Raw genomic sequence first — 288,358 nt, forward strand, 5'->3', positions numbered from 1 at the left:
GAAACTTCTGGGCTTAGCAGCCTACCCACCCCACTGTAGAAATGCCTCAGCTCCCTGATTCACTTACCCTGTGAAACTTAGTGAGGGATGTCACTTGGGAGCAGTGTTGGGTAATGCAGATATGTTATAGCCCACAGTTTACCAATGAACTCATCCTGCTGTTGGCAGTTCATGCAATTTCTCTGGGCTCCACTTGTCTCATTTACCAAATGAGGAGGATTGAAGTACATTAGAGTCCAAGGCCCCTCCTAATTTAATCTGGTGCACTCTTTCCCGTTCGTCCTGGCTGGGTAGATCTGTTCCCACATTAGAAAATGGAAACCAGGAAAACTTCAGTACTTATGGAAACACTGGTGGTTGGAGTAGAGGTTGCAAACTGGCAAGCAGCAGGCTGGATTCAGACTGCAGACCTGTTTATTTAGCTCATCCAATGTTTTGGTGGGCTGGTGGTGGGGGTGATTGAATTGGTTGATTACAGTTAAAATCCAGGAGGTTTCACATCGTTACCTGGACTTAGGCTTTTGCTGAGAGGTTGGAAAACTCTGGCAACACTTTACTTGCACTGGCAATGATGAGTTGGAGCTGATTCCTTGCTAGTCCAGTGTGGACCCCACTACTCCCTACTGTGTCCTCAACATGAAGGTTGAATAGCGGTTTCAATAATAGCAGTTGTTGTCATTGTGTTTATGTTGTTTTTCCCCTGACCCTATCCCATTTCACTCATTCATGTTACTTTCATGGCCCATGGAGGTATATGAGTGAGAGGAAGAGGTTGTTGGAAGAATGATTGGAGTCTGGTGTCAGGAATCCCTTGCCCTTCAAAGAGACAGTGTGCTGCTACTGACTGCTTTCATGAGCTGCAATGTGGGTAAAACATCTTCAGCTGGGTAGATAGGATAAGACTGTCATTGACTGATATGCGCAACCTAATTACTTCCTTAGTTGCTTGAAGCTGGCTTCATTTGTCCAAATTGTCTGTTCTTTGGATAATCATCTTGCCTATTGTTTATTTAGAATAATGCCCCACATGAACATTTAGAGTATCCCAAGTTCAGCACACACGCAAAAGAACTTAAATAGCAAACCTACATTTTTACTCATCTAAGCAAATTTCCTTCTAGAACCATCACCAGAAGTCCTTCTGTTCATTACAGTGGGCTCTAATTTATTGTCTAAAATAGAAATTTCTTGAAAGTAAAATGATGCAGTATTAATAATTATGCCAGAAAAATCAGAATAAACCAGGATTTTCCCAAGCAAACTGGGGCATAAAGCCACCCTGCTCAGTGTGCAATATCTAGTAGTGACTTGATGACAAAATCTGCCATTGGTCACTGGAGGTTATACTGGATTGTCCCACATCCACTCCTGGGGTATGCTTGGCTCCTCTTGCTGTTGAAGTCCTATCCAGACTGGAAAGGCCCCATCACAGTTCCCTATTCCTTCTTGGATCTGAGCTCTCCTGCCCACTTCTACCTTTCACTCATGCCTCTCAGCTTAAGCTTAACAGGAAAGACTGTCTTTGTCAGAGATAATGCAGGTGGCTCTCAGATTTGGCTGTCTGAAATTGGGGACCTGGGGAGTGACATCTGTCCTTAGATCCTTCTATTTCTTCGCCTGTGCTGCCCTCTTTCAGAGTCTCCTCTAGATAATTCAAGGGAAATAATTTTCTTTTTCTTTTCTTTTCTTTCTTTTTCTTTTTTTCTTTTCGTTTCTTTTCTTTTTTGAGATGGAACTTCACTCTTGTTGCCCAGGCTGGAGTGCAATGGCGCGATTTCAGCTCACTGCAACCTCCGCCTCCCAGATTCAAGCCATCCTCCTGCCACAGCCTCCTGAGTAGCTAGTAACTGGGATTACAGGTGCCTGACACCATGCCCAGCTAATTTTTGTATTTTTTAGAAGAGACAGGGTTTCACCATGTTGGCCAGGCTGGTCTCAAACTCTTGACCTCAGGTGATTCGCCTGCCTCGGCCTCCCAAAGTGCTGGGATTACAGGTGTGAGCCACCGCGCAGGTCTCTTTTACTTTTCTTTAGGCAAACTTGGTCATACCTTCATGCTAGAACTTTGCATATTCTATGGGGGCGGGGAGATGTGGGGGAAATTTCTCAGATCGCCACAGGGCACCATCACTGAAGATCAAACCACTTTACACAACCAGCAAAGACATATCATTGTAGCAGTATTAAGTTTTACACTTGGCATTTGGGTGAGGAACAAAGAAAGTTTGGGGCATTTCAAACAGTAAAAGAAGCAGGCTTTTGAAATGCAAAGATACAGATCCCTTTCAAGGAATCGAATATAAGAATAAAAGGAGGGAGAGGAGTTGAGGGTAGTGGGCTGGTGAAAGGAGTTGTTTAACGGAAAGAGAAAGATCCAGAAAGGTGACTGTCAGATCCCTTAGATAAAGCCACCCATCTACCTGTCAAAGATGAGAGGAAAATCCAGCTGGTTTTATTTTTTTGACAAAGATGCACCGACGTGGCAGAAAGATGAGGTAAGGGGTTGGTAATAGCTCATCCTCATTGACCACGTGGTTTAAACTATTCCATCACTCACTCTATAAGAAAGCCTTGCAGGAGACCCGGGACATGCGGTTTTGACAGGATCTACAGTGGCAAGGAAAATGGAGAGGAACACAGAGGAAAGGGGGGTTGATGTATTATTTACAGTGGAGAACTTGAACAGAGTCAACTGCAGGAGTCAGCCCAAAGACCTGTATCTGTATAACTGTGGAATAAAGACAGACAGATCTTTGAATTTTCACTGCTGCTCTTTTTGCTGCTGGGGAACCCTGCCAGGGCTGGGCCAGCATGTGTGCGGCTCATCTTCTCATTGTGCTGCAATCTGCCCTGCTACCGCTTACCTTTCCCTATGGCCCAGAAGAGGTAAAGACCTCAACAGAAAACTGTCTGGGCCTCTGTGGGCGAAATTTCATTAGGTTGGCACAGAGGGTGTCTCGCTGGTTGTGACAGGTCTAATAAGTGTGCAGATGGCAAGATGCAAACACACAGTCACTAGCACACACACAGCCTCCCTGAAGTCACTCAGTGGGCAGAGAGGAGGGACTTGGAGAATCTGATGCAAAAGGAACAAAGGCTGCAACCTCTGCAGCGGGCTGAGCGAGAATGACGGGGAGACGGCTACAGGAAATGAGAAGCGAAGTGTGAGAATCCACAGCAAAAGCCGCCGCAGAGCATATGCATCGGACTTCACAGCTTCCTCCTGCTTCCAGCTTGCATTTGCTCCATATGCTGCTTTACACTGCTTTCCGGGCTGTAATGGGTTTCATTCCATAGTTTTTATACTAACATGAATGACTCACATCTGCTCCAGCACCCAATTTGCTCTCTAATGTCTTCGGCTGTGAGGAGAGAAGAGCTTACACAGAACTCGCCAACAACAGGAGTGATAAAGAAGGTCCTGATCTAAGACAAGAAAGGTCAGAACCCTAAATGCGTCAGCTGGGAGGGTCTTTGAGAGAACATGACATTGCAGATGGGAAACCACAGACCCAGAGAAATGTGGAGCTTGGCTCCACAATATCAAGACTGAGGAGGTAGATCTGTTTTAGGGCACCAGGAGAGTCCTAGTTCAGAGTGTATTTATTTTTTTTCATTTCCTGCCATGTTAAATCTTTTGCTAGGAGCTTTTCTTCTCCATATTGGCTGTGATAAGAAAAAAGTAACTTGGATTAATCGCCAATGATAGCTAATCCCCTGCTGGGATCAGCCATACTCTGCATTACTTAAGCTTGTTATTTTATTTATTCATTTTTTGAGACAGGGTCTCGCTCCATCACCCAGGCTGGAGTGCAGTGGTGAGATCATAGCTCACTGCAGCCTCAAAATCCTGGGCTCAAGTAATCCTCCTATCTTAGCCTCCCAAGTGGCTGGGACTACAGACACATGCCACTTCGCCTGGCTATTTGTTGTTGTTGTTTTTAGAGGCAAGGTCTCGCTATGTTGTCCGGGCTTAAAGCTGGTTATTAAAGAGTTTCAAATCTATTCCTGAGCATGGGGGACCTCTGGATAGACTGGGTGCCTGGAGAGCCCTACAGAACTGGGCCCCACACATGGACACTCACTTCACTTCCAGATGTTTGAAGTCCCACTTGAAATCTACTTCAGTCCTAATGACATTTACTGGTTTGACAACCTAAACTGATATGATCTCAGGCTGGATCAGCTAATGACACCTAGCAAAACTGGATTCCCTTGACAGCTTCCATAGGCCCAGGAAGTCTTCCTCACTTGAGTAGAGGACAAAATAACGATTTGAGAAGAAAGTCATTCCTGGAAGGAAATTTCCACTCTCTGAGACATTGCAGGCCCTGCATGGAGCTGCCTTCACCCCATGGCCTCAGTTTCCCCATATGCCAAACAGTCAGAATGAGGCACCTCAGCATCTCAGCAGTGTGGTGGTGCTGCACCATCTCAAAAGCTTGGCGGTGTTCTTGTGTAACTGTCTGCCATCTGTTACTCAGAAGCGGTATTACAAAGCACTGAGCAATGGACTCCTGTGCTGCAGCTTCTGTCTGGAGCCAACAGCAGCTCAGCAGCTTGCTTGGGGGGTCCCCTGCAGAGCCTGCAGCAAAACGCTTTGTAGGCCCGAACCTGCAGCTCCAGGGTGAGGCTCCTGAAAGAGGTCCAAGGTGCTTGGGATGCTGCAGAGGTGAGTTCTCTTGCTGCTCCCCCTACTCCTCCCATGATGGTCATTTACCTGGGCCCTTTACTGGGCCAAAGCGTTGGCTGGGGAGCCTGCTCCCACCTTTCAGTGTGCAGAGTTCTGATAAAGGCAAATGCTAGATCAACCCCGGGGTTCTGTGTGATGGTCTTAGAGCGCAGGTAAATCTTGAAAGGGCTGGCAACAGTGCTCACCTTTTCTGGGCTGTTTAATTTCAACTGCAGTTCTCAACCCCAAACTTCTTATCTACAGCTCAGTCAAGAACTCTCTGGGGTTGTGAGGCAGGACTTCCCTGTGGCTGAAAGATAAGGTACCCAAAACAGGAGGCTTTGAGTAGATGCCTCCATTTCTCAGTACATGTCTTTGGGGAGACATCTTATTGGAGAAGGAATTCCGGAGCCCTGATTTACAGCTGTCTCACCTGCACAGAGGTATGGGAGCTTCCTCTACACGGAGCTCTGTGGGGAGACAGGGGCAGGGAGGATGATGGCTGCCACAGTGGGTGTATCATTTTCACCTCCCCAAGAAACTGGATGAAGCAAGCAACCCTCCAACAAAAATGGCATGGTTCCTGCTGCCTCTGCTCCCTAGACAGAGCAAGGTTTTCTCCCTTTGAGTGCTCAGATCACACCAGCACCTTGCATTCAGCTTTCACCACTACTCATTTGCTTGTCAGAGGAGGTATTTTCTCTCCATTTTACAGATGAGGAATCGAAGGCTGGGGGAAGGTAAATGACTCACCCAAGACTCACACAGTGAGTGTGACAGCTAGGTCAGTACTCTCTGGTCAATGACCTGGCCATGATTCCAGCCTACTTGAGCCTACATGGGAACTGGAGTCAGAATTTGCTTTGCTTCTAGATCCAAGCGGTTTTAATCTGCAAGTGGGAGGGGGATGCACTTCCCAAAGGACCTTGGGAAAAGGGGCTTTTGAAAGATCACCCTGTGCACCCAGTATCCCCCTGCCCAGGGTCACTTTCCAAGAATCCCAAGTGGTTGCTCCAACTTTGGACCTCTTTTTTTGCAAGCACAAAGCCCTGATGCTTACAGGGAGAGAAAACCTTCATGGGAGATAATTGCGCCTTAATTTTTTAAAGGATATCTTTAAAGTTAAATTTAGACCAGCTCAGCTTTCCTTCCATTAAGCAGTAAAAGTTACCAGGCACCTGCAGGCAGGCATAGAAACACCCTGCAGGGTTGGCTGAACGCGGCCTTGGCCCTCAGTGGCCAGGCAGATGAACCGCGGGGTTGGGGCAGCAGCACTGACGGCACCCTGGGATCCCAGCGCTGGCTGTGGTAGGACAAGTACCTTGAGGGTGGGACCTCGGCTTGAGCGCCACGTGCAGCCCCCGCGATGAGCGGGAAAGTCCTCCCAGGCACAGCGCCGCCTGGCGCGAGCCGGCTCTTGGGTCCCAGCTGGCAGCTGGGGGTGGCGGGCATCCCAAGTGCACCGCTCCCCCCACGCCTTGCCCCAACCCACGATGGTCTGGGAGCTGCACCCAGGGCTCGGCCCGGGCGGTCCCGCAACAGCACCGAGCGCTTCGGTCGCCGGGCGGCGGTAGCGCCCCCTCTCAGAGCCCCGCTCACTCCCACCTGGGCTCGCTCCGAGTCGGCCTGTCTGTCGGGCCCGCCCTCCCAGCTCACTCCCTCCGCCCTCGTGCTCCTCCCGGGGTGCTTGGCACAGCCTCGGATTCCTCCTTCTCGCTGCTCGAGTCAGTTTCCCTATCGGCTGCAGCGGCAGCAGCCGCGGTGGCGGCGTGGGGAACATCTCGGCAGCCACCGCGCTTCTCGCGCTGGAGCGGGTGTCCAGCTTGGCTGCCCTCGGTCCTTCCCTGCCACGTTTCGGGTCTCCCCGCGCCCCCCACCCAGGCTAGCTTCTCTTCAGAGTGGGAAGGGCGCCTTGCAGGATCCCGCCGCCCCTCCACCCGGATCCTAGGTCTGGCGCTCCCCAGAGCGAGGCGCTCGCCAGGACTCCTGCCCCGCCAACCCTGACCGCCGGGGGGTGCCCCAGGGACGTAGCGCCGCGGAGAGGAAGCGGCAAAGGGGACCATGCGGCGCCTGACTCGTCGCCTGGTTCTGCCAGTCTTCGGGGTGCTCTGGATCACGGTGCTGCTGTTCTTCTGGGTAACCAAGAGGAAGTTGGAGGTGCCGACGGGACCTGAAGTGCAGACCCCCAAGGTAGGCGGCTTGGCGGCTCTCTGGCGCGGAGCCCGCGTGCAGGGTTTCCGGGCTCCCGGGAAACCAGGGCGAGGGTCTGGGTGCTGAGAGCAGGTAACAGCCGCCGGATGTGACTACCATGTGATGTCTCTGGATTTTAAAACGCTCGGGGGCATCTCCGGACCCGCGGTGTGCGTAAGTGGCAGTGGGGTGTGGGTGGTGGGCGCGCGCTCGCCTGCGGAGCGGAGCTCCCAACTTGAGCTGCGCGCGAGGGTCCCGGGGCGGAGAGGGCGCTGCCGACTGGCGGCCCAGGGGCTGGCGGTCTCTGGGCGCTGCCAGAGAGTCGCCGGCGGTTGGGTCAGGCGGCACGGCCGGCCGGTGCTAGCGCCCGGGCGAAGTGTGGCGGCTGCGCTGACCTCCTTCCCGCAGCTGCCAGGCCCGACCTGGGGAGGCCGGAGGCCGGGTGCGCCGCGCGCGCCTGTGCGTTGCGGGCGAGCGCCTTGCAGCCTCTCGGGCGGCTGCCACCCCTGTTCTCTAACTGTTTCGACCGTCTCAGCGGCAGTGGAAGTTGAATGTGCCCAGAGCACCACGAAAGAGCCTGTAAAAACAGACGCCTTAGTATTGGCGGGGAGTTGAGGAAATGGCAATCCAAATGGGTTTTCCAACTCCTGCCCAGTCAGTTCCTGTGAGGGAGCCAGAAGGTTCCCCCTATAGGTTCACTCTTACCTTCGGATTCAGAGCCCTGTAGGGGCAGAAGAAAAACTTCCCCACGGCTCTCTGAAGATTCACTGGAAATCAGTTGACAAAAGGCAGATCAATAGGCGGAAAGGCATAGTAATTTATTTGATCATAGTTTTTCGTGACATGGGAGCCTTCAGTTTTCTCTTCACAGATTTGGCCTGGGGACACCGAAGGGGGATTTCCTGGCCAGCCAGGATATCTTTATAAACTGGGTCCAGTACAGTCGTCTAGGGGTCTGGGCAAAAGCCTTGGAGGAGCTTAAGGTCGGAAATGGGAGACTGAAAAACAGGAAGATGTGGGCGGGGGGTGGAGTCTCACTAGTTAAGTATAGTACAGAGCACCTACTGTGTGCCAGGTGCATAGTAGGTGCCTTCCTCGTAAGTAGTTGTAGGAGTTGGGTGGTAATATGCTTGTTTCATAGATCAGGAAAACAGGTTCAGGGTCTTTAAGTCACTTACCTTAAGTCGTTCTACTGGTTTAAAAGCTGACCTCCACGCTCAGGGTTTCCAGTATATCAAGTTGCCTCTCGGTTTCCCCTTTTTAACAAAGTCTTTTAGCACTTATGTTCTGGAATCTTGCCAATGCTCAGTCGATTTCAACAAGCATTTATTTAGCACCTATTGTGTGCTCAGGCAGTGTGTTAGGTGCTATGGGTAGAGAGAGAGAGAATTTATTCTCCAGAGGGAGAGGAGTTCATTGCACCAGGATGAGAGGTGTGCACAGGGCTAAGATGGTTCAGTGCACTGGGTGTCATGGGAGCCTGAGGGCTCCTTGGAGGAGGACATAGCAGAGCTGAGTTGAGAAGGATAAACAGGTTTGTCAGTAGATAGAAAGGGCATTCCAGGTAGAGGTTAACTGCACGAAACAGGCTCAGAGGAATGACACAGCACGTTGTATGAGTGTGGCATAATTTGAGCACCAAGTGTGTGGAGGTTGGAGGGATAAAGTCTAGGGAGGTGTGTAGGGGCTGGGTGGGGTAGGATCTTGTGGGTGTGAGGACCCCTGGAGAGGGTCAGGCAGTGAGGTGGCGAGGCCAGATCGATGACTTCAAATTGCCTTTATAGCACCAGATCACTTTTCTCACTCAGTCCCTGACCATAGATCTGGAGAGCTTTTCTTCTTTTTCCCTAGGTGGTTCTGCTCCCTGTGATGTAGTTAATGATGCCTGCAGAGACATGAACTTTCTCTGTTTTGCTTCGACCCTCATTACCTTAAGCTTGCTTATTCTTAGTTTACACCAGGGATCTGGGATGAGAGATCTGTTTCCTTCTTTGTGCACTCTTTGTCCCTCCTCCTCTCCTGCCTCTTCTTATCCTGGCGTGTGCTCAGCACACATTTATCACAGGCAGCTGTATGCCAGGCTCTGTGCTGGGTTTGGGGACTGCTATGCTGAGCACGCTGTGTCCCTGTCCTTTGACGTGGAGATAGGGGGCCACTTAAGTTCCTGGACGAGGCAGAATTACAAACAAATGAGTGGTACTTTGAGGTGGAGAGTGGTTTAGTAGCAGGATTCAGGACATCATACTGTGCAGTCACAAAAGAGGAGGTTCTCTAGTTTTGAACCAGTTGCCCTTTTTCTTAACATCTTATTCCTTCTTTTCCTCATTTTCTGTATCCTTCTATAACCATGAATTTTTATAGACTTAGAAAATCTTGACACCTTTTACTATCAGGTGCCTTCTTTTATTGTTGTTGTTAGTGTTTTTCTCTTTCCTGTTTTCCCCCTGTATGTGTGGCTTTGTGTGTCTACATATATGTATTGTGCATATTTGTGGATGTATTTTGTGTCTGGTGGATGAACGTCACTCTGTATCTTATAGTGTGTATGTACCTGAGAAAACAGGAAGAAAGACAGAGACTCCTTAGGTAACGCCAGAACAGTTTTATTTCCTGTGACTGATGTAGACAGGAAATGTGTATGACATGTCCAAAGGAGCACAGTGGTACCAAAACCCGACTGCATGTCAGAATCACCTGGAGAGCTCCATTAACATACATATTTTTGGGCTTACTACAGAGATTATGACTCTCTGAGTTTGGGAGAAGGTTCTAGAATTACCGTTTTTAGCAGGGCTGCATGTGATTCTGAAGCAGCCTATTGATAGTTGGCATTTGGAAGCTAGATGAAGAATACCAAGTCTGTTGACTGTGGTTGGTTGGCTCCATGTAAATATAGTCAAATGATTTTCTTCTTGAGTGTGCTCATGAACCTAACCCATGTGAGCCTATGTGCGCATATTAAATAACAGCCCTGAGCATTTCTCTTTACAAAGTCACAGACTCCATTTACATATATTAATTCATTTAATACTCACAACAACTACACAAGGGAGACAAGAGAGTACTTTTATGCAGATGACATTAAGGAGGTGAAAAATTTGGCCCAAGCTAACCAGGCTGTCCAAGTGGCAGCATCAGGACAAGAATGGAATGGGATCCCTCCTGAAACTGCCCATTGCTTGCTTTTTCCATGCCGGTAAACCCAGAGACTGCCTGAATTGACAGCAGGAACTCCCCCACCCACTTCCCAGAGCTCCCATGGCTCATCCCTAGATCCTCACCCTTAGAGAGCTCCAACAGGGTTGTGTAAGGGAGGTTCTAAGGCAGGAGTTACTGCAGAGGGACATCACCCCTGCCCTTGGAAGGCACCATGTGGGGCACAGGAAGCTCCCCTCACTGGAGGGAGCACACCCTGATGAGGAGAGTCCCTGTGATGGGGGGTTGCAGAGGCGTAGGTTTAGGAGGCATTTGCCAGTGCGGAGATTGTTTCTTCAACAGTAGGAATTCGGATGGGACTTCTATCCATCATAGGGGAAAAAAATGGTTTCTGAGCGAGTTCCGTGCTCTAGGTTTTCCTAGCGTGTAATCATGGGGACAGGTCTTTGCCTTGGACATGCTGAAGCCTTGGAGAGGTTTTCTTCCTGCTCAGGCCTCTAGGCATCTTCCCAGCGTGGGTGAGGGAGTCAGCTTTTCTTCCAAAGCAGAGGAGTGGGCTCCCTTCCCTTGAATATACTCAGAGAAATCTGGAAAGGTGTAGAGATGGGAGAGAGCTGTATTAAGGGCTCCTGGCCTGGGGACCACCCGACCCTTAGATTCTGTGGAGCAGATTGCCTTCAGAGAAGCAAGTTCTGGTTCTGGGCCATCAGGCCATTGTTCTCTTTTCCTCATGGTCTTAGGAAATGTCTCCATTCACCTAATGACAGGATCTCCAAAGTGGGCAGGATGAAATGAAATCTCTGGTTGCTGGGCCCCAGTGCAGGGGAAGTGAAGAAGGCATGCTACACTCCTGGTTTAAGGAAATTTATTAGATTTTTTTCTTAGTTTCAAGAAGGGCTCGTTCTTTCTATTAATAGCTCAAGTAAAGAGTTCTTTAAATTTGACTTTTTAATGTTAATTTCATTCTTTTACTGCCTCCCCCCCCCCAATTATCCAGCAAAGCTCTAATTTCTAACTGAAAAATCATGTAACAAATTCAGTGTTTTAATTCAGACTGTATTTGAATGGTAAATAGTATGCCACTTAAAAGTAGCTGAAAAATGTTTTAATTTCTTCGCCCTCTATCATTCATTTGCCATTTGGAGAATCATACAATAACTGACTAAAATTTTAAAAATATCAGCAAATTTGTCTCTTATTTCCAAGAAACTAAATATAGGTGCTTAGGGCTTAGTAAAAGCAAAAGAATTGTAGGCCTGAGGGTAATTTTCGAGGAAGGTATTGGAAATGTAAAGGCTTTGAATAAAATGCCTCTGGCCCATGTAAGTGTATTGGTGCTGTACTAGAAATATAACAAACACCATTAAAAAACAGCTTGTCTTTCTGTAACATTTGCATCCCACCAATGCCTTAAGTATATGACACTGTTATTCCTCATTTAGTAGATAATTTCTCCCATTAAAAAAAGTCATGAATTTTAGAGAGAGACCTTATTAATCTACTGATGCTCGGTATGTGCATATTGGACTCTGTCCAGGGAATTTTGTAACCATCCAATGGGTTCTTGTTGCCCACTTCCTAGACAGAGCCAATGTATCAAGACAGGGGAATTGCAATAAAGAGTTTAATTCACGCAGAGCGGCTGAATGGAAGACTGGAGTTTTATTATTACTCAAATCAGTCTCCCCGAAAATTCAGACTTTTTTTTTTTTTTTAAGGATAATTTGGGGCCAGAGAGTGGGAAGTATTGATTGGTAGGGTTGGAGATGAAATCATAGGGAGTCGAAGCCATCCTCTTCTTCTGAGTCAGTTCCTGGGTGGGGGCCACAAGACCAGATGGGCCAGGGTGGCGCTAGCTTGATCCATCCAGTGTAGGATCTGAAAAATATCTCAAGCACCAATCTTAGGTTTCGCAATAGTGATGTTATCCCTAGGAGCAACTGGGGAGGTTTAGAATTTTGTGGCCTCCAGCTGCATGACTCCTAAACCATCATTTCTAATCTTGTGGCTAATTTGTTAGTCCTGCAAAGGCAGTCTGGCCCCCAGGCAGGATGGGGGTTTATTTTGGCAAAGGGCTGTTTTCATTTTTGTTTCAGTGTTCTTCCCAAAGTTAGTGCAGCCTACAACCAGGATTGAACAAAGACAGCTTGGAAGTTAGAAGCAAGATGGAGTTGGTTAGGTCAGCTCTCTTTCGCTGTCCTAATTTTCTCATTGTTATAATTTTTGCAAAGGCAGTTTTGGTGTGACTCTGGCATGACCAGAAGTAGCCCGTGATTAGATGCATGCTCATCCTTTCAGTTGTTGTGCAGGTGCCTGTACAAGGCGCTGTGCTTTCTTCCATTCTAAGGCAGTTCGCTGGAGCAGGTATCTGGGTGGTGTTACACAGCTGGCTCCTGCAGAGGCTCTTGTGAGTGACTGAGAAACATGGAGATAGCAGGTTGGAATCCCAGGTTGTCAAGAAATTGTATGTGGTCACTTTCTAGATGTCAAGAAGCTTTTTCTAAAACAAAAACAAAAACACTGAGCCTCTATCCCATGGGTCTGGTGTGAAATTCACCCTGGGTCATTTTTGGCCTTATTCTGGGTTGTCCCAAGGCCCAGGGGCTTGTGCAGAGTCCAGGCCTCTGGTTGTCAGCACTGAGTCAGCGGTGGCTGTGCCATGTCCCAGCTCCCTTTCACTCTCCTAGCCCACTCTCTCCCCCAGGTCCCTGCAGGAGGCCCTATCCCAGGGACCCACAGATGTCTGTTCTAGGGTAATCTCTTTTAGTCAGACTGGGGAGCTCTATGTCTCCCTAACCTTTGTTTCCCAAAGTGACCTGATGTTTTTGGAAAGAAATACCAGGAATTCCTGTCTCAAACTTCCCCAGAGGTACAGAATGATATCTACTCAAATCAGAGAAGACAGAGGGGTGAAGCAGGAAGGGAAGATCCATTAACGGCCCTGTCACAAGCCTCCCCAATCTGTCCAGAGACTAACCTTTTTCAGGGCTGCCCATCTGGATGTATCATTTAAAAGCGCTAATTTCCACTCATCAGAGGTCATTTATAAACTAAACAGGGACAGAATAAGGCTGCCGTGGGCTGATGCCTGAAGCCCAGTATTCCTGCACAGCCCGGTTTTCATGCCCTCTGATTTTGCCTCCTGCGCCTATATCCTTCACCATGCCTCCCCATCCCAACTTTCTAAAGTGGCCTTGAGACCCAGGAACCAATTTTTGAAGACCTTCATTGCTTGAGCCCTTGTTTCATTTCTAATGTTTGCAGTATTGTCACTCTTCTATAGCATCCCAAAGTCCCCAGTGCATTTTTTGGAAAATAATCTGAATTGGAAAGCAGGGCCAGATCCCCAGCTCCTCTCCTGGGGGAGTCTGTGAACCCTGCCATGGCTTTTGAACATTCTACCCCAGAGACCCAGAATCGTAGACTCACCATCTGTTTGGGGAAGGGAGTCTGGACGTGCCCGTGCCCTCTACCACTGGCTGCAGACCCCTGCCACTTGCCTGCGTTTATCCTGGGCTGGGTGTGAGCCTTTTTCCTCGCAGGGTCCTCAGAGACTCATGCTGCATGCAAGCGGCAGGAGATAGACAGAGTCCCACCTTCTCTTGGTAGCTCCCATCTTGTCAAGATCAAGTGTGTTTTACTCTCTGAGTTTTCTGATAGACATGGCAGCTGGTGTGGCCAGTGGCAGCGCCAGGGATGACTGAGATTCCTCTCTTCCTGGCTCAGTCTCCTTGACTGTGAAATGGGAGCAGCCCACTCTAGAACTGTCTGACCCCCACTTCCTTGCCAGCAGTCTGAGTCTTTTCAGGTTAGTTGTGAATAACTCTGAAGTGAGACCTTACGGCTATAAATAATTATACCGCGGATACTCTGTGCCTATTACTTATCTTTTAATTATTTTACCAGAAATGCTAGATTAACCAAAAAATAAATCAGTCTCAGTCCTCAGATGTTGAGCTGATTAAGAAAGAACCCCTTTGGGATACTGAAGAACATGAACACACACATATACACCCACAGGCACACACACACAGAGGTACCCTGGGGAATTCTACAGGAGCTCCTGCAATGTGCTGGCTCTGGTATTTTGGTATTTCAGAATAAATGGCCTGATGTGACCTTCTGGGGTGACAGTCTTTGCATTTGGCAGTGGCTGCTGTCATCTCAGGGCCTAATGAGCACTAGAGGCTGACAGAGGGACAGAAAAGGGGACATCTCTGTGGTGTGGGAAGTGTGTGCCACCCAGTGCATCCTCTTTCCTCCTGCTGTTCTGTCCATGCTCCATCCTCCCTTTCACATTCTTCCTCTGTCCCCTGAAAAGCCAGCCTGGCTCTACAGCCCCAGGGTCCTGGGACAGGGGCTCCAGTGGTGGCCGGCCCTCTGCCCTCTGCCCTCTGTTCTGTAGGAGCCCAACACTTCCCTGCAGGCCCCAAGGTCAGGAGCAGCCTCCTCTGAGAGCACTGCTCTGGACACAAAGCTAGTTCTTTCCTGAAGGAAGGAGGTTGCCACTCTGGCCCTTCTATCAGCAGGAGCCCTTATCGCTGGGAATACAGAGCCATGTGATCCCCTGCATCCCGGACAATGCTGGTTTCAAGTACAGAGCCTCTTCTGCATACCATTTCCTGGAGACAAGATGAGGCTCTTAAAAAATAATTAAATTCGCCTCATGTCACTTGTCTTCTTAACTGTAAGCACTACAGAGATCTTTCAAGGAAATGCAGGAGAGCAGGGCACACTCACCATGTCCCTGCCCTGGGATTTGAATGCCCAGATGAAGAGAACAATCACCCTGGCTGCCTTCTTCCTAATGATCCTGCGATTGCAACCCGATCTGCATGCATGCTAGGCCAGGAGAGAGCCTGAAACATCTATAGAACTAGTAGGACCACTCTCTTGACAAGCTCTCTCCAAAGAGGTTAGCTGTCTCTTTTCTCTGTTTGCACTATGGTTTGGAAATAAGGATTTTCTTCCTTAGTTGTCTGGGCTGAAGATTTATGTAGCTTCTCTTATTCCTCAGAGAACAGTAATCATTCATGTCCCTCCCATCCCCCACCTCCCAGCCATAGAGACTGGTCCAATCAATATTTATGTGCCCATCTCTCGCAGCTGCAACATGCAGGCATAATAGATGCCAGATTCCTTGATGGCCATTGAAAAATTAACTGGTGCCTGTATTTCAGGCTCATTGTTTCCCAGGATCTCAGGGAGATCAGGCCACGTGGTCTGTGGATTAATTAAGGCACCCAGATAATTGGCTATTAATAGATGGCCAATTGATGGCTGCCAGCTGGGTGCTGAATTGACTAATGTCCTTATGGTGGGCAGGTGGTCTTTATCAGAAGAGGAACTAGCTGAAAGACTCGACTAATTAAAGGGTGAATCAGGAAAAGAAGATAAGAGGTAGGTTCTTTCCCCACCACTTGGTGTGATGTTTTACAGCTTACAAAGCATTTATATTCACAAATGCCTCATTTGATCCTTACTGTGACCTTGTGAGGTGAGTGTTACTATTATTCTCGTTTTCTGAAGTGTGATGAATCTGAGGGTATAGCAGGATGGGGACTTGGGCAAGCTAGCCTAGCCAGGAAGTGGGCTTCAACTTGCTCTTTTGACTGTCATGCATATGCTATTTCTGCTAGAGCCACGCTCAACTTCAGGTGAGATTCCTTTGCCAGGGAAAATGAAACATATACGTGTATGTTATATGTTTGTTTTCATGTGGACAAAAAACTAGTGCACTTGCTGAGAAAAGATGCCCTCCCTCTGTGAAAATACCAGCATTGCTTTTTTTTTTTTTTCTTGTTTTCAGTTTTATTTTTTAACTTACAGAAGGGAACTGGAAAAGGGATTAAGGGAGATAGAGAGCTTGTTTCTGGAAGGCCAACAGAGGGTCTGGAGGACTTTGGGTTTTCTTCTAGGAAAGGCCAAGTTTAACCCATGCTTGGGCCAGTCAGGGCCAGTCCACAGGATCACTGCTTTCTGGAGTGGGAAGAACTGGGACTGTAACAGCAGACTCGGTGGTGCGAGAAGTGGAGACAGGCTCTCCACCCTTCCCCCTCCCCACAAGTCCCACTATCAGGTACTGACTCTGGCCTTACCCAGGAGCCCACGCTGCCCTGCTACCACCTCCCTCCTGGGCCCGCAGGGTTTGCTGGCAGGACAGGAGGCTGTGCTGTTCATTCCTAGGCTGCTCCAAGTTAGAAATCAGCAGGGTTGTGGAGTTAAGATGCAAACTGTTTGAGTCCCTTTCTTAATGAATGTGGTCCTTAAACCATCGGAAGCAATTCCCTTCCAAGAGGAAAAATGTAATTTGAAAGAACCTAACACATCCTATTTGAAATGTAAGACAAGTGCCTGGGGAAATGACTCCAGGAAGTGACTTTAGAAGATACCCAACGTCACCTTAATGTAGGGTGTCCTGCCTGCATCTCTAATGCTGGGGTGTCCTGCCCACACCTCTAATGTAGGGGGCACCCTGCCAAGTCTTGCTGGTTATCCTTGAAAATTGATGGACGACCCCGCAGTTCTGTCTGGTTGGTGGCCTGCTGGTTCTACCCAGTACAGGGACCAGACTCTGTGGAGGATTTGGAGGTTGGGTTTGAGTTATGTCGTTGCTGCCCACGTATATGTTTAAACTTAGGAAAGCATAAGATCAGGAGGCTGCTGATGTCTTCCTGGATATTTTGTCTGCCGTTCCAGTAAGCTCCTGGGCCCATGGTGGTGTTTTTGTGCATGGCCTAAACAATAAAGTTGGTGCTCTGCTCTAAGATCCCAAGCAGAAACATGACTTTTTACTCTTGTCCTTTTTCCCCAAGCATGGCAACGTTAAAGGACACTGCATTTTTAAAAACTATGTGTGGAATAAGAATGAAAAGAAATGTAAACCTAGATGACCCTGATATTTTCCCTCTCCACTTGGAAGCCCTGATGGTTTTCTAATCATTTGCTCAGATCAACTCTCTATAATTCTCTCTGCCTGTCTTAAAACTGAAATTATGATTTCTGCTCCAGATTTTAGCTTTTCTCCTAAAATTGAGTGTATATTTTGGTAAACTTCTTGGCAGTGTCTACTAAAGCTAAACATATGTGTACATCTATGACCCTGCAATTCAACTCCTACATATAAACCCAACAGAAATGCTGTGTATTTTAGGGAATGTCATGCACTTGAATTAGAGTAGGCGAAGTTTTTCTGTCAAGGGCCAGTAAGTATTTTTGTTTTGTTTTGTTTTTTAGGTTATATGGTCTCTGATGTGACTATTCAACTTTGCAGTTGTAGTTTGAAATACAATATGTAAATGAATTAGTGTCACTGTGTTCCAATAAAACTTTATTTATGGAAGCAGATATTTGAATTTCATATATTTTTCACATCTCATGAAGTATTCTTCTTTTGGTATTATTTTGAAAGATTTATAAATATAAAATCCATTCTTAGTTTGTAGGATGTACTAGGACAGGTGGCAGGCCAGATTTGACCCACAGCCTGTGTGATTCCATATATATAAAGTACAAGAACAGGCGAAACTCATCTCTGGCATTGTAAGTCAGTTCATGGTTACCTTGGTTGGGGGTACTGACTGGATGGGGACAGGACATTTTGGGGCACTGGCACTGTTCAGTTTCTTGATTGCGGAGCTGGTTACACAGGTGCATTCACCTTGTGAAATTCCTTGAGTACGTGTTATTTTCTCTTTGTGCATTCTACTTCAGTAAAAAGTTCAAAAAGAAAGATCTGAACTGAGTGTGTGGCTCCTGACTCCAGGTTTTAGCACCTCATTTAGGGTCGGAGCCTAGCAGTTTCCATTCTTTCTATAGCCATTGGCTTCTGTTTCCCAAATAAGTCTTTGGAAAAGGTCTTGGTTTGAAAGTTACCCACGTCTTATTCCCTTTTATAGACAGAGAGACATTTAACAACTGCTATGGCGCAGGCACTAGCTAACCAAAGTATGTGCTGGATCATAGGAAGATGATGGGTCCTAGAGTGGGAAGGCATTCAGGACAATGGGAACTGTGAGTAGGACTTTGGCTGGTATAGTAGCTGCATGGTACATCTGGGATGAAATCTACCTAGAGTTATAGGTAAGAGGTGAAGGTGTGATTGCAGAGAATAGAATTATGTGATGTGAGCTACTGGCTTGTAGAAAACTAGCTTCTTGTTTCTGCATCCAGAAGAACAGGCAGAGAACTGACAAACTGAGCCTGTAGTGTTGGGTGCTTTCTGAGTTAGTCATCTATTCTTTTTAACAACCCTGCATGGCCGGCATTCTTAGCTTGGTTTGTCATGTGACGAACACCAAGGCTTAGGGAAGTTTTGTGACATATCCAAGATCATGCTGTTTATAAGCAAACCAGGGATCTAGATTCCATACCAGGTCTGTCTGCCTCCAGAGCACCCAACCTCTTTCCACTTCCATATGCTCACCCCAAGCTTCCTTCCCTCCCCTCACAGCCACGTTGAGTCTGTAAAAGGCAGGACTTGAATATATTTTTTCCTTTGCAACTTGCCTTTAGAGCTGGGTTCACTGTGTTTGCCAGAGTGAACAGTTTAGATCAGAAATTGTTGAATGAAATAGTCTTACATCAGAAGCTATCTCTTTTGGGATGAGTCATTTTAAAACAATGTTTAAAGAGAAAACTTTACAGTATTTTCAGAGAAATATGTTGTGCTTTCACTGCTATCTGACATCCTCTTATGAATGCTGTCCTGCCACAGATGACTGGGAATGTGTCTGGTCCTAGGGTTAAACTTTAAAAAAGGAAGTCTCCAAAGTATCACATTTTTGAGAGTGTGAAGGTGCTTTAGGAATACCTCAAGACGGATTAAAGAGAGGACAGTGAGGAATTAACCAACAGATGCTGAAAATACAAAGGCCATTGTGGATGGCTAAAAACTGCAGCATCACCCCTCAGAGAGGACGCGTCCTGTGTTTAGCATAACACCACCAATTATTTGGTTGTTTATGCTGAGGAGTTGAAAGCTATCATGTGCCGGGAAAATACTCAGCATGGAGCAGTAATTATGGATCAGCAATTATGGATCAGCTGATAATAAAGGATGTATTGGATTGACTGCTAATTAGATTATTAGCTGCAAAAACAAATACCTGCTATTAACCATAAATAAGCTGCACTTATGATATTTTCTATGTTTTATGCTTACTCCTTTTTATAATGTGCATTTCTTTTCTTTCTGTGCCAAGGCTTCCCATTTTCCCCAGTCATACTGAGCGTATTTGTGGGTCAATAAACATTGAGCCACAATTAAAGTGTTCTTTTTTCCTTCCACTCTCCTGGAGAATGGGGTGGAGAAAGCGGACATGCATCGAGCGTCACGTGTAAGGTCCTTGGTGAAGTGTAGTCTGTTTTCTCAGGGAAGAAATAAGGGCTCTTTCAAGGCTGGATCCAGGTCTTTCCTATGGGCACAGAGTCTTTGTGAGGGGTAAGATCTCTGTGAAATCAATGCTGCAGTTAATTGCCAAAGAAATGACCGTGTTGCTCTTCCTTCTTGTGGCACTTTGAGGTTTGGTCCTTGTTTTGCAAGGTGGCTGGGATGAGTCCTTGGGAGCCTCAGGTGCCTGTATCCCCCACTCCTCACTACCAAAGAGGGCCTCTTCCTATAAGTAGGTTGACTGTGTGTCCCCAGCAGTGTGAGGTGCCAGCTGCTTTTCTGCCCAAGCAGGCCCTGAGTTCTGTGGCTAGGATGATCTGCCAGAGCTCCTGGGCGCACAACAGGATGTCTGGAGAGAGAAGTTGCATGCAGCAGGAGGCTCTGGCTGTGCTCTCAGTAAGTGGCGCAAGTGACCGTCAAGTGTCCTGCATTCAGTGCTAGCAGAAGACCTGGTTTGTGACCTCCGTTATTCGCCAGGAGTCCATGTAGAAAGAAGAGGCTTCTAGGGGAGAGGTGAGTGTGAATGCCTTTTAGGAGAAATGCTGGGGGCTTTATCTGCGTCAGTTATTTATTCCTCACAAGCACCCCACAAGGTGGGCAGGCTAAGATTCAGCTACTGCTACCAGTACAGTCATACTCGTTATTTAAGGCCAGTGCCTTTCTCATTAAACAGTGCCTGGGAGGTTGCAGTGAGCCGAGATTGTGCCACTGCACTCCATCCTGGGCAATAGAGGGAGACTCTGTCTCAAAAACAAACAAATAAACAAACAAAAACAAAAAAAACAGTGCCTGAACCACGCTAATTGTTAACATTTTCTTTTTTCAATATTATCTCTGGATGGTGTATCGATTACCTTTATTTTTACCAGTGAGGGACTTGAGCTTCCTAAAGGTCCAATATATTGCCCAACACAACAAGGGTGACATGATTTGGGGAGGAAATCCAACCTTACAGAACAACGCCTGGTAAATATAAATGCAATTGTCAAACGTTTATCCCCATGTATCCCTGCAAAGATTCTCTTCTTCCCCTCAGCCTCACTTTCCACTTTGACTCAAAAGAGAAAACACAGCTATCCATTTTGCAGTTCCTCCCACCATGAATAAGTGGTGGAACTAAGACAGGACATAGGATGCTAGAGCCCTGGTGGGAGTACCACTGGGGCAGTTGGCAAGCGAGAAAGATGGGTGAACTCCTTGGTTTCCTCCTTTGAGTGCCTATCAAGCGTGGGGAGACAGAGTGGGCAAAATCACCTGTCCTAGGCCACTGGATCAAGTTCATCTGAACATCCTGCAAACCCATATAGGGCGTTGCTGTGTGGGAAGCCCTGTGTAGGAAGCAGGGGGGAATCCTGAGGGAGTGTGGAGTGTGTAGCAGCAGCTCTCTGCTGGCCCCTCCCTCACCACTTCTGATTCCCGAACACTGTGTTCCTCTTAGATGTATCGCTCTATTACCGGAAAGATACAACTGTGTCTCTGGGGAGGCTGTTTAATGGAAGGAACTGCAAGATGGATAGCTGTCTTTTCTCTCTTTTGAGTCAAAGTGGAATGTGAGGCCAAGGGGAAGAAGAGAATCTGTACCGGGGTACATGGGGATAAGAGTTTGAGACAATTGCTTTAGCTCAGAAAACTGTGTTCAGCCACAGTTTAATCTCATCCTTAAAGCTGTTTCACTAAAATAGGAACCTGTTATTCCGCAGGGCTGCTTATTAGAAGAAGAAGGATTTAGGGAGGTCTTTTAAAGTCATTTTAGTGATTTTTTTGAAAGAAGCATTTGTCGGAATCCACTTGTCCCCAAAGCATCTGCTGTTTTAGGAGCATAACACTAGTGGAAGCATAACAGGAAGGGAAAGCCAGTGTCAGGATAGGAGATAGGCTAACTGAGCAACCCACTTTTATTTAGTCAGTATAGGATGCCTGTCATGGGTTCTATACTGTTTTGGGCACCATAGACCAGGTAGCCCATGGGTCAAATGCAACCCCCACTTTCTCCACTGTTTTTGTATGGCCTCCGAGCTAAGAATGGTTTTCATATTTTTAAATGGTCAGAGAAAAACTCCAAAGAAAAATAATATTTCATGACACATGAAAATTATTAATACGTGAAATTCAGACTCCATGGTTCATCAATAAAGTTTTATTGGAGCACAGTAACACTCATTCCTTCACGAATTGTCTATGGTTGCTTTTATGCCACAATGGCCAATTTGAATAGTTGTGATGGAGACTGTGTGGCCCACGAAACTTAGATCTTTACAATGGAAATAGAAAATATTTTGTGTATTTTTTATAGAAAACAAAAATTTATAGAAAATGTTTGCACACCCCTGACCTTTTGTTTCTCAGTGTGGCTCATGGGCCAGAAGGGTTAGTGTCCCTTATAATTCATTAGAAATGCAGAATCTCACTCCATTTCAGACCTACTGATTCAAAGTCTGCATTTAGTAAGATCCCCAGGTGATGTGTGTGCAATTAAAGTTTGAGAAGCCTGCATTAGATGATGTGCTTGCTCGTGAAAAGCCTGTGTGAATCGTACTCCACAAGACCAGCTCTACATTTGGTGCCACTTGTCCTTATTTTCTTGGAGTTACATGCAATTCCAAGCTCCCATTCCCCCATGTGGGGATGGGGATTCCTCTTCTACTCACGGCTTCACAGCGATTCCGGAAGCTTCCTCCATGCCAGGTAATGTGGGAAGAGCTTGTAGTCTTCCAGCTATCACCATCACGACTGTTTCATCATTGACTGTGCCCTTCATGTTCTGCTGATCCCGGGCTAGTGGCTTCCCTGTGGTACCCAGACCCCCCTGTGTCCAGCAGCCGGCCTTCCTAGGAGCATCACACAGCCATTTTAATTGGGCTCTGCTACCTTCTGGGACACCTACGACTCTCAGGACTGGCCGTGTTCCATTCTCCTTCCAAGCTGGAGGAATTCTCTCTCTCTCTAGTCCTCAAAGGCATTGCCCTTTTTTTCCCCCACCCCCTGGGCTATTCATTCTTTCAAATAACACTGGCTTTTGTAAATGATAGAAGATGGCCTATTTCCTGGTATCTCTGCTTTGGGCTTAGGAATACGATCTTCCTGGAAGCTAGGGAGCATTTGGATCTTGGTTATCTGCTGAGGTCAGGGGTTGGGGCAAGGCCGAGGCGGGAGTGGGATGTAGATGGAAGTGAGAACAAGTACAAACAAATATCCTATTATCCTAGCACCTCTACACCATGTTATGATGCAGTTGAGGGGACACAACTAACACTATCTAGGACAGTACTGAATCTGGGATATCTTCCTGTAGAACAGGAGACAGGTTCTGTGGGAGCTTAGAGAAAGAGAGATTATTGGGCGGCAGTGGACAGGGAGGTGTCTTCCTAAGGTGGCAGGACTCAGCATGAGTGACTAGAGATGAATGGAAACCAGGAGTGGGCCAGATTGAGGAAAAGTTCAAAAATAAAGCCATTTGCTTATTTTTGTTCTAAGACCAGAGGGTGTCGGATTTCCCCAGTTGGGAATATTATACTCCACTCACTGGGGACTTTTTCAGTAAATGCTTTGGGTTTAAGGATTTTAATTGTCTATAGTATGTTCATTGCTCTTAAAGAGGCAATTCAGTGAATTTGAACTTGGCATTCCCTTTCTCTTACCCTTCTGGCCTAAATGAGAGTAGCTGTGTATGTTCTGTATTTCTCACCAGGTTTGAGTCTGGCTTTTCTTGACCACCTGTTTTCAATTTTAATTTGTGTAGCTGCTGTTAGAGAAATTACCTGTGGAGAAGTCATCTTGCCTGTCTAGATTCCTTACAGATGAAGCCTTGGCAGGGCCATGGCCAAAGTCACTTAGAATGCCCTTGGACGGGCATCCTGGGCATCCCGAGTTCAGAAGGTCTGAGTCCATGCACATTGGTTGGAGAAAGCGAACCGTGAAGACATCCCTGCTGGTGTGACCAGGTCCTGGAAGAATTGTTTCTTGTGTATACCAAACAAAGAGGCTGGCAGATCCGCAGAGGTTATTTGAGATGTGTGCTGATCCACTGCACCTCTTTCCAAATTGCTCTCTTAGGAAGCTGAAGCAGGAAGGGTCCTAACACAGTGGACATGGAAATATACTCATCATATACCAAGTATAAAAAAAAGAGGGTTCAAAATTGTGTTCATGGCCGGGCGTGGTGGCTCATGCCTGTAATCCCAACACTTTGGAAGCTGAGGTGGGTGGATCATCTGAGGTCAGGAGTAAAACCCTGTCTCTACTAAAAATACGAAAATTAGCCGGGCATGGTGGCACACACCTGTGGTCCCAGCTACTCGGGAGGCTGAGGCAGGAGAATCACTTGAACCTAGGAGGCAGAGGTTGCAGTGAGCCAAGATCGTGGCACTGCACTCCAGCCTGGGCAACAGAGTGAGACTCTGTCTAAAAAAAAAAAAAAAAATTGTGTTCATAGTAGGATACTAATTTGTTTAAAACAATATATATACATTGAAAAAAGTTGTCGAGAGAAAATAAAAATGGATGATTTACATAAATGGGCTATTGTCTATGTGATATTTCTCACTGCAACTTATTTATCTATCTTCTCCTTTTACTCACCACCCTCTCCTTCACCCCCTTTGAGATAAGCAACATAAGAATCTGGATATGTGAACTTCAGTAGCTTTCTCTCTGCATTGTGTAACTGGTTTGTAAACATGTATAAACATTTACAGATCTGTTTTGGTTGTTATTAAAAAGGAGAGTGAGAGATTGATCACATTATATATACATTGCATCTTCTCCACTTAAGTGTATGTTCTAGAAATCCTACTGGTCAGCTAGCTCATTATTTTTAATGACTGCATAACATTCTGCAGTGTGGATATAACTTATTTCCATTTGATGGGTATACACCTTATCTCTCGTCTCTTGTTGCTACAGACAGCTGAAATAATCTATGTACACATATTCTTACATGTTAGAGCTTTTGCTTCTAAAGTATAACTTTTGGGAAGTGGGAATTCTGAATCAAAAGGGGTCTGTAATTTTTATATTATGTGTATTTTAAGATTGCTTTGTAAAACAGTCTACATTTCCATTAGCAAAGTATGCGAGTACTCTTTCCCTAGCATCCTCTTTGGTATAAATGTAGTCATTTTCATTTTGCCAACCTAAAGAGTATGAAATGGGATCCAATTATAATTTTATATTCCTCTGATTACCAGAGAGGTTGAGTATGTTCTCATATGTTTATTGCAGGTAAGGATCTGCCCTTCTCTGTAGGGTCTATTCATATCCTCTGCCTATTTTTCTACTGTACTGTTTATCTTTTTGTTGCCAATTAAAAGAGCTCTTTGCCTGTTATTGATAGCTCTTTATTGGTCATATATGTTGCAGATTTTTTTTTCTGATTAATTTATTAATACCATTGACTTAATGGTATATATTGCCATATAACTTTTTGGCTTTGAAAAATATAATCAACTATGTCTTTTCAAAAAATAGCTCATAAATGCCCTGTCTTGATTGAAAAGATTATCCTAAGTCCTAGATTGTACATAGAATCTCCCAAATTTCTTCCTTTGTATGATTTAAAAAAAAAAAAACAACTTTTAAATCTTAGGTCCATCTGGGATTTATTTTTATGTCAGGTTTGAGGTAGGGATTCAACTCTTTTTATTCCAAAACGAATAGTCATTTGTGTCAACATCATTAATTAAATAAGCCATCGCTTTCCCCACTAACTAAAAGACCATTTTGTCATATAATTTCCCATAAACATTGGGTTCTAGTTCTGGGAACTCCATTCTTTTCTACGGACCTATTTGTCTTTTACTATGGCAATATCATACTTTTTTACCAGAATTTTCTTATTAAATCCAGTAGTTACTTCTCAGTCTATTGAATTTCCTAAGTATAAAAATCACATCATTATCAAAATAAGTCAAATTTGTCTCTCTTTTTTGAGAGTATCTTGACTATTTTATTGTCTTATTTTGTTGCATTCATGAGAACTTTCAAAATTAAATGTCATGGCAGTATAGGACTCTCTTGATTTTGATGCAAATGGCTTTAGTGTTCATTATTTGCTGCTCACCTTTATTAGATATTCTGTATCACATTTTAACTTGCCTTTTGATTTACTTTGAGTTTTTATTAGTTTTTTTTTGGATTTTTATCTTTTGATTGAATCATATTTCTCTTTTATTGATGCAGTGATTTATTTTGATTTTCTTGTTTTGAATCATCCTTGAATTCCTGGAATAAACCATATTTAGTTACAGTTTATTTTTATTTATACTACTGGGTTGTGCAACTCATTTGGAATTTTAACATCTATTTTCATGAGTTGGATTTGTTTATAGTTTTTTTTGGTACTTTGGTTTTAGATTTAAGTGTATATTGCTTTGATAAAATGAATTAGGGAATTTTTTAGCAGATGAGAATAGTTTAAATAACTTTCACTGATTTATTCTTTAATGATCATATAGAACTCAGCTGTGAAATTATCTAGTTCTGTTGACTTCTTCAATGGTAACCCTTTAGTCACCTTCTTTGTCTCTGCCATGATACCTCTAATTGCTCACCAAATTCTGGTGTCTCGTTGTTTGGGCACACAGCAAGATTGCATTTCACATTCTCCCTTGCTTTAACTAGCATGTAACTAACTTGGGTCCAATAAAATGGAGTAGAAATGATGGGTTCTATTTATAGGCCACACTATAAAACCTCCCATGCACGCTCTACCATATTCTTCTCCTTCTGCCAGATAATGTAGGGCCACATGATGTAAGATGCTTTGGTCTCTGAATAACTGAATGGGAGAAAACTCCCCTGTTGTCCAGAACACCTACCCAAGACTACTGTGTAAGCAAGAACTTCTACTTGTTAGCATAGCCTATCTTCCACTATTGCATATGGTAGCTGGTCTTTTCACGTTTTCTACTTCTTCTTTGGTCAGTTTGGGTAGTATCCATTTTGTTAGTAAATTCACCCATGTCTTTTAGGTTTTCAAATTTTACCAGAGTTGCACATAGTATTCTCTTCTAATTCTCTATTCTACACCTATGGTCAAATCTCCATTCACGTTTCCAATCATATATATTTTATCCTTTCTTAAACCTACTCTATCTCATAAGATGTTTTCAAAGAGCCAGTTTTTGCATTTATGTATCTTCCTATTACATTTCATTTTTATTCATTAATTTTAACTTTTCTTGCTAGTAGTTTTCTCTATTTTTGAATATTCCTGTTTTAGAAATAATTAGGGCATGTAAGGTTGTACATTTCTTTTGCATGCAGCCTTTGCTGTGTCCCATACATTTTGACTGTCTTCCTCTTCAGTTCTTACTAGATGATTTATATTTTTAATTTTGATTTTCTATTTGTCTGAAGAGCTACTCAGGTAGGAGCATGTTTCTCAATTTCAAAATCCTTAGGATTTTTGATACTTTTAATTTTGGATTGTATCAAATTATGAGATGAGAATGTGGCCTATCAAATCTTTACTTTTCAAAATTTTTAAATTTTTATTAATGACCAATTACATAATCAATATTTAAAGTGTCTTTTGGACATAGGAAAGAAAGCCCCTGAATATTCTTTTTTTTTTTTTTTCCTGAGATGGAGTTTCGCTCTTGTTGCCCAGGCTGGAGTGCAATGGCGTGATCTCGGCTCACTGTAACCTCCGCCTCCTGGGTTCAAGTGATTCTTCTGCCTCAGCCTCCCAAGTAGCTGGGATTACAGGCATGTGCCCCACACCTGGCTAATTTTGTATTTTTAGTAGAGATAAGGTTTCTCCATGTTGGTGAGGCTGGTCTCAAACTCCTGAGCTCAGGTGATCTGCCAAACTCAGCCTCCCAAAGTGCTGGAATTATAGGTGTGAGCTATCGCGCCTGGCCAAATATTCTTTATTTGATGGTTATATAGTTCTGTCTCTACATACGTATTAGATAAATATTCTTGATCCAACTTATCATTCTTTCTTGGTTTATATCATTTTTTGGTCTGCTATTTCTGTTCAATTCTGAAATCATACATTATAATTTTATTTTTATCAAAATCTTCTATCAAGAGTTTTGGCTTTATGATATTTAGTGCTATTTTGTTTTGTTCTTAGTGATTTGTATTTTAATAAATTGTGCCTTAACATTCACCTTATCTGATGTTAATATCGTCTGTTCTGGTTTGTTTTCATTTGCATTTGACCATCTATTTTTAATCTTTCTTTACGGCATAAAATGTTTCTTATAAATTACGTATAGCTCTCCGTTGACCTGAATACATATTTTTATTTTTCAATCCAATCTGATGATATTTGTATTTTAATAAGAATGTTCAGCTTATAAAAATTAGTGAAACAATAGATATGATTAAATATATACTATTTATTTTATTTTTATCTTTCTCCATTTTATTACTTTTGCCAGTTTGGCCAATTACTACTTCAATTTCTCTTTCCCTTTTTAATTTGGACATCTTACTATATACCATCTATGCTGACTGTTATCTTTATTTCTAGGACATTCAAAGGCATATTTCTATGCAATCAAGATATCAATGATGATTTTACACCCCCCTCCTTCTGCCAGGATGTTTTACTCACCCATTCATTATCATCCTAATAAATATATTTTGGAGACAGGGTCTCTCTCTCTGTCACCCAGGTTAGAGTGCAGTGGGGCAGTCATAGCTCACTGCAGCTTCAAACTCCTGGGTTCAAAAGATCCTCTCGCTTCAGTTTCTCAAGTACCTAGAACTAAGCTGTGCACCACCATGCTCAGCTAATTATTATTATTTTTTATTTTAGAAATAGGGTCTTGCTATGTTGCCCAGGCTCACCTAGAGTGATCCTCCTGCCTCAGCCTCCTGAGTGGCTGGCATTACAGGCATGAGCTACTGTGCCTGGCAGCAGCCTAGTAAATTGAGCCTTTTATGAGTACTTTTACTTCCTTACACTTGCATACACTGTAGGCAGATAGGCTTTTAGAAGACTTTTATTCACCCTACCTTCCACTACCCCTAATTACTGGGCTTTGCTGAGATAATTAAACACTTCTAAAACTAAATGTTAAATTTTTCTTTGCAGAATCCCTCCTCTTTTTCAAGTATTCTTATTTGTCACTTCCATTACTTGTTTCCAGTCACTTTAATACTACCTAATTAGATTTAACTGTGCAAATTGCAAGGTTCATCATACCACTGTTTTCTCTTCTTTTTATCTCACCCATCTTGAGATTTCTGTTTGAGTTCATTTATTTTTTGATCAGAATATCTTCTTGAGATAGGGTATGTGGGTTATGTTTTCTATAAACTCTTGCATCCGTAAATATTCTACAAATTAGACAGGTGAATAACATCTGCATTGGACACTTGGCAATGTATGGATGGTTTTGTGGTTTGTTTGGGTTTTTTTTTTTTTTTTGTAATTTTTTTGAAACAGGGTCTTGCTCTGTCACCCAGTCTGGAGTGTAATGGCGTGCTGACAGCTTGTTGCAACCTCAACCTCCTGGGCTCAAGTGATCTTTCCTGCCTCAGCCTCCCAAGTAGTTAGGACTACAGGCATGTGGCACTGCACCTAGCTAATTTTATTATTATTTTATTATTTGGTAGAGATGGGGTCTTGCTAGGTTGCCCAGGCTGGTCTTGAACTCCTGGGCTCAAGTGGTCCTCCTGCCTCGGCCTCCTAAAGTATTGGGATTACAGGCATGAGCCACTGTACCTGGCCTGGATGGTTTTCCATTGTCTTCTGGATTCCAGTTTTGCAGATGGCATATGATTGAAGTCACATTATTTTTTCTTTGTTAGTTACCTGTTCTCTCTGTTTGGAGCTTGTGACATTTTCTCCTTATCTTTGGGACTTAGGAGGACACCTTGGTGTATGTCCTTTCCCATGTCTCTTGCAAGAAGCTCAGTTCCATTTGCAGACTCAGGTCTTTCTTCAAGTCAGGTAAATTCTTTACTTCCATTTGTTTATTTCTTGTCTCTTCTGTATTTGTTCCTTTTTCCCCCTTCTGGGATTATTGTTATTCATAAGATGGGTCTTTAGAGTCTGTTCTCCAAATATCTTTTTGCCCCTGATTTTTATTTCTTTGTAGTTTTGCTCTTGTGTGTGTGTGTGTGTTTCTACTTATCTTCTAAGCCTCTAATTTAGGTCTCTACAGCAACTATCCTTTTCATCAACTACTCTGCTGAGCTTTATAGTTTGAAAAATCATGATTTTTATTCCCAGAAAGTCTTTCTTGTTCATGTGCTGTAATTGAATACCATTAAGTGCTGTTGTTATTTTTTGTTTGAGTTGCCCTTTGTCTCCTTTAGTAGCTCTGTTTCATCAACAGCTTCCCCTTCTAAGTGTTTTGTTTGCTCATGTCTCCAGCTTCTGGTCCTCTTTGTGGGTGGCTTTTTTTTTTTTTTTTTTTTTTTTTTTTGGTCCACTTTTTTCAGCTTAGGACCAGCTGCCTTCAGGCAAAGTCGACAGAGAATGGTGGTGTGTGAAAGAATTAAAGAAAGAGGAAAGAAACACGAAAGGTGGCTCACCAGTCAAGACAGGTTTGTTTTCTCTAAAACAAACCTGATAAGAGCTTCTGGCCCAGTTAGGTCAGAGGCATACTCTTTTACAGACTAAGAGTTTTTAAGGATTCAGGGTGGGGGAGTTTATTAGAGGCTTGGACTGCTTCTGTGTCTCTTTGCTGTGCTTATCTGGGAGGGAGAGTTGTGTGTCTGTTCCCATACATTGTTCTGCAGCTGCAGGCATACCCCCGCTGCTTTTAGCTTCCCTATCTTAGTGCACCTGAAGGGAAAGGAATGTGATTATTAAGGCCCGCTGTTGTACTGGGGCCCATTGTATGAGGGTGAAGTTTGGCAGTTACCCAAGAGACTTTCCCCCGACCTCCCTCTGTGCCCGGACTGTCTTACTTGTGTTTTACTGTCTGCTCTTTTCGGCTGCTTATAGTTAGAAGAGAAGTGATTTCCTTGAAATGCATGAGGCTAGAAAAGGAGCTGGAACTGAAAGTGATGGTGTTTGTCCAAGATGATGATGCTCCTGCTCTGTCAGTGTGTTGCAGTCTCAGCTCCTATTACCTTGTAGGAGAGGTACCACCAGGCAGGCTGTCGGTTCCTTGCAGCACCAAAAGGAATCCCCTGAGCTACCCTAGCTCCAGGCTACAGAGGACTCAGTAGGCCTGTTCAGCTTCCCATCCCTTCCTCTGGGCCACAGAGACAGGAGGTCCTCTCAGAACATTCTTGACAGCTGGAGTTGCCTTCCTCCCAGGGGCCTCTCCCACTCTGGGCCAAGCTTTCCCCAGGATTCAGGGACATCTGATCTTGCTCCTGTGTCTGTTCTTAGATGTCGTTCTCTAGGCTCTCTCTCAACCCTTTTCCACCCAGCCCTGCAGATCCTGAGGTCTCACTTAGACTCCACACCTGTGTGCTGCCCTCAGCGGCTCCCTGCAGTTGAATTGGTGCTGAGAGAGACACCACTATCTATCAGCAGGGGCACATTCAAGCCACCATTATCCAGAATTGCTTCATCGATTTCTGAAATTTCAACAGCAAATGATAGAAACTTCCAAGCAAATATTCTTTTAAAATTTAGATTTCTTTGAAATCTAAGGAAAATGAGAAGGTTTCTACCTTGCATTTTCTTCTCTATCCTGCCACAGTCTAAGAGAGGGATTTCAGTGTTAGTTTGAAAGGATTTTTATTCATTGGGAAGTGTTCCTAGAATTTTGTTAGTAGCTGCATACAACACCACTGCTGCAGAGGCCTAATTCATCTAGACTGGAATTACTTCCTTACTAGGATCACTTGGGGACTTCTAGGTTTAATCCATCACAAAGTAAGAGTTCCAGAATCACATGGGGATGAGATTCCATAACCAGAGAATGGAGGACTTGGTGAAGCATGAGGATCAAAGTGAGAATCTGGAAATGGCAAGGAGGTTTGAAGTGACGTCAGGGCAGGCTGCGGGGGACTGTGGGCCCACAACAATGACAGTGGATCTTTGTCATTCAGGGGATAGGGGACAAAGTGGATCCTGATTCACTGGGAAATCAGTTGACCAATATATTATCATCAAATATCCTTTCCAATGAGAAGAACTGGAATGTGACCTAGGTCATGGATGTTGGTCTTTTTCTTTGACGATCGTGACATCTAACAATTAGGTCATGAAGAGGGATTCGAGAGATCCTCATTTTTTAGCATGTGTTTCATACCAAACAATGTGTCTGGTGCTGTCCCATACATCTCCTGTAATCTTAGCCAAGACTCTTTGTTAGGTAGCGTTTTCACAGTTTACCATGAGGAACGAGCCTCTGAGAAGCTAAGGATCTGTGAATACGAGGTCACAGGTCAGTAAATGCTATGGGACATCTCACAAGCTGATCAGGAGGTTGGCTCCGATGTGCCAGTGTTGTCGGAAAGCACAGGTTTTTGTCCAGCACTGGTTCACACAGTGCTTAGGCTGAGAAAGCAGCCACTGGCTGTTTGCTCTCCTGTGCCTGGAGCTGGGCTCATTGCACTTTGGGAGGGGCATTTTGGAAGACACTTCTGCTGCACGGGCAGTAGCAGGAAGACAGGTGTGACCACCAGCCTTTCCCAGAGGACAGTTTTCTATGGCATTGGCAATTGAAATGGGAGCTCAGTTCCCAGACTTTGGAGGGTCCTCAATGGAACAAGGAGGGATACAAAGGAAAAAAAAAGCAAATACACAGTTTTAGTGGGAGAAGGCATCCAGCCCCATCACTAGAGACAACAGCTGTCTGTAGGACTGTCCTATTGGTGACCATGCTTCTGACGGCCTATTTAAGACATCAAAAAATAAATAACATATGAAAAAGAAGAAAACAAGATGTAGTAAAAGGAGGAAAGTATCAAATTGAAATTCATCTTGCATAGAAAAGTATGACTAATGCCGGATAAGGACCTTTGTCTGAAAAAAAAAATGTTTTAAGCAAATGTCCGTTTACCTGCAGCATCTCACTTTATTTTAAAAGGTAAAAAGCTTTAAAAGGCTGAAAAGGGATGATGCATGTCAGACTGTCACAGCGATGAAGCCAGGACTCCCAATAGGGGTGGGTTCAGGGCTGAGCTTTTTTTGCAATTTGTGGTGGTTTGTTATAGTTTATTTTCTGCTTAATGGGTTGTAGTTTAAAGCAATGGGTAAAAGCCACACAGAGGGCTTATAGGAAAGTATCCCTAGTCAAACCAGCCTGGTAAATAAGCAGTTAGTCCTCCCTGCCTCTGCCTTTTGGCTTTCCTGTTGTTGATTCAGTGAACAAATTAAATTTCACAAATGTTTAGCCAACATCTACTGTGTGTCCAGTGCTGTGCTCAGCATTATGGCATCGAAGCCTAAGCCCTGGCCCTTTTCCCTGGAGACTTGCGAACTCCTGCAGGCTAGCCACCCTGGAAGGTCCCTGTCCTGGTGTCCTTGGAACCTGCTGATGAAGAATCTCTGGGTCTTTGTCCTTGATCCCTGCAGGCTTGTGCCCTGCAGGCTGGGCAGCTCAACAAGGTGGCAGTCCCCATCTGCATCCCGGGTAGTCCGCTGGAGCTTCACAGCTGCAGCGGGGAGGAGAATTGTGTTCTCTGCCTCAATCCAGCTGCTGTCTTTGAGAGGCCAGAGTGCCTGTTGTTTTAAATCCTCTAGCTCTGCTGAACAACCATAGGGGTAGGAGACAGTGTGTCTAACTCTGTCTTACAAATGGGGTACCTGAATGAGGGAAGACCGAAGTACTGGACTCCCACGTCATTCAGGGATTTGGAGTTAGAGTTCAAGTTCCCACCATTTTTCTCAGCCCATCTGAGTCAGGATGAGTCGTATCTTTAAAAAAAAAAATCTGACTTTTAAGAATGGTTTTGCATGAATCTAGTGCCTATGTGAGAGTTGATAATACGTGTCACAGGGTCATTTTCTCCCACTCAGAGAAAAAGACCAATCAGCTTTACATTAATTCCCCCCAGTTTTAGAACAGATGGTTTTCTGAGCACTTAGAAAAAAAAAAATGTGGTGATTGCTACAGGGCAAGTATGGCTTGCCCAAGAGCCAAGCATGCCGTGTGAACCTTGGTTCTTCTTTCCTGTGGTTGTTTCCCTCGGAGGTCAGGAAAGGATATAGGAAGGCTGACATCTTGCCCATATGCTGCCATTCTCTTTCCCTAGTGATCTAAGTGGCTGCTGTGCCAGGATATGGCCACAGTCTTCATTGCAAGCCAGCATCATGCTTGGTATTTCTTGTTAGGCTCTGATTTTTCTCACTGGAGGTTGCCTTCTGGGTAAAAAAGGTGGTTCTTTTCTTTCTGTGACTTTTAAAATCTTTGGCATATTCAGTTTCTAAGTTGCCTAGTGTTTGGAAGGCATGGCCTTTGGAATCACTCACTGTCTACAGGTGGGACAACCACTGATATGCTTAGCCAGAGAACAGTGAACAGAGTGCCTAGAAACAAGGGTCAGGAGGAAGCTGTGTGCTCTCTGCATTTAGGGATTTAGGAGGTAAGAAAGGGAGAAGGAAGGATCTGCTGTGGCTATTCGGAGGCCTGGAATATTTTTTCAAAGAAAGGCAGTACAGAAATTAAACAAGTTTTTGAAAGATGAGGCTCAAAGACAAGGAAAGAATGGATTTGTTTTTAACGATTTCAAGTAGAATTGAGGCTGTTCCTGCGATTGTTGGAAATAAAATTGGTTAGAAAATGATGTCAGCAGAGAGTGGAGACTGTGAACCAGGAAAATAAATGAGCTCTGAAATCACCTTCTATTTTATAAATATTGTTTCTGGAGCTGAGAAAATTGAGACAGATTATTCCTTTTTCTCTCTCCCAAGCTATGGGTGGAAGAAGCCCTGAGTTTCCCATTTGGACCTTGTGAGGAGCATCTCATCTTGTCCTGGCACGCTAAGTAGCTTTGTCTGCATTTAGACACACTCCATTTCCCTTTCAAGGACCACTATCAGCAGTAGCCAATTACAAACACACCTCATAACACATTATTGAGACACACTGCACGCAAATAAGCTGGAGAGATGTTTAATGATTGTACCACATTGCGTCCATTACAATCTGTCCGCACTGCCGCAGGATGGAGGGGCCAGTTCCTGTGTGAGTGTCTCTGTGTCTGTGTGTTTATGTATATTTCATTTTCACTGCATCCTAATTAGATATAACTCGAGCCAAGCCAGTTTATACTCTCAAGGAAGGAAAGGGAGAATCATTTCACATTCTGACAGGCTCCTTTTAAGCCAGACACTCCTTGTCTTTAGTTTTCTAAAAGTATCAGTGCTATTAGCAGCCTGAATTCATCTGGGAACAAGGAATGATGCATTTTCCGACTCAATGGGTGGCTTCCTTCTGTTATCTGTTTCTCGTGGAGAAGTAAAAGGTGGGCAATTCAGAGAAATGTTACATAGGCAGTCACTTCCTCCACTCTTTCATCTGCTGGCTTGGTTTTGCAGTGAGAGTTTGCTGAATTTTATTTTCTCTGCCATTTGCCATTGCTGTTGGTTTTGAAGTAATGGCTGCATTTGGCCACAGTAACTAACAGCTGCATTCCAGGCCTGTGTGAAGTGGCAGCTGATTCACCAAGCACAAGGCCTCCCTTTATGGGGTTAGGGGTTGGAATCTGGGAATGAGATAACAGCTGGGCTGAGCGGGGGGTTTAACCAGAATCCTCACATGTTGAGGTTAGAAGCCTTTGAGTTGATCAGGTCTACTTGGCCTCTCCGTAGTTGATGCTGAGACTAGGGAGAGGAAGTTACTTTCTCAGGAGTATCAGCTGGTTAATGGCAGAACTTACCTAGAACCTGGCCTTTATGCCCCTAGTCCAAGCTCTTTTCAGTCTGCCTGTTCCAAGCTGTGCTGTGCTTGCCTCTCTAAAATCCAAAGCTCAGTAGGGAGCAGGGAGCTGCCGACAGGAATGTTGGGTACCTGCTAGACCCTCCAGCCATGACAACTATCACAGAGCATGCATATGATTAATGCTTATATAGTTCTCATTCCCCAAGGACACTATTTGTGTGCTGCAGGGGCTTCTGAAAAAGGGCATATGATTTCAAAGGATTATTTTATCAAAGGATTGTTTTTATCCTCATTCTTTTGGAAAAACCGAATGCCCAATGCTCCAACCGGTGTTGCCTTTCTTGCATTTTGCTCTTGGAGATCTGGGCCTTCCTTGAAGGAGTAGCATAGGGAAGAGAGAACAAACCCTGTGTTTGCCTTTAAGTCAGCTAGAGATGTTTGCAGCCTGATGGAAAACTAAACTGGATTAGGTCTTCTAGAGCCTGCCTGTGTAGTTGAGCGGGTGACGTGTCCAGCCTCCCTAACTTGGAAAAAACTTACTGTTCACACTTCATTCATACGTTCCTTAGTCCTTGGCAAGCAAATTGCTTTTGAAGAATTTATGTCCCCATCTGCCACTTCTATTAGTAAGGGCAGTATTTGTGACTGATGTAGTGATGATGGAGTCCTGGGGCCCTGGTGATTTGATGTTGTCCATCTGTAGCCTGAAACTTCAGGGTTCATGTGGGGTCAGAGGCAGGAGTCTGGCCTTGGTATTTCCTGAATCACACTGCCTGGCTGGGGAGCCTATGTTTGCTCACAGCCAGGCAGATGGTGCCAAGTAGTGGCGTGTTCCTACTGCTACTTTTGCAGCCAGCCAGAGATATGAGACAGGACAGCTAGCTAATTGGTATTTTGAAGAATCTGCTGTGTGTTTCAGCGTGAGTGTGTGGGTTGTTGGGGAAGTGGTGAGAGTCTGAGGTGTGGGGTAAGATCCTAGTCCTAAAGAATCAGCTGTTTTTTGGCTAATGGTCTATGGGAGAGCAGGCTTCAAGCTTTAGAGGAAAGTTAAAGGAGAAACAGGACTGAGGTGAAATGATCAGCACCATGGAGAGCACCCTGTTGCTTGAAGTTTAGGAAACCCTTCCTAATGGCAGAGACTTGGCCTCACGTCTGTGCCTTCCCTACTATTCTTTGATAACAGAAGGAGCTAATGAGAAGGACAGCGTTTTTTTTTTTTTGTTTGTTTGTTTTTTGTTTTCCCTTCCCATTCTGCTAATAGAGAGATCGAGTCTCAAGAGGTGACTCGTCTGAGATGTAGTGGTGAGTCAGTGGAACAGGCAAATAGGACTTCCTGTATAATGTGGCTGCTGCACCAGACAACCTCTTCTGGCTATTCCTCCTGGACACCATTACAGTCTCCTTGTTGCTGGACACAACAGCAAAGAGAACAATAGAAAACTCCAAAATGCTATTTTCAGTGGAATTAGAGGATAGATAACATCTGTGGAATGTGCAATGTGTGCAGGGGCTGTCCTGAGCAGGAGGGTTTGGGAGAGGCCATGAGGGGGAAGTAGAGGTTTAGGAGAGTAGCTAGTGGGCTCAGGAATAGCAGGTGGCAAAGAGTGACAGAAAAATACACATCCTGGATATGAGGGGCATCCTGAAGAGCCACAGCAACATCTCTTATTTGTAATCAATGCAAGTAAGGACTAGGGTGAGCAGAACTGAAGAAACGTACCTCCTGGGCCTGCTTTGATTCGGAGAAGCAGAGGCGGTGCATTTATACAAAGGACCATCCAGAAGACACCTATCTGCAAGAGACAATGTTTCTGGCAGCAAATAAAAGAGCCTTCCTTTTTTCCTTCCTTAACATGTTTGAGATACAAATATTTTTCAGTTTGATAAAATTTTGTGTAACCACCATTTAGATCAAGGTACAGAATCTTTTCAGCAGCCCAGAAATCTCCATGTGCCTCTTTCTAGTCATTAGCCCTACCCCACAAAGAAAGCTTACTTTAGTAATGAAAGTCTACTCTGGGCCCTCCTTCCATCCTCAGAACTTCCTGCAAAGAAATGGTCCGAGAAAGCCTATCTCATACAACAATAAGTAATAAAAAAGTAATTAGGGTCATTGGTAGATTAGAAGCAATGTTATTAGAGGGAAGAATGTCAGCAAGAGCCATGAAAATTACCCCCAAATAAAGAACATTCCCAGAAAAATAATTTTAGGAGCAGATGAAAATTCTAATCACGGATTTCACAGTGAATTTAAATAACTCAACAAAGCAATCATTTCTATGAAGAAAGACCCACCAAGCAGAGATAAATTTCAGGAAAGGATGACAAAATGGCAAGAGGTGGTGAAATGTGAGCTGGCAGAACTCAAGGAGGAAATAAAAGAAAAAAGGCAAATTTGTCTCAGAAATGAAGATGAAGTTGGAAGAATCTCAAGGGAAAATAGACACTGTGGAAAATGCAGTGTGGAACATAGATGAAAGGCAAATAAATGAAACATAACTCAGGGAAGCATTAATAAAGATTAGAGAGAAAATGATTGACATAGAAGACAGGCAGTGGAGAGCCAATATAAGCATAATTTTAGTTCTTGAAAGAAAACAAAAAATAACAGATTAAAAAAATAGACACATAGAAAACACAAACAATAGAACAAATATTTAAAATATTAGGCAGGCTTTCATGATATAAAAGAAGACTTAAATCTAAATGTTGAAAGAGCACAAATTTAGGTGTTGGGCAAAATTACCCAGAATAGTTCACACCAAGATTATAGCCTTGGGAAGTTTTAGACAAGAAAGATAGGGAATAACCCCTCCCTTCCCCTTGCCTCCCTTTCCTTCTGTGAAAGTAGGATAGAAAAGTGGGTGTGGAGGTGGTGGGCAGGGGACATGGCTAGAATGGTTGGACGATTGGTTAAGAGAAAGAATAATTTATTGAGCAAGTAAATAAATATAAAGAGGATAATAGGAACCGTGTTTTTTACTGTTTGAAAGGGGATTTCTAAACATGGAAAGAAGGAAGCCTAGAAAAAACCTAGCATGCTGGATTGGAATTAGAAGTGTCAGTATGTACATATATACATACATATTTTTCTTAGCTCCTTCGTCTGAAAGCAATGGAACTCCAGTAGCAATGAGTGCATGCTGAGTACTCAGATCTTGGTTTCTTTTTTTCTTTTTTGAGACAGGGTCTTGCTCTGTCATTCAGACTGGAGTGCAGTGGTATGATCTTGGCTCACTGTAACCTCTGACTCTGGGTTCAAGGAATTCTTTTGCCTCAGCCTCCTGAGTAGGTGGGATTACAGGCATGGACCACCATACCTGGCCAATTTTTGTGTTTTTAGTAGAGATGGGGTTTTGCCATGTTGGCCAGGCTGGTCTCGAACTCCTGACCTCAAGTGATCTGCCTGCCTTGGCCTCCCAAAGTGCTGGGATTACAGAGATCTTGGTTTCTAAATAGTGCCCTACACTGCAAGTTACCAGGGCACCTCAGAGAAGTGGTTAACTTAAGGGATAGGGCAGAAAAAGTATAAAATGAACCTGAAAGACCTTGTCTTTCCAGAAAGTCAGGAAATGCTCAAGAAAAGATGGAGATGTGTCAAAAGGACACAGAAGCCGGCTTCAAGGACTTTCCACTGACCAATTGAAAACAATATGAGCATCAAAGTAAATATCAAATAATCAGAGTATTAGATTACAACCTATTGAATAAAATAGGAATCTGTAAATCCATACTGTTAAAAATAAGTGAATGAATAGATACATAGACAGTAAATAAGTAAGTGCGGGAGAAGAGACTCTTCCCTACAAAAGGATGATGACTGAAAAATGTAGAGAGAATGATGGAGGTACATATTCACCACTTGGTCACCATAACTGGTAATTGGCAGAGATTGGTAGTTGCTGATGGATGCTGTCTTGTGGGTGGAGGTTTCATAAGAAATAGCACATTGGCACAATATTAGTAAAGCTTCCCACAAAAGTGTAATCAAATAACATGGAAACATGGTGAAATTTCAGTGGCAAAATTTGGCAGACACCAACTTGGCCAGATGATGACGGTTAACATCACTAGCGGTGGGACAGGTTGAGCTAGTGTGCTCCTGGATGTGATGGGCTGAGAAGAACATACTGCCATTTCCACTGTGCCAAGAATGCATAGCTTGTGTTTGGTTGCGAGGAAACATCAGATGGACATAGCCTGTACAGAAGGAAAGGCCTGTACTGTTTCAGACTTTCAAAGATTTCAGAAACAGAGAAAGACAGAGGAATTCCTCCAGACCGGATGAGACTGATGAGACATGACAACTAAATGCAACACGTGTTGGTAGATAGGATTCTGGACCTGGAAGTGAAAAAGAGACATTGTTGGGATATTTGGGAAATTCGCATAGGATCTGTGGACTGGGTCTGTGCTATATCATTGTTGAGTTTTTGACAAGGAGTGCTATATGGTGATGATATAGGAGAAGGGTCCTAGTCTTTGGGAGGCATGCACTGGAGTATTTAGAGATGATGGGAACATGTGAAAAAAATCTGTATCTGTTTCTATCTTCTGTCTCTGCAAAAATGGGGAAAATGTAGCAAAATATAAAATGTCACCATCTAGAGGATTTGTGTGGAGGAGGTGTAAGAATTTGTACTGTTCTTGCAACTTTTCTTTAGGTTTGAAATGACTTCAAAATTAATAAAGAATGGTAAAGTAAACAATAAATAAAAAGAAAGACAGAAAGAAAGACTCCATTGGGAATCCAGGCAAAGAGATCAAGTCACTTATGAGGAGAAAAATATCAGGTTGGCCCCAGTTTTTTCTGCAGCAACTTCCAAATTCCCAGAAGACAGCGAAACAACATCTACGAGATAAGCAGAGACAGAAAGTGTGAGCGAATGATGTATATCCATTCTAGCCATCTTTTAAGTATAAAGACAGTTTTTGGACATGCAATAACTCTGGGAATATTGTTCCCATGAACCCTTCCTGAACAAACTAGTAGAGGGTGAACTTCAGCCAACAAAGTGAAGATGGAGGGTGAGCACTGAATAATTTTAACTGTAAAACTAAACTAAAACTGAGTAAGACAAATATGAGGATTAGGAGAACAGAGGAGAATATAAATGTTCTGTGCCCTGGTGATATAGAAATGACACAACCAACAAATACTGAAAGGCAAAGGGAGAAAAGAAAGTTCTCTGAATGCCTTGTTCTGTAATAGCAGGGAGTCAAAAGATATAATTGAGAACTGACAAATGAAGTAATATAAGCATAATTATACTTAATAAATGGTAGACATTTAGAAAGAGGGTATTATTGACTAAAATCAGGTGGTGGGACTGAGATAACAGCATTGCCGGAGAAAATTGTGCCTAGGGGCTATGTAATGTGTGTGTGTGTGTGTGTGTGTGTGTGTGTGTGTGTGTGTGTGTTTTCTTCTCTATAAGCAGCTGCCATTGCATTAACATCTCTGTGCACTTTCACAACTGGCTGTCAGGATGTACGTCTCTTTCTCTCTCCACCCCAATCATGCCTTTGCTATGCTTCTGTGGGAAGAACAGTGAAAGGGAATATACCAACTTTATCTTTGCTTGTAATGTAGAGTTAATAAGTCTTGTCTAAAGACATAGGTTAATGTTGTAGTTATGAATGTTACCACTAGAATAAAAACACAAACCTTCCTGGAAGAATCACACCAGAAGAACAATCACAGAAAGATGAAAAATAATGCCAAGAAACCCAGAAGACATAATATAAAATGAGATCTAGGAATAAGCCTATTTGCCATATCACTAAATATAAATGAATTTAACTTACCTTTTAAGAAGAGTTTCAGAAAGGATCACAAGCCACAACCCAATTCTAAGTTGTTTATAGAGATGCCCCTAAAGCAAAGTGATACAGGAAGGTTGAAAATAAAAGGATGAGTAAAGGAACACCAGGCAAATGCTTTAAATGTTAATTTAAAATAGAGATATAAAAAGTAGTAGTTAGAACTTGCATTAGACAAAGTGGAATTCAGATTAAAATGCATTAAATAAGATAAAGGAACTGTGTAATGATAAAAGGTACATCTCACAATGAAAAAAACTTAACAGCAGTATAGAAAACACAGAAATTTTAGGAGATACAAGGAGAAATAGACAAAAACATGCTAGTAACAGATCACTTTAATTTACATGTCTCAGTCTCCAGATACCTGGACAAAGATTAAAAATCAATATGGAAGCTCTAATTAAATAAGTAATAAAGTAGATCTGGTTGATAAATAGCAAACCCTGTAGATTAAATGAAGAGAATATATCTTTCAAGGGTCTATGAAACATTTACAAATATTGACCATCTATTAGGGAACATAGATAACCTCAATAAATCCCAAAAGGTAGAAAAAATACAGACAATATTCTCTGATTACAATGCAATTAAACTAGAAATTAATACTAAATCAGAAAAGCAAAAGGCCATTTAACTGGAAGTAAAATCCAGACAAAACAAAAAACACTCAATGCATGGCTGAAAGAGGAAAAGAAAAACTGAAATTGCAGATTTTCTGGAAAACAACAATTAATGAAATCACTAAATAACAGAACAAAGGTTATATAGCTAAAGCAGTACTCAGAGGAAAACTGATGGCCTTAAATATTTACACAAAAGAATGATCAAACATGAATTAATCATCTAAGTCAAGAAGCTGTATCAGAATAAAATGAAATATTGCAGAAGGAAAGCAGAAGGAAGAAATATATAAAAGTAGAGAGTTAGAAAACAAAGCAGTTAAAATAAATTTCAAAGCTGGTTTGGGGGTGTATTCGTCCATTTTCATGCTGCTAATAAAGACATACTCGAGACTAATTTATAAAGGAAAGAGGTTTAATTGACTCACAGTTCAGCATGGCTGGGGAGGCCTCAGGAAACTTACAATGTTGGGGGAAGGGGAAGCAAACATGTCCTTCACATGACAGCAGCAAGGAGAAGTATGAGTGCCCTGCGAAAGGGGAAGCCCCTTATAAAACCATCAGATCTCATGAGAACTAACTCACTGCCACAAGAACAGCAGCATGGGGGAAACCACCCCCATGACTCAATTATCTCCACCTGGTCCCTCCCACAACGTGTGGGGATTATGGGAACTACAATTCAAGATGAAATTTGGGTAGGAACACAGCCAAACCATATCATGGGGGAAAAAAACAACAATAAAATAAACTACTAGTTAATCCAATCAAGAAAATGTGGGAGCAAGTGCAGATGCATAAAATAAGGAATGATATGTGAAGAACAGTGACATAAACAGGAAACTAAAGGAATCAGGTGACTACTTTGTTCAGCTCTATGCAAATAGATTTGAAAAGTGGATTTTTTTTCAAGAAAATAAAAATTACTCAAATGGGCCCAGAAAGGAATCCAAAATTTCTAAGTCAGAAAGTTTTTAAAAAATTTAAACAGGTATACACTCTTCAAAGAAAAATGCACTAGTCCAGATGGTTTTACAGAGGAAATTCTACCAAACTTCTAAGGAATAAACGTTCCAGTATATGCTAGAGCATAGTAAAAGAAGAGAAACAAGCATAACTTTTACCAAAACTTGACAAAGTAGGCACACATAGAAATCCAAAGACTAATCCCACTTAAGGATATCAATTCAAAGATCATATAAAAAGTAGCAAAATAATTTCAGCAGTATGTTTGAAGACTAATCCATCATAAGACGGTTTTATTCTTGGAATGCATATATGGTTTTATATCAGTGAACATTAGGAGAAAAAAAGATATTATCTTCATAGATGCTGAAAAGACCTTTGAGAAACTTCAGTGGTCATTTTTAAATTAAAAAATGCACCCAAGAAAGCTTGACTGGCTAAGGTTATACTGGTGGTCCCTGACTCATGATGCTTTGATACAATCTTTTGACTTATTATGGTGAAAAAAATAATATACATTCTATAGAAACCATACTTTGAGTACCCATGCAACCACTCTGTTTTTCACTTTCAGTACAGTGGTTAATAAATTATCGGAGATATTTAACACTCCATTATAAAATAGGTTTTGTGTTAGGTGATTTTGCCTAATCATAGGCTAATGTAAGTGTCCTCAGCTCACTTAAGGTAGGCTTGGCTAAGTTATGATGTTCAGTAGGTTAGGTGCATTAAATGTATTTTTGGCCTATGATATTTTCAACTTATGATGGGTTTATCAGGACATAACTCTACCATAAGTCTAGGAGCATCTGTATAGTTAAGGTACTTTTTGTAAACATGCTAAAACACATCATCTCAGGCTATAAGCCAGCATTATGCTTATTGAGGAAACACTAACGGAATTCTCACTAAAGAACAAGGATTTATGCTATTAGTACTGTTACTCATCATTGCACTGGTGATACTTACCAGTGCAATTAGACAAGCAAAAACAATAAAAAAGAGAGATAGGGAGGAGGCAGTGGTTGCTATATGCAGATGCTATGGTTGCATGGCTGGAAAACAAAAGATTATTCACTGAAAAACTGTTTCAAACAATAAAAGAATTCCATAAACTAACAATGTGCAATAATTAGTAAACATAAATTAATACTTTTCATATATACAGACACCAAACAGAATACAGTAAGTCCTCAACATTGAGGATAGGTTCTTGGAAACTGCAACTTTAAGCAAAATGACATGTAACGAAACCAGTTTTTTTCTCATCAAAGTTATAACAAAAAGATGTTGAAGGAAATGTTATTCAAGGACCTATTTTAAATCATTTTGCTTAAAGTCACAGTTTCCAAGAACCTGTCAATGATGTTAAGTAAGGACTTACCGTATATTGGCAGAGAAAGAGCCACCACTTACAATGACAAGAAATGTAAAAGAGCTAATAATAAATTTAAACAAAAAATATTCGGGATCTATATGAAGATTTAAAAACCCTACTGAAGGATATAAAAGGATCCTGAAACAAATGGAAAGATTGCTCTTGGATGGAAAAACAATAGACATCATTCTATTTAAGTTAATTTATAAATCAAACACAATCTAAATAAAAGTACCAATAGATCATTTTTTAAAAACTAGTTGTTTGTTTTAAAATTCAAATAAAAAGGTAAATAAAAATAGTGAGAAAAATTCTGAAAAAAATCATATGGGGGGACTGGTCTTACTAGATATTAAATTTATTATAGTGTGTCATTTATTGAAACTGTGTGCTACAGAGACATGCACATATAGTTAAAAGGAACCAAGTGGTTAGTCCAGGAATAGACCCAAATGCATATGATCATTTAGTATTTGATAAAGGTAGCATCTTAAATCATTGGAGGAAAAGATTAAATATGTTCCACTGGGATATCTGGTAGCCCTGTGGGGGAAAATAAAATTGCATCTATACCTCATACCATATATACACCAAGATAAGATTCAAAATGAAAATGAAATGTAAAGGTAAAAGCAAGATTATAAGAGTACCAGAAGAAAACACACAAGGTGTCTTTCTAATGAAGACTTAAATCTTGAAACCATAAAATAAAAATCTGATATATCTGACTAAATAAAAATTGGAGAAAAAAATCTTCTAAGTAGCAAAAAGAATCTGCATAAGTAAACTGAAAAGACACATGACAAAGGCCTAATCAACTTAAATAAAGAGTTCCAAAGGGTCAATAAAAATGAATTCCAATCCAATAGAAAATAATAGGCAAAGGATATAAACAGGCAATGCACAGAAAAAGAAATATGAATAGCCCTAAATTTGTTAAAAGATGTACTTAACCTTACTTCATCAAAACTCAGTTATATAGGAATAGCATATTTTATCTATTTGATTGCAAAATGAAAAAAGGGCAGGCTGCACAACAGTGTGTATTCTATACTAACTTCTATATAAAAAGTGGAGTCATTGTAGAATTAGAATAAATTCAGAAAAACATGGGTTTAAACTATGCAGATTCACTTATGTATAGATTTGCTTCTGCGTCTGCCACCCCTGAGACAGCAAGACCAACCCCTCCTCTTCCTCCACCACCTCAGCCTACTCTATGTGATGATGAGGATGAAGACCTTGATGATGATCCTGTTCCACTTACTAAATAGTAAATGCATTTTATCTTCCTTATGATTTTCTTAGTAGCATTTTCTCTTCTCTAGCTTATAGAGGATGGGAATCCAAAGAAAGTGGGGACCTAGATTCCTGAGTTATCTTCAGGGATCAGCATCTGCCATTGCTGTGCCTCTTCATTTAGATGAGTTGTGATATGGCTGGATGGTGGTGGCGGTGCTGGTGGTAGTGTGTTGGTGGTTACCATCTTCCTCATGTGTACATTTCCAAGGTATTCAGAAAAGGTTTTCACGTAGGGCACGTATTATCAGAAGACTCCAATATTAAACCAGGACTGTCATGTCTGGTTATTGGTTATTGGCAAGGCTTCTGGTGAACAATAGGCTGTCGGTAGTTAAGTTTTGGGGAAATCAAAAGTTATGTGCAGATTTTCAACTGGGCGGGGGATTGGTGCCCTTAACCCCCACATTGCTCAAGGGTCAACCGCATTTCTACTTACATCTATATGTATGTATAACAACGTATATCAAATACATATCATTTGATAATGTATATCAAAAACATTAGAAGATAATGGCAGCATCTTCCCTATATATTTCTCAGGATTGGTGCAGGGATCAAATGAGACAAGGCATGGACAAGTGCTTTGAAAATTGTAATGCACAAGACAGAGGCTAATCTTTTAATGACTCTGTTTTATCCTCATACACTTATACATCTTAAAGACTGTCTTAGATTAAAGCCCTCAACTTCATAGGAGGAAACTGAAGTGACAAGAGACTTAGCCAGGGCCATATACTTAGCTAGTAGAGGAAAACTTTTCCTAGCCACTGTGAGAAGACATATACTGTAATAGGCAGAATAATATGCCCCCAAAGTTGTGCACATCCTAATTCCCAGAAACGGAATATGTTAGGTTACATGACAAGAGGAAGCTGAGGTTGCAGGTGGAATTAAGTTGCTAGTTAGCTGACCTTAAAATGAGAGTATCCTGGACTACCCAGGTGAGTCTCATGTAATCACAAGAGTCCTTAAAAGTGGAAGAAGGCGGCAGAAGAGGAAGTCAGTGATTCCATGTTAGAATGACTCGACCCATTGTTGCTGGCTTTGAAGATGGAGATGAAGGAAAGAGGCCATGAGTCAAGGAATGTGGGTGACCTAGAAGCTGGAAAAGAGAAGGAAACAGAATCTCTCCTAAAAGCCTCTAGAAGGAACGCACCCTTGCTGACACCTTGATTTTAGCTCGGGGAGGCCCATGTTGGACTTCTAATCTAGGCAGGATAATAAATTTTTCTCGCTTTCAGCTACCAAGTTTGAGGTGATTTGCTATAGCAGTGATGGAAAACTAATACAGGTACCATTTCTCAGATTTTACACATGAGAAAACTAGGCACAAAAAGGTAGAGAGACTTTTCTTGTCATATGTCATAGCTACTTTGAGAACTTTTTCTAGGGAAAGTAATTGATTTGTTGAATACAGTATATTCAATAACCGTTCTATGGGAATAGCCTGGGAAAGATTATGACTTCAAATAGCTGGCCTTGGAAATAAAATTTCCTCTCTTTGTAGCCAGCCTGCAGTACCCTCATAGAGGGTCAAAAGCTTCAAAATTTCTTTTTCAGTGATCTAGTGTCCTGATGAGTAGGAAGTGACTTTTTATAGGACCAAGAACATCTTAGGGGCAAGTAAAAAGTAGAAAGTCAAGACAGGGATCGCTTTTATTAAATGGAGTTGGAGACTGGCATATGCCCCTTTGGGGGATGATTTCTTCCATGTCCAATTATTGACTGAGTGGGAAAAAAGTGGCTTAATACAGAACCCACGCTATGTCAGATACTTAGCTTGCAATCGCTCCTTTGTTAGGGCTGATGCACATTTGGTAGCACAACTGGAGCAAGGTTGAAGTTTGTAGACTGTGAGAGCTGGGTGGGATCCTGCTGGTCACCCCATGTTGTCTTTGTGTTAGTGACATTAAGATATCCAACAACAAATCTCTATCAAGACTAATTCACCTCTGTGTTGTCTTCTCTGGGTTGTTGCCACCTGGTTTACTTTTTCCACTCCCACTGTTGTTTCCATGACTTGACTCTGCTTCTGGTACCTCTTTAACTCAGCTCATCACTGGTACTCTTAGTGCTCTGCTAGAATATGTTCATTGACTCCACTCCAGACTTGACATTTTTGTGGTTATTCTTGGGTGTCAACTCCTAGCCTCTTCCTGATTTTGATCTTGATATTTCTATCTTGTGGCTGTGACCTGGCTCCTGGTCCAATCTGTTCATTGGAGAGAGGAGTTACTGTGGCCAGGGAAGGGAGATGACTTGCCTGGATCCCAATATCATTGGGGCAGCAATGGGTCCAGAGCTCAGTTTCTCCTACTCTATTCCCTGCCCCTCATCTGGCATTCCCCTTACGGTGAGTGTCTGTGTGGGTCAGAAACAGCCTATGCCTTCCAATCTCAAGACCAGCCTCGTGTTCTTTGTGAAAATTACTTAATAGTGTATTTCCATTCTCCATGTGCAAAATGGGGAGAGTAGAGAAGAAAGTGAGCAACACTTGGTGAGTGGTGAAGTCCGGCATGTGGAATAAACTGGATCAAAGGAGGCCCAAGGCTATCCTATTGCTGAAGCAAAAAGAGTGATCAAGAGCCTCTGGCTACATATTGCCCATGTCTGTTTCCTGTGGTTCTCTGATCACACAAACAGTTATGGCCTCCAAATGGGGCTGGGTCTGTCATGCGTGTCCATGTGAAGAGACCACCAAACAGGCTTTGTGTGAGCAGTAAAGCTGTTTAATCACCTGGGTACAGGCAGGCTGAGTCTGAAAAGAGAGTCAGCAAAGGGTGGTGGGATTATCATTAGTTCTTATAGGTTTGGGATAGGCGGTGGAGTTAGGAGCAATGTTTTTCGGGCCGGGGGTGGATCTCACAAAGTACATTCTGAAGGGTGGGAAGAATTACAAAGAACCTTCTTAAGGGTGGGGGAGATTTCCAAAGTATATTGATCAGTTAGGGTGGGGCAGAAACAAATCACAATGGTGAAATGTCATCAGTTAAGGCTATTTTCACTTCTTTTGTGGATCTTCAGTTGCTTCAGGCCATCTGGATGTATACGTACAGGTCACAGGGGATATAATGGCTTAGCTTGGGCTCAGAGGCCTGACAGGGTCAAAGCTTGGAGCTAGGGTAGATCTTATTGTACTAAAATGAATATGAATCACCTGGATATAATGGCTTTCCAGTGAATCAGCATGATTGAGAAGGGCCTCTCGGGTCCTGCTTGGGGTACTTCAGTGCAGGACTTGGAAGAGTATGGCAGCTCTACTGTTCCATGCTCACAAATGTTTTTCTTAATGGGAGACTGCAAGTCTGCAAAAGTGCTTTCAGTCCATTTGCATTCAACACCTGCTGGATGCTACAGAAATAAAGTGATGTATACATGATAGATAATAATAAGAAATGTAACACTTGTCATTTGTTAACGGTGCTATTCATTATTCTTCACAACAGAGTGGCATGATAGATTCACGTTATCTTCCTAAAGAGGAGAGAAGCAAGTGCGATGTGTGCAAGTTGACATGCCATGCCTGTGGTCTGTTCTGTGGATGTGCAGTCCCAGGCTCCTCAGACCCTGCTTCTCAAGGGGGCATGGCCTCTCCTCTAGATAGCTAATAGAACCTTAGATTCCCAAGGCTGGAAGAGAATGAGGACACTGACCAGGTTGTCAAGATCTGAGGCTTGTTCCTCCATAATGACATTACTTCAAGCTCTTTGAGCTGTAAGAGAATCCATCTCAAGCTAGCTTCTGCAAAATGAGAATAATGTGTAGTAACCCAGAAGTGTGATCATGGAAACGAGACCTCATGAAGAGTTTGGAGCCAGGGAATAGAAGGCTGTTGGGAGCTCAGGACTAACTCTTTCTCCATCCCATCTCTCTCCTTCTCTCCATAAATCTGCTTCATGCTTCTTTCCTTGCAAGCCAGGTTTCCCTGCTCCTGAGCCTACATGGTGGGCAGAGATATTACACTTTCAGTCATACACAGAGCACCCTGACCTGCTCTCAAGTTCTTAGGTAAAAGACCCTAATTGGACCAACCTCAGACAGGAGCCACTTCTGGTTCAGTAAACTGTGTTAGAATCATATTGTACAAACATAGCATCCAGGAGCCTACCCTTGTGGATTTTCATGGTGTAGTTAAGGAGATCTTTGCAAAATGAGCAATCGATTAGGTTGGTGCAAAAGTAATTGCAATTTTTGGCATTAAAAGTAATGGCCCAAACCACAATTACTTTTGCACCGACCTAATAAAAGGTACCCATGTCACTGACCCAATGGTCATCTCGTCATTGATCACTACATTGTCTATTCACTACACTGTACATTTGTATTTTTATGACTACATGTAATGACCAGGAACTCATCCCCTGAAACAGCTCAGACAGCTGAGGATGCTTCTTTATATTGACTGAAATGGGTGTCCCATCCCAGGTCAACTTTTCGAAGCCATAGAGAAGGAGCCTTATCTCCTTTCATCATGACAGATCTTTGGATAATTGAAGACACCCTGGAATTATTGACCCATTCTTCCCGTGACACATGTCTAAGTCCCAGCATGTTCCTGGTTGTTCTTCAGAATATGATCTGTTTTGTCTATATCCTTCTGCTGGAGATTGAATGTTTGTATCTCCACAAAATTGTTATACTGAAGCTAACCCCAGCTGTGATGATTTAGGAGGTAGGGCCTCTGGTAGGTGATAAGTCATGAGGGTGGAACCCTCACGAATAGATTAGTGCTTTTATACAAGATATCTGTATTAGTCAGGGTTCTGTAAAGGGACAGAACTAATAGGATATATGTATATATGAAGGAGAGTTTATTAAGGAAAATTGGCTCACATGATCACAAGGTGAGGTCCCACAATAGGCTGTCTGCAAGCTGAGGAACAAGGAAGCCAGTCTGAGTCTCAAAACCTCAAAAGTAGGGAAGCCAATGGTGCAGCCTTCAGTCTGTGGCCAAAGGCCTGAGAGCTCCAGGCAAACCGCTGGTGTAAGTCCAAGAGTCCAAAAGCTGAAGAACTTAGAGTCTGATGTTTGAGGGCAGGAGGCATCCAGCATGGCAGAAAGACAAAGGGTGGAAGACTCAGGAAGTCAGCTCCTCCCACCTTCTTCTGCCTGGTTTATTCTAGCCGCACTGGCAGCTGATTGGATGGTGCCCACCCACCTTGAGGGTGGGTCTGCCTCACCCAGTGCATTGACTCAAATGTTAATGTCACTGGCAACACCCTCACAGACACACCCAGGAACAATACTTTGGATCCTTCAATCTAATGAAGTTGACTGACACTAAGTATTAACCATCACAAGACCCCAGAGGGCTCTCTTATCCCTTCCACCCCATTAGGCAACAGCGAGAAGATGGCTGTCCATGAACCAGAGAGAGCAGACCCTCACCACACACTGAATCTGCTGGTGCTTTGATCTAGGACTTTTCAGGTTCCAGAACTGTGAGAATAAATTTGTTATTTGTAGGCACCTAGTTTATAGTATTTTATTATAGCAGCCTGGATAGACTAAAGTGGAATTCCCAGAATAATATCTTGACTCATTCTGGATCCTTTGACAGGAGTGGCCTTGGGGCAAGTACAGAGATGATCTCTGTCAGGAGTTGGCAAACTATTCTGTTAAAAAACTAATTAGTAAATATTTGTAGCTTTACAGGCCATGTGGTCTCTGTCACAACTACTCAGCTCTCCTGGTATGGCACAAAAGTATCCACAGACGATATGTAAACAAATGAGGATGGCTGTGTTCCAATAAAACTTTATTTATATATACTGTAAATTGAATTTCATATAATTTTTATGTATCACAAAATATTATCCTTTTGACTTTTTTTCCAACCATTTAAAAATGCAAAAGCCCTTCTAGCTCACATGTCCTGCAGAAATGCAGGGTGGGTGGGATTTGGGCCTCAGGCCATAGTTTGCTGATTTCTGGTCAACATGCTGTCGTTAAAGGTCCTGATTACCTCCCCCAGTCAAAGCAAACCCAGTTTCTTTCACTCATGCCTGAAATACCTTCACTGCTGAAGGAGAAAGGCATTGTCCTTCATAAAAGAGGAAAAGGACACATCAGAGGGTCTGTTTAAAAGTGAAAATATTTTTGAGGGAGATAATACAGCCTCTAAAACTTAAGTGTGAATTAGTACTCACTTTGTAAAACACTCGCCAGTTTGTAAAACGTGCATTACTTACTTCTCTTCTCACGGTAACAGTGAAGTAGATATTTTTGATGTTCTCTTCACAGATGAGAAAAAAGTCCCTTAAAGATGAAGGGACTGCCTTCCCTTCATCTTTAGGGATGTGGTGGCTCATGCCTGTTTTGGGAAGCTGAGGCGGGTAGATCACCTGAGGTCAGGAGTTCGAGACCAGCCTGGCCAACATGGTGAAATCCCGTCCCTACTAAAAATACAAAAATTAGCTGGGTGTGTGCCTGTAATCCCAGCTACTCAGGAGGCTGAGGCAGGAGAATGACTTGAACCCAGGAGGCAGAGGCTGCAGTGAGCTGAGACCACGCCATTGCACTCCAGCCTGGGCAACAAGAGTGAAACTCTGTCCAAAAAAAAAAAAAAAAAGATGAAGTGACTGCCTTAGGCAGTGCAAGCAGAGCTGGAAGTTTCTCCAGGTGGGTCAGATGCGCTGCCTACCTATGCTGTTAGAATCTAACAAGCCATTCATTGGCCATCCACGTGTGCCTGGCTAGAGAAGAAAAATACAGGTGAATCAGATACAGCTCCAGTCCCAGGGAGCTCTGAGGGCAGTGGGGGAAGTACCTAGTGTTATTGTCAGAGCTTGGCTAGGTGAGAGTAGGGTGGTCTGGGGATCTCAGAAGAGGGGGCCCTCACCCAACCTGGTTGTGACCTGGGGGCCTTCTTCAGGGACACTCTGCTCCATCAGTGGAGGAGGGGTGGGTTGGCCTGATACTTTTGGTGTCTGGAAATGATGGGAACTTGGGAGGGTGGATCGGAGCCCTTGAGGGGATGGAGGAGTGGATACCCACCCTTGCCTTACAAGTTAGTCCATGGTGGCCCAGTTGCCAGGCAACAGAGTTCTCTGGATCAGCTCTGTTTCCTCTGCGTGTAACTTGGATGAGTGTTGAAGGTGGCACACAGAACCTTGTGAAACTGTCAGACTGAGACTCTAAGGTCCATTCAGCCAGTTTGACTGAGGCTGGGGAGGCCTTTGAGAACAAGCTCCCTCTGCTATCTTTCAGGTGTAAACAAAGTCTGCATGGTAGCTTTGGAGTGAGCACACCAGCTGCTTGGTATTTCTGGGATCCCTTGCATGAAATACGGGCTCCTTAGCATCACCTGTCAGATCTGGTGCTTTTTGTTTCATTAAAAATAAAACAGAAAACCCTCTAACCAATGGCATTAAAGAACCTCTAGAAAATAACCCTCTGCTTTCTCAAGAAAGATGTCAGTATGTCCACGGCAGGATTGATGAAAGAATTCTTGAAGCAGTGAAGAAAACGGGCCAAGCTTAAGGGAGTTGGCATAAGAAGTGAGAAAAAAATAAATCCAAACCCGAAAACGTGTCTGTCTCCAGAAACAATAATTCTGCTGGCTAACCCCTTAACAGCTGGTCTTGCCTGATTTTCTTTGGCCCAAGTCAGCTAGTCTATAAGAGGAAACAGTGACAATCACATACTTTTTCTTCTTGAGCCAGTTAACAAGTAATTATTAAGCCTCCTCAGCATGGCCATCACTATGTCATTGGTATTGTGGGGGACTCAAAAGAAGCAAACACCATGATCCAAATGTTTCATCAAGCTCAAGTTCAGCAGAAGGGAAAGGATGTCTAAGTCCTGCTTCAAACAGTGAGATGAGCTAATCAGATGTCCCACTCAAGTTGAGATTGCAAATGCCATAGGAAGGAGAAGGGTCACAGTAGGCTAGGATTTCAAGGAGAAGGAGGGGTTTACTGTTTAGATCTGCAGAGAAAATTAGAAAGGCATTTAAGGAAAGTCAAACAGCAGACAACAAGACACCTCCTCCCCAGGCTAAAGACATTCTCCATTGATGGTCATGCTTCATCATTCACTGAGAAATTAGTCATCCAATCTAAGCTGCTCATCTTTCTTTACCAAACCTTTAAACCTTCTTGTATCTGCATCTGCTATTTCCCCTCTTGTTACAATGGAGGATGCAGCCCTCCTCTTATCTAAAGCCAGTCCCTCCCCTCATCCTCAGGATCTTATCCCCTCTTGTTCTTCTCATAGGCATTGCCCTGCCAAAACTATCTCATCCCTTTCAGGGAGCAAAATCCTCTTTCATCTCAGTACATCATTCCCATTAATATACACACATACTCTAGCATCACCCATCCTAAACATAACCCCATCTAACTGCATATTTTCCCTTGTATTAGTCAGCTTTATCCACAATAATGCTACACAACCAGTAACCACAGCATCTTAGTGACATACAACTAGCATGTGTTTTTGCTTACAGGTGTGTGGGTTGGCTAGAGTTCCACAGATCTAAGCTGGGCTGCAAGTTGTGGGTTGTGTCCCAAGCCTGTGCCACACATCGCTCCTTCTCCTTCATCCAGAGGCTACCCAAGACATGTTCTCACAAAGAAAGGAAGGACCACAAGACGCCAAGCCCCATCAGGCAAGCACACTTCAAAGTCCTGCTCAGGGCATATCTGCATATCCCATTGGCTAAGCTTAACATCAGTGAGATGAGACATACACTCCTCCCATGGAGATTGAGGGAGACGGAGTATTTGCTGAATAATAATCTAACCTGTTCTTCCATCTTGTGTCCCTTTTTTTCTGTTTCTCTTGATAGCCAGACTTCTAGAAGCAGTTGCCAACACATCATGTCCCCATCATGTTCCTTACCCTTCAATATCTCTTCATCCCACTTCAGTGGCCTCTGCCGCAGTCGCTACACCCGTGCCCCTCTTTTTTCTCTGAGTTTGTTTGGGCTGCTATAACAGAATACCATAGACTGGGTGGATTATCAACAACAGAAATGTATTTCTCACAGTTCTAGAGGCTGGGAAGTCCTAGATCAAAGCGCCAGTGGATTCTGTATCTGGTCAAAGGTCCACTCTCTGGTTCATAGACCGCTATCATTGTGCTATGTCCTCACATTGCAGAAAAGGGGCGAGGGTGCTCTCTGGAGTCTCTTTTATACAGGCACTAATCAATCCATAAGGGGTCGACCATCAGGACCTTATCACCTCCCAGAACTGTGCCTTCAAATGCCGTCACATTGGGGTTTAGGTTTCAAAATACGGATTTGGAGGGGACACAAACATTCAGTCTATAGCATCATCTGTATTGCCAAATCCAATGGATGTGTTTTCATCCGAATCTTACCTTCTCTGTCTCTCAATAGCATTCCACACAGTTGGCTGCTCCCTCCTTCTTGAATTATTTTCTCTTGGATTTTATTACTTCACCAGGTCTTGGTTTTTCTCTTTCTTCTCTGGCTTCTCCCAGTCTCTTTCCTTCTCTCCCCAGCTCAGTGGTGGTGTTTCTAACGACTTGGTCTAGAAGTCTTCCTCTCCTCTCCTCTCCCCTCCCCTCTGCTCCCCTCCCCTCCCCTCCCCTCCCTTCCCCTCCTCTCCTCTCCTCTCCTCTACTCTCTTCTCCTCTCCTCTCCTCTCCTCTCCCCTTTCCTCCCCTCCCTTCCCCTCTCCTCTTTTGTCTCCTCCTGTCCCCTGCCCTCCTCTCAGTAGATCCCCTTACTTTTCAGAATTTGGAATATCTTCTTTCTGTTGACTCCTAAATGTGTATTTCTAGCACAGTTATCTCTGAATTTTAACCTCCTCTTATATTCAGTTGTGTCAACATTCCCACTTGGAGGTCATGTATACTTCTAAACTTAATACTTCCAGACAGAATTGCTATTTTTCCTTCTATAATTTGCTCACTATGTCTTCATCTGCACCCATAAATGTCCTTCAACAGCCCACAGTGGCACCCTTCTCAGAGCATTTGTGAAGTTGTGTCTTCTGCCTGGAATGCTTTTTGCCTTCTTCTCCCCACCCATCCCTTTCTTATGGCTGATGCCTTTTCATCTTCTGGGTCATATGGTCAAATGTTACTAACCAGAGAAGCCTTCTACCATTCTGTCTAAAAGGCCACATTCCCCCATGGTGCCTCATTTTTTAGATTGGTCTTGGGTTTTTACCAGTTACCATAATTAAGTGGTTACTTTAAAATTTGTTCTCTTGGATTTTATCTGTCTCCCTAATTAGAATGTATCCATCCTAGCAGGTGCTTTGTAAGTCTTTGTTGAATTTATGACCTTGAAAGTCTTTGTTGAATTTATGACCCCTTGGGGGTTGTCTAGTCTGCTGTTTGCCAATCTGCAGGCTATGAACCCATGGGGGAGTGGTGGAATTATTACCCTGGGTCCAAGAGTCCATAGTGCACCAATCATTCCTTAGGTACAGGAGGACTAAATTATAAATCTCACTCATATGTGTACTACTTTTCAAATGATGGGGTTGTAATAAATAAAATATAGATTTATTTGAAGATATTACTAAGTTCACAGGTCCTCTTTATCTTCATGCATTTTCTTAGTTAATGTATGTAGAAGTATACCCTTTCATGGGGTTTTTTCACACTGAAAGGTTGAAAAACTGCTAACATCATTCATATGACTTCTATCTTTACGGTTGTGAAAACCGAGATCCAGGGATGAAGTTACTTGCTCAAGGTCACATTCTTCTGCAGTAGAAATGCCTGGAGCGGGAGGGAAAGGAAAAGGTCAGGGGCCCAGGGAGCTATAAGCTATACAGCCTGGTGATGAGGAGCATGGCTGAGACCAGGCACTGCAGGGACCTGCTCAGCAGGACGGTCCCAAGGCTGGGTGCCTGTGCTGACTTGTGTAATTAAAGGTAGTGACTTCTTAGAGGGTAACCGCGAGTTGAGTGCTAGCAGCTCTATGTGCCTGAAAACCAAGGTTTAGTCCAGAGTAGTGTGTGGTCCAAGTCCAGAGATCCTAGGAGGTAGTGAAGACCTAATGGCTGGGGTGGGGAAATGATATGGCTTGACTTTGTCCCCACCCAAATCTCACCTTGAATTGTAGCTCCCACAATCCCCACATGTCATAGGAGGGACCTGGTGGGAGGTGATTGAATCACGGGGTCGGGTTTTCCGGTGCTGTTCTTGTGATAGTGAGTAAGTCTCATGAGATCTGATGGTATGATAAGGGGCAGTTCCCCTGCACACACTCTCTCGCCTGCCATCATATAAGTCCTGTCCTTGCTCCTCCTTGCCTTCTGCCATGATTGTGAGGCCTCCCCAGCCATGTGGAACTGTGAGTCCAGCAAACCCTTTTCTTTATAAATTACCCAGTGTCAGGTATTTCTTCATAGCAGTATGAAAATGGACTCATACAGGAGGTGATGGTGGCAGAGCACGTGTCACATGTGGAAAATAACTGGGTATCAGTTCAAGACAGCACAGAGGAGCTGAGGGGTCCCTGCAGTGCACCAAAAGGAAATGAAGAGACTTCTCATGAGCCCACGAGGTTGGAGGGAGATACCGGAGGAGACAGAGGTGGTGGAAGTCAGGGATGATAGAGGGGACTGGGTGATAGAGGTGGTGGAAGTCAGGGGACTAAGTTTTCCCAGGTGCTGTGGCATGGAACACATCAGTGCCCAGGCCAGGGTGCAGCAGAAGCTGACTTCCCTGCCTACCCCATGTGCCTTCTGCCCTGTGGCCCTGTGCCTTCCTGTGATTAACCTTCCCTTGTTGTCATTGACTTGGAGTTGAACTCTTCTGCAGCCATTCTTGGGAGCATCTTTTTGAGGCCCTGAAGGTCATGCTTTAGTACCAGCTCCTCCCTCTCTCTGGAGGCCCTTCTCATTATCCTGATAGCTCTGGGGTGCCCTGATGTCCCTGGTAGTAAATGTGCCAAGGAGATCCAAGCCTGCCTTTCTGAATGCCTGGAAGATGAGGGAGTGGGGCATGGAGATTTCGGGTCAGATTTCTAGTTAGACAAATTAGTCTGGCATGGTTAAATGCCACTAATGGGAGAGTCAGATAGCTTTCATTTGGCTTTACCTGGCAGCTTAGCAAATGTGCTTGAATGATGTTCCCCTGCATGGAGTACTACACTGTATCCCATGCAGTACAAAGCATGCCACACCCGTTACTTTTTTTTTTTTTTTTTTTAAGATGGAGTCTCACTCTGTCACCCTGGCTGGAGTACAATGGTGCGATCTCGGCACTCACTGCAGCCTCTGCCTCCCAGGTTCAAGCAATTCTCCTGCCTTAGCCTCCTGAGTAGCTGGGATTACAGGTGCATGCCACCACGCCTGGCTAATTTTTGTATTTTTAGTAGAGATGGGGTTTCACCATGTTGGCCAGGCTGGTCTTGAACTCCTGACCTCAGGCAATCCACCTGCCTCAGCCTCCCAAAGTGCTGGGATTACAGGCATGAAGCCACTGCACTCGGCCACACACATTACCTTTAATTCTCACACCAGCTATGGGTGAGCCAGGTTAGATGAAGAGACTGAGGTTCAGGGAGGTTAAATGACTTGCATTAGGCTGCTCAGCTACCAAGGAGCAGAGAAACCCATTATTCGTCTTGTTTGAGATGTTTGCACCCATGCTTCCCGTTAGCAGTGTTTCCAAGAATATAGCCCCACTCCATGGCCCAGGCAAGCTGAGTATCAGCTCAGGGCACTGAAGTGCTTTATAAACATCTGGAGCTAGACACATGAACTGCAGTGCTTTACATGCCATGCTGGCTGCCTGGTCCAAAAAAGGCTTTCCTCTGGCCTTGAGATCCTTTGTTTCCTGAATCAGCCATCATCACTTCAGTACATGTTCCCAGTCCCTGTCCTGCCCCATGTCTTCAAGATTCCAGCATCACCTCTTCGAGCTTCAGCCAACACACTGAACCATGTATATGTAGTATGTTGTCTTGACCAGCTTACTTCTCTTAGCCTCAGTTTCCACCTCTTTGAGACCGTTTCCTTATCAATAAAATGGGGGATAATAATGCATTGTGTTGAAGATAAAAGGATAAAATTGAAGAAAGTATCCTACACAGTGGGCAGTCCTGATGCTTGTTCAGTATGTGTTAGCTGAGCTGCATTTGTGGAGTGGCTGAGCTGAGATAAACATCCAGATTCTGGCTTTGAATCCAGTGCTCTTTCTCCCCTACTGGGCTATATACAAGCAACCTCTAGATATCATGTTCCTAAATCCACCCCCAAATCCCTGAGGAAACTGCGGGATCCCCGGCAGCTCACCAACCACCCAGCCTTTCACCAGCACTTCTCCGGCTTCTCCTTGCTTTTGCTGTTTTAAGACTCAGCAGCAGCAGCCTGAGCGGGAGCAGGTGCAAGGTTGTGTAACTGCCCTGTCCTCAGATCACACATAGGGAAGGACTTGGACCTCGGGTTGCCTAGCACAGCGCAGCAGTGCCTGCCCACTGAACCATGGCTTTGTCACAGTGATTCCTAGCTGGGCACCTACACCTTTCCACAAAGAGACGTCCAAGGAGGCCGCAGATCTGATCACAACCCCACTGCTCAGCTTTCTCGGATACTGTGCATATAGATTGAGTGCTTGCCTTGTGCCACACTCATGCAGTGGGGTATAGGCTGGAGGTTAAAACTGGGTGAAGGATGGGACCTTTGAGATCAGCTGAAACTCAGTGAACACAGACATGGCCAGATCCTGCTTCCTCACCCTCCTCCTCCTCCCTCCTTGTTCTGTTTTCTTATTAACTGGAACTAATGGGAGAAAATGATTAGACCAGACGGCTCGTTAATGATTATCGATTCACTACATTCCTTTCACCAGGTGCCTTGAAGGGAAAAGCCAGACCATGATCCTCATACAACAAACTCAGTTATACCTCCAAGAAGGTGTGGTGCTTGGCTCCCTGCTTCCACCCTTCTCTGATCCCCACAGCTAAAGGCACTTAAGGCCATCTGCAGGTTCTGACCCAACCCATGCCCTGTCGATTAGGCTGGGTGCATGGCAGGGACAGAATTGTCAAGCATTCCAGTTTGCCTGGCTCTTTCTAGTGATAGCACTGGATGCCCCATATCCTGGGAAGCCCTCCAATCCTGGGCAAACTGGACCACTGGATACCCTAGCAGACTACATTATTATTATTATTATTATTATCAATAGTAGTATATTTCTTTTTTTTTCTTTTTCTTTTTCTTTTTTCTGAGATGGAGTCATGCTCTGTCACCAGGCTGGAGTGCAGTGGCGTGATCTCGGCTCACTGCAACCTCTGCCTCCCAGGTTCAAGTGATTCTCCTGCCTCAGTCTCCCAAGTAGCTGGAACTACAGGCATGTGCCACCACGCCCAGCTAATTTTTGTCTTTTTGGTAGAGACAAGGTTTCACCGTGTTGGCCAGGATGGTCTCAGTGGATCTTGACCTCATGATCCACCCGCCTTGGCCTCCCAAGGTGCTGGGATTATAGGTGTGAGCCACCGTGCCCAGTCGATTGCTTTTTTATTATTATTTCTTCCTTTTTATCATCATCATTATCATCAGTAACTAACATTGAACACTTTCCATATGCCAAGACTTATGCCACACACTTACAATTTTTTATGAGGTAGATAATACCCTCAGGCAGCAGAGGCAGAGGTTACAGTTAGTTCACCCATCAACCCTTGCATGATTGCCCTGAGTACCTAATTCATGTTTTCGGTTTCGGGTCAGCCTCCTAGTCCTTTGGTTCTAGAAGCTGGCTTTCTCCGAGCATCTGCCTTGTCCTGATCTCTGGCTTTCAGCTCCATCTGTGACTGAGACCTGCTGACTATTATAGCCTCGGTGATTGAGGCCAGCCTTGTTCCTCACCTCCCGCATCTCAGAGTTCTGCAAGAGACAAGAGTTGCCCTTGAACTGTTTGTAGAGACTTGGCCTTTCTGTCTGCTTTCTGGATCCTGAGGCTGCCTTGGCCCCTGCCTGAGGCCAAGTGCCCTGCTTTTTGTGTGTTTTCTGTAGGTCAGGAAGCATTCTTCTTCCCTGTTGCTGGGACTGTCTGCAGTCCACTGACTGTCCCAGGACTCTGCCTGATTTCAGGTCCCGGCATCCTTGAGACTGTTGGTCAGTCCCCTATTACGTGTAGTTGGTGCGTGGTTGACCTTACTGGGATTATTTGCAACTAGGTAAGTTTGTAGGAGCCTCTGCTCCCTGCCCTGTTGATGTGACATAGACAGCACCACTCTTTTTATATCAGTCTGAGTATCCTATAACTAGGAAGATAAATAGGCTGCTGAAAATAACATCTTGCACTCCAAAGGCACGTATAAATGACTTTTGGATAGGGTGGGCTCGATTAAAATCAAATTGATTCAAATCATGATTTGAATCACTAGTCAGGAAGAGTCGATTAAATCAATATTTTTCCTTCAAAACTGCATTCATTTTTGATATAATTTTAAGGCACAGTCTTCACAACTCTGACAGAGATAGATGTGGTTTTCATTTTTAGAAGTTACATACCATGCATTTTTAAGCTATGATTTATTTTGACATTTCATTGAATCAATTTTGCAGCCACGTCTAAGTCTTGAGTGATGACTTGGTTATTTTATTTACCAAAGCTAATCAAACAAATGTGTATAATTTTCCCAACAAAATAAGCATGTGCACTTTGGAATGTTTAACTATTTTTTGCTATAAGTGTAAAAATGTGTTTTTTGCTGAGATAAATTGGACTGTTTGAGGCAGGTCCAACCCAAAACACTTGTAATATTATATTTTGGGGTTAACTCAGTCTTTACCCTTTCCTTACTGTTTATTTTTATGTTAGAAAAGAAAGGTAAGCTTTTCAACTTTTGTAGTTCCCAAATGATTTTCAAGTTTAGACTGAATCAGTCTCCTTTGGAAAACATTCTTGTTATGTGTAGAGAAGAAATAGCTGTAATGACAAATTTGATATTTGTCTTCATTATTGCCACGAATCCATATACTTGACTTCTGCCGGCTATTGGAGTGACCTTCACAAGGCCTTATCAATATCATTCATGATTAACTGAGCTTTACCATATCTGAAAAGATTCTCTTCACTAGGATCCACTGGGTTTTATTTTCGGAAAGTATTCTCACAGCAACAACGCGTTTGGAATGAGATATCGTCTTAGATAGGGCTGTGTTAGGGAGGGGCATGCTTCTCTTCCATCGTATTAGCCTCAGAATATTTGGGAGGAACCCCTTACATCTTGAGGCCAAATAACAATCTTGAGTTTATGGTTTTATCTCCATCCTTTCTGAGCATGTTTCTGGCTTAGCCCCATGACATCATTTCTTAGAACGTGGCCACATATATTCTGTATCTGCCAGAAAATTAAGTATCTGCATCTTTCAAGCTGAAACAGGTGTCTTCCAATTTTGTTTTCCTAGGATCTAGAACATAAATACATTTCCCCCATTCACATAGTTCTAATTGGATAGAATCATAACATTAGGGTTTAATAGAACCCAGTGATTTCCTAGTTCTATCCTCAAACTAACACTTTCATGTAAAAATGAAGTGACTTGCACAGGTCACAAAGCCTGGGATGAGAAACCATGTCATCTGAGACTCCCAGGACAGGGGGTTTTCTTTAATAAGTCATTCCTGAATTTAGACAATTTCTTCTCTTCATCTTCCTCTCTGCAAAGCAGTGATTTGTTTTTTAAAGAAAACAGTTCTCTATATACAAACATCTAACTATTACTCATTTACAGCTGACCTTTGCTGGACTTGTATAGGGCTGCACTTAAGAGTCTGAGAATGGAATGGACACCACTTAGTTCTAGCAGGGATGTTAGATTTAGCAAATAAAAATAGAGTACACCCAGTTGAATTGAAATTTCAACCAAACAACAAATAAGTTTAGTATGACTTGTGGTATTTGGGACACACTAAAAAATTATTCATCGTATATCTAAAATAGAAACTTAACCAATGTCCTATAGTTTATCTGATAACCTTATTCTCCCCATTATTCAGCATAATGTGTTTGGTTTGGTTTTTCATCCTTACCTAAGGTGCTGAGTATCATAGTCCAATTTTCAGGTGGCCAGACCCACTTGAGTTAATGTTTTCACTGCATATTCTGCTTTTCTTTGACCTGTTTCATTTAAACTCTTTTTGGTCAGCTCTGATTTTGCTCCATGCACTGTTTTCATTGATGTGTTTCACTGCATCCCTTTGAGTGGGCATCCTGATGCCTGCAGGGCTCATGCCTGCCTAAACCAACCTATTTGGGCACCAGGTTGCAGGGAAATGGCCAAATGCAGGACTGCTGGAAGCCAGAGCAGTTCCCTGAATGTCCAGCTCTTGCCTTCCCTGGGAGCAGCAGGAGGGCCCAGTGCCTGGGAAGTGACCACCAGAGGGAGTAGCTGCAGTAGGGGCTGAGCTACATGAGCCTCCTCTCTGCCCAGAATGGGGGACCAGTGTTGTGTTGTGGGACTGTACCTCCGTAAGGAAGCCCGTGAGGTGCTCTTATCTGATACCACCACTTTGTTAGTGTTGTGCCAGACCCCTTTTAACCTCGACGGGGGTGACACCATGTCCAAGAGGCTGAAGAAGAGACCTAGAGCCAACACATAAGACGTACGGTTTTATTAACAGGGGGGTAACTTACAGGGAGGTCTGGTGGCAGCAGGCTGGGCAGGAGAATCACAACCACTTACAAAAAGCATGCTGTTCATCTACCGTTTTGACTTAGCACCCTTCCCTTAACACCCTCCACCTGGCAGCCTTCATTTAACCCCAAACACAGGGCCTTCGTCACGTGTACGGCCCGAGTTCCTCAAGACAGTCCGAGGGCTCAGCTCTTCCTCTTAGGTAAGGAATGACTCTCCGGGTTGGTCACCCCCAGATTTCTTAGCTCAGAACTGTGAACACACATTCAGGTGCATCTTCCAAACAGGGTCATTCTCAGGGTATGTCCTGATGCTGTCAGGTGCGTCTGCCATATAACCAGTGAATGGAAGCCTCACCCAGAAGCCATCATCCCTAGAAGTGTGGCTTCCTAATTGGGAGAGAATCCTTCCTGTCCATCCAACTTCCACACTGATGTGGAGCCTGGGCAATGGCACTGCGTTCAAATAAGCTGGTGGCCCAAAGGTGTGGTCACCTGTGCCAAATATTGTAATATGCATTTTCGTGTATTTATGTTTTCTAGAATTGAAAATACTTTGCAGCTGACCCCTGAGCCTACCCATTTCATTCTGAATGCAATTTCAGCACCCCAGTGTAGCTCCCCTGCTCTCCCTTCCCAGGCATGGAACAGCCATGGCCCAAGATGAGGCATGTCCAGTGAGTCAGAACTGAATTTGTAGTCCTTTGCTTTCCTGGTCTCCAAACCCTGCTTTGCTCTGCTCTCCTGTGCCTGGGTTCTCCCAGGCCTGTATCTCGCCCCTTGCCTTCATCTTGTGTGCCTGTGCTGTTCTCGGATGCTGCCTGCTTGCCTGCTTGCCTGCTTGCCTGCTTGCCTGCTTTTCAGCCTGTAGTCTCACCATGCAATCCAGCTTCTGAATGTTTGCCTTGCACTGTCCTGAGCATGCGGTGTGGCCCCAGGGCCTGAGAGCCCCCTGGTTCTGGTACTTCTGTAGGGCTAGCCTCAAGACAGCTCACATCAGCCAGGCATAGCGCAGGGTGAATGGGATTGATTTGATCTGGCTCCAGGGAGTGGGAAGAGAAACCTTTAGAAGGCCAAATCTACCTAGGATTGCTTTGATGAAAAATTCAGGCTTAGATCCTTTATTCTATAAGCCGCTTAGTTGGCTTTAACTCTGAGGACAATTTTCTGGTAGCCTTTAAAACAATAATAGGGTTTTCTTATCAATCTGTGTTCCTTTGATAAGGGGGAGGCCCATTAAGACGGGGTCGGGGGCCTGACCAGGTGAACTTATGATCGTCTAATGTTATCCAACCTCATTAACATTTTCACAGCCTTGCTAGAACTTGAAAGTTGGCCAGGAGGATCATTACCATTCAAGTTTTCTCCTCCTAATGAGCCTGAACTTTCCCTGCCGTAGCTTACGCCTGATACTTTTCAGCTGTTGTCCCTATTGACTAATGAACATAATCGGTCCTGGGCTATTTTCCAGCCTGCTCCTTTTAGAACCAGCACTGTCTCCACTGGAGCCAGTTTCTTCTCAAGTTCACCTTTGCCTCTTTCCATTTTGTCCTGCATTTTCACCTCTGGCACATAGCAATGTCCTCAACTTCTGACTTGAGCTGTTTTCTTCCAACTTGCTCCAGCCTCTTGGCCTGGCCTGGTCTCACTCTTTCATTAAGCTAGGCTCCACAACTCCATTTTGTAACCTACTATACATTCCTCTGTGGACACAACATGATAAATCTTGATCAGGTGCCTCAGCCAACCCAGAATAACCTTTTAACCTAGACTGTAACTGAAAAGCTATGCACACGCAATGGAAACTGGGAAGTGATGTGGCTGTCTTCCTAATTAAGGAATGACACCCAAAGGTGATAGAATTGAGTGAGAAATGTGTGTATTTTCCTGGTCGTCAGGGAAAAGTTGGCTTAATTAAAGAAAGATAAGGAGGTAAATGAAGATTTCTGGGGATTCTGAAAGGGGACTTCTGGGTACTTTCAATGTCATTATTGAATGATAAAGCTGTTTATCATTTAAAATTTCATTTTGCAACCTAAGCTTTCATTTGCCCTGATAAAGAGACTCATAGACTTATCAGACAAGACTAATATCTTTGGAGGTTTGCAGCAGCAATGAAGATGGGGAAAGAAATATTTAGAGAGAGGATAAAATATTTCCTGAGGTAACTGAAGGGAAAAGGACAGAAGTTAAAGAGGGAGACAGATGTTAAAATGGAGAGAAGGAAACTGCTGGAGATGATAGAAGTTGAGTTGTGAATGGTAAAAGATGGGTGCGTATATTAGATTTCATAAGTTTCTTGAGGAATGTAGATAAAAAGAAATAATGGGAAGACCTGTAGCTTGTAATTAAGATGAGATCCTTTAAAATCAGACTGTCCTGCACTGGAATACTCACTTCTGTGACCTTGGGGTTGTCATTTATCCTAACCTCTTTGTACCTGTTTTAGTTGTCTGTAAAGTGAGTCTAAAAATGCCCACTGCTTATCACTGTGAGAAACAAATGAGGTGATGTTTGTAATAGCATGGCACATTTTCTGCAGAGTGTAATAAACAGAAGCTGCAATTATTACAAGGATTGTTACTATACTAATATAAATAGCAACAATAATCATTACTCTTTCTCTACAACATCTACAATCAGTGCTGTTGTCATGAGGGATGGAGTGGCATTGTGCAAAATTCAGCGCTTGTATAAGGCACTGAAAAGCTGAGCGTCCCTCACTTTGGGACTTATGATCATCTAGCTATGATGATCTTAAGTCCTGGTTCATCTTGGCTAGTATGAATTTACACCTGTTGTCCAAGAGCAGTGCCTTTCTTTATTCTTAAAAGTGTTCCAGTTTGGGTGACAAATCATATCATTTCCTACCTTTGATATTTACTGTCTAAATCAATAAGACAGTATTATTGCATTATTCATAGTTTCCAATTTTTTCAAATGGATTGAGTTTCTTGAGGCCACTAAATGTATATGTACATGTAAAAATATATGTATACACACCCCTATCTAGTGCTTCTTTTGCATTTGCAACAGGGATTAAACGGGACTTACCCCATGGAAATGTTGGTGACCTCATCCTCCAGTGGCCATTTCTGTAGGACCTGTGCCATGCCACTGTATGCTGACTGATATAGGCTTTTCACAGAAAAGGGATCTCTAGAGGATGGTGGTCTCAGAGCGGGAGTGGAGACAGGAGCAGAGTGGGCTCTGAAGTATGGCGCTGTGGATGAGACATTGGGTAGCATCCTTGCCTGGCACTTAGGGCTACGTCCTCTTGGGCCAGTCACTGAACTTCTCGGAGCCTTAGTTTCTTCGTGCAGAGAATATGAGTCATAGAATAGACTTTGAAGACTTGTTAGAAGGATTGTATTGTGTGGTGCATGGTGGGTACTCAATAAATGGGAGGAGACTTGAGTAGGACTACTCACTGAATATTTGTGGGCAGCATCATGTCCTGGTCTCCTTCCTACTCAACTCTTTTCTCCAGTTCTTCTAGCTGTTATCTATACACAGTGGTTTCCAAGTCTGCTGGTGATCTGTGTCTGCTCGAGTTAAGACAGCTTCTGACCAGGTAGATGGATAGGTCGAATCATTCAGTCTAGAAGTATTCATGAAAGTAGGTGTCAGGCACTGTGCTCAGGGAATTCTCTGCCAAACAACCAGATGCAGCCCCTGCTCTTATGGGACTTGGGGCTGTCAGAGTTGTTTGTGGGGTGCTTTAGAGAGATTTCTTTCCCTCACTCACAAATGTGTCTGTAGAACTTGCCAGAGTTGCAGAACCCAGCATGGGGGAAGGGTCTTCTGACAGTGGGCTTTGAACTTCCTGCCTGCCTCGAAGTGAAATCATGTTATTGAAATTGAATATGTGTGATTCAGTCATCAATTCAGCAGTGAAAGGAAAAGCAGCAGCCAGGCAGTCCTGGTGGAGTAAATCATCCCGTGAGCACAGAGGAGCAGCAGCCCCTAATAGCTCTTGTAAACACGCTGTCACTCTCAGGGCTGGGCGCGGGCCAGCTGAGCCTCTCCCTGCCGTGCCTCTCTATTTCTCGGAAATGCTGCCATATCCAGCTGTGACACACATTCTGCATCATTCAAGAAACACTTTTCAAGCCGATCTCCAGGACGCAGAGATTGTTTCTGATTGCTTCCAGATCAATCAACAAACCTTTTAGGAGCAGCTTCTAGGTGGGTGGAGGCTCAAAGATGCGTGAGACACATTTGCATATAAAAGATGTGTGCTAGTTTGCTTTTGCTTTGCTCTAAAGGAATACCTGAGACTGGGCACTTTATAAAGGAAAGAGGTTTAATTGGCTCAAGGTTCTTCAGGCTGTACAGGAAGCGTGGTGCTGGCATCTACTTCAGGCAAGGACCTCAGGAAACTTCCAATCATGGCAGAAGGCAAAGGGGAAGCAGGCATCTCACATGGCCAGAGCAGGAGCAAGAGAAGGAAGGGTGTGCCACATGCTTTTAAACAACCAGATCTTGTGTGAACTCAGAGCGAGAACTCACTCTCATTATCACAGGGACAGCACCAAGCCATTCGTGAGGGATCCGCTCCCACGACCTAAACACCTCCCACCAGGCCCCACCTCCAACCCTGGGGATTACATTTCAACATGAGATTTGGAGGGGACAAATATCCCAACCATATTAACATACATGGGTAAAACCACAGTTACATCCTAGATCCTGTTGTCATAGGTTGAGGACAGCATGGCCCCAGTTTTCCTATTCTTCTCAGTATCCACAGCCTTCACAGTCTGAGTCAAGAGAGTCAGTGTCTCTACCTCTTGAGTCTGGGCTGGCTGTGATTTACTTCGGCCAATAAAATATTGTAGCAGTGGTAATAAGAAAATTCTGAGTCTGGGCTCCAAGAGGGCTTACATGCGTGTTCTCTCTCCCCCTCCTTCTCTCTTTTTTCTCTGTCTCCCTCTTAGACCTCTACCACTGCCTAGGAACAAGTATAGTAGCCGCTACTGCAGGATGAAGGATCGTGTGTAGCAGGGCCTAGACTTCCCAGCTGAGACCATCCTGAACCAGTTAGCCCCAGGCAGACCTGTAAGCTGCCCATAGACAGCATGAGTGAGCCTAGCCTGGATCAACCCGCCCAGCCCAGGTCAGCAGAATCCCAAGCTTACCCAGAGATGTGAGAAATAAAAAACAGTGGTGGTTTTAAGCCAAAAAAAACCAAAACCCAAAAATGCGCAGGGGCTGTCGAACCCCTGTTGTGTGCCCATCTCTGCATATGGACTGTCACGGGCACTCACAGCAGCTGCCCCTTGTTAGCTCCATTTCACAGATGAGGAAGCCAAAGCTTGGGATGTCAAGCGACTTCTCCAAGGTCAGGCAGCTCAGAGTTGGACCTATCAGGGCTGGATCTGTAGGCTGTGTGTTTTGCTTGGCACTGCCTGCTTGGCGCCGTCTCCCATCACTCTGTGTCCTCTCCTGAGCAGTGAGCTGTAGTCCTCTATTTCCTACTTCCTCTGCACCGTGGGGCCATTTCTCATCCACATTTACCTCTTCTAGGTCCTCAACTCACAGGCAGCTGTTATAAAACCCCATTTAATTATTACCATGCACAGAGAACTCAGGGCCCAAATAAATATGCAGGTAGACAAGTAGCCAGCATGGTCTAAGGCAGAGGCCCTGTGTGGTAATGGAAGGAGAGGCTTCTGCTCCTCCCCTTAGCACAGCTGCCACCATCTTCTCTCACCTGGACCATCCAGCAGTCTGTAACGGTGTCCTTTTAGTCTTTTGCCCACACAGGCTAATGGTATTTGAAAATGTGAATCCAAGTCAAACCCCAAGTCACAACCCTCTAGTGGCTGTTTGCCACACTTAGAATAAAATGTACAGTCCTCATCAAGGACTCCAAAGCCACATATGAGCTGGCACCTCCTTCCCTGCCACCCCGACTTCATCTCCTTTCTTCTCTCTTTCACTTTCCTGCCCCAGTCCCGCCGGCCCCTAGCTGGTCCTTAAACTTTACACAGCATGTCTCGGGCCTCTGCAGTTGTTTTCCCTCTGGGAAGCTGCATGATTACCCTATTTAGAGGAGCCTTCCCTTGCATCCTTCCCCAAATGCTGCTCCCCCTTCCTCTTTATTCCCCAAATTGATTTTTCATCATAGTAGAGATAATTTATTGACTGATATGTCCTTCTCTTCCACTAGAATGCAAGCTCCACAAGGGCAAAATCTTTGTTTTTTTGACTACTCTATTTCCCATGTCTAGAACAATATCTGCATATAGTCAACATGCAACAAATATTTATATTTAAGTCCCATGTTTATAAGTAACATGTTTTGAGTGCATATCATATGCCAGGCATAGGGCAAAGTTGTTTCTATTATCCAAACCTCACAAAAATCCCATAGAGTGAGTCCCTATTCATCATATTCCCGTTTTGTAGACGAGGACCCTGGAGCACTGACCCTGCATATCTTGCTCAAGATCATGCAGCTGGTTAGTGTTGGAGCTGGGGGTGGTTTGATTCCAGATTGGAAGCCCTTACATACTATCCCAGATGACCAATTGCTGCCATCGCTTAAGCAGTCCAGGGAGGAATTCTCCCTGTAAAGATTGCCTGTGCCCTGAAGCTCCTAGTATTTCCCCAGAACTTCGGTTCTTTGCCTGTTGACATCTTCCGTGCATCTAACCCTCAACTGTTTAAGAGCAAAAACCAATTTATTATTATGTGTAAAAAATATAGGGCTCAAAGAAGGCACAAGTAGATAATCAGCAAGCCCAGAGCAAGGCAGAGACGTCACATGTCACAGAAGGAGCACTGGGTTAGGAGTCCTTTTGGACTGAGCCACCCTGTCTGGCACATCTCTGCTTGGTGGCCCAGTCTGCACAGCTCTCGTCTCTTACCTCCTGTCTAGAAGGCTTCGAGGGAAGTCACTTTGTCCCTGTCCACTGAAATGAGGGATCCTGTAGGAGAGATGCCTGTGTCACATTTGGAATTGGACTTAGTTATCCTCTAGGGCTCCTTCAGCTCCAGGAGTTCCAGATTGTAAGGCAGTAAGTCCAGTAAGAGAAAGGCAAAGGAAGGCAGAATTTTCCAAGCAAAACGCAGTAAGGGGCTGTGAAACGGAAAGGAAATGAGAGAAGGAAAGATATAGGGCAGAAAGAGGATGAAAGAGAGGAGAGGTCAGGCAAAGGTGCGAATGAAAGAGAGGAAGAAAGCAATGAGGGAACAAAAGCAAAAAAAGAGAGTAAGAGGGAGAAAAATTTTGACCTGTGTATCTCTGCATATGTGTGTGTGTGTGTGTGTGTGTGTGTGTGAGAGAGAGAGAGAGAGAGAGAGAGAGAGGGGACATACACACAGTGGAGGAAGTTGACTGGATGCCAGGAAGACAACCAAGCTCCTTCTGCCCTTGCCCTCCACCTCTGTACCCCACAGCAGAGGGAAGATCATGCCTCCAGCCCTTCCATCTTGAAATGCTCCTTTTTGCTCTGGGTTCTCCATGTTCTTCCACGTGTCTCTAGCACATCTCCCTTTCTGACTCCTCCTCATCCCCTCTTCTCCTTTCTCCCACATGTGAGCGGCCCCCACCCTGCAGCCTCACTGTCTCCTGGACACCATCTCCACTGGTGGTTGCTAAGTCAGCATCTCCAGGCTGCTTTCTGGGTGTGTGTCTGCTCATTTGCACGGGGGCCTGCTCTTGGTTTCATGCTCTGTTGTTGCTGTCTTGAAATTCTTAATGACTTTTGAGCAAGAAGCCTACATTTTCATTTTGCACTCAGCCTTATAAACTCTGCAGTCCATCCCGCCCCAGAGCCCAGAAACCCACTGTTGGGTCTGAAGGAACAGAGAGCTGTCAGAATCCAAAGGCAGTGGGTGGTCAGAGGAAGGGAGGCTCAGATGAGAAGGAGGAGCCGCAGAGCAACTTAGAGACAGGGGAGCAGATTCCTGGGACCAGGTGAGCCAGGCCATCAGGCAAGGCAGGAGAGGTAGGCCCAGGACACGCAGTGACAGAACTCACAGTGCCTCCACCACTTTGGGTCTGGCTGTGTGGAGCCCTCTCTGTCTAGGTGGGCAGGGAAAGGGGCTGGGACAGTTGGAGCTGATGTTACTTGACACCAGTTTCTGAATGAAGCTTTTCCGTCCACCGTTGATTTCAGCTCCTAATTGCTCTCCTCAAAGTCACTGGCTCTCCATTATCCTCTGGATGCTCTGATGTCCTCTGGACTTTGTTCAAAAAAGAGCTGGAAAAGGTCAAGTCCAGGAGGAACTCAGACTCAAATTGGGCACATTCTTGGTTGACCTTGGTTCTACTTTCTTTTTAAAAAAATTTTTTTATTTCCATAAGTTTTGGGGGAATTGGTGGTATCTGGTTACATGAATAAGTTCTTTAGTGGTGACTTGTGAGTTGTTGGTGCACCCATCACCCAAGCAGTATACACTGAACCCAATTTGTAGTCTTTTATCCCTTCCCCTCTTCCCGGTCTTTCCCCGAGTCCCCAAAGTCCATTGTGTCATTCTTCTGCCTTTGCATCCTCATAGCTTAGCTCCCATTTATGAGTGAGAACATATGATATTTGGTTTTCCATTCCTGAATTACTTCACTTAGAATGATCCCATGTAATCTACAATTCCATCACCCTGGTTCTACTTTCATTTTCCCCAAGCCTGAGGAGGCCCTGGTCCCTGTTTGCTAATAGAGACCAGACAGCGCTTACTGCTCCTGCAAGCACAGTGCCTGTCCCTGGGTAGGGCCAGTCTCTCTGCATCCTTTAAACATCAAATTACTCAAACTTCCAAATTTTCCATTTTGCAATTGGACAGAGGATTTTGGATCATCGCACCAACGCAATGATTTGGGCATGTGACTGACTACACGCTGGAATTTGGATGAACCTGAAAAAAAATTCAGACTTCAGGAGGCAAGATTTTGCATTAAAATTGGAAATGCGGTTCACAGCATTGCCCTTGTTTGTTTCAGCTGCGCTGGCTCCTGGCTGTCAGCTGCCTCCCCTTGGGCATGCTGATAAATTGCTGCCGAGCACTTTTCAGGCTGGTAGAAAATGGATGAGTCACAGGGTTTGGGGAGCCTAACTGCAAGCTTGTAAAATGGGCAGGTTTCAGAGGGAGGTGGCGTTCAGGTGAGGGGCACACCCAGCGGTCTCTCAGCATCTCTGTTCCTGAGGACAAGACAGCCTGGGCAAGACCCAGATAGTGTGGCAATATCTAGGTTTCTTCCAGAGGAACAATGGGACCTAAGTGGTCCCCTTTCTAACACCAAAACTGATCCCTTATGTTTATGGGCTCCTTTTGGGAAGCTGGGTGAGTGCCAGGTCCTGACTGAATTTAGGAAGGCACTTTGTGAACGAGTGGATGGCGGAATAGCCCGTGGTCAACCTGGGAAAAAGTCCTTGGTTGAGGGATCCTGCTGTATGCCCTGCCATGGGGTAGTGAGCTTCCTGGGACATCACTCCAGTGGTGGCTTCTGGCCTCTTCTCTTTTCTCCCAGAGGTACTTGGAAGATGATTTGTGGGACTCGGAGGGTGGGGTAAGCGGACGCAGGAAGGATTGCAACTTTGTCCCTGGTTGATTAAGCCATCCTCCTCCTCTTCTCTTGGTCCAGGCCAGCTTTGATGCATTTCTTTCCTTCCTGTCTCAGTGCCTGCTTCTCACTGAGCCTGACAGTTCATCACCCCATCGGGATGGAGGAGACAAATGACAGCAGTAACGTGAACTGAGCAGGATTAGATAAAACCAAAGAGCTATCACACACAACAGTGGACAGTCGTTTAAAAGGAAATCCATCTCATTGTTGCCCAAGGCCTCTCGGGAAGAAAAAGACATCTTCCTGTTGCGAGTTCAGCTTTTACTTTTGGGTGTCAAGCCTCCAGGAAGCTCAGGCCCTGCTGCTCCAGGGAGGTTGTGATCCTGGGTTGCCATAAATGAAGGCTCCTGGGGCCTTCATTTAAGCACACTGTGTGTGCTTAAATCCCAGCGCCGGCACTCAGGGTCTGCCCGTCCCAGGGTAAGGTATCACATTCAACCTCACAGAGACTCCATTTCTTCATTTGTAAAATGGGAATTATAACAGTGTTTCCTTCATAGGGCTATCATGAAGAAGAACTGAGGGAATATAAGCAAAGTGCTTACTACATAACAGGGATGCAATAAATGATAAATACGGTGATTAGAGGGCAGATTCAGACTGTCTAACTTTTGTGTAGACAAGTACACTCTCACAAACATAGAATGTCACCTTCCTTAAGTGGCCTTGTGGTAAATAACAAGAATGTTTAATGCTGTTTCTGAGATCTTGGCCTCTTCCCCATCCCTCTCTATAGAAGGAAGATAAAGGTGGCAATCCCATCTTTTTATTTTTTAGAATAGCTTTTTTGAGATGTAATCTACATACCATACCATCTACCCATATGACAAGTAAAGATCAATGGTTTTAGTGTATTCTCAGGGTTATACAACAGCACCATAATCTAATTTTAGAACATCTTTGACCTCCAAAAGAAACCCTATACCATTAGCATTCAATTCCCATGCCCCACTCAGCTCCAGGTGACCACTAATCTGCTTTCTGTCTCCACACGTTTGCCTATTCTGGACATTTCATATAAATAGAATCATACAATACATGGCCTCTTGGCTGGCCTCTTTCATTTACCATGATGTTCTCAAGGTTGGTCTATGCCGTAGCATGTGCCAGTACTTTGTTCCTTTTTATTAGCAAACAATATTCCATTGTATGGATATGCTGCCTTTGTTTACCCATGCATCAGCTGAGGGACGTTTGTTTTGTTTCTGCTTTATTATTTGTCCTCTAGCCTCACCTTAACCTAGGGGCCCCATTGTTGCCCTGTCTGCTGGGGGCAGTGGTAAGCCGCTGAGTTCAGAAACGTTGTCCCAGAACTGTCTCTAGTGTGGCTTCTTTGCAGGGGGAGGTAGAACAGGAGTAGCTCTGCACTATGCAAAGTGCATTTGCTATTAGTTATGGACCTTTCTTTCTTTCTTTTTTTTTTTTTTTTGAGACGGAGTCTTGCTTTGTCACCCAGGCTACAGTAGAGTGACATGATCTCTGGAGTGCAGTGGTGCAATCTGGGCTCATTGCAACCTTCGCCTGCTGGGTTCAAGCTATTCTGGTGCCTCAGCCTCCCGAGTAGCTGGGATTACAGGCATGTACCACCCCACACGGCTAATTTTTGTATTTTTAGTAGAGACGGGATTCCACCATGTTGGCCAGGCTGGTCTCAAACTCCTGGCCCTAAGTGATCCACCTGCCTTGGCCTCCTAAAGTGCTGGGATTACAGGCGTGAGCCATCACGCCTGGCCAATTATGGCCTTTTTTTTAGTGTACAGCCTTTGCCTTCTCTCAGAAGCAACTGGAACATGGGGGCCTGCTGGTCTGGGCTCCAGGGTTCTGACCAGTTTCCAGTTTGGGGAGTGGACTTGGAATCCCTTTCTGGCCAGAGCTTGGGGAAAGGAAAAGAATCAGTCTTGAGGCAGGAGGAAGGGGAGGCTCCTGAACTTTGTTTCAGGTACAGAGAAGGAGAGTCAAGGCCCACAGGAAGGAAAAGCAGGTTCCAGAATCAGGGGCCTGTGTCCTCAGCCTTCCTGCCTGCTCCTCCCCGAGATTGTAGGTCACGGGAAGAGTAACAGTGTGCATGCCCAGACCACCTGACTCACCTTCGCCACTGAGTGACTTCTGAGCCTTAATCCTTGTCTGGAAAATGGGGTGAGACATGCCCATTTTATAACATTTTAATGAAAATTAAGTGAGCTGATAGTGGTCAAAGCAGAGCACTGTATGGAAGTGACAAAGGTTTACTTTTTGCTGTGCAAGTTGGCTCCAACTCTTAAGTCCTCCCTCTGCTAGAGGGGTAGGCTCTCCTGCCTTTGAAACTGGGTAAACTGAGGCATGGAAAGCCACCTCAGTCACAGAGCTACCATGGGCAGAGCCAGGGACCCTGTTTTACAGCAGGCCCGATGCCCTGAGCAGACCCTGCTTTTCTGAGCGAGTGCACCTCTGCCCGCACAAAACCGGCTCAGAAGAGGATGCTCAAAGTCTGCAAAGTCTGGGGATGTCGTGAAGACAGCCTGAGTGTCTCGGTGACCCCTGTGCCTCTGCACTCAGCACGGCATTCCCACACTCTCAGGGCTTCTCTAGGGGCTCTCATCTTCTCTTTGGCCCCTGTGAGGACATGGATCCCTTGCTCCTGGGCTCACTGCATGGCTGGAAGTTCAGAGGTTCCTACTGCCGTTCCTCTCTGCAGCACGGAGCACTGAGACTGACTATGGCAATCTCCCGTTAGGCCCCCTGCCCTTGCCTATGTGACAAATAAGGGGACTAAGGCCAGGGAGGCTGGGTGATGGGGTGAGAGGGCCCGGGGCTGGTGGGAGGTAATGGCAGGGCAGATACGATAGTCACCGACGGATGATGGTGCCAAGACTGCTGGGGGAAGGAAAAGGAGACTTTTGGCTGAGGAAGGCTGTCCTGGTCCCACTGTGTCACTGGTGTTACAGAGGGTAGGGAAAGACTGATGTCCAGGCCCCTGGGCAATGTCGGGGTGAGGTAGGTGGGTGTGCAGCAGCCTGCCCCTGTCCCAGCTTGGCTGGGTCTGGAAATTGCATTTTCCACAGCCTGGGCAGCTTTCCATGTGACTAGATTTCTCCTTTCTATTTCTGGAGGGCAGCCCAGCTCAGGAGGCTGGCATTGTGTGGCACTGTGGGGGCAGGCTGGTTTTGGTTGGGGGTGGGGGGCTCCCAGTGGTGGCAGTGGCGGCCCGGGCAGGCGTCTCTGTGCACTTGCAGCTGAGCCCTGGGGGCTGCCTGCTCTGTGCTCCGGCTCTTCACAGAAACCAATATTTGCAGCTGGGTTTATCTTTCCACTGGGATCCCGGGGATGATGATGTTCTGGCCGAGATGTACTTCATGTCCAACTCCTGTCAGCATTTCTGAGGGAAGAGTGCTCATTAAAGTCTTCCCTGCACAGCCCCTCCCTGCTCGCTCGGCCTGAGTGACATAAATAAGCCCCTTGTTTCTTTTTCACGAGCAAACCCAGACCCTTAAAGATAGCTGGACACCACCGCCCCCCCACGCCCTTTCACAGCTGCTGGAGTCTCCAGCGGAGCCGATGAGTAACAGCCCTGTCGAGGCCCAGCCTTGCTCCTCTGGCTTCTGACAGGCACCTGGGTGCTCTACAACTGGGAGGCTGCTAGGAATTCTTCAACGGTCTCCCTTAAGGGAAATGCCCTGGCCCCTGGGGGTGCCTAAAACCAGCTCAGCTGAGGAGCCAATGCAAAGCATAGAACAGCAGACACATGCAGAATGGAACCTCCATGGGATTGAAAGGGGCAACAGAGCCATGAAAAAGGGCCCTGCCGTGTGTGCCTCCTCCTTTAGGCACCTACAACTATGATCTCCTCTCTCCCACATATCAACCCTGCAGGCAAGGTAAGGTAAGAATCAAGTAAGAATCAGAGAAGTTGAGTCATTTGCTCTAGGTCACACAGCTAGGAAGAGGTGGGGCAGGGAGTGGAATCCTGACTTGAAGGCTTGTACTCTTGTTACTGTGCCCTACTGTCCTCTCATGGATTAAGTTTTTGGATGGTCTCTGGGGGATACTTAGGTAAGTCACAAGGCATGAATATATTCCGAGTTGGAACTCAAACCCAGGTGTGCCTCTTGACTTCTGCCGGGCTCTTCATTCTCCTCGAACACCCAGCAGGAGGGATTTGTAGGAGGGTTGGTTCTGGTCTGTCTCAAGGTCAGAGGCTCCCCAGCACGATTTGAATGTGATGCTTTCCATAGTGCTTCAAGTCACACATAACTTTTTCAGTACAGTCTGCAAATCTGAGGCCCTGCCGTACCGTCATCAAGTTGACTGGGCAGGAAGGTGTGCAGCAGCATCCGCCCATTCCAAGGCCCTCCTCTTGGCCTCTTGCTGGCCCTGACTCCCTTCCTCAGCACGATGCCATCTGCTCATCATCTTGTCTGCTCATCTTTACCAGGCACCAAGCTGCACGCTGTACCTGTAGCATTTAATTTGCCTTAATTCTTACCACTTTCCTGAAAAGTATTCTCCTCATTTTTCTGATGCAGAAAATGGATCTCTGAGAGCGCTACTGACTTGTCCAAGTTCACATCACTGTTCCATCAGTGGAGGGACTGGGACAGACCCACAGGAGTGCTTTTTTCACCGTCATCTCAGCCCTCAGTAGAGCAGGAGTGAGGAAGTGGGAGGCTTGAAGCAAGAGTGTGAAACATCAGACATCACCTCTGCCCTCAGGGCTCTGGAGACCTCAAGCATCCACATAATGTTTAAAATAATAAAACCAGAGAGTAGACAATACAGGACCAAGATGGATATCTGGGCTGTATATTCTGTGGGTGAATAGAGCTGGGAGGTCTTCTGGGCTGATCTGGAGAGGAGAGACCAGTTTCGGGCCTGCTTCCAGCCACTCCTCCATCTCCCCCACTTTTCATCACCCGAGGAGAAGCTCAGCCAGCCTGAAGGTGTGAGTGCTTCATCTGCCGGCAAGGAGGGAGGAGACAAATCACTTTAAACGTGTGAAGAGTTTTTTTACTACTCTTTCCCTTCTTATCTTAGTTTATTCTGGAGATCAATACAGACAATGGGAAAGTTATTCTCAGGAGAAGACCTGGCTATGTAGTTTTAAAATATACTTATTTCTTCTTCCCCAGTCTCCCTCACCTTCCCCTATTGCATTTATTGAGAGCAGAGCCGTTTCTGAGAAGCGACATCACGTAGTAGTGTTCGGATGGTGAGCTATGACTGCTGGTGTCTATCTCCAGGTGCACTTGTGTCTGGTGAGATCCAATAGGATGATCTCACTTCTGCCAGCCCAGCCGAAAATCAGCGATATATTTGTGTCATATATTTTGGCCTGTGAACATCCAGTCTTGGGTATTCCCTAAATTGAATAATCTAAGAGAATTACAATAGATGTTCATTTTCAAATGTTTCCTCCAGTGGAATCCCTTGAGTTAAATTTAGTCCCCAGATATGAACTGGGTAAAAGTGGAGTTCCTTTGGTTTTTGGGGACAGGGTTTGGGACAACACAACCATAGACTCCAGGCCTCTGACGGAGGTCTGGAAAGCACTGGGGTAGTTGACTGGAAGTCAGTTTCTAGATCTAATATTTTAAAAATTTACCATCTTATATTATTCTCCTCTGTTTTGTGCCTGTGACTGGACTTTCCTGGGAGCCAGTGACAGCTGCGTGGGCAGAGACATTCTTTTACATTTAAGTTGTGTCCCTGCACACAGGAGGAACACAACAGCAGATTTATACCCAGTTGAATTTCAGTCTCTATCCCTATTCAAATCAAGCGTTTGCAGCAGTTTGTCTAGGAGAGAGAGCCAATAGCCACCAGTCTAGATGTGATGTCTACTCTGCATGCTCATGGAGCCGGCCATGAGCCTTGCTGTCTCTCCTTCTTTGCCATCTGTAAAAGCAAACTCTTTGCCCAACAGGATGAAGTCAAAATGAAATCCTCAATTGGAAGTTCCCTCTGTAGTGCTGTCTTCTCAAATCTTTTCCATCCAGGCAAAATTATACCTCCGTACTACCAGGAAGAAATGCAATTAATTTTCAAGAATTTATTGAAACTTACACGAATAATAGACAAGCAGAGAGCCAAATCGTGAGTGAACTCCCATTCAGAATTGTTACAAAGAGAATAAAATACCTCAGAATACAATTTACAAGGGACATTAAGGACCTCTTCTAGGAGAACTACAAACCACTGCTCAAGGAAATAAGAGGACACAAACGGAAATGGAAAAACATTCCATGCTCATGGATAGGAAGAATCAATATTGTGAAAATGGCGATACTGCCCAAAGTAATTTATAGATTCAATGCAATTCCCATCAAGCTACTATTGATTTTCTTCACAGAATTAGAAAAAACTACTTTAAATTTCATACAGAACCAAAAAAGAGCCCATATAGCCAAATCAATCCTAAGCAAAAAGAACAAAGCTGGAGGCATCACACTACCTGACTTCAAACTATACTACAAGGTTACAGTAACCAAAATAGCATGGTACTGGTACCAAAACAATATATAGACCAATGGAACAGAATAGAGGCCACATAAATAACACCAGACATCCACAACCATCTGATCTTTGATAAACCTGACAAAAACAAGCAATGGGGAAAGGATTCCCTATTTGATAAATGGTGCTGGGAAAACTGGCTAGCCATATATAGAAAACAGAAACTGGATCCTTTCCTTACACCTTATACAAAAATTAACTCAAGATGGATTAAAGACTTAAACATAAAACCCAAAACCATAAAAACCCTAGAAGAAAATCTAGGCAATACCATTCAGGACATAGGCATGGGCAAAGACTTCATGACTAAAACACCAAAAGCAATTGCAACAAAAGCCAAAATTAACAAATGGGATCTAATCAAACTAAAGAGCTTCTGCACAGCAAAAGAAACTATCATCAGAGTGAACAGGCATCCTACAGAATGGGAGAAAATTTTTTCAATCTATCCATCTGACAAAGGTCTAATATTGAGAATCTACAAGGAACGTAAGCAAATTTACAAGAGTGAAACCAAACAACCCCATCAAAATGTGGGTGAAGGACATGAACAGACACTTCTCAAAAGAAGACATTTATGTGGCCAACAGACACATGAAAAAAAGCTCATCATCACTGGTCATTAGAGAAATGCAAATCAAAACCACCATGAGATAGCATCTCATTCCAGTTAGAATGGCAATCATTAAAAAGTCATGAAACAACAGATGCTGGAGAGGATGTGGAGAAACAGGAACACTTTACACTGTTGGTGGGAGTGTAAATTAGTTCAACCATTGTGGAAGACAGTGTGATGATTCCTCAAGGATCTAGAACTAGAAATACCATTTGACCCAGCAATCCCATTACTGGGTATATACCCAAAGGATTATAAATCATTCTACTATAAAGACACATGCACATGTATGTTTATTGCAGCACTATTTACAATAGCAAAGACTTGGAACCAACCCAAATGCCCATCAATGATAGACTGGATAAAGAAAATGTGGCACATATACACCACAGAATACTATTAAGCCATAAAATGAATCAGTTCATGTCCTTTGCAAGAACATTGATGAAGCTGGAAACCATAATTCTCAGCAAACTAACACAGGAACAGAAAACCAAACACCACATGTTCTGAGTCATAAGTGGGAGTTGAACAATGAGAACACATGGACACAGGGAGGGGAACCTCACACGTTGGGGCCTTTCGGGAGGCGTGGGGCAAAGAGAGGGAGAGCACTGGGACAAATACCTAATGCATGCGGGGCTTAAAACCTAGATGATGGGTTGATAGATGCAGCAAACCACCATGGCACATGTATACCTATGTAACAAACCTGCATGCTCTGTACATGTATCCCAGAACTGAAAGTAAAATTTAAAAAAAAATTAGTATGATTTGATAACAACAACAACAACAACAAGAATTTATTGAAACTATCTGTTTTAGGCACTATATTAAATGCCGGGGTATGAATACATGTAAACTGTGATCCCGTCTTCAAGGGTTGTTCAATGCTCATGGTAGCAGTAGGCACCTGGGGGAGGATAAGAGGGTTAGAAGATGTGCTAATGCGTTCTCAGCAGGTGGAGAATAGGCTGCAAGGACTTTATTCTGAAAAGGACAAGGAACTAAGTTTAAAGGATAAAGAATAAAGGAAAGAACATACTAGGCAGGGGAAATAGCATGAGCCAACACTTGCAGGCATTGCTGCGCCTGCCTTTTTTCTTGAGGTTGCACCGTGGTCTGGGGTACTTGGAGTATCAGGTTTCTTAGGGAAAGTACCTGGAGGTGATAGTGGCCAGAGAGTTTGGAAACCAAGTGGGAAAGGCCATATGAGCTACAGGATGATGAGTTTGTTTCCACGAAATTTATGGTCATTGTTCAGTTTTAGGAAGATCACTCTGATGGTATTTTAGAGAGTGCATGTTGGAGTGAGAAAAAGGGGGCTCAGGTGTCTTTGGGAATGATCATGGGAAGCCAGATTGAGGTGGCATGATTTTATTTTAAATGAGAGAGAGGAAGAGGGTGGATGCCAGAGGTTTTGGAAGTAAAATTAATAAACCTATAACGGATTTGATGGTTGTGAAAGAGAAATTAAGGAAGAGGCCACATTTCTGGTTTGAGAAACTGAATGGAGACAGGAACTTGCTCTGGAAATTGGAGTTGGGTGGAGAATGAGCATCTTGGTTATGGGAGGTGGAGATGAGGCTGTAGATGAGTTGAGTTTGAGGCATCTGTAGTTCATCCAAATGGGATGTCTGATAAGGAGTTGAGCTCAGAAAGAAGGCCAGGTTCATGGGTGGTAGCTGACTGCCTGGCTGTGGCTGGACAATCCAGGGATCACTTGAATGGCAGAAGAGAAACACCAACAATTAAAAAGGAAAGAGAAGGGAAGATCAGGAATGCAGAAGGAAGAACTGGAGGAAGTCCTGCCTTCTCTTCAAAGCCTCCTAGGAAGAAAGTCTGCCAATCAGAAAGCAGCCTCCATCAGTCCTGTGGCCATAGAAGCCCATCACATTGCTGTGTCCTGGGGCTTCCCTAGAAAAGTCCTGGCTGGGTGGAGCACTGGCAAGATGAAGGACAATGCAAAAGAGAGCCAGGTGGTTCTGCGGAATTGGCTGTCTTCGGGCCCCTCACTGGCTTCCCTTGGCGAGAGGTGACCTGCTGGGCCTCAAGCACCGGAACTAATTGAGAGAGCTGTTTAACTTAAACACATCACCCCAGCTGCGCTGTGGCTGGGCCCCTGGTGTCATGTTGACAGCCGCTAGCCGATTGAAGGTGCAGCTAGACTGGCGAGGCACCGTTCTGAGGAGCTGCTATTACAGCATTTAATAGCAGGACTGTAGTTAATGGTTAGCAAATGTTTTATGAACAGGTTCCCCATGCTCTGCGAAGGCTGATTCAGTCTATTCAGAATGGAATTGCCTTCCCCTATTAAGCTTAGGAGTGTATAATCAATTCTTCCCCTCCGCTGAAGGATTTTCCCTGTGGCAGGAGTGGGACATTGGCCCTGTTTAAGTTAAATAGGGCTTGTTCTGAAGAAAAGTCCTTGGTGGTGGGCTCGTGTGTGTCCAGGGATCTTGTGTGGATTTTTGGCAAAGTGGAGACCAGAGTGACTTGTTTCTTTTGGGTGGAGATAGACAGTCTAGAAAAGCTGAATGGTTACAATAAATTCTGCTCAGCCTGGCAGAGAGAACCCTGACCTGGGACCTCCTTGGTTCTGGCTGGCGTACTGGTTTCCTCTTCACCCTGGGCAGGCCATGTAACCTTCCTGCCTTTGGTCTCATCACCTGTCAAGTACAGCTAATAGCATATTTCTTCCTCTCAGCTGATTGTAGGAATTAATGACTGTGAAACATATCTAGTGCAGGGAGCAGAAAGGGATTGGGATGGTTAAATACTACACCTTCAAGGAGAGTTGGGAATTCCCATTGAAAGAGTAGGGGAAATGTAATTTGGCATTGTTTTAGTCTGCTTGGGCTGCTATAACAAAATGTATAAACTAGGTGGGTTCTAAGCAGCAGAAGTATTGCTCACAGTTATGAAGGCTGGGAAGTCCGAGATCAAGCAGTCAGTGTCTGGTGAGGACCTGCTTTCTGGCTCGTACACAGAGCCTTCTTGCTGTGTCTTCACATGGCAGAAGGGGTGAGGGACCTCTCTTGGGTCTCTTTATCATTTTTATTTTTTACTTTTTAAAATACAGTGTCTTGCTGTGTTGCCTAGCTGGAGTGCAGTGGCACAATCATGGCTCACTGTAGCCTCAAACTCCTGGGCTCAAGCAATCCTCCCGCTCAGCCTCTCAAGTAGCTGGACTCAAGGCAGGTGCCACCATGCCCAGCTCTCTTGGGCCTCTCTTATAAGGGCACTAATCTCATTCGTAATGTTCCTCCCCCATGACCTAAGGCCCCACCTCCTCATACCATCACTTTGGGGGTTAGGATTTCTATATATGAATTTTAGGGGGACACAGATGTTCAGATCATAGTGTCCATTATTCATAAATTTGATATCAAATTGAATTCCTGAGAGTATTTATTCCGGATAAGTAACAGTTTAGGGCAGACACATAAAGCATTAGACTGTTTCTATTCAAAATAGAAATGGGCTGTGATTTCTGTTCTCAATTCAAGGAGAACTAATACTGTTTTTTCATTAATGACAAATGGGCAAGGAGGGTGGAGCCACAAGGCTGGCTTACTTTCCCCTATAAAACCAAGGCTTAAGAAATATTGTCCCTGGGGAAATCAGGAGGTTCAGATTTTCAATCCTCTAACTTGTACTTAAACAGATGTTTCTTTTATTTGTGTACTTTTTACTGAAATTATTTTCACTAAATTACACATTAAGACCACAGACACTCAATGGCTGGCAGGCAGATGACCGTATCTCTTCAGTTACTTTTCTGTTTCTCCGTGGAAGGGCCTCTCTAGCCCAAAACTACTGAAGGGCAGGGTTTTGGTTGAGCCATTTGTATCTGCTATCTTACATCTTCTATTGAAAAAGAATTTGAGATATTGCTTAGAAAACTTGAGAACTCAGCGTGGTTCTGGTATTTGGCAGATAATTGACTTTGAACAAGTCTCTTAATATCTCTGAATTTTGTCTCATCCAAAAAAAAATAAGTAGTGTAATAAGGCCCACATTATAATGTTGTAGAGATCTCATGGGACATTGTATATGAGAGCTCTGTGCATGTGCCAGATGTGGAGATTCTTAGCCAGAGTGGAAAAGGAGGTAAAGGAGGAGGAAATCTAGCAGTACTATCTAGTGCCCTGAGCCCACATGGCTTGTCTCTCTCTCCCAAGGCCAACCTGACGTCTTCCTTTCTCCTTCTGGGGAGTGGCCCACGCTGAGTGCTTCTGTGGGCAGAGGTCTTGGAGCCCTTAGTCCACCCAAAGGCCTTCCCTAGATGATTCTGACCCTGCTGGTCAAAGAATGCCCTAGATGTGTTTACTAAGAATAAACTGCAGAGCAGCCTGTCCTCAGAGCCCAGTACCAGCCTGCAATGAAAGCAGACTCACCAAGAACGCCCTCGCCAGGCACCCTGCTCCCCGCTTGACACACACTGTCCCAGGTAATCCTCCCAGCCCAGCCCGCTGGGAGGTGGGTGCCGTGGCTCGCTTTCCATGGGTCAGGAGCTGAGGCTCAGAGAGGTGAAATGACTTGCTCAATGTCATATAGCTAGTGAAGGGTTGTGCCAGTGGGAGCCCAGGCAGGAAACAGCTGGTGCAGGCAGTGGGTGTGAAAGTCCATGGAAGGGACTTTGAAAAGCTCTGTGACGGAGATAAGGGAATATGCTCAGGTACTAACACCAGCAGGAAGCAGTTACCACCTAGGGCTGGGGAGCAGGGCAGGGAATGGTGTTACTGGTGGAGAGAGCCATCCTGGAGCCCTGGCAGAGGGCCCGGACAGGAGTTGTAACTACTAGGGTGTGGTGCTGAGAAGAAGGAGGTGAGGAGTAAATGCCTAGTCTTTCTTTCCTCCTTCCTGAAGGTCTCCTGCAGGTGCCTCCAACCAGCTGAGGCTCAACCCAACCCTAAGCCAGAGAGAGGGCTGAGAGCCCAGGGGATGGGTTAATAGTGCTCAGCTTCCCACGCTCAGGGAGGGGTGGAAAAAGTCAGAGACAACCTATGGGGAAAAGGGCCAAGGGAGCATAGCCATCATGCAGACCTAAGCCTGACAGCAGACAACATCGGGCCCATTGCCATCTCACTAAGCTGAGTTAGCGTTATCCACTTTCAGATAGAGTGTAGTTGCCACGTAGTGATTTCAGGCTGGATGAATAAAAACAGAAAAGCACCCGATGATTGTTCCCCCTGGTGACTGTGAGAAGGGCCATTGCCTCTCATGTGGTCCTGGAGCTAGGCCTGGTGCCTCAGCTGCTAAGCTGGGTCTCCCAGGCTTGGCCTAGCTTTACGTTTACACAATGTGGCTGTTGCAAGTATATATATATAATTTCAACTTTTTAGATTCATGGGGCACATGTGCAGGTTTGCTGCATGGAGTGTATTGTGTGATAGTGAGGTTTGGGATACAAATGATCCCATCACCCAGGTAGTGAGCATAGTACTGAATAGTTAGTTTTTCAACCCTTCTCCCTCTCCCTCCCTCTTCTGTCTAGTAGTCCCCAGTGTCTATTGTTGCCATCTTTATATCTGTGAGTACCCAATGTTTAGCTCTCACTTATAAGTGAGAACATGCAGATTTGGTTTTCTGTTCCTGTGTTAATTCACTGAGGTTAATGGCCTCCAGCTGCATCCATGTGGCTGCAAAGGACATGATTTCATTCTTTTTTATGGCTGCATAGTATTCCATAGTATATGTGTACCACATTTTCTTTATCCAGTCTATTGTTGATGGGCACCTAAGTTGATTCCATGTGTTTGCTACTGTGTGTAGTGTTGCAAGTATTTTGAAATGTTGTTTTTATCATCACTACCTTGAACCTGCAGCAGTTATTGGACCTGCTGCTAGATCTTGTTTAATGCATCAGTGAAGAAACACTTACATTACTATATCACGAGTTTAAAAAATATGTTGAAATACCCGATTTCAATATGATTTGTTTCCTTTGTAACAGTATGCATTTTATTTTTTGCATTTATAAGTGCTATTCTGAGAAGGGATGCCTAGGCCTCCCCATGGCAGGCACACACAAGACTCAGAACCCCTGGGCTGGATGACTGGTACATTGACCTGAATCATAGGTACTAGATTGTGGTGAGTGATGGCTCAGTGATCTGGGTCAGAATGTCTGGCCAGGGGCTCCCCATGCCCGGAGGCCAAGGGTCTTGGACCAACCTTCAGGAGTACACCTGCAATGTTTTTTGGCTCTTTCTGCATCTGGATTCACTGATCTAAACACTGATCCTTTCTCATGACCACACTTCTGAGGCAAGTGTCCTGAGAAAGGAGAGTGGGGACAGATGAACCCGAACCTACCAAATGGACAATGGTAAATCAGAAGATGATCACCTTCAACTTGGCATTTTCTCAAAGTGGGATCCACTCATCACCTGCCTACCTCGTTATCACTTGGGAAGCTTCTTAGAATGTAGGCTCCCACAGTGTCACCCTCTGTCCTGCTGAGTCAGCATTTTGGGAGCAGGGCCTGGGAATCTGCATTTCATGAGCCTCTTGGGTGATTTGGGGCACACTGATGTTTGAGAACCAGAACCACTGCTGTAGATTCCCTGTGCCCCTGGGACTTTTAATTTGACTCAAAGTACAAAGTTTTAATTGAATTTTAAACAACATACCTAACTTTCCAAACCAAGTTGCACGCTGGTTGGATTGAAAGAATGCAAGTCTGGAGAATCGTTGCTTTTAGCACTGTCTGGGTCTCTTCTTGCTCCTGCCCAGCATAACTAGAGGTCCTATTGTCAGGCTGAGCTGTGGCTTCTGTCCTCTCTGGCTGGGCTACTTTTCATAAGAGAAATAAAACAGCCAGTCACCATACTAGCAGGGTCTTTCTCCCACTGCCCTGGAAGGCAGGAGAAGTAACGTTTCCACTGTTCAGTCCTTTTCAAGTGGTTACTCTAGGGATCCGTTGCCAAGGACTGGCCAGTGGGGATCCTCTCTCCTTTCAGTGAGCCTGCTCAAAGCCCTCTCCTTATAACAGGGGGCTCCTGCCAGGACCCAGTACCCTAGCTGGATCAGTGGCACAGACACTCGGTAGCAGGGGCAGACCAGAGCTCAGAAATTAGATAATAGCATAACAGCCCCTTTGGCCTCTGGTAACTGGAGTCTCAGTTGACCTGGACTGTTCTATTTTTCCCCTGAAGTTTTGCATTCCAAGGCCAGTCATTTGATCAAGTGAAATGACGAGGCTGTGGTTTTATATAGCGCCTTTAATTCAAGCGTTTAAAGTGCTATTCAAAGGTTGGAACTTCCAAAGGGATAAGTGCCCATGCCATTTATGTTCTTTAAAATATTAGGATAAATGAAAAAGCAGTATACTGGCACCCCACTGATGGGTTTACGCTTTCCAGATCTTCATTAGTGCTTCTGAAGATTGCCAGCGTTATATGGATGATCCATTTGAGAGCAGCGAGCCTGCAGATACACAGTATCTGTGCTGCGAATAATAATTCCGGCTTTCGTCTAAATTGCTCCTTCTCTAGAGCATGATTTCTTTTATGAGCAATATTTTTATGGCCTAGTCTCATCCTCCTTTGCTTAGATGGTTTAGTGGGCTGAACTCTGGCACGGGTTTCCTCTGTATGACCTCAAGACTCAGCCTAGCCACCCAGAAAATAGGAGGCTATTCGCAGTCTCCTCTCTCCCATGAGAACTCTTTAGTTCTTTATATATTTTGCTGCATGGTCTCCTGTGTTGAAAGATGTTACCCACTAAATAAATGGCTCTGATGTTACGATGCTTTTGTTTTTCCACTTTTAATAATGAAAATATATTTTCTAATTAGAGTTTCTGATTAGCATGGGGACCGGTAATGCTGAGTTGATATCATTCCAGTCAAAGGCAAAGAAATGTGACATTTTGTTTCTCCTGTGGGACTTTATCAAGAATAAGCAAACAAATGAAGCCTGTTAGGCTTTGGAATATATGGAACATAGTTTGCAGTGACCTGTTATGACATTCAAGGGCCCCTAGAAGTTGGGAACTACAGGGTTAGTGTTCTTTCTGTTCATTCACTTGTTTATTCATTTGTGCAGCAAACTTGAATGGGGTAGACGCTATGCTGGGTGCTGGAGTTGAATGGCATGGACAAGAATCTGCTGTCAGTGGAGGACAGATGAATAAGCAAGAAAAGACCAGGCATGGACAAATGCCATAGTAACAGTAAAACAGGATGTGAGGACTGAGGGACAGGCCACTTTAGATCAGGCAGTTGGGGAAAGAGTCTCAGAGGAAGGGACATTTATGATGAGACTGGAATGACAGGTAGCAGTCAGCCACGCTAAGATCATCCTTGATGGCATTGACAGAATGGCCAGAGTAAGCTCACACATATGTAAATGTGATTTCAGTCTTATCGCAAACCACTTTGGAAAAAAATCAGTACAGCCATTAAGCAGACAGCTCACCCCAGGGGATCAAAGCATGCGCTGGACTTCCTCGAAGTGGCCTGTTTACTTTTACTGTCTCCGTAAGTAACATATGATCTCCTTGCAGGCAGGGATGCTGACTTGCTCTCTCTGGTAGCCACAGAGCCTAATGCAGTGCCTGGCACAGAGTAGGCATGCCTGAATGAATGACTGAATCAATGAACCATATGGATTTTCACTTTCCTTGGGTTTTGCATAACTGCACTATAGTGGGGTTCTTACCAAACAATGGCAGGGGCTCAAGGGTGTGTAAGATCTGGTAAGAGAAGCCCAGAAGGGTCTTACCAGCCTTCATCAGACTTAAATGCTATGATCTAAAGACCGGCATGAGAAGAAAACATTTAGTCCTCAGTAAAATACGAATGCCCTGCTATGTCTCTGGTTAGAAAGCATGGATGCCGAGGTAGTGAAGAAGCCCATGTAATCAGAAGCTAAGTATTTGTGGGCTTTGAGCTCCTGGGAAGCAGCAATAGGGGAATCTAGTAATGGAAGCAGGAAACTGCTTTTTAGTGGTGGCAGGACTGTCCTGGGATTCAGGCTAAAAAATGGAGCAGATGCCTCAGGGGAAGTGCTGGGATTTCTGGTGTGGCATGGTCCCTGGTTGCATTTTTCTTGGCCTTATTTTGAAGAGTGGTTTTGATCAAAAACCAGACTTAGCTAAGATCTGAACCACGGCTATCAGGGTTGGAGCTGGGCAGGACAGGAGGGCATGACAGGGCAGGTGGGGAAAGACTGGGATTTGAGAAGAATCCCACTTACTTGGGTGGGGAGTTCACCCAGCTGCAGGTGCTAGTGGGTGAGTTGGCACCTATAAGTTCAGGCATTATAATTGTCTTTGGTCTCGGATCTACCAGATGAAGTGACTGACTACCCCCCGGAGTCAGGGTTCTCTACCTATTATGTTGGGGTACAGACAGTGGATGTGAGGACAGGCAAAGAACCTAGTATTATCAGGCAGGTCCCGGGCCTTGAAGAAGTGCCCAGTGGAACACCGGCACAGGCATATAGGTCCAAAAACTGCCACCCAAGACCAGGGCTTGGGGGCAAGTGAGCTCTTTGGGAGCCTGGGGCTCTGCTTTCATGTGGGGCCAGAGCTGGTTAAACCCTTTCTGCCTCAGCTTAGGGTTAGGCCGGGCTGAGTGAGTGGCTCCAGCTGTGAGGAACTGGGACTAGGTACTCAGAGGCTGGTGACAAGCAAGGACTGATGCTGTAGCCCTCACCGCTGTCCTCCTTTTGAAGGAGGAGGGACACCAGATGAGATATTGGACACCCAGTTCTATTTCGGTTTCAGAGAAACAAATAATTTTTATTACATATCTCAAATATTGCATGAGATGTTTTGTGGTGGATCTGAAATTCAAATTAATTGGGTGTCCTTATTTTTATTTGCTAAATCTGGCAGTCCTCACTTGAAGGCAAAAGAAGCTCCCAAAGAAGCCCTGGATTTCTAAAGCGCCTGCCGCCAGTGCCTTCCTGTGCAGTGGAGGCTGATTGAGGCTGGAGTTGCTCTCCCACCTCCCTGAGGATATGTGCCTCCTGGGTCAGCGGTGAGCTGAGGGCAGGAGCTGGAGTGCTGGGCTGCTGCGGTGGGAAGGGGTCTCTTGGCCGAGCAGAGGAAGGATGCCCTGGTATCCTGCGGGAGGCCAGGCTTCCGTGGAGAGCAGGCCGCTGCTTTTTGAAAAAGTGTCCCGAGTGTGGTGGTATAAGCCCTGGACAATACCCAGCTTCCCACTCTGTTTTTTGACCTCTAGGGTATGTTCTAGTGACCCCTAGGATGTGACATTTCAGCTTTCATCCACCCAGTTGTAAGAGTCATACGTGTTTCTGCCAGGTAAAGGTTCTGTGCTTTGCAGAGCGGGAACGCCGAGGCTCACAGAAGTACAGGGAGACAAGGACTTGGTGCCATGTGGAGCGCTGAGGCTGCAGCTCAGATCTCTGGACCCCTAGGTCAGCTTAGAGTCCACAGGGTGGGACAGTGTCCTGGGTGCTACTTCTGACTTTGCTGCCAAGGACATACAGGTGAAGGGATGCCTCAGGATTATCAGCCTATTCCCACGGGATGGTCCCATGGAGCGCCGTCGGCTAGCTCAGCACTCGGTGGGGTATCTCCTTGGCAGGTGGAACATTTGGGTCACCATGGAGGAAATGCTGTCAGCCCAGGGGTCACACAACTGGGGCAGGAAGTTGAGCAACATGTTGTTTTTAAGTTAAAAATGAGAGTTGAGTGCGCAGAGGGGAGGGGGAATGTCCACCAAGCTATTTCCGAAATCTTTGTCATTTGCTGTCACTTCTGAGTACACGGAAAGACATCCTCTAAGACAGTCAGTGTGAAGTCTTCATTTCAGTGATTGAGAGAGGAAGCAGTGGAAGCCCCAGTAAAGGGTGTCCCAGTCCCTGAACCCACAGAGGCAGTCGCAGCAGGGCAGCAGAGAAGGGGCTTCTGACGCCTGCCCACGATCACCGGGCCCTCTGCTTCTGTGGTATTAGTCAGGGTTCTTCCAAGAAACAGAGCCAGTATGAGAGAGAGCTGGACTGATTTTAAGGCATCAGCTCATGCAGTTGTGGGGACTGGCAACTCTGAAATCCGAAGGTCCGGCCAGCAGGCTGGAAGGGCCGGTGAGAGTTGGTGCAGTCTTGAGCTTGAGATCTGTAGGGCAGGTCCAGCAAGCTGGAAGCTCAGACGGGTTCTGTGTTGCAGCCTTGAGGCAAAATTCCTTCTTTGGGAAACCTGACTTTGCTCTTAAGTCTTTAACTGATTGGGTGAGGCCCACCCATATTATGGAGGGTAATCTGCTTGACTCGAAGTCTGCTAATTACGAATGTTAATCACAACTAAGAATGCCTTCACAGCAACATCTAGACTGGTGCTTCACCAAGCAACTGGGCACTGCAGCGTAACCCGGTGGATGCATAACATTCACTACCGTCATGCCTTCCCTCTTCCCTCTGCACCATCTTGATCCGCTGGATCCGTTACTCCCTGACTATTGCCTTAAGTGAGGAGAGGGCCAAGGAAGGGTGTAATCACATGTGCCCAGAGACAGAAATCTGGGGGCGTTGCAGCGGCCAGAAGGTTTTCCACCCTGTTCATTTCATTGCCTCCATCCAGTGGACTTTCTTGCCCCGAAGGTGGTTTCTCTGAGGTGACGCAGCATCTCCTGGCCTGATTCCTTGACTTCGTCTCTGTGGGAAGAGCACCCCTCTCTGTCTCCTGCCCCTTTCCTCTTTAATTATAATTTGGTCATGACTCGCAGGCTGTCTCTCCAGTGAGGTCCCACACAGGGAAGTTCCCTGTGGGGTGTTGGGCTATCCCCAAATGCCAACAGCTGTCATGGAGAATCCCTCACCTCCAAGAAGGCTGCACATTCGCCATTTGAAAAAAATAAACTTTTTACTTTATAATAATTTTAGAGTTACAGAAACGTTATAAAGAGACTGGGGAGTTTCCACATACCCCTCACCCAGTTGCCCCTGCAGTTGTCATCTTAGTTTACTGCAGCACATGGTCACAAGTAAAACACCAGCACAGGTGCCTCGCTGTTAACTGAACTCCAGACTTTATTCAGATTTTACTAGTTTTCCTCCCGATGCCCCTTTCTGTCCCAGAGACTGATCCAGGTCCCCACGTTGCATTTAGTGCTCCATCCCTTTCGAGGCAGGCTTTGTCTGCCACTTCCTCCTTCTCACTCTGCCCCTTTCCAGTCCTCCCCCATCTACATGATACTGACCGGAAGTTCCTGGTCATGCCTCTCCGTCTGTGTTCAGAGGCCTAACCCAAGGCCCTCTTCCTTCTTACATGCTGGGAAGAAGGGAGCTGCCTCTGCCGCTTGGTAAACATTTTACAACACCTAATGGAATCAAGTTGTTTGCTCTGCAGGAAACAGAAAGACATTAGTTAAGGAAAGTAACAAGCTGGCTGTTGCTGATGCTTCAGGTTTATCGAGAGGCCTGGGAGCTTGAATGATTTCCGCGTAAGGAGTAGTCATGCTGGCCCACAGCTAGAACATGCCAGAAGTGGTTCACTTCTGCTTTTTCTTGGGGCAGGACTCTGGCCACCAAAGCCCCAAGAGGCCAGGACATGGGAGCCAAGCTCTTCGTGGTAAGAGAGTCTGGGAACCCATGTGTCCCCACTGCTGCCCATTGTATTTATTTTCTGTTCATTTGGCCCTCCCACCCCTACCTCCTGGTCCCATACTTTTCCATACTTTGCCCCCCAAGAATTTCATTTCACAGAAGAGTGAAATAAAAATGTTTATTATTTAAACCAAGGCACATAAAGGCTGCCGTAAATTGTTTTGATGCCGTTTACAAGCTGTGCGTTGTAGTAAAGTTTAATGTGAAGTCAGAAGGGAATCAGTGAGGGAGGGCTGAGCAGAATCCCCAATGAAGGGGAGATGGATTTTATAGACCACAAGTTTGTGGTCAGGTCCCCTCCTTCCAGCCGGGCTGCTTGTCTGCTGCTCTGAGAAGAGCTGCCTGCCTTGGCCCTTCCTGCTTTTCCCTGTGGCTGCTTCTCCCACCTTCCAGCCTGACATCTCCTCCAACCTCTGACCTCCACTCTCACCCCCTGCCACACACATCATAAGTCTTGGGATTCTCCATGACCTGAGGGCCAGAAAGTGAGCTTCCAGGATGGTTCCATGTCCTGGCTCAGCAGGCACACTGGCCACTTGCTCCTTCTCAGACTGCTAGTGTCCCCTGGTGACCAGGGTGCTAAGCAGCTGAGCCAGCTCAGCTCTGGCTGGGAGCGTTCAGGAGCCCTGAACACTGGACTGGACTTTGGAGATGGCTGAGGAGCCTCGGGTCATCTTTCTGGGTAGTGTTGAGCAGAAATCATTCCTGTTTTAGGCATTTAGTAAGTGTGAACTTGCATGGGATAGCATAGAATGAGCTGAAGACATAGAGCGCCTCCCTCTGAGAAGGGGAGTCCAAGACAGATGACACCAAAGACAGACAGACAGCCACATCTGTAGTAGAGCAGATGAGGACTGCAAAGAAAGCATGCAAGTGGGTCAAGGTGTTAGGCTATAGAGAATCACTAGATAAAATATACGTTACGGGAACTTGAGGGACTTGCAAGGCAAGCAAGGGAGGTTTCTGAAGGCATCGTGCTCTCTCCCTTCTCATTCACGAGGGAAAGCTGGCTGGACAGGGCAAGGGGGAAGGAACAGAGGTGGAACCGAAGGTTGGAGGGGACATTTGGCCAGTGATGGGCCCCTGTGGGAATGAGCAGGTCAGGCACAGGGCACTGGTTTGAATCCTGATGAGTGGTAGGGAAGTCAAGTTCAGTCCCTGATCTCAAGGATGTGGGGTACTTCTCTAGGATTTGGGATAGTGAGTTGACCTGGCCTACAGTGAAGAGAGCAATGTCAGCAACACAGATCTAGGGGGGTCACATAGAGCTCCTGGCACATCATGTGGGCAGGGGAGAGAGGTGAGACGTGGTTCTGATGGGCAGCTCAGCCCAGAGGGGTGATGGCAGAACTCCACAGAAGGATGCTGACATTGCTGCTGCAGAGAGGCAGAGGAGGCAGGAGTAGGGGTGGGGAGGCAGTCCCAGGCCTAGTTATCTCCAGCACTCTGTTATTTTTGCTCCTAAGAATCTATCCATTCAGTGCTTTAGCTTCCAGGGAGAGGTCCTTCCCAGGCTTAGGCTTCTAGGCTGGGTCTTGCAACCCCACCACCATTAGGGATCTCTGCTAATAAAGAAGTAGATCCCTGCCTTCCTTTTGCTGAACTCCCTGATCAGGCTCCTCGTGGGGAGAAGTGGCTGGTGCACATTTAGGCATTTCTGTGTCCCCTATTCAAAAGTCATAGAGCCAGCGGGGCCCCAAGTCTTCAGTTCCTAACAGAAAGTAAGCAAAAAGATCCATATGGGCTTCCTGTCCCCATACCCCCAATCCTGGTATGGGCAAAACATATACCTGACAGTCCTTGCGGGTGATGAGGTTATCCCTGATTCTGCACGTCCCCCTCTGGCCTCAGGGCAAATGGTTTCATGGCCCTCGGGTCTGGCCCTTTTCACTCAGAGTGGTGGGAGCTGGCTCTTGGGCATTTGGAGGCATCTTACATGCTCAGCAGCTTTGGATTAAAATGTTCTAAATCTTATGGACCCTAAGCTGGAGCCCCAGGGGGTTGGTGCTCGGCTGCCAGCCGATGCTGTTCAGGACAGGCTGGGTACCGGCACTGAAATGAGCCGGAGTTGAAGGAAGGTGGGCCAGCTTCGGTGCCCACCCCATAGCTCCTGGTGTGTGCCATTCCCTTTGTGTTTGTGGCTGGGAAGAAGACTCCATCACAACCTGTCCCTTTAGGCACAGGACTCATTTGCAGAGCTGGTGAAAATGCAGATTCCAGGACCTGCTTGCAGAGTTTATGATTCAGTACATCCTGGGTATGGCTCAGGAATCCACGTCTTGAAAATACTCTCCTGGGCCATCCCGATGTGCAGCTACATTTGAGAAACCTTGTTCCAGTATACCTCCTTTTCTAGAAAGGAACCCCTCAAGCTCACTAGCTCAGGGTCTCATGACTTTGGGTCTGAAAGGGAGACTAGGGAATGCCTTGGGGCCTAAGAAATGTTGCTTGTAGTGTCCGTCATCTCTCAGAGTACAGGGTCCTCAGAAAGAACCAATTCTGAAGCTGTTCAGGGCCTAGAGAGTAGCTCCAAATGGAAATCTGTGGCCTTGGGATGCCCTGTGTTTTGGTAAAGTTGTAAGGTAGGCAGCCACGTGAGGATGATGAGAGCATCTGGGGCTTGGGATGAATTAGGATTCTCCCAGCAGGATAACCCACTTCTCCAGGGAATGATGCCACACCACAGAAAAGCCTGGCACACAGGCCACTCGCAGATATCATGTCAGGGGTTTCCTACTTCCCTTCCCACCATACCTTGCTGGGTCTGATTGGGAGTGGGGGCAGGGCTACAGGTGAGGCTTCCTGGACCCCCTGTTCTCAACCACCTGCTGTCAAGCCCTGCTCTGTGTTCTCCTAGAGGAGCATGCATTCCCCTACTAATCACTGCTGTTAGGCAACCTGTGTTCTTCAGGGTTCTGTGGGGAAGGTGATCTATGCTGTGAGATTGCACCCCACACAAAGAAGGTTCTACTTCCAGCCAAGTCACTTCTTGGCATTTGAGCCCACGTGAGGAGTTCAACTGCCTGGAACCTTAGTTTCTCCACCTGTAAAAGGAGATTTTGATTTCTGTGTTGCCTCAGTTGTAGGAACATTTCAAAGACTGAATGAGCTGATAGATGCGAGAATATCTTGCAAATGCTAAAGCAAGGTCCATGAACTTGAACTGAGTGATATGAATGAGTGAGCCAGGCAGTGAAGAATGGTGGGCACTGGGGAGACCTGGAAAACAAAATTAGGTTTGATTTAAAAAAATACTGCAGGTTCCTGATAACTCACACCTATGGGCCAAATTTGGCTGGTAGGTCATTAACCTCTACTGCAAACTATGGTTCAAAAGCCAGGTAGTTATAAGTTTCCATACTACGTTCATCAACTATAATATAGCAATGTGTTATATTATAGTATTTTGTGCCTGGATATATATATGTGTGCAGTACTTTAAGAATATGGGTTCCAGGCCAGGTGTGGTGGCTTACGCCTGTAATCCCAGCACTTTGGGAGGCCGAGGCAGGCGGATCATGAGTTCAGGAGATCGAGACCATTCTGGCTAACACGGTGAAACCCCATCTCTACTAAAAATACAAAAAAATTAGCTGGGCATGGTGGCACGCACCTGTAGTCCCAGCTACTCGGGAGGCTGAGGCAGGATAATCGCTTGAACCCAGGAGGTGGAGGTTGCAGTGAGCAGAGACTGCACCACTGCACTCCAGCCTGGGTGACAGAGTGAGACTCTGTCTCAAAAAAAAAAAAAAAAAAAAAAAAGAAGATGGTTTCCAGAGTCAGCCTACTTAGGTTCAAACCCCATCTCTGATACTTGGGCACATTTAAACTTCTATTCTCACTTTTTTTCTTTCTTATGTGTAAAATATGGATAGTAACAGCACCTACCTCATTGGAATCCTGTGAGGACTGAATGAGATAATCCAAGAAAAGTGATTAGCACAATGGCTGCTCATAACTTAATTTGTTCAATGAAAGTTTAATATTATTATTTTTGTTGTTACTCTTCTCTACTTTATTCCACAAAGGATTGGAGTGGCCTATGCAGCAGTGGAAACAGGATGATAGTTTAGAATAAAAGATACAGGTAAAAAAGAGTAGGAACTTAAGAGCAGATGGAGATGACCACAGAGGTTTCATGTGGTTCCTGTTGTAAAATTTTACACTTTACTTTAAGCTTCCTGATAACCTCAGGAGACAGGAAGAAATGGCCAGTTAAAATCAGCTTATCAAGGCCAGGCGCGGTGGCTCACACCTGTAATCCCAGCACTTTGAGAGGCTGAGGCGTGCAGATCACTTGAGGTCAGGAGTTCGAGACCAGCCTGGCCAACATGGCAAAACCCTGTCTCTACAAAAAAATACAAAAATTAGCCAGGTGTGGTGGCAGATACCTGTAATCCCAGCTATTCGGGAGGCTGAAGCAGGAGAATTGCTTGAACCCAGGAGGCGGAGGTTGCAGTGAGCCGAGGTCGCGCCACTGAACTCCAGTGTGGGCAACGGAGCGAGACTCTCTCTCAAATAAATAAATAAATAAATAAAAGTAAAATAAAATCAGCATATGAAAATGGGGGAGGGGTCATGGAAGTTCCTCCTGGGTCCATCCTTATCTTTTGTCCGAGAAAAGAAGTCAAAAAGACTTTGATCCTTGATTAATGGGCAGTGAGTGTATCTGGATACCTCAGTGTGTGGATGTTAGAGACCAGTGTTTCCTCATTTGGCATGTCTGAGCTCAGCGTGGCACCGTAATTATTAAACCTCAGCTGGTCTCTTGATTCTGGGACATGTAGAAATTGCTAGGCCTCTGAAGTTCAAGGTTTGGGCCAGTTTTCTCGTCTTCCTGAACACCCCAGATCATGGATGCTGCTCACATCTTTCAGTAGTCTCATCCCTGCCTGCACCTTATACCTAACACCCTCCCTGAGCAGCCTGGTCATTCTTCTCTACCCCTCATCCACGTGTCTCCTGACATCTGACCTCTGCCTCCACCTCCCCTCTTGAAGTCTTTTCTAAAGGGTTCCCAGACAGTGCTTTCCTGTGAACGTAGCTGGTTTGAATTCCCAATACCTGATGGATCTGCTACCCTATATATATATATAATATATGTTATTATTTTTTTTTGGAGATGGAGTCTCACTCTGTTGCCCAGGCTGGAGTGCAGTGGTGCAATCTTGGCTTGCTGCAACCTCCACCTCCCATGCCCAAGCGATCCTCCCACCTCAGCCTCCTGAGTACCTGGGACTACAGATGTGCACCACTGATGTTTGTATTTTTGTAGAGATGGAATTTCGCCATGTTGCCCAGGCTAGTTCTGAACTCCTGGACGCAAGCCATCCACCCACTTTGGCCTCCCAAAGTGCTGGGGTTATAGGCATGAGTCACCGCACCCGTAGTATAGCTGCTACCCTATACTTCTGTCTATCCAAAAGCACTTGGAATCAAGTGTAGCCAGTATGTAATTTCTAGAAGAATCTTTTCTAGTTTGTGCTCTGTTAATAGGGAGTATTGAAGTACAAGTTCCTAGAGTGGAGAGACTTCACATCTGTTTTTCTTGCTCTGAATTACATCCTAGGCACAGAGGACACTTAATAAATCAATGTCCCCGTGAAGATGGTGGTGGTGTCAGTAAATGATAATAATCGAGAATCCAAGAGGAAAACATTACTTGCTTTGAATGCGAACCCTGGTTTTCAGGGAAAGAAAGCTGTATCCTATGTGTTTATTTTAAGAGGGCAGTGTGTTGAGTTTGCAAACACAATGAGACTGCCTGGGTGAGATGAGTGGTGTATTATTTTACTGCATGTCCTTCCAAATGTTTCTGGGAACTCTGATGTGTCAGGACAAAAGCCCTGTCTTTCTGTAACAACCTGTGGCTTTAAAGGCTTACTAATGGGAACATGAAGAAACAATTACATGAAAAAGTTGATCTTTGGGTGATTAAAGGGTCTTCTAATAAAATATGATGCTAGTCTTTCACTGTGCCTTGACAGTACGGTCCATGAAGTTGGCAGTCTGCAAACTTAACAACAGCACAGAGGGTGGGGCCTTCCAGTGCTGGTTTCTGGGATGCAGGGAGCACTCTGTAACTGCACGGCCACTCCCTGGTCATCCTTTATTCTTGCCCACCCCACCACTGATTCCATCGCTGTTGTGTCTATGATTCCGCTGTACCTTGTATAGATAGATACCTGCTGTCATATTGTATTTTCATTATTTACAGATTGTTCTGTCTGGACTGTGGGAAGGACCAGTATGGTGTGCTATCTTAATCATCTTTATATGCACAGGACCTAGTAGGTAACAGGCCTTCAATATATACTTGTCGAATGAATTGAATAATCTATGGAAAAGCACTAAAAAAATCACCTGATCCATCCCTTCCTTGTAATGTGGAGGATCCTAGAGAGTTTTAGTATCTTGTCTGGAGCCGCACAGCCAGACCGGGGCCCCTGCAGGGACCAGATCCATTGCCTCCCACGTTCAAGCACAGTGTTTTTGGCTGGAGTCCTTGAGCTGTGGATTTTCCCTTCTTGTTTGTCTACACTGTTTCTTCTTCACTTATTCATTAATTCATTCCTATCTTATTTATTGAGAAACTACTATGGATAATACGAAGTAAAACAAATTTTAAAACCCCACTCATTTTTATTTTAGTAAGGGAGGATAGCCAATAAATAAGCATAGTTAATAAGGTAAGTCAGAAAAAGGTAAATGTAAAAAAGAAAGAAAGAAAAAGAGCATGGACTGGGGGAATATTGAGGCAGGAGCAGGCTGCAGCATTACAGGGGGTGAGTGAGAAAGTGAGATTTGAGCACTTACTTAAGGAGGTGAGGGACTTAGTCTTGCAGATATCTGGGAGATATATGCTCCAGGCAGAGAAAACTAAAGCAGAGGCTCCAAGGTAAGAGTGCTTGGAGCATCTGATGAACAGCAAGGGTCAGGTATAGCCAGAGTGGAGTGTGCTGGGATTAGGAGAAAGGGGAGAAGTAGGAGGTGAGGTGAGACAGGTGACCGTGGCCATATCCAGCATGGCTTTGTAAGCTGTAAAAGGGACTTTGGCTTAGGTTCAAAAGGAAATGGGGAGCCATTCAAGGGTTTTGAGGAAAGGAATGACATGATCTGAGTTGTTTTAGAAAGGACCATTCTAACTGTTGTATTGCAAATAGACTTTGGGAGAGCACAGGAGGAAGGAGGGATACCTATTAGGAGGCTATTAAATAATCCAGTCCTGAGACGATGGAGGCTGGAACCAAGGTGGTAGCAGCGGTGTAGGTGGCGAGAAGAGTCAGATACTGGATATGCTTTGAAACAAGAACCAGTGCGATTTCCTGATGGATTGGTTACAGAGAGTAAGGAGGAGGAAGGGAGTGAAGACTACCCCAAAGTTTGCATCCCAACAGATGGGTGGATGGAGTTGCCATCAATGGAGATGGACCAGGCTGTGGGTGGGACTGGATTCCCCACCTCCCATCCAGGTATAGTTTCATCCCAGGAATGAAAGAGGAGCAGGGAGTCTACGGGAGGCTTCCCATCCCAGGGAGACTGCAGACCCCACACTATGTCTGAGCCTCCTTTTTTCTTCACCAATTCAGACATCATCCTGTCAGTATTCCCTTTATGATTCATCACTTCCTTCATGGCACCCACCTCGATTAACTTTACCTGGCTCAGGTCTCCCAGTTCATTCCATATTCATACACAGATATGCTTTACTTAACACAATAGATGAGTTTTTGAAAAGAGAGGTGTAAGTCACCTTTAAAAAAAATAGTAAAGTCTATTTTATATTCACCAGGGGAGCTAACTATTTAAAGTACCCTATTATTAATCCTTTGTTCAGGTGAAGAATCCTTTTGCTGGGTGACTATAGATCTCCACTAATTTATCAGTTTTGAAAGATCAGGTTAGAATGTATAAAACCGAGTGCACACTTATATAACATGTCTCTCTGTATATGATATCTGCTAAGCATCTCATCAGAGTTCAGGACATTAGGTTCAGGACATTTTATCCTGAGCTCATCATTTTTTCCCTAAATCCTCTTCTTCCTGTGCTCTCTGTTTTACCCAGGCCTGAAACATCAGGTTTCTGTCTTGATATTTGCCCTCTTCATTGTCCCCTCAACTTGGCTCTGCTTCACATCTGTGAATGTTCTCACATCTCCAGTATTCGCTGTGAGACCCTCTGCCTCTATTATAGTTCAGGTGCCCAGGACATTGCAATGGGCTTCTTAAATTTTCTCCCATGACTATTTTTCCATCTTTTCAAATGCATATTCCCACATTCAGGAATTCGAGGAAACCCCCAAGAGCATGATTCTTATCATTCCCCTCCGTGCTCACCTTCTTCCCATCATCTTGCCTATAGTTCACAATCTGAATGCCGTAGCACGGGATCTTAAGCCCTGCCTGCGACCAGTGCATGCACCTCTCTGACGTCATCATCACTGGGAGGATTCGTGCACCATGAATGGAGACATGGATACATCCTCATGCACCATGAGGGACAGCCACAATGAAACTTTTACTGTACCCCTGCAGCCCTGAGTGTGACAGATAGGGCCCCGTATCTTCATCTCTCCTGGCCTGCAGTGCCCTTTAGACCACCTCATTCTGCTCACATTCTGTCCATCTTTCCAAGACCAACGCAAGCACCTCATCTTCTTTGGAGCCTTTTTCTTCTTCAGGAAGAAATAAACTCTCCTTCTATAGTACTTGAGGCAAATCATTTTTATAACACATATCCCTTTTCTGACATATTATTATTCCCCTTCTCATATCTCCCTCACCAATCTGTACTCTTCTTGCCCCTGGGTGCTATCTTAATCCTCTCCTTTATCTTTTTGCCTTCTAGCATCTGCAGTGAGTACTTAATAAAAATGTGCCAATGGCTGTATGAATGTCCCTGTTCTTATTGATGTTTTATTATTGACACATGCTATGCTGAATTGTTAGCTTTGTGAGGTCTGGAGCTGTCTCTTTGGCTTTCTTACCTCCATTCCTTCCCATACAGTCCCCACAGATGGTGTCTATTGTGCTAATGCTGAATTCTCCAGTAGCCCTTGTGTGTTCAAGGTTACAGGACCCTGATGTTGGATACACAGCAAATTGGGAATTCATCCCAGGCACTCTGGCTTTGGGTTTGTTTATTGTTTCATTCATTTATTTATAGCCCATGTGGTGGGCATGAATTTCAGGCCACAACAGTAGGGTGCAAGAAATGTCACATTTTTTTATTTCTCTAAATCAAATTAATCGGTGCCAAGCTTCCACCTGCAGGGCTGGCAGGAAATTCAGCCTGTATTTTGAGAGTCCTCCCATTCACCTAGGATTTTACAAAAGCCTCAGGGATTCTTATCAGTTCTGAAGAGTTGAGGAAGAGTTCTTTGGGTTGAGGATCACACTGGTCATCTCCTAGCCCATGTGGTCTGCAAGCCAGTGGTTTCCTCTGTTTCCATGTTAAGAGAGCTTGAGAGCTGAGGCTGGGAGCATCTAGTCCCTTCTGAAATCCCGCAGAGTTCCAGAGCACTGTGAGAAGAGACCCAGCCTCCACCACTCACGGTACCTACCCCTTCACAGTCTCAGGAACTCTTCTCAAGACCTACTCCCTCCTTGAGTTGGTTTCTTCCCACTTTGAGGCTGGATGAGGCTGTCTTTTGGCATCCAGCAGCTTTTGCCTTTAGCCAGACAAACTGATAGTAACCTCTGAGGCTAAGAGATATACAGTTCTGTAGACAAGGGAAGGAAAATACCTCTTGTTCCTTTTAGCCTCTTTCAGTAATGTAAAACAAAAACAAAACCCAAGAACAAAAAAACCCCAAAACATTATCTGAATTGTTTCTCTGTCATATATCTCAATAAAGTGATTTATACTGAGTACATTTGTCATAAATTTATGACAGTATAGCAATAAAAATAAACAGTTTGTTCTAAGAAAAAGTATGGATACTTTTGGGTTTGGAAAAGAACCCAAAATTCCATTAACTATACTTGCTGTAGTTAAGCTTTATATTTGTCTCTAAGCTTCCTGGTAGCCAAAGTGAAAAGGGAGATGTGGTTTCATGACTCTCTTATTAGAAAGGGAGAAACAATCCATTTCTCAAAATAAGCACAGTTTTCTTATTACTTGGTTCTAAATACATTTCTCATGTGAGGTTTATAAAGTAGATTAGAAGCATAACGTCTTCTGCAAAATCCTTAGACTATTGCATGAAGATCTCTGCTTCTTATGGCTTGTGCCTTCTGATAACACCTTAGGAGGGTAAGTGTGCCTGTGGGCCTGCACATTCTTTTAAGTTACCCTCCTATGTTTCATGAATAATGTAGAACTAAAGAAAAACAAAGAGATCTAATATGGACTCTTCTCCCTTCATAGATGACAGGACTGGGAAAATAGGCCTGAGGTTCTATCAGTGGTTGAGGGAACATATGAGGAAGAGGGTATTGGACCCTCAGTGAGGACAGTGAGAACTGATTGGCCACTGTATGGAAAATTTGAGATTGTGGGAAACAGAGGAATATGAGATTGGTAAGCAGGCCCGATTCAAGTCTTAGAGTGAGTCTTTACTGACTGTGAGAACTTGGACAAGTCATTAGTTTCCTCATCTGTAAAATTAGGACAGTGTTATCTACCTCAATGGTTTTTTTTGTGCACTAAAAAGGTTCTCTGCAAACTGAGAATTGCTAAGGAAATGCTTCTCATTATCATTGTTGTTACTGGTTGTAGTTGTAAAAATTAAGCATTCCAGGCAGGAAAAAAGCATGAAAGGAATCTTGGCAAAGAATGAACAAAACATATTCAAAAGTCAGTGATTGAAACACTTCCAGAATGACAGAGTAGGTACCTCCAAAAAACCATGTCTCCATAAAAGCAACAAGAACACTGGCAAAAATTGTCAAAATCAATTTTTTTTCTTTTCTTTTTTTTTAGAAATTAACCAAAGACTTGAAACAATCTGGGGAGCATTGTTTAAGAAAGATGGCTGAATTGGCCAGGCATGGTGGCTCACACCTGTAATCCCAGCACTCGAAGGCTGAGGCGGGTGGATTGCTTGAGGCCAGGAGTTCGAGACTAGCCTGGCCAACATGACAAAACCCCATCTCTACAAAAAAATACAAAAAATTGGCGGGGCATAGTGGCACACGTCTGTAGTCCCAACCACTTGGGAGGCCGAGGCATGAGAATCTCTTGAACCCAGTAGGCAGAGGTTGCAGTGAGCCAAGATTGCCCCACTGCACTCCAGCCTGGGCAACACAGTGAGACTTTGTCTCAAAAAAAAAAAAAAACAAAAAAACAATGCTGAATCTCACTAAGAATAAAGAGCTTCATGAGATTTTAAAACTTGCCCTATTCCCATTCACCTCTCCTCAGCTCTGCAGTAGTCTTAAAAACCAACAGCCTCACAACCACAATAGCTGTGAAAATCAGCAGGCTAGCAGCCACTAGAGGGGGCAGAATGGACTTGGAACACCCAGCCTCCCCCTCCCCGCCGCCAACCCCAAACTCCATCTCCAGAAGTTACTACTCTATGGCCTGTCTGGTAACTCCCTGGAGATGCCCCATTCTTAGGGCTTCTCTTTATTTTACCAGGCTCAAGGCTTACTGAGTTCATACAGCCCTATCACTATGGCATTTGTCAAAAATATCAATGGTAATGCTGGATGCAGTGCCTCACACCTGTAAGCCCAGCACTTTGAGAGGCTGAGGCAGGTGGATTACTAGAGGTCAGGCATTTGAGACCAGCCTGGCCAACATCGCAAAACCCTGTCTCTACTAAAAATACAAAAATTAGCTGGGCATGGTGCATGTGCCTGTAATCTCAGCTCCTTGGGAGGCTGAGGCAGGAGAATTGCTTGAACCTGGGAGGCAGGGGTTGCAGGAAGCTGAGATCATGCCACTGCCCTCCAGCCTGGGTGACAGAGAGCGAGACTCCATCTCAAATATATGTGTGTGTGTGTGTGTGTGTGTGTGTGTGTGTGTGTGGCAAATAAAGGACTGACCAAAATAATTAAAAGAAAAATCTGGAGAATGAGATGCCACAGGGGCTTTTAAAAGCGTTGAAAAATTTCTAAGCATCTAGAATGCCATGTGCACAAGTAGGATGGTGCACATACCCAGGAAAACCCTAAGAAGGATCTAATATTTAACCTTTGGCTGATTCTGAGGCTATGAAAACAGGAAGTGAAGAATGAGGCAGAGTTGTAAACAGCTAGTGTTGAAGGTGTGCTCCAACACACACACACAGAGCCTCTCAGCGAAGTCTGGGAGACATATGGATTCAAAACATTTATGGAAATCCCTGTTCAATCAAGGCTTCAGTGACTGCACTGATGAAGAATATAGACTTTATAGAATTAGTTCAGGAGAGTCACTAAACCACAAGCAGCAGTAACAGCAGCAGCAACCACAAATAGTAGCAAAAACACACCCTGGGGAAAGACTTCCATAGTTTCCACATTATATCCATTGAAATGTTTAATTTTAAACAACAACAAATGGAATTAAGAGATATACAAAAGTATGGGAAAGCATGACTCCTATAAAGAGGGGAACAACGCAGTCAATAGAAACTGTCCATGTAGAAGCTTACACTTTCGACTTACTAAACACAGACTTTAAAATCTGCTACTTAACATATGTTCAAGTAACTAAAGGAAGTCATGTGTAGAAAACCAAAAGTGAGTATGAGAACATTGTCTCATTAATTAAAGAATACCAATAAATAGGTAAAATTATTGTTTTAAAAGAACTAAATAGACATTCTGGAGTTGAAAAGTACAATAACTGAAATGAAAAATTCACTAGAGGGACTTGACAGCAGATTTAAATTGACAGAAGAAGGAGTCAATAAACTTGCGAATAGGTTAACTGAGATTATCCAGTCTGAGGAATGGGATGAAAAAAGAATGAATGTAAATGGACAGAACATCAGAGATCTAAGGAACACCATAAAGCATGCCAATATATGCATAATGGGCATACCAGAAGGAAAGGGGAGAGAGAGCATGCTTGAAGAAATAATATCCAAACACTCCTCAAATTTATGAAAAACGTTAATCTACATATAGAAGAAGTTCAACAGACTCCAGACAGGATAAACTCAGAGAAATTTTCACCTAGATACATTGTAGTAAAAATGTCTAAAGTCAAAGATAAAGACAGAATCTTGAAAGCAGGAAGAGAAAAGAGATTTGTAAGTGATTCTCAATAAGATTAACAGCTGTCTTCTCATTGGAAACCTTGGAGGCCAGAAAGCAGTGTTATTTACATTTTCAAAATGCTGAAAGAAAAAGACTGTCAACTAAGAATTTCATATTCAGTAAAGACTATTTCTCAGAAGGGAAGGAGAAATTAAAACATTCTCAAATAAACAAAAATGGAGAGAAATTGTTTTAGAACTGCCCCACAAGAACTACTGAAGAGAGATTTTTCAGGTTGCAGTGAAAGAACAGTAGGCAGTAACTCAAATTCACATGAAGAAATAAGAAGAGTAGTAAAGGTAACTACAGAAGTTAACAAAAAAAGTAATATAAATGTATTTTTGTCTGTAACGCTTTTCCTATCTAACTTAAAAGACAGCCACATAAAGCAATAATTATAAAACTGTGTTGATAGGCTTATAATGCATGAAGATATAATTTGTATGACAGTTCTCTACATAAAGTGGGGAGAAGGGAACAGAGGTATGAGGAAAGTTTTTGTATACTGTTGACATTAAGTTGGCATTAATTCAAACTATACTGTTTTAAATTAAGGTGTTAATTGTAATCTCCAGGGAACTACTAAGAAAATAAGTTAAAAAAATAGCAACGAGGGAACACAAACAGTATGCTAGAAGATATCCACCTAATATAAGATAAGGCAGTAATGGAGAAATAGAGGAACAAAGACATAAGGCATATAGAAACCAAAAGCAAAATGGCAGATATAAATCCTACCTTTTTGCTAATTACATTGAATATAAATGAAATAAACACTTCAGTCAAAAAACAGAGCATGGCAAAATGGATTGAAAAATAAGATCTAACTATTTGCTATCTGTAAGAGACACACTTTATTATGTTTTTTAATTTAACTTCTAAGTTCAGGGTTACATGTGCAGATTCATTATGTAGGTAAAGTTGTATCATAGGAGTTTGTTGAACAGGTTATTTCGTCAGGTATTAAGCCTAGTACCCATTAGTTATTTTTCCTGATCCTGTCCCCTCTTCCACCATCTACCCTACAGTAGTCCCCAGTGTCTGTTGTTACCCTCTACATGTCCATGTGTTCTCATCATTTAGCTCCCGCTTGTAAGTGAGAACATAAAGTATTTGGTTTTCTGTTCATGTGTTAGTTTGCTAAGGATAATGGCCTCTGGCTCCACCCGTGTTCCTGCAAAGGACATGATCTTATTATTTTTATGGTTGCATAGTATTCCATAGTGTGTGCATGTATATATATAATGTGTGTGTGTGTATATATATGTATATTTTCTTTATCCAGTCTACCATTGATGGGAATTGATTGATTCCATGTCTTTGCTATTGGGAGATACGCTTGAGATTCAAAAACACAAATAGCTTGGGATAAATGGATAAATGTTGAAGATATAACATCCACACAGTAAACAAAAGAGAACCATATGAATATTGAACAGAATAGACTTTAAAACAAAATTTTTACTAGAAACAAGAACACTTTATAATTAAGGGTCAATCTATCAAGAAGACATAACAAATGTGAACATATATGCATCTAATGGCAGAGCCCCAAAATGCTGAAGCAAAAATTGACTGAATTTAAGGAAAAAAATACACCATTCAATAATTATAGGTAGAAACTTCAATACCTCACTTTTGATAATAGATAGAATGGCTAGACAGAAGAACAAGGAAATAGTAATACTACAAACTACTTGAACAACACTGTAAACTAACTCGGCCTAATAGATACCCATAGAACAGTCCACACAGTAAGAGCAAACTGTATCTTCTGAAGTGTACATGGAACATTCTCTAGGATAGGCCATATGTTAGACCATAACACAACCTGAATATGTTTAAAAGTATTGAAATCATACAAAGTAGATTTTCCAACCACAATGGAGTGAACTTGGAAATCAATGACAAAAGGATATTTGGGAAATTCACAAATAAATGGAAATTAAGTGACACACTCCTAAATAATTAACAGGTTAAAGAAGAAATCACAAGGGAAATTAGAAAACAGTCTGAGACAAATAAAAACAAAAACACAACATATACAAATTTATGAGATGCAGCTAAAGTAAAGCACTGCTTAAAAGGAAATGTAAGCTTATACATGCCTTGCTTTAGAAAGAAGAAAGATCTGAAAGAAATAACCTAAATTTCTACCTTAAGAAATTAGAAAAAGAAGAGCAAACTAAACCTAAAACAACAGAAGGAGAAAATTAATTAAGATTAGAGCAGACATAAATCAAACAGATAATCAAAAAAACAAAAAACTAGAAAAAGATCAAAAGTCAGTGACTGGAATAGCCACTAGGAGCCAGAGGGTCTAGTCAGGTAAAGCTGCAAAGGACAGTGAGTGAGGCTGTTTTGTGAAGGGCTCTGGTGCTAGGCTGCATTCTGTTTTGAAGGGTGAGCTAGAAGGAGACGTTGAAACTTTCTCCTGAAAGAGAAATAAAATAAAATAAGTATTATAAAGGATTATTTTGGTGGCAGTGTTCCAGATACACTATAAGTAGCTAAAGAATAAAATTAGTAAGGTAAAGCAAGAGGCCATGTAATAATCCAGGCAGCTAGGGACAGAAGCCTAGAGTGGAATAGTGGCATAGAGGGTCAGGGTCGGTGCAAGGGAGATTAAGAAGGAAGAGCGATGTCACAGGATTTGATGGCTATTTGGACCTTTGGTCTGAGAAGTCAGAAAGGAGAACAACTGAGTTAAGTCCTGGCTCCATAATTTTCTGCCATTTGATCTTAGGCAATTTCTCTGAGCCTTTTGTCCCCTCAACTATGAAATGAGAATAGCAATGCTTGCCTGGTCTACAACACAGGATTTTGTATGGTTTAAATGAAATATTGTGTATAAACTAGGCATAATGGCCAGTTGTGAACTTTCAGACGCTTGATAAATGTGAGGGTTTGTTTGCTGTTGTCATCATGAGTTCAGTTTTTGACATACTTTTTCAATAGTGAGAACATTGAAGTGAAAATTTTGAATGGGGAGCTGAAAACATGGGAGGGCGTTCTGGAGAGAAATTAGTGCCAGAACTAACGTGTGGGCATCACCTGCCTATCTCAGGGAAAGGAGAGGAGGCTGGAGTGGGCTGGGGATAGGATGGACAAATACTCACTGGAGAAATGAAAACGGTTAGGGATACAGGCAGGCCAGGGTGGGAAGGAGCCAAAGGCTCAGGACAGGCTTCACGGTGTCGCAGGTCGCCAGTACCTGAGACATGAAAGAGAGAAGACGGCCGGTCTCGGTATGAAGAGGTATATGTCAACTACACACAGGAGTTTCCTTAGGAAATGAAGGAAGCAAAAATAGCACTATCAGAATTTAGCTGGAGGATCACGAGGAAGGAAAGGTAGCCAACAGGGTAGACTCCACATGTTAAACAATTGGCTTTGAAGAAGAGAGAACTGGGACAATTTCAGAGTCTTGTGTTGAGATTTCAGAGTTCTTTATTTGTGTGGTTCTGCTGTTAGTAGAAGTGCCAGGGCCGTGAGGGAAGCCACTAGGAAGACAAGGACCTCATCTTATGCCTGCCTCTGGTGCTCTGAGTTTTACAAAGGGGGAGCTATACCACGTGTGATAGATAGGTGGGAGCCCTTGTCCATGGAAGCAGGAGAGAGATGCCCAGCAAATCAGAGAAACCCTGGAGTGTCTGTCAGTCACTTTTCAATGACTTGAGCCTGAGTGTTGGAAGAAGCAGCCCACTCAAGCCAACAGAGCTCATTTTGGAGGCTTGATTCTTCTCCAGCATCTGCCCTCTCCCCTGTGGTGCCAGCCAGAGTGTGTGTGCCCAGTCAGTTTCAGGACCTTAGGATATTCCTGATGACAGTATGGTGCTAAACTTGGCTGGGGTGTGATTCCCGCTCAGGGCTGCTCTGGGAGCTGACTGTTCCAGTGGGCCCCCTTAGGGCATGGCATGCAACCTTCCCAGCTCCTTCTTCTACAGAGTCCAGGTGTTTCTCCAGCATTGAGCGAAGTATAGCCTGAGGCAGAGTAAGAGCTTCCTGGCATCTGTGGCACATCATACCTTCTGCTCTTCACGGCAGACTGATCACTTAGCAGTGCTGCGCCGTTGACCTTGATCGCTCAGCAATGCTGTGGAGTTGTGCTGAGGAGGGACTTCCTATGCTGGGAAAGAGGGAGTGTGTGGGGGTTGGGAAACAATCTCAGCAGCTTTCCTGGAAGGAAGACTGCAGAATCAAGTTGTGCACTTGCTTACATGGACCTCTGCGCTGCTCAGTCATTTCGCAGCCTCAGGATGCTTCTTAACATGCTTGACCTCAGAAAACACCAGTAAAGTAAAACAGCAACAACTGAGCCCAGCTACTCTGCCTACTTCATCTGTTTCTTGCAGCCTGGAAACGAAAAATACCCTGCCTTTCATTGCAGTTCAGTGACATTCAGGAGCTCTGTGCTGCAGCCCTTGTGGCCACTCTTGTTCTCCCTCCCGACAACTCTCCCATCTTTCTCATTCCCAACCTTGGGCTTAGGTGGAGATGAAAGTGCTGGGATGTCAGTGGCTGGGCGGTATCTTGAGTGAGTAGATCCCCAACCAGCCACCCTCACCAGTTCCCCAGGGATCACGGGCACAGAGGACCACCGGAGAAAAATCACTGTTTTGTAGGTTAGGTCTTTGCCCTCGGCCCCTGGCTTGTCCCCTACATCAGGGAGCTGGCCTCATTACCATAGCCTCAAGGACCCATTTTGTACCCATGAGAGTCTGCTGCCTGGGTATTCCTTTCAAAACCCCACCATGTTCATCATGGCCTTCCATAAGGACAAATATGCCTCCTTCCAAGTGGAGGCAGGTCCTCTGCAGCTGAATGTGGCAGCCATGAGAAGTTCCCAGAGGAGAGGGAGCAGGCACAGCTCAGTAATTCCAGAGACAGAGCTCTTCAAAACAGGAAGACTCTTGCTAGAGAGAGAATAGTGTACCCCAGCATTTTGTGTCCAGCCATGCTCTTGCCCCTCTTTGGAGGTGGGAGGGGAAGTGGGAGCCTCTGCCCCTCCATGGAAGTTGGAATGTATAGCCAAGAGCCTACACTCAAAGTCACATTTCCTTCTAGGATCCCAAGGATGGTAGCTATTTTCAAGACTTAAGCAGAGCACTTAAAGGCTTTTATTTTTTTCTCCATATTGATCTTGTTTAGATGGATCAGTGTTGTGAATGTGTCAATAAACTGTAACAGTTTGGGGACTAGGTTTCTTCAACTTGGTGAGTTGGGGGTGGGAGAAAGTGGTGAGCAAAGTAAGCAGAGGTACCAGTGGCATTGGTGCATGAGAGGGAGTCTTGTCAAAGGATTTGCAGGGCCATGCAAAGATAGACTGGACCAAAAGTAAGATTTTAGTCATCTTAGTGAGCCTAGATATCATTTCCTCATGACTGATGACTAATAACCTGTGAGGTTAGAATCATATCTAATAGTAATTGTTTGGAAATGATGGTCCAGTAACCTCAGAGTTGAAATGTGACCAAATCATGCGCTTTCTTTTGTAAAGTTCCCCTGCCACCTGCTTGAAGGTTTAGTTAGGACAGAGAGTTATTGGACTTTCTCCCCAACCTCTGGGGCTACCTGTTCTCTGGGGTGACCTGACAGGACTCCTAAGACAATTCAGAGGTTCGCCCCTTCAGTGATCACATGGCATCCAAATAGGGCTTAATATGTCTACCATTTTGAGAAAGAACTTGTGGCCTTTTAAAGGTTATGACACTAAATTACCTGAGCACAGAAGGATCGCCATTACAGGAAACCCCATTCTCATATTAGAATCATACAATTGGAGCTTGCTGGTTTGAGGAGGGTGTGTGACTACACACATGCACTTTCTCATGATGCTTGAATATTAGTGGCTTTCTGGCCTTCAACTGGGGCTATCAAAATCCTTCAGCCCCCAGTGAAGGCAAAATACACAGATAAATAGGCATCCCAAGGAAAAGAGTTGCTGATGGATCTGAGCCTTAAACCGTGTCTAAATCTAGTCTGTGAGAGATGCTGACAGTTGGTGATCAGTACTGTCTCTGTCCTTCTTGGCTGTCTCTTATATTCTAGGGGCTGGAAGCCTGCAAACATTTCTCAGACTTCCTCACTATAAAGAATCCACCAGGGAGAAGTCTGTGCCTGAGATCTGGAAGGTAGGAGAGAAGCAGAAGTCATTGTTGCACCAGCAGGTCAGTGGGAAGGCTCACAGGCTTCAGCAGATGGCAGACATGAGGGTTTGAGGTTTTGCCAGTGCTTCTGGGTATCCTCCTGTGAATGGTGATAGAAGCGCCACCCACTTCTTTGCTGTATGTAGCTGAGACCATTTGTGACAGTCTCCTGCAATTCCTGTATTTTTCTTAAACACTAGCAGTGAACTTTCTTGACTTTTGCTTCCTTAGTTTTTTCAACAATTTTATAAGCCTCTAAATGCCTCTATTAAGTCCCTTTTGCTAAACATACCAAGAGTGGTATGTTTAGCAAAATCAAATGCCTTGATTTTTCTTTTCTGTCCAGCCCTGGACTTATGTGATTTCCACGAGAGGAGTGGACAGATACTGCTGACATTTCTTACACTGGCAGTTAAGAATGGCACCAGTCCCACAGATCTTGTTGGGCTTCATCCCTAACCTGTCAGTTTAGGGAGGCCCCACTGCTTTCTTCTTGTGCTTTTCTGAAAACTCAAAATGGTCAGGCTACTGGAGCTTTATCCTAGTGGTGAAGGCACAAGTTCTGTTCTCCAGCTGCTCACAGTCCACAAGACACAAGAGTAATAACCAAATAGTTCTGTATGATGTGCACAATGCTGTCATAGAAATGATGTTCTGTGCCTGTGCAGACCAGAGAAGGACTCACTCTTTCCCAAGGACGATGGAAAACTTATTCTCCAACTCAAATTCTCCAACTCAGCCAAGGTAGTATTTCATTGGCATGATAGCTAGTAGGGATATGGGTTAATCTGTTGTAACAAATATACAAAAAAATTAGAGTAGTCAACCAAGATAGAAGCTGTTGCTTTTGTCTCTAAACAGTTTGAAGGTGGTGCAGGGTGAGTAGCACTCTGCAACAGGAGGTCACGTGGAAAACTAGGGATTGCTGCTCCTCCGGGATGTAGAGTGTTGTTCTTGTCCACATGATTGAGACTGGCCGTCAGCATCACATCCGTTTCCTAGACCAGGGGAAGGGGAAAGAGAGGGGTGGAGGACAGCTCATTTTCATTTTAAAGGTTGTGACCGGTGTGTTGTACATATAACTTCCACTAACCTTCCATTAGTTATGTGGTTCAATCTGGTTGCAAGGCAGGCTGAGAAATACAACTATGTTATATTGTATTACAAATAAAATAAGTAAGTCTTCATGTGAGATTGGCTCTGTGGAGGACCAGATGGTCAGATGCTGGTGGAGATGATGAGGTGTGTGAAGATGATGGTGGTGGAGGCAGTGAGATGATGTTGGTTGCAGACGTGATGACATGGCCTCTGTGACAGGGAATGTAGAGGTGGCAGGGTCTATTTAAAAGTCTCTCTGACTGTTCCTGACTTTAGTTCCTTATATTCCTGCACTTTAAATAAGAGTCATAGAGCTTGTCCATCCCTTCCTTTTACAAATGACAAAATAGATCCCGTGAATGACTTGCTCACGGTCACCCCACTAATAAGTTGTAGAACAGAAACTCAAACTCAAGCCTGTTGTCTTCTGGGCCAGTCCTCTTCCCTCTGCACACATTAGAGTTCTTGTTGGGTGGGGCAGTTTGAGAAATGCGGGCTCAGGGAGCAACCCCCAGAGAACTGAGGGTAGGGAAGAACACCTGAGAACTGCTAATAAATGTTCTCATCCCTAGCCGTCATTCTTCATTCTAGAAAGCAGCTTTTTTGGTTTTTGAACATAGCCAATCCCTCAACTGTAAGCTACTCTCAGCCATTGCTGCTTAGCATGGGACCCGTCCTTCCCTTCTCCTCACCTTCACTTCCCCACTAGATATCATGCCAATGAAATACCACCTTGGCTGAGTTGGAGAATTTGTCATTTTTACATCTCCACATCCTAGTGTCTTCTGCTCCCAGTGACAAATAAATCCCTGGGCTGATGGCTGGCCCCAGCCATTCATTAAGCAAATAAAGCCCAGCATGGGAGTCGGAGGCTCATAAATAACCCCTGGTGTTTCACTGCCCCCCGCCTCCTGCTGCCTCGTAGGCTTTGCATATTGATAATAAAGCAGCAGTGTTTCTGACACACTGTTATGTGTGGGAGCACCCCATGGGGAAGGGCAGGCAGCGGCGGCTCTAGCTGAGATGGAGGGGGCCCCACTAATTGGACCTGGTGGATGGCAGTTGCCCTGAAACCCTCAATCTTGATGCCCTCATCCCAGCCAGGCTGAATTAGGGTCTCTTTCTAGTTCATCACAGAGCTGACCCTAGATGGACTGAGAGTTCTGATCTGGCTTTCCGCCATGGTGGAAGGAGGGAGATCTGGGGTGAGTAGCAGCTCCTGCCTGTCATGTCCTGGGAGAGAGGCTCATCATCATCTCAGAGGAAGGAAATGGCTGGGAGACTTGTGGAGTCCCTCAGAGAGGCCACACATTCTCACACCTGGACAACAGCCGACCAACCTCACCTGAGCAACCACATGGGCGAGGAGCTCGACTTCCTGCACTGAGGAGCAGGCAGAAGAGGAGAAAAAGTGTATGTCTGTAGCAATGAGAACAATGGGAATTATTAACAGGGATATTTAGCATTAAAGATGGGGTTAAGCTTTACAAGCACACTTACCTGCATTATACACCTCACTACATACGCTCATTAGCTATGGACTAAGTCAGCCTCTTACCTGATGAAGATGCCACTGATGAAGGCTCCCCTACCCCAAGCACGTGCACATGCATGTGTGCGTGCACACACACACACACACACACAGAGAACACACTTTGGCCCTCTTAGAGTATCATATCCCCCAGGCAGTAATTGTTGCTTAAAGCTTTCCAGAGGCAAAAACTATTGTTTATAGAGTTGCGCAGTCTACATGAGTACACTGTAGTGGATGTGAATTTAATTTACATTCCCATTTCACCATATAGGGTGGGGACATAAATTGTGATGATAAACATAAATGCAAATAATGAGCAACTGTTACTATATACTAATCCTGAAAGGAATTCTTGGAACATGCTAATATCACTCCACTGGCCTCCACGTACCAGGTTTCTTCCTAAAGTTGCCAAGGTTGGCTGATCTCAGACATGACCCCTTTTGTCCAGAATCTTTTGCACTATGCTAAGACCCTTGAGGTTGAAGGTGTATGGTCTCTGAAGAGGCGTTTTGGCTTCTCAGATTAAGAAAATGCTGAGCATGGGGACTGTTTTTTTTGTTTTGTTTTGTTTTTGTTTCTGCTTTGTTTTGTTTTGTTTTGTTTTGTTTTGTTTTGAGATGGAGTTTCACTCTTGTTGTCCAGGCTGGAGTGCAATGGCGCAATCTTGGCTCACTGCAACCTCCGCCTCCCAGGTACAAGCGATTCTCCTGTCTCAGCTTCCCAAGTAGCTTGGATTACAGGGATGCACCACCATTCCTGGCTAATTTTTTTGGTATTTAATAGATACAGGGTTTCACCATGTTAGTCAGGCTGGTCGCAAACTCCTGACCTCAGGTGATCCACCCGCCTTGGCCTCCCAAAGTGTTGGGGTTACAGGTGTGAGCCACCGCACCTGGCCAGGGCCTGTCTTTAACGCTCATGCAAGGGCCTGTGTTTCCTGGTTTCTCACCATACCTGGATACAGTGCCAGATGGACCAGCATTTGTTTGTTTTAATATAGATGATGATGCATCAGTGAATTATACCTTTTAAAGGCATGAGACAGAAGGGGAAATCATTACAAGTGAAAAAGGAGTTTCATTCATAAAATGTTGGTCTCCATTGCACTTGTAGGGTGTGCATGCTGTGTAGTGTACTGGATGCAGTGTGAAATGTATTTCTTACCTTGGGTTGCACTCAAAAAAGTGGGCAGCCCTGGGAAGACTGAGGAAGAAAGGACTGTGGACTTGGAGCAGAGTCGCTTTTCTTTGTATATGAGTGGGACATCAATGACCTGCTGTGATGGCATGGGAGAACATCAGACTGGAAGAAACCTTGGAGATTACCCAGGTCAGTGGGGAAACTAAAGGCCAGAGATTGGAAAAGACTGGTCCACAGTCTCCCGGCACATTAACAGCAGAGGCAGGACTAGACCCTATTGTGATTCTTGGTGCAGCATCTCCTCCCTATAAGTGATAAGCACAAGAGCCTCAGGAATCTCTTTAGAAGCAAACGTCTTCATGTGGCTGCCAGAATGACTTGGCGTCACCCCGACCGAGGGCTAACTCATCTCTGAGCCAGGGCGGGGCAGCCACTTAAACTATCACAGGCCACGCTCCTTGTCTATCTGGGGAGAGAAAACAAGACACTCTGCATCCAATTAAAAGCAACAGGAGGGTGTAAGGGAGACAGAAAGTAATTCTCCTTCTTGGAATCCAGCCAGAGCATCCTCGTGCTAAGATTAAGAAGGATAATAACAACAGCCATAATCATGGGAAGAGTAAAGGCTTCTACAAGGCCTCAGAGACTTGGCAAAGTAATATAAAAAAAAGGAAATCAACATGGACACTCTGACCTTTGCAGATCTCCTGTAAAAAAAAAAAAAAAAAAAAAAAAAAAAAAAGCCAGTGGTCCAGCCCCTTACTGGAAGAAATATCCTTCTGAAAGTACCTGATATTCAACAGGGGTCTCTGGCGGACTTAGCATGTCTGAGGACGAGCTCTCTGTGATGGTCAATGTTATGTGGCAGCTCAGTTAGGCTGTGGTCTGGTCAAACACCAGTGTGCTATGAGGATATTTTTTAAGATGTGTTTAACATTTAAATCAGTAGACTTGCGTCAAGCAGATTGCTCTTCATAATGTAGATGGGCCTCATCCAATCCACCAAAGGTCTTAAGAACAAAGACTGAGCTTTCCTGAAGAAGAAAGAAATTGCAGTTCTCAAGACTGTAACGTAGAAAACCTGCCTGAGTTACCAGCCTTTGCACTCAACTCTGGTTGGAGTTGGCCTAACCTGCAGATTTTGGACTTGCCAGACCCCACAATAGCATGAGCCACTTTGTTTAAATCTCTCTTTTGTGCCTATACACACATACTCTGTTGGTTCTGTTTCTCCGGAGAACTCAAATGCACTCACCCTCTCATTGCCACCATTCTTTCATGTTACAGATGCCTTCAACCTTGTCCTTACCCAGCTTAGAACTCTCGGACTCTGGTCTTTTCCACTTCCTTCCACCTATATCTGGTTGGCTGACAAGACTGCCAGTGTTTTCTCTGCTCCCTGTCTCGCATCCAGCCCTGTCTTGTCATTCTCCAGTCAGTTTCTTTTAACCCACATCTAGACAATTCCAATGGCTTCCTTAGCTCGTCACTCTTGTGCTCTCTCCCCATCCATCTCCCTATGCCTGCCTCTACCCATCTCTCTCTCTATAATACAGAGTGTTGGTGATGGGTGGGCGCCTTGCAGGTCATGAGATCCAGACCCTGCTTATGGGTCTGGATCAACAAGGTGGGAGGGACAACGGCTCTGGGGTCAGGTCTTCTGCAATGGGATCAAGGCCTATCGATTTCCTAGTGTTAATATAAACCTTTGTGCCTCGGTTTTCCCACCTCTGAGATAGGAATAATAATGATAACTACATCTTAGAGAGTTATGGCAAGGGTGAAATGAGATGATCTATGTGAAGTACTTAACCCAATACAAGTACTCAAATCAGTCTTAACTGTCTTAATAACTACTGTCACAGAATATTTAGGAAGTTGGCCCAAAGAGATGAAGTGATTGGGCTGCTGCACACAGCAGTCCATGGTAGAGTGGAGTCACATATCAGGTATTTTGACTTTTGGTCTGGGCCTTCCTCTATGCCATCCCACTACCTGCCATCGCTGCCAGCTCATGGTTCCAGAGCCCTGCTGTGTGGGGTCACACTTAGAATTTTTCAGTGGTTCCCCATTACTTCTCTAATAAAATTCATACTTTGGGCCTGGTATTTGTTCAGCAAATATTTATGGAGTAGAACCATTTGCCAGGGTCTGGACTGGGTGTTAGGGATACCCAGTGGAATTTCCTGTCCTCATGAGGCCAACGCTCTAGCTAGAGGAGACAGAAAGCAAAGAGATATATACAACCTCTACGGTGGTGACAAATGCTATGAAGAAAAAACAGGTGAATAAGGGGAAGGTGGTCCAGACAAGTCTCGAAAGAGGTGAGGTTGAGGAGGGAGTGAGCCATGCAGAATCTAATGCATTCCAGTTAGAAGGAGCAGCAGGTGCAAAGGCCCTGAGGTGGCAGCTCGACTGGCCTGGGGAGGAGCCCAGTGTGGCTGGAGTAGAGTGAGTGAGGGGAAAGCAGTAGGAGGCAAAGCATGTGGGGCCTTTGGGCCACCGTGAAGACTTGTCTGTGAGTGAGTTGTGCAGCGGACAAGGTTTTGAGCCAAGATGTGACGTGATCTGACTTGTACTCTTCTTGGCTGCTGTGTGGGGAATAATCTCTAAGGGGAAAGGGGGGAAACCAGGGAGATCAGAGTTCAGGTAAGCGATGGACTCAGATGGCAGTGGTGCAGGTGCTGGGAGATGGCATGGGGTATATTTCAAGGAAAAGTCCACAGGGTTTGCTGACAGTAGGGATTGAGATAGAGGAGTCAAGGGTGATGCCTTTGTTCAAGGCTGGGGAAATAGGAAGCATGGATTTGCCTCTACTAAGATGGGGAAGCTCAGTAGGAGCAGGTCCAGAGGGAAACCAAGACTGGGTTGGGGCCACACACTCAGGATATATTTTAGACCTTAAAGTGGAGGTGGGGGGCAAGTTGTTGGATATGAGAGGGTTGGAGGCAAAGATATAAATTTGGGAGTCACCTCAGAGTCTGAATCCTTGGGACTAAATGAAGTCAGGTAGGGTGCTGGGTGCAGAACTGGAATGCTTCAGTGTTTAGCTGGAGGAGGAGAGTGAGGAGGGGCTGCCAGAGAGGTGGGAGGGAAAGCAGGAGTGAGTGGCATCTGGAGGCAGAGGAGGGAAGTGTCCCAGGGGAGGGATGGGGCTACTGTGCCAACCATGGATGCTGCTAGATCAAGCAGGATGAGAGTCAGGAATGCCAACTGGATTTAACCATGTGCAAGTCATGATGATTCTCAGGAAGGCAATTTCAACTGGGATAAAAGCCTAATGGGGTTGGGGTTCAAGAAAGAAAGCGGAGAAAGTGCAAACAGGATTCCCTTTCTGTAAGGGAAACCGAGAAAGGAGATGACTGCTGGAAAGGGTTCTGGGGCTGAGGGGAGGGAGGGTATTTTAAAGGTGGGAAATTCGTGCATGCTAATGGGAGTGGTCCAGCAGAGAGGGGAGCTTTGACGATGTAAGGAAGGAGGCACTGTTACAGGAAAGAGTTCTTTGAAGAGGTGAAAGGAGGTGAGACCCAAATCACACAATGGGTGATGAAGGCCATCCATGATGTGGTCTTAACCTAACTTACTAGGATTATTTTTCATCCACTGGAAACTTTACTCCAGAGAAAATTGAGATATTCACCATTCTCAGTTTTGGTTTGAACCTTCAAATATACCTTTTGTTGTTGTTGTTGTTTTGTTTTTCCCCCACTATAGCTTTATTGGACCAGTCCATTAGCTATCTTAGAAAACTCTCCCATGTCTCAGTCTGTCAAAATGTTACCCCTTCTTCAAGGCCTCTCTCAAATGCACCCTTCCTTACCCCATGCTGAATTCCCACAACAGCCCTGCTGGAAGCAGTGCCTCCTGAGCTGCTGGGCCCTTTGCTTGGGGTCTCCAGACTGTCAGTGCTGAGTTCCTGGATAAGCAGACAGAGCTCATGCTGATAGCAGTAGCCTGGCAGGGCCCCCATAGGCGGGGAGTAAATGAATTAAGCTCCCGTGAACTTACCCAGAATTTTGGCATTAGAAAATCTACAGAGAACCTCTGTCCATTTCAGCATACTCATAAGTCGTGTTTAATGTTGCCTATTGTTTTTGTTTAGAATTACATATTAGGGAGCACCATAATTTCTTTTGTGCTTAAGGCCCCCAATGATCCTTACCTGGCCTTGTTTGCCCTCCCCAGTTCCCTAGGAAGCTCTACGCTTCTTGAGCAGGAATTTCATCCCACCAGTCTTGGGCCCCCTGAAGCACCCTCTTAGCTCCAAATATACATGTGCTAAGTGGGAAGACGTTGTTTTGTGGCAGTGTTACATGGCAACTGGAGGCCCTTTGTGGGATGGGATTCTGACTTGGGGAAAGGTAGAGTGTTGGGGAGAAAAAAAGCCTTATTCCAGAACTGGGAGGAGAAGGAGAATGTAGGCCTGCCTAATGGGTCAAAGTCCATAATACTCAGCCCAAGGGAAGGCTGACCCCCAAGCCAGTTATTGAGATAGGGCCCAGCATCCCACCATCCCCTACTGAGGGGGACCCCCCTGAGGGGTACACGGCCATATTTGGGGTATGACAGTGTCTATGTTTTAAAAGGAGGCAGGCTTTGATCTGCCTGTCATTATTTCTTCTGAGAAAATCAAGTCTGTGCCAACTTTTCGTTCTTCCCTTCCTTCCTCCCCTTTCTGACCCCCACTTCCCATCCATACACACCTTTGCAAAATACATGCAGGGTCTCTGACACTATTCTAGCCTACAAAGAATAGAAGACCAGGAGGCAGTATTTCAGAACCACAGGGAAGACGGAATCTTTCTTCTGTCTATCTAATTATGTATTGGTGTGTCTGTCTTTAAGGCCGTCACTCCATACACAACTTACCACCTTTTTATTGATTATGACAACATCCCTATAGGGTAGTTATTACATCCCCACTGTATAGATGAGAAAAACTAATTTCTAGAGAAGTGAAAGGACCTATCCATGTCACATGGCCAGGATGGGACAGAATGCATGTTTAACTTCAAGTCCTCTGACTTCCGGCCTCCCATGCCAGTGCTCTTTCTGCTACACCAGGACTCAACAAACCTTTTCCGTAAAGGGCCGGATAGTAAATACTGTGGGCTTCGTGGGCCAGATGGTCTGCAGAGTGATTGCAACTACTCAGCTCTGCTGTTGTAGTGAGAAAGTGGTCCTAGAGAGTATGCAACCAAATGGGCGTGGCTATGTTTTCATAAAACTTCTATTTATAAAAGCAGTTGGCCGGCCACGGTGGCTGACTCCTGTAATCCCAGCACTTTGGGAGGCCGAGGCGGGTGGATCACCTGGGGTGAGGAGTTCAAGACCAGCCTGACCAACATGGTGAAACCCTGTCTCTACTAAACATACAAAAAATTAGCCAGGTGTGGTGGTGGGCACCTGTAATCCCAGCTACTTGGGAGGCTGAGGCAGGAGAATCACTTGAACCCAGGAGGCGGAGGTTGCAATGAGCCGAGATCACACCACTGCACTCCAGCCTGGGCGAAAAGAGAAAAACTCTGTCTCAAAAAAATAAATAAAAATAAAAATGCAGCTGGCAGGCCAGACTTAACCCACAGGTCTGAGGGAGAAGACCCTAGACTGCCTCCAAAGTTGCCTTCTACCTTGCTCCCCTTTGGTGACCACAGCTCCACATGGGCCTTGGAAACATCCTTTCCACATCTCTAAAATGGCCCATCTGTGCAGCACCTGCTGGCTATTCAAGCTCTTGTGTGAGTCTCTCTTGGCTCCAAGATGGGCATTTGTGCTCCCGCCTTCCCTCCAGTCCCATTGGCAAGTGATTAAGATCCCACCTATACTTTTCTGACAGCAGTGGCTGGCAGAAGGGGCCACATGGCTGAGATAAGCCAGGGTGTGCTGGAGAAGGGGCTGGCCACGTGGGATGTGGGTTTCATTCCTGGAGAGGTGTAATAAGCATGTAATTGGCATTATAGAAATGTGCCTGCTGCTGGAAAGCCTATTTCTCCCGCACACCATACTCCCTTCAGAGCAGCTAAAGCGTGCTCACCAAGAGAGAGGATCAGCTAGATGGATCCTTCATGAGCAGGTGGAAACGCACGTGTCCTAAATGATCATAAGCCGTATGATGTGTGGGAGCCAAGAGGCTGATTAGGGCAAGAGAGAAGGTGGGTTGATCCTACCAGCAACACACTTTCCCTCCCAGAGGGGAAAGGGAGACTGAGCCTGGGGAGGCCATTCCCAGGCTGAGCATGAAAGTTGAGGAGTAGAAGATTAAAAATAGCTTCCCTGGGGTGGCAGGTGTCTTGGGTGTATAGATAAGCCCATCCTTATGTGATCTTGGAGGCCATCTTGAATTTTAGGCATAGGTGGGCCCTCCCCAGCTTTGTGCTACCCAGAGAGGGCGCTCTGACTTTCCTGAGGGGGACCAGGGACTGCTCAAGGTATTTTGCTTCTTTCTAAACCTGTTTGTTCCCTGGGGTGTCGTTTACCCACATGAAAATACTATAAACTATGGCTTATAAAAATATTATAGCTTATAAAAAAAAACTATAGCTTATATAAACTATAGCTGTTTGCATGAAAAGTTCTAGCAAAATCAGCTTTCCATTTAGCTTCATTTTTGGTTCAATCCCCTTTTAATGAACACTGTTAAAAAATACAGTTCTGTGGATTAAGTGTATTTTCATATCCTGGATAATCATCCAACACTTTTCCTGTGTGATAGCTGCGAAACACACTTCTCTAACATGCGTGTTCCCAAGTCCCTGACTGACTCGCTCATTTCTGACAGCAGTGGCTGGCAGAAGGGGCCGCATGGCTGAGATAAGCCAGGGTGTGCTGGGGAAGGGGCTGGCCATGTGGAAAGTGGGTTTTATTCCTGGAGAGGAGTAATAAGCATGTAATCGGCTTTCACAGAGATATATTCATAGAGTAGACTGAGCCGCCGCTCACCCCTTACTCTAGTGCAATTTCATACTTAAATTCTGACCCAAGAGTAAACCTTTCTATTGTAGAAAGCTCTTAGGTTGTTAAGGCACTTTCACAGGTATCCTTTCACTTAATTCCCGCAATGACCCTGTGACCTAGGCAGGCCAGGAATCATGATGCCCATTTTACAGAAAGACAGTCTGAGGTTCCAAATAAGTCTTCTGGGGTCACACAGCAAGTGAGTGCAGAGCTGGGACTAGAATCCAGTATTCATTCTTTCCTCTGCCTCAAGCTGCCACTCCTAGGAAGGTCCAGTCTCCAGGTTGAACCCCAAGTGCCCGCCTCTGGAAAGACAGTGATATCCACTTAACCTCCCTGAGAAACCCTGGTTTCCCCTGGGACTATCCCGTCATAATCCTCATGACTGTAGGCTCCTTGAGTGCAGGACTGTGTTGTGGGGCTGTGTGGTGGACCTGTGTTCTTCTGCTTAGCCTAGGCCCTGCAGAGCACAGTTAGCTTCTCAGAAAGTGGTCATTAGACAAGAGAATGAATGAGCCCAAGTCCCCTCAAAACGACAGCATGGCTGGGGCAGGTGAGTTAGGTGCCAGGCACTAGGCTCTGCAGTTCTGGAAGGAAGGCTTCCTTTCAAATGAAAATTAAAGCGAAACCCACTCGAAATAAACTCTGATACCAACAAATTATCAACCCAAGTTGAAATTAAGACGACATTATTTCAAGTTGAAATAGACTTTTAGCAGAAGGGCTGAGTGGAGGCATCACAGCTGTGTCCTCTCTGAAAGGTGCCTACTCTGGGGCTTCTGTCCCCACCCTCGAGACAGTGAGGCATGTGGAGTGGTGGTTAGGAGCCCTGAGTTGAAGTCTGGCTGCCTTATACCAGGTTGTGGCCCTGGGGACATACTTAATCTCTCCTGCCTCATGGAGTTGTTCTCAGGATGATGTGAGATGATGCCCAATAAAGCACTGAGCATAGTACCTGGAGACAACTGAGTCCCCATCACCAGCCCCCTTCATGCTGTCATTGTGAGGGGGCCTGGGGTCACTCATTCATTCTTTTGTCTAATGACCACTCACTGAGAAACTGTCTGTGTCCTCCAGGGCCTGAACTAGGTAGAGGTCACAGGCCCCATCACACAGCTGCTGAGCCTGCAGTCCACAATGAAAGGTCGTGAGGGCTGTGTGCTGAGTAAAATTAGTTGTGCTTTTTGGTTGTTGTCATCCCAAAGAACCTGCACAAATTTCCTCACCAACTCATTTCCATCCTTCTATCCCCAGAAGCCCTCACTGTTCTAGATGTCATTTGTAAACTACCTTAAAAATAATAAAATAAAAAAAGCAGCCCCCATCCCTTCTGGACTCTTGACATGGTTTGGCTTTGTGTCCCCACCCAAATCTCATCTCTAGTTTTAATCCCCCTGTGTCAAGGGAGAGACCTGATGGGAGGTGACTAGATCATGGGGGCAGTGTTCATGTGATAGTGAGTTCTGATGACATCTGGTGGTTTTATAAGGGGCTTTTCCTCATTTGCCCACCACTCTCTCTCACCTGCTGCCATGTAAGACATGCCTCTTCCCTTTCCGCTATGATTGTAAGTTTCCTGAGGCCTCCCTAGCCCTGCAGAACTGTGAATCAATTAAACCTTTTTCTTTATAAATTACCCAGTCTCAGGTATGTCTTTATAGCAGTGTGAAAACAAATTAGTACAATTCTTTAGCAAGAGTGAATAATACATGGTAGTCATTCCTCTCAAGTCCTTTCGGAGCTGGCTCTTTCTTGGCCTGGGCTGGGGGTACCTGGAGGGCCCTGCTGCCCTGTTTGTGTTAAATCTGTGAGCCTCTGTTGCACCCTTCCTGCCGCTTGCTCTCCAAGGATTTCTTCTGCTTACACATCTCCAGGCCCCTTTCTTGTCATGAAAATTGTTTCTCCTGAGGCTAGGAAGCGCTGAGTGGCTGGCCCTGACCCTACTCAGGAAATGAGTGGAGTACGGCCCCCAAGGCCAAGGCCCTGTGGCAGGGGTAATTTTACCCTTGTCACCATAACTACAGGTGCCCTTATTACTCACACAGACATCTCACCTTTGTTGAACAACATATTAAACTATTAGTCTCCATGCCAGTGGGTTCAGTTAGTTCACAGTGGCAAAAGCTGATCATTAAATCCCCTTTTCCCTGCTTAATCTCTTTTAAATTGGTTGCCTTTTAATTTCATCGACTGCCCTCTTTCTCAGCCATTCCATTGTGCCCTGTGCAGTGGTGCTGGCATCTCTCCAAGTGAGAGATGCTGGGCTTTCTAGGCCTTCTCAGGTGGTCTCTGTGGACTGCGAGATTTGGGCAGAGGCTAAAGAGGATTTCCTTGCAAAGTGGGCCCCAGGGAGTAGTGAAGGGGTGACAGATTTTGCTCCCATCTAACTCTCCCCTGACTCAGTACTTGGAGCAGAGGGTCCCAGTCTTTAAACCCTTTGCTTCACCAATCTATCCAAGAACCTGGATCCCCTGCGGGTAAAGGTAAAAATCTTGTGTTTTCTCAGTAGGAAACTTAAATAAATGGATACTCTGTTATGTGTATTATTTACAGTAAATTTAGCTGTCATTAAGATCATAGTAGAGTTAGGAGAATTCATATTGCAAGAGCCCATCAGCAATGCCTACTATGGGCAAGGGAACAGGAGATGGCAGGCATATGCTGGGTGGCCACAGTTGCTAGTAGCAGGCCTAATGGCTTACAGGAGGGACATCCTGGCTTGCAAGGGGCCAGGGGCCAAGTCATATCTGTTGAAGGCCATGGACATGGAAGAAGATTAGAGTCTTAGGAACCTTTCTGAAAATGCGGGAACAAAATTTATATATGAAGCAGAAATGGCATTAATAGAAAGAGCATGGGCCAGACAGACTGGGGTCCAAATTAGAAGTCTGCCATAACTAGCTTTAGGACCCTTGCTCAATCATAAAATGATCATCACATTATTGGTCTTGCAGGGTTTTTGAGGATTCAGTGAATAATGTGTATGGTGCGCCCAGCACAGAGCCTAAGCATGTTGTAAGGATGATGGCTAACACCTCATGATCCCTTTTGTGTGCCAGGCACTATCCTAAGCTTTGTGGATAGTGCTTTGTGTCTTGAGTCAGATTCCACAAAAGCAGAGCCTTGTAAATTTAATGAGAGCACTCCCAGCGGAAGGGGAGTGAGGGAAGCAAGACAGGGCAGGCAGGGGAAGATGCTCCGCAAGGATGTATCTCATAGTAGGAGATTAACTTCAGCCTGGTTCCAAGGGGAGCCTTGGAGAAGAGATTGCTTAGCCACTGGTACCAGTTGCTCCCTGGAGTTGGGGATATAACCTCCCAAGAGAGGCAGGTCTTGTTCAGGGGGACAGGTCTCTGTAGAAGTTTGCAGCCAGCACTCCTAGTAGCTGAGGGATGGGCGTGCAGGCCCAGTGGAAGGAGTTCATATGGGGCACAGTGCCACCCACTGTGGTTCACCCCTCTATCCTAGTACAGCTTCTCTGGGATTCTAGTTAGTCCCAATTTCTAGGAAGTCCTGTAAGGCAAGATTTGATCGCCTGAATTGTGTCCCTTCTCTATCCCCCACCATTCATATGTTGGAGCTCTAACCCCCATGTGACTGTATTTGGAGAGATGGCCTATAAGGAGGTAAGCAAGGTTGGCATAATACAATCTGATTGGTGTCCTTACAAGAAGGGAAGATTAGAAATCCAGAAAGAGACATTGGGGATGTGCACACACAGAAAAAAACCACGTGAGGACTCAGCCAGAAGACGGCCATCTGTGGGCCAAGGGGAGAGGCCTCAGGAGAAACAACCCTGCTCGTGCATTGATCTTGGACTGATAGCCTCCAGAGCTGTGAGAAAATAAATTTCTGTTGTTTAAGCCCCGTGGTCTATGGTATTTTGTGATGGCAGCCCAAGCAGACCCATGCGGAAGGACTAGTAGAGCAAACTCTAGGCCTGTTGCTGCAATTGTTTATGATTCTCACCATCTCCCTCCTCCTCTGCCCATTCTAGATTTCCTGCCCCCTCAGCCTGCTTCAAGGTCTAGTCTAGGCAGCTTGTCTGGTGGGATGATCCCAGTGGCTGTGGTTACCAAGCCAGGATCCACCTTGCATTTAATTATAATAGTCTCTTCCAATCTGTGACTGTCTTTCCTTGTCTTGCATGACCTCGACACTCTGAAGAATTCTAGTCAGTTATTTTGTAGAATGTCTCTCCATTGAGTTTGTCTGATATTTTCTCCAGATTAGATTAAAGTACATGTTTTTGGCAAAAATACTACAGACGTGGTGTTGAGCCCCTGTCAATACATCCTTGCAGAGGATACGAGATATTGATATGTCTTATTACTGGTGATGCTAACCTTGATTGCTTGGGTAAGGTGGTACTGGCCAGCAGTCTCCATCATAAAATCACTTTTTTCCCTTTTGCCGTTAGTACATTGGAGGATGTACTTTGAGACTTTGCAGACATTCTGATTCATCTCAAGTGTCAGCCCATCAATTTTAGGATAGATGGAGGCAGATTTTCCTGGACCCTTTTTATAAGGTGGAGTTGCCTTCTTTCTGCAATTCTCCTGTCAGGAGTAGATTTGGGGTGCCCTGCAGAGGCTGCAGGTACTAACTCTTAACTCTCACTGGCAGGGAGCCAGTTCCCACCTCTTTTTTTTTTTTTTTTTTCTTTAAGATGGATGTTAGCTCTTGTCACCCAGGCTGGAGTGCAATGGCGGACTCTCGGCTCACTGCAATCTCTGTCTCCCAGGTTCAAGTGATTCTCCTGCCTCAGCCTCCCAAGTAGCTGGGATTACAGGTGTGCGTCACTATGCCCAGCTAATTTGTTTGTATTTTTAGTAGAGATGAGGTTTCACCGAGTTGGTCAGGCTGGTCTCGAACTCCTGACCTCAGGTGATCCACCCACCTCGGCCTCCCAAAGTGCTGGGATTAAAGACATGAGCCAGCATGCCTGGCCAAGCTTCTGCCTTTTAAAGCTAGCCAGTGGTTGGTTCTTCAGAGGCCACAGAGCTTTAACCCTTCCCTGCCTCCTTTTTGCATCCCCTCATCTGCTAATTTACACTTCTGTCTCATGTTTCCTTCTCCTTCCTCTTCCTTTCTCTGGGGTGCTTGTTGAATTAATTTTGGCAGGAAAGACTGGTGTGAGGGTACAACTTACACAGAACTTTGCACTCTATAGACATGGTAAATCCAGGGGTGTTTTAAGGATCACTGACTCCAACCCTCTTATTCTACAATGAGGAAATAGGGAGAGTTCAGGTGGTTTGCTCAAGGTGACACTGCTAGCGGGTGGCAGATAGATTGGGTCTAGAATCTGGCTTGTTGACCTATGTGTGCCGTGTGTCCCAGCATGCTGCATTCCTCAGGGCTGGTCACCCGGAGACCCGTCCAGGCTTCAGAAGGGGGCATCCACTGGCAAGCAGCTGGATCCACACTGCTTCTCATCATGCCCCTGCCAGGAGGTGAAGTCTTGCTTTTCCTTCAGTCTTTGGTTTCTCTGTCTCAGTCCTGCGGAAAGGAGTTTGCCCTCTGTGTGATTGGAAGCTGGGGGCCCAATGCCTCTCTGTGGGAGGGGCTTCTCCCTGCAATGAGTTGGAACATTGGGAATTGATACAGGAACCTACTGGAGAGCCCAGAGTCTCACTAGCTATCCAGATCCAGAGCTGATGGGTCCCCCCTTGCCTTTTTTGGGGAGGAAGGGGGAAGGGAGATGTTCACTTTTATTGTCACCTTTGGTCAGCTTCAACTCTTAGTGGACATTTACTGTGTGCAAGCCACTGCTTTTTACATATAGTATTTTCATTTAATTCTTAAAACCCTGTGAAGTAAGCATTATTCTCCCCGTTTTACAGGTGACAGAACTGAGGTTAAAACAGGTTAAGTAGCTTCCTCCAAATCACGTAAATAGTAAGTGGTAGAGCCAGTGTCAGAGCATAGGTCTTGAGAACATTTAGGTTCATCTGTTTTCATTTCTTAAGTGCAGCTTTCATGAAATCTTACAGGGATAGAAGCTTAAAGCCATTGTCTGCACAATCATTATTTTTTGATTGTTAGAGTCTACAACATTTTTGTGGTGTTTCACAACCATTCCCATAGCTGTTTACTTTTAATTTTGTAATTACATAGATTCAGTGTTCTACTGGTTCTTCTGCTCCTTTCCTGGGTTTTTTATTTTGAATCACCTCTTCACTGACTGCGTGTAGGAACAAAATTCATATGTAAAGCAGAAATGGCATTAATAGAAAGAACATGGGCCAGACAGACTGGGGTTCAAATTAGAAGTCTGCCATAGTGGATTCTAGTGGATTCTTCAAAATGGGCTCATAGGTGCTGTCATCCCTGAGCCTGGATGTGGGAACGTCACACTCCTGCCGTCCGTACTTGAACAGCCCCCCAGCAGGTTAAAATGCTCCTGGTCGCACTTGGACTCAGCCCTATGGGTGTTGCTTCATTATCTGCTGACATGGAAAGCTGCCGCAGGGAAGTCTGAGGTCAGCTGAACATTTCCCCTTCTGTAGGTAACTTGTTGGTTCTGCCTGGGTGCTTGATAATTTCTTTCTTGCATTTCATAGTTCAATACCTAAACCAGGAAACGTCTTCATGTCAATCACTTTGTATCAATTTTTTATGGAACGTGGTGCGCAATTTGGATGTGCAGACTCAGTTCTTTATTCATCTCAGGAGCTTTTTATTTTAAAAGGTGAAGACCGTTTTGTGTGTTCCATCTGTTTCTCTGCTTCAGGTTCATCAGTTTTCTGATGTTGGATCACCTTTGCTCTTTCTCTACATTTTATTCTCTCCTCTAGTTGCTTTAATAATTTAAATCTTTCTCCTCTGAGTCCCAGTGACTTGCCCAAGGTCCCTTTGCTCATGGGTGGCAGAGCCAGGACTGGAACCCTTTAGTTGGTCTCAGTAATTAGATTTCCTGCTGTGCCTGTACTGCTTCTTGGAGTTTCGATGTGTATTTATTGGTTCTGCAAAAGTGTTTTGTGGTTCTCAGTATTATCATTCTTTCTTCCATTGCTTTATTTAATCATCTAATCCTTTAGCTCTTATTTTATTAAATTCATGCTCTTAAGCTATTCCATAGCATGAAGCACGTTTGGGTAATTTCCTTCCATTCCTTTAGTTGTTTTTATTTAGACTGGGGTTTTTGTTCTGTGTGTGGGGGTGGTGGTGTTTTTGGACTTTTTCATGCTGTGTTCCATTTTGTTAGTTTGTTTGGTTTGGGTTTGGGCCCCACCCCCACAGGGGCATGTTTGCGTCATTGCCATGCAGTTCCTTTTCATCTTGCCTGACCTATGTACCTTGATTCAGGGCGAGTTCATTCTTAACACTTTTCTCACCATGTCTGAGCCTGTTCATTTCCTCCACAAGGCATAGTTTGAGGGCTGTGAGTTCTGTGTCTGTCCCCTTGTCTATAGCCTGAGGGCCTTGACGGAGTGAGGTGGGGAGGGAGAGCTGCCCTGAGGCTGTGAGCAGTCTTTATTACCAACCTCTCCGAGAGAAAAGCCACACTCCTGCCTCTAGGACACGTGCTGTTTTGGGAAAAAGACCCAATAAACAGGTAACTGTAGGCCCTGCCATAAGAAGAGGGGACACTATTAGGTTTCAGGGACCAGATTTGCTTGACTTCCATCAAGTCATCATGGTGGCAGTTTAATGAAAGGATGCCAGTGTGTGGGAACCAGGGTTAAGCCAGACCGAAAGTCCAGGGCAGCACTTGCAGGCCACGGCAAAGAACTTGGCCTTTATTCTGTGAGTGGGCTCCAGCTGTGTCTCAGAAGAGCCATTCCAGCAGCAGTATGAAAAATTAAATACAGGTTTTAAGACATAAATCCCCAGCGCTTATCTGTTGGTCAGCTCTGCAAATAGGATGAGGAAATACCTTCTTTACTGGAAACTGTCACCAAGGAGCAGAGAATTTCCTGAGCAGACTGGTATTCCCCACCCTTCTTTGCCCCTGCCCGTTTCAAACACCTTCAGCTCCTGGGCATCAGCTGAAGAATGCCCAGTTTTCCCCAGCGCTGTGGATCTCTGGAGATGTGTTTCCTGGCTGAGCATTATGGCAGCCAGGGCCAGGCGGCACATCGAGAGAACACATCTCAAGGTTGTTGTTTGAAGCACAAACAGAGCAGGGACCAATTATGGAGTCCCTCTGCACAGCATGCCTCCTGACTGTGCTCGGCATGGGGTGGGCAGCGGCTGGCAGAGCTGAGGAACCAGCTTTGGCCCCCTGAGGGGTAGCTGGGAGGGAGAAGGGAGAGGAGCTTAGATTTCTTTGCTGCCAGACAGGTCTGCTGGTGTGAGCTCATTTTTTCAGAGAGGCGCCTTCTCCTCTTAACAGCCAGGTGCCTCCTGTGGCCCCAGGGTGGCACTGGATCCTAGATCCTGTGAGCAGAATGTTGCATCTATTTCTGGGGAAGAAAAGACCATGGCTTCTATCACCCTGAAAATAGGGCCCTGTCTCCTCAAATAGTTAAGAATGCCGGTTCTATCTAACCCCTATTTTTATAGGTGGCAAAAGTAACCAGAGACCCAGTGAGCAGAAATGGTTTACCCGAGGATTCAAGGTCGTGGAGGCCAGATCTAAAAGCCACCTCTTACTGCCCCATGGACATAAAACATCGTCTTCACCTTGCTACCAAAGTGGTAGCTATTCTTTTTTTGAGTGCTAAAAGTATGCCTGGCGCAGAGCTTAGTGCTTTACTTATTTTAGTCCATTAGATCCATAAAACGGCATCATAGTTTTGCAGAATAGACAGCCAGACAGCCAACTCTCCGTTGAGGGAGAGAGGTTAGGTCAATTCCCAAAGTCACAGAGACAGTAACCGGAGGAGAGACTGCAGACCCAGCTCTCGTGTGTGTCCACCCTGCCTGTTCCTTCCTTCCCTCCTTCCTGTGCTTCTGTCTCAGCCCGGTTCATTCCTGTAGGCCTAGGCCAAGGCTTGCCTCCCCCCGAACCTCTCCTTGATGGCTCCAGCCCTTGCTGGTCTTCTCTTTTCTGAAAAGCCAGGGCCATTGAAAGCTTTTTGTAGGCAAATGGTTCTGGTTTCCCATCTTGCCACTTCCTTGCTGCCCACCGTTGATCAGATGAAGAGTATTCCAGGCAGAAAGTCCTGTGAGATGGGATGAGATGGATGGGCAAGGGAAGAAAGGCCAGTGTGGCTGGAACATAATGAGCTAAGAGGGATGGGGAGGGCTGAGTGTGCAGAGTTTGCAGGTTCTGATCAGGCAGGGCCTTGGGAGCTGCAGGAGGAAGTGAGGACAGCATTCTGAGTGCAGTGGGAGCCACTGGAGGGCTTCTGAGCCAGAATGGGAGAGATGGGAATGAATATCATTTTGAGATGGAGTCTCACTCTGTCGCCCAGGCTGGAGTGCAGTGGCACAGTCTCAACTCACTGCAAGCTCCGCCTCCTGGGTTAACACCATTCTCCTGCCTCAACACCATTTTCCTGCCTCAGCCGCACAAGTAGCTGGTACTATAGGCACCCCCCACCACGCCCGGCTAATTTTTTTTTTTTTTTTTTTTTTTTGTATTTTTAGTAGAGACAGGGTTTCATCGTGTTAGCCAGGATGGTCTTGATCTCCTGACGTCGTGATCCACCCGCCTCCGCCTCCCAAAGTATTGGGATTACAGGCATGAACCACTGTGCCTAGCCACAGGTGTCATTTTTAAGAAGGTGACTTTGGGCCAGGTGCAGTGGTTCATACCTGTAATCCCAGCACTTTGGGAGGCCAAAGCGGGTGGATCACCTGAGGTCAGGAGTTTGAGACCAGGCTGACCAACATGGTGAAATCCCATCTCTACTAAAAAAAATGCAAAAATTAGGCGGGCATGGTGGTGGACGCCTGTAATCCCAGCTACTCAGGAGGCTGAGGCATGAGAACCACTTGAATTCAGGAGGCGGAAGTTGCAATGAGCCGCGATTGTGCCATTGCACTGCAGCCTGGGTGACACAGCAAGACTCTATCTAAAAACGAAACAAAACAAAACAAGGCGACTTTGGAAAATGAATTGGAGGGGCCAAATGCAGTATTCCAGAATGCAGTTGGTGGTGGTTGGGTATAGTTGTAGAGATAGGAAAAGGAGGATGGATGGATGGAGGCATGCTTTGCAGATAGAACCAACAGGACATGGGGATGGGTTAGGTATGTGTGGGTTCAAGTGATTAGAGTGAGGTTTAGAATGAGGAAGAAGGAATTGTCAAGGTGACTCTCAGATTCCTGACTTGTGCAGCTATGTGGCTGGTGGTGCCATTTCTTTACTTGGGAAAGCCTGGAAGAGGCACCAGTTCCGACGGGCAAATCAAGAGTTCCATTTGAAATCCATGCAAGGTGAGATGCTTGTGAGACCTTAAGTGGGCATGTCCAGTAGGCATTTGTTTGATATTGTTCTGGAGCTCAGAAAAGAGATCTGGGCTGGAAAAGTATATTGGAATTCTCCACCTATAGAAGGTTGTCAAGGCACAGGAATGGAGGAAGTCACCTGCAGGGAGAGTGTAATGAGCGGAGAGGAGGGACCAGGGCTAAATCCATGCACACTTCCAACAGTGAGAAACCAGGGGAAGGGAGGAGCCAGAGAAGGAGATGAAGAAGACACCAAAGTCTGAGAAGCCCAGGAGAAGGGATTCTGAAACAGACAAGGGCACTCGAAGCGGGGCTTTTCCAGGGGGTAGGATGTTGCTGAAGGACCAAGGAAGATGAATGTGCCAAATTGTGGCTCACTGCTGAGCATCCAGTAGGTGCCCAGTAAATGTGAGATCCTCTTCCTTGCCCTCCACCTCCTTCTTCATTTGTTCTTCATTCTTTCTTTTTGCATGTCTGTTGGCCTTTTCCCTCAGCTTACAGTAAGAACTCAAGAAATAATGAATAAATAAATGAATGCATGAAGTGAATGAATGAAGTGAATTGCAAGTTCTTCTGTCATTATCTCCCCTCCGGTAGCCTGGGGCATTGATTTTGTTCAAGGGCTAAGCCAGATGCAAGTTTCCTGGGAACCTATGGCCCTTGTCTAGCAGAGGGCCCTCCAGGGAGCCATTTCTTATGCTTTTCTGGCATCCTGGCCTGAGCAGTGCCACATGGTCCCCGGCCACCCGTATAGGGAGCCGCCTCCCCCAGCAGGAAGCTAGAGTCCCTGTCGCCTTTCCTCCCGGAGAGGTGTCGACTGCACTGTAATCACACAATTATGATGCCATTAAAATGTCACATTTGAAGAAATCCATATAAACAGAGCATTAACAACCGCTTGAAAATTGTAGTCTTTTCCACTAATGACCTACTTTCTCTAAGCACCACGCCCTCCCACCACCCGTGCCGGCTGCCTCTCTTCCAGACCTGATTTTGGAGGCAGGCGAGAAGGTACAGTCATCTTTTCTGCCTGGAAAGCCTTAATGTTTAATGTGCTGAGAGTGACTCTTTGACAGGGCTGGAGACAGCAAGGCCAGGGGGAGGCATTTAGTGAATGAGACGAGGATGTCGCACCCATGCAGATCTACGGTTCTGAAGGAAGGGGCCTCAGAGAGAATCTGGTCCTTGGAAACTGAAGAGAGCTGATGGTGTTGAAAAATCTGAGGGATGGCAGGGTGCAGTCATTCATGCCGGTATTCCCAGCACTTTGGGAAGCTAAGATGGGAGGATTGCTTGAGGCCAGGGATTTGAGACCAACCTGCGCAACATAGTGAGACCTCATCTCTACAAAAACATAAAAAATAAAGAAATTAGCCAGGCATGGTGTCGCGTGCCTGTAGTCCCAGCCAGCCTACTCAGGAGGCTGAGTCGGGAGGATTGTTTGAGCCCAGGAGTTTGTGGCTGCAGCGAGCAATCATTGCACTACTGAAGTCCAGCTGAGTGACAAAGCAAGACCCTGTCTCCGAAAAAATAAATAAATAAGTAGATCTGAGGGTTGGGTTCATCCCATTGGTTTTGACTGCCTCTTCTTGGGAAGAAGAGATTTATTTTGAGACCTTGGCCACTCTCACAGCATAACAAAATTGCAGGAGGGAAATGTCCTGCTCAGAGGTTGTGGGCCAGAGAACTTTGGATCCCTGCCACTGCGAGTTGAGGGCAAGGGCATAGGAAGGCAGAGGCAAGGGGGTGACAGGGGTTTTGACAATTTTAATCTCATTTCCAGAATATGGCTCTGGAAAAGTTGTTTGGATACTAAATTTCCTTTGTCTCCAAAATCTGATCTTAATGCACTAAGGAAATGGATAACTTAAGGGAATCTTGCAGTGAGTACTTTTATGAAGTAAAACGTAAACCAAAGCAGCTCTAGTGAAGTGATTAATCTGTTTCCAATGCATCTGAATTGCAAATCTGGATTCCCATCCAGTAACCAGATTTGATTAAAGAGCACACCTAATTCTGAAAAAGCGAAAAGAAGGCCACTGTGGATGTAAAGAAGTTGAATTCGTGTGGGAGACATTCGAAATGTCACTCCAATACCTTACATCCTTCCAACAGTTCAGGATGCACCTGCAGAAAGGATCGTGCCACCAGTGCTTTGATGAATGGACAAGAATGATTGGTGACATGCATGTCACTTGGGGAGCAATTACTTATGCTTCCCAAGGTCAGGGAAATGTCCCTGTAGGTCTTGTTTACATAAACAAGTGCATCATAAATCCCGTTCTGATAATTCATCTACGATTCCCTGGGCAAGGTTCCTGCTGCGTTTTGGGGATGGCTAGTGTTGAGTTCAGGTACGTAGGATTTCTCGCAGCTTCTCAGCCCACTGCCGTGATCACTTGCCGCGTCTCCTGTGGCACTAAAATCACCCTCGGTTGAGGCAGGTATCCTGCCCTATCCATATTCAGCAGGCATAGCGTCTGGGTACTTGGGGTCTGCTTTTGATATAAAAAGATCCCATTCTATTAAAAGCCAGCCAGCAGCCTCCATAGAGTCCCACGAGATAAAGTCGTTTCAAAGTCATTCGCTCCCATCCCACACCTACATATTCAGCAGCTGACCTAGTTTTGAGAGAGCTAGAGGGTATCTGGATGTCACCTTATTTACGAGAAGACAGAAAATGCGCTAAGCTCTGGGCCCTTGCTGCACACACTATCTGAGGAGATCTATCCTCCCCCTAGTAGGCATAGAAGATCAGGGAACAAATTCTGCTCAACTGAAAGCTGGAAGCTTCTTGCTAATGTCACCTTTGGCGATTGAGTGGCAGGGCTTAGGGGCACTTGACTCTGAAACTGTCTTCCTAGCAATATTCCAGTTTAACATCTTTGGGCATGTGGATTAGGGAAGGGGTTTCCAGAATGACCTTGGCAGAAAATGTACAACTGTGCTTCCTGCCATGCCTCCTCCTTCATCCTTCCTGGGTCTGTCTCCAGGCAGGCGCTAATTTTGGAAGCCTCACTCTGTGAATGATCCTCTGTCATGGCAGGGACTCTGCAAGGGTGTGCACGAAGTCTGCCTGCCTGGGTTTCATCCCCGCACCTCCACCGACTTGCTGTGTGACCTTGGCCAAGTCCTGTTAGCACCATGAAACTCAGTTTCCTCTTCAGTAAAATGGGATTAATAGGAGCACCTGCCTTGGGTTTGTTCTGAGTATAGAACGAGGGACATTTTTAGGATAGAGCCTGGTGTGTAGTAAACGCTACACCACTATTAGTTGCAGTAGTTGTTGTCATTATTCTGGGTGATTGTGTCCAGTGTGAGAAGTAGTCACTTTTTAAAGCCAATTCTTTTGCCTGGCTTCCCACAGCTTCCCATCTTGATTTCTCTCAAGGTTATCTTTGCCTGGCAAGAACCTAGAGGGAGATTTGAGGAAGCTGCCAACCATGCTAAACACATTACTCATGAGTGTGGCTGTTGGACCGGCCATTCCAGCCCATGGAGCCAAAGTCCTGGGAGGCACGGAGAAGTCCCTTCGGGGCTAAGTTCAGAGAAGGAGAAGGGACCAGAAGTCAAGCAGGAAGCTCTGAAGTCCAGGTTCCTCGGGGTATGGGGTCTCAGGCAGGTCTAGGCTTCTAATCTCACCCGAGTCTCTCTCCAGAATCACCCTGCACAGCTTCTGTGCTGGCTCCAGCCCCCACTCTCCACGTGCATAAAAAGCAAGTTAGCACAAAGCTCAATTTCTAGCCTTCTAAGCTGATAATAACCTTATGTATTACGCTTCTTAAAATAGTTTTCTTGTCTTATCATTTGCATGGCACTGTGCTCAAACTCATGTGAGATGGAGCTTTGGGTAGAAAACACATATTGAGTCCCAGGAAGCTTTCGCATTGATAATGACCAATTCTCACAGACGGACAGTGAGGTGAGGCACCTGGTCATCCGTGAATGCTGTCAGAGACCCCATTTCTGCTACAGGGAAGGGAGAAGCAGCTCAACTTAAATTGGCTGACTGTAAATTGCCTTTTCCCTCCATTAGCGTTCAGTCACCAAAAGAAATAATTGTAACCACAGCTATGTTGTAATAATAATATGTATGCGTTATGTTTTACCAAGCAATTTTTCATGTCTCATCTCATTTCTGAAGCCTAATGTGGGCTATGAAGCTGGGTGAGGGTGAAGATTAGTATTGTCCTTGCGGGGAGGAGGAAACTGACCATGAGGTTCTGAAACTGACCAGAAAGGAAATGTTTAGCTGAGCCAAGCTCAGGACCCAGCTTTCTGGGGCTGTGCTTCCCTTTTTAGCCCATCTCCAATCCCCACCTCCACACACAGACACTCTTGGGGCTGCATTTCTGTCCAGGTAAAATTGGGTTGAAAACAAAAAAGGATCCCTTGAAGGAGAAAAATCACAAATGCATAATGTTTACTATGATCACTTTTCCATTGTTTGATTCTTCCCTCCTTTTGCTTTCTTTACCCTTTTCCTTGTATTCCCTTACTGTCCCAGGGGTCACAATTTGGTGACTGGCAGGCCAAAGTCAGCCCATGGGCATGTTTTGTTTTGCCCAAGAGCAGGTTTAAAGCAGTGTAACCAGGCAGGTATTGTGCGGTACCTATAAGCCATCCACTCTCGCTCACATTTCTCAGTGACTCCAAGTCTGCTCATTCATGACCCCTGCTAGATACCTTGGCTCAGAGGACCTCTTGAAAATTGCTTGGCCCCGTAGCTATTTCTTATGGCTAGAGAGCTTTCTGATGGTGCCTTATGATATTTTCTAGTCCTTTACAGTGAGCTAAGGAGGGGAGAGAAGCCTGACCTTTGGAGGGAGAACTGCTCTGCTCCTGAGAAATCCAAAACTTATTTTTAGGGTTATTTTCCTCTGAGTAGTTTTCAGTGGGGTGGGCATCTGACTCGGCCTGTCTCTGTCCTGTTGGAGGCTGTTATGGCCACATTGTGGGGCCACCCTGGGAGGATTTGGCCTCCTTTCTCTCCTATTGCTGTCTCTGAGATGGCTTCAGCCTAACCCTTGCAGACCTGCCCTCTATCTGATGAGGTGACCCTGCATCCAAGATGGCTCAACTGTGCGCACCAGAGACAGCGTGTTTCAGCATCCAGCTCCATCCGGCTCCATCCAGCTGAAGCCACCCTCTCTGAGTCACTTCCAGCTTTGCTCTACCTATATCCAGTCCCTCCCCTTGGACTCTCCTGGGTACTGGTTCCTGTTCTCAGTGCCTGTTCTCTTCTAATGTTGGCCTCCTGGTTATAGGCAAATTCACCCTCCTGTGCTTCCACCCAGTCCACCAAATCCTTTTTTCCTGAGTCCCCTGTGAATATTTGGCTCTCTCCCGCCTTGATCTCATGCTCCCTGGGTACCAGAGCTGGAGGATACGGAGTCTTCTCCCCAGTGACCAGCTTGCTGCTCTGGTCTCTGAATACAAACAGAAGGAGATGCAGAAATAAAGGGTGTGGCGGGACTGGGCACAGTGGCTTACGCCTGTAATCCCAGCACTTTGGGAGGCCAAGGTGGGCGGATCACGAGGTCAGGAGATGGAGACCATCCTGGCTAACATGGTGACACCCCATCTGTACTGAAAAAATACAGGCGTGGTGGTAGGCGCCTGTAGTCCCAGCTACTCGGGAGGCTGAGGCAGGAGAATGACGTGAACCTGGGAGGCGGAGCTTGCAGTGAGCCGAGATCGCACCACTGCACTCCAGCCTCTGCAACAGAGCAAGACTCTATCTTAAAGAAAAAATAAAAATAAAAAAAATAAAAAAAATAAAAAATAAATCAAGGATGTGGGTAGGACCAGCTCTCTCAGTCCTCATGTCCCTCAGCATTTGGGATGTGTTCTCCAGACAAGTGACTAGCAATCCAGGATGCCCGTCGACGTAAGGGAGTTTTGGGTTAAGTCTTTGGTGGTGGAATTTACAGGGTGTTGATAGGAAGGAAGCAGATACATCAGCATTAGAGCTCACACTTCCTGGCACATGCCCGGGAGCCAGGCCCGCTTCCCCAGTCATGCTGACTTAGACTTTCCTGGCACCTCCTTCTCGTGCTAATTTGTAAGTAAATTAATCTCCATAGAAGGTCCAAATGTGTGAGTTGTTTTTTTTTCTTTTTTCTATTCCGGAAACAAAAACCGGGCTTCTGTCCATTCAGTTAATCATATTATGTTTCACTGTTGGAATTTTTAGGCAATTATAATAATTATTGGAACTTTTCGTCTTCCAGAAAGCTGGAAGCTTCTCCCAAAGTTGTAATGCATGTGGAGTGCAATTGAGATGTGGGTGGTGAGAGTGTTTACGGGCGAAGTGGTGGGGAGGAGAGAGCTGGGCAGTGGTTGCTTTTGTTGTCAGAGACTAAATGAGACAGAAATCAAATGGAAAAAGACTCCCACACTAAAGAGGGATCCGGGCTTGGTGTCCTGGCTGGCAGACCCTCCGGGGGCTCAGAGATGCCACAGCAGAGCAACTCTTAGCAGACATATTTTCTAGGCACCTGGCTGTTGAGGGAGGAGGGTGAGGAGGAAAGTGGGGAAAAGGGACAGGAGGAGGTAGAACAGAAAAGTAAACTCATCCCTGCTGAATTATGTGCTACCTCATTTGGTGTGAGAAATAGCCCTTTCTTCCTCTATTATATGTCCATTCTATCTATCAAACTATTTAAGGAGTGCCTTTCATATAATTAATACCAACCATTAAATGACAACATTGAAGGAGCAATTGCTTAATTCTGAGGAAAATTTAAATTTATTACCAGCACCCGAGATAAAAATGAATACTAAAGAGAAGGAGAGAAACCCCCACAGAAGATAAATAGAAAGCCAAGTGGGATATTGACTTGATCCTTCTCCAGTGCAGGGTAATTTGGCTTCTAAAGTGAGTTAGATCATAATAAATTAAATTTAGATTTCTGCACATCAGTTAAATAACTCCCAAGACAGAATTCCAGTGAGAGGAAGAGGTGATAATACATGGAGGAAATATTAAAATGAAGATCTTATCTAATAATCCATAATTGATGTGCAGTCCCTCGGTGAGGGAAAAGGATTTTCCAGCTCTTTCCTTTGCATGAGCCCAGGCAAGCGAAGGACTGGGTGCCCCTCCTTCCTCACTGGAACTTGTTCTATACGCTGTGGGGAATATCTGCCACTGACAGTCTTCCTCTTCCCAGACCATCCATTCTCTGCAGGTAGGAGTTATATTAGCAGTATGAGATGGGAGCATATGCTGATATGTTAGCATTTCACTGGGGATTATGTTGCACCGTCTCCCTCTCTTGCCTGGCCCTTGGAAAAATAAAGTCACTCCCTAACTGGCTGGACAACAGAAAGGCATAGGGGTAAGCAGATACTTTTGTATTTTATGACTAGCTGACAGTGGGTCTTATGGATGACTGGAACATCTGGTGATATGGAAGGAACGCAGTTTTGAAATGAAAAGTCTTGGATTAGAGTCTCAGTAGTGAATTCACTTCTTCTTTTTTTTTTTTTTTTTTTTAATGGAGTCTTACTCTGTCAAACAGGTTGGAGTACAGTGGCATGACCTCGGCTCACTTCAGCCTCCGCCTCCCCACTTCAAGCAATTCTTGTGCCTCAGCCTCCCAAGTAGCTGGGACCACAGGCACACGCCACTACACCTGGGTAATTTTTGTATTTTCAGTAGAGATGGGGTTTTACCGTGCTGGCCAGGCTGGTCTGAAATTCCTGGCCTCAAGTGATCTGCCAACCTCAGCCTCCCAAAGTGCTGGAATTACAGGCGTGAGCCACCGTGCCTGGCCTGAATTCACTGTTTATATGATTTGAAGAAGCCTCTTTGCTTCTTTGAGCCTCAGTGTTTTCATCTGTGAAGTGGTAACAGTATAACCAGCCTGGCTACTTCATAGGGGTAATAAAAACGAGATATTCAAGTGAAAATGCTTGCAGATTATTAACAATTTTCTTGGGCCTGTTTGGTATTGACTTTCCATCATTATTCTTTTATTTCTGAAAGTTTGGTTTGGTTCTTTTTCAAATCTACCCAGCCATTTTTTGTCTTTTGTTCTTTACTAATTTTTATTCCATACTTTATTTTACTTATTTTTATTTGTATAAATTTGGGGAGTACAAGTATAGTTTTGTTACATTATACCATATTTTAAACATTTTATCTACAATTATGGCTTATTCTGTATCTAGTATTCCTGTATCCAAAGTCCTTGGAGTATCTAAATCTGTTTATAGTTTCTACTGATTCTTACACAGTAGACTTGCCTTGTCTTATCTTATAGTGACTTGTTTCCTTGTGTGTCCGGTAATTTATTATTGTATTATTGTATTATTATTGTATTATTGTATTGTGATTTCGTCTTTTGATGAGCTTTGTGGGAATTCTGGGGTCCTAAATTGGAGATGTTTTCCTCCACGTAGGACGTACATTTGCTTCTTCTGGGAGCCAGGGTACAACTGGTCTGGACCACTTTGTCCCCTTCTTGGGCTTAATTTCAGAAGACTCAGGTTCAGCTTTTTTTACCTTTTGGGAGCCAAGGTTTATTTTCTCAGTGACTTTTACCCTGAGGGCAGCCTCACATCTTACCTCTGCTTATCATTCAACTACCCTACCTCTGGTTTCAGCATCCTGTATTTTTTTCCTGGCTTTGCTACTCCTCTCATGTTGAAGATTTTCCTTCTAGAAAGACCAGAAGTGCATCAGAACCCTTGTGGAATCTAGTTAATGGTTTAGCATGAAGAGTCCCCTGGGAGCATGTGGTTTTCCGTGGTGCTGGATAACAGAAGCTTCCAGCTAGTGGAAAGCAAGGGCACTCTGAGGGGTATCAGGTAGCCAGAGGCTGTGGTCCTGGAAGTAGAGTGGCTACATGGAGATGAGAACTCCAGGGCCCCACAGCTGCTTAAAACTGGGTCTGTTGAAAAGAGGGAAGACAGTACAGACTTTGAGATAGACATCAGTTGTGTGAACTTGGGCAAATCATTTATCCTCCCTGTACCTCAGTTTCCTCATTTGAAAATTGGGAATATAGTTTCTTACTATATATTAAGTTTGTGGGGGCTAGAATTCATTTGAGGTACCCCTCACTCACTACTTCCCTCTGAGGTTCTGATAAGGGGAGATGTGATGGTTAATTTTATATGTCAACTTGGCCAAACTACAATGTCCAGGTATTTGGTCAAATATTATTCTGGCTGTTTCTGTGAAGGTGTCTTTTGGATGAGATTAACATTTACATTGGCAGACTTTGCATAAAGCAGGCTACCCTCCATAATGTGGGTAGGCCTCATCCAATCAGTTGAAGGTCTTAAAAGAACAAAACTGACCTCCCCAAGCAAGAAGGAATTCTGCCAGCAGACCACCTTAGGACTTCGACTGCAGCTGTTCCCTGGGTCTCCAGGCTACTTTGAGGATTTTGGATTTGTACCTCCATAATCACAGGAGCCAATTTCATAGAAATCAATCAGCCAATCAATCAATCTGTCCTCTCAATTTACGTGTAAACACACACACACACACACACACACACACACACACACACACAATTGGTGATAATTTCTGTAGAACCGTGAACAATACAGAGGCACATACAAGAATCGGCAAACAAATGGGAAACAAATAATAATTTTATTAATTTCATGACCTGAGACAAGCAAGCTCCTCTAACCCTAAGGAAAGGCTTTGGGTAAAAGCTGAGATGGACAATGTGGAATTGCCTGAGGATGAAGTGGAGCTTCCTATATCCCCACTTCGACTCTAAACCGAGGGACCGGAACACTCAGGGTTTAGGGAGAGATGGTGGCACAGACCCCAAATCTACATATTCAAACAGCCGCTTGGGTGAGATAGAAGGCTTGCTTCTAGAAGGCAAGCCTAGTGCGTGCTTTCTAGCTAGGGACAAATAGAACAGGACAACCTGCTCTACCTGGACAGTGGAAGTGCATGCTAGAGGGCTAGGCCATGGCTGTACCACACAGGAGTCCTGCCCACCAGCAAAACGTGTGGCTCCAACCGGTGAGATTAGTTTTGCCTCCCTTAGAGAGGAGCACGAAAGGATGGAAAGAAACACTGGAAGTGTTTACAATACTCACAGCAATGCCCTAGATAGGGTTTTACATGTTCTCCTGCACTGACTGTGCCAGGCTCCACACCATATTTTATTTTCTTGGGAGAGAACTCTTCCATGGAAATATGATTGGGTGGGTGAGGAGAAAAGGGTTCTCTTCCTGATAAAATATGGTGTAGAGCCTAGTGCATAATAAGTGCCCATTGAATGGCAGGCATTACCATAGGCACAGCATTTTCACAGAACAACATCTCTCCATGAAACATTGATATAAAAGGCAGCCTCTATGCTGGGCAATATCTCCCTTTTCGTAGCACACATATGGGAGAGTCTCCACCGTGTTTGAATTCCTTGATGAACCCATCTGACTTCAGTTGGTCTAGGACTCTTTGTTACCTGTTTCACACTCCTCTGTGTTAATTTTTCTGAGGTGCAAGTCTCAGTGATGGTACCACGGGTTGGAAGATCTGGGAAATATAATAGCTGCCACTAAATATTTGAAGACTATCAAAGACAAAGATAAGACTAGTACCAAATGGCCATGGGGGCATAACCAGATCCAAAAGGGAGATATTACCAGGAGACAGATTCTTGATCAATATAAGAAGGACATATCTAAAAGTTACAGTTCTTCAAGGTTGGAGTAGGCTATTTGGTACCTCTGTGTCACTGACTGAACCCAGGAGGGATGTCCATGGGGCAGTGGCATGTTATGCTGAAGCTTCCAACATTGGATGGATAGATGCATGATATCATCTTTAAATAAGAAGTTACATCACTGTTTTCTACTCTGACCTTCTTCTACGTTAACCCAGCAGCACATCCCCACCTTCCTGCAGGAATCCAGCTGCAGAATACCTCCTTTTTTGGCCCTGGCTGTTAGTAATAAGCTCACTGCTGGGAGGAGGAGGGTTTCTCAGCAAGGAGAGTGAAGAGTAGAGGGGCTGATGGTGAAGGGTGTGCAGACATCCTTTGAAGGAGGAATAGCCCGAAGCAAAGAAAGAAGTTGGCTGAGGAAAATGACAGGAAATGCACAGATAGTGAGTCTTTGAAGATGGTCCAAGAAAATGGCACTGAGGCTGTGATAAGGCTGTGCTGCCTAATGGCAAAGAGCATGCAGGCTGGAGCCGGCTGCCGGGGTTCTAATCCCAGCTCCAGCACTGACAAGCTGTGTGATATCGGGCACAGGACTTGGGACCTGTTATTTCTGTGCCTACATACCCGTAATTATGGAAAGGTAACATTGGAACCTATTATTGTGAATATTAAATATAAATGGTTATGACACATAGTAAGTACTCTTCCTGGGTGTTAGCTGATTTATTACAGGGTAAATTTGAGACGTTCTCTTCAGGATCAGACACAGGTTATGGTAGGATAGAAGCTGTATCAAAGGGATAAAGAGTTTCTCATTTTCAAGGTGAAAAAGAAGACAACTGGGACAGTAAGAGAGAACTACTAGTACCAAGCTCAGGAAAGAAGGGAGAGAGACAAAAGCATGAGTGGGAATGTAGAACAGCTTTAAATCCTAACAGAAGGGAGGGATACCAGGATTTCAGAGCCAGATAATCTGCTTGAAGTGAGAGGGAGAAAAACAGTCCCAGGGAAGGAAGGAGAAAAGGAAATTCAAGATTTCTCCTTGAAGCATGGTGGGAGGAGAGAAATTAAGCAACTTAACGGATGTGCCATCAAGCTTTAGTTTTTGATGCCAGATTATTTAAGCAATGGTCTTGGCCAGGGGTTTGGCAGACTTAATGAGACAGTTTCTATTGAAAAGATTATGTCTTAGTCTTTCTGTGCCTGGTTTATTTCACTTAGCATAATATACATCCATGTTGTCACAAATCACAGAATTTCCTGCTCCTTTAAGGCTGAATAATGATCTTGCTTGTATGTGAAGCCTAAAAAAAGTCAAACTCACAGAAGTAGAGAGTAGAATGATGGTTACCAGAGGCTGGGGGAGATGTTGGTCAAAGAGTACAAAGTCAGTTAGACTGGAGGAATAACTATAGTTAGTAATAATAGTATATTGCATATTTCAAAATAGCCAGAATAGAGACTTTTAAGTGTTCTCACCATAAATAAATATTTAAGGAAATAAAAATGTTAGTTAGCCGGATTCGATCATTCCACAATGTCTACATGTAACAAAATATCACATTGTACCCCATGAATATGTACAGATATTATTTGTTAATTAAAAATAAAACTTTAAACAAGATAATGTTTGTGTTTTCTGTTTGTGGCATCATACTTTTGAAACACATTCCCTCTAGATTGAATACATTCAGGTCAGAAGTGAAGCGGGGGCTTGCTTGGGTTCCATGGGCGCTATTGAGGGCCCCACAGGAGTGGACCCAGTTCTGAGTGGAACCCTTTGGGAGCTCCTGGGTGTTTGTTCTTGTTTTCCAGGGACGTATCACTTCCTGCACCAGGGAAGTGTGGGAAGGTGAACATGTGTGTTCAGAAGCTTTCACGGATATTCGTATGAGCCAGGAAATGGAATTCACAATATAGATACAATGTACTGCAAAGGCCCCATGCAGAGTCAGGGAGGAGGCTGGTGTCCTGGGATGGTGTGGCCAGAACACCCCACACTGTGCCCTCCTGTGGCAATTTGGAAGCTGGATGTGGGGACTCATGAATGGAAGAGCCTGGAAGCCAACTCTCAGGGTCTTTCTCTGCCCATGGACCCTTAGTAGAGGAGATGCTGCTTCTTCTTGTTTCTGTCTTTGGTGTTGGGAGGTTTAAATCAGTGGTTCCATCACTTAACAGCTGGTGACCTTGGATCAGCCACCTAACCTCTCTCAACTGATCCCGCCCTGCACAAATGGGGTTGGGTGAGGATTCTGTGATGATATACGTGCAAGCTGCTTTATAAAATGTAAAGTGCTATTGAAATAGTGATATTTTATTTTATTTATTTTTTATGTAGTGGTATTATTTTAAACACACCTTCACCATTATTTAATACATTCAGATATTGTTGTAGAAAAGCCCAGCTCCCAGTATGGGCTATTCTCCCTCAGGGGGTCTTGGTGCAGCAAACTATGACTGCGCTTTGTGCACGTGACAATCTGAGGGGAATAGGCCCCTCCGAGGACACCTTCCATGACTTCTTTCAATTTCTCATGCCAGCCTGGCTGCTGCTCTGGCTTGCTAGGGGCCAGAATTCCAGAGTTCCAAAATTCTGGAGAGCTCACAGCACATGGTGCTCCCAGAAGGCACTGCTGCCAGGGATGCTGGGATGTTCAGCTGCCCCATAGGGAAATCAGCAGCCTCAGGCCCTCTTGGGCCCATGCCTCTATCTGGTATGAATAGAGAGTAGAGGTAGGGTGAGGCCAAGAGGTCAGTTGCACCCACCCTTCCTGGTGTTGTCATGCGTGCCTGCCCCTCCACCTGCCTCTCCAGCACAAGGAGGCAATGACCCACTAGGCACCCAGCAAGGCCCCAGTTCCAGTGTCCCTTCCCACCTGGCTACACGGCTGAGGCCACTTCCCAGACTCACCGGGTATCCAGCAAGGCCCCAGTTCCAGTGTCCCTTCCCACCTGGCTACACGGCTGAGGCCACTTCCCAGACTCACTGGGTATCCAGCAAAGCCCCAGTTCCAGTGTCCCTTCCCACCTGGCTACACGGCTGAGGCCACTTGCCAGACTCACTGGGTATCCAGCAAGGCCCCAGTTCCAGTGTCCCTTCCCACCTGGCTACACGGCTGAGGCCAGTTCCCAGACTCACTAGGCACCCAGCAAGGCGCCAGTTCCAGTGTCCCTTCCCACCTGGCTACACGGCTGAGGCCAGTTCCCAGACTCACTGGGTATCCAGCAAAGCCCCAGTTCCAGTGTCCCTTCCCACCTGGCTACACGGCTGAGGCCAGTTCCCAGACTCACTGGGTATCCAGCAAGGCCCCAGTTCCAGTGTCCCTTCCCACCTGGCTACACGGCTGAGGCCAGTTCCTAGACTCACTAGGCACCCAGCAAGGCGCCAGTTCCAGTGTCCCTTGCCACCTGGCTACACGGCTGAGGCCAGTTCCCAGACTCACTGGGTATCCAGCAAGGCCCCAGTTCCAGTGTCCCTTCCCACCTGGCTACACGGCTGAGGCCACTTCCCCGCTGGTCTCCTTGTCCTCCACGTGTGGCCAGAGACGTTTTCTCCATGACCTGCTTCAGGCAGACTCAGCTACATTCTGGAGTTTTCTTTCACTCACGTCCTCTTTGCATTCTGAAGTTTTCTTTGCATTCATGTCCTCCACATTCTGGCCTCGCCATTCCTGAACTAGCCATTCCCTGAACAGATTTTTTTTCCTCTGGGCCTTCCTGCCTGTGATGGTTCATTTTCTTTGTCAATTTGACTGGGCCACAGGGTGCCCAGGCATTTGGTCAAACGTTATTCTGGGTGTGTCTGTGAGGGTGTTTCTGGATGAGATTAACATTTGAATCAGTAGACTGAAGAAAGCAGATTGCCCTGCCCAGTGTTGGTGGCCCCGTCCAATTCAGTGAAGGCCTGAATAGAACAAAAGGCTAAGCGGGAATTCCTCCTGCCAATGTCTTTGAGCTGCGACATGGCTTTTCCTGTGTTCAGACCCCACTGGAAACATCAGCACTTTCTGGATCTCCAGTATGAGCACCACAGATCCTGGGACTTGTCAGCCTCCATAATCACATAAGCCAATTCCTATTTATAATAAAATTTTTTCTGTGTCAACTTAAACTATATATATATAACATCATAGAGAAATATGCAGTGGCCAGGTATGGCAGTCCCTGTAATCCCAACACTTTGGGAGGCCAAGGTGGAAGGATTGCTTGAAGTTAGGAGCGTGAGACTGGCCAGGGCAACATAGTGAGACACCGTCTCCACAAAAAATAAAACGTAAAGAAAATGAGCTGGGCATGGTGGTGCACACTTGTGGTCCCAGCTACTTGGCAGCTGAGGTAGGAGGATCTCTGGAGCCCAGGTGTTTGAGGCTGCAGTAAGCTATGGTTGAGCCACTGTACTCCAGCCTGGGTGACAGAGTGAGACTCCATCTCTAAAAAAAGAAACATTAGGCAATTTCATCCTTGTGTGTGAATGTCATAGGATGTACTGACACAAACCTAGATGGTAGAGCCTACCACACACCTAGGCTGTAAGGTATAGCCTGTTGTTCCTAGGCTATCGTACAAATTTGTACAGCTGTTCCTGTACTGAATACTGTAGACATTTGTAACACAATGGTAAGTATGTGTGTATCTAAACATATCAAAACAGAAAAGGTATAGCGAACATACAGTATTATAATCGTATGGGACCACTGTCATATATGCTGTCTGTCATTGACTGAAATGTTGTTATGTGTATGTGGCTATATACATATGCACATGCACACACACACACACACACACGCACACACACACCATTGGTTCTGCTTGTCTAGAGGACCCTGACTAATATACTGCCTTTTATCTGGCTTTTTGCTACATACTTATTTCCCCTCTCTATCCTCCCTTAAGCAAAGTAAGATCCCTACTCATCCTTCAAGATCTAACTCATTTGACACCTGACTCAAGAAGCTGTCCCCAGTTCCCCTCACTCCTCTGCTCTCACAGCCTTGTCGTCGCACTCATGTAATTGAACTCACTTTGCGGTGTGTTGCAGGCATCTCCATGTGTGTCTCTCTGCAACGTTGCAATCCCCTCGAGAGCAGAGGCCTTCCAGCTCCACATCGCTCCTCCCCAGCTCGGAGCACTGTCAGGGCTCACAACTTATTTAGAAAATTGCGATGAATTAAATCGGAAGCAAGCCAGTGGGAGACAGTTCTATGGCCCTTCCCATGAGGATGGGATTTCAAGGTCACCGTGGGTGATGTTCCAAGCAGAGATGATAGCTATCAGGCTGTGACATTGCCAAGCACAGGCTGGGGGTTTCACACCCCCACCGATTTCCTCTGGAATATTCTGTAGCCACAGTATCACAGGACATTAATAAAATCAATTATTGGATAAAAATCTCTGGTCTCCAAAGCTTCATTTTATGCTATTAGCAGGAGAATGCTGTTTTAAAAGGAGATAACAGAGAGAGAGAGAGAGATCAATTACTGGATAAGCTCACCATGGTGCCCCAGATGAACATGGACACTGGCCAGCAGCCCCTCTTACCTGCCACATGGACCAAGCCCCTGCACTGCTGTCTGTGGATCCTGCCCTGGGCCACCCTGTTCAGGTTTCCCAAGTGCAGGAGGTGCATTCTACTCAGTAATGGGATGGGCAGCTCTCAGCTCAGTGCCCTTAGTACCCAGGCAGCTTGAGACACTTGCACGGCCACCGGGGTCAGTAACACATGAATGAGCACCCCACCCTCGGGGACAGTGTCAGCCCCAGGACACCAACCCTCATGTTCCAGATCAGAACCTGATCAGCACATTCTTCCTGGAAACACAGAGTCTTATATTTTAAGAACTTGAAAGGTCTGAGCTGTTTTAGATACAGACCAGCTCCTCCCCAGGGCTGAGAGTGCTAACATGCATTGGGAAGTGACCACCAAATTTAGGTGTCCAGCTTCTCAAGGCCTTGAAGTCCACACCTCCTGCTGGCTATGTGGACAGTCTCTGTTGGCTGTGGAGCTGGTGTGGGCAGGGCAGACCCACACTAGGCAGCCTGGGCTGTGGCTGAGAGGCATTCCCTTGCCTCCTCTGCTGGAGGGGCCCAAGAAACTGAGCTCTGCTTTGAGCTCTGCCACTTTCCACCTGTGTGACCTCAGACGCCAGTAAACCTTTTGGAACTTCATCTTCCCTACTCAGTTCAGAGGGTTTTGGTGAAGATGAAATGAGATCATGAATACAGAAGCCACCTTACACATTCTAAGGTGCTCTCCACGTACAGTGAGGGTTATTACTCACTACCCCATTGATGCTTCTTAAAAATACCAGATTCCTGGGTAGGAGGAAGAAAGGAACAGATAGGGTGGCGGTGAGTAGCACACCACTGTAGATGGAACTCCTCCTTCCTTCCCATCACTGCCTCTTCTACAGCCAAGGAGGAATGACAGTCATTCATGAAACTGTGCCAGCCGTGGGGCCAGCACTTTCACACCAGGTATTCTCAAATTGCCCTGGAGAGATGTCCTCTGGGGTTGGGATACTAGAATTCAAGTTCCAGTTCTGCCATTTCCTAACTGTGGGATCTTGGGCAAGGTCCTTACCTCTCCAGGCTGTTATCTCATCTGTATAATAAGGGGATGCACAGTATCCCTCTCATAGAATTGCTCTGAGAACTACATGAAGTAATGTGAGTCAAGATCCTAGAACAGCACCCAGTATATAGAAGTGCTCAGAAAATGGTGGCAGCCATTGTTGTCATCGTTCTGTTTTTATTGTTGCTGATGGTTTGTTGCTGTTCTGCCTCTGACCCCATCTTTGAGCCAGACCTTGCCACTATAAGCCTGGTCTCTGGGGTTGGGTACTGATAAGCCGACCGGGGCTAGTGGAGGACAGGGAGCCGTTCTCACAGACTACCCATTCGTGTTGCACAGCCTTCGGACGCTGACTGGGACGACCTGTGGGACCAGTTTGATGAGCGGCGGTATCTGAATGCCAAAAAGTGGCGCGTTGGTGACGACCCCTATAAGCTGTATGCTTTCAACCAGCGGGAGAGTGAGCGGATCTCCAGCAATCGGGCCATCCCGGACACTCGCCATCTGAGGTACCTCCTCCTTCTCCCACTCTGTTACCCCCGCAGTCAAGAGATCAACAGCAGGTTTGATTTGGGGCCTACTGTGTGCAGCGCCCAGTGCTAAGAACTGGGTTGGACCACCTGCTGCTGGTTGGACACTAAAGGGATTTGGATTTGGTGATTGACCCTGTCTTTGCTGCCTATTGCTTACTGCTGAGAGCCATCCCAAACCCTCCAATTCCCACCAGGAGGTTGGGGGGCAGGGGTGGCCTCTTTCACTTTAACCTGCTCCTCACCCTAGGGATCATCTGACACGAACCCTTAGAGCACCAAAAACACTACAGCCAAGGCCTGTTTTTCCCTGGCAGATTCCCACACCCAGGCCTGGGTTCCAAAGTAGGGGAAGGCAGGATGATCGGACCCTGGGGCAGGTAGGTGGGCGGTGTCTTCTGTGACTGGGAGAGAGCCTTCCTGTGCCAGCCCTTGGACATTTTGCCATGTGAGAAGAGGAGCCAGCTTGCCATTGGTTCTTCTGTCTGCCTGCGGAGGGGCTCGTTCACACAGCTCCATCCTGCCAGCCTTTAGTCAGGCCATACCTTCAGTAGGTTGCAGAGATCAGGCCTGGAGCTACGTAGAAAGCTTTGTTTCCCAGCGAGAAGAGGCTTCGTGAAGACTTTCTGCCTCACGACCAACCCTTTTTAGAGTCATAGCAGCCCTTATGCACCCTGGTGAGACCTGGTAATCAGGTTCAATCTCAATCCCAGCTCCTCCACTCACGGGCTCCTGACCTCCAAACTGGGGGCCCAGAAATGCCAAAGGCCTGTGTTGGCCTTTCTTGTCTGCTGCAGGAACTTGACTTTGCATCAGCCTTAAATAGCAGACTGGCATGCTGAGAGGCTGTGGTGCTGGTGTTAGCTTCTTAGTATCTTATATTTGTCTGGGTCCATGGGTACTCACATTGTGGAAATGGGTTTATGAGCAGAAGAGCAAGAATTTTCATGACTTATGAGGCTGATTCCTCTGGCAGTTCTTAAGTTGGTACCCTGTGAAGGCTGGCGGACTCCATGTCCCCATCTAGGTTGCACTACTCAGAAACCTTGTCTTCTACAGCATGTATGCTTTGGAGTGACTCAGCCAGTCCTTGTTAATCACTATCATTGCCAAAAGCAGCTGAAGTCTTGGTTTCCCTATGAATATAGCAAGGGGGGTGAACTAGATGATATTACAGCTTCTTCTAACTCTGACTTTCTGTGAATTTAACTCTCCCCTCGAGGGACCCATGAGACTCTGCCTTAGCAGCAGTTCCTGGCAGTCCCCTACTGCCAGAGACCCAGGGCGTGGGCTATACCTGCTTACTCCCTTCTGCTGGCCTGAAAGCATCTGAAAGTCAGAGTCTTGTATTATTCCTGTTTAAATTTCTGGGCACTTGTCCTACTCCTTGGCATCTGAGAGAATTTTATTTAAATATTAGGTTATTGTATTTCCCCGAGCAGAAACTGCATGTAGGAGAGACGGGAAGAGGGAGCAGACAGGAGACAGGAGCCTGAGAAGCTCCACTGGGTCTTAGGCAGGTGGACGCTTGTCCTGAGTCCAGAGGCCAGGGCTCTCTTGAGGGACAAAGGGAGGCCTCCTAGCCAGGAAAGTTGCTGGCGCATCTGGATGACAGCCCCCTGAGAGACACCTGTAACTGCTCCCACCTGCAGAAAGAAGCAACAAGTAATTCACTGAGTAGGCAGGTACTTGGGGATACTCTGAGCAGGACTAGTTTCTGCACTTTCCTTCTTCTACCATTTAGAGGCAGAAACTAACATTTTGCAAGGCCTGGGCATATATAGCGGTAGGTGATGAAGAACTGAGCCTGTTTCCAAGGAGCCCAGCTCACGATGTCCAGTTCCAGACTTTGCACCTAGCCCAGTGTGTTCCATCTGTTAAGAACGTGTGATCTGCTGGGATTACAGCAAGAAGGGAAGAGAGGATTTAGACAGAATTTAGACTCCCTTTGGGAAGACAAAAAGGGAAAGTATATCAGCCATATATCTGCCTCAGGGCACCAGCCTTGCCCTGTGGGAGCTGGGATTGTGTAACTCAGAGAATTTCAGGCTTAAAGAGCTTACTCTGAATGTGCATGAAAAGGAAAGGTCAGGCGATTGAGAATGAGGGCAAGCACATGGGACCAGTAGCCATCTAGGGGTATAGATCACCTACTATGTGCAAATCCCCAGGCTAGCACTGTGAGGGGCCACCAGTTGGATCAGCCATCTCCAAGCCAAGTTTAGTCACCATACTGGTGTCACCCTTGTAGTGATGAGAGCTCCAAAGACTGCCAGCAAAGCCCTGTTTTCTTCTTTCAACTGGGCCCTTCTGTCTACAGGATCTCCCACTTCCAGCTCTTGGTTCTCAGGGAAACCTTGACTGTAGGTTGGAGTCATCAGCTATGTCCCTTAATCCTTCTGTGAATCCAGTCTCCCTATTGTGTCCCAGTTTCATCCTGATGCAATTCCTGGAGTTTGCCTGGCCTTTTGGGCCCTGTCTGCCTCAGATCTGACCAGCTGATGCTGTTGGTGACCTGTGTTCTGGGGACCAGGGATTCTGTGCAGCACTACTGACATTTGGGGGTAGATCATACTTTGTCGCAGGGTGTCCTGTGCATTGTAGGTTGTTTAGCAGCATCCCTGGCTTTTACCTACTAGATGCCAGTAGCACACTCACCAAGTTGTGACAACCAACTATGTCTCCAGACTTTGCCATAGACATCCCCTTGGGGACAAAATTGCAGTGAAGATCTCTGCTGTAAATCCAGCCCTGCTTTTTACCTGAGTTCTCAAAAATGAAATGTAAACATGCATTATCAACCCCATCACCAGCAACAGGACAAGGCCAAGCCTCCTTTGTAAAAGCAGAGTTGAATGGAAGGCAGTAACAGCCCAGGGGCTAAGGATACTGATCCTGGGATCAGATTGCCCTGTTTACAGTCCTGGTTGTGCTGCTGACTAGGAGTAAACTTAAAGTTGCCTAGCTTCTCTGTACCTCAGTTTCCTCTTTTGGAAAATAGGGGTAAAAATCACAATAATGATCCTACCTAATTCAGTTTTTATAAAAAGCAAATAAAATATATATAAGGTATTTACCTACCTAATAGTAAATATTTATCAAATTCTAGTTGTTGCTATCATTACAGGGTATGTGGGCAGGCTGATACTGAAGGGCCAGGAATGGAAGGAGAGGTCTCTGCCAGAAAACTCAAGATGATCAGGCAAGAGACGCAACTAAACCCCCAAAGTGAGCACACATCTATACCCCGAGTACCAGGAAAGAGCATTAAGATCACTAAGTTGTCAGGGACGGTGACGGGGGCAGAGGAGAACAGAGGTGGGTTTCAAGGTCAGGTTCAATTCCAGAGAAATGGGAGTGAGTGGTGTTAAATCCCCATGAGTGTGGGGTGCTGGTCCTTAGCATCTGTCATAGCGTTTCTCAATCCAGGCTTCTTACAAGAATTACCTGGGGTGCTTTCTTTCAGTGCTGATACCCAGACTCCAACCAGCTGAAGTACCTCTTTTCTAAGCTCCCCAGCCAGGGTTAAGAACTACTACTCTAGGTAAGCGCTTCTTAAACTTAAATAGGCAAACAAAGAACCCCTCTGAGGATCTTGTTAAAATCTGATTTAGTACATCTGAGATGGGGCCCGAGCGTCCGCATTTCTAACAAGCTCCCAGGTCATACCAACGCCGCTGGTCCATGAATCACACTTTGAATAGCAGGGACTTAGAACAACCATTCTCAAATTCTGGTTCCCCAAACCAGCAGGCCACCAGCATCAGCATCACTTGGGAACTTGTTAGAAACACAAACTCTTAGGTTTAACCCAGAACTACGGGGTCAGAAACTCTGGGGGTGGAGTATAGCGATCTGAACTGATTGCGTCTCGGCAAGAGCTACAGGTGATTCTAATGCTGGCTCGAGTTTAGAAACCACAGAGCACCTGCTTGTACCTGTGGCTTATTTTTGTAACCCAGGTGAAGTTCATAGGTGGGATTGGTGCGGCCAAAAGTTTGAGGGTCTGAGTAGAGAGTAGAGGCCCTGGAATAAGGCCACCACCTCCCCACACACTACAGCCCTCTCCATTTCTCCAATGACATGAATTCTGTTTCTGGTCCTGCAGAGACTTTGGCCTCTCTGGTTCCTTCTTTCCCCTCCCTTCTTTCCCAGTTCCTTCATTCACAGGCTCCATGTCCTGCCATCCTCCTAGCAATTGGCATCACCTCTACCGAGAAGCTCCTATTGTGGGGTCACTCCTGGCCCCATCGCCATTGGCCCACTCTGGACTTCTGGTTCCTTGAGGACACCCAATCACACTGATACAGTCTTTGCCCCTGCTGGGCCTCCTTTGTGTTCCCATCATGCCTTGCAGCTAAGGTCCTACTGATATCAGTTGCCCTCTGGGGTAACACGCTGAGCATCTCCTACAGTGCTTTCCTTGTGTGTGATAGGAATTCAATAAATGTTGAATAAATGAAAGGGAGGATAAGACTGGAAAGGCAACTGACCACCCTCTCTCACCTGCTTTATGTATAGCGAGGAAAAGAGGAGCTAAAGGAAGCCCCTTCTTATCACCCTTCAATCCTCAGGGGCCTCGTAGAAGGAATCAGAACAGACTCCGAGTTAAAGGAAAAATGCTTTTCCCTTAAAGAGTTCTCATTACTGAAAAAAGAAGGGTGAAGAAACCGCATGTGGGAGGGGTCTGAGCTTATTAAATTTGCTTCCAATTTTCTTACCACAGTAATTGGATTCTGATTTATAGGATGCGTTTGGACAGCGCCTGAAACAGAGAACTATTAGCTGAGCATTAGAGCAAGTGCTGCCAGGAGGGCGGGTGTTGGGGTGAGCAGCTCAGAAATCTGAAGATGCCGCATGATGGAGGAGGCAGCAGGTGGGTGAGGAGGGGGAGAAAGGAGGAAGGCTGTAGAAGTTTTGCCCAGCAGGCAGCTGTGCTGATTGAATCCCCAGATGCACCGGCGGTGTGGACCCCTTATAAGCAAGCCATGCAGGACACCATGTGATTTAAAAAAGCCCAGAGAGGCCTGGGGGCTTAATTTCCCTATATCTGGAATGGAAGCTTGTAGCCATTTTTCTTTTAGTTCTTCTCCTGTGAAGTCCATGATATTTTACAAGAGACAGTCCAGTCTATGTGGAATGTGAGATAGCAGAGAGCAGGGGTAGAAGGAGCTAAGACAGGGGCAGGCTTTGAGCCTTTCCCAGGATTTCCAGGGTCCTTGGCGGTGGGCACTGAGTGACGCCACATCCAGTATGGCTCAAAAGGTAAGTTCTACAGCTTCGCAGGCATGCCCTGCTCCTTCGTGCTTGGGGTTAACGGCCTTCCCGTGCCCGCCACACTCCTTACACGCGTTTGATGTGATCTTCACTGCTGAGATGGAAACCTCTGTCATCAGCCTGTAGACATGCATGTCTCTGCTGCAGCCTGGTTCTGTCATCCCTAGTCCCAGGCTAGGTGACAAGGCGAGAACAAGGTACCCCTCAGTGGCTTTCAGCATATCCCTGCTCCTCTCAGCCTCGTTTCTCAGCTGTGAAATAAAGGTGTTGGACTGACTAACCTCAAAGCTTCATCATTCCTCAAGTCTCCACACCATTATAGATGAATGCATTCTTCCATTTATAGTCTCTTCATTCCAGATACATACACATACACTGGCCCCCACTCACCTCAGTTGAACAAAACATGGAGCTTGCCTGGGGACATCCTAGCTCCAACTTCCCCTCATGAGGTCGACAATTGTGCTAACACAGAGGAGAGCCTTCATTGCCAGGTCACTGCTTAAGTCCTGTGAGATCATGAAGATGAATAAAATGGGGCTACATGTACTGGGGGTGAGAGGTAGGTGATGTGCTTTAACTATCAAATTCACTGTAAGGAACAGACAACTTCTAGCTGAAGTGAGTCTGAGATGATTGTCCAGAGGAGTTCTGCTAGTTATGTATTAGGTTGGTGCAAAAGTAATTGCGTTTTTTGCCATTACCTTTAGTGGCAAAAACCACAACTGCATTTTAATACGATAGAGAACTATTAGCCACAATTACATTTCAATACATAAAGCATTGACTGGTCCAACAAGTAGTCCTTATTTTCCAGTCGTCCCTCTTCCATCCCATCACCCATTCTGGTGACAACAGCTGGATTTGCCATTATCCAAGTGGTATATAAAACATCTGGCAGACAAGTAGCCACAAATAGAGACACACCCCTCCAGGAGGGAGGGAATATTTTGATAAAGCATATGTGTGTTCTTACTAGCAGTGCCTATTATGAGGTTGCTTTGATTGCAGAGAGCAGGCGTCAGGGTGGACTGAGCTGGTGAGCTATGGGCTAAAAGCTCTAGCTGGGGAAGCCTCATTGGGTCACCTCTGCCTGGCTTGGCTGGGTCTCTGTGTTTTCTTCCGCATATTCTCCCAGCCTTTGTCCAGTGCGGTGCTAAATGACTCAGACAGTGGGGCGCCCATCACTTGCCTGGAGGGAAAATTCCACACTTTGATACATCCCACCAGGAAGACATTTTTCCTTGGCTCCTTTTCCTCCTGGGAAATGAGGGGGCAGTGGCCCAGCCTCTCGTAGCATTTCTCCCTCCTTCTATTTACTCAGTTGGAATGGCTGCCAAAGATCATCATTTCTCTCCTTGTACTCGTCACTTAGCAGTAATAGGATAAAAATCTTTACAGCTGGAATGGCAAAGCATAAAAAATGTTCATATTGCCTCAGAGTCGAGGCTATTCCACTAGCTCAGCACAGCGTTAGTGATTCCACACCATGCAGCCTTGGGGAGGGGAGGGAGAGCCCATCACAGATACGTAGCTTTTGCAAACAAGCTAGCCCCCTCTGTGACATTCTGGTCCCCCCGTACGCCACTTTTCAATACAGGATGTGAGCCTGTTGATAGTGGGCCTAAGTGCCTTCACTCCAGAGCATCTCTGAGTTTGATCTCTGAGTCACTCCAGAGCATCTCCTCCTCTGGGGGAGGAAGGGAACAGCAGGAAGAGTTGCAGGACATCCTGGAAGTGGCTCTGCAGCAGAACTGTGTCCACAGCCTGGGGCAGTTGGCAGTACCATCTTGCCAGGGTAAGAGGGGAGGAATGACCACAGGGGCTCCTGCCATGTCTGTTTTCTGTGTAGTTAGTTTTGTCTTGGCCACATAGCAAAGCACAGGAGTTAGCAAGGGCCTCTGGGTCAGGATTCCTCCCCAGTCTTGGTCCCTTGATTTCCTTGAATCCTGAGCCTGCAGGCCCCTCCTGCTGTTCTTTGAGTGCCTGTTTTTTTGAGTTTCTGAGAGATTTCCCAAAGGGGTAACTCCTCAGACTTCAAAGGGGACCAGTCAACAACACGGATGAGAATTCATCTAAACTGCCTTAGCTTAATTTATTTTCTTGCACCTTGTTTCTTAGTGAATTCCTGCTAATGTTGACCTTGCATTGTACATTTCATTCATTCATTCATTCATTCACTCACTCATTTGCTCATACCTTTACTCCACACATTTATTGAGCAATTGCCATGTGCCAAGTCCTGTGTTAGGAACTAGTGTGCACTCCCCAGGGGCTCATGGCCTAGTGGGAGAAATGGACATAGGACCAATTCCTGATGTTCAAATGCAGATTATGTTAAGGCCATAACCTTGCTCTTGGAATTAATACATGAATTTCCTGCCCTCAGTGTTCAAGCACCCAGCTCCTGCCCTGTCCCTGGTTTGGGTTTAGTTATTTCCATCTTGGCCACGTAGCACAGCACAGGAGTTAGGAGCTGTCCTGTGAAAAGGACAAAATAGCATTAGGCTGGCCTGTGAAGGAGAAGGAATTTACACGTGGCTGGGAGGCAGAGGCTTTTGGAAGGAGATGGCGTGGGCTGCAGTTAGTGTGCTGGTGAGTGGGGCATGTAGGATTTTACCAGGTAGTAGGCATTTCAAGTTGAGGGAAAAGCATAAGGAAATGTAAGGAGATAGAAGAGCCAGTGTTTTATAGGAGTAAGCCCAGTTACTTAGGGTGTGGAATGATGGAGGGGAGAGATGGGGGAGAATATTCTGGAAGATAACCTGGGGACATGTGGCAAAGTCTTGAATTCAGGATAAGGAGATTAGAGTTTATTCAGTAAACCCTGGAATGCTTCCATGTTCACGCTGTCACTGCCTCATTGTCACAGCAACCCTGGGAGATGCCCTAAGTAACATATTCCTGGCCAGCACCATAGCCAGGACGAAAGAAGCCAAAGTGTGACGGAGCAAAGCAGTATCAGGCAGGAGTGGTGCCCCCGCCCCAAGGCTGGACAACTGTCCCAAACAAAGTGCAGGCTGAACAGGCGGCTGGCCCGGGAGCTAGAGCCTGATATGGGAACTTGGCCTGAAAGCATTTTCATCCTCAGAGTGGGGGCATTGGATCTTCCACTGGGGAGTTCGTTCTGAAGCAAGGCAGGAACAGTGAGAAGCAGGAGCTAGTCTTAGGGGAGAAGGAGCTGGTAGGGTCTGGAAAAGGAGTCTGTCCTTCATCCCCAGACTCACTGCTAGGTTTCCAGAATGAGCACCAGTGTGGGCTGCACAGATTTGAGCAGAACAGCAAGACTAGCAGATTAACCGTTGCACACCTAGGTCAGGGGACCCGGGCTCAGAGAGGTTAGGGGGCTTGTCCAGGGTCACACACCTAGTCCATGCTTGGCTGAAGTGCAAAATCAATTTTTCAGATTGTGGGTCCATATATTTTATATTATTTTATCACAAACATAGAACTTATTATTATGTCTAAAGTTCACTGAGTTAGAGAGAAAGTGTGTGTGTGTGTGTTTGACTTGTGATTTGGGGCAAAGAGAAGAGGTGATAGATGAGGATTCTGGGTTTCCTAATTAAGATAGTTTGATTATTATATTTTAGCTTTGCCCGGAGGTACTAAACTAATACATTTCAGCCATCTAATTCAATAAATAGTGTCATCTGGTGTTCTGCTAGCTGGGCCAAATGCCTGTGGGCAGGTAACCCAAGAAGAACCTTGTGTGGCTTTGAAAGGTACCAAGTGGTCTTTGTTCTGGAGACAGATTTACCTTCTCCCTCCCTAAGTTTGCCTCCTACATTTCACATTACCTGGGGAACGAGGCAGGGAAAAGAGATGTGGAAAGAGATGCAGAGATATTTTCAATGCCCAGGATGGAAAACTGATTTGGATTGAATATTTGCAAGGAATAATTCATTCTACAAGTTATTGAGTCTAAGACTATTAGGTATAGATCAGTTAAAAACAACAACAACAACAAACAACAACAACAACAACAACAAGCCAGACTGGAAGTTTGCCCTCATGGAACTTGAATGCCCCCAGTGAATAAATCCCCCAGGTGGACACGTGGGAGCTACCTTACTACCCTCCCCAGGCCACTAGTACCTCCCCACCTTACAGATCACTTTCCACAGGAGGCATGACCCCTTAAGCTAGCCTTGAAAATAAGCCCTGGCCCATGAACTCAGGGTTTCAGTAACACCAAGGGCAATGTGGTATCAGTTCTCTCTCCGCTGAATTATCTATCTTTAAAGTACAGAGGAAGAAGGATGAAGAAGATTCCCTGGATTTGCACTCTGCATTCCGGGGGTGCTCTCCTCCATGTTATGGGGAACACAGGAGGAGTGGAAAAGACAACGCTGTTGAGTTTGGCTGCAGCTTTTGTCTATTTCATGAGCTTTCCATGTTCCAGTTCAGTGGCTTTTGAAATCTTCCAGCACAAGCAAAATCTGCCCCAACACCAGAAACTCTCTTCATCTTTTCTCAAGGAAATCTTTTATTGAAATGTAACATACATATGGAAAAGTACCCACCTCCTGCAGGCACATCTTGAAGAATTTTTCCAAAGAGAACACACCTATTTCCTGCATCAAGTGTCTACATCAGGTTAAAGAATATTCTCAGTTTGCCAGGAGCCACTCTTTTGCCCGTGCCCCATCAGAATCCTTCGTGGCTACCTTGTCCTCAAAAGCTGTAGATTAATGTTGCTTGGTTTTGAACTTTATGTAAATGGGATTACACAGTATGTACTCTTGTGTATCTGGCTTCCCTCAAAGTTCTGTGCATGAAACTCAGCCACATTTTGCAAGACACAGTTTGTTCATTCTCACTGCTGTGTAGTATTCCTTCATATGAATATATTACAATTTCTATATCTACTCAACTATCAATGCTCCTTTGGGGTTTTTCTAGCTTGGCTTTTATGACTAGAGCTCCTATGATTAAGCTTCTACTTGTCTTTTGGTGAACGGGCATATGCGTTTCTGTAGGCTGTACCCCAAGAAGCTTTTGTAGATATCATTAAATATTTAATGAAGTGCTTATAGCAGAGTCCCTGTTGCTCCAAGTCCTCATTATCAATCACTTGCTATCGTCTGTCTCTTTCATTTTTGCCTACCGGGAGGCTGAGTAGTGGTGTCTTATTGTGGTTTAAATTTGCCTCTCCCTGCTGATCAATGAAGTGGCACACATTTTCCTGTTTCTGAACCATTTGCATGCCTGAGCAAGCGTTGTGCCCCTTCTCTCTGCATCTGTCTATGCCTTTTGCTCAAGAAGCAAGCACAGAGGGCCTGGTTCTCAGTCCCCCCTCAGTAACCTGCCTTTCTTCTGGTTATTTTTTGCCATTTTGTCCAGTATTTTGAGGCAGCATGATAAAGTAAGGGGAAAAAATAACTGGCCTGAGCCTGAGAGGATGCATACCCTTTCTAAGATACTGCCCAACAATGTCTTCAGCTCTCTGGGTGTCTGTTTCCTCCCATGTAAGATGAGAGAAGTAAACCGGAGACGCTTATTAAGGTCATTTCCAGCTCTGTCTGCTGGTTTGAAAAGACTTCTGCCGGTAAGAGCATGCAGGAACTGGCTTAGGAACTAAGTAAGTTGGACGCTATTTCCAGAAACATGAAGCCCTCCTGCTCGGCAGTGCCGCCCCTCCCCCTGCCCTGGATCACTCTTTCCAACTCACATATTTCCCTTCCTAACAGGACTCCAGGGCCCCGCAGAGCATCAGAGCCCTTTTTATTGCCACCTTGTCCATTTCTTCATGCGGGCTTTCTCCACCCTCTCATGCCTTCCACACAGTGCAGGTCACCAGACGTCTCCCAGCCTGAGGTGCACATGTAGGCTGACTTGACATGTCTTCTCACTTATCTGAAAGCCCCAGACCTATTAAACACAGCAATAGCAGAGCTGCTTGCTCCTGGAGTTGGCACATCATGTAGAAGGCAGCTTGACTGCAAACATTGGTGACCTGCCCACATTTTTCAGTCTAGAATAAGGAGCTGGAACACACAGATGTCTTCTCTTTAAAACCCGGATCACTGTCAAGTTCCATTACCATTTGCCCCCAAGTGCTTCAAAGAACCACTGGCTCTTATGATATAACACATGTGCCTCTACTGCCAGGAAGAAATAGGGCTGGTAGGATTGGCCTGAGGAAATTTCAAGGAGGCTCTGTGCCGGGACCAAGGTCCTGGGGCAATTCCTACAGGAGAGGATGAACCATGCAGGAAGCCCTTAGAGTAAGACTCTTCATGCCCTGTATTTCTTTCTCCCAGCCTGGAGTGAAGTGGCCTGATCTCAGCTCACTGCAACCTCCGCCCCGCCAGGTTCAAGCAGTTTTCCTGCCTCAGCCTCCTGAGTAGCTGGGATTTTAGACACCTGTCACCAAGCCCAGCTAATTTTTGTATTTTTAGTAGAGATGGGGTGTCACCATGTTGGCCAGGCTGGTCTCGAACTCCTGACCTCAGGTGATCCGCCCGCCTCAGCCTCCCAGAGTGCTGGGATTACAGGCTTGAGCCACCGTGCCCGGCCCATGCCTTGTATTTCTATAGGACTTCACAAAGTGCTTTCCCATCTCTTTCTCACGTCCTCAGTAGCCCTTTGGGTGAAGAGGTCATTGCCATTTCACAGAGAAGGAAGCTGAGACCCAGGCAACATAACTGGTTGACTAAGTGGCTGGGCTAGGTCTCCTAGTGCTGTGAACTTTGACATACAACACCTCTGTCACTTACTACCTGGACCATGGGTGAGTTACTCAAACTCCTAGAGACTCCATTTCTTCATCTGTAAAATGGGAATAATAATGGCCCTCAGGGTGAGGTGAAATGATTGATGTCAAATGCCGAGCCTCATCTTTAACCTCTAGTAAGCACTTGGTGACTGTTTGCTAGCTGTGGGCCTCAGTAGTCAAGTTAGTACTGGCATCAGGAGGGCAGCTGGGGCCTGCCGCAGTCACCCAGGCAAGAGGGGGCATCAGGACCAGCAATAGCTCTGGCTTCATCATCTTTCCCACTGCTCCGCAGCTGTGAGCCAAAGCAGGTCTGGAAGGCAGGGCAGACAGGTAACAGGTCCAGGGGTGGAGAAATGGGTGACGTGGATGAATGTGGAGAGGTCCTGGCTCTGCACCCTGCTCCCCAGCTCTGAGTCGGGGTGCTGTGGCTCATGTGAATCACAGTGGAGCTGAGAACAAGGTGGGCTGGGTGCAGGGCATGTAGGCAGGGAAGTCCTTGGAGAGCTCTGGGCCTCAGCCTTGGCTCCTGGTGCTGAACGTCCCACTTGTCTGAATGTCAGACTTACTTTAAAAACTGGAAAGCAAAATGAGCAAGGAGGCGACTGCAATGTCACATCTGGTAAAATTTGTGCTTGCAAGATACTGGGGATGGAAGCCAAGGCCAGCAGAGGGAGTGATTTAGAGCCAGGGGTCAGCAACTGCAAAATGTGTTTGACAAGAGATGAAAAGAGCAGGAGAGATGACAGCTGGGTGGGGGCTGCTGTGGGAGGGAGACCTCTGAGCCGAGGGTGGTAGATGCGGGATGGAGCGCTGAGGGCCACATGAGGCCCTAGGCAGCTGGCAAAGTAAGCGGAGACCGTAGGATGTGATGGAAGTAGGACCCAGCTGGGGACCCTGTGGATCACAGAGTGAGGGTCCCACTGGGCTAGCGAGGGGCAAGATCAGTAAATGTCCTTGAGCTTATCTTTGCTGTCCCTGATCTCCATGGAAACTTTATTGTATTATCCAAACTGCTCTCCCCTCCTGACCTGTCTGACCCTCATGATAACTGTGGCCTGGCCAGAGCAGGCCTGGTGGTTGAGTCTCCTGCCTCCCTGCTCCTCCCTGGCTCTCCTCCTCGATTCCTCATAAGGTCGCATCATGTACTCCTTGTCCCACACCTGCCTGCCCTGCCTCTCAAGATAGCAAGCACCCTCTTTGCTCCCGTCTGCTTCATCTCAGGCTGGTGCCACCACCCTTCAGACTTTCACCCAAGCCGTGATCTGTAGCATCATCCTGCTCTCCCCCCACCCTCATTTTGTGGTCTCCTCTGATATATCTCTTGCTCCGTAAGATATCTTGCTGCCAAACTCAGCCACTGCCCCCTCTCACCTGGGTGACTGCGATAGGCCCCAGCTGCCCTCCTCTTTGGCTCTGGCTTTCTAAATGCAGAAGGATCACTCCTCACCTGAAACTCTTCACATGCTGTGGGCACACGGCGCCTGTCTCCACCCCCAACCTGAAGCCAAGGCCACCCCCATCAGGCCATGGCCTGTGCCGACTGTGCTGTGAGGATTCAGGCCTCCTCATCATTGCTGCCTTCTCTGTTCAGGATGCCCTTTTGTGTTTTGGGAGTCTGTGTGGAGGGTCTCCTCTTCGGGAAGACCGCTTGCCCCTCGGACTGAGTTTGGCAGCCCCTCCATCCTCCATGCTCACCCTGAGCAGCACCCGTTGCTGTGCATTGCAGACATCAGCTTACTGTCTATCTCCCTTCCAAGCCCCTGAGCAGCTAGGGCAGGGATGTTGACTTATCTTTACATCTCCCAAGCCTAGCACGGTGCCTGGCACTCACACTGTCCATCAGTATCAGCTGAGTGAATGGGGCCTGAAGAGCACCTCGTGATTCCTTCTCAAGCTACTGAGAATATCAGGGATTGGGAGTGCAGGTGCAGGTGAGCGAGTGAATCCTCAGAACAGAGGGAGAAAATCAAACCACAGGAAATTTAAAACCATCCTCGCTCAGCAAAGAATTCTCCGTGTTCACACATAAATCCAGCGCCACAATTGGCAAACACATATTGATCATACCATTCCCCTGATGTGTGGGAGGCACCATATATATGTTCTCTCGGTTCAGCCTCACAACTTTGCTATGACCCTGGTTTTAGAGATGAAGAAATTGACTCCAGTAGCTTGAATAACTTGTCCATAGGAATTTAAAGAAGTAGAAAAGTGGCCCCTGCCTGCAAGAAGGCAGCAGTTACCTAGGAAGATGGTACAGTGATTTAGACAGGGGAACAGTCATACCAGGAGGCCACGTGGAGTGTGGTGGAGGAAGTGATTTCAGCGGAACTGCAGAACAGTGACAGTTTGGGCAGCTGGAGGAGGGAAGGTAACAGAATCTAGGGAGGTTTGTAGAGGTTGTGACTCAGGTACAGACAAGGGCAGTGACTGGGCTGGTTTAGCAGGGCCAGGAGGCTCCTGCAAGGGAACGTGGGGGAAGGGTGCTGAAGAGCTAACACAAGGGTGGAGGCCTTGGGATGCTGGTGAAGGTTTAACTCCAGGTGGCTCTGAAGGTTGGGGGAGGCTCCTACAGGAGCAGTGTGTTAGGAAGATGGAACAGAGAAGGGCTGTGGAGAGGGTGGGAGGAGTGGTTGGAAGTGATTCTTCCACAGGTGGGAAGAATAGTCAGGCAGCTGTTGCAGGAGGACAAACTAGGGGGTGTAGATCAGGCTTGAGGATATAAAAAAGAGGCAGATTTGACTGCAGGATTGGCTCAGGGGTGGATTGACTGTAGGAAGGTGCAGGAAGGTATGGGAAGCCTTTGCTTTTTCCTTCCCTGCTTCAGACCAGAATGGCACACGGATGTGAGTCCCCTGGGGAAGAGGCATAGACCGCTGGCCCTCAAACAGACCATTCCTGAGCTCAGGGTGCTGAGTCTGGCATATTCCTGGAGTTCCTTGGCTGTGGGCCTTACCTTTGCTCTTTACAGCTGTTGCAATTGGAGGAACATTCCCCTTTCAGGTGAAAGGAGGGAATGATGCTTCTCTGATCTTTTAGGTGGAAAGTCTGAGAAATATCAAGAAATAGCTCTAGGAATATCAAGGGGAGATACTATGCTTTAGCAAGCGAGGGATGACCCAGACCCATGATTTTCCATCTTTCCAGAATCTTCCAGCATGCAGCATTCAAGATAAAAGACAGAAGGGCTGGGTATGGTGGCTCACGCCTGTAACTCCAGCCCTCTGGGAGGCCGAGGTAGGCGGATCACCTGAGGTCAGGAGTTTGAGAGCAGCCTGGCCAACATGGTGAAACGCTGTCTCTACTAAAAATACAAAAAACTTAGCTGGGCATAGTGGCGCATGCCTGTAGTCCCAACTACTCTGGAGACTGAGGCATGAGAATCGCTTGAACACGGGAGGCGGAGGTTGCAGTGAGCCGAGATGGTGCCACTGCAGTCCAGCCTGGGCAACAGAGTGAGACCCTGTCTCAAAAAAAAAAGAAAAAAAAAAAAAAGAAAAGCCAATATGGAATAAAGGGTTTCAGAGGCAGTGAGTCTGGATAATCTTCACAGGGCATTCTCGTAGAGCTCGTGAGGGCACCGACTGGGGAGCCAGACCATCTGGGTTTATGTTGAGGCCCCACCACTCACTGACTGTGACTTGCCCTCTCCACCACCATGAGAGGAAGAATTACAGCACGCACCTCGGGGAGTAACTGTGCAGGCTGAAAGCTCTGGAAAGAATACCTGAGACAGAGTGAGGATTCAATTGTGTCATCTATTATTACTGTTGTATGATGTGATTTGAGCAGGGCTAAAATAAGACATGAAGGAGCTCTGGTCCCAGACACCAAGGTATCTTTTTTAGGAAACGTTTCAAAAATAAGTCTTGGCCCAACTCCGCACTTTCTGTCCCAGCTAGGCTCTGCATTTGCCTTTTGAGAAGATTCTTTTTTGCACACACAGACATGCACATGCACACACAGCTGCTATCTGGGTGGTACTTGGTACCGGCTAACACAGGTCCTGGCAGTGTTCCAAGAGAAACCTCTTTGCAGCCTCCATAGATCTGCTGATCTTCCTGGAGAGCAGACGCTGCCGCTTGCCTCAGGGTTTCCACCAAACCTCAGGGTTCCACTCACTTGGAAGGGGCTAGGCAATGTAAAAGATCAAGATTAGTTGTTTGGAAAAACAGAAGGATCTTGGTTCATTGGAGTAATGGTCATTTCTAGGAGGTCTCTAAATGCAGCCAGAGGAGTCGACATTCTTTAAGTCAGGTGGTCCTTCTGAGCCCGGATTGCATGAGTCAGCACAGGCAGCAGAACTGCTTGATGAGGCAGATTGGGGCCAGAGATTGAAAAACCCTGTCAGCTTGCTACCCTGAGCAGCACTGAGAACTGAGATGGATCTGCTGGTTCCAGAACAAAGAGTGGGAGATGTCCAGCCTTCTGTGTTCAGTAATTATGTTTTTTGCTGAGGGTGGTCAAAGGCTTGTCATAATTCAGTGGAACAAACCCTTAAACAGTTCTTTCAGATGCCAGTTGGTAAATGAATGCAGGTGTGATCTATGGAATTGGGGAAGAGAGGAGACAGGAGAGAGATTTTCTTAAAGCTACATTTACAATTGAAAGAGCTATTAATTATTTTGAGATTGTGGCCTTTTCTGGTGTTTAAGTACTGTTTCTTTTTGAAATGATGGTGATGGTAAATGATGGGATTTTAAAAATATATACTTTCCCACAAAGTAAAATGTCATGAACCTAATTATTGTCTCTATAATGTTTTTATTTTACTTTACTCATACCAGAAAACCAAGACCTAGAAACAATTATCTGGCACTAACGTTGAAATTTTAATTTGTATTATATACCAATTAAAGTTCAGGGACAACTTAGGACAATGATGTCCAATAGAAATAGATGTGAGCCACATATTATTTAAAATTTTATAGTAGTCACATTTAAAAAGGTAAAAGAAGTGAAATTAATTTCAGTAATATATTTGATTTACTCCAATATATCTAGATACTAACATTTTGACATGTGATCAATGTAAAAAATATAAGTAAAATATTTCACTTTTTTTCATACTAAGTGCTTGAAATCTTGGGCATATTTTACATTTACAGTATATCTCCATTCAGACCAGACACATTTCCAGTGTTCAGTAACTGCGTGTGGCTCGTGGCTGCCCTACTGGATAATGCATGTCTAGGAGAAGAGGGTGTCTGGGCCATTCTGTTGAAGGCTTCAGTCTTTCTCCTCTTGCTTCATCATTGGCATTGTTCATCATTCTTGGAACTTTGGTAAACAAGGACATCCCAGCCTTTTAAACACAGTTGAGTATTTCCAGCATGATAGACAAAACTTAAGACCTCTCCACAGACACCAGATGCCACCTGATATTCCCCAGGACACCCTTAGCCCAAGGCTTCTTTTCGCCAGCCCCCTCCCCAACTCATGGCTCCGTACTTCAGCTTCCAGACTCTTCTTCAGTTTGGGCAACTTATTTGGTCTCTCTGCTGTATCACTGACCTTGGCCTTTGCTTAGCTTTTACTGCTCTGGAGCTCCTTGTGAGGGTGTCACCCATAGCTTGGCAAAGGACATTTTCCTCTCCGGCTTTGACCCCATGTAAGCCTAACCTGCCTCCCACCTTCACTTATCCCTCCACTCATTCTTCAGACATTTATCGTATGTCTAGTATGTTTAGTCACCATCCTGGGTACTGAGGTTACAACTACAAATAAGTCCTTGCCTTCACGGTAGCAACAGTCAGTAGAGGAGACAGAAAAGTAATTTCACAGTGCTTGGTAATAAATTACAGCAATGGGGTGAACACAGGGTCCTAGAGAGGCACGTTGGAAAAGCCTTGGGAGATTGAAATGCTTCCCAGGGGAAGTAACTTCCAAGCCAAGATTAGAAGAGGAAAAAATAGCCAGGCCTTGGAAGCGAGGAGAGTGCATTTCAGATATATAGGAGAGAGACAGCACCTGCAAAGTTCCAGAGGTGACAAAGAGCAAGTGAAGTGGAACGTGGCTAGAACTTTGAGAGTGCAGAGAGCAGGAATCAGAAGTGGTGCCAGGCCACTAAGGATGGTGAGCCACAATTAAGAGTCTCGATTTGATTTTGTGAGCAGTTAGGCAGCACTGAAAGATGTTAAAGATGCAGTTCTGGAAAGATCATTCTAGCTGCAGCATGCAGGGTAGATTGAAAAGGGATACAGCCAGAGAGGAAGTTGCTGCAGTAATCTAGAAAAGACAGAATGGAAATGGAGAGAAACAGCCAGATGGAGAGATAAATAAGACAAATGCCCAAGACTACATTTGATTACATTGGGTCTGGGGCAGAAAGAGGCAGGATTAGAGAATAGCTCTTGGTTTTGGCACATAGTGCATAGTAAGCTGTGGAACTCAGGAGGGTCTGCAGGCTTGGCTGAGGTGTGGGAAGCAGAGGGATGACAAGGTCATCTCATGGGGTCAAGAGAAGATGCTCATCAGGGTTAGGGTTAGAGGTTAAAGGAGGTAGACACTGGGAACTCTTTGAAAGCTGCCCACCAGAGCACCCAACCAAGTTCCTAAGCAGTTCACTTCTCTGTTCTGACCCACTTATTCCCTTCCTAGACCACTGGAATTAATAACACGTTCAGCAATTCAAAGGTGGTGATATAATGGAATAGCATATCTCACTGTTATGTTAAGTGTCTTTTCTGAAACACAGGATTTCTGTTACCAGAGTGAGGGTGGCTATTGAGGCAAGAAGTAAGAGCAGTATATGTTTATGTGAATGAACAAATTAATCTGCATGTGAAATCCCAGCAAAATTGACATGAAATAAAAATTTCATGCCTTACAGTGTATCAGTGTTGCCCATGAAATGTGATTAAAAGGAATTTTTGATTTTACAGTTGTCATACTTTTTATACTGCTTGCATTTTTCTCTTCTAAAGAGTTCAGTTTGAACCAAGGGGCCAGCCACAGATTCGGCATTTTATATTTTTCCTCATAGCTGAGAGCAGGCTTCCTTACATAGATCTGAGCTGGGGAGGTGTTAGATGTTCTCAGATCTAAAAATGAAATCTGTGATTCTAAAAGCCGGTAGCAAGATCAGTGCCCTGAGTCCTGAGAGAACTGACATTCTGGAAAGGTCATGTGGCCAAGAGCTTTTCTCCTCTCATTCTTTCTTCCTCACACACATTGGCTCTGCGTTGTGGCTGGTGGTGAGGAAAGGAAGGGATGAACCATTGTCCATGAAGCCATCTGTGCTAGCACTGGTGATGGAGTGACAGAGGGATGTGGGGGAGGGAAAGATGTGCCCACGCCACCTGCAACTGGGATCCATAGATTGTCACCTCCTTGGGGACAGAGAGCTCTCTCCCAGGAAGTTGGTCTCATTCCCACTTTATGTCTTATGCTTGTGTCTCTCTTCGCCTTTCTGGCCCTGGAAATTAGGGAAATGGAACATGATGAAAATGACCCATTCATTTTCTCTGTCTGGGTTTGACCTCTGCAATGTGTGCTGGAAGTGCAGGACTTGGGAGGAAATCCTCATTTCTAGTTAGACCAACATAGCTTTTTGTTTAGTAATAGATGTGCATGAACCACCTCACCCAGGGCCTTGCTGAGGTCACATCTTCACCCACCTGGTCAGACTGCAGTGGAAGCCCCTGGCTAGGATGTGCCTGTGGCAGCCCAGCCGGCGGTTTCCCATCTTCCTGTTACCGAGGAGCAGCAGCCAGTCCCTCCCTCCTGGACAGGTCGCTGCACCTGCTGGTTTCCAGAGCTCAGTAGAAACTGCCTCTTCGGGTGGTCATTCAAGAGTGGGTACATGAGTATACACAGTGTACAAGGCCACAGAATAGACCTGGGTCACAGCTGGAACAGTCCTGGTACAGAGGTATTACAACATGTGACAAGGACGCTGGGTCCAGCAGGCCTGATTCAAATTCCCTTCGCTAGTCGGAGTGAGTTCCTTAGCCTTTCTGGGCCTCAGTTTCCTCATTAGTGAACCTGTAAACCAGTAGCAGCCTCATAGAGTTACTGTGAGCAGTAAAGATGTGAGGTGCTCTGTATGGTACCTGTTGGGAAGGGTTCAATGAGCAGTAGTCTAACAGCTTTCCAGGAGGTGGATACCATCATCACTGTAAACTGGGAACTCCAAGCAGCGCAGGTTCAGTCCCAGCGTGTCTCACGCCAGGCCTGTTTGATTTCTGTTTCATTGTGCTGTGTAGTTGCCTGACCTTTTCCCATTCTCTAACTGTCTTCAGACTCCCGTCTGGGATGCCAGAGCCCACCTTTGAGATTCAGAGCTGTTGTCAATTCCAGAGAAGCCAGAGCAGCTTCTCTTTGGCACCGACATTTCAGTAATAATAATTATGCTCTCCACTCTGCTTCAGAGTTAGTGGATCTGCCTCTCCATCACTCCCTCCTGGTTTCATGCTGGAGAATAAAATCCCGAATGTTTCTAATTTATGACCAAGTCTTTTCTCCCATCAAGGCAGCATGCCACAGGAGGAAGATCATGTGTCTGGGTGTCCCAGGGCCTGGGTCCTGGCCCCGGCAGGCAAGCCACGGAAGCACTGGGAGCCCTGACTGCTCATCGATGAAACGGGTGTGACGATGATCATCGTCATGCTTTCCGTTATAGGCTGCTGCCAGGATGTAACGAGCTTGTGGGATAAAATAAAAGGCATCGCACGCATCATGACATGACTGTGATGACTGACAGCGACCATCACTGAGCATGTTTCTGACATGCCAACTTGTCACATATTCAGGTGCAGGGTGGAGGGTGTTGTGGGGTGAGCAGGAGGCAGTGACTGTGCAGAGGCAAGAGGGGCCACTCTTCCCTAGACCCTGGGATTAACATCTCAGAGCACCTCCCTGGAACCCTTTTCAGACAGTAAGTGGCACTGAATGCTCCAGAGGTTGGCAGTCCAGGAAGCCCTTGGAGCCCCAGTTTAAGTTGGGGGAAATCGAGAGTCTTCGCTGAGTCACTCATTAAAAATAGAAGAGAAAGAAACGGCATGTCAGCGATCAGCTCAGAGAAGCATGCCTTCATCATGTGCTGCTGTGGCCATCGGGTCTAGAGACCCCGGGAGTCTGTTTCCCCAGGAGGTAAAGCTGAGACCGGAGTCTCCTCCTGGCTCATGGAGACTCTACGGTGTCCCCCACCCCACCCCCAATCTTTCCTGCTCACTGGCTCTTCTTCCAGTAAAACACCGCGTCTTTAATAAATTATCAACATACTTTCTCGTCTGTCTGCCGGCGCCAGAGCTTGGTGTTGGCAGGGTTTTCCATTCCCTCATGCCCCTAATAGATCTCACTGTTTGATTAATCTTTTAGATCTCTCCCACAGAAACCCTGCTCTCTGGGCCAACTCTCCCCACCATGTCCGGCTTTCCGGATTTTTTTTCTCAGACTCTCAACCTTGTTGCTGCCCATCCCCATGCTCATCCCTTGGTCCTTGGACCACAGACAACTCCTATGTAGGGCTCCAAGGCAGATGCCTTTAGCCCCGGCGAGTTCACAGGGAGACTGTAGGGACGAGCACCAGATTAGGAGTCATAAGACGTGGATTTCCCTCACCCCAGTTACTCACCAGGTGTGCCACCTTGAGCGAGATTCTGAGCCTTAGTTCGGCTCATCTGTGGAGTGGGGGCGGTTGTGAGGGTCACCTGAGGCAAGGGGAGAGTCCAGGCTCCTGAGCTGTGAGCAGGGGCAGGAGGGGGGTCCTGTGAAGCTTTTCGAGCCTGTGAGGTATGGGATGGCACTGCACTACCTGCTCTCCCTGGGCTTGTGCGTGCTGGAGGAGCTCGTAGGGTATAGCCCTGTTCTTTACTCTGCAGGGACAGAGGCTCAGGGTCTCAGAGACCAGGAGGACAACGGCTCAGGCTCCAACCCACGCCTGCTGTGTCAGTAAGGTGGACCCAGTTTAGGAGGTTAAACTGTGTCGTCTCCATGGTCCTTTCCTTTTCTAAACCATGAGCTTGTGATTCTAGTCAATGAACTGAACCTGGCATGCAGGCCGGCTCAGCCACTCTCTGGGCGTGATGATAGCAATTCTAGCTACCATTTCCTCAGCACCCTTTAAACACCAGGAGCTCACATGCATCTGCAGTCTTCACAACAAAAATGTGTATTTATCCTCATTTTACAGGGAAGAGTCTTGAAGCTCAGAGAGGGTAAATGACGTGTCCAAGGGCACACAACCAGTTCTTGACATGTCCAGACTCAAATCCAGGCATCAGAGCCCAGGTTCTTTTCACTCACATTGACACTGCATTCTTTGATCTCTCCTCCTCTTGCCTCTCAGTGCCCCTTACCTGCTTGAGGGACATGATGGAACCCCTCACCAAAGATGCCTTTCCAGCCCCTGTGAGATCTGGCTCCACCCAGCAGGCAAAGTCGTCTGCAGATTTGGGCTGATGCTAAAAATAATAATAGTTACTATTTGTCAAGCATCTGTAATCACCTAACATAATAATAGTCTGAGAGAAAAAATCTTCCAGAATTGTTATCTCCATTTTCCAGATGAAGAAACTGAGGCTTGGGAAAGTATCATCGGATGCCAATTGACAATTGAGCCTCAGTTACAAAATGGCATTTGTGACATTCCATTCAAATTAAACATGCATATTGAATGTTGGCTACAGTCAGAGCTTCTGACAGCTGATGCTGTGAGAGCGTTTAGCAAGAGAGCCTTGGGTCCAAGGCTTACAGAGGAGCAGATGGAAAGCTGGAGAGGTGGGTGATTGGCTCACGGTCCCACAGCTGGCCAGTGGTAGCCTGATCCCCCAACCCAGGATTCTGGGAACTGCCTCACATGGTCTGCAGGTCTAGATCTGTGCCCATAACTGGGATTCTGTGCCCCATTTCTGTCTGTCCCTCCCTACTTCACCCCCATGAGATCCAGCACCTCCTCCTCCATGAAGCCATCTTTGCCACCCCAGGCAGAGTTATGCCTCTGCATAGCTGTGTGTGTGCATGCATCTGTGTCACTGTGGTCAATATACCTGCCTCCTCAGCCGGTCCTCCAAGGCAGGACAAATGGCCCCTGTCCTCAAAAGCTCTCTAAGGAGATAACTCTCAGTACCACCCTCCCTCTCCAACTTGCCCCTGAGTAACTTGCACTGCAAAAGCTGGTGTGTGGGGTCCCCCTGCCTGCCAGCATGTGGAAGAGGAAGCATCCCCAAGGCAGTGCCTTCGTCCTAACCCCAAGAGGGGTTTCCGAGCATCTTCCCCCATGGCAGGGATCACAGCAGCCCGGAGCAGCTTCAGGCCTGGCCATTGGACACACCCTGTCCTGATGGTGGCAGCCTACTGAGTCGCTCTGCTTGGGCTCTTTTTCCTCCGCTGTCTCTTATGGAGACACCAGGAGGCTCTGCCGAGCTCTGTGACTTGTCTTCTGTTAGAGAGATATGACCTCCTCCCTGACATCTGCCTTGTTCCTCTTGGGGCTGACCATGCTGGCTCCCTCCCCTCTGCCTGGGCCTCTCCAAGCCCCTCCATGCTCTCACAGACCTGCCACCTGCCAACTAAGACTTCCTCCAGGTCTCCCTCAACCCTGGTTCCGCCTCAACCACCTACGAGCAATACCCTCCCTCTCCTCCACTCCTAAGTGAGTCAGGTCTGTGTCCAAAGATAAGCAAGGCCAAGGTCTCCTCTCACTGGGAGCTGTTTCAACACATTCTCCTTCCCTTTTTGTACTGGTTATCTAATGTACAACAAATCACTCCTGATTAAACTTCGTGGTGTAAAACAACAAGAATCATTGATTATCTTCACAGTGTCTGTGGGTCGGGAATTCAGAGCATCTTGGCTGGGTAGTTCTGGCTTGGAGCCTCATTGAACTGCAGTTGGAAGTCTGCTGTAGCCACTGTCGTCTGAAGGCTTGATTGGAGCTGCAGACCCACTTCCAAGGTGGCTCATTCATATAGCTGGCAAGTTGGTGCCAGCCTTCAGCAGGTGGCAACAGTTCCTCTCCACCTGGACATCTCTCCATAGACAGGGCGCTCGAGTGTCCCCACAGCATGGCAGCTGGCTTCCCTCCAAGTGGCCAAGGCAGAGCCTGCAATGTTTTTGTGATTTAACCTTGGGAGTCACACACTGTCACTTCTACCATATTCTATAGGTCATATGAGCTGCCCTGCTTCATTGAGGCAGGGGCTACACAAGGACATAAAACCCAGTTGGTAAAGATCAGTGGTAGCCATCCAGGGGGCTGGCTGTCCCACTTTAGAAAACTGGAAAAGGCTGTCTTCAGCTGACCTAGGAACGCACTTCCTGACTTACTTTCTCCCTTTCTCCATCAATGGACAACTGGTTTACTTAAATCCTGTTCTAGTGATGTAAAGATGGACAAGGCCATGGGCCTTCCCTGGAGGAACTCACAGTCAAATTGAGGAGAGTCTCATCACAAGAACTGCTTCAAAAGAGTTATGTACAGAATGATGGCAACACAAAGGACAGGTTCTTACCTATTTGGGGGAGTATGGAATACCTTCACAGCAGAGGGGACATTTGCTCTGGGTCTTAAAGGTTGAGTAAGAGTCCTCAGGTAGAGGAAGGAGAAAGGATATGGCTCCATGCAGAGGTAATAGCATGAGCCATGGCGGAGAGTCATGGCAGCATACAAGACTGTGATTTTGAAGGGTCTAGAAGGCTGTGATAGGGAGTTTGGACTTCATACATCAGGAACTGCTGGAGGGAGTCAAACCAGAGGAAGCTCTGGCAGAGCTATGTGGTGGACAGGACATGACTGGCAGGGGCAGAGGCTGAAGACAGAAAGTCAGGTCAGGAAGCTGCTGCAGTGCTCCTCTGAGAAAAAAGGACTATCTGAGAGACCATGGGCATGACAGGAGGGGTGAATTCAGGAGGTGGGGCAGAAAGGACATGGTGAGAAATTGTCTCTGGCAGAGAGGACAGGCTTGAAGGACAAGACTTAACTTTTCCACCATCTCTGCCCCTGGGGCCTTCCTTCCCTAACTTTTGGCTCCTCCCGGATGACCCACACCCAGCCCATGCTTGAGTCCTGAACAGAGCTACCTGGCTTTTTCTAAATAAGTTCTCTGGACCAACACCGTGAGCCTTCAGTGTATGCCCCTGTAGGAAAAACTGATCAGAGTTATGTGAGAGGCCAACATGACATCAGGACTATTAGCCTAGGACTAAGTATCTTAAATGTTTTGGCCACAGACTTTCTTGAGACTAGTGAAAACTATGAACTATCTTTCCAGGAAAAAAAATGCACATTTGTACACACAGTTTGCAAACAATTTCAGAGGCTCACATGTCCCTCGAAGTCTATCCCTGGGTCTCTGAACCCTACCTTAAAAGCCCCAGGTCCAGGAAAAAAATAGAAAATGAAAAAAGCAAATATTTGACTCCCTAAAGTGTGTTATTTACTTCCTCTTTTAATATCCCCCAGCCCCCTGCAATAATGGAACATCCCCCGAAATAGCAAGAAACAGGAGGAAGCATTTACCCAGTGATAGCCCCTGGTGCCACCAGCCTCACTTGGCGGGTTTATTTTCATTATTATAGTAATTTTCAAGCTGCAGGCTACAATTTTCACTTGCAGCGAGGTATTAAATTGAAATTACCCCAGATGTAATTGTCATAGGAAATAATCCTGGATACATGGAAGTGAATGCCTTTTCAAGATGGGGTTTTATCACTCATACCAGGGTTTGGGGCTCTGCCTCTTTTACATGCCAGATTTAGGTGTGTGTTGCAGGGGCCAGGCATCAGCACAACATGGTAGCCTGAAGCTGTTAACCCAGAACACAGTGAAGCCTCCGCCTACTGGAATCTACCCACTGGCCAGTGGCATGGGCAGATGGGCTGAAAGGGCACAGAGTGGGGAGCAGAGCCCAAGACTTGGGGTTGTGTTCATGCAGCTACCAGGAGCCACCGTACGCTAGCTCAGGCATGCAAGAAACACCACACTTATTTTCCGTATATCAACTCAACTTGTCTCCAAGCCCAGGTTCCCCCAAGGTGGAAGAAAATTCAGATTTAGTTATTCTTGGAGCTCCCCAGCCCCTCTTAGGGCCTGGTGAAGCCATGGGGTCTTACCTAGTGCTTTGCAGTTGGGGAAGCCCCTCTAGATATCAAGCATCTGGCATAGGGGTGCCCACCCAGATGCCTTCGGTTCTAGCCCTGCAGATATGCTCTGTCCCTGAAGGTCTCACTTGTCCTGTGCCTTTCCTTCCCTAGATGCACGCTGCTGGTGTATTGCACGGACCTTCCACCCACTAGCATCATCATCACCTTCCACAATGAGGCCCGCTCCACGCTGCTCAGGACCATCCGCAGGTGAGGCATCCTTGCTCGTCTGTTGGCCAGCTCCGGGCCAGCAATTGGTGACAGTGTGTCTGCTCCCCTGGTGCCCGGCCCTGTCCTAGGAACACCAGACACATCTAACTACATGCCGGGCACTATTGTATATGTCACATGTGTCCACTCAATCACTCCTCACATTCCTGTAAGGGAGGTTATTATCTCATTTTATAGAAAGACAGAGGCCTGTGGTGTTAGGTAATGTGCAGAAGGTCAAAGAGAGGAAGTAGAAGAAGCAACCTCAGAGCCCTCGGCCTGCCTACTCTGCCAGGCTGCCCCTAGAGCATGGGCTCTGACTTCCACAAATGAGGAACGGGCTGAGGCCCTGAGAGGCTGAGTGCACACCCCAGCCCCAGCATCAGGCTGGGGTCAGTACCCAGCACCCTGACTCTCTGCCCTCCCACACACTTGCCAGGGGCCATGCAAATCAGAACGGCCTGCAGCAATCACTAAGGCTTGCCTTCCTGACCATCTACCTGCAGTTCCATCCCTGGTGCCCTCGGGCTTCAGTCCACTTATCCTCTGGGTCATGTTCTTGCTCTAATAGGTATATCCTGCTACAAATGGCCTCTGGCCTATGTGGGTTTTTGATATGCCCAAGTCCCAGTGCCAGGCCCTAGCAGAACTCCCCTCAGAACGTAGAACTGCACTCAGAAGACTTAACCAGGAATTCCTCCCCCAGATTCTCCAAAGACTCTGGCTGTTTCACCCTCCTTCCCCCATACCCACCCTCCTCTCCGGAAGTCATCTGTCCTCCTCTCCCTCCCTCAGGCCACCAGCAGCATCTACCTCTCAGATGGCAATGACAGCAGCCACCCTCACTCCAGCTCCTGTGCACACATATTCTGTGCACCTCAGCTGCAGAGGTGAGGAGGCCACTGCCACGCCCACTTCACAGCTGAGGAAACTGACATTGGAGATACTAAATCAAGGTCCCGTGTCACCTAGCCAATGATAGTGAGGCAGGATTCCAGGCCTTGCACTCTGATCTCAGAGTCCTCCTTCTTGGCAGCCTGAGCAGGGAGAGGCTAGTCCCAGTGGTGGCATTCAGCATCCTTCGGGGCCAGGAGTGCCACAGCCACATCCCACAGCTGAGCAAGAACCCGCAGTACCTCCATGTCCCCATGACACACGGCTCATTAGACCCTTCCTGTCCTGCTGAGCAGCACATCAGCTGGTGCCGATGCCACAAAGAAGGAAATATGATGAAACATGGGTCAGAGAGCACCAAACAGCAAAATCTCTTACTGTTTCCATCATGCAGGCCACACTTTTCCTGTCTCTCCCACCCCCGCATGGCTGTGGGCAGTGGGAAGTTCTAGGTGATTGGGAGGTAAGTCCTGCAGTAGGGTCACCCTGCGGGAAGGCACCAAATCTTCAGCTCCATCTGTCACGAATGATGAATGTCCATGTACAGGGTCACCAAATCCCTTAGAGATATAGGGAGGGACCTGCCCAGACACACAGTTTTTAGCCCAGTGCTTCCACTCATCCAAGGGGACAGCCCTGTCTGCTGTTAAGACATCCTCGGCAATGACAGGCTGGCTTCTTCCTCCAGCCACATGCCCATCCTGGCTTCTGCAATCACCCCAAGAGCCACCTGATTCAAACTTGATTTCCCAACAAGGCAACAGCTCTTGACAAGAAAATGTGCCAAGTCACTGTCAGGTGTCACCGGGAGTCTCGGGGTAGATTAACAATAACAAAATGCCTGGCTGGTTAAGTGTGGGGACAACAGGGATGGAGGAGGCCCAATTCTCCTGGGTCTCCTGTGGTGAGGGGAAGAGCGTCTGGGGCATCCAGGCTGAGAGAACACACGGGGAAGTGGAGGTGGCTGGTTCTGAAGTGCCAGACCACAGCCCCGCCGCTGCGATCTGCTGGGGCACCAGGGCGGGTTCATGGAGCAGGCCAACTGCAACCTCTGCCTTCCCCACCACTATGGTGGCTGCTCCACTGGTCATGACTGGGCATACCTGCCAGATGTTTCCATGAGAACAGCGTTAGCGTCTGAAAGAGGCCCCTCGCTTTCCAGGCCGGCCTCTCCCTGCCCATCCTGCAAGAAGCTCTCTGATGCCGGGCGCCTCCATCCCCTGACACAGTCACACACATGCAACCAATCAGGGGCTTCCTCTGGGCCCTTCTCTGCATATCACTACTGCAGTACTTGCTGCATTTTTCCGGCCTGTAACCTTCAGTAAGCTCCTTTAGGGCAAGGGCTTATCTTGTCCATCTCTTAACCTCCCCGTGGCTCAGTTTCCTAACCAAGGAAATGAGAATACTAATCCTACTCAGTGCATAGGGTTGATAGGGTTGCTACGGGTTCATTCGGCTAAAGGACTGAGAACTGTGCCTGGCATGGAGTAAGTGCTTGATCAAAGAGAAGAGGCTATGGGAGACTTAAAAGGGTGCCACACTTGGAGTCAGAAGCCCTGGAGTCAAATCCAAACCCTACCACTGTCTAGCCGTGTGACCCTGGGGCATGTTATTAACTACATCTGCAGAAAATGATGATAAAAATATCTTTCATGTTTCTAATTCTATCACATTTCTCACAGTAAACTTTCCTCTTGGGAATGTCTTGGACATTTGGGGGCATTACAGTGTATGTAATATGGGGGCTTCTAGGCCCCCCAGGCCTCCCTAACAGTGTTTATGTCCTCGAGGGTACTTTAGCTGCTGTGCTCAGACTCTAAGACATGTTTCTCCTCTTCCTGCCACTCCTCCACCTCTATATGGTATTAATGATACTTAATAATAATAAGATTACTATGTTAAATGTATCCTGAGCTTTGTGGCCTGCAGAACACCTTCCTTCTCTCACTCCAGTTGGAGCCTCATCCTGAGCCTATGGGGCAGGTGGGGCACATAGTGAGAGCAGAGGCATCAGGCCTCAGGTTTCCTGGCTTTCCCGGAGGTACAGCCCAGCTCCTCTGTATGCCCGCCTGACGGAGGGCTGCCCCGAGGCCCTGGAACCCTGCACTCTGGGAGGGTTCTCGGGGCCCATCAGCCCCGTACTTTTCAGAAGACACCCATGACGTGCCAGATGACTTAGCTGAGAGAGCCCATTTCCTGCCTCCTAGGAACTTCAGATGTCAGCCAGCCTCAAGCTCAGACCCAAGCGTGACACACACAAACAGCAAATCGGGGACCTGAGAGCCATGTGTGGACAACCAGGAGCTTATATCAAAAGCAGGCAGGGCAGAAATGAATGTTAGGGGTGGAGGCAGGAAAGATTACTTCTAGAAACTTCCATGCCTTAAGATTCTATACCTCCCTTTCACTCCCTATCCTGTTGCACAAATGGATCACTAGCCACTGAGAGGGGACTGACTGAAGGGCATGTCCTGTCTCAGAGGTCTTCAATAAAGAGATCTTCTCTAAGGTACCTTTCATTGTTAACTTTCTGGAATTCTGGACAGGCTTTGTTGTCAGGCTCTTTGCAACCCCCTGCCCGGACCCTCTGGCCCCCTAAGCTCTTGAGTTAGCTGGGGACTAGATAGGCTCACGTGGGGCACTCAGAGGCAGGTGGAGGCTCAATGGGGTACACAGATGACGGGGTGGGGGTAGAGAAGCATGACCTTGATGCATTAGGGGACCTTCTCACTTAGAGAGGAAACAAGCCCTGAAGAGTGGTTTATGTTGACTCCTGCTGCAGTGAGTCCTCATGTTTATGGGAGACCCAGCGCTGTCCCCTTCCTCTTGGGGCATCCTTCACCGCCACCCCTCCCATCGGGGCTCCGAGGCATGTGTTGAATCTTCTCACTGTTGCTTTTTTATAATATCCTAGATCTAGGGGAGCCATTTCTCAGACTAAGGTGTTTAAGAATTTGGACTCTGGCCGGGCGCGGTGGCTCAAGCCTGTAATCCCAGCACTTTGGGAGGCTGAGACGGGCGGATCAGGAGGTCAGGAGATCGAGACCATCCTGGCTAACACGGTGAAACCCCGTCTCTACTAAAAAAATACAAAAAACTAGCCAGGCGAGGTGGCAGGCGCCTGTTGTCCCAGCTACTCGGGAGGCTGAGGCAGGAGAATGGCGGGAACCCGGGAGGCGGAGCTTGCAGTGAGCTGAGATCCGGCCACAGCACTCCAGCCTGGGCGACAGAGCGAGACTCTGTCTCAAAAAAAAAAAAAGAATTTGGACTCTGGGGACAGATTTTCATGGCTCTGCCCCTAACAGCTATGTGACCATAAGTAAGCAAGTTAGTATTTCTGCCTCAGTTTCCTTTTCTACAAAACAGAGACTGCTAATAATTACCTGACATTATTGTGGAGAAGGTCAAATAATTTCAGATAGGGAAAGGACTTGGAGCAGTGCCTGGCATATAGTGAGCCTGAGCGGTGACAACAGGTGTACATTGTGAGCCTCCAGCCCTGGCAGACAGCCAAGTTCTAATGCAGTGGCTCTCAAGCTTGAGCAGGCATCAGAAGCTCCTGGAGGGCTTATTAAAACGCAGTTTCTTGGACCCCATCTATAGAAAGTCTAACCCAGGCCGGGCGCGGGGGCTCACATCTGTAATCCCAACACTTTGGGAGGCCGAGGCGCGCAGATCACCTGACATCAGAAGGTCCAGACCAGCCTGGCCAACATGGTGAAACCCCGTCTCTACTAAAAAAGTACAAAACATTAGCTGGGCGTGGTGGCAGGCGCCTGTCATCCAAGCTACTCGGGAGGCTGAGGCAGGAGAATCACTTGAACCTGGGAAGCAGAGATTGCAGTGAGCCGAGATTGTGCCATTGCACTCCAGTCTTGGCAACAACAGTGAAACTTCATTTTAAAAAAACAAAAAAGTCTAACCCAGTAAGCCTAGAGTGGGGCCCAAGAATTTGCATTTCTAACAAGTATCTAGGTGACGGTGATGCTGCTGGCTCCAGGATCCCACTTGGGAAAGTTATGCATATTGCTATTAATAGTTTCAATATTATTAATATCAATACCCCCATTCAGAGAGCAGCTGCTGTGTGCCAGGCATGGTGAGCTCTTTTCACACAGCTGAGGAAATTATAGTGCTGAAGGTTCAGTACTTACTGAAGCTCTCCCTGTTAGTGAATGGTGGATACAAAGAAACAGTACTTGAACCCAAGTTAGTCGCACTCCAGAATGACTAAACTCAACTGTCAGCCGGGCTTGGGTCTTCATTCTACTGGTATTTATGGAGCGTTTGATAAAACCTGCCTGCATAGAGCACCGTGGAGTTCACAAAGCAATTTCAAATACATTTCCTCATTTCACACGCACAAAAGCCTGTGAAGTAGGTCAAGTATTAATATCGCCTGCTTTTACAAGGAAAATGTAATTACAGGAGGAAATGAAGGCTGGGAGCGAACCAGCATCTATCTGGTTCAGGATTGCACAGTTAGTGGGTGGTGCAGCCCACCTGGCCTCTGAGCCCACACTGCCCACGCTGCCCTGCGGCCTCTGGGCGCTCCTCGAGGGCCCATAGTTAGGGCGCAGCAGGTGTAGAAGCCGCCTGTGTACCTGCCCTCTGGCAGAGAGATGAGCTGCATGTAGAAGACTGTTCTAGAACAATTCCAGGCAGAGTGAGGAGAGCACTTATTCCCATGCTGAGGCAGAGTAAGGAAGGGTGTGGGGAAGGCAGCTGGAGTGGGAGTGAGGCTGAGAAGAGCTATCCTGTGCTGGGCCTGGACGAAAGAATGAATTTGCTTTGCTGTAGAGGCAGTGGTGAGAGCAAGTGGGGGAGACCTGAGCAACCATTCCCTCCCTGGGTGGAGGGAATGAGAATGGGTGTGCACGAGGGAGGGCCCTGGAGGACCACCTAGGCCAGGCCAGGTCCCTTGGACTGGACTTGACCTTCTCCTCTGACCACCCAGAGCACATGCCCACCTCAGGCCCTCCCAGCCGCAGGCCATGTTTAAGGGGACTCCACCGTCGCTCCAACTGTTCCGATTAGAGAAGCAAAAACAAGCCAGGTGTTATCAGGAAATGGTCTAATTAGCACTCGCTGCTGACTATTTCTTTTTTTTTTTTTCTTTTCTGTTTTAAACCCTGGACATTTTTTATTCACTAATCATCTCTCAGTTCAACCAGTGCAGAGCCGCACGCGATTTACCTTTTGATGTTCTCAGAAGAGAACTCTTGAATTTCAAAGAGCTGGCAGGGATTTAGCAGAATCGAATGCAGAATCTACAGCCGTAATCAAACCTCATTAGGAGTTATTCTTCCAGCAAGTTTTCCGCTGTCTCCTGCCTCCCTCCCTGATTAGAGGGCTGGTTGTTGTTTGTATGTGTTTTCTTTGGGACGATCATGGTGAACAGTCCCCTTCCATCATCCTCTGGCAGAGGCTGCAGCCTTTCTTTCCCCTCCCTGACCCCGAGCTCCTGAAGACAGAGACAGTGGGCTCAGGACTTTGTGTTGGGGTTCCTCTCTCCACCTGATACTAGTTGCCATGGTGAGAACCAAGGCTTCATAAATATGGGAGCTCCAGGCTAAGTTCTCTTCCCGGAGAGTCTGCATCCTGCATAGAAGGGGTGGTGCACTCCAATCAGGGCTCAGAAGGGCCCTCCTGGGAGGAGGGCTGCACACAGCGCCTCCACCTGCATCCATTCTGAAGCCCCTCTCCAACATACATGGGGCTCGGGGAATCCCGTGGTGGCTGGTGTGGCCCATGCATGTTTCTGAGAAGTCACGTGGTTTGGGGTGTTCAGGAGAAACAGGATCCAGTCATCTCAGTCAGGCCTAAGACCCAGAGTTAACCTTGCCCCTGGGTAGAGATCCACAGCACAGGAGGGGTAAGTGAGTCAGTTAGATTCAAAAATCATTAATGATGCACCAAATTAAGTGATAACGAACAATTGCAACCATTTGTTATCACTAAGTGCCAAATATCATGCTAAATGCTTTTTATACACTTTCTCCTTTAATTTACTCAACTGCACTGTGAAATAAGTACTCTCCTATTATTATCCCTGTTTTCTAGATGGGATCCTTTGCTACACAGAGCAGTAAAGTAACTTGCCCAAGATTACACAGCTTGCAGTAAGTAGCTGCTACACCACAAGCTTCTGGAGGGTAGAATCATCATATGCCCAGTGCTGAGCACATAGTAGGTGTTCAGTGAATATCCCTCAAGGAAACAGTTATGGACCAAGGTGCTGTGCTGGACTCTGGCAATAAAAAGAGCAATGGGTCAAGGGTCTTACCCTGGGATATTTCCCTCCAGAGGGGGCCACAGGCAGGCGAGGTACAAAACCAAACTTCAGGGCTGGGAAGTGAAAAAAGCCGTAGGATCAGATACAAACTGCTAGGAGATCTCAGAGGAGGAAGCAATTAATTCTCACTAAGTGGCTTGGAAAGCTGTTAGGGAGGAAGTGACATTCAAACTGGTCCTTGTGGGCAGCACAGGGGCATTTCTAGCAGCGGCGGCGGCAGCAGCAGCAGGAGAGAGGCTCTCAGTTATGAATGAGCAGGATAGCTTCAGACAGCGGCACTGAGCATGGGAGGTGGGAAAAGGTGGGCCAGCTTCCGATGGCAAAGGCCTTAGGAATGTGCTGAGGATTTGGGATGTCAATAGTGAGGAGCCCCTGGGGGGTTATCAGTTTATTTATTTGCATTGGCGAGGAGAATCACACAATCAAAGCTCCATGTCAGAAAGTTCACTCTGGAGACCACGAGGAAGATGGCCTGGGAGAGGCTGGAGCAAGTTGAGGCATAAACCAGACAGAATAGGTTAAATCAGGGTAGAGCTATAAGAAGTGAAAGTGATTTGAGTGACATTTTCCAGTCAAACCAGCCAGTCTTTACTGATTTGCTGTGGGGTTTCAGGGAATAGGAGGGTTGCCGAGGTTAACTCCTGGGCTTCTGTCTGGATGGCTTTGCGGGTGGTGGAGGTATTCATTAAGATGGTAAAGGCAGCATTACATTCCTGCTGGCTCACAGATAAGCAATATGACTGGACAAGCCCTTTGGTGCTCTGATTTTTCATTCCTCAAATGCAATGGTGTTTATTTAAAACTCAGATTAATGACATTTATTTTGCCACTAGAAGTCACAATGATTTTTTTTCTCTTTCCATCTTGCAGTGTATTAAACCGCACCCCTATGCATCTGATCCGGGAAATCATATTAGTGGATGACTTCAGCAATGACCGTAAGTCTTGTCGCTCACTTGCTCTTTAAACACCAATGTCTGTTCTCAGCCACTCTGTAACAGGCAGAGGTGAGTCCACTGGTTTTCTGGGAATGCGGAAAAGCCCAGGTTTGTAATAGGTATGGAAGTCTTTGAGTGTCCGTGGCTAGGCTCAGAAGGAGAGAAGCTTTATATCCAAAAAACAGTTTCTTGGGTTCTCTGCAATAATCTGCAGTCTGAGCTAAGGCCCTCTTCCTATCACTCCCTGGGAGGTCTGGGTGGGCCCTGTCTTTGTGACTGCCCCTGCTGCCGTGGGACATCCTGTCACCTGGCCATGACACAGTGAGGGCTGCCTTCCAACCTTTCGGCACACTTGCTCATCACCATTGCCTACCTTGTGTCCTCCAGTTATCCTATCAAAGAACCTGGGTCCCATTCAAATTCACAGCAAATCCACTCTCCTCAAGAAAAACATGGGTGTCTTTCCAGACACTGTGCATCAAATTTGAAAGGTACAATAATAGTCGAAGCATTGTCAGAATTAATGTACTGGTAGTGCCAACACCTCCCGTGAAAGCCATCCTCCCAGGAGCCTGGGTACAGTTCTGTGCAGTCAGTCATAACCAGGCAGAACGCCCTCTTCCTGGTGATGAACTGAGGGAAACGGAGTGACCACTGTGGACAGCTCCGGGTCCGAGCGGAGTGGAGCTCACCCACACCAGCTGTGAGGCTGGAAGGTGGGCATGGGGACCCACCCCCACACTGGGGTCTGCTGTATGAAGGCTGGAAACCCACACCCATTGGTGCAGCCTCGGAACCTCTGGAGGTGATGCGGAAGTGGGCTGTACACGAGGCCCAGAGCCATGAGATCAAGATTCTGAGTTCTGGAACGTGAGGATCTGCTCTCCCTTCCCTAATGAGGAAGAGCTTGGAGGTGGGCAGACACTGGCCTTGCCGAGGGGTAGCCCGGCACTGAGGCAAGAGAAGAGAGTGCTGCTGGATTCACTTGCAAGCAGAATACAGCATGGACTCTGGAGCCAGACTGCCTAGGTTCAAATCCTAGACCTGTAAATCACTCACTAGCTATGTGCCTTAGGCAAATAATCAACCTCGTGCGCGTCAGTTTCCTTGTTATAAAACAGAGATAATCATAGTATATATGGTTTATGTAAGGAAAAAAAATATGTTAACACGTTTGAAGTGTTTAGAACAGTACCTAGCCCAGAAGCCTGTGTAGTTCAGAGCCAAGCAGGGAGGCCAAGGTCAATAAATTAATAAAGCAAAACCAAGATATGGAGTTCAGAGCCAGGGAGCTGGTGAACCAAAGGAATGAGGAGCAGCAGGCAGGCCAAGGAGTGACAGGGACAGATGCCTAGGATGGGGTTTCCTGTATGGTGGAGAGGTGAACCAGCTCTGTGTAATGGGAGGCATGCTGAATGGGACCCTTCCAAAAGCAGGTCTGTGAGCTGAAAGGAAAGTCAAAACTCTTATCTATTCTTGGCCTTCCAGCAGTTTTTACCAGACCTACTAAAATGACCAGGACTCTAATCTTTTGCTTTGAATGGACTATAAGAAAAGAAAAATGGGGACGGGCACAGTGGCTCGTGCCTGTAATTCCAGCACTTTGGGAGGCCAAGGCGGGAGGATCATCTGAGGTCAGGAGTTCAGGACCAACCTGGGTAACATGGTGAAACCTTGTCTTTACTAAAAATACATAAATTAGCCAGGCGTGGTGGTGGTGCATGCCTGTGGTCCCAGCTACTCGGGAGGCTGAGGCAGGAGAATCGCTTGAACCCAGGAGGTGGAAGTTGCCGTGAGCCAAGATCATGCCACTGAACTCCAACCTGGGTGACAGAGCGAGACTCCATCTGAAAAGAAAAAGAAAAGAGAAATGAGATTGTTTGTATTAATAACAAGGATAAATGCTTGAGGGGATGGATACCCCATTCTCCATGATGTGATTATTACACATTGCATGCCTGGGTCAAAACATTTCCTGTGATCCTTAAGTGTATATACGTACCATGTGCCCACAAGAATTAAAGATTTAAAAATTAAATTAAAAATTGTTTAAAGAGAAAAATCACAAAAAAGAAAAGAGAAATGTCCCCAGGTGACTAGGCCAGGATTTTCCACCTGGAACATTTTCAAGCAAGTATACAGGTGCCACTGTGTACTGACCTGTTCCAAAGTGGCCCAGTTGAGGCCTCTTTGCCCTAGACTGGCCACCTTGTATGACAGCAGTGACTTGTCAGCCCCTCACAGCCTGGAAACACCCTGGAGTCAGAACTGCGCTCTGCAGTTAGGGGACAGTGGGCAGGGCTGCCACACCTACCCTTCAGGTTCACCTGCAATGCACACAGTTGTAACATGCAGGTCCATCCCCAGGCGCTCAATTGGCTTAACCTTTTGTCTTTGCAGCTGATGACTGTAAACAGCTCATCAGGTTGCCCAAGGTGAAATGCTTGCGCAATAATGAACGGCAAGGTAGGTCTGAGCTGCTGTGCGGGAGCCTCCAGGGTCAGTGTGTGGGGGTCGAAGGTGTGATGGTGTGTGTGTGTTGGGGTGTCAGTGGGGAATGCTGGGTGGCTTCTCCCTAGTCTCGCTGGACAATGGAGTGACAGTGGCACCCACTTCGTCATTTGTTCCTGACTGCAGGTCTGGTCCGGTCCCGGATTCGGGGCGCTGACATTGCCCAGGGCACCACTCTGACTTTCCTCGACAGCCACTGTGAGGTGAACAGGGACTGGCTCCAGCCTCTGTTGCACAGGGTCAAAGAGGTGAGTGAGGCTGAGGAGCAGGGCCGGGCCTCATGCCCCAGCTTTCTCCAGGCTGTCTCTCAAGCTCATTACTTCACATATGCACCCCCAGTTCTTCTGGGAGGTGGGCAGAACAGGTCACAGTCCTGATTTTATGGATGAAGGAACTAAGGTAGAGCAGCCTGTGTGAGGTCACACAGCATCAGTGGTGGAGCAAGGACCGGGATGTGTTGTGACGGACTGTCACCCAGAGCAGGCTTGCACTTGGGACAGCTGGGACATAACGTATGCAGTTTCTTGGGCAGGAATGAACTGCCCAGAACTGGTTCTACCGGAGAGCAGAAGGTTCCAGAATGGGAACCCTTATGGGCGTCTTTTATAGAAAGGAGGCAGCAAACCTAACCAGGGTTCATCCCCTAATTCCTGGGGCCTCTGTCTTATTTCTACCCTCACCCAAAGGCTACACCAAGCAGGCAAGCTAGATGCTAAGAGACCTGACTTCCTTGCTCCTGTTTGCCCTTAAATTACTCTACAATTCTGGATGCTTCATTCCTCCAATGTCTCAGTTACTCCCCAAAAAGTGAAAGGAAATTTAATTTTTCTTATTATTTTATATTCCCTGAAGTCTATCCACTTCCCTACTGACTACAGAATGTGTGGCAATTGCAGATGGCAGTATCAATTCAATGACTAGCATTTGTACTGTACGTTCCTCTTCCTGAGTTATTGACTCCTATAGCCATTCTGTGAAGTAGGAGGTCACGTATTTTGAATATACCCACTTCACTGAAGAGGAAACAGGGCAATTACATCACTAGGTCTGATGTTTTCTGGTTGGTACCACCAGCACCAGATGCCTGGCGTTGCCTCAACAGCATCTTCTCTGTGCTGTGGTTATTTCCTGCTCACTCTTCATGGTAGCTCCTAAACTCCTACCTGCATAATGACAGTGTTAAGAGGACTGAAGAATAAGCTATGTCGTCTGCTCAGAAGAAAACAAGGAAATCCTTCCCAACATTGTTCATTTCAAAGAGAGAACCTCAGTGGGTTTACAAAGTTCTGTCACATGGGCCTAGATGTTAAGGCCCATCAGTAACCATTTTCTCTGAGATTGGGATGGCTTGTCGTCCACTTAGTGTTGTTTAGAAAAATCTCCTCTCCAGAATCACTTGAACCCAGGAGGCAGACGTTGCAGTGAGCTGAGATTGCACCATTGCACTCCAGCCTGGGCAACAAGAGTGAAACTCTGTCTCAAAAACAAAAAAGAGGAAAAAGAAAAATCTCCTCTCCTACTCTTTTTTGATGTCTCCTAGGCAAAGAGGTCTCGATTGGGAAATGTTGCCATGAACAGATACCTGTTGAAGGGCCTCTCCTGGCACTGAAGTCCCTTCCAAATGCACCCCTCCCTCCATGCTTTCTTCTGCAGCCCCTTGTCCCTGGACATGCCCCAACATTCCCATTGCTCCAGCTCTGTCCAAGCCCTTCCTGTCCCTGGATGCCTTTCCCCTCCTCTCCACAAACCCCCTTGCTCTGTGGGGCCTTGTCCATGGCTCCCTTCCTCTAGGCAGTCTTTTCTGACTTCGTGGCCAGCTAGGGTCATTCCTGGCAGTCGTTGCTTCCTTGACCCACCATTTCCTCTTCTGGGTTAGTCCTTTGCCTCCCCTAATAGCTTACAAATCCAATGGGGGCACCAATGCCTCCTTGTGGCCACGCTGCCTGTCATAGAGTAGGTGCTCAGTGTTCGGAAATGATAATAAAAAACCAGATGCCATGGGGAGGTGTTATGGTTGGAAGAGGAGAAAATCAAGCTTGCTTCCTACCCATAAATGAATCAACAGACATTTCCTGAGCACCTATTTTGAGCAGAGTCCCAAGGGTTGGAATGGGCTGTGTAAAGGAATCCATACCCTGCTTAGTAAGGTCCGCTGGGTTCCTTGTGCACTGGTGCCACACTGGTTCACAAATGACCTCCAGTAAAGGGAAGCACAGTTTAAGTGACCGCAAGTAGAAGCAACCACAAAAACTCTAGAAAGAAGGAAATTCGGCCAGTGTGGTGACTCATGACTGTAATCCTAGCACTTTGGGAGGCCGAGGTGGGCAGATCACAAGGTCAGGAGATCAAGACCATCCTGGCCAACGTGCCGAAACCCTGTCTCTACTAAAAATATAAAAAGTTAGCTGGGCGTGGTGGTGCGGCACCTATAGTCCCAGCTACTCGGGAGGCTGAGGCAGGAGAATCACTTGAACCAGGGGGGCAGAGGTTGCAGTGAGTCGAGATCGTGCCACTTCACTCCAGCCTGGGTGACAGAGCAAGACTCTGTCTCAAAAAAAAAAAAAAAAGGAAGGAATTTATTTATGAGGAAGAAATATGGAAAACATTTGCGCACCTCCTGTTTATGGAAGTAGAGGAACTCTACTCCCCAGCAGGAACCTTTGCCTCCCCAAAAAAGTCTTTCTGCCCGTGAGTTGTTGACACTACCCTAGGGCCAGCTATGTCATCCTGCTGCCCTTCATGCCTGGAGTTAAAAGGAAACTGGAGTATAGTAAACAAAAACTAAGGTTAAGGTTGCAGAATCAGAACTAAGTCTAGGAGTGCTTAGCTGGGAAGAAACCGGTGGGAGTTGGAGATAGTGTCTCTGTTTACAGGGGATTTTACACAAAAGAGACAAGGTATTCCTTACTTAAACTAAGGTCATATTTTTAAAGTGGATTTCAAACTCAGGGACTGCGGTATAATGAAAAACTCCTTGGCAGAGGATGGAGGAGGCTGCGACCTCTCATTTTCCATTACAATAGTAACCCATGGTCATTGCAGACATTTTGGAAAATATGGAATCGTAGAATGAAGACAAATCAACCAAAACTCTATCATGCAAAGACTTCCACTGTTAACATTTCCATTCAGGATCTTTTTGCCTTTGCAGAAAGTGTCTTTTTAAATAGTTATTATAATACTGTATTTATATGATTTTTGTATTCTGCTTTTTTCCCTTAATGTTATACATAAGCATTTTCCGAGCAACGTTTCTAAGGCAGCTTGCTCCTTGCCGAGAGAATGGCAGATGTGTTGTTGTGTACACTTGCAGTCAAGGAGTTCATCTCTGAGAAGAAAATGAGGGGCTGAGGTCCAGGGCATGGTGCAGTGCACACTTGCCACTTCTGTCTCTCCTCAGGCTGTTCACCCCCAGGACCTCTGCCTCTGACCAGACCCCTTCCCCTCTCAGTTTGCTGGCCATGCACCCTGGAACTGAAGTTCTTGGGACCCCAGGTCTCCTTGGATGGTAAAGACTCAGACCTGAACCCAGGAGCTCTCTGCCCAGAGCTGTGCCCAGGCCTCTCTGGGTGCAGCCATCACAGCAGTGGACTCAGTCCCCATGGCCACTGCCCCCAAACTGATTTCATATGAATGTGCATGTGTGTATGTGTGCGCACGTGCATGTGCACATGTCTGCGCATTTTGTGTGTTGTGTTGTAAAACATATATAATGAAAGTTACCATTTTAACCTTTTGAAAGTGGGCAATTCAATGATTTTAATGTATTCACAGGGTTGTGTAATCTTCACCACTATTTAATTTTAAACGTTTTCATCACCCCAAAAGGAAAAGTTTTTATTACTCCAAAAGGAAACCTCATACCCATTGGCAATCACTTACTCCTCATTCTCCTCTTCATCCTGCTCCTGGTCACTGCTAATCCACTCTCTGTCTCAATGGATTTGCCAGTTGTGCACATTTCATATAAGTGGAATCACACAACATGTGGCCTTTTGATCCTGGTTCCTTTCACTTAGCGTATCTTTGGGTTTTATCCGTGTTGTATGGATATTGGCATACTGTTTCAAGTATGAATGCATGTATTGGCATTCATTTTCATGGCCAATAATATTCCATAGCCTGTGTATGCCACATTTTGTTTATCGGTCCATCCATTGATGAACACCTGGGTTGTTTCCACCTTTTCACTTTTGTGAATAGCGCTGTTATAAATATTTGTGTATAAGGTTTCGTTTGGGTTCCTGTTTTCAATTATTTGGGGTGCCTATGTGAATTGCTGCTGGCTCATATGGTAATTTGATGCTTAACCTGCAGGGATCCCCAGGCTGATTTTGTCCCTGCGGAATGTGTTAAGGGAGCCTTGCTTTCCTCGGGCAGTGAATGAACCTGTGAAGCCCTTTCCGTCCCAGTGGCCCCAAGTTCATCTCAGAAACCCTCTCCGAAAAGTGCTATCCTTTCTACATCCATGGCCAGCCTTACCTGCTGGTCAGGCCAAGCCTTCATCTCTTCCTTTCCGAATGTGAGCGATGTCTGCCTGCTGCCAACGCTCCTTCTCCTCCTAAACTAAGCTCCTGGGGTCCTCACCCCTATCTGAGCTAAAGCTTTTGTAGCAAAGAGATTAGCGAAGAGACAAACCCAGGAGCCATGGTCCAGCTCTCACCCTCCCAGGTCTGCAGAGGCCTTGTGGACTGCAGAGGTTTTTGCTAAAACTCTGACTCTTTTAATGACCTGGAACAATTCCTCTGGGCCAGCCCTTTGAGGACAGGAAGGGGGGGCATGCGTCAGCCTGTGTTTCCTGGTGTCTTTGGATGTGTCTTGTCTCAGAGTAGGACATGATTTGATCCTGTGAGTGGAAGTGGAAATTTTAAGCTGTAATTGGAGTTTGGGATTTTCAAAAATAGAAAGAGATAAGAAAGAGGCTGGGCTTCAGCTGTCATCCGCTGTCCTCAGCTGGTGTTTTCCACATTGAAAACCTCCCCAATTTTCCTTCTTTTCCTTTCAATTACACGATGATACTTGAAAGAAGTACCAAGTTGCGGTTTTTTTTAAACATAAGCTTAGTTTTTTTTCACTCTCCTTATCCACATAGTTCTTTAGTAGGAAAAAAAGATTTTAAGAAACTCCAATCTCTGCAAAGCATTTGGTAAATTTATATAAATCATAGCTTACATATTCTTCAAAGCCTTCTCACATGCCTTTCTCTCTCGTTTCCTCACAAAAGCTCAGTTAGAGAGGCAGGATGGTTTTGCAAATAATAGTTTGTCTTTCTTTTATAGATGAAGAAAAAGAATCCCCAGAACTGGCTGATTTACTTAAGGTCACACATATTCTAGATGGCAGAATCAGAATGGGAACCCAGGTGTCCTGTCAACCCAGGTGTCCTTGTCTTTGCCCCACAATGTCACCTCCTTGAGGACTCCTCCCTGTGTTTCCCGCCTCTCCCTTCAGGTCAGGTTAGAGGCCCCCAGGCTGTGTGTCTATACCCACATCAGAACCATCTACTCACCTGTCCTCACCTTCCCTAGACTGTGAGGTCTTACTCATCCTTGTACCTGCCACGATTTCTAAACCACAGTAGGTGCTCAGGAGTGCTGGTTGATCACAAGAGTGGACGTCTCTAGGAGCTTTTTGATTGCCCATTCACAATAGGGTTTTAATTACATGACTCAGTGGAGAAATGAGAGGCCTGATGGCAGGGGTGATAGATGGCCAGGGGCTGATGCATTCAGCCTCTTGTAGCTCCTGGTGAGGGTTGGATAGGAGTCGGGTGGAGAGTAGGGGCTTGAATTTGCTTGGAATAGGGGGGAGGAGGGAGTGTGGTCCAGGATCTGCGAGGGTTCCACCAGCTGCCTGCTTGAGCCTAAGCATGGACCTTGCTTTAAAGATACATCCTGCTGGGGCATGCACACAGAGAGCTCAGTGTGCCTTGGTGCTTTAATTGAGAGTCCCTCCATCACCCAGCCTACAGGAGGAGAAGCCATCTTGTTCAGCTGTAATTGACCCACCTGCTTGCTGGCAGCACTGACACAGTGTCCTTAGAGGGAGCTAAGAGATGCCCTCTTTTAGCCAGCACAGATTGAACACCTGCTGCCCGCCAGGCTTTGGGCCGGGGCTGAGGGATACAAAAGCGGAGCAGGTACTGACCTCCCAGGGCACTCAGAGAGGTCGTGTCCTGGCTTTGGTGACTCATTTAAAAAGGCTCTTGCAGGCCTATTCAAGGTCATAGCTTTATGTGTACTTAGCCCCAAATATCCCTCAGTACCTATCTGGCCTCCAAGACTCTCAGCCAAGCAGATGCCACAACTGAGCTATGACAAGAATAATAGAAGGACAGAAACCCTCAGAGCTTATAGGAGGAGTGTACCAGAGCCTGTTGCAGCCCTGGAGGCAGAGCCCATGCATGGCTTCTGGGGAAGTCTGTGACCAAAGTAAGCAACCAGCATTTTATTTTCCATTGCAGTTTTTAAATACTGGGGAAAGATTTTTTTTTAAGTCAAAGCAAAACAGGATTGCAATCTGGGGGTCCCCAAGACTACCCTCAGGTTTAATAATTTGCTACAAGGACTGAGGACTCAGAAAAACTGTTAGAATCATGGTTATGGCTTAACTATAGTGAAAGGATACAGATTAAAACCAGCAATGGGTAAAGGTGCACAGGAAGAGTCCAGGCACAAGCTTCCAGTTGTCCTTTCCCAGTAGGTTGTACAGATACCACTTACTTCTCCTAGCAAGGTTGTGAGGCAACATCACAGAGTATTGCCAAAGGGGAAAGCTCCCCCAAGCCTCGATATCCAGGGTTTTTATTGGGGGTCAGTAAATAGACATGGCTGACTACCTCATGGTCTCCATGCCTTTCCAGAGGTCAAGTTGACTTGGTACCAGATGGCCCAAGGTCTTCACTATAAACCACATTGTTAGCATAGATTATCTGGTGTAACCCACAGCCCCAAGTAAACAAAGACACTCTTCTAGGCAGGACATTCCAAGGGGTTAGAGGTTACCTCCCAGGAGCTGGGTAAGGGCCAAACGTATCTTTGGGCATGATTAATTCTTTATTGCATAAGAGTCACAGAAGGACCTAGTACAGCTGCAGAGGCCCCAAAGCTCAAAGCAAAGGCAAAATCAAGACTTTGGCAGACATACAGAAGATATCTCTGAACTTCTGAGGTCATTTCAGAATTCAAGGAACAATTGTGTGTGTATTTGTGTGTGCATGTACAGGTATTTGTGTGGATGGTGGTGTGTGTGCCTGCAATGTGTATCCATATGGATCCTGTGGACATATCCACAGACACACAATGACAGTGGCCCAAGAGCCCCAGAGGAACTGTGGCAGCTGGGCAGGTGCAGTGCTGACTGTGAATGAACCATCTGTGACATCCCAGAGGTAGAAGTAATGCATTGAAAATGAGCATTTCTTTCCATGTGGGCCAATTGGTTTTCAGAGGCACCTTGTTACTGTCAGAATGAGTCACATGTGGGAGGCTGAGGGCCAGATTAAGTCTGTGAACTTAAAATCAGGCACTCAGTGAATCTAGAGTTTAAAATAAGAAGACAACCTCATTTGGGGGAAAAATTGAACCAGGAAATTAAATGGCTTCAAGGAGAAACAGAGGTTCCTACCTGTGCTGGCCAAAGGGTTGTTGGTGCAGAGGATTGGAAAAGCAGTCCTGCCTGGTTCCCGGGGACCTGCTGGTTTTGATGGGCTGTCTGATTCCCATTTAGCTGTCCAAAAGTTTCGGTGTTCACAGCTCGTTGACACCTCTCTGAGCAATGTGGGGAGTTTTCCTCACTGCACATCAGGTACAGGGCTACTCACCCAGAAATGAGAATTTTGAAAAATACATATACAGTGGCTTGATGGCTCCAAGAAGCTGGTGACTTAGGCTTGCATATTTTGACAATGTTTCCCACTATATGATTTTGATGCTATAGATGGGGTGGCCTGAGGGACGTAGCAAGTAATGAGGCTGGAAACCTAGAGACGGGCCTGTTCTTGATGGTCTGGGATGCTATGCTAAGGAGTTTGTACTTATCTTAGAGGCAGTTAAAGTTTTTAGCAGCTGAGTGGCAGAGTCAGATTTGCAAATCAGAAAGACAACTTTGGCAGCCATATGTGGAATAAAAGGGGAAGAGCAGGAGATAGAATGGGGTTGGGTTTAGGAGTCCACTGTAGTACTCCAGGCTTGAGCGGATGGAGGAGAAGCAGGCTGAACTCAAAGAGCACTTTTGGAGTTAGAACCAGCAGGATTTGGTCTGGTTGATGGGCTGGGTGAAGCTTCATTTAGTGCTGCGGGGAGGGGAGACAGGTGATGATTCTGTTAACAGAAATAGGGGAACTTAAGGAAGGGAGCATGTTTGGGGAGAAGACAATGAAGCCAACCTTTGAAGGGTGAGTGAAATTCACATGGAGGTGGCCCATGGCATATTGTATCTGAGTCTGGAAGCTAAGAGGAAAGTTGGGGCCTGGTACAAATTTGTGACTATTCGTCTGCAGGGGACAATTAAAGTTAGGACTCTGGGAGATGCTGTTCATCAACTTATCCATGAACCACAGGCCTAGAATGAAGCACCATGGGTGTACGGTTTTGCTTCTTGGGGCTGCAGTCTTGGGGTCACCTTCCCAGCTGTATTAGTCTATTCTCACATTGCTATAAAGAAATACCAGAGACTGGGTAATTTATAAAAGAAATGAGGTTTAATTGGCTCATGGTTCCATAAGCTGTACAGGAAGCATGATGCTGGCATCTGTTCAGCTTTGGGGGAGACCTCAGGAAACTTACCATCATGGCAGAAGGTGAAGGGGGAGCAGGCTGGTCACATGGCCAGAGCAGGAGCAACAGAGCAAATGAGTGGGGAGGTGCTACACACTTCTAAACAACCAGATCTCACAAGAAGAACACACTCTCTATCACCAGAACAGCACCAAGAGGATGGTGCTAAACCATTGATGAGAAATCCACCGCCATGATCCAGTCACCTCCCACTAGGCCCCACGTCCAACACTGGGGACTGCAGTTTAACATGAGATTTGACTGGGGACGCAGATCCAAACCGTATCACCACCTGACTATGTCCTCTGCTTTCTAGAGCCCCAATCATGGTGAAGGCCTTCTGGAGCCCCTTCTTCTCGATTTCCCCTTTCTGGGTGTGCAATACTCCCTGGCCAGCCTCCATCATGTCCACCTTTCTTAGGTGGCCACTGTGGCAGGAAGGTCCCAGCAGTCAAGGAAAACCTCTTAGCATTTTAGGCATCAGAACTGCAGAGGTCCCAGTGCCCAGTGCCCAGTGCTCAGTGCCCCCTTTTATAGATGGAAAAATTAAGATCCAGAGATGAAAGGACTCTATGAAGGCCACAAAACTCATCTCTGGCACTACCCTCCCAAGGCCATCCCAAACTCTGTGACTCCCAGCTGGGCTCCTCTCCATAAGCTGAGTGCGGGTCTGTTGTCTTACAGGACTACACGCGGGTGGTGTGCCCTGTGATCGATATCATTAACCTGGACACCTTCACCTACATCGAGTCTGCCTCGGAGCTCAGAGGGGGTGAGTCGGGCTGACACCTCCTCCCCAGTAAGGATTTTCTTTTCCTCCCAGTCACTGCTTTTAAGTGGGGAGAATGAAGGAAAAGCTCTTAGTGGCTTGTCGAGAAAGCTCAGCCTGCAACCTGTACTGTAATTACCTTACCTTGGCCCTTACCACCAGGACTGTGGATGGAAGGGCTAGGGAGTGGGCAGGATGCTCCCAGCACCCCGAGCTCCAGCTCTAAGACTGGGCTCACCTCAGGGCCCAAGAACGTGATGGGAGCAAGGATTTCCCAGCTACATGCGGCCTGCATTGTCCTGATGCCAGCAGCGAGTACCACCCTCTCCTAGAGACATGTGATTATTCTGTTAACAGGAGTAGGGACCTTAGGGAGGGGAGCATGTTTGGGGAGACCCACCCCAGCTCTCCACACAGGGCCCACTGTTGCCCCCACTGCAAGAATGACTTTTAGGTGGCTCAGGTAGTCTAGGAGCCTCTCGCCAACCTCCTGCTCACACCTTCCTGAGACTCAGTGCCAAGGCCCACATTCCATGACTATCCATCCTGTCATCCTCGGGCCCCACCCCTAGCTCTTTGTCCTCTGCCCTTTATTTCTAACCCTACACAGCAGGGAAGGCTCAGAGAGGCAGTAGTGGGTAAAGGAAGAGCAGGAAGCTGTGAACGGAGCTTTGACAGCCATGCTGCTGACCAGCCTAAGGAAACCTGTAATCCAGGGACCGGCCTCTTTGAGACCTGCCTCTCCAGGACCTGGGTGCATTCATGACCTTCTGGAGAAGGTACAGAATGAGCAAGTGCTTTTGAGAGACCAAAACAAGTGGGTTGGTGCTATGTTGTAGGGTTTGACTGGAGCCTCCACTTCCAGTGGGAGCAGCTGTCCCCAGAGCAGAAGGCTCGGCGCCTGGACCCCACAGAGCCCATCAGGTAAGTGGGAAGGGTCTGTGCGGGGGTGGGTGGACCATCGCCACTGAATCCTGTCGAGTGTAGGGAGGTGCTCAATATCAGATGTCAAAGCATCAAGCAGACAAACGGAGCCCTTTGCCAGGCCATCTCCACTTTTGCCTTTATTTTAGGAGGTTTCTATCCTCTTGGGGACTTCTCGTTAAGGGGATGGGGGCTGCCAGAGGCCAGTGCTGAGGTGTGCTGCCCACTTTCACACATGCCGTGATGTCCTTGTGCCTCCTGCTAATGTCGGAGCCCAACATTGGTTGAATGGTCCCATTGGGCCTCTAATGAGGGGAAAGATGGTCCTTTAGGGTCAGGAGCAAAGTCCCAGGGTCTTGGATGTCAGGATTCAGCCTAGGAAGATTGAGTCAGCCGCTGCTATAAGTGGAGGGCAATATGAAGGCCACTGTGACGTGTTCATAAGCACAGCTGCCCTGTTCTCTGCAGGAACATGACAGTGGCTTGAACTCTGGAAGCTTTGCTGGGCTGTGGATGGCTTTGTCCTGACCCACATTCTCTTTTCCAGGCCCCACTGTGACCCACAGCATAGGGTGGCTAGGGCTTTGCGTGGGGCCCGGGGGCCAGCTGAGGGCTTGAGGTAGAACAGAGCAATTGGCCACTACACAGGGGAGCCTGTGGTCTCAGCAAGTGGCCACCACACAGGGGAGCCTGTGGTCTCAGCATCAAGAGTGATGGTCTTGGTGTCCTACCTACTGGACAGTAAACCCGTCCCAGGCCTCTTGGGAATACTTAAGCTAAAACAAACCTGCCTCAGGCAGAGCAGCAGGAGAATAAGAAGTGCAGGGATAGAAACAGAGGCCACTGGATTTCTCAGTCCAGATTAGGGATGCCCAGGACTAACCAAAGGCATCTCTGTGTCTCTGGTGTTGGCACATAGTAAATATTTAATCAGTTTTGGTGCATTGGCTTAAGTCAAATTGAGGACAAAGGGACTAGCAAGAGCCAAAAGTGGGAATATGAATGGTGACCTTCCAGATGGGGGTGGGGACTCTGAGAATTCTACTGTGGGGCAGGACCTTGGTCTCATCTACCTGACGGCCCCTCCTTGCTCCTCCAGGCTTCTCTATTTGGACAGATACCAAGAGGGAGATTGGAGCCAGATGGCACCCGGGACAAAGTCCTTCATTTCTAAAGGGAGAGGGATGAGGAGCTTCTTCTTATGCTGAGCATCACACAGCTCATATCAGCTCCTCACCAGGGGCAGTGCATAGTGTGGGCGTGGGAAGAGCAAAGGGTCAAGGTGATGCTGTGCAACTCCCATGGGGTTTTCCTGCCTCTATCCCAGGGGTGTCGTTCTCAGGACAGGTTCTCTTCTTGTGGGACAGCTCTGCTCATCAGAGGGCACTTGTTTCCCAGGATGAAGCCAGTTCTCAAGGAACAGCAGGATGTGGCAGCATCAGGAGACCTGGGCTTCTGACCAGCTGTCCATCAATTCCTTGTTTGATATGGAAGAAAACTCCCTTCACCCTCTGGATCCACTGAACGGGGGCCAGGTCTTTGAGGGCTTGCCCACCTACCCAGCCACTGATTATTAGCTTGGAATCTGTTCCCCTCCTGCCTTCCTTGGTAGCCCCTTTTCAGGCATTTCTCTGGCATCTCTCCAGGGAAGGTTGGGAACTGGGGCCAAGAAAAGGAAAAAAAAATATGAGGGTGTGTGAGTTTGCTAGGGCTGCTGTAACACCATACCACACACGGGGCTCCTTAAACACCTGAAATGTATAGTCCCACAGTTCTGGAGGAGAGCTCTGAGATCAGGTGTCCACAGGGTTGCTTCCTTCTGAGGGCTGTTCTAAGCCTCTCTCCTTGGCCAATAGATGGCCGTGTCTTCCCTGTATCTCTTCACATCCTCTTCCTTCTGTGTGTCTGTCTCTGAGTCCAAATTTCCCCTTTATATAAGGACACCAGTCCTATTGGGCTCATCGCCTCATTTTAACTTGATTACCTCTGTAAAGACCTTGTCTCCAATTACAGTCACATTCTAAGATACTGAGAGTTAGGACTCCAGCATATCTTTTTAAGAAGGAATTCAACCCATAACAGAGGCATAAAGAGGAAAGAAAAGGAGAGAGAGCCCAGTTTCAGGAAGCAGATGTGCTGCTACCAAGTGCTGCCTCAGCCCTTCTCCTCTGCATGGTCACTAGCCCACTGTCCCTTCTCCCAGTAACAGAGCTCCCAAGAGAGCCCTGCTGTGCAGATCCTGTGGAAGAGGCTGGGGGAAGCTCCTCGGGTCATCGGAATAGCTGGGGTCCGGAGTGAGCCCTGTGTCCCCATGGGAGGTATGCTAATGAGTGAATTTGCCGGTCTGCAAGGTCAGGAGATTGATAATCACAGGGAAAAACCCTGGAGCTTGTTCTCATTTTAGGTAACTGGAAAATGTACTGGCCCTTCTCGAGAAGAACAGAAATGGGAAGGAAATGAGAGTTTTCTTCCCCCAGTGGGGTTTTCTTTCCCCAAATGGGAAATGGGTATTTCAGACTCAAGGGGCCGAAGAGTTTGAGAGTGATCCCCCCACTAGAACTGATCCCCTCTCTTTTTCTCCCAAATGCACAGGACTCCTATCATAGCTGGAGGGCTCTTCGTGATCGACAAAGCTTGGTTTGATTACCTGGGGAAATATGATATGGACATGGACATCTGGGGTGGGGAGAACTTTGGTGAGTCCCTGCCTCTGCATCCTGACCTATGCTGTTCTATACACCCTGGGGGCTGGGGCGGGGACCTCTGTGGTTTTGGATCCAGCACCAAACTCTCAGAGAGTCACACGTGCTTGGGATGAGGTCTTGGGAGATGGTGAGTTACTCTTTTGGGGTAAAGCCAGTAGGGTGCCAAAGGAATAGTTGTTGGAGGGCATTGATAACAAGGGAATCTCTCCATGGGACTGCATGGATGTTGAGGACCGGGAAACACGCTCTGACAGACTGTTAGGGGAAAGCTGAGATGCAACAGCCAGGAAGACCAAGGAAGAACACCATGTGTGAGGGGTCAAGTACCGGCTTGAGCTAGGAGTGATACACTTGAAAATTTGGAGTTGGAAGGAGCTTGAGGAGAAAGAATGAGGAACAGGAACAACAGTGACATTCATTAACATCCATTGAAGTCTGTTGGCTTCTTTGATTGCAGCACTCAGTTTTGGATAATAAGGAGGGTCTGGGGATATTTCGCCCTTATCTTATAGTGGGAGAGGAAGGGGGCTGGGTTACAGGAGCCAAAACTGTACAAACAGATGGTTGAGTCCGGTCATGGTAGTATAGAGCTGAGGCTTGCAGCCACAGGAGAAACAGCACAGTCAGAAAGACCCATTCCATCTAGCTAGTGATACTTAATACCTCATTTCCCTTGGTATTAAAGGTGTGACTTCAGGATACTACCTCTACTTCTTGGGGTTGTTAAAAGCCATTGAAGTAAGTGTGTAAAATCTTGACACCATGCGGGCATAATACATGTCAGTTCCCTCCAGCAGGTGAGACCTAGGAGATCACTAGGATAGAAGCTGCATATCACTAGGATAGAAGGGCAGGGGTTGGGGTCCATTTTGTTCCTGGCTGTCTCCAGTGTTTAGCATAGTGGCTGCCAGGTAGGAGGCCCTCTGTAATTATTTGTTGAATGAACACGTCATGGTAGAGTAAAAGGAAGCATCCCAAAGTGTCAGGACTGTCCCCTGTCTGGGCACTGCGGCACATGTCTGGCACGGGCTCTCTAAGCAGGGGTGCAGGCCAAGAGAATGATCCATGGGGCACATCCCAACATTTAGCAGTAATCCATGCATTGTCCGCTGCCATTGTTTTCTCCTGTTTCTGCCTCCAGGGTGTTTTATGGCTTTCTCCCTCAGTCACTGAGAGTTATTTCCTGGAAATTTATGGCTTCTGGCCTGACCCACAGCATCTGTTCTCCCAAACTGGGCAGTGTAGTGAAATGCATCAGAAAAGTCAGTCTCCTGCCATACAGGGTCCAGACTGGATGCCCAGCAAACAAAACAGAAAAACTCCCCAACACCCGCACAAAATCGAATCCCTTCCCTGGGACCCAGCCCACGAAGGCCTTCTGGAGTGTGATAGGGTGCTGTCGGTGTGGGGTTCGAGGCTGGGTCTGCCTGCACCAGCCCAGGAGAACTTGGAGCAGGTGGACCTTTGGTGTTCTCAGTGGGGCAGGGATTTCTCTCTTATGGGGCGGAGCCCATTTTTATGTCTTGACGACCTCAGTATTTCTTATAGTTAGTGATTTGTTCCAGCCTTTCTCTCAGCCATCAGATGAATCTTCTCTACAGCATTTCTTATAGACCGCAGCCATCCAATCTCTGCTGAAATGCTTCTTATAGTGATGCGTTCACTACTTCACAGTTTGGCATATTCTGTTGTAGATAAATTTTTTGTTGAACTATTAGAGAATTCTTCTAAGTCAAAGCCCAGCTGCCCCATCTTCTGTCTGTCGGGGCTTGTTCTGCCCTCTTGAACTGCACAAAGTGAGTATGATTCTTCTTCCACATGGAAGTTCTGTTTGGATTCAGGCAGCATGAATTTCAAGGATGGCACAGTGTGGTCCATTTTGGTATCGGTAGCAATACCTTTCCTTATAGCAATGTTAACACACATCTGCTCAAATCAAGTAGCAATCTCATCTAGCTGGCTTCCGACTCTTTTGGCATCAACAAGGGCTGATTGGAATAGAGAAGCTGGAAAGGGTGCAGGGAGGTGTGGGAGAGACATTTACAATCCATCACAAAATTTTTAAACCACAAAAAAAGCACTGCCAACAGCTATCACAGGAAACACTTCGTTTTTCCCCGCCCCAACATTCCATTATGTTATAGCCAGCTAACAGCACTTTGAAAGCCATTTCTGGATTTTGTTTTTGGCATTTTATATGCCAGAAAATGCAGTGCTTTTCCAGTGGTGGCTGTATCACGTGGACAGTGTTACACCTGCAGGTGGGGTTAACAAGGCACCTGAGTACGTGAAGGGGGAATTCGAAAGAGGGTCTCCGTGAAGATCAGGGATTTGGATGGGGTGTGCGAGTGATGCTCCAGCTGCGAAGGGGAGATGGCACTAAGGGGTGAAGAAAGGAGTCCCGGCTCCAGAGTGTGGCAGGAGGGGCCTCCTACCCACCAAGTCACCAAGTCCTGCAGATCAACTGACATCAGCATCACTCACATCCATCGCTTTCTCTCCATCTGCCCCAATACTCTCCCCAGTGGTCCTCCATCTCTATTGCACTATGGAATCTGAGCTCTCACACTCCGGCCAAAGTGCTTGTTTTGAAATGTAAACCTCCCTGCCCCTTCCTGCCTGGCATTCTCAGTGGCTCCCTCTTGTGCTAAGGGGACACCCACACTCCTCAGCTGGATCCCTCCCTCCCATGACCTCACCTGCCTCTCCAGCCTCATCAGCCTGCTCCTGCCTCAGCCTTAGGTCCAGAGGTACCAACAGAACCTCCCACCCTTCCCAGAGTGAGCCCAACCCGCTATTAGGACCTAGCTTCCCTTTTCTACCGAACTCACTCTGCTGCAGAAGCTGACCTTCTGCAGGACTCAGCCCTGGGGCCACCTCCTCTAGAACCAGGAAGCTTTCCCTGCCCTACCTCTGGCCCACCCTCCCTCACTGTGCACCCTTCAGCACCAGGTTCTCTTCTCCGTCACTGCACAGAGCCCTTGTATGTGTTTGTCTCTTTCTTCGTCTGTGCCTGCCGCCCAGCCTTCTACCAAACCTGGGGCTCCTTACAGGCAAGATCATCCACCTAACTTCTCATTCTTGAGCCAGCAATGGTAGAAACTGCTCACTAAATGTGGGTTCAAAAAGCCAGAGACTGAATGGGAAGGAGCTTCAAGATGGGAAGGGTAATATATATGAGGCTCCATTTAAAATAAGTTTCACTGCATTAAATGGAACCCTACAGAGACATGTTTAAGGATTCCCTTTAAACACAATAGCAGTTGGTAGAGACCTCTTTCCTTTCTAAGTAATAGAATTTCTGTGTGTTCCAGACATGTTTGCGTATGTCGTGTTGTCTTTATTTCACAGCACAAAGATGCATGAGATGATTGGGACAGGCCCTGGCCAGAGTGACTGTGACCTACTCAATAGCATGTTGCACCCGCCCTACCCCATCTTGTTTTTCATGAGTTAGAAGCAGCCACTGATGGATTGGCTGCCGTGGCCATGTGAAAGCCGTGTGTCTCACACACTCACATGCCCTGACCTCAGTGCCACCATTTCCAAAGTATTTCTAAGGTGAGCTGAATAGTTTTGATCATTACATGTGCATTTCAGCCTATGAGCAGATGTTAGGGAAATGTGGCTTTTAGATTTTTTTTTTTCAGAAGTTGATTTGCATTAAAATTGGATGCTTAAACTGCAATTTACATAACACAGTGTACATGTAATGTATCTACTTTGAGCTGCATCCTACTTTTAGCTTTTGGTCTTTAGAGATAAAAGGAATCTGTTAGAGAGTACGTGTGTGCGTGTGTGTGTGTGTGTGTGTGTGTGTATGTGTACAAGGAATCTGTTGCCCTAGTGTAAAGTCTGTGTGTGTGTGTGTGTGTGTGTAGGGGTGTGTGTATGTGTGTGTAGGGGTGTGTGTGTGTAGGTATGTAAGTGGTACATATTTCCAAAAAGGAGCCCTTGGCACATATATGAAGGGCAAATATGGGATTCCTGAATTTAGAATGGGGGATTTCCAAAGCACAGCAGGCACAAAAGACTGCTGAGAAGAGAGGGTGAGTTGGGGCCCAGAGAGGAACTACCACCACCTGCTGTCCCAAAATGTAGTCAGGGACACCAGGCTATGTCAGGCTCAGCTCTCCTGAGTGTGTGAGTATGTGTGTGGTGGGGAGTGGGTGGGTGGGTGAGTGTTATGGGAAGAATGTGGGCTGTGGAACCAGGTAGGCCTCAGTTTAAATCCTATAAACATCATTAAGCATTCGTAGGCCTGAGTTTAAATCCTGTAACCATTGCTAGGCATCCTTGGGAAAGTTACTTCACCTCACTGAGCCTGTTTTTAAGTCTTTAAAGTGGAGATTGATCCCTATAATGGGGACAACAGCCGCCTCCAAAGATATCCACACCCTAATCCCTGGAACCTGTCAGGATATTACCTTACATAGCAAAGGGATTTCCCAGATGTGTTTGGGGTCATTAATCAGTGACCTGAAGGTAGGAGATTATCCTGGCGTTTCTGAGTGGACCCAATTAAACACTTGAGCCCTTCAAAGCAGAGAACTTTCTCAGGCTGGAGGCAGAGGAGAAGTAGCAAATGAAACTAGAGAGATGTGATGCCCAAGAGGGACCAACCAAGCTGCTGGAGGGGGCAACATGGAAGTAGCTGAGAGAGACCCCAAAGGTGACAGCCACGTGGAAAAGGGAACCTCAGTCCTGCAACCCCAAGGAAAACTGAGTTCTGCAAACAACCTGAATGAGCTTGAAAGTGGATTCGCCTTCAGAGCCTTCAGAAAGAAGCCATCCTGTTGACACCTTGATCTCAGCCTGAGACCCTAAGCAGAGGGCTCTGCCAAACCCACCCACTAAGTCTGTGGGGATTTGTTATTGCAGCAGTGGAAAATGGTAGTAGGCCCCACGTCACAGGGCTGTTGCGAAGATTAACTAGTTAATGAAAGTGCCTGTGCTCCACCAGGGTGAGCTGCCTTCTCTTTCAGAGAGCAAGGTTTGTTAAACGAGGATTATGTGTGACCTGCTGGAGTAGTTTATTCCTTGACTTTCAGCCGCACCCTTTCCATGATTGGTGGCTCAAGATTAGGGGCATGGTCTCATTTGAGAAGAGCACCCAAGTGTGATAGAAAGTCAGCTTTTCCCCCAGATGGAGAGTAAAGCTAATGCAGCCAGCACTCTGTTCCTTGTCTGGGCTACTTGCTAAAGCCCCATGCCCAAGGGAGACCCCTTGAAGCTGTCCTTTCCTGCTGCTTCTCAACTTCCCTGAGTGTAATTGAGTCCCATCAGACACTGGTTGCTCTGTTTGAATAGAGAATATGGAAAGGTAAAGGTGTCACCTGGCATTTGCAATCGTATGGCCATTGCAGATCGTGGCATGCCTGTGGTCAATATTTGTCTAGAGTAAGAGGTGTGGTGGAGGCTTGATTGTCCCAGTCATGGATGAAATGCAATTTTGCTCAAAGATTCAAGGCGATGTTTTGTGGGCCAATAAGATTATCTCTACTCAAGTCCATTCGTTCATTAAAGAGTAATAACAGAGCTTGCTTTCTAGCCCAGCAGAAGCTGGGAACTTAAAAATTACTGAAAGGTAAGGTTCCCCATTGTACATAAATATGTGTGGACTTATGAATGACAATAGCCAGGTGAGTGTCTCTTTCTCAGACAGAAGTTTAAACTTGGCCAAAAGTAGAATGGACAATGCTATTGTATATACAATACACACACATATGCATTATATGAGGCTCCATTTAAAATGTGGTACCCACGTGTAATAATTCTCTTTGCCTTTGTTTAGAAACCAGGCTATAAAACAAAATTAGAACCTTGACCAGTATGGCCAAGCAGTGGCATGTGAATAGTCGTGGTTTGCTTCCTGGAGAGAAAGCTGCCCCTTCTCCCCTGAATTCCTGTCTATCATTCATGGGCTTGCCAGGTAGAAGTTGGTTCTGGTGAAGGGCTAGGACCCTGGGAGGAGTGGTAAGAACTGCCGATCAGCTGATGGAGAGACAGAAGGAAAGAGGGGGGAATGAAGGGCAGGAGGGCAATTTGCTCTCGAATATTTACCTGACGCTTAAAGAAAGTAAGATTATAACAGTGCCCCCGATGAGGATGGAATAATTACACATCTCCATGCCTGGAATTCAAAGTGGATTTGGGTCTCCGTGAGGCGGCATTCATCACCAGGGAGATTATGTGGGCGCTGACTCAGCAAGAACCCCCTGCAAACTCCCTACACAAATTTTTTTTTGTTCCCTTCTCCCTCACTTCAGAAATGATGACTCTGCAGGTGCTGCAGCCTCGAAGATCAGAGGCCCTAAGCTGTACCAGGAAGGTCCGCCGCCTCACACATGAATCTACAGCATTTCCGATAGCACTTGTGCAAGCCCCTTCACAAGACCTCAGGACTGCAAGACTGTCCCAAAGGTCTCAGCAGATATCTGTGAACCACCAGGCCTGGCCTGGCCTGCAGTCCTGAGAGGATACACATCATTTCCTTGAAGTCAGTGATGTAGATAAGGGTAGAGCACCTGTATAGCCTAGGTTTTAAATATCCCGCATTGTCATCCCTATAAATCATCACACTAATCTGAAAACTCCAAGCCGCATCCCTCAGACTGCCTCTTGACTCTGGCAGCAGCACAGCGATCCATGTCAAGACACGTGCCTCCAATAATTCCAGGCATAACAATCTGAACTCCAGAGTAGAGACACTCTTAACTCATCTCGGCTGCAAGTTCCTCTGGGCGGCAGCAGCTGGCCCGAAGGAGACCTGAGACGGACATCCTTCAGGACTGGATGAATGAGTTGACAGGGTAGGCATGTGACAGCTAACTATATATTTGTCACTCTTGTTAATTTGTGAGTGCCTTGAAGTCGGTATCTTTGCATCCACAGCTGTACTGGCTGGTGGAAGATGTTCAGTATGGAGGCAGGGTGGTGTTGGGGGAAGAGCATGGATTTTGGAGTTGGGGAGATGTGCTTCCGTGCTTTTGAATGTCACCAGCTCCTCGCTCTCAGTTGTCCTATCAGAGCTGCTTCTGCATCGCAAAATAGGAACATTAATAACAATGGAGCAGGGTTGTTAGGACTAATCAGCTACTGCCTGCCTGGCCCAGAAGTAAATGAAGGGGTCATTTTCCTCCCATGGCTAATGCTTGCAGAATTGCAATACTCAATTTTTGTACTAAGGCAACAGACATAAGAAAATTAGAAGGAGGAGGAATGTCTTTAGAGGAGGCAGGGCTGCAGCGGGCTGTGGGAAGATGCCGAGGGCATAGGAGATGTCTTGGGTGTGATAATGTCCCGTGACCTCAATAGATGCCTCAGCCAATCGTGGGAAGTTAGTGCCAGAGCCTGGGCAGAGTTGGGGCTGATAGGATGGAGGTGAGTCCTCAGCATAGGGCGAACTCTGGGAGCAGAGGCAACAGCAGTGTCAGGAAAATGCTCGGAGGCAGAGCGTTGAGGGGATGTAGGAGAAGAACATAGGGAGACCAGAAGGAAGGTAGAGAAGGATCAGGGCCAGGTGCTGGCCTAGCTGGGGACCTGTGCATGCCTGTGGCAGAAGGGAGGGGTCAGTAAATTCAGAGAGAAATAAAGAGCTGGGACGAGGGATCATAGGAAAAGAAACAGCTAGTGGGGAATGGGGGTGGGGCATGGGGTGGAGGCACAGGTTGGAGGGATTCACTTTGCAAAGGCAAAGGGACATATGTCTCATTTGAATACAAGGAAAGGAAGAGACTGTAGATGAAACCCATACATATCTTTAGAAGAAAGCTGGCACAAGATGTGTAAGTTAAATCTAGCGAGCAAGGACTCCATCTCTAGTGTTGAGGAACTGGAGGGTTTTCCATTTTGGGAACTGGAGCAGGCCCTGTTCTGAGTCTCTGGAGAGGAGTTGATTGGAGCACAGACATGAGACTGAAATTCACACGTGCTGACACAACTCCACGCACCGACCTCCAGTTTCCTCTATGTGCTACTGCAAGATGGGGATGTGGGTGCCAGGCAGTTGGCTGAGCTCACTCTTTGCTCAATGACTCATGTGAAAAACGATTCAAATAGTGCCCCAGCCAAATGTCAACTCCCGCTATACCATGGGACTTTATGGAGAGTCGAAATCTCAAATGTGAAGTGCAGACATTTCAGGTATCTCGTGCAGTGTGGCAGAAGATGGGAAGAAGCATCTGTAAGTCGTCTAAGAAATTAAAAGGGGGCACAGGTGGGTGATGTCTATGTTTTAACGAGATTGGCTTCAGAGGGATGTCTCATAATAACTGCTGCTGATCTTTCAATCACACTTAGTGTTTACACAGTTGTTCTCAAAATTCTGTTTCATTTGATGCTGATGGCAGTCCAGTGGAGTGTTTTTATGATATTTGTTTGATATAAGAGTAAATCAGGCCTCCGCAACCCAAGGTTGCAGCTAGCCGGTTACCGCAGACTTGGGCCTGCTGACTGTGAAGCTAAGTTCTTCCTGTTCCTTTCCCCCATGTTATTGCCATGATTCAGTAGCAGTCACAAGAAGTCCTGTCTTCCTCCTTGAGTCTACATGGTCCCTACCCTTAGGGGAATCCAGGCTTCCCGGGAGTGAACAGCAGTAGGCAGAGGGGCAGGTGCAGAGAAGGTGATGGAGTAGGGCTAGTGAAGGAAGTCTTACCTCAGTCCAGGGGCCTTTCCAAGGAAACGTGGGAGGAGACAGGTAGATGACAGGTAAGAGTGGCTGGGGACAGGTGAATGAGAGCAGGGTGCAGGACACGCATGTGATATGAAGGCCCCAGAATACCTGCCTTCTTGTTCCTGCCCCTAAACACCCAGCCTGCTTCCCCATGGCCCCTCACATGGGCAGCCACACACCTGGGCTTGACTTCAGAAGCATTGGCCAGACCAGAATACCTACAGATGAGGAGCTGCCTTTTCTACCAGCGACAGGCCCAGTGGGATGCAGGAAGCAGGCTGCCCTCGCCGCGGTCAGTTAGGGGGTACATTATCTGTAGAAAATTTAAGAGCAATGTTAACACTAACAGTCATTCTGCTTTTGAATGTCACCATGCACTGGCAATTTTAACCAATGGCAGTGATAAAATCCCCTCCCTCCCTCCTTGGTGTGCCACTGCTTCCTTCTCAGGGCAGAAGCACTACTTCAAGCCAGCTCGGGTATAGTCCCAGGGAGAAATACACTCATCACAACTGCCTCTGCTAACTCCATCCCACCCACCTCCCTGAGGGCCCATAGCAGCAGCCAACCAGGAAGAAACTGGTGTGTGTACAAACCTAGGGGACACCAGCAACAACAGCTTTGAGGCTTCCAGCATTTTCTAGAGCTGCTTTCAGCTCTAATTAACTGCACAGACTTTCTCCTCCTGGGTTATGATTCAGGTGGCTCTTCCCCAGTGGTAGAATTGCATTCACTGTGGAAGGAACTTTTGTGGACACCTTGCCCTGAGGCCTTCTGGGGACTCAGTCCCCTCTGTTGCATCCTTGCCATGGTTTTCTAGCCTGTCCCGAGTCTTCTCACAATGGTCACCTGGTCCTTGATTGTTAGAAAATTCTCCTGTATTCTCGACTGAAATTTCTTTCTCTTTGGTCCTGACTCTAACCCTCTGGGATCACAGGGAGTGCATCTAACCAGACTTCCACAGTGAATTCTTTTGCAAGTTAGAAGGCAATTCTCTTGGTGCCCCAAGGCTCCTCCTTTCCAGGCTAAGACATTGCAGCAGAGCCCCTGCCCCGCCATGCTGGCCCCTGAATATGCTCCAGAGGCCAGCGTGCTGGTTGGTACTGTTTCCCTGCTCACTTATACCACCCTCCGAAGTGGTAGGACTATTCCCATTTATGGATGGAGAAACTGAGGTCTCTCAGCCAGTGGAGCCTACAGACTGGCTGCAGAGTCTGTTCTTTGGCCTCTGTGGGGCCCTCACCGTTTCATTAGACCTGGGGCCTCAAAGCTGGAGCAGCAGTAATAAGAGGTCATAGGAGGGGCGTGACTGTCTTGCAGAAATCTCCTTCCGAGTGTGGATGTGCGGGGGCAGCCTAGAGATCGTCCCCTGCAGCCGAGTGGGGCACGTCTTCCGGAAGAAGCACCCGTACGTTTTCCCTGATGGAAATGCCAACACGTATATAAAGTAAGTGCCCAGGGGCTCAGTGCGGGTGGGCAGCAGCACAGGCAGCCATGGCTGGGCGGCTGCTGGTAAGGGTTGCAGCCGTCCCTGGTGCTCTGTTAGGCTGCCTGTGTGATTTGGACTGGCCGGGGCTGCACCTCGTACTACCCAGACTCTGCTTGGGTAGGGAGGGCAGGCCTGTCATATCCAGCATTAGGGCCGGAGACTTCCCTAATACTTCTGAGGCTTTGGAAGGCCCCACATGAGGCCTCGTGGGCTTCAAGTCACCCATCAGTGCCCTTCTACAGGGCATGGGCTCCAGATATTTGGGGTTTTGTGGGATGGAAGAAGGAAGCCCTTTTTACCTTGGAGTTCTAGAAGAGCCGCTGCCCCACCTTCAGGCTGGGTCACTAGGGGAGAGGTCTTTGGGCAGATGCAGGGGAATGGGAAGGCCCAAGGGATGTAGCTTAAGTGCCTGCTCCAGGGCCTGGCCAGCACAGTCAAAGGGTCCAGGCTGGGGCAGGGCCTGAGACCCTGGGCTCCTGTCTGCTGTTGCGCTCTCTTCTCCTGTCTGGGGGGTGGTTCTTACCGGGACTCAGAGACCCAAGGGTGCCCACTTGGCTGTTCCCTGCTTCCTCCCTTCATCCACTCTTTTTTCCTCGATTTCTCCTCTTTCGATCTTTCTCTTCTCCTTTCAGAATAATTTGTTCCATCTTTGCCTCTTTTCCTCTTGATTCTCTCTCTTTTCCCCACCCTCTGTCTCTTGTCATCTGATAGCTTCACTCCTCCACTTGGTCCCCTCTTCCTTTTTTTCTGTCATTTGATCCATTGGGGTAGGGGGAGCTGTGTCATCACGTCCTGACACAGCCACCCCAACACAGCTGTCCTGGAGGAGACATGGGTTTGAGCAATGGGAAAATTGGCCACACCTTTTGCAAAAACGTGAAGGGCAAGGGTAGGGCAATGAGAAAATCAGCAGGCCAGGAAGCAGTGGGGAACAAAGGCAGGGTTGCCTCAGCTCTCAGGTTTTAAAAAGGAAAGGTGAGCTGGGGACGTCTGGCACAGGGAGGTGGTGGCTGTGCAGGAGCCATGTGGCCGCCTGGAGGGGGGCCGGCCTGGGAATGAGGGGCAGAGCCTGGGGCTCCAGACAGTCATTGTCTTTGAGACTGGGTCCTGGCCAATGGACATCCTGCATGCCACTGGTAGGTCATTCAGTTTCTACAGGATTGTGGCACGGATGTCTGAAAAGCAGCTTCCAATGTGCTGATGGCTCGGCAGTGGAAGGGGCCAGGGAGGTGCTGTTAACTGCCTCTGGTGCCCCATGGACAAGGCTGTGTGTGCATAAACTGTCATTGCAGGTCCCAGCTTAGAAGGGCTTGCCACCCTCTTCTTTTGAATGCTTGTGTGCTAGAGTTAGCATCTGAAAGAGCACCCCTTTTTCAGTTAGGCCCCAAGTTCCCTTACTTGACCTCAGCAGATACCACTGCTGCCCAGGCCACCAGCCACCTGACTGTTTTCTGACATCTTTTCTCTCTTTTCTGGGGCTCTTTCTAGTGCCCCTGATGGCTGAGGGATGTCATCCTTAGTGTCTGTCTCTCCGTCTGTCTCCTTTTCTGTGATTTGTGGGGTCAGAGTCAGGGCAGATAACCTGATTTTAAAAACTAGAGTGCTAGCAAAAAGTCTGGAAAGAGAAGCCTGATTACTTAGTTATTTACACCTGCAGCAGGCTAACTGCACGGCCTGCAGGAAGACCTGTATGTGCCGACTTTCCCCTTGGAGAGCTGGGACCTGAGCACTTCCACTATGGTAAAGGACAGAATCCAGGACAAGAACCCGAGGACAGCCAGAGGCTAGATGCCCACGCAGGCCTTGCCTTTGTACTCTTGGTTACTGGCAGTGAAGGGATGTGTCGGGTTCCTGAGCCTTTTCTCCCTATTTCTTTGAGAGCCACAGAAGTTCAGTTTCTGGCATGATTTCCCTGGTCTGTATCTTTTGGGGGAAAGGTTTGTTGTTATTAAAGGTGGGCATCCCTAATCCAAAAATCTAAAATCCAAAATGCTCAAAGATCTGAAACTTTCTGAGCACCCACATGATGCGGCAGGTGGAAAATTCCACACCTGACCTCATGTGAGGGGTGGCAGTCAAAATGCAGACAGACAACCCACAGTTTATTCAGCATCCCCAAGGGAAAAATATAATTACCTTCAGGCTATGTGTATAAGGTGTATGTGAAACATGAATTAATTTCATGTTTAGATTAGATGTGAATCCCGTCCCCAAGATATCTCATTATGTGTATGCAAATATTCCAAAAGCAAAACAAAACAAAACAAAAACACCCGAATCCAAAACACTTCTGGTTCCAAGCATTTCTTGTAAAGGATACTCAACCTGTACTAAAATCTTGTGTCTTGGGGTAAAGACCCCTTTGGAGATTGGGTGGGGCTTGGCTAGGCTCAGTGCCCTGGGAACAGGAATGATAGTGGGTTGACCATGGTGGAACCTAGGTGGTGCTGCCACCTCAGCCCACACATGTGTATTTTAACTGACACTCACAGGGCCTCTCGGACAGCCCCTTACTGACACTCCTTGTCACTCCTTGTCTTCCCAGGAACACCAAGCGGACAGCTGAAGTGTGGATGGATGAATACAAGCAATACTATTACGCTGCCCGGCCATTCGCCCTGGAGAGGCCCTTCGGGAAGTAAGTGTTCCTTAAGGTTGAGGAGGGCAGAGAGTGCAAAAGAGCCCAGCTCATAGGACTGATGTAAATGGGTGCTGATAGGCCAGTCAGCTTAGCTGCCCTGTGCTCCCGCAGGGCCCAAGGCTGTGGCTTCGTTCCTGTTCCTCAGAGCTTCTGCCCAGCTCTGGATGTGCAGGGCTTTAGGCAGCTCTTGTGGAATGACTCCTGGCAACCTGGACTGCCAGCTCTAGGGGAGCTGAGCTGTGCCTTGTGCAATGGACCAATATTTCCTGCTTTTTGCAGAGAGGAAGGAGGCAGGACTAGACAGCCTTAGTCCCTCTAGGTGGGACTTCCTCCCTCCAAGTTCTACATCATCCAAGCCTAAGTTCTCTCCTTCTTTGGAGGAACAGCGTGTGTACAGATGTCCTCTACAGCAGTGCTCAAGTTTCACGGGAGGAGAGGACAGAGAAAGGAATGTTTATTAAAAGCTAGATACCAGGCTGGGTGCGATGGCTCACGCCTGTAATCCCAGCACTTTGGGAGGCTGAGGTGGGTGAACCACAAGGTCAGGAGTTCGAGACGAGCCTGGCCAATATGGTGAAACCCCATCTCTACTAAAAATACAAAAATTAGCCAGACGTGGTGGTGGGTATTTGTAGTCCCAACTATTTGGGAGGCTGAGGCAGGAGAATCGCTTGAACCTGGGAGACGGAGGTTGCGGTGAGCTGAGATCATGCCACTGCACCCCAGCCTGGGCGACAAAGTGAGACCCCATCTCAAAAAAATAAATTAATTAATTAAAAATAAATAAAAGCTAGATACCATTACATAAGGCATCTCATTAATCCTCCCAACTCTGAGGAATGGGCATAATGACTTCTGGTTTACAGATGAGGAGACTGAGGCTTCTACAGGTTAAGCTTCTTGCCCCAGATGACACCATGGCAGAGGGGGATGGTGGCTCTAAGCACACCTGTCTGATTTCAAAACTTGGAATGACCTTGCATTCCCCAGCCCGGGGCTGATTAGAGTAGAGAAAAATAGCACCTTCACTAATGCATCATTTATGTTTCTTTGGGGGCAACCAATGGCTTTTTGTCATGCTAACATCACCCACTCATCATACAAAGGCTGTTGAGCAGATGGGTTTTTTTGCAGCCTAAACTTCATAGGTTGAACCCATCACTGAGTGGGAGGATTAAATCAGAACCCACCAAAATGGTTTGCACCTCTGAAACCATAAATCCATGCCGCCCCTCAGGTTCTCTCACTCCAAACCTCCAAGGCATTCATTTTCAGTCCTCATCAGAACTTCCAATCTGTTGGCCATATCAGCCACATCCCCCTCACTGCCTTCCCTCTCTAGCTTGGATTCTACTCTTTTAAAAACTGAACTAAAAGGTCTTGTCGTCAGACCTTCTGTGCTATTGTCCATCCAGCAACACCATCCCCACAGTTCTTCCAGGTTCAACCTTGGATGAATCTGACTTTGCACCCTGTCCTCCAGTGCACACAGGCTGCTGAACAGAACTGGGAATGCCAGCTGGTGCTACTAATAATACACCATGGTCGTCAGTCTCAGCAAGGCCTGCAGTCTGCCCACTGGCCCTGCTGCCTCTCCTAGCTAGCGTTCTCCCTCGATCTTCATTAAATCTCCACTCTTCCCAGCCCCTAGTCCACCCCCCTCTTTGGCTGGCAGCAGATGACACCTTCTGTTTTACAGATGAAATAGATGACATCAACTTCCCAAAACAAACCAACCCATTAACTTCACTGCATCTGCAGCATCCTTCTCTGTCTCTTGTCTCAAAGGACAGGCTGTGCTTCCTGCTGTGGTCTCCATCCCTCCACCTGTACTCCGGATGCACCATTCATCGCTGCATTCATTCATAAATCAACATTTATCGAGTTCCCACTGCCTGGATTCATCTCCTCTTGCCTCCTGGCGCAGGGCCTCTCAAACATTAATGGGCAAGCAGATTTCCTGGGGATCTTGTTAAAATGAAAATTCTGATTTTGGAGGTCTGTATTTCTAGTAAGCTGCGGGTGATGCAATGCTCCCGGCCTGAGTGCCACAATTCGAGAAGCAAGGTTCTACCAAGGAGGTTCCCAAACTAGTCTGCATATGGGAGTCCCCTGGGGAGTTTCAAACTGACTGCAGTCTGTGCCCCTCCTCCAGAGAGTTGGTTTACTTGCTCTGGGGTGTGGCCTGGGATGTAGAATTTTTCTAAAGACCCCACACCAGGTGATTCTAACATGGGGACAAGTTTGGGAACAATGCTCCTAGGGGGCTTTGCCCTCTGGGTGCCTCCACTCTCTCCCTGATCCCTGGTCTCTCCTCTGCTGTATTATGCCCGTCACCATTTAAACTTCTTAAATGTCTTACATCTTAAAAAAAAATAGGAGGGGAAGGAAAGAAAGCAAACTACAAAAACCCTCCTTCAGTCCAACATTGCTCGTCATCCACACTCTGTCTTTTCCACTCCTCCAGTGCCCAGCTTCGTGAAGCAGTGGTCTGCTTTCCTCTCTCCACTCCCCTCCTCGCTCCTGGCCCGCAAGCCCTGAGACTGCTCCCACCTGGCTCCCTCGTGACTTCCTTGCACCCTGTACTGTCCTCTTACGCTGCCCCATCAGCATGAATCTTCTCCCTCCCCTGGCCCCTCTGGTGTCCCTCGGTCCCTAGGCTTCCAGAACTCTGCAGGCATGGCGTTTCTTCTGCTGCTAGGCACTGCTTGCTTGGTCCCATTTGCAGGCTGTTTCCTCTTGGTGGTCTTGCCGGAAGGTCCGTTAGAAAGCCTCTTCTGACTACATATTCTCCCTGGCATGAAGCACTATGTCTATGCTGCTGATATTTGCATCTCTATTTGTCAGCCAAACCTATCCTTTGAGCTCCAATCCCTTCTATCCAATTATCCACTGGACACCTCCACCAGGATATCTCCCTGGCGCCTCCAACTCAACAAGTCCTAAACTGAACTCATGACGTTTGCTCCTAAACTTACTCCTCATCCAATATTTCCCATCCCCGTGAAGAGTTTTCCTTGCACCTGTTGCCCAAGTCAGAAATCTAGGTGTCAACCTTGAATCCCTCTCCTTCTCTTTCCCATCCAAATGATCACCAAGTCTTGGTAACACTGCACCATCATGCAGTGAGCACGCAGGCCCTTGCTAAACACCCAATATTCAGCATTTTAGAAACCTGACATCCTTCCCATCCCGATGGAGCTTAGAGTCTGGTGATGAGCTGTGGTTGGTGCTCTATGAGAAGAAGTTCTAGTGCAATATTGAGGTGGGGAGTGGAAGGAAGTGAGCTGGACAGGAAGCAAGGCCAGCTCTATGTGTCTTCCCAGGAAGAACAAGACATGGATGTAACTTAGGTGGGTGCTGAGAGGTGTGGAGGCACTCAGCCTGTCGTTCTTCATTCCCACCCCCCACTTCCCTATTTGAAAGCATGATCAGCACCTGAGTTTCCACAGCTGCCTCCTCACTACCCTCCCTGGTCCCAGCTTTTCCCATCAGACCTATTTATGGACCAGCACTGAGATGCTGTCAAAGTACAAACCACCTCTTGCCCTGCTTAGAACCCATCAGTTTCATCCCAGTGCCCTTTAAACAAGTCCAAACTCCTTGGCAGTGCCTCACAGGACCCTTTATGGTCTGTCTTTGCTTTCAACTCACCCATTTCTGCTCTTCCAAATCACCACCCCTACATTCACATACACATCTATTTTAAGACCCTGCAGCACTCTTCCTGCCCGCAGAGCTTCTTTCGTGTCTTCACATGTGCTCATCTTACTCTCCCCACTGCCTCTAGCAGGGGCCCCTACCTCTGGTTTGTCTAGATAATGTCCCCTTTTCCTTCCAGATACCAGCATCACCATTACTACCTTGACCACCATGGACCCGACAAGCAAGGGACCCCCTCTGAGTTGTTCCCATAGATCCCTCCTGCTCATCCTATGTCACCTGGGCTGTGATGGGTTATTTCGTTATCTTTGCCTATTGTTCAAAAGCTTTCCATAGTATCCCACATTGGGTATAATGCCTGACACACAGTAGGTGCTCAATGAATATCTGATGAACAAACACATGACCAGGCCCCAGAAACGGTGAAATAAAAGGGTTTTTTGAGGCTGGGGCAGCAGGGAGTAGTGTTTCGGCTGCAGAATCCAAACAGAAATTGTGACTAAGCAGGCCCAGAGCCCCAGCGGTGAATTATTGACAACACACTGAATGTTCTTGCAGCTTTGTTTCGAATGAAAAGGAAAAACACCCCCAAATTCCATCTTCAAGTAAAAGCACCAGTCCTCGCTGTCATTACTGCACCATTGTGAGATATTGCTAAGTGTTTCCATAGCTCTGTCTGCAGTTATAGAAATCTGTTCTTGCTTAATTTCCCCAGCACCCTCCAGAGAGATGTGAGCACAGAGCATGGCTATGAGTTGCGCTTTGTGCTCTCAGTCTGGACTGGCGTTGCTGGCGCCTGCCTCTGACAGCTGTGTTTTGTCTTTGTGTGTGTCCACAACCCCGTTGCCCCCAGTGTTGAGAGCAGATTGGACCTGAGGAAGAATCTGCGCTGCCAGAGCTTCAAGTGGTACCTGGAGAATGTCTACCCTGAACTCAGGTATCCGTCCTACCTGTGGAGCTTTGGCTGGCTGAAAGGAGAGGCCCTCAGCTGGCTTGGTCTGGAGAAGAGGCAGACAGTGACCAACTAGATGAGGGCTTTTATGTATATCGGAGGTCTAAGAAGACCAGTTGGCTCCCTTCACCCCTAAAACCAGAAGGGACCTTATACTGAATCAGTAGCATGAGGGGTTGCTGTTAGCCAGTGGCAGTATTTCTCACCTGCTTGCGTTTGAGCCCTGGCTTATGGACTCACTGACACTAGCTCCATTGCAGGCACTCATCCCCATCTGTGGCGCCTGGATCTTTCCTTGCCGCCTCATTCTTAGTGGCGCCCTGCCCTTCTCCGAGCTGTGCAGATCTTTTGTAACAACCCAGCCCTGCCATTCTCAGAACGCTGCCCACCCTCTCCAGCTGGTAGTCTTGCTAATCCAATGAGCAGTGGACTCTCCTCTCCCTGTGACTCTCCTCCAGCATCCCCAAGGAGTCCTCCATCCAGAAGGGCAATATCCGACAGAGACAGAAGTGCCTGGAATCTCAAAGGCAGAACAACCAAGAAACCCCAAACCTAAAGTTGAGCCCCTGTGCCAAGGTCAAAGGCGAAGATGCAAAGTCCCAGGTAAAGTAACTGGCTGGGCATACGGGACCGTGTGTCACAGTAGAGGGAGGCGGCCAGATGACTCTGCCTCCATCACCTGCTCTTACATGACATCAGATGCCCATTTATTCCCAGAGATCAGTAGTGGAGCATGAGAGGTGTCGTCCCCCGACTCTGCCACTGTGCTTACACTGCTTGCTTTCCAAGTGCATAGAGTTCCTCTGAAAGACAGCTTAACAGGCAGCATCCTGCCTGCAGGAAATTGCCCATTAAGTTAGCAGGAGCTTAATGAGTTTGTTGTAGTTGGTGTCCTACCTGCTGGCAGCAACCGTGGGCAGGGTCAGGCAAGGCCAATGGCACAGCTAGTTCGCAGGTGTGAAATGCAAAGGGGGAGAAGGCTGCTGCTGGGTGACACTGCCTCCTGGGACAGGACGGAATGCCTGCTCTGTGAGTCTCCCAGCTGATTTAGCTCTGACTGGCAGGTAATCACATCAGATTTCATAAAACCATCACTGTCCACCACCCTGTCTCTGGGCAGCATCCTTCTTCATCCCCAGCTTCACCTCTGCATCTCCTGCCTCCCCTAAGTCTGCAGGACCATTTGTGGTCCCTTCTCTGAAAGGTTTCCTGTGCTTTACTTGATTCATCGACAGAGTACCTTCCCCTCCCTGCCATGTTTTTCCGGACAGTCTTCTCCCATCTGAGGCTAGAACTGTTATTTTAAAGGTCACGGACAAATTCACAGCCTGTCTTGTAGCACTCGGCCTGTTGACTGCATTAAAGCACAGTGGCACACACCTGTAATCCCGGCACTTTGGGAGGTCAAGGCAGGTGGATCACCTAAAGCCAGGAGTTCACAACCAGCCTGGCCAACATGGCAAAACCCCGTTTCTACTAAAAATACAAAAAATTAGCCGGGCAGGGTGGCACGCGCCTGTAATCCCAGCTACTTGTGGGGCTGAGGCAGTAGAATCGCTTGAACCCTGGAGGCAGAGGTTGCAGTGAGCTAAGATCACACCATTGCACTCCAGCCCAGGCAACAATAGTGAAACTCCTCAAAAAAAAAAAAAAAAAAGCGCATTTGTCTATGGCTTCTCACCTGGCTCTGTGGCTCAGTGCGATCCCCCTTCTCCTACATTCCTGTTCCTTTCATCTGTTTTCCTTGCTAACTCCTCACCCCCACTCTCATACCCTTCTGGCGGGTATTCCCCAAGATTCTCAGCTCACTGTTCATTTCTCTACAAACCATTTCTTGGAGACTTTTTTCATGCTTCCAGCTTTGACAGTTTCCTGTTTGTTGATTCACAAATTCCATATCTTTATCTATCCATGAATTCATTTATTTATTCAACAGCTACTTGCCTGTTAACTATGAAGATGCAGAGATGAAAGACTAGGTTGCAGGCCTGAAGGACCCCTCAAAGGGCCTAAAGTAAAAATAAGCTAGAAAGTAGCCATTGTGATGTAATCTCTGTCCTGGATGGAGTTTTGTCCGGGGTACCATAGAAGTTGCAAGAGATGGCATCCAAGTTAGGTGTGAGGCTCAGCGAAGGTTTCCAACCGGACTTGGAAATGAGTTGTATTCTCAGAGATGAGTAGAAATAGGCCAGGTTGGGAAGGGAAGAAAGGGTGGCCCAGGAAAGACCTGGAGCTGAGCAAGGACGCTGGCGAGGATGCTGCCTTTGCAGGGCTGTGGGAGAGTAGGGTTGGAGAATGGGATGTGAGGGGAGGGAGCAGCAGACGGTGTGGCTGGAGAGTAAGCAGGAGCCAAATCCTGGTCTCTCTTCCCATGCTGAAGAGGTTATGTTTTGTTCTGGGGAACAGGATGCTATGAGATCTCAGGAGAGGGTTGGGAATTGCAGATCTGCAGGTGTAGATCTCCCACCTGGACTCTCTCTCAACACTGGCTGATTGAGTGAGTCCATGGCCACACTGAACTCACTTGTGACTCAAGTCAACAGATGGCCATGAGCACCTGTCAGGCACCCTGGCTGCCTCCTTCGTCCCACTAGCTCTCTCCACGTGACCCCCTTCTCCCAGGACCCCCACTTCCAGCCTGGTCCAGCTCCTGCAACTCTTCTTTCTCCTGCACCCTTCATTGTCTCGTTTCTCAGAAGGGCTGCTCTTAGATCCCATGTTCACTTCTTTATGCTAGATCAGCATTCCTCAATCTCAGCACTCTTGACATTTGAGCTGGACATTTCTTTGTTGTAGGGGCTGCCCTGTGTGTTGTGGGTGGTCTAGCAGCATCCCTAGCCTCTGCCCACTCTTGCCAGCAGCACCTCCCCCAACACAAGTCAACACAAGTCACGGCCATCAAAAGTGTCTCAGACATGACCCAATGCCCCCTGAGGGAAAAACCACCCCAGTTGGGAGCCACTGGGTTAGATTATGGCAACAGCCTCCACTTGCTTCTCCTGCCCTGGCTGCAGCCCTGCCCCCACCCTGACGTTGCATGTGGTCACTAATCCATTGTTTTCAGTCTCAGCACAGACATCGATGGCTCCTAGTGTCTACCACAAAAGCCAGACTCTTGGCCTTGGTACTTGAGGCATCTCAACCCAGCTCCAACTTGCGGTGGCTTTTCCAGGACCCATATCTCTGCTTCAGTAGGGCAGGGGAGGGAGCTGCTTGAGTCAGACAGGAAAAGGGGAAGGAAACTGAGGTGTTGATTTTGCTTTAGGCGTGACTGCTTGGCTGAGAATGACATAATTTGCCCAAGTGGCATTTTGCAAAACGTTGTGAGTAGGTGACACACATCCCTCTCTTCTGAATCTGTGTGTGGGCAGGGCTGGTAGGCAGCAGCCAGAGTGTTGTCTTCCTCCTTTCCCTGGGGCAGGAGTGTGCTTGGTCTGTTTCCAGCAGAATAAGGGGCTTTTCTGGTACATGACGCCTTTGGCTGCATAAGGAAGTGGGAGGAGAGGAGCCGGGTCTCTATGGGCCTCAGAGAGGGGCCCTGCAATGCCCTGGCCCCAAGAAGAGTTGTCAGGCCATTATTTGACCAGAGGGTAATAGTGCCCATCCCAGATGACCCTCCTGTCATGTGAAAAAGGGTAGGGACAACAGTCATCTTTGGGCAACTCACACTCATCCTGGGCATGGCCTACGCGTGAGCAAAGCATCTTCTCTGGAAGATGGTATTGAGCTGCCCCTCCTCTCTGCCTTGGCGAGAACAACTGGGTTGGTGTCACCACAGTGTGAATGTGGGGTGCTAGGGGAATACTCCACGACAGGACAATGCTCAGTCCACTTCACAGAGTGTACCACGGTCCAGGGACCACTCCTGCTGAGATGCAAGGTGGCCTGATGCTGGGTGAGACACAGCCCCTGCCCTCCAGGGCTCACAGCATGACTCAGATACATTTCCAAGTAATCTGGAGGTGTTAAACCCACATGGGACGGATAGAAATCCACATGACCAGGCCAGCTAAGATAATCTCCCTGAGTATGTGTACCTGTGTGTATGTGTGTGTAGTATACACTGACTTATATGGCCTTTCTCTTCTTTTCAGTGTCCACTCCTCCTTCCCATATAAACTACTATTCCTGTCTTCCTGCTTCCCAACCCCTTCTGCTAACACTGGGCTTTGTTGCATTCTCTCCTCTTACAGCTGCTTTGCCCCCATCACCTCTTCCCACCTCTGTCCTCCTACTTGTCCTGCCTGCTGGCCTGTCCAGAGGGAGTCACATCTGCCCCTCAAACCCCTAAACATGGTTTGTTCGGTCTTCTCTGCTCCCACTTCTTTTGTCTCTGAGAGGCCATATCAGGGAAGTGACATAAAAGCCTATTAAGTAGATGTTGCTATTATCCCATCGTACAGATAGGGGCCGAGGTCAAAATGATGAAACCACGGTTTGGAGAGGTTACCCAAAGTCATATCCTACCAATAAGGGTGAAGATGGATTTGGAGAATCTGGCCACATGTCATAGCTCTGCTCTTGCTGATGCTGGAGAGTCAGGGCTGGCTCTGAGCTCTTTTAGACAGTTTTAATCAGGGGAGAAGACAGCTGCCCCTGAAATTCCTCTTCTAGGTCGTAAACATTAAAACCATAAATCAGCTCCACCTTGACAGGGGAGAGTGGCAAGAGATTCTTCTTCTTGGCCAGTTTCCAATGACAACCTTTATGAAAAGATGAACGAAGGTTGTACCCCCATGTCAGGGTCTAGGCTGGAGGACCATGCCAGAGAGTAGTCCCCTCCCTGATGTTGTGGGCACTGGGAAGAGCATGAATGGAGGCTCCTACTCCCGATTCCACACCAGAATGTGGGACACACACCGCGCTGGCTTCCTGTCTTGCCTGCCCCCATTTCTTCACACCCTGGCTACATATCCAAGCTGGGTCACTCCCCACTAAATGGTCCCCCTTGGGCCTAGGGGTGTGTACTAGGAATATAGTCTACCCTCAGAGGACAAGGTCAAAGGTGAAGAAGCGAAGTCCCAGGTAAAGTAACTGGCTGGGGATACAGGACCATGTATGAACCCAGGGATGAAATCTACATAGGTTTTTTTAATAAGACTTGGTCCTTTTGGCCTGGAGACTCTAGGGTCCTCAGTTGTGGAGTAAAAGCACCAGAGAATGGGAACCAAGGGCTGAGTTCAGCTTTAGCTGCCCACACTCTCTGCAGGCCGGTGAGCCCCAGGCTCTGGGGCATCCTTATTGTTGAAAGGAGACTGTTTTGTCCTCTGGTTCTGACACTGGCTCCCGATGCTGCTCCACCCCCAGCCCTATCCATTCCTCACCCTGCCTTCCCTCCCTCTCTTGGCTGGCTTGTCAACCTTGAGAGCAAAATGTTTAATCTGAGTGTGTATTGAAGATGTCGGAAAACTGATGCCTTAGGTGAAATGCGAGAGAAATACATCATCCGTTTGTAAACATGTGAAGCCCGAGAAGTCTCCAGGTTAACAAGTTTCCTCTTAACTTTATTGGACTCCAGAAAAATATTTGTGAAAGGTAGAAAGAATATAGGTGCACGAATCTAGTTTCCATCCCAATTTTAAAAAAGGGGAAAAACATAAAACATATTTTTAGCTCGTCATTTTACCTGTCTCCCAGTGTGTGGGCTACTGGTTGTGGAGCATGCAAGTTGGGTACCCTGGGTGGGCAGGTGAAGATAAAGTCTCCTCCTAACCTGGACTGGCACTGGTGCCTTGAGGTGTGTGAACCTGAGTCTGCTGGCGGGACAGGCTGCCCGCATACCACCCTTCCTGCCCAATACCACCCTCCCTGCCCAATGCCACCCTCCCTGCCCACACACCACCCTCCCTGCCCAATGCCACCCTCCCTACCCAATGCCACCTTCCCTGCCTGATACCATCCTCCCTGCCCAATGCCACCCTCCCTGCCCGATGCCACCCTCCCTGCCCTATGCCACCCTCCCTGCCCACATACCACCCTCCCTGTCTGCTGCCACCCTCCCTGCCCGATGCCACCCTCCCTGCCCACATACCACCCTCCCTGCCAGATGCCACCCTCCCTGCCCGATGCCACCACCCCTGCCTGATGCCACCCTTCCTTCCTGTGCTTTCTCAACACAGCCTTGGGAATGGCTCCATCTCTTCCTCCAGCATAGCAGCATCCCTGACCCCACCCGCTGGCAGCTAGTAACACCCTTCACCCAGCCATAGAACCAAAAAATGTCTGCAGACACTGCCAGAGGTCCACTGAGTGGGGAGAGTTGAGAGCTGCTGCTCCAGGCTGATTGCTTCTTGCCTACCAGAGGTGGGGGCCCTGGGCCATTCCAAGACCAGCTCCTCTACTGAGGCCCCTCGTCCTCACTCCTGCATTTTTTTTTTTTTTTTTTTTTTGAGAAGGAGTCTTGCTCTTTTGCCCAGGCTGGAGTACAATGGCATGATCTCAGCTCACTGCAACCTCTGTCTCCCGGGCTCCAGCAATTCTTCTTCAGCCTCCCGAGTAGCTGGGATTACAGGCACATGCCACCACACCTGGCTAATTTTTGTATCTTTAGTAGAGATGGGGTTTCACCATGTGAGCCAGGCTGGTCTTGAACTCCTGACCTCGTGATCTACCCACCTCAGCCTCCCAAAGTGCTGGGATTACAGGCAAGAGCCACCGCACCCAGCCCTCTTTTAGTTACCTCTTAAGACAATCTTTCATCCCTGCTTTGCCATCCTGTGCAAGACCACAAGCCCCAGGCTGGGTGCTGTGGCCAGACTGGCATCTGCTAGAGAGAGAAGGTTTCTGACCCCCTGCCCGTCCCGTCCCTGCTCCCACCAGCAGTGGCTGTCTCCAGAGATGTCCTCCAAGCACAGGTTTTAAGACTGTCTGGCCCAGTCGATCCCCTCCTCATTCACTGGTGACTCCCCTCCTCCTCAGCCCCCAGCTGGCCTATCCCAGTAGAGGGGGCAGGGCCACCCACACCAACCCCCAGGACAGTCTCTGGGTTGCCCTTCTATGGCTACAGCTTTGGGATAGGAGGGACAGTTCCTGGACCAAACCGAGAGTTGGGCTGCTTATTCTCATGGCCCAATAATGAGATGCAGATGAACTGGGAAAGAAGAGAGTTTATTTCTGTAACCGGGTACAGAGAGAAGACCTGGAAATTATCGCCAGACCAACTCAAAATTACAAAGTTTTTCAGAGCTTATATGCCTTCTAAGCTATATGTCTAAGTGTAAATTTACATTCATCTAAAGACATAAGTGATTAACTTCTTTTAATCTATAACTAAGGCCTGAGTCCTGAAGACCTTCTCCTGGAGCCTCAGTAAATTTACTTAATCTAGATGGGTCCCAATGCCAGGGGTGATTAACTTGTCTCCTGCTAAATCATGGAGGTTTGGGGAGTTCCTTCAGACCCCAATAAAACTTGTTTGTGGAGGTCTGGGGAGTTTCTTCAGACCCCCAATAAAATTTGTTTAATCCTAAACAGGTCCTGTGAAGAATTCCTTCATTATCTTGTCATGCTTCAAGGCCCAGGAAAAGCCTTGACAAACTCTTGGTGGGCTTTTGTGACATTCCAGCCTGTGTAAGGGCACTGGCCCTTTCAGCCTTTAACATTTAACCTACCCACTCAGGGCTGAAACAGTGGTCGGGGAGGCCTGCCTGTTCAGCTGTTAGGGAGACCTGGCCTGCCACAGGACCTGCATCATGGGCTAGGCTTTTGCCAGGCCCCCAAACGAAGCCACCGGCAGAGGGCCAGCACTCAGCGATCCAGGCCAGACCTGCTGAGCAACCTCTGCTGCCTTCCTGGAGTCCGTTTCTGACTGCAGGATTCTCTTAATAAACCCATTCATCACGGCCCTTCTGGGAAGTCTGACAGGCTGCAGAATGGAAATCTGAAAATGCTCTCCTTGCTTCCCGCCTGCGTGCTCCTGTCTCTTGCTTCTCCTCCCTCCTCTCCTCTTTCAGATGTGGCCAGACATCAGCCTTCCTCTGGGACATGAAGAGGCTAAATTATTGAAATGCCAGGAAATACCAGCTAATGGAAAGTCCACTTAACATGAGGGCTTCATTATCTGTGCATGTTCACACATTCTCCTTGGGGGTCTTTGAGATGTTTTCATCAGGCCTTAGCCTGGAGATGCACCAGCTGCCCAAATGCATTTCTTCCTGAAAGGCATCTGTGGACAACAAGGGTCGAGGATGTCAAAAGAACTGCCCACCCGCCCACCCATCCAGCATTTCCAGTTTTGAGACCCCTAGGATATTAAAAAAGAACTGCAAAGTGAGCTCTCACAAGAGGCTTTTATATTTAATCAGTTAATGCTTTTAACACAAAAAACACAATGTCATTGTATGATGGTGACTGTAAGATAATGGCAGGATTTATTTTTGAAATACTAATCTGTGGTTCCTTACAGACTCTACAGTCAGGTAATGGGTCAGAAGGAATGAACTTCGTCTTCCCCTGTCAGTGACTGTTTCTTTAGCCTCATTCCAGAGAATGGTGAGAAGTCTAAATCTGAGGTCAGTTGTACTGACCTCAGGGCATATGGCTTCCTGGTAGTCCAACTGTTGCATTTGACTTTTTGGCCCTTCTCTCTCCTCCCCACAGGCCAAGGAATATTCTAGGCCCACACCCAGGTGCCCACCTTCTAGATCACATTCTGGATATTTAGGACTTCAGAATCCCCCACTCAAATGGCCCCAGCCTAATTCAAAGCCCTGCGTGGGTCTCTGAGGGTGGACTGTGTCTCAGTACACATCCCCGGGTCCAAGGGAGACCATTTAGAGGGGAAGACTCAGCTTGGATATGCAGCCAAGATGCGGGAAGACAAGGGGAGCTACTCAGGCTAGAAGCCAGCACTGTGTGTATCCTATGGTCTGGTGTAGAATCAGGAGTGTGGGCCTCCATTCATACTCATGGCCCAATTACTCTACTAGAGAGGGTACTATTCTCTGGCCTGCCCCACCCCAGACCTTGGCAAGGGTGTACAACCTTTGTTCATCTTTTCATAAAGGTTGTCACTGGAAACTGGCCAAGAAGAAGAATCTCTTGCCACTCTCCCCTGTCAAGGTGGAGCTGATCTTTGGTTTTAATGTTTACAACCTGGAAGAAGAATCTCAGAGGCAGGCGTCTTCTCCCCAGTTTAAGTTGTCTCAAAGAGCTCAGAGCCAGCCTTGACTCTCCAGCATCAGCAAGAGCAGAGCTGCTGGAGAAAGTTGGTGTGGGGGCCACTGGCTGGAGTATGACGTTGGATAGCCTCTCCGAACCTTGGTTTCATCATCTATAAAATGAGGATAATAGTAATACCTACTTAATAGGATTCTTATGAAAATTAATCAATCTGTGTAAAGTTGTCAGGATAATACTGGGCACATCACAAGCACTCAATAAATGTCAGCTCTTATTAGCAGCAGCAGCAGCAGCCTGGTCATTGCACCACCTCTGTGTGGACAGACTTCCTTCCCCTTTCAGCTTATCTTGGAGAAAGGCAAATGGGATGTGTAGAATGTGATGTTCACAAGGCCAGAGAAGAACTTCTTGATATGTCCCAAGGAATGTATCTCATGACTTTATTATAGAAAATTTCAAGTATCTATAGATACAGAAGTCGAATAGTATAAAGAACTATATAATAGTATAAAGAACGCCCTTCTCTCTCCTCCCCACAAGCCAAGGAATATTCTAGGCCCACACCCAGGGGCCCACCTTCTAGACATGGACACCCGTTGCCCTGCTGTAAGAACAAGACTCATGGACAGTCTTGTTTCATCTATATTTGCATCCCTCCCCAGCGAGTACTTTCTGATCTAGGTCTTCTCCCAACACCAGCAGTTTGAAAAGGGATAAAAGAATCCTTACACAGGAGCCATTCTCCCGCTAGGCTGGTGAGTCACAGATCAAGAGAGCCAGGCGTCATTGTCCAGCAAGTCAGGTTGACTCAAGGTGGACGTATTCAGGACAGCAGAAGGTCCTGAGCCTATGGAAGTGGTTCCTCTGAACCACCCAGGTCCCAGAAAACAATAAAGTCTTTCAGCAGCCTGTGGAGGTCAGGAGAGGACCGGGGACCAGGAGGGAAGGTGCAGAACAAGAGGCAGATGGCCACTACTTCTGCCTGGGAGACACCTTGTCCTAGAGTAGGGGGCTGGCCTGCTAAGTGGACTTTTTTCATTCTTGGGCCAAGGGGAAGTAGCCAATGAGTAACCTGGTCCAGAGGTTCAGGGTCAATGTGTTTCAGGGATGTAGTGAAAATAGATACAGCCCTCAAAGGATCCTCTGCAGTTTCCCCAGGGGACCCAATTCAGGAATTATCTTCCTTGCCCCCAGATGGAGGCAAGGGGTAAATGTTATCCTTATTTACAACCTGGGAATAAAACTGCTTCCACCAGCACTTTCTGCCCCACTGACTTAAGAACTGGGAAGTGCTTGTGGCTTCATAAGCCACAGTTACTCTGTGATCTCTGGCACTTTGGAGGGAAAATGTTGGAATCATTTCTCATAATGAACGACACAGCATGCCCTTCTTCCTGATGCCAACAGAACTCTGCTTGTCAATCCGATTTCTCAGTTTTTCTCCCTGCAAGAGCTCAGGGTCCAAAAGATCTATTATTCTGGCACATGCACTCTCCTGAAAAAATTTTAATCCTCATAACATTCTTCATTCCCTCAACCCTTCTTTATTCATTCCCTTGGAACACTTGTTCCATTTGTCCTTCCATCTGCCTCTTGTCGTAACTCTCATGTGCTCTAGACACTGACTCAGACTCCCTTTCAAAGAACAGGGGACAGCCTAAAGGTATCTGGTATGGAGGGGTTGGGAGTTGACCTGCTAAGTGGCTGCTTGAAATGCCAAGTGCTAGGAACATACCCTCTCAAGACGTTTTCTCCAGACAGAAAATGTGGAGCACACAGCTCAACTGGGGTTGTTGTTCAGGCTCCTGCCCAAAGGCCAGAATTGTTCAGGACTCCCAGAGGCAGCCTGAATGGCCCAGGCCCAGGCCCCTTCGTGGGGTATGGGAGGGAGATTTCCATGGAGATATGACCTCTGAGTCTGTGGCACTTGAGTAGCATTTTCCAATGTAACCTTGGTGATCATTGCCTACTGGGACCCTTGGTGCTTCTTATCAACCTGTGCTAATCACGCCCATAGGTGTGGTTGTATCCCTTGAGTGGTGGCTTCCTAGATCCTGAACAAACCTTCCTGGTCTCTTTCTCCCCAGGTGTGGGCCTTCACATACACCCAGCAGATCCTCCAGGAGGAGCTGTGCCTGTCAGTCATCACCTTGTTCCCTGGCGCCCCAGTGGTTCTTGTCCTTTGCAAGAATGGAGATGACAGACAGGTAAGGGCTCAGCAGGTCCCTGGGATGTGGCCATCTCCGTAATGTGACTGCCTGTTTAGGGCTTAGTATCATGAGCAGGAAAAGAGAGAAATTGTTAGAAGAGGAAGAGTTGATAAGAGAGGTCAGGAGAGGGAGGGAAAGTGCTACCTAGGACCCCTTCTGTGTTGCTAGCAGCAATGGCAACATCCACCCTCACTGGTCAGCCTGCCCCATGAAAGCCTATTGATTTCCACTGACCACACCATGCCCATTCATCTTCTACTTTCCTGTCATTGCTCTGTTCCCCACCTGGGATCCCAAACAAGGATCTCAGGGTCACAAGGATGAGCAAGACTTGACCCTTGCCTTCAGGGCCCTGGGCTCTGGCAGTGTGTCCCCCAAACTTCCTAGCATTCTGGGCACATGAAATGCCCAGTTCCTCTAGCAGCAAAGTGATATCTCCATTCAGTTTCTTGCCAACTGGGTATTGGTGTTAGAGAGAACAAGATTAAAATGCCTGTTTTATGGTTTACTGGCTGTGTGACCCATGGCAGGTTACTGGACCTCTCTGGGTGTCCATTTCCTCCTCTCTGAAATGGGGTTGAGGAGGTCCACTACGCAGGGCAGCTGTGACTGTCTCTTGGCAGTAATGTGCTTAGTGCCTGCTCCGGGGTGCTTCCCCTGATGTGTCCAGTCCCTCCTTTGTCGTGCGAGGTCAAGTGTGAGAACCTGCTGCATGAGACCCGCCTCTCTGCTCTGGCCCCTCGTGTGCTGACACATTTTGAAGAAGCCCCCAGCCCCTCCTGCCATCACACTCGCTGCTCCCACCACCCCAGCTCTTCCCCACTTCCCTGCCGTCATGCAGATGCTGAGTGTAGACCATTTCTTAGGTTGCTCCTGTGACTAACTCGCTTCATATTTTCTGGGCTACTGCTTGGAAAGTTACTGCCTCCTAATGAGTTTTCCTAGTAAACATATTGATTTTGCTTTTAACTTTTTTTAATCCAATTTAAAAAAAGAAACCAACAATAATACCTGGCAGAGCAATTAGTTACAGTTTTAGTGCTTATGAAACCATGAAATCAAGTCTCTGAGTGACCCTAGACATATGAGGTACCTACCTTTCTGATAATGCCAGAACTCATTCATTCACTCTCCTCTCTGTCTTACCAGCAATGGACCAGAACTGGTTCCCACATCGAGCACATAGCATCCCACCTCTGCCTCGATACAGATATGTTCGGTGATGGCACCGAGAACGGCAAGGAAGTCGTCGTCAACCCATGTGAGTCTTCACTCATGAGCCAGCACTGGGACATGGTGAGCTCTTGAGGACCCCTGCCAGAAGCAGCAAGGGCCACGGGGTGGTGCTTCCCTGGACCAGAACAGACTGGAAACTGGGCAGCAAGCAGCCCACAACCACCTCGGACATCCTGGACTGGGAGGTGGAGGCAGAGTTCCCCGCCCAGGATAGGAGTAACTGTCTCAGGGAGGACAGAGGAAAATACCACAAGCCAATGGGGCTCAGAGACAAATCCCACATGTTCTCAAGGCCATTAAGTTCCAGTCCTGGCCAGTCTTTTCGTGATTGGTATCTGGAGACAGAAACCTAATGGAAAGTGTTTGTTGTTCCTTTTCTTACAAAGGAAGCACTCTCTCGAGGCCAGAGGGAAAAGCCTTCTTTGTCACTAGGCCAGGACTACATTGAGAGACGAAGAATGGAGGTTGTTTTCAAAACAAATAAAACCTTAGAAGTTGTCTCTGGACATCTCTTGCTCTTTTCTTCTTATGTTGGCTCAAGGCTAAGCTGAGCTCTTCACAGAATAGGGGTAGGGGGTGGGGAGCACCTGTGGCAGAGTGGACAAAGATAGGGAGACGGGAGACCTGTGCCCTTATCCTGGGCTGCCACCAACTAGCTGTGGGATCTTAAAATGACATGTAACTTCTTTGGCCCCCCATTTCCTGTTATGTCAAAGTGGGAGAGTGGGACCAGATCAGGGGTTTCTATTGATGATGCACACACACCTGCCTCATTCTGGGGAATTGTCTAACTTGGAGGCTCTAGGCTCCCCTGTGGAGATCCTGGTTCAGTAGGTGTGGGGTAGGGTCCAGACATCTCAGCTGATTCTGACACCACTCCTTGGTTGAAAACACTACCCTACCTAGATGGTCTCTCTGGCTGCTAGGGCTTTATGGCCTATGGCCTTTGGCATAGAAGTTTCTTACTCTAATAAATCCCCAGCTTACTGGTGTGCCCTGGGAATGGGTTATGGTTGTTGTCCATTATTATTAACTAGGGTTTAAGAGAAGAACCAATCCATATGAAGTTCCCAAAATATGGCCATCCCTTCTCTGCCCAGGTGAGTTTCCTACATGCTGTTTGGTAACTGACTTTGTTATCCACTGCTGCATAACAAATGACCCCGAACTTTAGCAGCCTAAAGCAACACACATCTATTCTCACATGGCTTTTGTGGGTCAAGGATACAGGCGTATATTAGTGAGATCCTCTGCTTCCGGGCGTCTTACAGGGCTGCCATTAAAGTGTTGGCCAGGGCCACCGTCATCTTAAGGTTCAACTGGATGGAGCTGGATCTGTTCCAAGCTCACTCAGCAGTTGTTGGCAGGATTTGGTTCCTCACAGGCTGTCGGCCAGAGGCTGCCCTCAGTCCTCTGCCATGTGGGCCTCTCCAGCATCACCGCTTGCTTCACCCAGGTAAGCAAGCCAGGATGGCAAGCGTGTCACCAAGATGGTCTTTTATAAACTCATGTCAGTTAGAAGTTACTTGCCCTCGCTTTTGGCATATTTTATTTTAGAGAAGCAAGGTATCAGGTGTAGCCCGCACTCAAAAGAAAGAATTAATGTCAGGAGGCAGCGATTGCTGGGAGCCATTTTAGAATCTGCCAACCACAGGAACTATTATATTCTAAGCAGGTATCCGTTTCCCCTTCATCCAGAAAGCCCTTCAGTGATGGGAATTAGTTCAAGCTCATCATTATAAAATCCATTACTGCAGACTGCTATAGACTTGGAAAGTAAAGAGTCGAGTGTGTGCAGCCCCAGAAGCTCCTTCGGTGTTGGATCTGTTTGTTTCTGCAATGCCCTGGTGGCCTCCCGTAGTTAGGATGTGGCTCTTTTGTTGAAGCAGTTTCGCTCCACACAGGGAAAAGGAAGAGAGGCCATGGGTAAATACAGCTATCTATAGAAGACATTCTGATGACTCCTAAGCTCTGTGTCCACATAGTTGAAACCAGGCCTGCAGAGAAGAATGAGAACAGACACATTCACCAGCAACCTCTCCCCTATGTAGTGAAACAGGTACTGCACTGGAATAAATATAAGAGAGCCTAGGATTGTCCTCATCTGTCCTCTGTTGCCCTCAGTGTATGTGCCTGTCTTTGAGCTCCCTGGTGGCAAGAAAGTTATCTCTTCTTTATCCCCGCCGCTGGGCTGGGCACTTCAGCCTCTCAGTGGGTGTTCTCCTAAATGGATGATCGAAAAACTATTCCTACTTTGGGAGGCCGAGACGGGCGGATCACAAGGTCAGGAGATGGAGACCATCCTAGCTAACACAGTGAAACCCCGTCTCTACTAAAAATAACAAAAAACTAGCCGGGCGAGGTGGCAGGCGCCTGTAGTCCCAGCTACTTGGGAGGCTGAGGCAGGAGAATGGCGTGAACCCGGGAGGCAGAGCTTGCAGTGAGCCGAGATCATGCCACTGCACTCCAGCCTGGGCGACAGAGCGAGACTCCGTCTCAAAAAAAAAAAAAAAAAAAAAAAGAAGAAGAAAAACTACTCCTTGTCTGAGACAAGTGACATTATTTACGTTTTACTACCCCTATAAAGTCACAGAATGCAGGTGGCGTCGGGTGTTTCTCAAACACCCAAAGGAATGGGGGCAGAGGAATAAAGGCCTCGGCCTCAGAGGGGCAAATGCACCTTATCTCAGCCTATTTTGATGTGGCTCAGTTGGCTCCCTGGCCTCCCTCTTACAGCCAAAGCCCTTGGGATGATAATGAAGAGTCACCTTAAAGGATGTGGAGGGTAATCTGCTAAAGGAGGTAGGATGGCTCTCACGTGAGCTGCCACGCCTGCGTCTTAAAAAGCCTCCTTAGTGGAAAATGGAGGTTCAAAACTCTGATGGTGCAAATAGGAATCTCTACAACTGTGCAGAGATATCCAAATGCTCTCCAGCCACTAACCTGAAGGTGATGCAGCCAAAGCAAGACGAGTTGGGGATTTAAAGGCAAGCAAAGCAGCCATTCTGAACCTCTACCAATTCAAGGCAAAGCTGACAATCACTGGATGGGACAGTAACATTCTCCAGTCCCAGGGATGCCTTTGCCTGCAAGTGTGCAGCAGAGAATGTGCATGGCCAAGCTTTCCCTGGCTGGCTGGTGTTTTGGTGGATGCTGAATGAGAGCCCTCAGTCAACTCCGAATATTGAGTTTGAATGCCAAAATGTAGTAACCGGGACTAGCCCACTTAGTAGGTCACCAGTAGCTGTGAGTGAAGGTGAAAGTTTGTCAAATGATATCAGCCTGTGTCAATAAAAAAGACCGACACTCAAAGGATCTTAAGCGTTCACAAGATTTAGACCTCAAACCACGCTTGGAGAGTCATCACCTTAGAGCGGTCTCACCATACTGCCAGGTGACGAAGTGGCCAGGTATGGCAGAAGCCCCTTCCCCCGAGGTTGTATCTGGTAGTGGAAACAGTATGGACATCTGAGGATTTTATTGGTGTGATGTGTGTATTAAAGGAAATTGAATTTATATATATATATATAAAATATTTATTTATTATTTGAATATATATTATATATTATACATATTAAAGGACAGGGAATTTATACATATATATGAATATATATTATATATATGTTGTGTGTGTGTGTACACATGTGGGCATATATATATGTTTTCGTGTGTGTGTGTGTGTGTGTGTGTACACATATGGGCATAGCAGGCATGCTCTGCTATTTGGATTAGAGTTGAAGTCATGATGGTGTTGAGTGAATGGGGAGAAATGGGAGTTTTCAGGTCAATCTGCGCTCAGTATGGGTGGCTGAGCTTGGTGCCATATTGCATCTGAGACTCACTCACTTGAGTGATCTGAGACTCACTCACAGTTTTCTTCTGTGCTTTGTAATTTCTCCCTGTGAGCTCATTTTCAGCAGGAGTTTCTGCCTCTAGGTATCCCAAGTGCCCCACTTGTGGAGGCATGCCTCAGGGAAGGTTTGCCTTGGCCTCTGCTGGGGTCCTACCGGGTTTCATAGACTCCAAATGGACTTGTACATTGATTTCTCTGTTGGTGGTTTCCACATTGTGAGTGATGAGAATTTGGACCCCACCTCTATTACTTGGCACAAGCTTGGATTTTGATCTTTCCCAGATTGTCATTTTTCTACCCAAAATCGTAGTCCTGCTCCATGCCATCACCGCTCATCCAGCTGGTGGGTGGGGTGTGTCTAGCCTCTCTAAGCATACAACAATAGTAGGGCCCCATTTCTGGCCTCTGCCACCCAAGAGGCTGTGGTTTTCACATCTGCCCCTGCCTGGGTGTTAAAGCCCCAGCCCTGTTGATATGCACCTGGCTTCAATTCCCCTTCAGTGCTCATTCATGACTGACTCTGAATTCCCATTTGTTTTTAGAATCTGGAATTTCTCCCTTTTTCCTTTCAAATGCAGCTGTGATTTCAAATTGTTTTATCCAATATTTACATATGTGGGGGAAAGGGAGCTCCCCGCGCCAGCTCAGACCAAAGTCCCTTAGTGCTGTAATTAGCTGTCACCACTGTCTTTCCCACTGACTGTGAGACCATATCTTACTGTAGACACTCAATAAATTTCTATGAATGAGTGAGAGAATAAGCCTGTGATTCTTTAATACCACTTTCTAATTACCTCCTGGCTACAGTTATCAAACGTTAGAGTTTTAAAAAGACAGCAAAAGCAGAAACAGAGGACCGAGAAGACAAATTTATAACAATAAAAATCTTGTGATAATACACATAGATTTAGGGATCATGCATATTTTACTTCATAATGACAGAGTTTAATACTGAAAACGCTAACTGGAAAGAACTATCAGTAATGGAAGTCTTTAACACTTCAGTAGAGCCCAAAAAGAATCTGTTCTTATGAACTCTGGGGGATGGTGATGGAAGGGTTGAGGGGAAGCCTGTATTTCATCTGCATGAATCTCAGGCAGATTCACTCACATCTGGCAACCGAGGCCTAGTGGTCCAGCTTATACCTGCGGTCCACCATAGTTTACCCATAGTAGAGTTAAGTACCCTGTTTTCCCCGACTCCACACGCTGAGCCATCATCCTGCCCTAACCCATCCATTCTCTTAGTACCCAGGACAGCATCTGGCACATAAGGGTATGGTGAAGGTTTGTGGGTTATATGAAAAGTCTAGCAGCTGTGCAGACGTGGCCTCTGCGATGCCCCACGCGACAGATAGAAGCCTCTTCTCCTGCACCATCCAGAGCTAACCGCCCGAGCTCCCTCGTGGTCTGTGGACTCTGGCAGCCCAACTCGGATTAGCAGACTCCAAAGCTCTGAGCACTTTTCCATTTGCCATGGAGCCGACTAATTTAATGAAGCCGTCACAGTGCAAACCTCAGGGCTTATTGGAAAAGGACTTGAGCACGACATTATTTCACAGCAGTAGATTGCATCATTTTCATTTCACAGCTTTCCAATGGGAAATAATAAAACAAAATTACAAACATAATGAAGAAAGAAAGAAGGAGAAAAAAAAAATCTTGGGTGAGAGACGCATCTTCTGTGCTGTGACAGGGCTGGTTACCTTATTCATCTGAGCCAGTAAATATTACCTGGCCTCACTCTGCAGGAAGGAGCATCCCAGAATGCCTGCACCTGCTACTGAAGATAACGGGCTGCAATAACTCACTGTCCAGATGCAGCAAGGAGCGGTGAGTGCCCCTAGAGATGGCTAGCTGGATGGCCCTCCAAGAAATTCCATCCTCCAAGAGTGGAGCCTTCCCTGGGCCAGCCACAGTACTGGGCCGAAGGGCTACCATTGGTGAGGGGGTGGTGGGTTCTTCCCTCTGGAAGACAAAGCAGCTTCAACAGTGGAGCTTCACCCATTCCTGGGATGAAGGAAGGAAAATGGGTTCCCGCCTCCATTCATCCTGCAGGATGCTTTTGGTGTAACCGTGTGTGACCTGACAGCCAGAGGCTAAATAGGAATCAACAGAGAGATGAAGCTCTTTCCAAAAGCTGTTCTCATCAATAGCACTGAGGTGTGCAGATGGAGGGCTGCAACAGAACTTGACTGGGCCTTCTATTTTATTCTGCAAGCCTGTGCCTCAGCTCAAGAGATGCCCCAGGCCTGTCCCTACAGCAAGAAGATGGTGCCCCTCCGTTCCACCCAGGCCCCAAATTCCTTTCCTTTCACTGAAAATAGCTTTTCTCCTCCAATAGTGGAAGAGTTTGAGGACATCCAGGATGAGCTCCCTCTTCTTTGCCTCCAGAGTCTCCTCCAAGGCTGCCTCTCACCTCGATTCCCCCTCCCTTCTTGATCCCTCACTCTGCCTCCCCCTCTGCCAACCCCTCCCCAGCAACTGAGTGGCAGAAACATCCCTCCTCCCCTGACTTAAAGCAAAAAGCCTTTCTGTGAGCCGTAGCTTCTCTTTCACTTTGATTGACATGCCCTGCTAAAGCATAAAGGCTAGTCCTATGGGCTCTGGTGGTAGATAATACAGGTTCAAACCCTGGCTCCTCTAGTTCTCAGCTGTGTGACTAAGAGCAAGTTACTTAACCTGACTGAACTCAATTTTTCTCCTCTGTCAAGGAGCTAATAATCACACCTGCCTCATAATTTCACCGTGAGATTGATTGAAATGATTTATATGAGGTTCTCAGTACAGAGCCAGGCACGTATATATGTCCTCAGAAATGTTTGTCATCCTTGTAGTTCATCATAAGGATTAAACATCAGGTCCCAGAGTGGAGGGCAGTGCCTGTGAGTGTCGAGGGATGACCCCTCGTCTGAGTCTGTGCAAGCTGCTATAACATGTCACACCCTGGGTGGTTTAAACAGAGAAACATTTATTCTCATAGTTCTGGAGGCTGGGGAGTCCAAGATTAAGGTCCTAACACATCGGTGTCTGATGAGGGCCCACTTTCTCCCTGTGTCCTCACTTGGCAAAACGAGGACGAGAGAGCTCATTCTCTGCGGGTCCCTTTTATAAGGGCACTAATCCCACCCACAGGGCCTCCACCCTTGTGACCTAATCATCTCCCTAAGGCTGCACTCCTTAACACCCTCACCTTGGGGGTTAGGATTTTAACCTATGAGTTTGGGGGGACAAAAACCTTCAGTTCATCGCACTCTTCAATCCTCAGACGTCCATTAGAGGCCAGGCTGAGACTCCCCTGTGCAGTTGCCTGGGGCATGGAGTCCTGGAGAAGACTCAGACATCCTGCAAGCACCACTCATTGGTCCCAAATGGGATGAGATCAGGAGGGAAAGTAAACAGAAAAGGGCAGTGGGGATCAGCTCTGGGAATGGTGCCCCCTGCTGGTTTGCGCCCTGTCATTGCATGCAGTTCTTAGGCAGTCCTAGCGCTCTGTGTTCCTTTCCCGCCTCTACACAGGAAACGGGTCCCTGCCTCCTCTGCTGAGCCCTGTGGAGAAGCTACGCCATGTGCAGTGTCCGTGTGTTGCCAAAGAAAAGGGCGGGAGACACCACAAAAGAACCTGGAGGCGGGGCCCAGCACCCCCAGAAGCTCCCTTCTCCTCATGGGGAGGCCATGCCTCTCACCAACATTTAGGGAATATCGCTAGCTCCAGCTCTCCTTCTTACCCTTAGTTGGAAACTTCTGGTCTGACCCGTGAGTTCAGCTCTCACGCCTTACTTCTGCCTCTCTTCAGCCTGGCACCTGCATGATTTTCAGTTTGGGAGCTACCCAAGATGTGCCAGAGTCCAGCCTGGGCTTCTACTGCCTACCCAGGGGGCATCTGTTCCAGGTGTGGGGTCTGCTCCATCTTGCTAAACCGGGGGCAGGAGTCTTAGACCCACTGAAGCTTTTGTCCCCTTGCTCTGGACAGCTGGTCCAAATGTGTCCTAGGAGGTAAGAACAACGGGAACACAAGCACAGAAACAAGAAAGGGCCAGCCTTTTCTCAGGGAATGGAGGGCAAGTCAACAAGCCTGTGGTGAAGGAGACATGGAAAAAAATGGGGGGCAGGTAAGGCTGGGAAGGTGACCTTGAATGCAAGGCAGAGGATTCTGCACTTAATAGAGTAAAGTAGCTGTGAGCCACTGAAGGTTTTGGAGCAAGAGAGTGGCATTGTAAGAAGGACGTAAGAAGAGGAAGATTGACTGAGTAGCATGGAGGAAGGTGTTTTACAGGCGAGATTCTGTGAAGACAGGGCCTGTTAAAGACTCCAGAGATGTGAGACCTGAACTATGTTACTGACAGTCAAAGCAAAAAATAGACAATGGCTATTTTTCCAATTGTGGGGGTGGATGTAGGAGACAGAGAAGAGGGAGGAGGAAAGGTGGAGCAAAGTGAGAGAATGGCCTTCATGCCAAGTAGATTCTGCTGAGCTTACTGGGTAAATTCCTTCATGGCAGCCACATTTAATTGATCCATTTGAGTATCCAATAACCAGGCTTAATTTCTTAATTGCAAAACACAGACACACAAGAGAAATACTAGTAGCATAGCAACCACTTATACAGTGCTTGCTTGGTGCCCGGCATTGTTCTTAGAGTTTTAAGGAATTTACCTTAGTCAATGCACATAAAAATAGTAGCTCTATAATAATAGCTACTCTTATTATCTCCATCTTAGAAGTGAGTAACCTGAGAACCAAGCAGGTTAACTAACTTGTCCAAAGTCACAACTTGTAGTAGAAGTGAAATTCAAGTCCAAGAAGTCCACTCTTGAGTTCTGGGTTCTGGTTCTAGGCTTTGCTGCCTCTCACACTGAAGATAAAATAACAACTCATCTTCTTATCAGAAAGAAAATGCTACAAATACAGTTGAAGTCCCTTGTGGAAAACTCTTTCACGAGCTGACTTTTAAACTTGAGTAGTTCTACGTTGCTCACAACTGGTTAGCCCCACTGACTCAGAGTCATTCACTCACGGACCATTTGTTAGGTAGGGAAGGGAGAGGGGATGAAGCATTTAGTGAGCTGCTATTACGTGCCAATGCTATGTTTATGTGTTTTATGTTCACTCTTTTATTTACTGCAGGCAGTGTTCCAGATAGATATCATCATCAGCTTTACAGATGAGGAACATGAGCCTCAGAGGAGTTAAACAACTGGTCGAGGTTGCCCAGGTGATATATGGCAGAGCGGGAGCCTCTTCTCAATGGCCATGCCTCCCAATTGATGTGGCATCAGCCCCCCAAATGTATATGTAAATCACCGAGCAATAAATATTTACCAGACACCTGCTATATAACAGGCACTATGCCAGAAAGTGGCCACCGGTCCTTGCCTTCAAGGACAACAAGCATGGGAGAGGAGGTTTTATTTGAGAGAGAGAGCAGGGAAAGAGAAGGTGGGAGGGAGGATGTGCTTGGTGGGATCACTGCTATCCCAGAGGTTGCTTGAGTCCAAGGGGCACAGAGGAGGGAAAGGAAAAGCTTTGCAGAGGATTGGAGGGCTGAGTTGTGAGGTTGACAGGACAAGAGGAAGAAAGGGCAGAATTCTAGATGCAGGAGCCCACATTTGCTTCCCCACACTGCCTTTGAGTAGCATGATTAATCCCCTTTGTGTCCCCATAGCACCCTTGTGTCCTCGTGGAACACTGTGTCTCCATGTCCTTCTGTGTTCCCAGGGGACTCTCTGCACAGCCCATCTTAAGATTTACTCCATTACCTGCATGTCCTCTGTTCATGTGTTGGTTCCCCCACCCCTACTGTGTGTAAACTCCTCAGAGAATGGGACCCACACTGCCTCTGGCAGGGTCTGGCTCTCAAGGGTGCTTGTCAAACTGAACCTGAATAGACCCAGCCAGGTCTTCCAGATGCAGCTGCTCCTTCGTCTGCTTCCATGTCTAATCAAACAGGTCAAGATTATTTCTTGGTCCAGAACAGGTCCTTGCAACTTGGATAGCACAAAGAGGCTGCAGTGCATTCTAACTACCAAGAACTCTCTGTGGGGTCATGAAGCTGATGAAAAACTCTCAGACGCAGCCTCTGCCAATGGACAATCAGATGCTCCTGTGCTGCTGCTCTGGGCAACTGATAGTACAAACCCAGCAGAAGCCTCAGAACATTCCGAAGCTGCCTGGAGGGAGCAGGGTCAGAGAGGACTCCCCCACTGTCCTCAGGGTTCCCCGGGATCCCCGAGAGGGCTGGCCATCTAAGAATGGGGGGCCATAGGCTAAGAGTCCAGAGGGATGACCACTCACCACCCTCCCCAGTGACAGCTGGCTTCGAGACATACAGACCGAGGCAGCTTCGGGGTAACAGCCAACCAGAGCTGGCCATAGGCAGACATGTTCCAACCACGGGAAGTAATTCAGCTTTCAGAGCCAGAAGCTACAATGTCAGGAGCATGACTTGAAGATTTCATCCCTTCAGCTGCTGGGAATTCTCCATTATAAAACAAGCCATTCCTGTAAAAAACAAGTGTGATGATCTCTGCCTCTTCTCTCTTGAGTCTTTCTAACTTCAACAGCCCAACTGTATTGCCTTGAATTCTGTATTTCTATGGCAGAATGAAACAAAAAGTATAGAATACTGAGCATGAACAGAACTTTGAAAAGAGGATCTCTAGTCCAATTCCGACCTCATGCAGCCCTGTCCCCAAACTATAGCAACTACTTGCTTCCATTTTTAAAACAACTTGAGGAGTCATTCTTAATTTACTCAAATCGAATCAATAATTAGTGGGCACCTACTAAGTGCAAGTAACCAGGTCTACTGAGGCTACAGTGAGCTAAGATCCTCAGGCCCTGCCTGTAACTGCTGTGAGAGGGAGGTGGTGTTATCCTGATCCACAGGGCAAGAAACAGTGCTCAGAGAAGTGCAATAACTTATCCAAGGCCACACAGCAAGTAAGGGGGCAGGCAGAGCTGGAACCCACTTAGCTACAGATTCCAGGTCCCTGTTCTCTTTCCTTTTTGGCCCCTGTTCTCTTTCCTTTTCATCTAGAAAGTTGCACTTTTAGAAAAATCTAATTTAAAAAACCTTGAGAATAATATTATATATAGTGTAACTGAGAAGCTCAAGATGTAACATACTTTTCAAATTGTCTTTTCCAATCATGACAAGAAAAGTCAAGGTTGTGAGATGACAATACCTTGGCCAGTTTGATTGAATAAAAGGATATTCAGCCCACTAAAGGGCCATGCCAGCTAGCTTCGTCTCTTTAAAAAGCTCAAGTTTCTATTTTTTTTAATCAAGGTAATAGTTGTTTGAAGTGATGCTTACACTTCAACAAAGGGAGTCCACAACGACTCCCTTTCCCCAGAGACAGCTATCCTTCACACTTGTAGGTCCTGCCCCTGGCATTTACCTTGACAATTTAAAAATTATTCTGCTATTTCTTGAAATATGAGTTTTAGACATTATCTATTGACTTCATGCTGTGGTTGATAAGGACTTAGTTTTTCCACACCACTGCTCACATTTTTCTCCTTTATCCTTGTGACATGTTTATAAAATAATTTTTGGCAAAATCAATAATCAGCGTTTATGTGCTAAGCCAAATAGTGAATTACAATAAACCTCCTTTCTTGTACAAGCTTTTGTTTTTCCTGGAATTAATAATGGCCTCAGTATTTTTTCGCTTCCCTAGTTTTCTATCTTTCATGCTTTTCTCCAAATTTTCCAACATGTCATAATAACGCTTTCCATAATCTCAAGCAAATCATCATTTCCTTTTTTTTATTTTCAATAAGAGCCTTCACACAGGAGGCTCTCTGATCAAATGTTCCACTATTAGTTGCTTTCTACATGTGCTGCATAGCAAACATCCTAGGAATTTTCTTCTCCAGTCTCTAATTTTGGTTTCCCTCTTTCCTGAATCATAAAACCATTTAGCTTCTTATTTCATAACTTACTTCTTTTTCGTTTGTGTGTTTTTTTGTTTTGTTTTGTTTTCTATAAAACGTTCTCATGTATATTTCTAAGAATGGATGCATCAGAGGTCCATTTTTTGAATTTGATTTTGTAGAGGTATTACATTTGAATTTGAAAAATGTCTTTATTCAACTTCACATTTGTTTTCTACTTTGATTGTATATTAAATTCTAAGATGAAAATCATTTTTCTTCCGAATCCTGAAGGCATTGTTGTCAAGTTCTATGAAGAGTCCTGAGATTTCACCCTATGTGTAAGCTAACAAGTTAGCCTGCCACAGTTTCATGGAGACTGATAGAAGACACGAGACTCCTGGGTCAGAGATAAAGGCAGTTTAATACTCATAGCCGTTGGAGAAGTCAGGATATCAGCATTGTTTGCACTGATTCCCCTAACGAGGGCCAAATGATGCCATAAACACACAATGAGTAGCATTACAAGAAAGGAACCCTGAGCTCAGGGAGGCCAAACCTTTATAATGGGTATGCTTGCCTTTTGCTCTGGAGGGAAACATTGTTTCTACCTTCCAAGGCTGTTCATTATACCAACATGCTGGAAAAGGTAGTCCAGACAAAGGGCAGTCAGTGCCACTCTCCTGAGACATTGAGAAATGAACAAGATATAATAAATTGCTTAAAATTGTTTTATTGTCCTCTGGTTTCCACTACTGCCCCCAAGTAGTCTGATATCAATGTAATCATTTTTAGCTTGTTACTGTTTCCCCCCATCCCTGGAAGCTTTTAAACCATCTCTTTATACCTGGTTTTCTGATCTCTCCATATTTCAATTTGGAAACCCTACATCTCATATTTTTGGAGTTTTATTCTTATGCTATTTCTTTGATTGTTAGATGGCATCCTTCCCTTCATACACCCTTATAGAATTCTCTCATTTTCTTTGGATTTGTTTCTTTGCTTTGTTCTCTGTCTTTCAGCTTGGAAGATTTTCTCAATTTTCTAATCTTCTATGGCTTTAAGAGTATTTCTAAGAACAAGACACTAAAACAGCTGCAAATGCTGTGTCCTTATTAGGCAGCACATACTGTCTGGTGAGCTGAACCATAGGGTGATCTAAGGCAATCTGGCCTCTTCATTGGTGGAATCGCAATAGTCAATATTCATAGGTGTTCGCTCTTGGTTTCTCCAGTTTCTCTAGCAAACAATCCATTGGTTTCCTGCCTAGGAGATTTATGCAAGGCTTGACTTTCTGGACATAATGCAGAGGAATAGAGTGAGGTTACCACATTGGAGAAACCACATTTTTGTGGAAGAGAACAAATAAATGCTTTTGACAAACCAAAGCCTCTTTACACTGGTGTCCTCACTGTGCTCTACCCTCATTCTCGGGGAGAGCCTCAGACTTCTCTCATAATGCAGGAGGAAATCACTTAAAAATAGATTGAATCAACAAGGTGCATGATTCAAAACCTTACCCATCCTCACTGACTGTGCTCTGTCATGCAGACACTGCTATTCTTTGAGGGTCTGTCTGAGGGGGCAACACTGATGCAGGACAGCCTGAAGAGAGAACTAGGGTTCATGACTGCATTTTCACATGAAGCTTTCTTTGGACAATGCTGCTTCCCTTTTTCTTTTTATGTAAGCTGACCTTGGTTTCTTGAGCCTCAAGGTGTCATTTGCTTTGCTTTTTAATTTTTTTCTTCACCAAGTGTTCATTTTATCTCATTCAGTTTCCGAGCATCTGTTTCATGAAGACCTTGAAGCCCCCCCACCTGTTAGTAAACCTTTATGAAGTCTCTAATTAAGTTTCAAGGCCACTGCTATGATGAAGCCTTCTTCAGTCATCACCTGGCAAGCATAGGCACTCACACAGCAAGAAAGCCCATAATCTCTTCTGACAGCGCATCTGAATCTCAGAATCTCAGTGGCTGGAGCCTGGGAATCTGTATTTTGAGAAAATCCTCTAGGTGATTCTGGCAACCTACTAATTGACAAGGGTCTATGTGCCTTTTCCTCCCATGTCTCATGCCTGAATTTGGGGTTCTAATATTGTAGGCCATATGTCCCTGGTACCAACTACCTGCACTTGAACCTGGGCTGATCCACTGCCCTGGCTAGACAGAGCCTAAATGCCAGACTTTGACTTTTGCATGATCCCTCAGCTATGGTCCTCCCAGCATGACTTTTCTCTGTCCTCCCACTGGCCTCCTGGTCTCAGGCTGGCTTTATGGACTTACCTGCCCTTGCCAGGCATCATGTCCTGACCTCTCACCCACCACTCCCCCAATCACCCACACACTCAAGTCCTGATACCTCTCCCCACTCTGCCCGAACCATACTGATGCCTTCTGTGTATCCTGCTGCCTCCAGGTCCAGTGAATAGAAAGGATGCTATTGGTAGGTTTGCTTTCTCTAATGAGAGATGCAGACAAGGAACACTGAGGAAGAAGTGATGGCTTCAAACTGGCATCTCAGGGAGGTTTCACACTGAAATAGGATTTCAGCCGGAGTTTTAGTGGAAGAGCATTTGTGCATATTCATAGAAGGGGAAGTCAAATCTAGGAAATACTTCATACATGCCTCCTACAATTACAATACAAGTACCACTATTACTATTTCTACTAATAATCATGTATCTCATCATTGAATCTCTACCATTGGATAAGCACAGCATATATATTCATTTACATATTTTGAGACTTTTCAACAACCCTACAAGGGAGGCATGATTATCCCCATTTCAGAGATATAGAAAATGAGATACAGAGAAGAATGGTTTTCTCAAGACCTCAAGAGTACTAAGTGTTAAAAGGAAGACTAGCAGCTCAGTCTCCTGACTGATTTCTTTGCATTTCTCAGTATGTCCCGCTGCTTCCCTGAAATTGAAGAATGCAGCTCTCTCCCCTGGGAGGAACAGTCTCCTCTCTATCTTCCCAGTGAGAAATCTGCAAATAAAACTCAAATCAAATCATCCTGTAAGTCCCCGCCCTCAGCATATAGACCACCGGGCTCCTCCTTCACTGGTGGCCATTACTGTGGTGGGTGAAATGTGGCAAATTGTGATACTGAGGATTCCATGGCCAGGAGAGTTGTCTGAAAGGCAGGGTGGCATGGGGAGACCATGGACTCATTTCCTTCTACAACCCTCTTTTTCATTCCCCAAAGCTTTCTGAGACATTTGCTCCAAGACTAAAAATACTCATGGTTCAATGCAGCCCTAGATCCAAATTATTTTGTAAAACTTGTTAAGTGCTTTTAGAGTTAGGCAAGCAAGAAAATACTTGACTTTTGTTCTAATGAAAGCCATTTTTAACATTTAAAATTATAGAAAGCAGCCATACTCCTGCCCTTCAGACTCCAGTATTTGCCAGCATGCTGTAGTACAAAGGCCTTTAAGTATATAATACATGAAAATCTAGGTTTACAGAAAAACTAAATTAGAGGAGATTATTTGCTCTGTGCAGGATGCCTTTGTACAGGAATTCCAGAAATGGAAACACTTGAGTCCCAGGTCTGCCACTGGCTGGCACAACCTCTCTGCACCTCAGTGTTCACCTCTGTAAAATGGAGAGATGTAGGATGAAGCTGCTTCCCATCTCCCACAAGGTGCTAATGAGAATCTAATGAGATATGGATTGTAAGCAGTGGGGTTCTATACAAAGGTAAAGCATCTTTGATGAGACAAGTGGAGGGCTAGGGTAAGGGGAGAAGTCCCTGTCCAGGGTGATACCCCTGGGTTGTTGGGGGGCTGGCCTCCTATCTAGTCAAGCTTGTGAACAGTCTAACCTGGGTTCCCACAGCAATGGGGGGAGGAGCCGTTCCAAGTTCCATTATCCTGCACAGTATACCCCGCAGCCCTGCTATTCAGTTAAACACCGCAGCTCCTGAGTACATTTTAATTTCTGATCATTAGTTACAAGATTTTCTTGTTAATTCTGATTCAGCAGATTTTGCTGAGACAGCTCTATTTTTCTCACCCTTTATTTTGGTCGTGTTGCACAGAGCCTATCTAGACAGACAATAAATCCGGGTGGCTAACCTCCCTCCCAGGAATGAATCATCTGCAACTCTGAAAAGGACACAGACGCAGGGGTGGTGACAGGGAGGAGTCCTACTCCCAGGCTTCTTTACAGACAACTCTGGGGGATCTTTGTGAATTCTGGCCCCAGGACACAATCCTGTAAGTAGATAACAAGATTCACCCAGAACTCAACAGCAGGCAAATTGGGAGGTGGGGGTGATGGGGGGACAATACGACTCATGACAATTCAACAAAATAAGGCTCCTGCGTTCTGCCTCTTTTATTAGATCACAGATATCATGTGACTGAATTTGCTGTAGATTTAGCTACCTGGGAGACATCACCAGAATTTTGCAACCAGCAAGATTAGTTTGGGGCCCTGCTCCCTCCTCTTCTCCTTCTTCCCTTGTGCCTAGTTACCTGCCAATGGCCATTGGTAGGAGCAGGTTTATTCTCCTCCTTTCAGGTAGGCAATTTCCATTCCCACCCCATGCCTCCCAACCTTACATCTAGGAAAACAATGAGTTTATCCATGCTAAATTGTTGTTCCAGTTGTAATACCCTTCCCAGCGACCAGTGGTATTTGTAAACATTATTAACAAGAGCTAACACTCACGCAGCATTTGCCACATGCTGGCCACTCTTCTTAACCCTTTTTTGATATTAACTATCTTCACTGCCACATCAGCTCTATGAAGTAGGGGTAATAATTACAGTATCCCCATTTTACAGATGAGGAAACTGAGGCACAAAACATTAACTATTCTCTGTAGTCACCCATGTAGTAGGCAGCAGAGCTGGTATTGCGTCCCCAGTTGCAGAGTCCATGCCCTCAGTCCACTGTACTTTATTGATGCAGTCTGTTTTTGTCGCAAGATACTGCTGGAATGGCCTGGTGCAGCAGCAAGCTAGCTGAGTCTTAGAGGAGACAGAGAGCTAGGCTCAGACCTATGACAGGAATGGGGCTGGAATGGAAGGAACAGACCTAGCAGGTTGACTCAGAGGAAGCCGCATCTAGTGGAGTCCAATCCAATTAAGTAGCAGTACAGGCAAGCAATTCATGTCATAGAGGCTGACAAAGGGCAAAAGGGTGTCCCAGACCAACAGGTCATACAGGGAAAGAAACAGCAGTACAGGCATCAAGGACAAGTGCCAGCAGACTACAGGTCCCAGGTTGCACCTCCAGCTGAGGTAGGCGTGGGAGCAGGAGTCATGAGTAAGTTAGAAAACCCTACCTCGGGCCGGGTGCGGTGGCTCACACCTGTGATCCCAGCACTTTGGGAGGCCGAGGCGGGCAGATCACAAGGTCAGGAGATGGAGACCATCCTGGCTAACAAGTCTAACCTGGTGAAACCCCGCCTCTACTAAAAATACAAAAAATTCGCCGGGTGTGGTGGCAGGCGCCTGTAGTCCCAGCTACTCAGGAGGCTGAGGCAGGAGAATGGCGTGAACCTGGGAGGTGGAGCTTGCAGTAAGCCAAGATCACGCCACTGCACTCCAGCCTGGGCGACAGAGTGAGACGCCATCTCAATAAAAAAAAATTAAAAAAAAAAAAAGAAAACCCTACCTCACACTATAAACACAAATTAGCTCAAAAGGTATCAATGGCCTAAATGTAAAAGCCAAAACCAAAAACCCTTGGAAGAAAACATAGGAGTAAATCTTCATGACCTCAGATTTTGCAGTGCTTTCTTAGGTATGACATCAAAAGCATGAGCAACAAGAGAAAAAATAGATAAATTGGACTTCATCAAATGTAAAACTTTTGTGCGTCAAAAGACATTATCAAGCAAGTGAAAATACAATCCACAGATATTGCAAATCATATATCTGGTGAGAATTTAGTATCCAGAATATATAAAGAACTTTTACAACTCAACAACAAAAAGACAACTTAATTGGAATAAAACTGGAATTAAATAGACATTTCTCCAAAGAAGATATACAAATGGCCAAAAAGCACACAGAAAGATGCTCAACATTATTAATCACTAGAAAAATGCAAGGCAAACTACCATGAGATACCATGCACTAGGATGGCTATCATATGAAAAATTAATTTAAAAAAAGAAAAGAATTATTAGCAAGGTTGTGAAGGAATTGAAACCCTTATACATTGCTGGTAGGAGTGTAAAATGTCAGCTGCTGTGAAAAATAGTTTCGTGGTTTCTCAAAAAGTTAAACATAGAGTTACCATTTGACCTAGGAATTTTGCCCCCAGATATATCCCCCCAAAACTGAAAAGAGCTACTTAAATACATGCACACACACATTCATAGAATCACTATTCACAGTAGCCAAAAGTGGAAACAATTCAAATATCCATCAATGGATGAATGGATAAACAAATTGTGGTGTACACATAAAATGAAATATTATTCAGACATGAAAAGAAGTAAAGTATACATGCTACAATGTGGATAAACCTCAAAAACATTTTGCTAAGGTCTCATGTTGTGTGATTCCATTTATATGAAATATCCAAAATAGGTCAATCCATGAAGACAGAAGGCAAACTGGCGGTTGCCAGGGGCTTGGGGAAATGGAAAGTAAATGCTTAATGTTACAGGGTTTTCTTTAGGGGTGATGAAAATGTTTTGGGACAAGATCAAGGTGGTGGTTGTACAAGATTATGAATGTACTAAAGGCCATTAAATTGCTCACCTTAAAATGGTTAGGTTAATTTTTTTGTTTTGTGGATTCCACCTCACTCTAAAAAGAAAAATAAAAGAGTAACTTAGGACTTTAGAACACAACATCCATGGCATCAGGCAGGGACCAACACAGGCTACCTGTTACTTAAATGGAGGTATAAGCAAGGTGGGAAGCAAATCTTTCGTACCTGGTGGTAGCCCAGTTACATGGTACTAGGGGGGACCTCATGCTAAGTCTCATCGTATAGGGCCAGTGCTCCTGGAACAGGTTTAACCCTGGAAGAGAGGCAGGGTCAGAGCCAGCAGGGAAAATGACCTGTGTCCAGCCAGGCAGAGAGGAACCTGAGATCCGCTTTTCAGGTGGTTACTAGCAGCTGTTCCATGTGGGCAGCGAGGGGAGGCAAAAACGAGTGGCCACAGGACACAGCACAGCTTCCTGGAATTCAGGCATTTCTGGTCTCTCTCTCTCAATTGTTGTATAAGCCTGGGGGTTTAGACCAAAGCATTTGGTGATGATGAATCTCAAACACAAAGGAACAAGCAGAGGGGGTGGGGAAGTAGGGAATGTTCTGTTGTTTAGAAAATGAGCAAAACAGCTGGAGGTAAAGCTTTTGTTACAGGCTGCCATCTCTGATTCATGTGTCTTTATAATCCTGACTACGGTTTGAGGCAGCCAGGAAGAGCGAATATTACCTCTCATGCTGCACCCACCAGCATGGGGTTTATTAGAAGTAGACAACCATTTAGCAATGTCAGGAGTGTGCTTATCATTGTGCAGAGTAGGCCATTGCCTGAATGGGGAGCCACTTCTCCTTGGATGCCCAAGGGAATGTGTTCAGAAAGTCCAAGGCCCAGCAGAGGAATTCTGGGGCTCAAAGGGGAAGCTCTGGCTACTAGAAAGGACTGAGTGTCCAGCCTGAAACAGGCATGGAGGCCTCAGCCTGGAGTAAGCAGAGCCAAGCTTTGACGACAGAGAGTTGAGGGCCTTCCAGCTTCCCTCTTCACCATCAGTTGGGAGTAGAAGGAAAGGAGAAATTGTGAAAAGCAACAAGAGGGTTTTGACATTCCCATTCTATGTGCCCACCCTCTCCCTACCTCCTTCCTGAGGCCATTCCTTCCTTTTCATTTCCCTTCAGTCTGCCTTTTGCTCACAATCTCTCCAAATCCATCAGCTACTTCCCTACCCAAATTCTAATGCCATGGCCAAACAGAACCGCTGCTGGTCTCTGAGATAGCCTGCCACCTGGGCTGTTTCCACGGTGTTCTCACTACCTCTTCCTGTGACTGCTTCTGGTGCTGCATGGTGGGTCCTTCCCCTCCACCCCACCTTTCGCCATCTTACCCCACCTGAAAGGCCAGTTTGCATAGTCTCCTTTTTGAAGTCTTTCTTGGTTGCCCAACCAGACGTGCCCTCCCTACGACTGAACAAGCTCTCTTGAAAGCTTATCTTGTTCTGTTTCATACTATGGCTATTTCTGGACTTCTCTTAACCCCCCTTACACATGCCTACTTTATGCATTCACCCCTGGATCATCTCACACCAGCACAGGGGAGACAATAGGTATTTGTTGGATGGACAGATAAAGGAATGAATAAATTCTCCCAACCTGCATCGGGTGGAAGAGTCTGCAGGACACTGTTGAACCATACAAAAAGCCCTGTTCCACCAACTGCGCCTCACCCTGCAGAAAGCCCATCTACGGAGTCTCACTTAGAAAATGTGGGGGAAGGAAGTAAGGCAGGGGCTCAGAGACCAGGCCCTCCACCTCCCTGGGGAACGTGCTGGCCCTCCCTATGGCATCAAAAGGGACCAGACCCGGAAAGCAAAGACAAAGGAAGTGGAGGAATTTCTTTTTATCAAAACTAAGATGAGTCAGTCCTAGGCATACTGGGACATTAGCTAGTGGGGAAGGGCAGAGACCCTGGGCTGGCGGGAGAGGACCAGCAGCAGGAGTGTTCAGGGCTCAGCAGCTTCCCAATTCCCATGATCTGTCCAGGTGACAGGAACATGTCAGGCAGGACTGGGAGGCTGGGGGTAGGGGCAGGCCCAGCCAAGCTAGCTGGACCTCTCGACGGGGTCCTCTCCCAGCACAGCCCCTGGGAGTCCATTCAGGAGAGATAGCAGATGCTCGTCTTCCTCATGGTCTGATCATCACAGCAGGCCAGGGAGGGGAAGACCCTACCAGATGAGCCGCAGGCACACCTGATAAGGGTAGACCACTGAACCCCTGACCCTGGGGTCTAAGCTAGAGGCAACCACTGTGTGCCTGGCTGGTGCCAGACAGGGCCAGGCCTGTGCCCACGGGACCCACAGCTCTGCAGGGCTGGCAAAGGAGGCGCTACTCCCGGCACCCACCCTAAGACCTCTCCTCACTTGAGCCCTTTCCTCCAACCCTGAATTCCAAGAAACGAGGCAGGAAAGGGGAGAAGTGAGCCAGCAAAGGACGAAGCAAAGGAAGGAAAGAAGAGAGGAAACCAACGGAGAGCAGTAGGGATGATGGAGGCTTTTAGGGACCTAAAACATAACTTATGAGGCCTCACTTAAAAATTACAAATGCAAAACTGAGTATTGATTGAGCCTTGGAAGAGATCCAGGCCGGAGAGTGGCCCTAAACCTAAGCTTTATTACCTTCCAGGTAATCAGCCTCTGCCCAGGAATAATTTGTATACAAGAGAGGTGGGCTGGGGGCGGGTGGAGGAGGGAAACTGAAGTATCCCGTGGAAGTGTGTGAGCGCCCTCCTCCCACCTGCCCTCCTGCCTCCTCTGTGGCATACCTGGCTGGGCTGCCCAAGCTGCTCCCTCCCATCCTTCCCTCTCCTCCCTCCTCCCAATTAAAAAAATCTATTTTGTATTTCCTGCGTGCAGTACCCTTAATATTAGGTCTGAAAACAATTTGCAATCAGTTGTACTAATTAATCTAATTGAATTTAATTTCCCTTTCTTGGCGTTAGGGGTGAGTGAACTCCATATGCTGACTTATGTAAAGCAATATGCAAATTTGTATCTTGAGCCCAGAGCCCTGCAAATGCTTTTGATTACAAAAAAGGCTACGCAGAGGCCCTAGATAAATGAAACGCTCACTGCGGTTTCTGGCCTGACACTCCTCTCTTCCAGCAGCGAGATACAATATACCTCTGTTATTCCACCTGTGGCTTGGTTGCCTGTTCCTGCCCCGAAACTGCACTGTTGAGTCCCTGCAACAGGTCCCCATGTAGCTGGGTAGCGTATTTTCTACTTAAACTCTCAAGAATCTGGGTTCCTCCCCTGTGTTCTGCTGCTGATCCTTTTCCCTGGGCCCCTCATTAAGCTCAGGAGTGGATCCTAGCATTTGCTGGGAAGGCTGTCTGATGAGCACCCTAGTGGTTTGGAGAGATGGTGGGTGGTACTGGTTGCTCCAGCTCCTCCAGCAGAGGGCAGCTAGAGGCCTTGGGTGGAGGAATCTGGCTAAGTGCAGGGATACCAGGCATGTAGCCCCCAACTACTTCCCTCATCTCCCAGGGAGAGGGATGTGGTGTCACCCATGGATGGCATGAGCCACTATTAGCCACAGGCTGAGTCAAGGGTCCCTCGTACAGCCCTGTTCCCGAGAGCTGCCAGCTGGGGAGGTGCTAAGAAGAGACACTGGGCACCATGGCTGTGACACACAAAAGGCTTATGCCCCTGATCTTTCAGCTCAGTTAAAACCCAATGTTTTCGTTTTGTATTTGCTTCCAAATACCACAAAGTAGGGGAGGGGAATTGCACCAGTGCAGAGAAGAAACAAGATTGGCCATGAGTTAAAAATTGTTGAAGCTGGGTGATGGTTCACTGGGGGCATATTATGCTTTTCTATTTCCATATGTTTGTAATTTTCCTTAATAAAATATTTTTAAAGTCCTAATTCTGAAGCTGGAACTAAAAACTGAACTTACTTCCAACTGAATGGGACCTACAAAGAGAATGAGAAAAATCAAAGGAGGCTTTCTTGTCACCTTCTGCCATATCTAGGTCAGTGTGAACAAAGGCCACACTCTCATCCCACCTCCCCAGGCAGGGTAAGGGAGGTGCCATCTGAGGTGCAGAGGGGCAAGGGTGGAGGTGCTGTCCCAGCCACCCGCCAGTCCTGTGGCTCTCTGAGTCCACTTATTTGGAAGGACAACAATCCTAAAAGCAGGTGCAGCCAGTAAAACAATAGTGAAATGGACCACGGTATGGCAGAGAGATTGGAGAGGAAGAAGGAAGACCCAGCTGGGTTTTTGTAATGTTCTTGCAAGAAAAAAAAGTGAGGGTTTGAATTAGGGCAGGGATAATGGATATGGAGAGGAAGGCACAGATTAGAAACATTCCCAAGTGTAATTCATAGGATTTAACTTTACCTAGAGATGAGATATGGGTGGGCCGGCAGCCTCGGAGACTGCTCCAGAATGCCTGAGTTGGTGGCAAAACCATTCACTGAGACAAGAAACACAGGTCAAGGAGGAGGTTAGGGTGGTTGAGAAGAAAACCGAATGTTTTTTCTTGTCCAAATTTAATTTCAAGCAACAACAAGAATCCAACTGGAGCTATCCAAGGAGGTTAGGAATTTGAACGTGGAGCTGCAGAAAGAGATAAGAGCTAGAGAGAAAGATGTGGAGGTCATTGGCATGTCAAGGTCCGACCAGTGCATAGGGGAGTGAAGTCATTCTGGGAGAGAAGAGGGCCAAGGAAGGAATCCCAGCATTTAGGGGGCAGGAGGAGGAAATGGACACAGCAAAGAGCAACTGAGATAGAAAATAAAAGAAGCAATTCAATTGGGAGAAGTAGAATCAGATAAACAGTCATGGAAGCCACAAGAGGAGGGAATTCCGGGAAGAGTGTTTAATGAGCTCACATGCTGCAGAAATGTAAAGTGAAGAGTGCATAAGATTTCATACAAAGGCATCACCATGAACCATGGCAAAAGCTTAAAGAATGTGTGTAAATACATCTCTTTTGCACTCAAAAATTATATAATAATTTAGAAACCATTTAAAAAAATAAAAGTAATTTCCAAGTCTAGGTCTGCTCTGCATAAAATTCATCTTCTCCAAATACACCTTTCCCTCTAGTGTATTAAATATACTTGAAACATTATTCAAAAGTGTTCACGAACAATGAACAACTTTCCAATTTAGCCTCTGATGGAAGGAAGAGTGTATTAGTAAGAACAAATGCAGCTGAAAAGGCAGAGGGTGGAAGATAAGAATGGTTTCATTAGGGTTGACTTAAAGGGGCCCCAAAGGCACATCTGGCCCCTCCCTCCTTAGTGTAGGACTTCACTTTACCATTGTTATTTTAAAAAATCTTAACCTTCATCCCACATTTTATTTAACCAAAACTTATTAAGGAAGTAGTGCCAGGCACATACAACATGCTGGAGATTTTAAAAAGAGAGAGAGAGAGAGAGATTAAGACAAATCCCAGCCATTGAAGAGTCAGTTCAGGTGGGGAATTACAAAGCTCTCAGAGGCATTTTATGACAGAGGCTTGCCCGAGGTCATGCCCATCAGACAGAGCTGAGCCCCATGCCCCTGACCTAGCTGGGGGCTTCTCCCACAAAGCCGTGACTGCCTCACATGGTCACTCAGACCTCTTCCTATTGACATCTGGGCATCTCGGTTGGTCTTGCATCAGGAGGTGGGCCGGGGCTTCAGAGGAAGCCAGACAAAGGCAGCAAAGTTAGAGATCAGGGTTCAAGCCCACCAAGGCCCTTGACTAGCACTTTGCATTGTTTTCTGTCCTCCTCCGCACCCTGTGGGGTCCCTTATCTCTTTCAGGTGCAAAGTCTGCTTTAAGATGGCTGTATGGGACCAGGGACATTTCAGCCAGATGCTGTGACTCTTCAGCCAAAGAGCACGGCTTTGTTTCCAAGTGGCTGAGAGTCTGGGCTCTCGCTCTGTCTGCCCTGAAGCCTTCCTGGTTACTAGTCTCAGGGGAAGACTGTGATTACCCTCCTCCTCCTGGTGGAGAGAGGGGAAGATGGTGGAGAAAAGTTGTGTTTCTGTGCTCACCTGATAACACACCAGAGACAAGTTTGGGGGCGGGAGAGATATTAACACTCCCAGCAGGATAATAAACCTGAGGAATGTCCAATTCCCTTCTTGTGGAGCAACCTCCTAAGGAAGAGGGCTAAGGACTTGGGAGCTCAGGGTCTGAACATTACTCACTTCCATGTTCTTGTGCCTAGCATAAGACCCAGAATGGCACCTGACAACAAGAGATCCCAAATAAATGTGAGGAAATGAAATTGACATCAAGCCAGCATAGCTAGATTCACATTAAGTGTGTTCTGGAAAAGTTGGATCTAATTAAAATTTTGCACATCAAATAATATTTTAATGGCAGCAAGGGAGCTCAGTGCTTATAGGAACCCTATGAGGAATCTTACTATAGACAGAATTACCCCCTTCCTCATCCTTTAGTTTTTAATTTTCTATTTTCATAAACTAGGTTATGTTCATCCTAAGCCTGTGCACATTCTTTAGTGCTTTCAGATGTAATATCTCCTCAGCTCCACAAACGTTCTTATTAGACCCTGAGATCTTGGTCTATATTTTTGGAGACTCTCAAGGTGATCTTTAACTCCTTTTTTTCCTTTGTCTGAGAAAACACATGTTTTTGGCCCTCTGGTCCATAGAGGAGTCTTGTTTGATCTCCACTCAGCAGGAATGCGTGGGTGGCATCTTGGAACCAACCAAACACCTATGGGACGTGAACTGATGAGCACAGTGCCAGGATAACTATGCATACATCAGGCTGCCATACTTATCAGGACCCATGGTTGGCTGTGCTCTTCCTCAAGGAGCCTTTCCTTTGTGGGTTGGCCCTCTCTGAACCTCTCCTACTCATTTTGTGGCTCTGACTTTCTCATCCCACACAGGCCTCCCCAGGGCCTTATAGTTCAGACAGCTGGGCAAATGGGAAGAAAATCTGTGCCTAGGGTTCCAGCCCCTAATGATTTACTGCCCAGCACCCCAGGGACCAGCCCCACTCTGGGTGCAAAGAAAACATGGTTGCCTCATGACTAGATTGTCCTCCAGAGTCCCCAGTCTCACTCTGTGTGGCTCATTGGAAGATACTTATAAAGAAAGTTGGATTCAGATTCAGATATTAGGATGTATTGAGCTCCTTTTATAAGCCAGGTTCTCTGTTAGGTGCATTTGTGTACGTAAAAATGTGTGGCATCATGGGTAACATAGGCCAGAAATTGAATCCAACATTCACCTTTCTAGCTGTGTTATATTAAGCAAGTCACCTGTATTTGTTTTCCACTTCCATAATATTTCTGTATGACAGACCATCTGAAGTTTAGCAGTAAATTTTAGTTAAAGCAGTAACTTTGTTATTGGTCCAGAGAGCAAATACAAACTCTAGTGGTTAGAGAAATTCAGCCCCAAGCTCTCTGCTTCCTCTTCTCTCTCATATATCTGTGCAGGGCTGCTACCTCCACCCATAGTCACATCTCTTCCTCTGGCATAATGTGTAGCACCTAAAGCCAAGAATCCTTCACCTCTATTCTCCACTTTTGGATAGGTCAGAACTTGAGAAAGGATTCAGATTCAACGTTTTTTGAGCTCTTCCTCTGTGCCACATGTTGTGCTAGACATTTCATTTCCTTCATTCTATCCACAGAACAATACTCTGTTATTGTGACTATTTTAAAGCTGGAGAAACTGATTCCTGTAGATTGACTATGATGTGGAAGAGCCTAGACTAAAATCCAGGCCTCCCAATGCCATAGTCAGTGATCCTTGTTCTATATACACCATGGTAAGTATGTTTGGGCTAAAATAGTGGGTACAACATTGCAGTAGGAAAAATAGCCTAAGCAAACTGCTCTGGAGACAGGGATCGTGGTGTCATGTATACCCATCCACAAGGACACTACAAGTTCTGAATACAGAGGTTTACACAATAGTGTGTAGGTAGATACTACCTTGAAGTGATTTTTAACCCCATATTTATGTTCATGATTTATTTGCAAATGTTCTCTTAGGCTATCCTCTATGTCCTGTTTCAAGCGTGAAATAGAAGCTATTTTACCAGCTAGTTTAAATAGGCTGTGATCAGAACAGATGCAGAAGTGAGCTCATCAGCTACAGTTTATAGATTGATAAGAAAATATGAATAGAAAAGATGAATAGAAAGGGTGCAGGATATAAAACAGGCACTTCACAAAAGAAGAAAAAATGCTAACGGTGTTACTGAAAGGTGTTTGCTTCCATGGTAGGGTAGCTTGTTTTAGACTAACCATTCTGCGGGTAGCATTATAACCTCTGGGCAAGCAGACAAAAAACACCTGAAGGCACTGAAAAGTGATTAAAAGCAGGCAGAAACTGGAAAAGAAATAACCTTTGGGAGAAGGAAGCTGGGCAGGTGAGATTCACATTTATACAGCTTTTCACCTAATAGCACCTGTCTTTTATCCCCAGTCTAGGATACACAACATAGAGAGGCTAAAACTCAACCAGAAAGCCACAATTTTATAAGCTTGAGGAGTTAAAGAACAGATTTCAGGCCTGCCAAGAAAATGGAAATTGAGAAGGTAAATCTTGGAAAAGAGGAAGCCAAAAAAGGGCAGAGACCCAAAATATTCTTACAAATCCTGTCCAAATTCTTAATTGACGAGGAGTGTACATGTGTGAGGGAGACCCCAAGCAGCCCAGGTGCAAAGTTTAAAAAACTAGCAGTGAAACCGGTTGATATCCACTTCAGGAAAGAGAGTTTGGAATTTGAGTTGAATCATATTAACTACCTGCTGCATCAAAATTCAATACATGAAAGAGCAAGATAACAAACCAGAGTTTCTGCAGCATGCCATCCACAGTATCTGGGGTAAAATTAAAAGGTATTAGACATGAAGAAACAGGTATGGGGAAACATAGTCAATAGAAAAAAATAAAATAAAACAGGCAAAGGAAACTGATTCCAGTTGTTGGAATAGCAAAAAACGACTTAAAACAGTTATTGTAAATCTGTACAGGAATGTAAAAGAAAACATACAGATAATGAATGAAAAGATATGAAACCTCAGCAGAGATAAGAGGACTATCTATTAAAAAAAAAAAAAAAAGAGAGAACCAAATGGAATATCAGAATAAACATAGAACTATTGAAATGAAAAACTTACCGGCTGGACTTAATAGAATGTTGTAGATGAATTAAGAAAGGGTTAGTAAATTTGAAGTTAGATCAGTATAAATAATCCATGTTAAAGAATAGGGAGAAAAAGATTGAAAAATAAGAACAGAGCCTCAGAAATCTGTAGAATAATATAAAGCAGTGAAACAACATAACACAGTATGTGTAAATGAAATGCAGAAAAGGAGAAAAAGAATGAGACAAAAAATATTTGAAGAAATAATGGCTGAATATTTTTTAAACTTAATACAAACATAAATTTACAGATCCACAAAGCTCAGTGAATTTCAAGCAGACTAAATAAAAAGGAAAAAAAAACTACATCTAGTCATATTATGGTAAAACAAAGATAAAAAGAAAATTTAGAAAGCAGCCAGAGGAAAGTGAAACATTACATGTGGGGGAACAAATGTTATGAATGAAGGCTGACTCCTCTGCAGAAACGATGGAGGCCAGAAGACAAATAAACAGCATCTTAAAAGTGTTGAAAGGTAAAATTATCAAATCAAAATTCTCTACCAGCAACATAGTCCCTCAAAAATTAAGATGTAAAAATAGTTTCGGATCAATGGAAATGAGAGAATTTATCATGAACAAACATGCTACAAAATATGCTAAAGGAAGTGCTGAAGGACAATGACTCCTGATGGCAACTTAACTCTAGAGAGGAATAAAAAGCACCAGAGACAGTACATTGGAGGATAAAGACTTTTTTCCCGATATTGATTCTTCCTATCCATGAGCATGGGATATATTTCCATTTATGTGTGGCCTCTCTAGTTTCTTTGAGCAGAGGTTTGTAGTTCTCCTTGAACAGGTCTTTCACTTCCATTGTTAACTGTATTCCTAGGTATTTTATTCTTGTTGTAGCAATTGTGAACAGGAATTCATTCATGATTTGGCTCTCCGCTTGCCTGTTGTTGGTGTATAGGAATGCTTGTGACTTCTGCACATTGATTTTGTATCCTAATACTTTGCTGAAGTTGCTAATCAGCTTAAGAAGCTTTTGGGCTGGGACAATGGGGTTTTGCAGATAAAGGATCATGTTATCTGCAAACAAAGACATTTTGACTTTCTTCCTTCCTATTTGAATACCCTTTATTTCTTTCTCTTGCCTGATCACCCTGGACAGAGCTTCCAATACTAAGTTGAATAAAAGTGGTGAAAGAGGGCATCCTTGTCTTGTGCCAGTTTTCAAGGGGAATTCTTCCAGTTTTTGCCCATTCAATATGATATTGGCTGTGGGTTTGTCATAAATGGTTCTTCTTATTTTGAGGTATGTTCCTTCAATACCTACTTTATTGAGAGTTTTTAAGGTGAAGGGATGTCAAATTTTATCAAAGGCCTTTTCTGTGTCTATTGAGATAATCATATGGTTTTTGTTTTTGGATCTGTTTATGTGATGAGTTACATTTACTGATTTGAGTATGCTGAAGCAGCCTTGCATCCAGGGAATGAAGCCATCTTGAACATGGCAGATAAGCTTTTTGATGTGCTACTGGATTCAGTCTGCCAGTATTTTATTGAGAATTTTTGCATCAATGTTCATCAGAGATACTGGCCTGAAGTTTTCTTTTTTTGTTGTATCTGCCAGGTTTTGGTTTCAGGATGATGCCGGCCTCATAGAATGAGTTAGGGAGGAGTCCCTCCTTTTCAATTGTTTGGAACAGTTTTGGAAGAAATGATATCAGCTCTTCTTTGTTTTTCTGGTAGAATTCAGCTGTAAATCCATCTGGTCCTGGGCTTTTTTTGGTTGGTAGGCTATTTATTACTGCCCTAATTTCAGAGCTTGTTATTCATCTATTCAGGGATTCAACCTCTTCCTGGTTCAGTCTTGGGAGGGTGTATGTGTCCAGGAATTTATGCATTTCTTCTAGATTTTCTAATTTATTTGCATAGAGCTGTTTAAAGTATAAAGTATTCTCTGATGGTTATTTGCTTCTGTGGGGTCAGTGGTGATATCCCCTCTAACATCTTTTATTGTGTCTATTTTGATTCTTCTCTCTTTTCTTTATTCGTCTAGCTAGTGGCCTATATATTTTATTAATTTTTTCAAAAAACCAGCTCCTGGATTCGTTGATTTTTTGACAGGTTATTTGTGTCTCTATCTCCTTCAGTTCCACTCTGATCTTGGTTATTCCTTATCTTCTGCTAGCTTTGGGGTTTGTTTGCTCTTGGTTCTCTAGTTCTTTTACTTGTGATGCTAGGGTGTTGATTCGAGATATTTCTAGCTTTTTGATGTGGGCATTTAGTGCTATAAATTTCCCTGTTAACACTCTTCCAGACTTCAAACTACACTATAAGGCTGCTATAACCAAAACAGCATGGTACTGATACAAAAAAAGACATATAGACCAATGGAACAGAATAGAGAATGCAGAAATAAGATCATACATCCACAACCATCTGATCTTTGACAAATCTGACAAAAACAATCAATGGAGAAAGGATTCCCTATTCAACAAATGGTGCTGGGATAACTGGCTATCCATTCACAGAAAATTGAAACTGGACGCCTTTCTCCCACCTTATACAAAAATTAACTCAAGATGGATTAAATACTTAAATGCAAAACCCAAAACTATAAAAACCTTTGAAGAAAATGTAAGCCAATACCATTCAGGACATAGGCATGGACAAAGATTTCATGATGAAATTGCCAAAAGCAATTGCAACAGAAGCAAAAATTGACAAATGGGATCTAATTAAACTAAAGAGCTTCTGCACAGCAAAAGAAACTATCATCAGAGTGAACAGGCAACCTACAGAGTGGGATAAAATTTTTGCAATCTATCCATCCAACAAAGGTCTAATATCTAGAATCTACAAGGAACTCAAACAAATTTACCAGAAAAAAAACAAACAACCCCATTAAAAAGTGGGCAAAAGTCATGAACAGACACTTCTCAAAAGAAAATATTCATGCAGCCAACAAACATAGGAAAAAAAGTTCAACATCACTGATCATTAGAGAAATGTAAATCAAAACCACAATGAGATACCATCTCACCCCAGTCAGAATGGCCATTACTAAAAAGTCAAGAAACAACAGATGCTAGCAAGGCTGTAGAGAAACAGGAACACTTTTACAGTGTGGTGGGAATGTAAATTAGTTCAACCATTGTGGAAGAGGATGTGGCAATTCTTCAAAGAGATAGAACCAGAAATACCATTTGACCCAGCAATCTCATTACTGGGTATATACCCAAAGGAATAGAAATCATCCTACTACAAAGATACATGCCCACATGTGTTCATTGCAGCACTATTCACAATAGCAAGGATATGGAATCAATAGAAATGCCCATCAATGATAGACTGGATAAAGAAAATGTGGTACATGTACACTATGGAATATTATGCAGCCACAAAAAGGAATGAGATCATGTCCTTTGCAGGGGCATGGATGAAGCTGAAAGTCATTATCCTCAGCAAACTAATGCAGAAACAGAAAACCAAACACTGCATGTTTTCACTTATAAGTGGGAGCTGAATGATGGGATCACATGGACACAGGGAGGAGAACAACATACCCTGGGGCCTGTTGGGGGGCAGGGTTGGGGGAGGGAGAATATTAGAAAGGATGGCTAATGCATGCTGGGTTTAATACCTAGGTAATGGGTTGATAGGTGCAGTAAACCACTATGGCACACATTGACCTTTGTTACAAAACTGTACATCCCACACGTGTACCCCAAAACCAAAAATAATAATAATAAATAATAATAAAATACAAAATAAATTTAAAAAGACTTTTTTCCTTTCATGATGTTTTTAAAAGACATAATTATTAAAGAAAAATTATATAATCTAAGGGATTTATGACATATGTAAGTGTGAAATATATGACAATAATAACACAAAGGATATTGTATAACAATTATAACTAAAAGATTGGGAATGGTGCTGAATGAAACTACTGCTGCAAGGTTCTTACCTTTTATGTGAAATGGCAGATCAGTTGCTCTAATTTCTGTAACAAGGTAAGGATTCATACTGCAGTCCCTAGAAAATTAATGAATGCAAAGAGTTATGTCTAAAAATTCAGTAGAGAACTTAAAATGAATAGTAAGAAATATTAAACTAACCCCAAAGAAGACAGAAAGAAGACCAAAAACCAGATTGGACCAACAAAAAGTATAGTACCCTACATTCAATAATATTAATAATTATATTAAAGTAGTATGATTTAACTCTTCAATTAAAAGGAAGAGATTGTAAAAATGGATAAAAACCAATACTCAATTATATGCTGTTTACCAAGAGGCCCATTTTAGATACAAAGAAACAGAAAAGTTGAAAGTAAACACTGGAAAAAGATACAGCATGAAAACACTAGTCAAACAAAACTGGAGTGGCTTTATTAATATTAGACAAAGTAGAGTTCAAGATAAATAATATTACATTTTATAATGATAAAAAGGTTGATTCACCAAGAAGCTATAACAATCATAAATATGTATGTACCTAATTAGAGACTTTCAAAGTATATGAAACAAAGATCCAACATATCAAAATTAAAGGGAGAAATAGACAAATTCAGTATCACTTCTGATAATTGGTAGATACTGAGACAAAAATCAGCAAGGGCATAGCACATCTAAACAACACTAGCATCTACTTTGATCTAATTAAAATTTATAGAACACTATACTCAACAGCTACAAAATATATATTCTTTTCAAGTGCACATGAAACAGACACCAAGATAAAACATGCTGGACTACAAAATAAATCTCAATACATTTCAAAAGACTAAACCCTTTCAGAGTATGTTATCTGATAACAACAGAATTAAATTAGAAATCCAGTTTAAGATTTATGTGAAAGCCTCAAATAGTTAAAAATTAAACAATACACTTATAAATAAGTCATGAGTCATCAAGGAAATCACAAGGAAAATTAGAAGATTTTTAAACAAACTAATAAAAATACAATATATCAAAATTGTGGGATGCAGCTAAAGCAGCACTTAGAAGAAAATTCATTGCTAATGTCTGTATTGGAAAAGAATAAAGGTTTAAAATTAATGATCTAAGTTTCTACCATAAGTAAAATGAGCAAATTAAACCCTAAGGACATAGAAAATAAAGAAAATCATAAAGATTTGGCAGAAGTTAATTAAATATGGAACAAAAAACAAAGACAACCAACAAAGCCAAAATTTAGTCCTTTGAAAAGATTAATAAAATCAATGAACTCCCAGCAAATTGATCTAGGAAAAAAAAGAGAAAACACAAGTTACTATATTAGGAAAACACAAATAACCTATATTATTACTACAGATGCCACAGACATTAAAATAATCAGCACATATTATAAACACATTTATGCCAACAAACAATAAATTAGATGAAATGGACGAGTTTGTTTCAAAAATATAACTTACCAAAACTGACATCAATGAAGTAGAAAATCTGAATAGTTCTATATCTATTGGAGACATTGAATTTATCCAAAACCTTTCCACGAAAAGTTCAATGCAGATGGTTTCACTGTTGAATTTTATCAAAATTAAGACACACATATTGCCAATCTTACACAGAGAAGGAGGAACATGCACCACTATAATTTTTGAGATCACCGTAAGCCTGATACAAAAGTCTGACAGAAGGATTGACAAGAAAATAAAATTACAAACCAATATCCCTCGTGAACACATATACAAAAATGAAAAACAAATATTAGCAAGTCAAATCCTGCAAAAAAGATAATCCATCATGAGTAAGTAGAGTTTACCCCAGGAATTCAAGATCGTTTGAACATTTGAAAATCAATGTAATTCACCACATTAACAGAAAAAAGAAGAAAAGTAATGTGATCATTCTGATAGATGCAGAAAAAATATTTGACAAAACGAAACGCCCATGATTAACTTCCTCAATTGAATAAAAGACATGGTTCAAAAACTTATGGTTCACCTTGTACTTAATGGTGAACACTGGATGCTTATTAAGCAAGTTGCTTACAAAGGGTGCTTTCTCAGTAAAATCCCAGTGGGTCATGGGACAGTTGTTAGGTTAATTATTTAAGATTATGGGGAAAATGTTCTAAACTTATGTTCTCAGGCTACAATGTTTGCCTCCTCCTCAAACTGAAGAAAAATATGGTACAGAAAAATTCCACATAGATGTTATTGGAAAGAAACATTATTCATTGACCCAGTTAATTTCTGGGAACCACTATAGACAATGAGATTGCTTAACTAGAATATAAAACATGGATGCTTTTTATTCCAGAACATCCACTTCTAGGTTTCTATCCCACAGAAATAGTAATATTTTATACAAAGATGATCATTGCAGCATTATCTGTAATGGCGAAAAACTGGAGATAAACTTAATTTTATCTATTGAAGGTTGGCAATCCTCCCACCTCAGCCTCCCTAGTAGCTGGGAATACAGGTGCACACCACCACGCCTGGCTAGTTCTTTGTACTTTTTGTAGAGATGGGGTTTTGTAGCGACTCCTGGGCTCAAGCAATACACCTGCCTCAGCCTCTCAAAGTGCTGAGATTACAGGTGTGAGCCACTGTGCCTGACCTCAATTTTCAAAAGGATGGTGAGGGTAGGCTTCCTTAAGAAGAAGACATTTGAGCGAACATTTGAAGGAGATGAGGGTGTGAGCTATGCAAACATGTGGACAAAGAGTGTTCTAAGCAGAAAAAAAACAGTCCAAGCAAAGACTCTGAGCTCCAGGGAGAGGGCCAGAAGGCTGAGGGGAATATGCAGAGTAGAAGACGAGGTCAGAGAGGGACCAAGGGACCGGGTCTTGGGAACTCTTTTAAGCCATTGCAAGCTTTGGCTTTTACTCTATGAAATGAGAAGCAATTGAGGGTTGAAGTGTAGGAGTGTCATGATCTGGAACTGCATTGTAGGAGGCTCACTCCAGCTCTGACTGAAGACAGGTTAAGGGGAAAGCAGATGCCAATTAGGAGGATATTGCAATAATTTACATGTGGACAGAGTCACATTCCCATTTTAAAACCAGGAAATTGAAACTCAACAGGATTATCTGGATTATAATCACATAGCTAATAGGTAGCTGAGTGGGATTTTAATCTACATCCGTCTGACTCCAAATCCAGTGCTCCTTTGCCCAGAAAGGAAAATTGATCTCAGAGTTATGCTGGGGGTTACTTTATCATTGCTGTTCTCACACTTAGAAAGCCCTCACCTCTGGCTTCAGGTCATGCCCCAGTCAGCCCTCTCCTTTTGTCTTAGTGTATTTGTGTTGCCATAAAGGAATGCCCAACGCTGGGTAATGTATAAACAAAAGAGGTTTATTTAGCTCATGTTCTGTCTGCAGATTGTAGGAGAAGCATGGCACCCACATTTGCTTCTGGAGAGGGCCTCAGGCTGTCTGCACTCACAGCGGAAGGCAAAGGAGAGCCAGTGTTTGCAGATCACATGGTGAGAGAGGAGGCAAGAAAGACAGGAGGGAGGTGTCAGGCTCTTTTTAACAATCAGTTCTGGCAGGAACTAAAAGAGCAAGAACCCAGTCGTGGAAAACGCCACAAAGCCATTCATGAGGGATTCACCCTCGTGACTCAAACAACTCCCATTAGGTCCCACCTACAAAACTGGGGATCCAATTTTAACATGAGAGTTGGAAGGGTCAAGTGTCCAAAACATAGCACCCTGCAACCCTCCTGCCCCCACTGTTAGCCCAGTTGTGTAAACGGAACTGAAGTAGGCACTTTGCCAGTGTTAGAAATGCCATTTGACATCCTAATGTTGGTTTCAAGTATTTTCCAAGCCCTTAAAACAGCCTGGGGTTGTAACAACCATTGTAGTATAGGCTGAAGAAACTGAGGCACTGTCAAGTCAAGAAGTCACTCCAGAGTCATGCAAGTTGGAGATGGCTCCTCCTTTTTACCTTCCCCTGGCCCATTTAGTATCTCCCACCTCCTGATCTGCGCACAAGGTGTTAAACCAAGGCTGCACTGAGTCCCGAGTAGCTCAATTCCCAAAAGGGTGTCTGTGCCCCCTAGCAAGGGTGAATACTGCAGCAATCCAACAAAGCTACATTGAGTAATTGTTATTTTCCTGCACAACATCCATCAGGAGACAAGCCCTGGCATTTATCTAGCAGCAAGTGATCATTATCTGGTGGCAATGTTCTTCCCACTGACAGTATCTTCTAAATAAGGGTCAGCCATCCAGCGGTCTGACTGTTGCTGATTTCTTCCTATAGGATAAACCACATTTAAACTAAGGCAGTGTAGGGGGGGCACTGTGGGGAGGGGCGCCAGGGGGACAGAGACAGTGGTTAGGGAAGGTGGTTGTTCCACAGTTGAGCCAGAGAATTGGCCTGAGCTTCGATTACGACAAATATTTGTTGAATGAATGTTTGAGAGTATATGAAAGATGCAATACCAAGGAGAATCCACATTTCCACTTTATCAAACCTTCCTACATTAATATAATACATCGTGCAGTAAATTAACTGGATGGTGAAGTTTTGAGCATTCTGGAGGTAAAAGAAAAGGCTCTTATGTCTCTTGGTCTCTATTGCTTGTCTTCCTACCCTTAGACCAGAATCTGGAATGGGTTCGAGTTAAGATGCTCAAAATGAACTGTCATCAAAGTAGCCAAGGTCCTGGCACCAGGAGACCCAGGCGCAAGTTTAGGCCCCACCACTTTCTGGATTCTGGACCTCAGGCAAGTCTCTGACCTTCCCTGAGCGTTGATATGCTCATCTGAGAATGAGAATGATAATAATCCCTTTCTCACAGTGTTATTTGAGGATAAGTGGAAATAATATATAAGAAAATGCTATTTGGACCATAGGGTACTCTCCACATGTAAGTTACTAATGTTCTTGTTCAAGTTTTGGGCATTTTGTTGACGTTGTTAAGGCCATTTGCTCTGTATTATCTCCCCTAGTCTTGCTGACTTAGAGTCTGACCTTCTTTCTGTTGCTTTACCTCTTTTGGTCTTAGATTAAAAACTATAGTTTGAGTGAGGAGTCCATGCATTAATAGAGTCCTATATGGCCAAGACTATCCTGGGCTACTGGGGACTCAAGGGGGAATATATAATTTGGCCTGTGTGGCCTCATGGGGTTTATAAGGTGCACACTTAGAAAAATCAAGCTCAAGAAAAGTCAACGGACAATTCCAAGCAACTCTGTAGCTGGACCATATTTATTGAGGGCCTCATGTGCCGAACTGTGCCAGCAGCTTCCACATCATCATGTTATTTAACAATTCCGAGTAGAGCATGCTCCTATTTTGCAGCTGAAAAAACTAAAATCTGGAGAGGCTGAATGACTGACTCAAGATCACAAGATAGTGACGAGGGCCACATCTGTTTATTTCCAAATCCAGGGTCCTCTCCCCTATTCCAATTAGACTATAACTTGCTGCTTTCACCTGTCAAGAAGTGAATATCTCTGGCTCATATCCTAGGCAGCTGAGGCTCTGGGAGGTTCCTGATCATTAGACTTCACTCTGCCCTTAGAGGTCTTGCTACCACTGGGTATTAGGACTATAGACTCCACTTGAGAGACTTGGCTATTTAAAACCCAGGGGAAAATGCAAATCAAAACGACAAGGTCATCAGGATGTCTATTGAATAAAAAAGAAAGAAAAAATAACAAACGTTGATGAGGGATGTGGAGAAATTAGAACCCTGGTTCATTGCTGATAGGAATGCAAAATGTTGCAGCCCCTATGGAAAAGTTTGGGATTCCTCAGAGTTAAACTTAGTTAACATATGATCTAGCAATTTCACTTCTGGGTATATACCCAAAAGAATTAAGAGCAGGGACTTGAACAGACTTTTATATACCCATGTTCAGAGCAGCATTATTCAACATAACCAAAAAGTGAAAACAATCTAAGTGCCTATTGATGGATGAATAAATAAGCAAAATGTAGTATTACATACAGTGGAATATTATTCGGCCTTGAAAAGGAAGGACATTTTGACACATTCCACAGTATGGATGAACCTTGAGGACATTATGCTCAGTGTAATAAATTAGACAAAAGAACAGATATTGCATGATTTCACTTATGTGAAGTCACATGAATACTACTACCTAGAGTAGTTAAATTCATAGAGACAGAAAGCAGAATGGAGGTTACCAGGAAATTAAGGAAGGGGAAAATGGGAGTTATTGTTTAATGAATACAGAGTCCTGTTTGGAATGATGAAAAGTTCTGGAAATGAATAGTGGTGAGGTTTGCAGAACATTGTGAGTGTACTTCATGCCATTAAATTGAACATTCAAAATGTCTAATTTTACATTATGCATATTTTACTACAATTAAAAATAAATATAAAACCCAAAAAATCTCAGAGAAATTCTTCACTTGAAGAAAAGGAATGGTATGCTAGAGAAAGGTTTCTTTCTCTAGTGACTCCTGGAAAATTATAATGTTTGTTTAGAAATAATTAACTGCTCATCAAAGAAGGGGGCAGTCAGAGATGCTCAGGAAACATCAAGCAAAGAGAAACAGTATGGCAATGTCTTTCTTTCTGTCTCTCTCTCTCTCTCTCTCTTTCTTTCTTTCTTTCTTTCTTTCTTTCTTTCTTTCTTTCTTTCTTATTTTTTTGAGATGGAGTTTTGCTCTTGTTGTCCAGGCTGTAGTGCAATGGCATGATCTCGGCTCACTGCAACCTCCACCTCTCAGGTTCAAGCGATTCTCCTGCCTCAGTCTCCCAAGTAGCTGGGATTACAGTTGCCCACCACCACACCTGGCTAATTTTTGTATTTTTAGTACAGGTGGGGTTTTGCCATGTTGGCCAAGCTGGTCTTGAACTCCTGACCTCAGGTGATCCACCCGCCTCGGCCTTTCAAAGTACCGGGATTACAGGCATGAGCCACCGCTCCCAGCCAATATTAATGTAAGTCAATAACAAATGAGGATTTGACATATAAAAACTTGGTTTCCATGCAACTTTATTTGGAGCCCACCTATTGCCCAATGCAAACAAATCCTTCAGTATTCAAGGGAGCTAAAAGAAAACAGTAGAAGTTGACCATAGGTCCTTTAAGTCATTCAATGATGAACATTTATGCCACATGTTTCTTAGACTTTTAAAAGGCAATGTTCTGTGCTGATGGTCCCCCTGGCTGTATAGATAATTGTAAAACAAACTCCATATTCCACTGACACCCTTTCTAATTACATCTCACCTTCATTAGGCTATTAAAGTGATAGATGATAGCAATTACATTGAACCCCACTGAAAACTCTCTATCTGTGACGCACAGTGACGAGAGCATGAGTTATTTACCCAGAAGCCAGGGAAGAGAGGCAGCCAGGCTGAGGCTGCCTCAGCCAAGCTAAAGAAAGAGAAACCCCATGAGACCATCCAGGTGCCTACAGCAATGTCAGGACGCAGAACGGCAGGGTACACATGTGGTGTTGCTTTCCTACTGGCCTTGCCAGATGCCTAGATGTGAAAAACAGAAACTGTTATCAGGTATTATATCAACTGACTTAAAACAAGTTTACGTATACTCAGAAGAGAGCCTCCAAAATACTGAATTACTCCCAGCCATTTCATATGAGGAATAGTTGAAGGAGTCAAAGAAGTTGAACCTGGAGAAGATAGGACAGGGCAGCAGAGGGTGGCATCTATAGACACTCCAAGATGAATTACACTTGTTATGGCCCAAGGGGAAATGAGTCAATTACTGCAGACAACAGAAAACCCCACTCTAATTGGTTTAAACAACTAGAACATTTACTAATTTGCATAACTGGAGGTCCAGATGTAGATGGTTGATTCAGGGACTCAATGATATACTCTAGGTCTCAGGTTCTTTTCGTTCCTCTACTATGCATAATACTGGCCTTTTCCTAAATTGGTTACTCTAGAATGCTTATGCTGACTGCCAGCAGCCATAAGGGTAACACATTCTCTTGTTCACTTCCAGTAGGAAAGCAGGAACTGTCTTTCCATGACTCTCAAAAGAATGAGGAAAGATCTTTTAAGCTCTCGGCAAACATCTCTGATCACATCTGACTGACTGGAATTGGGTCACATGCCCGTTTCTGAGGTAATCATTGTAGTTAGGAGGATGGGATAACTCTGGTTGGTTAAGACTAATCATGACCCAACGTGGAGTTGCTTCAGGTCAGCTTCTGATGAGATCTTATGGGGTAACAGTGGCAGTGGTAACCTGAGCAATACTGGGCTCTGCTGGGAAGGAAGAAAAGGGAAACAATATTTGGCAAGACCATCAACAATGGCCACTACAGGGAAAAACAAGAACCAGTAAGTGGGAGCAGATCTGACTCACAGGAAGAGGAGCCTCTAGCAACTAGAGGGCAGATATGCTGGGTCTGTTCCACAGAAGCCCCCTTGGATACCAATGGCAGACACAGGGATACCAACGGCAGACATACTAATTAATCAATCACTCTCTACCACTGACCCTGGATGCAGCCTCAGAATCCACCTTAGTCTTCTAGGCAGTCAGTAACAATAAATTAGAGACAGGTCTCAAAAGAACCCCTTTCATCCTGCTTTTCTAACAGCTAGGACTGCTCAAAGCATAGAATGGGTAGATTTAGAAGGCAGTAGATAGAATGGGTAGATTTAGAAGGCAGTAGATAGAATGGGTAGATTTAGAAGGCAGTAGATAGAATGGGTAGATTTAGAAGGCAGTAGATAGAATGGGTAGATTTAGAAGGCAGTAGATAGAATGGGTAGATTTAGAAGGCAGTAGATAGAATGGGTAGATTTAGAAGGCAGTAGGAGTTCGGTCACCAGTGATGTCCAAGCACAGGCTACAGGACCTGTGCACAGAGATGCTGTCATGCGGATCTGGTCGCAGGTGAAGGTTGGGACCAAACTAACTGTCTATGAGATTCTGTGGTTATAGATGGCTTGGGAAGGAAGCTGAGGTTTAAAGCAAGCTTCAGGTTCACAATAGAGGAAGTTTTGAGAGCCCTATCCTAGTCCTTTGCTTTTTCTCCAGGGTCCTGAAAACGCAGATTCCTCACATGGGATAAAACACCCTAGGCATTTCCAGTTATCTGCAGCCCTTCTAGTCTCAAAATATCAATGCTTTTGCCTGGGTTTTCATTTGTGCAAACACTTTCATTTTAGGTTTAAAAATTTGATTCTCATTAAAACACAGACACAAGAAATAGAGACCATGGTCATTTTACGGATGCATGAACCTGAAAAGCTGGCTATCTTGCCTAAGGTCACACAGCTAAGTGGATGCCAGGGCTGACACAGGAACTCAGACCTAATCTGCTGTAGCCCAGAACCCTGCTCTGGAAGCACAGGGCTGCGGCACCGAGGTGTCCTCCCTTGCGCATGCACATGACAGAGACACACCCAGCACTGATACGGGCAAGAAGGGCCAAACAGGCCCCAGCATATGAAACACAGTCCTCATAAGCCATGGACCATGCTGACTCCTGCAGAAGGCCTGAGCACCGGGATCTCTTGCTGTGGGAAGGTCTTCCATCCTTCCTGGACTTCCCTTGCTCCATCCCCTGCCTCACCTACATGGTCTAAATATGAGATGCTAGTATGGCTAAGATGTTATAGGGCTACGATAAAATGTGCAGGCAGTTCCTCCAGCGTTTCCCTTCAGAGTAGACACTCCAGGTTCACCTGAGCAGACTGGGAGCCTCTGTGGCTGCTTCTCTCCTTTGGTTCCTGGAGCCAGGAACCTCACTGGGCCAGAGTGAGAGTAGGGAGTAGCCTGGGATTAGAGCCACATCTCCTGGGCCCATCTACTGGGTGTGCTTCCAGCTTATTGCCTGGACACACGGCTTCTATCTCCCTGCTCTGTTTATTCTCTAAGCCATTTTCAGCTTGTAAAAATGTATAAAAGACCAGCAAAGTGCGAAGGAAGCACTTGAAAGGAGTTCTCTGAAAGGAGCTTTTTATCCCCAGTGGCTTCTGACAGCCCAGTTAGCACATTAAGTACCTTCTCTTTGCCAGGCCCAGTGGAAAGCACTGAATGTACATTATCTGGGTGGTTCTTGCTGGCAGCACTGTGCACATTGGTGTGTTTCTATCAACTCTGAGGGATGCTGCTAGAAATTTGGCAGAACCTGTTTTTGTTGTTCACAATGTACAGCACAATCTAAACTTAGTAGATATTCACAAAATAGTTAGAAGACAGACCAAATGAACGATTGAACCCATTTTTATACTTGAGTAAACCAAGGCTTGTGATCCTTACTGGACAGACCGAGGTATTTAGGAGTTACAGCAGAGGTGGGACCGGAGCTTAGTTCTTCTGCATCCCAGTGTGCAGAAGGGAAAGACTGCAGATCCCAGGTTTGGGGACAAGACCAGACAATCTCAAAGAGCCCTCTGTGCTCTCTAAAATTTGGAGACTCAGATTCTGAATTAGCAAATTAGTCTATAGGCCAGCACTGTCCAGCAAGGCTGTCTGTGATGATGGAAACGTTGCATACCTGCACTGTCCAGTACAGTAGCCACTAGCCACATGTGGCTAACAAGCACTTGGCCCATGGCTAGTGTGATCAAAGAGTTGAATTTCCACCATATTGGACAGCACAGCTCTGACGTTTTCCCTTTCCCAAGGCTCAGCACTGCAACCTCTGCTATGCATTGATACATTGAAGTTTGCAGTCAGCAATGGCACCTGAGAACGCTTTCCTATATCCCTTGGCAAAACACACCAGGTCCCCTCACCACTTATCCTTCATTGAAGTTCTACAGAAGGGGGAGGAAAACAAAATTGAAAGAGTTGAAGCAGAAAGCCTATTGATTTTTAATCCTTTTTTATCATCCAAGAATTTCAAGGTGTATTCCTCATGTCATTCCATTTCTCTCCTGGGAGCTGGGAGAAACTGACCCAGAGGCTTGGATAGCATCTAGTTGTGAATTAAACACATTTTGAAGAAAATCTCTCTAGTCAACATCATTTTTTCTCAGTGAAATGTTTGAGTCTTTAATAACTATTATTTTCCTTTGGGTTCTTGCCAGGAGACGATTTTTTAAAATAGATTAAACCATTAATCTATTAACTAGTAATTTAATTTTTAGGCCTTCATTCTTCTAAATTGTTTTCTCATCACATAATAGAACCATGGCACATCTGAGCTGGAAGAGAGCTTAGGCAATTTCTAGGCCATAAAATTGATGGGGATGAAACACTTACTGCTTATTTAAACATGTGCCAACCACTGGAGCATGTTCTTTGTAATCATAATTGTAGTTACTACCATGATCCTATGGAGTAGGTAAAATTCCCCCCATCATACAGATGGAAAAGTAGCTGAACTAGAATTTATACGGAGGTGTATCTGGCTGTGAAGCTAAGAAGACTCTTTTGTTTTCTAAGCTTACTAATTATTTCACAGACAAGGAAACAGAGACCCACAGAGCTGTAATTGCTACAGCAGCCAGGCTTGACTTCTGTCCCTGCCTCATATTTCTGCTCCATTAAATTCTTTTTTTTTCTTTTTCTTTCTTTTCTTTTCTTTTTTTTTTTTTTTTTTTTTTTGAGATGGAGTTTCGCTCTTGTTGCCCAGGCTGGAGTGCAACGGCACAATCTCAGCTCACTGCTGCAACCTCCATCTCCTGGGTTCAAGCGATTCTCCTGCCTCAGCCTCCTGAGTAGCTGGGATTACAGGCACATGCCACCACACCCGGCTAATTATTTGTATTTTTAGTAGAAATGGGGTTTCACCATGTTAGCCAGGCTGGTCTCGAACTCCTGACCTCAGGTGATCCGCCTTCCTCGGCCTCCTGAAGTGCTGGGATTACAGGCGTGAGCCACCGCTCCCGGCCTTTGCTCCATTAAATTCTATCTTTCGACCTCAGATATTTACAGTCCCACACTTGGCTCATACATCACCTTCCTTTCCGCTTTATTGACACCTTACTCTCTAAGAAAACAAACAAACAAAAAAGCCTGCACTTGTCATTCGAGCCCCTGCATGATTTGGTACTGACCTTCCCCAAACCACTCCTCCTCCCTTGGGAGCATTCTCAGCAAGTCCAATGTTTGTTTGTATTCTATGTTTTTAGAATTTAGCTTTTTCTGGGGGGGCTGTGATTTAAAAATATATACATACAAATAAACTGTATTCCTGTATATCAACAAAGGTGCTTTGGCATTAAACACAAAGATGTTTATTTCACCAACATACCTTACAGTGAAAAGTAAAACCAAGCTATATGGTCAACCACGACGGAAGTGTTAAGAATAAAGCAGTTCTATTCTTTAAGTTAGTATTATATAAAACTACTAAAATGGGGTAAGAACCCATGACATGGGAACGTTTGACTCCCCACAGTAGGAATAGCGAAAGGAAAATAGAGTCTATTTCCCTAAGACCCCCTGGGCAAAAAAATAATAATAATGTAGATTAATCAAGCTTCACATTAATTTATAAAGTTTCCAGTTCTTGACAGCTCTTCCTTGAAGCAGTCCCTGATAGCAGCTGACAGAGTGAAAAACATAATGGGCATGGAATCAGAAACCATTAATTCAAAGCCCAGCTGGGCCACTGGGACTTTATTGTGCCCACCTGTGAAGTGGAGAGGATTCTGTTCACTGTAGGGAGCTGTGCTGAACATAACTGGTAGCTGGTAGCATCCCCACTACTGAGTCTCTCCTGATGATCTTTTGATGAGGGAGCAGCAGCATTGGGGGCTTTTTTGCAAGCATAGAGAGAGTGAGGGCAGCTTCACTCTGATGCCCTGGCAGAAAAGGGGGCGAATCACCACCATGTCTGAGCTTGTAGACTCACCAGCTTCTTCCTTAACTTGAATCAAACTGATCTGCAGGCCAGATGTGGTGCCTCACACCTGTAAGCCCAGCGCCTTGGGAGGCCAAGGCATGAGGATCAGGTGAGGCTAGGAACTCAAGACCAGCCTGGGCAACATAGCAAAACCCTGTCTCTACAAAAATAAAAAAATAAAAAATAAAAAAAAACTACCCAGGTGTGGTGGCATACACCTGCAGTCCCAGCTACTCAGGAGGCTGAGGTGGAAGAATTGCTTGGGCTCAGGAGGTTGAGGCTGCAGTGACTCATGATTGCACCACTGCACTCCAGCCTGGGCAATAGAACAAGACTCTGCCTAAAAAGAAAGAAAGAAATAAAATTTAAAAATGTATCTATATATTGATTTGCAGCAATCTGTCCACACGGTGGCAGGAGTGAAGAGGCAAAAACCTACTACCATGGGCTCCCCCTGGAGTCCTGCCATATTCATGGCTTCTGCTAAACCAAAATATTAGAATTAGGCCTAATAGCAATGATGGTAACATCCACATGCACCTCTGGGGCTTCTCTTCTCATGCTTTAGCAACCATTTAAAGGACCATTTTCGGCTCTGGTAAACGAACAAGACAATTACTATTTCCACAGGAAGTTGCTACCACCAAATGCTCTTACAATGATTTAGTTGAACTGGACGTGCTGGTGGAAACCACTGTGGAAAGACTTCAGCTCTGTGTTGAAACATTCAACCTGGGAATTTGTCCTCCAGGGCCACATAGAAGATGGGTAAGTATCTGAGTATCTTGAGTTTATTTTTTTAAGCCCTTCACTTAGAATCATGTAAAATGGCTAAGAACAGTGGCCCTCAAAATTTTTAAGCAGCAGAATGTTTTTCTCTCAAATGAAATCTCATCTGGAAATTGATACATATCAAACAGATAAATGGTAATTACTTTTTATGCATTTAAAAAGTAATTTCTAATGAATAGAAATTTTTACAGAGTCAGTCAGTGACAATGAGGTTGTTTTAACAGAAAACATTAAGTCAGGGATCGTGGATGACAGTTGCATTTTTTGGCATACACGTCAGCATCTGACTTCTATCTGTATTTTATTTTGGTTGTATTACATTAATAATGGACAATCATATCTCAACACTGCTCTGAGTGCTTCAAGCATGTTTTTGTTGTTGTTGTTGTTGTTGTTGTTTTTTGAGACGGAGTCTGGCTCTGTCGTCCGGGCTGGAGTGCAGTGGCCGGATCTCAGCTCACTGCAAGCTCCGCCTCGCGGATTTACGCCATTCTCCTGCCTCAGCCTCCCGAGTAGCTGGGACTACAGGCGCCCGCCATCTCGCCCGGCTAGTTTTTTTTTTTTTTTTTTTTTTTTTTTTTTTTTTTTTTTTTTTGTATTTTTTAGTAGAGACGGGGTTTCACCGTGTTAGCCAGGATGGTCTCCATCTCCTGACCTCGTGATCCGCCCGTCTCGGCCTCCCAAAGTGCTGGGATTACAGGCTTGAGCCACCGCGCCCGGCCCTGCTTCAAACATGTTAACTCATTTAACTCTTAACTCTCTAAGATACTATTATTCCCAATAATAGTATCTGGTCTTGAGTTCCTAGCTTCACCACTCTCTGAAGCGAGTAAATGGAGGCCCAAAGAGCAAAATACGTGGCCCAAAGTAGCAAGCTAGAGCTGGGCTTCAAACCTAGGCAGCCGAGTCCCATCGTCTACAAACTGAATAACGATTTTGTTTTGCTGCTTCAATTAAAAACCTACTATATATATGTAGTTGTAATTAATAACTTTTTAATTGCCTGCCTTGCACGCTCAGACTATTCTTTAATTAAACTTGGAAAGCAGAAGAGGTTTCATTTCAAGCTCTAAACAAAAAAATAAATTTAAAAAAACAACTTAACATCAAAAGCATCCGCATTAGGGTTTCAGGGAACAATTTGAAAATTCCTGACCTAGAGCATGACGAGCATCTTGAAGGGCCAATCAGCCTGTCAAAACCCACGTGCAAAGGATCCTCAGGGGGTAGTAGAGACAAAAAACATTGGCTGGCATTTTACCAAATGGAAATCTCTAGTCTCTGGCACTACCAATATTCCCCATTACAAATCTTCCAGCTGGTAAACAGAATGATGCCACTGACATTTAATTGAAATGTCAGCACATTTAGAAAGAGCCCTGATGAAACTGCCAAGTTAAAGTTATCGCTGATGACTTAAGCTAAATAGAAACAGAAAATCACCACGAATACCCACCACTTCCCACTCCCACACTATAATATCAGACGGAGAGAAAGCAGAGAGCTCAGTTGTCCAAGAAAAATTTACAGATAGTTTTTAAATGGAGTTTTATTCTAGCTATGAAAAACTATGGGGTAATTGGAAAACACTTGTGAAAGTAATCAGGTCTGAGACAGGCCAATGCCCATGTAAATCAATTCAACAAGCATATATTGATTAAATTGCCTTTGGATAGTAATATTGCCTTACATTTATTTGCATAGTTTACAGTTTACAGAGGCTGTGGTAGATGGCAGAAACGACCCAATTCTTCACCACTCTCTGATCCTCACCTTATGCCACTGTAACTTTATCACACCATCTCTCTCTGTTGCTGGGCTTAACCATGTGACTTGTTTTAGCCAATGGGATGTTAGGAGATGTGCCATCGCAGAGGCTAAAAAAGCACTTCTGTGTTTCCACTCATCCTTGCCCTATATTTCGCCATTAGAAAACATGCCCATGGAATAGAACCAAGGCATCCCATTGTTCCAGCCAACGGCCATCCTAGGTCAGCAATAGATAGGTAGCTCACTTCTAGGCATGCACGCGAGCCCAGCCCATATCAGCAGACACATTTCATTGACCGGCAGCTGAACACAATCACACGTGCAAGCAGAGTTAGGAGCAGCCAAGCTCAGATCAGCGGAAGCCCAGGCTCATGAGTGAATTCAGTGAGTTCTCTTGTATGCCACTGTGGTTTTGAGCGTTTTGTCCAGCATCATGAATGTGACAACAGATGTCTGGTGAAGAGACTTGCCTTGAACAGTCTCCTTTGTCCCCTCCTTGGGAAGGAATGTGGGACAGGGCTTACTTCTCCCATCTTATAGATGAGAACACTGGTTCATACAGGTTCAGTGGACAGCCTTGATTCCCACAGCTGCTGCCGCTTCCCAGGCCCATTCTCTGCTCATGTGTAAGTCATGAAGCGTCTCTGAAATACTTAGCCAACAACATTAACCTAGCAGCTGAATCCTCTTTTTTTTTCTTTTAGATCAAAACGGCAGGTTTTATAAGTTGAAAGCACAGAGGGAGAGCACAAGTCTCAGAAGTCTCTGGGCCCAAAAGGCAGGAACTTCACAGCATTTGGCTCTGCAAACTCCCTCCCGTGCACGCTCACCCTGGGACACCTCTCTCCTGGCCGGTTCCACTCTGCTTTGAAGAGATAGGTGATCCAGGCCATGTCAGGCATGGATTTCTCTTGCCGTCTCTCTGGCTGATTCCACGCACAGGCATTCTTCAAATGCTGCTAGGTAGGAAAACCACGGGGAAGTTATGATGGAATGATCAAAAATAAATTTTCTGTTCTTGCAACAACTCACCTTAAAAATCCACTTACCTTTTAATTTCCTTTACTGAAGCCCAGACTCACATAAGATCCTTTACAATCTGGATTGACCTATATTTCAGTGTCACCACAGCCACCTGCCCCTGCAACGTTCTCTGTTTCAAAATCAGAAACATTTATATCTTCCTGGAGCATTTTGAATTTTTGTTCCTACTCATACTCCTTATTCTGTTTAGCATTCTCTTCTCTTCCTTTTCCTCACCTGGTGAACCCCTATTCTTTCCTGTATGATTACGCTCACTTCTCTAAAACGCTTTAAAGAGCCACTTGCTTTGAGTGTTTGTTCATGCGTTTGTTATGTCAGTCTGAGTGGGGAAAGCGTCGTGCGGCTGGCCTGGCTGCCGAGACCTGGGGTAACCTAGTCCATGAGCACCCTTGGAAATCTGTGGGGAAAGATTGGACTTTTTTCTACTCTCGCGTTGTGCCCAAGTTAAGTGTGAAACACAATGGGTCCCAAAGAAGTGTGCTTTAGAAGTTCAGAGGGAGGCCAGGTGCGGTGCCTCACACCTGTAATCCCAGCACTTTGGGAGGCTGAGGCGGGCAGATCACTTGAGGTCAGGAGTTCAAGACCAGTCTGGCCAACATAGTGAAACCCCGAGTCTACTAAAGTACAAAAATTATTCGGGTATGGTGATGTGCACCTGTAATCCCAGCTACTCTGTAGGCTGAGGCACGAGAATCTCTTGAACCCAGGAGATGCTGGTTGCAGCGAGCTGAGATCGCGCCACTGTACTCCAGCCTGGGTGACAAAGTGAGATACTGTCTCAAAAAAAAAAAAAGTTTAGAAGGAGACACAAGGTCACTTCCTTTTAGAAACAGGTAGGTCTGAACAGATGCATTCACTTTAAGTGAGTCTTTCAATGTTGGTTTTTCTTTTCTTTAAAAAAATTTTATTGGTATATAGTAGGTGTATATATCTATGGGGTACAAGAGCTATTTTGATACAGGCATGCAATGTGTAAGAATCACATCAGGATAAATGGGATATCCATCACCTCAAGCATTTATCATGTCTTTGCATTATAAACGTTCAATTATACTCTGTTAGTTATTTTTAAAGATACAATAAAGTGTTGCCTGTAAGCACCTTGTTGTGCAATCAAATACTAGATCTTATTCATCCTATCTAACTATAGTTTTGTACCCATTAACCAACCCCATTCCCCCCTAACTACCCTTCCCAGCCTCTGATAACCATCACTCTACTCTCTCTCTATCTTGAGTTCATTTGTTTTAATTTTTAGCTCCCACAAATAAGTGAGAACATGTGAAGTTTGTCTTCCTATATCTGGCTTATTTCACATAACATAATGTCCTCCAGTCCCATCCATATTGTTGCAAATGACAGAATATCATTCTTTTTATGGCTGAATAGTACTCCATTGTGCATATGTACCACATTTTCTTTATCCATTCATCTATCGATATGGACCCTTAGGTTGCTTCCAAATCCTGGCACTGTGATAAATATGGGAGTGCAGATATCTCTTGAATATACTAATTTCCTTTCTTTGGGGTACATACCTAACAGTGGGATTGCAGAATCATATGGTAATTCTATTTTTAGGTGTTTGAGGAACCTCCATACTGTTCTCCATAGTGGCTGTACTAATTTACATTCTGACCAACAGTGTATGGGGGTCTGCTTTTCTCCATATCCTTGCCAGATTCATTAGTACCTGCCTTTTGGATGAAAGCCATTTCAACTGGAATGAGATGATATCTCATTGTAGTTTTGATCTGCATTTCTCTGATGATCAGTGATGTTGGGCACCTTTTCATATGTCCGTTTGCCATTTGTACGTCTTCATTTAAGAAATGTCACCAGGCACAGTGGCTCACACCTGTAATCCCAGCACTTTGGGAGGCCGAGGTGGGTGGATCACCTGAAGTCAGGAGTTCGAGACCAGCCTGGCCAACATGGTGAAACCCCATCTCTACTGAAAACACAAAAATTAGCTGGGTGTGGTGGCAGGTGCCTGTAATCCCAGCTACTCAGAAGACTGAGGCAGGAGAATTACTTGAACTCAGGAGGCAGAGGCTGCAGTGAGCCGAGATTGCATCACTGTACTCCAGCCTGGGTGACAGAGTGAGACATCGTCTCAAAAAAGAAAAGAAAAGAAAAGAAATGTCTATTCAGATATTTTACCCATGTTTTAATCAGATTATTAGATTTTTTTTTCTGTTGAATTGAGTTCCAATCAAAATATATATTTTGGTTATTAATCTTTTGTCAGATGGACAGTTTGCAAATATTTTGTCCCATTCTGTGGATTTTCTCTTCATTTTGTTGTTTTCTTCTTTTGCTGTGCAGAAGCTTTTTAATTTAATGTGATCTCATTTGTCCATTTTTGCTTTGGTTGCCTGTGCTTGTGGGGTATTACTCAAGAAATCTTTACCCAGACCAATGTCCTGGAGAGTTTACCCAATGTTTTCTTTTGGTAATTTTATAGTTTGAGATTACAGGTTTAAGTCTTTAATCCATTATGATTTGATTTTTGTATATGATGAGAGATAGTCTAGTTTCATTCTTCTGCATATGGATATCCAGTTTTCCTGGCATTGTTTACTGATGAGACTGTGTTTTTCCCAGTGTATATTCTTGGTATGTTTGTCAAAAATTAATTCACTGTAGATACATGGATTTATTTCTGGGTTCTCTGTTATGTTCTATTGGTCTATGTGTCTGTTTTTATGCTAGTACCATGCTGGGTTTTGGTTACAATGGCTCTGTAGTATCATTTGAAGTCAGGTAATGTGATTCCTCCAGTTTTGTTCTTTTTGCTCAGGATGGCTTTGGCAATTCTGGGTCTTTTGTGCTTCCATATATATTTTAGGATTTTTTTTTATTTTTGTAAAGAATGTCATTAGTATTTTGATAGGGATTGCTTTGAATCTGTAGATTGCTTTGGGTAGTATGAACATTTTAAGAATATTAATTCTTCTCATCCATGAACATAGAATATCTTTTCATTTTTTTCTGTCTTCTACAATTCCTTGCATCAATGTTTTATAGTTTTTATTATGGACATCTTTCACTTCTTTGATTAAATTTATTCCTAGGTATTTTATTTTGTTTGTAGCTACTGTAAATGGGATTACTTTCTTGATTTCTTTTACAGAGTCTTCACTGTTGGCATGTAAAAATGCTGCTGGTTTTCAATATGTTGATTTTGTATCCTGTAATGTTACCAAATTTGTTTATCAGCTCTAATAATTTTTAGTAGAGTTTTTAGGTTTTTCTAAATATAAGATCATATTATCTGCAAACAAAAATAATTTGACTTTTTACTTTCCATTTGGATGCTCTTTATTATTTTCTCTTATATGATTGCTCTAGCTAGGACATTCAGCACTATGTTTAATAAACAGTGGTATAAATGGGCATCCTTGTCTTGTTCCAGATATTGGAGGAAAGGTTTTTCTTCATTCAGTATGATACTAGCTGTAGGTCTTCTTTTTAGAAACAGGTAGGTCTAAACAGACCCATTCACTTTAAGTGAGTGTTTTTTATGGCTTTTATTGTGTTGAGGTATATTCCTACTATACCCAGTTTTTTGAGGATTTTTATCATGAGAGGATGTTGAATTTTATTACATGCTCTTTCAGCATCAGTTAAAATGGTCGTATGGTTTTTGCTCTTCATTCTTTTGATATAATGTATCACAGTAATTGATTTGTGTATGTTTAGCCATCCTTGCATCTCTGAGATAAATCCCACTTGATCATGACAAATGATCTTTTTAATATGTTGTTGAATTCCGTTTGCTAGCATTTTGTTGATAATTTTTGCATCAGTGTTCATCGGGGATATTGATCTGTAGTTTTCTTTTTTTGATGTGTCTTTGTCTGGTTTTAGTATCAGGGTAATACCTCATAGAATGAGTTTGGAAGCATTCCTTCCCCATCTGTTATTCAGAATAATTTGGGTAGAATTGGTATTAGTTCTTCTTTAAGTATTTGGTAAAATTCAGCAGGGAAGCCATTGAGTCTGGGGCTTTTCTTTGCTGGAAGACTTTTTATTGTGGCTTTGATCTATTACCTGTTATTGGGCTATTTAGGTTTTGAATTTCTTCATGGTTTAATCTTGGTAGGTTGCATGTGTTTAGGAATTTATCCATTTCTTCAAGATTTAATGATGTATTGGCATATAGTTGTTCACAGTAGTCTCTAATGATCCTTTGATTTTCTGTGTTATCAGTTGTAATATTGTATTGTCTCCTTTTTCATCTTGGAATTTATTTATTTGGGTATTCTCTCTTTATTCTCAGCCTGGTTAAAGGTGTGTCAATTTTATCTTTTAAAAAAATCAATTTTTCATTTATTTGATCTTTTGAACTTTTCATTTCAGTTTCAGTTATTTCTGCTCTGATCTTTATTATTTCTTCTCCTAATTTTGGGTTTGGTTTGCTCTTGCTTTTCTACTTCCTCAAGATGCATGATTAGGTTGTTTATTTGAAATTTTTCTACTCTTCTCATATAGGTACTTATTGCTATACACTTTCCACTTAGTACTGCTTTTGCTGCATCCCATAGGTTTTGGTATATTGTATTACCGTTTTCATTTGTTTGAAGAAATTTTTAAATGTCCTTATCAATTTCTTCATTGACTCACTGGTCATTCAGGAGCAAGCATATTGTTTAATCTCCATGTGTTTTTATAGTTTCCAAAGTTCCTCTTGTTACTGATTTCTAGTTTTATTCTATTATGTTCAGATAAGATATTTGATCTGATTTCAATTTTTAAAAATAGTTTGAGACTTGTTTTGTGACCTGACATATGGCCTATCCTTGAGAATGATTCATGTGCTGAGGAGAAGAATGTGTATTCTGTAGCCATTGGATGAACTGTTCTGTAAATATATATTAGGTCCATTTTGTGTGTAGTGCAGATTAAGTCCAATGTTTCTTCATTTATTTTCTTTCTGGATGATCTGTCCAATGCTGAAAGTGGAGTGTTGACTTCTCCACCTGTTATTATATTGGGGTCTTTCTCTCTCTTTAGTTCTGCTGATATTTGCCTTATATATCTGAGTGCTCCAGTGTTGAGTGCATAGATACTTACAATTGCTATATCCTCTTGCTAAATTGATCCCTTTATCATTATATAATGACCCTCTCTGTCTCTTCTTCTAATTTTTGTCTTAAAATCTATTTTGTCCGATATAAGTGTAGTTATTCCTGCTCTTTTTTGGTTTCCACTTGCATGGAATATCTTTTTCCATCCCTTTATTTTCAGTCTATGTGTGTCTTCATAGGTGAGGTGTGTTTCTTGCAGGCAATAGATTGTTGGGTCTTTTTAATTTTTTTTAAAATTCATTTAGCCACTCTGTGTCTCTTGATTGGAGAATTTAGTCCATTTACATTTAATGTTACTATTGGAAAGTAAGCACTTATTACTGCCATTTTCTTGTTTGTTTTCTGGTTGTTTTGTGGTCTTCTCTTCCCTCTCTCCTTCTGTCCCTCAAATCTCCCTTCCTCCCTCTTTCCGTCCATCCTTAACTCCCTCCCCTCCCCTGCCCTCCCCTCCCCCTTTCCTCCCTCCCTGCCTCCCTCCTTCCTTCCTTCTATCTATCCTTCTTTTCCTTCTTCCGTACTTCCTTCCTTTTAATGAAGGTGATTTCCCTGGTGGTATGTTTTAATTTCTTACTTTTTATTTTTTGTGTATCTGTTTTAAATTTTTTGATTTGAGGTTGTCATGAGGCTTGCAAATAACATCTTATAACCCACAATTTTAAACTGATGATAACACTGATTGCAAAAACAAATACACTAACAAGTAAATACAAAACTAATAAAAACTCAATACTAATTTTTTCCTGCTTTTTAACTTTTTGTTGTTTCTATGTATGTCTTACTATACTATGTCTTGAAAAGTTATTTTTGATAGGTTCATCTTTTAGTCTTTATACTTATTATATGAGTAGTTTACACACCACAATTACAGTGAAATAATATTCTGTGTTTTTCTGTGTACTTACTATTACCAGTGAGTGTTGTACCTTCAGATGATTTCTTATGGCTCATCAACATCCTTTTCTTTCAGACTGAAGAACTCCCTTTAGCATTTCTTATAGGATAGGTCTGGCATTGATGAAATCTCTCAGCTTCTATTTGTCTGAGAAAGTCTATTTCTCCTTTGTGTTTGAAAGCTATACTATTCTAAGATAAAAGTTTTTCTTTTCAGCACTAAATGTCATGCTACTCCTGAACTGTATGGTTTCCACTGAGAAGTTTGTTGTCTGGTGTATTGGAACTCCTTTGTATGTTATTTCTTTCTTTTCTCTTGCTGCTTTTAGGATCTTTTCTTTATCCCTGACCTCTATGAGTTTGATTATTGAATGTCTTGAGACAGTCTTATTTGGGTAAATCTGCTTGATGTTCTAAATCCTTTTTGTACTTGAATGTTGATATCTTTCTCAAGGTTTGAAAAGTTCTCTGTTACTAACCCTTTAAATAAACTTTCTACCCTAGTCTGTCTAATTCCTCTTTAAATTCAATATCTTTTAGATTTGTTCTTTTAAGTTTATTTTCTAGATCTTGTGGGCATGCTTTATTTCTTTTTATTCTTTTTCCTCTGTTTCTTTTGACTGTATTTTCAAATAGACTGTCTTGAAGCTCACTAATTCTTTCTTCTGCTTGATCAATTCTGCTTTTGAGAGACTCTGGGGTATTCTTCAGTATTTCAATTGGATTTTTCAGCTCCAGAATTTCTGCTTGATTTTGTAAAAACTATCTCACCTCTTTTTTAAAGTTTTCTGTTAGGATTCTGAGTTCCTTCTTTGTGTTGTCTTGAATTTCTTTGAGTTTCCTCAGATGGCTATTTTAAATTATCTTTCTGAAAGATCATATATCTCTGTCACTCCAGAATTAGTTGCTTATGCCTTATTTATTTTGTTTGGTGAAGTCATATTTTATTGTATGGTCTTGATGCTTGTGGATGTTCATCAATGTCTGGGCATTGAAGACTTAGATATTTATTGTAGTCTTTGAACTCTGAGCATGTTTGTGACCATCCTTCTTGGGAAGGCTTTGAATACAAATTCCCTTTGTATTCAAAGGGAATTGAATGTTGTATTTGGTCATTGTAGCTGTATTTACATTAAGGGGCACTCCAAGACCAATGCTGTGACTCTTTAAGACTTACAGAGGCACAACCTTAGTGGTCTTGAGGAAGATCTCAGATAATTCTCTGGATTACCAGGCAGAGACCCTTGTTCTCTTCCCTTACCTTCCCCCAAACACAGTCTCTCTCTATCTGTGCTAAACTGCCTGGAGCTGGGGGAGGAGTGACACAAGCACCCTTTGGCCACCATCATTGGGACTGTGCTGAGTCAGATCTGAAACTGGCACAGTGCTGGGTGTCACTCAAGGCCTGTGGCAACCAATGCCTGGCTACTGTCAGGCCCAAGGCCTTTTCAGTCATCAGGTGGTGAATCCAGCTAGGTTTGTTTCCTTTCCTTCAGGGTGACAAGCTCCCTGCCGGCCCATGGTAAGTCCAGAAATGCCACATGAAAGTCAATGCTGAATCTACTTGGTGTTCTATTCCCCTGCAGCTGACCTGGCACTCACAGAGCAAGACAAAGTCCTTCCCACTCTTTCCTCTCCTTTTCTCAACCAGAGGAGTCTTTTCACCATGGCCACCACTGCCCCAACCCTGCAGCAAGTACTGCCTGCCTACTACTGATGTTCACTCAAGGCTCGAGGGCTCTTCCATCAGCTTGTGGTGAATGCTGCCAGGCCTGAGTCTCTCCCCTGGGGGCAGCAGACTCCCCTGTGGCCCAGGGTGAATCCAGAAATGCCATCCAGGAGCAAGAGAGAAGTCAGCGGGGGAGGTGCTACATGCTTTTAAACAACCAGATCTCATGAGAACTCACTCGCTTTTGTGAGGACAGTGTCAAGGGGATGGTGCTAAGCCATTCATGAGAAACCACCCTCATGATCCAATCACCTCCCACCAGGCCCCACCTCCAGCACTGGGGATTACAATTGAACATGAACTTTGGGTGACAACACAGATTCAAACCATATCATAAGTCCTAAATACCTACTCCCTGGAAGCCTTAGGTACTCCTAGGTAAGATAAATTACAAATTCTAGCCAGGCATGGTGGCACATGCCCATAGTCCCAACTACACAGAAGGCTGAAGTAGGAGGATTGCTTGAGCCCCTGAGTTAGAGGCTGCAATGAGCTATGATTGTACCACTGCACTCCAGCCTGAGTGACAGAGTGAGACCCTGTTAAAAAAAAAAAAAAAAATCCAAATTCCTCCAGCCTCTAAAGGTACCCATTACCTTGATTGTAAGTGCCTCTTTTTACTGATCTAGCTCCTTCACTTGCTGTGAGCTCATCGAAGGCAAATGTCCTGTTTTGTTTACCTGTGTATTTCCACATCTTGCCACCAACCTCCTCATACCCCACTCCGAGTGCATCCTACAGAGCCTGGCACATATTTGAAGCTCAATGATTGCTTGCAGAATAAGGGTATACTAAAACAAGCTATTGGGCATTAGACTCCCAGAGGTCCCTATGAGAAGTGAAGGTACCTCCTCAGAGTCTTTAGTGAGTTCTACTGACAAGCTGGGAGTGCAGTAGAAATAGTATAAGTTCTGCAGTCAGAAGATCCTAGGAATGTCATTCAATGTCATTGGTACTTAGTTTCCTAATCTGTAAAATGGAGATAGTATATAGTAATATCCTAATATTATAATTAAAAAAGAGTTTATTTTTCCCATAATCTGTGACACATGCAGGAGAGTTCAGCCATGTATAATTTGAAAAGCTTTCACCATAGAATTCTGATGTACTAACCCATCCCCTATATGAGACTCTCTGGTCTAGGTCTGAAGGAAAGACAGTTGGGTTGGAATGGAGGAGTATATGATGTTCTGGGAGAACTCAGAATCTCTAGACAGTGAATGTAAGTAGTGGAGTTGACTCCCAGAAGACAGATGAAGACAGAAAGCATGAGAGGACAGGGTAGTGGTGAAGGAAGATCACAGCTGGGTCTCATTATTGTCCCTAGAGACCAAAGATAAATACTAGGAAAAAGCCATGAAGATCTCATTTTGGTTGTCTTATGCATCCTGTCTGTTTCTGTGGGGTTCCATAGTCCAAATTCATGGAGAATGTCAGAAGAATGTGAAAGCATGCCTAAGATGACAACTTGGGCAGAGTTTGGGGTAGGAAGAAGCTGTACAGGTGCTTTTATTCTGTACCGTCCTGGGAAAAAGAGAATCCAAAACTGAAAAGTGAGGGTGACGGTGAAGCAGGAGACTAGCAGGCCTATCACCTACTGTGCAGGAGGACAGGCATGTGAGTACTCTGACAACCAAAAGAAAGCCCCAGAGAGAAGTCCCAGTAAGATTTTCAGGAGATGCTCTGTCTCCTGGCCTCCCACACTGATTTAGCCAAGGTCTTCATCATATCTTTCCTGGACTGCTACAGCAGTCTCCCCACTGATCTCTGTACTAGCTATTATTGCTTCCCTTAAGCATCTACCACCAACATTATTTTTTCCCCCTCTGTTGTTATAGATATATTAAAAAGTGTATCATATATACATTTATACATACATATATATGCACATATACATATATTACTCCTAATTCTTTTATTTAAAAGGGATTGGATTATACATAGTTTTCTGTATCTCGCTTTTCTCATCCAATAAAATCTATGAAGTTCTCTCTAAGTCTTCTGGAAATTCTCCAATTCATACTTTTTTATGGTTACATAATATTCTGCAGTGTACATATGCCACAATGTATTTAGTTTGGGGCCTCTATAAACATCAATAACCAGTTCAGCAACTATATATATATACACACACATATGTATGTGTGTGTTTGTGTATATATGTGTATATATATATTTCTATCTTTAGAAATTGCTATTTTTATTTATATAAGATAAATTCACAGGAGTAGGTTTGCTAGATCAAAGGATATATTACTTTGAATATTATTAATAATAGATGTCATTGGCTAGCTTTCAAAATAGCTAAGTACATGACTATTCCAACCAGCAGTGTATGAGAGTAGTCTTTATTCCCCCACATCCCTGCCAGCAATAGATATG

The 288,358-nt window shown here is 45.7% G+C and overlaps 1 protein-coding gene across 2 annotated transcripts; it reads left to right on the top strand.

Moving 5' to 3' along the window:
• Positions 1–6,044: 6,044 nt before the first annotated feature.
• Positions 6,045–230,862, top strand: GALNT14 (polypeptide N-acetylgalactosaminyltransferase 14). 2 transcript variants are annotated; one of them, XM_001105195.4, is made up of 15 exons: positions 6,045–6,862; positions 150,072–150,241; positions 176,457–176,555; positions 184,618–184,685; positions 187,086–187,151; positions 187,323–187,444; positions 196,658–196,745; positions 197,582–197,666; positions 200,259–200,362; positions 210,366–210,492; positions 213,080–213,172; positions 217,692–217,775; positions 218,249–218,393; positions 228,998–229,117; positions 230,270–230,862. In XM_001105195.4, the coding sequence occupies exons 1-15, from the start codon at positions 6,734–6,736 to the stop codon at positions 230,426–230,428; spliced, it is 1,659 nt and encodes a 552-aa protein (XP_001105195.1). In that variant the 5' UTR covers positions 6,045–6,733; the 3' UTR covers positions 230,429–230,862. The 2 variants fall into 2 exon arrangements, with proteins under 2 accessions (XP_001105195.1, XP_028687636.1); XM_028831803.2 differs by lacking the exons at positions 217,692–217,775; positions 218,249–218,393.
• The last annotated feature ends 57,496 nt before the right edge of the window (positions 230,863–288,358 follow it).

This window comes from Macaca mulatta, chromosome 13 (genome assembly GCF_049350105.2).
Source record: "Macaca mulatta isolate MMU2019108-1 chromosome 13, T2T-MMU8v2.0, whole genome shotgun sequence".
NCBI lineage: Eukaryota > Metazoa > Chordata > Mammalia > Primates > Cercopithecidae > Macaca > Macaca mulatta.

Bases quoted from the DNA above. Each gene is read 5' to 3' on its own strand.
- GALNT14 (XM_001105195.4), top strand. From the start codon at position 6,734: ATGCGGCGCCTGACTCGTCGCCTGGTTCTGCCAGTCTTCGGGGTGCTC. The intron at 210,493-213,079 runs GTAAGTGCCCAG...TTGTCTTCCCAG, and splicing joins AATGCCAACACGTATATAAA to GAACACCAAGCGGACAGCTG. The intron at 229,118-230,269 runs GTAAGGGCTCAG...CTGTCTTACCAG, and splicing joins AGAATGGAGATGACAGACAG to CAATGGACCAGAACTGGTTC.